Here is a 288,358-nt window from a genome sequence, read left to right as displayed (position 1 = left end):
TATAAAAGGCTAATTCATTTATCTAAAGAATGACTGTGTGGGTGAATAGAGAGAGTTGGAGCAAATAGTGTTTTATCTGCAATGAGGGTGTTATGTGACAATATTAATGTTGGTTAGGGTGATACAATGTTACAGCGTTGACATGAGGGTTTAAGTAAAGGACAGCAAAAAAGGACCAGGACAAAAATGTGTATCAGTGTACCTATGCACATTTAGTCTTATCCAGTTGATAAAACTATCTGCTATTTAATCCTACTTTTTAACAGTAAGATTAAGGGACAAATGGTTGTCTTATAAGAATCATGCCATTTCTGTGCCCCAAAGGTTATGACTATACTCTACCACTATTAAGAATTAATATTGAAATTGGACCGCAAAAAGACAGCTGATTTCTTTGAATGGTTCTGGTGAGTTGACAAAACGAGCACAGATAGTCCTTTCAGATATCATCTCAGTAGATGGCAGTATTTGTTCTAATGCCCCAGTCCAGCGCAGCATAAGGCAACACCATCAACCACCAACTGAGTGTCCAAATATGAACTGTAGTAAAGCAAAAGTGCATTCAATCATGCTGAGTGACAAATTATATTTTTTAGATGAATGCATTTTCTGTGCCCTAAAGGTTACCGCTACACATAATGACCATCTACTTATTACCCCTTATTTCCAATATCCTCTCATTTAATCTGCATTGTTGGGCTGGATTTCAGGCAAACAGATTTCTGCAAGGAAGCATATAGCCTAATGCATTTAACTCTCAATTTAATCTATATAATGGCGCTGAGGCTGTGCACTTTCCAGTATGTTTTTATGCATGGGGAGAACACTATAACACCCAACTTACTATAAAAGACAATCCAAACGGCATGCTACTTGACAGGACCAGAATCTGATGTGGATTTCAGGGCAGAGTAGGAAAGCCAGACAAGGGCAGAGCACACATCCACGCCAGTGGAGAGAAACACGACCTGATTCTGCTCTGTGATTTAAATGTATGACTCGGCTCTGGCCAGACGATAGACTGCTTGACTGCATGAAAGGGAGAGCATGTAGGCAGTTTTGATGTTGTGGAGGAAATTCAGTTCAACATTGGCCTCAAAGTAACAACAAATAAAGAAACAAATCATCCAACAGCAAAATGATGGGGCCTATGATAGCCTTTCATTCTCTATACACTCTTAGAAAAATTGTGCTGTTTAGAACCTAAAATGGTTCTTTGGCTGTCCCCATAGAGAACCCTTTTGAAGAACCCTTTTTTTCCAATTAGAAACCTTTTGATTCCAGGTAAAACCTTTCTGGGTTCCATGTAGAACTCTTTCCACAGAGGGTTCGGTAACACTTCACTTGAAGGGGTCTTTATTATAGTGTAAATGCACTGTAACTGTCACGATTGTCATGGTAAGAAGTGGACCAAAGCGCAGTGTGGTACGTGTTCATTCTATTTATTTTATAATGAACACCAACAACAACAAAACAAATACGAACGTTCTACAGGGCAAAATAACAACCAATGTAAAAATAAGATCCCACAAATGAAAGAGGGAAAAAGGACTGCCTGAGTAGGATTCCCAATCAGAGACAATGATAGACAGCTGTCCCTGATTGAGAATCTTACCCGGCCAAAACAAATAAATAGAAAGCATAGACTTCCCACACGAGTCACACCCTGACCTAACAAACATAGAGAAAAAAGGATCGCTAAGGTCATGGCTTGACAGTAATAAGCATTGTAGTTAATTGTAATGACTCAATAATTACAGTCTGTAATTACAAAGGGGTAACAATGAATACTTGTTACCATCCTTGTTACAAATGGGCAAGTTTTCACTAAATTCACCAATTTAGTATTTTGTTTCTACTCAGCTGCATCCGATCCAGTAATAACTATAACAAGGTTCTAATCTCTTATGGACAGATGCACTGGGTGTCCTGAGATTACTTAGGCTCTAATTACCTACCTGTGAACGCACATGTCAAAAACGTCCAATCAATGTTGTTGCTAGCACTTGCCCCCAAAAACTGTACCATCTGGGTTAACTTGTTTGAGTTTACAAAAACAGATCAGATAAAGGACGATCTCACTGACTAGTGTCATCCTCAAGTGGGAGGATAAACACACAAGTACACCACAGAGTCCATGTAAAATCTGCATAAGTACAATATAATTACGAGGTGTTACACAGGATTTATCAAGTTATTTATATATATATATATATATATATCAGAAATCTTGAATATGCAAAATAGTAGCTGCTATTTTAATTTGTTTCATTGTAATGTTTAGTACTGTGGTATCATGTAGTCAATAAGTACAATAGATTACTTGTTCTAAGCATTAGTGACTGCCAACTTGTTTATACAAGTGTTATCAATCAGGAAGTGGAAGTATTGTTCTGTTTTAGATATCCACCACATTGTTGACACTTTACTTCAGACTCATTGTCAGCAAGTGTGCCACGTTGTTCTTTAAAACAAATAGGTCAATGTAAATGTTTTTCCGAGGTGTTTGTTTGTAAGACTGTAATATGCAATTAATGGCTGTAGTATAATGAAGCCTTGGTTAAATGCTGCAGTACATTGCATTGTACAACGCAGCTGTGAAAATAAAATTCCTTTAACTGTTCTACATCTCGTAGATTAAAAAAATGGATGCTGGTTGTGCCCTATGCCCAGTCTTAATATTTGCCAACATCAGTACCTGTAAGGGAATGATTAATGTGGCTCTACTCTACCTCACCTTCCTGTACACATAGCAGGGATTCATTACTTGTGCTCTATGTTCTTATAAGAGAGCTTATTTTGTATCTATTCATTTTATTGATTCCTCCTGGATGCAGCACTACTGAGGTGTTTTTCTCTTTCTCTTTCACTCATTCCCTTTCTGTCTCCCTCACTTGCTCTCTTTTTGTGCATGTGTGTGTGATACTCAAGTAATAGTTATGTTTGTGCACAATTCCCCCCTCTGAAGGCTAGCTTCCATGGCTTCATCTCTGTCCTATACCAAGCAGGATATTGCTAATTTTTTAAGAAACCACATTCCCTGTATGGGTAGATTTTCAGGTCTTCTGTGTCAAATCTAAACCAAGAGACCTGGAGTTGAGAACAAGAGGATTTGGCAGGAGCAAGCACTGAAACACATTGGCCAATGACAAATCAGCTGACCCAGCTCTACAGTGGGTTCAGCTCACAGGAAGTGTAACAGATTATGGGGAAGTCAAAGTTAAGGATCCACCACACTCAGTGGTAATCTATTTTTATGTATTTTTATTTAACCTTTATTTAACTAGGCAAGTCAGTTAAGAACACATTCTTATTTACAATGACAGCCTAACAAAAGGCAAAAGACCTCCTGCGGGGACGGGGAGTGGGATTAAAATAAATAACATAAATATAACACAAAACACACATCACGACAAGAGAGACAACACAGCATTACATAAAGAGAGACCTAAGACAACAACATAGCAAGGCAGCAACACATAACAACACAGCATGGTAGCAACACAGCAACATGACAACATGGTAGCAACACAACATGGTAGCAGCACAACACATGGTACAAACATTATTGGGGACAGACAACAGCACAAAGGTGAAGAAGGTAGAGACAACAATACATCATGCAAAGCAGCCACAACTGTCAGGAAGAGTGTCCATGATTGAGTCTTTGAATGAAGAGATTGAGATAACTATCCAGTTTGAGTGTTTGTTGCAGCTATTTCCAGTCGCTAGCTGCAGCGAACTGTAAAGACGAGCGATCTAGGGGTGTGTGAGCTTTGGGGACCTTTAACAGAATGTGACTGGCAGAATGGGTGTTGTGGAAATGAGGGCTGCAGTAAAGAAGGTAAGAAGAGGTTCCAGATAATTATTTGACTGACTGCATAGAGGTCTGGGCCTGTATCCACAAAGCGTCTCAGAGTGGAAAATTGGTCAAAAGTGCTGAGAATAGAGATAGTTTACTCCTATTCTTAAGGGTAAAAATAAAAGCTATGCATGATGCCTCTTTCACACCTAGTCGACAGATAATGAATAATGGAAAATGCTCTGTTATTCAAATAAATAAATGAAGTAATCCAACAATGTGTATGCCGCCATCTTGTCTATTTCAAATCTTCTCTCATTGAGAGGTGGATCCACCCCAAAGTGCCGCATGTCATGATGACACTCACCTGTCTTGATTCATGAGAGAAGATTTGAAGAAGATAAGATGGTGGCGTACACATTATTCGATTACTTCATGGAGCAACAACATTTATTTTTTTGTTATAACGGAGAATAATGGAGCATTTTCTAAATTAAAACTCACGATCTGCAACTGGACACAGACATTTTCAAAGATACACATTTGGCCGGATCGAGAGCGGAGATAATATCACCAAGTTAACGTTGGTCGAAAATTCTCTGTGCTACACCAAACAGTACACTGTTTGACTTTTCTGTCATTTCAATAGTAAAACACTGTAGGATGTAGAGTATAATACCATAAATGTGTTTTACAGCATTCATGCTCTAGATTGCACTGCATTTTGGAGATAAAATGCTGAAAAATACTGTTATTAACTGTAATTCGGGAAGCCTATAAAATGTTTTCTAACTTACTGTATTTCTTTACAGTAATAGCTTATTCCTACTTAGATTCAAACGATCCATTTCAGGCGGCAACATCATGCTGTCGGGTGAGACGTAGCTCAGACTATTTTTAGTAAATATCTTCTTGAAGCGGCTGTGAAGTGGAAGAATATCTTTAGCAGCTGCTGGGTAGGTACCTTGCCTTGTTTATAAGTACAGTGCATTCGGAAAGTACTCAGACCCCTTTTTCCTCATTTTGTTACGTTACAGTCTTATTCTAAAAATGGATTACAAAAAATATCCCTCATCAATCTACACACAATACCCCATAATGACAAAGTTAAAACTGAAATATCACGTTTACATAAGTATTCAAACTCTTTACTCAGTACTTTGAAGCACTTTTGGCAGCGATTACAGCCATGAGTCTTGGGTATGACGCTACAAGCTTGCCACGTCTGTATTTGGGGAGTTTCTTCCATTCTTCTCTGCAGATCCTCTCAAGTTCTGTCAGGTTGGATGGGCAGCATCTCTGCACAGCTATTTTCAGGTCTCTCCAGAGATGTTAGATCAGGTTCGAGTCCGAGCTCTGGCAAGGCCACTCAAGGACATTCAGAGACTTGTATCGAAGCCACTCCTGCGTTGTCTTGGCTGTGTGCTTAGGGTCGTTTTCCTGTTGGAAGGTGAACCTTCACCCCAGTCTGAGGTCCTGAGTGCTCTGGAGCAGGTTTTAATCAATTTAATTTATCTCTCTGTACTTTGCTCTGTTCATCTATCCCTCAACCCTGACTAGTCTCCCAGTCCCTGCCTCTGAAGAACATCCCTACAGCATGATGCCGCCACCACCATGCTTCACAGTAGGGATGGTGCCAGGTTTCCTCCATACGTGCAGGCCAAAAAGTTCAATGTTGGATTCATCAGACCAGAGAATCTTGTTTCTCATGGTCTGAGAGTCTTCATATGCCTTTTGCCTTTTTCCAAGCGGGCTGTCATGTGCCTTCTACAGAGGAATGGCTTCTGTCGGGCCACTCTACCATAAAGGCCTGATTGGTGGAGTGCTGCAGAGATGGTTGTCTTTATGGAAGGTTCTCCCATCTCCACAGAGGAACTCTGGAGCCCTCTCAGAGAGACCACCGGGTTCTTGGTCACCTCCCTGACCAAGGCCTTTCTCCCCCGATTTCTCAGCGGCCAGCTCTAGGAAGAGTCTTGGTGGTTCCAAACTTCTTCCATTTGAGAATGATGGTGGCCACTGTGTTCTTGGGAACCTTCCCCAGATCTGTGCCTAGACACAAACCTGTCTCAGAGCTCTACGGGCAATTCCTTCGACCTCACGGCTTGGTTAACTGTTATGCACTGTTAACTGTGGGACCTTATATGCAGGTGTGTGCCTTTCCACTTTCCAATCAATTGAATTTACCGCTGGTGGACTCCAATCAAGTTGTAGAAACATCTCAAGGATCCTCAATGGAGACAGGATGCACATGAGCTCAATTTCGAGTCTCATAGCAAAGGGTCTGAATACTTATGTAAATAAGGTCTTTTTTATACATTTGCAAACATTTCTCAACCTGTTTTCACTTTGTCATTGTGGGTTATTGTGCATAGATTGATGATTTTTTAAAGTTTAATCCATGTGAGAATAAGGCTGTAACATAACAATGTTGAAAATGTCATGGGGTCTGAATACTTTCCGAATGCGCTGTATGCTTAAATCATTAGTCATTTTTGTGCACTGTAGAAAACAACACATACTTCATTTTACCCACATTCAATACTAATTTAAAATCAATAAATGTTTTCTGTAAAACAATGAAAGCAGACTGTAGTTCAGATAGACCCTGGCCAACAGTGGGGACAATAGCATTCAGGTGCAGTTATTATTATTTATTTTACAGACAAACCAGTATTGTTAATGTAAACAGTACTGGACCCAAAATCAATACATGCCCTTTCGTCATTTTAAGGAAACCTGATACCATCAGAAAATACAGTGTCCTGTCTGTCAGGTCGTTTGTAAACCAATTACACGCAGCCTGGTCCAGGCCAATTACGGACAACCTTTGAATTAGTAATGCATGATCAATAGTGTCAAAGTCCTTTGACAGGTCATTGAAAAGGGCAGCACAATGTTGCCTTTTGTCCATACATTTAACTACATAATTTATAACCAGTGATGCAGCAGAGATTGTCTTTAGACCTGGTCATAGCACTGACTGATGAACATTCAGAATACATTTCATAGTCCAGAGAGTTGAGTTGATCGATTGCTAGGTTTCCATCCAATTATAATCTTCTAAAATCTGCTTAATAAATGTGTGCATTTTCCCACCAGAGATGTGTTTCCATCAAACTGACTTATTGCTGACAAAAAGCTGTGCGTGATGTAGTGCACACAACTTTTGCCGTTAAATTCCCCAAAAATAGAAGTTAATTGGATTTACATCCAATTACAGCTCAAAGATACAGAGCAGGTAGGCTACCTACATGATGAGATTATTCTGGATAAGAGTGAGATTATTTTTTATTTGCCAACTGGCAGCCAAGGATTGATCATCATATCACCAGAATAAGAACCTTGAAATGTATTGTAAAGGAGCCTCAAGCTCATCACCGTGCACTTTCACCACCCTGTGAAGTTCCTCATAATTTATTGAATCTGTTGCCTAATAAACTGCGTGCTTTCCCGAGTCATAGTGGGAGGACCACACAACATTCACTACATGGCCCAAAGTATGTGGACACACCTTCAAATTAGTGGATTTGGCTATTTCAGCAACACCCGTTGCTGACAGGTTTATAAAATCGCGCACACAGCCATGTAATGGGCAATAGTTATTTAGGTCACAAGGGTATAACAAACTGTTCCCGAGACCAAGACTACCCCATGTCTATTCTAAATAATACAAAGTTCCCATAGCGGAGTCAAATAATGGAACACCCAATACTATCCATGGTAAGGATTGTAATAAAAAAGGTAAAACATTTAAAAAAAACAATTGATAAAGAAATCAAATAGAAATACACTATTCCATTCAAGATAGGGAATGTCGTAAAATAATCTGTATTCAACTTTCTATTTATAGTATCTATAAATAGATAAAAGACAGCATTAGAAGAAAGCTCAATTATTGAAATAATACATCTTCAGATATAAGGTACTGAAACACAAAAGTACTCAAAAGCCTGAAATTATGTAGGAATCAACATGGTAGGGATAAAAACACAGCAAGCAGAGGACATAAAAGGTACAGTATGTGGCTATGTGCGGGTGTATATGTGGGGGGAGTGTAGTTGTGATTGTAAAAGTGTGGTGAGTTAACTGAGTGAAAAATAAAAATGTGTCACGCGGGACTAGGTGTGTGTGCAGGAATCAGACGCAGAGAGAGAGTAACGGAGTAAAGTGCTTTACTATATCACACCAAACTGATAAGCCCAATACAATACAGGGCGCAGGACACTATACCAGACAACCCAAAAGCACAGGGTGTCCAGTATAGAAAATAAAATACTCCACGACCTAATATGTACACACGTAACAAAAGACAATCCCGCACAAAATAAGGGCGGGTCAAACTACTACATATAGGGAAGCTAATTGAACCAAAATACACACAGGTGAAACTAATAAGACAAAACCAACAGACAAACGAAAAAGGGATCGGTAGCGGCTAGTAGGACGGTGACGACGACCGCCGAGCACCGCCCAAACATGCAGGGGAGCCAAATTCGGCGGAAGTCGTGACAAAATGGTTGCAAATGCCAGAGCCCATGTGTGTCTCTGAGCAGAAGTTGTGACAGAGAGTTTTCAATTTTGTGCAGATATGGGATATACTTTTTAAAATAAATTACAAATATACTTTATTTATTTATTGTCCTATCATGACTTGTTTGAAGGGCCATACAGCAGCTAGTTTGTCCGCTTGCTGATGAAGTTGTACGGCACCAAAGTTATGGGACTGTTCTCAGAAATCAGCATGTATCTGTCTCTGACAGCTGGTACTGTGTCTTGCTACTTTATAACATTTAGCCAAAGCGATAACGTCAAAGAGCGCAGTCAGCTTTGCTATGGAACTTGGCGCACTAATCACGGCAGAAGAACAGATATTATGACAATTCATTTGTGCATTAGCTAGAACTTCAATACATTAGCTAGCTAGCTAGCTACAGAGGGTATTCAGCATTGAGTGTGTGAATTGGCGTTGTTAGCATCCATTCCTTTTGTTTCATATGGATTGAAAAAGATTGGCTTTAGAATTTGTGGTGGAAGTTCATGAAAATTGAATAATAGCGTCTGTAGAAAAACAAAACAAATGGGTAGATTTTTACACTGAGTGTACAAAACATTAGGAACACCTGTTAATTCCAGGTGAAAGCTATGATCCCTTATTGATGTCACCTGTTAAATTCACTTAAATCAGTGAGGGGAGGAGACATGTTAAAGAAGGATTTTTAAGCCTTGAGACAATTGAGACATGGATTGTGTATGTCTGCTATTCAGAGGGTGAATGGGCAAGACAAAATAATTAAGTTCCTTTGAATGGGGTATGGTAGTAGATGTCAGGCGCATCTGTGTCAAGAACTCAGTGTGCCAAGAACTGCAATGCTGCTGGGTTTTTCACACCCAACAGATTCCCATTTGTATCAAGAATGGTCCAACATCCAAAGGACTTTCAGCCAACTTGACACAACTATGGGACACATTGGAGTCAACATCCTTGTGGAATAATTTTGACACCTTGTAGAGTTCATACCCGACAAATTGAGACGGCTCTGAGAGCAAAAGGGGTTGCAACTCAATATTAGGTAGGTATTTCTAGTGTTTTGTACACTCAGTGAATGAGGAGATTTTATGTTTATTCTTGTGAATTCAGTCATCCCTGTAGTGGTAGGTAGGCTAAATTAAAGTTCATAGATATTACAACCAAACTAAACCATGTATAATGACCCTGGCACATGTATAATGTATAATGTATAATGACCCCAAGACAACAGGCTTTCAAGCCCCAAAAGAGAACCATGTGAGACCATTTTTGGGGTGAGGAAAGACAATGCATATTGACATGAAATACAGAATGGCAAGCCCTCGACATGTTTGGCATGTTTCGCAGACTATCTCCTCAAGAACAAGCAGTTCAAGACTAACCAGGAAGTTGAACCTGAATCCCCCACCCCACTTTTCCCTGGCAGAGACCGCATGATGACTTTTCTCTATGAGAAAACCAAGCCATTATTGTGTCTGTATGCACTGTTTCATTATTTATAGCTAGACATTCATTAGGAAATCTAATCTGCAGGGTACATGAGCGGGCCTCCATGTACTCCGAGGTGAAAGTGACTTTGCTGAAGTGCGTCATAGTGGGTCAGATAGGCTGTTCCATGCGGGGGGCAGTGCTGCTGTACTGAAATATTTACATACTTGGCAAGCACATAGCTACTGCCCCAGGTTTAGGTCAATGATTTACATGCATCTGTTAACAACATAGTGTAGAGGGAAAGAGATGTGAAAGTTTTCAAAAGAAAAAAAGAACATTGTATTAATATTACACAATTAGGTAATATTCTTAGGCAGGCATTACATCAATTGCAGAAATGGCTTTGACATACGTGTGGTCGACGCTATTACTTAATAACAGTGTCAACAGGGAAATTTTCTGAAAGAGATCTGGGATTTTAGTTAACTGTGTTTTTATTCTGTTCCCAGGCTCTGCAGACCTTCAATACTCTGGAGAGCAGTAGCTCTCTTTATCTCAGTAGAAATACTGCAAACAATAAAGGAAGGTTTAGCAACGAAAACATGTAGATAATTGGGTCATTGTGAATATGTACCTTTCAGCTATGCCCGCTATGCCCTTCAATACTCTGGAGAGCAGTAGCTCTCTTTATCTCAATAGAAATACTGCATAATCTGTATTCAACTTTCTATTTATAGTATCTATAAATAGATAAAAGACAGCATTAGAAGAAAGCTCAATTATTGAAATAATACATCTTCAGATATAAGGTACTGCAACACAAAAGTACTGAAAAGCCTGAAATTATGTAGGAATCAACATGGTAGGGATAAAAACACAGCAAGCAGAGGACATAAAAGGTACAGTATGTGGCTATGTGCGGGTGTATATGTGGGGGGAGTGTAGTTGTGATGGGGTGGGTGTATTTATGATTGTAAAAGTGTGGTGAGTTAAGTGAGTGAATAAGAAAAATGGTTGCAAATGCCAGAGCCCATGTGTGTCTCTGAGCAGAAGTTGTGACAGAGAGTTTTCAATTTTGTGCAGATATGGGATATACTTTTTAAAATAAATTACAAATATACTTTATTTATTTATTGTCCTATCATGACTTGTTTGAAGGGCCATACAGCAGCTAGTTTGTCCGCTTGCTGATGAAGTTGTACGGCACCAAAGTTATGGGACTGTTCTCAGAAATCAGCATGTATCTGTCTCTGACAGCTGGTACTGTGTCTTGCTACTTTATAACATTTAGCCAAAGCGATAACGTCAAAGAGCGCAGTCAGCTTTGCTATGAAACTCGGCGCACTAATCACGGCAGAAGAACAGATATTATGACAATTCATTTGTGCATTAGCTAGAACTTCAATACATTAGCTAGCTAGCTAGCTACAGAGGGTATTCAGCATTGAGTGTGTGAATTGGCGTTGTTGGCATCCATTCCTTTCATTTCATATGGATTGAAAAAGATTGGCTTTAGAATTTGTGGTGGAAGTTCATGAAAATTGAATAATAGCGTCTGTAGAAAAACAAAACAAATGGGTAGATTTTTACACTGAGTGTACAAAACATTAGGAACACCTGTTAATTCCAGGTGAAAGCTATGATCCCTTATTGATGTCACCTGTTAAATTCACTTAAATCAGTGAGGGGAGGAGACATGTTAAAGAAGGATTTTTAAGCCTTGAGACAATTGAGACATGGATTGTGTATGTCTGCTATTCAGAGGGTGAATGGACAAGACAAAATAATTAAGTTCCTTTGAATGGGATATGGTAGTAGATGTCAGGCGCATCTGTGTCAAGAACTGAGTGTGCCAAGAACTGCAATGCTGCTGGGTTTTTCACACCCAACAGTTTCCCATTTGTATCAAGAATTGTCCAACATCCAAAGGACTTTCAGCCAACTTGACACAACTATGGGACACATTGGAGTCAACATCCTTGTGGAATAATTTTGACACCTTGTTGAGTTCATACCCGACAAATTGAGACGGCTCTGAGGGCAAAAGGGGTTGCAACTCAATATTAGGCAGGTGTTTCTAGTGTTTTGTACACTCAGTGAATGAGGGGATTTTATGTTTATTCTTGTGAATTCAGTCATCCCTGTAGTGGTAGGTAGGCTAAATTAAAGTTCATAGATATTACAACCAAACTAAACCATGTATAATGACCCTGGCACATGTATAATATATAATGTATAATGACCCCAAGACAACAGGCTTTCAAGCCCCAAAAGAGAACCATGTGAGACCATTTTTGGAGTGAGGAAAGACAATGCATATTGACATGAAATACAGTATGGCAAGCCCTCGACTTGTTTGGCATGTTTCGCAGACTATTTCCTCAAGAACAAGCAGTTCAAGACTAACCAGGAAGTTGAACCTGAATCCCCCACCCCACTTTTCCCTGGCAGAGACCGCATGATGACTTTTCTCTATGAGAAAACCAAGCCATTACTGTGTCTGTATGCACTGTTTCATTATTTATAGCTAGACCTTCATTAGGAAATCTAATCTGCAGGGTACATGAGCGGGCCTCCATGTACTCCGAGGTGAAAGTGACTTTGCTGAAGTGCGTCAAAGTGGGTCAGATAGGCTGTTCCAAGCGGGGGGCAGTGCTGCTGTACTGAAATATTTACATACTTGGCAAGCACATAGCTACTGCCCCAAGTTTAGGTCATTGATTTACATGCATTGGAGAGACTGTTCCCATGAAACATCTGTTAACAACATAGTGTAGAGGGAAAGAGATGTGAACGTTTTCAAAAGAGAAAAAGAACATTGTATTAATTTTACACAATTAGGTAATATTCTTAGGCAGGCATTACATCAATTGCAGATATGGCTTTGACATACGTGTGGTCGACTCTATTACTTAAAAACAGTGTCAACAGGGAAATCTTCTGAAAGACATCTGGTATTTTAGTTAACAGTGTTTTTATTCTGTTCCCAGGCTCTGCAGACCTTCAATACTCTGGAGAGCAGTAGCTCTCTTTATCTCAGTAGAAATACTGCAAACAATAAAGGAAGGTTTAGCAACGAAAACATGTAGATAATTGGGTCATTGTGAATATGTACCTTTCAGCTATACCCAAATGATTGCAGTGTCATTGAGATGATGTTCTATGGGACATGTTGAACATTAGAGCCAGTACCCGCGTTCTGTTGAAACATGTTCATTCTGTACCACAACGTGAGTCAAATTCATGCAAAATGATTCCGGATATTTTTCATTCCCATAGTATAAAGGCCTGTTATGTCTTTATCCAGGGTTTGAGGATAAAATCATGCATTCACACAATGTACAGTGAATAGATCCCTATTTCTGAGGTCTGGTCAACCAACCACCTGAAACACATGGATTTTGTGTTGTAGATATGCAGTAATAGAATAGTGGCCTGAGGGCACACACTTAATGTGTTGTGAAATCTGTTATGAAATGTTTTGTAATGTTTTTCAAATGGCATAATTGTCTTAATTTTGCTGGACCCCAGGGAAAGTAAGGCAGCAGCAAATCCATAATAAATATCAATACAAACAACTGTTGTCTGATTCTCGATTATCATGATATAGGAATAATAATGAATTTTATTCAGTAAAATGGTTTCTTGCATCAAACAAACCAAACATGTTCAGTCACCTCCTTGTCTGAAGGAAAGGTGCATGAACAGGTTTATGTCAAGCCTTGCATGTCTCATGGAATGTAGGCCTACATTGAACACCACACATTGGCTGCTACTGTAGGCTAAATGATAGAACAGCTATTGCCATGTATAAATGTTATGGAATACATTTTCTCCATTATGTTTGATGGTAGGCCATTCTGGTAAGCCTACATTATGATTAAATAGCCACAGTAGCCTGCTTGACCACTGTCTGAAACTGTAACTAAGAGTGGGTACAGCCTCAGTGTTTACATTAAACGAGTGCTGGAAGTTGCACAGAATTTTAACAACATTCAAGTTTGCTCTCAGCAGACATGAAATTTGCTCAATGCCGAAGACTTGTTTGAAGGGCCATACAGCAGCTAGTTTGTCCGCTTGCTGATGAAGTTGTACGGCACCAAAGTTATGGGACTGTTCTCAGAAATCAGCATGTATCTGACTCTGACAGCTGGTACTGTGTCTTGCTACTTTATAACATTTAGCCAAAGCTATAACGTCAAAGAGCGCAGTCAGCTTTGCTATGAGACTCGGCGCACTAATCACGGCAGAAGAACAGATATTATGACAATTCATTTGTGCATTAGCTAGAAGTTCAATACATTAGCTAGCTAGCTAGCTACAGAGGGTATTCAGCATTGAGTGTGTGAATTGGCGTTGTTAGCATCCATTCCTTTCGTTTCATATGGATTGAAAAAGATTGGCTTTAGAATTTGTGGTGGAAGTTCATGAAAATTGAATAATAGCGTCTGTAGAAAAACAAAACAAATGGGTAGATTTTTACACTGAGTGTACAAAACATTAGGAACATCTGTTAATTCCAGGTGAAAGCTATGATCCCTTATTGATGTCACCTGTTAAATGAACTTAAATTAGTGAGGGGAGGAGACAGGTTAAAGAAGGATTTTTAAGCCTTGAGACAATTGAGACATGGATTGTGTATGTCTGCTATTCAGTGGGTGTATTAATATTACACAATTAGGTAATATTCTTAGGCAGGCATTACATCAATTGCAGATATGGCTTTGACATACGTGTGGTCGACTCTATTACTTAAAAACAGTGTCAACAGGGAAATCTTCTGAAAGACATCTGGTATTTTAGTTAACTGTGTTTTTATTCTGTTCCCAGGCTCTGCAGACCTTCCATACTCTGGAGAGCAGTAGCTCTCTTTATCTCAGTAGAAATACTGCATACAATAAAGGAAGGTTTAGCAACGAAAACATGTAGATAATTGGGTCATTGTGAATATGTACCTTTCAGCTATGAACAAATGATTGCAGTGTCATTGAGATGATGTTCTATCGGACATGTTGAACATTAGAGCCAGTACAGAACAGAATTTTAACAACATTCAAGTTTGCTCTCAGCAGACATGAAATTTGCTCAATGCCGAAGAAAATGAGAGCGAACATTGCCCATGACTGCATGGCCACGCAAGTCTCCAACTCAGTCATCAAGTTTGCAGACGGCACAACAGTGATAGGACTGATTACCTGTTGAGAACCCTGGCGTAGTGGTGCAAGGAAAATAACCTATCCCTCAGCTAGGATGTCTCCAGTCGAACGCGTACACAGACTTGAGACCCAGTTGTCTGTATTGCAGTACTGCCGGTCATTATGTGTCTACCTGTCCCTCCAAGAGAACTAGCTTATTTGTCGGAAAAAGTACTCTGGTGGGTCCTAAGGACAATTTTGCTTCTCCCCCTACTCGCCCTCCTCTCCATGCCACTCTGCTGTGGGGCGACCAGTCCAAGTCTCTTCAGGTATTCATCGATTCGGGGGCCGATGTAAGTCTCATGGACGTTACCCTGGCGTCCGAGCTGGGCATCCCCACTCAACCCCTCTCCATTCCCATGGGTGTTAGAGCGCTGGACGGGCGCTCTGTAGGCCGGGTCACCCACCAGACCACCCCCGTCAACCTACGAGTGTTGGGAAACCACAGCGAGACTATCCAATTCCTGCTGGTTGAGTCTCTGCAGGTTCCTGTGGTATTAGGATTCTGTTGGCTCCAGCGACACAATCCCTCCATTGACTGGGCTACTGGTGCCATCATAGGCTGGAGCCTGTCCTGCCACATTCATTGTCTGAAGTCAACTCTGCCTGCCCCAGGACATCTTCCTGGGGGCTTGGAAATTGCCCCGGACCTCTCCGCCAGCTCCGCAGAGTACCAGGACCTCCGGGAAGGGTTCAGTAAGGGCCGGGCCACTTCGCTTCCGCAGCACTGACCGGTATCCAAGAAGGTCAAGCCCGAGGCACTGGCATGGCACTATAGTGCCGCAGATACACCCCTGGTGGCCGAGATCTTTCCCCCCGCTCCAAGATCGTTATCCCCTCTGATGTTCATCCTCTGTTACCCTGTACCCTTCGTATTTTTCCTACCTTTTCTGTGTCTAGAGTCAAAACCATGTCTGACTGCCCCTTGTCTTCTGGTCAGCCAGCGTACACGGTGAGACGCCTCCTGAGGGTTCGACCACGTGGCAGGGGTTTGCCTTGACCTGTCGTTTGCCTGCCCCAGTTGTTACAATAAACATGGTTACATCACCCAGTCTGCACTTGGGTCTTACCTTGATCCCTGATAGGCACACTTAACCAGCATGGCTACCACTGCATTCTGCAGCGGTACGCCACCCCATTTGGTTTGCGCTTAGTCCCATTTGTTTTTCAACAGGTCAATGACCCAAAACACACCTCCAGGTTGTGTAAGGGCTATTTGACCAAGAAGAGAGTGATGGAGTGCTGCATCAGATGGCCTGGCCTCCACAATTTCCAACCTCAACCCAACTGAGATGGTTTGGAATGAGTTGGACCACAGAGTGAAGGAAAAGCAGCCAACAAATGCTCAGCATAAGTGGAACTCCTTTCAAGACGGTTGGCAAAGCATTCCTCAGGAAGCTTGTTGAGAGAATGTCAAGAGTGTGCAAGTTGTCATCAAGGCAAAGGGTGGCTACTTTGAAGAATCTCAAATTAACATATATTTAGATTTGTTTAACAGTTTTTTGGTTATTACATGATTCCACATTTGTTATTTCATAGTTTTGATGTCTTCACTATTATTCTATAATGTAGAAAATAGTAATAAAAAAGAAAAACCCTTGAATGACTAGGTGTGTCTAAACTTTTGACTGGTACTGTGTTTGTAAACTTACCATTCAAAAGTACCATGATGATTTAGTGTCCATATAGCTGTACCATGATAATTGCACTGCTACTGAATAAACCTCTGATTGTTCTCCACTATTCCACTCCCTACTGTGTATTCTGTATATATTTAAAATAATATATATATATTTACCAAAAAAAGTATATAAATGGCGGATTGGAAATAATGTAGATAATTACGTTAATAGTAGCCACAATACATCTCTCAAGGTTGTAAACGACATCATAACCGCCATCGATAAGAGGCTACTGTGCAGCCGTATTCATCGACCTGGCTAAGGCTTTCGACTCTGTCAATCACAACATTCTTATTGGCAGACTCGACAGCCTTGGTTTCTCAAATGATTGCCTCGTCTGGCTTACCAACTACTTCTCTGATAGAGTTCAGTGTGTCAAATCGGAGGGCCTGTTGTCTGGACCTCTGACAGTCTATATGGGTGTGGCACAGGGTTCAATTCTCGGGCCGACTCTCTTTTCTGTATACATCAATGATGTTGCTCTTGCTGCTGGTGATTCTCTGATCCACCTCTACGCAGACAACACCATTTTGTATACTTCTGGCCCCTCCTTGGACACTGTGTTAACTAACCTCCAGACGAGCTTCAATGCCATACAACTCTCCTTCCGTGGCCTCCAACTGCTCTTAAACGCAAGTAAAACTAAATGCATGCTTTTCAAATCGATCGCTGCCCGCACCTGCTCGCCCGTCCAGCATCACTACTCTGGACGGCTCTGACTTAGAATACGTGGACAACTACAAATACCTGGGTGTCTGGTTAGACTGTAAACTCTCCTTCCAGAATCACATTAAGCATCTCCAATCCAAAATTAAATCTAGAATCGGCTTCCTATATCGCAACAAAGCATCCTTCACTCATGCTGCCAAACATACCCTCGTAAAACTGACCATCCTACCGATCCTCGACTTCGGTGATGTCATCTATAAAATAGCCTCCAACACTCTACTCAACACACTGGATGCAGTCTATCACAATGCCATCCGTTTTGTCACCAAAGCCCCATACACTACCCACCATTGCGACCTGTACACTCTCGTTGGTTGGCCCTCTCTTCATACTCATCGCCAAACCCACTGGCTACAGGTTATCTACAAGTATCTGCTAGGTAAAGCCCCGCCTTATCTCAGCTCACTGGTCACCATAGCAGCACCCACTCGCAGCACGAGCTCCAGCAGGTATATCTCACTGGTCAACCCCAAAGCCAATTCCTCCTTTGGTCGTCTTTCCTTCCAGTTCTCTGCTGCCCATGACTGGAACGAATTGCAAAAATCTCTGAAGCTGGAGACTCACATCTCCCTCACTAGCTTTAAGCACCAGCTGTCAGAGCACCTTACAGATCAATGCACCTGTACTTAGCCTATCTGTAAACAGCCCATCTATCTACCTACCTCATCCCCATACTGGTATTTATTTATTTATTTTGCTCATTTGCACCCTAGTATCTCTACCTGCACATTCATCTTCTGCCGATCTACCATTCCAGTGTTTAATTGCTATATTGTAATTACTTCGCCACCACGGCCTATTTATTTCCTTAACTTACCTCATTTGCACTCACTGTATATAGACTTTTTGTTTTATTTTGTTCTACTGTATTATTGACTGTATGTTTTGTTTATTCCATGTGTAACTCTGTGTTGTTGTATGTGTCGAATTGCTACACTTTATCTTGGCCAGGTCGCAGTTGCAAATGAAAACTTGTTCTCAACTAGCCTACCTGGTTAAATAAAGGTGAAATAAATAAATAAAAATCTCAGAAATATTAAAGCTGCTCTACCCTCTAAAGAAAATGGTAGAGAGCTGAGAGCTGCATTAAAAATGGGTCAAACATGTCAGCCCCAGTAGCAATTAGCAAGGCATTTAGCACATCACAGGTAGTAACTTGTTGAAATGAAAACACAGATTCACTAGCAGCGCTATATTTCCCTTCAAGAACCACCGCTGCTCTCCATTAGGATGTTGAGTTTTGCCAATTTATCTTCTGAGGCCTTGTCGGCGTCGCATTTCATGTAATTACCTGTAAACTACAACAACTTTTCCACTTGAGTTAGGGGAAGATATTTATCAGGTTAAATCAAGGTAAGGACGTGGGGGGGGTCCAACACCTAACATGTTGTAACATGATAATTCTATCTGAAGTGGAGAATAGATTCATGTTCTGCATGCACTTGTTTAGACAAAATAAATCTGATATTGGCGCTGCAATTTACGGTTGTGTCTTGCTATTTTATAACATTTAGCCAAAGCGATAACGTCAAAGAGCGCAGTCAGCTTTGCTATGGAACTTGGCGCACTAATCACGGCAGAAGAACAGATATTATGACAATTAATTTGTGCATTAGCTAGAACTTCAATACATTAGCTAGCTAGCTAGCTACAGAGGGTATTCAGCATTGAGTGTGTGAATTGGCGTTGTTAGCATCCATTCCTTTCGTTTCATATGGATTGAAAAAGATTGGCTTTAGAATTTGTGGTGGAAGTTCATGAAAATTTAATAATAGCGTCTGTAGAAAAACAAAACAAATGGGTAGATATTTTCACTGAGTGTACAAAACATTAGGAACACCTGTTAATTCCAGGTGAAAGATATGATCCCTTATTGATGTCACCTGTTAAATGAACTTAAATCAGTGAGGGGAGGAGACAGGTTAAAGAAGGATTTTTAAGCCTTGAGACAATTGAGACATGGATTGTGTATGTCTGCCATTCAGAGGTGAATGGGCAAGAAAAAATAATTAAGTTCCTTTGAATGGGGTATGGTAGTAGATGTCAGGCATCTTGGCATCTGTGTCAAGAACTGAGTGTGCCAAGACCTGCAATGCTGCTGGGTTTTTCACACCCAACAGTTTCCCATGTGTATCAAGAATGGTCCAACATCCAAAGGACTTTCAGCCAACTTGACACAACTATGGGACACTTTTGACACCTTGTAGAGTTCATACCCGACAAATTGAGACTGCTCTGAGGGCAAAAGGGTTTGCAACTCAATATTAGGCAGGTGTTTCTAGTGTTTTGTACACTCAGTGAATGAGGGGATTTTATGTTTATTCTTGTGAATTCAGTCATCCCTGTAGTGGTAGGTAGGCTAAATGAAAGTTCATAGATATTACAACCAAACTAAACCATGTATAATGACCCTGGCACATGTATAATGTATAATGTATAATGACCCCAAGACAACAGACTTTCAAGCCCCAAAAGAGAACCATGTGAGACCATTTTTGGGGTGAGGAAAGACGATACATATTGACATGAAATACAGTATGGCAAGCCCTCGACTTGTTTGGCATGTTTCGCAGACTATTTCCTCAAGAACAAGCAGTTCAAGACTAACCAGGAAGTTGAACCTCAATCTCCCACCCCACTTTTCCCTGGGAGAGACCGCATGATGACTTTTCTCCATGAGAAAACCAAGCCATTATTGTGTCTGTATGCACTGTTTCATTATTTATAGCTAGACCTTCATTAGGAAATCTAATCTGCAGGGTACATGAGCGGGCCTCCATGTACTCTGAGGTGAAAGTGACTTTGCTGAAGTGTGTCAAAGTGGGTCAGATAGGCTGTTCCAAGCGGGGGGCAGTGCTGCTGTACTGAAATATTTACATACTTGGCAAGCACATAGCTACTGCCCCAGGTTTAGGTCAATGATTTACATGCATCTGTTAACAACATAGTGTAGAGGGAAAGAGATGTGAAAGTTTTCAAAAGAGAAAAAGAACATTGTATTAATATTACACAATTAGGTAATATTCTTAGGCAGGAATTACATCAATTGCAGAAATGGCTTTGACATACGTGTGGTCGACGCTATTACTTAATAACAGTGTCAACAGGGAAATTTTCTGAAAGAGATCTGGGATTTTAGTTAACTGTGTTTTTATTCTGTTCCCAGGCTCTGCATACCTTCAATACTCTGGAGAGCAGTAGCTCTCTTTATATCAATAGAAATACTGCATAATCTGTATTCAACTTTCTATTTATAGTATCTATAAATAGATAAAAGACAGCATTAGAAGAAAGCTCAATTATTGAAATAATACATCTTCAAATATAAGGTACTGCAACACAAAAGTACTCAAAAGCCTGAAATTATGTAGGAATCAACATGGTAGGGATAAAAACACAGCAAGCAGAGGACATAAAAGGTACAGTATGTGGCTATGTGCGGGTGTATATGTGGGGGGAGTGTAGTTGTGATGGGGTGGGTGTATTTATGATTGTAAAAGTGTGGTGAGTTAAGTGAGTGAATAAGAAAAATGGTTGCAAATGCCAGAGCCCATGTGTGTCTCTGAGCAGAAGTTGTGACAGAGAGTTTTCAATTTTGTGCAGATATGGGATATACTTTTTAAAATAAATTACAAATATACTTTATTTATTTATTGTCCTATCATGACTTGTTTGAAGGGCCATACAGCAGCTAGTTTGTCCGCTTGCTGATGAAGTTGTACGGCACCAAAGTTATGGGACTGTTCTCAGAAATCAGCATGTATCTGACTCTGACAGCTGGTACTGTGTCTTGCTACTTTATAACATTTAGCCAAAGCGATAACGTCAAAGAGCGCAGTCAGCTTTGCTATGAAACTCGGCGCACTAATCACGGCAGAAGAACAGATATTATGACAATTCATTTGTGCATTAGCTAGAACTTCAATACATTAGCTAGCTAGCTAGCTACAGAGGGTATTCAGCATTGAGTGTGTGAATTGGCGTTGTTGGCATCCATTCCTTTCGTTTCATATGGATTGAAAAAGATTGGCTTTAGAATTTGTGGTGGAAGTTCATGAAAATTGAATAATAGCGTCTGTAGAAAAACAAAACAAATGGGTAGATTTTTACACTGAGTGTACAAAACATTAGGAACACCTGTTAATTCCAGGTGAAAGCTATGATCCCTTATTGATGTCACCTGTTAAATTCACTTAAATCAGTGAGGGGAGGAGACATGTTAAAGAAGGATTTTTAAGCCTTGAGACAATTGAGACATGGATTGTGTATGTCTGCTATTCAGAGGGTGAATGGGCAAGACAAAATAATTAAGTTCCTTTGAATGGGATATGGTAGTAGATGTCAGGCGCATCTGTGTCAAGAACTGAGTGTGCCAAGAACTGCAATGCTGCTGGGTTTTTCACACCCAACAGTTTCCCATTTGTATCAAGAATTGTCCAACATCCAAAGGACTTTCAGCCAACTTGACACAACTATGGGACACATTGGAGTCAACATCCTTGTGGAATAATTTTGACACCTTGTTGAGTTCATACCCGACAAATTGAGACGGCTCTGAGGGCAAAAGGGGTTGCAACTCAATATTAGGCAGGTGTTTCTAGTGTTTTGTACACTCAGTGAATGAGGGGATTTTATGTTTATTCTTGTGAATTCAGTCATCCCTGTAGTGGTAGGTAGGCTAAATTAAAGTTCATAGATATTACAACCAAACTAAACCATGTATAATGACCCTGGCACATGTATAATATATAATGTATAATGACCCCAAGACAACAGGCTTTCAAGCCCCAAAAGAGAACCATGTGAGACCATTTTTGGAGTGAGGAAAGACAATGCATATTGACATGAAATACAGTATGGCAAGCCCTCGACTTGTTTGGCATGTTTCGCAGACTATTTCCTCAAGAACAAGCAGTTCAAGACTAACCAGGAAGTTGAACCTGAATCCCCCACCCCACTTTTCCCTGGCAGAGACCGCATGATGACTTTTCTCTATGAGAAAACCAAGCCATTATTGTGTCTGTATGCACTGTTTCATTATTTATAGCTAGACCTTCATTAGGAAATCTAATCTGCAGGGTACATGAGCGGGCCTCCATGTACTCCGAGGTGAAAGTGACTTTGCTGAAGTGAGTCAAAGTAGGTCAGATAGGCTGTTCCATGCGGGGGGCAGTGCTGCTGTACTGAAATATTTACATACTTGGCAAGCACACAGCTACTGCCCCAGGTTTAGGTCAATGATTTACATGCATTGGAGAGACTGTTCCCATGAAACATCTGTTAACAACATAGTGTAGAGGGAAAGAGATGTGAAAGTTTTCAAAAGAGAAAAATAACATTGTAATAATATTACACAATTAGGTAATATTCTTAGGCAGGCATTACATCAATTGCAGATATGGCTTTGACATATGTGTGGTCGACTCTATTACTTAAAAACTGTGTCAACAGGGAAATCTTCTGAAAGACATCTGGGATTTTAGTTAACAGTGTTTTTATTCTGTTCCCAGGCTCTGCAGACCTTCAATACTCTGGAGAGCAGTAGCTCTCTTTATCTCAGTAGAAATACTGCAAACAATAAAGGAAGGTTTAGCAACGAAAACATGTAGATAATTGGGTCATTGTGAATATGTACCTTTCAGCTATGCCCAAATGATTGCAGTGTCATTGAGATGATGTTCTATGGGACATGTTGAACATTAGAGCCAGTACCCGCGTTCTGTTGAAACATGTTCATTCTGTACCACAACGTGAGTCAAATTCATGCAAAATGATTCCGGATATTTTTCATTCCCATAGTATAAAGGCCTGTTATGTCTTTATCCAGGGTTTGAGGATAAAATCATGCATTCACACAATGTACAGTGAATAGATCCCTATTTCTGAGGTCTGGTCAACCAACCACCTGAAAATGTAACTAGCCTTTGTATATTGTGCTCAATCTATTATATAGTACAGTATGATTTCAGTATAGTTGTTATTTAAATACATATTTTCTGTGTATTTGAGTATTTTGAGTATACTGAGGCCCGAATCAAAATACACATGCATACATACACACACACATGATAACAAACGCAGTATACACACATAAACACATGGATTTTGTGTTGTAGATATGCGGTAATAGAATAGTGGCCTGAGGGCACACACTTAATGTGTTGTGAAATCTGTTGTGAAATGTTTTGTAATGTTTTTCAAATGGCATAATTGTCTTAATTTTGCTGGACCCCAGGGAAAGTAAGGCAGCAGCAAATCCATAATAAATACCAATACAAACAACTGTTGTCTGATTCTCGATTATAATGATATAGGAATAATAATGCATTTTATTCAGTAAAATGGTTTCTTGCATCAAACAAACCAAACATGTTCAGTCACCTCCTTGTCTGAAGGACAAGTGAATGAACAGGTTTATGTCAAGCCCTGCATGTCTCATGGAATGTAGGCCTACATTGAACACCACACATTGGCTGCTACTGTAGGCTAAATGATATAACAGCTATTGCCATGTATAAATGTTATGGAATACATTTTCTCCATTATGTTTGATGGTAGGCCATTCTGGTAAGCCTACATTATGATTAAATAGCCACAGTAGCCTGCTTGACCACTGTCTGAAACTGTAACTAAGAGTGGCTACATCCTCAGTGTTCACAGTAAACGAGTGCTGGAAGTTGCACAGAATTTTAACAACATTCAAGTTTGCTCTCAGCAGACGTGAAATTTGCCTATCCCTCAACGTCAACAAAGGGGGCCGCATTGGAGAAGGTCAAGAGATTCAAGTTCCTCGGTGTCCACATCACTGAGGACCTATCAAGGTCCTCTCACACCAGAACAGTCATGAAGAAGGCACAGCAGCGCCTCCTATCCCACAGGAGTCTTGTAACGGGCCCTCAGATCCTCAGGAATCTTTACAACTGCACCATAGAGAGCATCCTGACTGGTTGTATCAACGTCTGGTATGGCAACTGCATCACCCTCAACCGGAAGGCCCTACAGAAGGTGGTGCGAACGGCCTAGTGCATCGCTGCTGGTGAATTCCCAGCCATCTAGGACATACATTCCAGGTGGTGTCTGAGAAAGGCCCTAAAAATGAACAAATACTCCAGCCACCCGAGACATGGACTGTTCTCCATGCTCTTATAGGGGTGTACAAAAGGTCAAAGGTCGAATAACGGGTGCTTATATTTGTCCTGTTTCATTGCATGTACAAGTGGGTCACCTGTACGAGTGTGAGATGTGAAATGGGGAAGGGCTTGGAAGATCACTGCAAATAAAACTTTTCAAAATAATTTAAAATGAAATTCTTATAATCAAATACTATTTTCAAATACCTGGGTTAAATGTATGGGAGTGTATTTGAGTGAGTGAATTTGTGTCACGCCCTGATCCGTTTCACCGGTCTTTGTGATTGTCACCACCCCCCCCAGGTGTCGATTATTTTACCCAGTGTATTTATCCCTGTGTTTGCTGTCTCTGTGCCAGTTCGTTTGGTCAGTTTCAAGTCAACCAGTGTGTTTTTCCCGTGCTCCTGCTTTGCTAATCTCTCTTTTGAATGTCCTTCCGGTTTTGACACTTGCCTGTTTTCTGGACTCCGTACCCGCCTGTCTGACCAGTCTGCCTGCCCTGACCTCGAGCCTGCCTGCCACTCTGTACCTCCTGGACTCTGAACTGGTTTTGACCTTTTGCCTGTCCACGACCATTCTCTTGCCTACCCTTTTTGTAATTAATAAATATAATATAATAAATATAATACTCAAACCATCTACATGGGTTCAATTATCGGGCCGACTCTCTTTTCTGTATTCGTACATTGATGATGTTGCTCTTGCTGCTGGTGATTCTCTGATCCACCTCTACTCAGACGACACCATTCTGTATACTTCTGGCCCCTCCTTGGACACTGTGTTAACTAACCTCCAGACGAGCTTCAATGCCATACAACTCTCCTTCCGTGGCCTCCAACTGCTCTTAAACGCAAGTAAAATTAAATGCACGCTATTCAATCGATCACTGCCCGCACCTGCTCGCCCGTCCAGCATCACTACTCTGGACAGCTCTGACTTAGAATACGTGGACAACTACAAATACCTGGGTGTCTGGTTAGACTGTACACTCTCCTTCCAGAATCACATTAAGCATCTCCAATCCAAAATTAAATCTAGAATCGGCTTCCTATATCGCAACAAAGCATCCTTCACTCATGCTGCCAAACATACCCTCGTAAAACTGACCATCCTACCGATCCTCGACTTCGGTGATGTCATCTATAAAATAGCCTCCAACACTCAACACACTGGATGCAGTCTATCACAATGCCATCCGTTTTGTCACCAAAGCCCCATACACTACCCACCATTGCGACCTGTACACTCTCGTTGGTTGGCCCTCGCTTCATACTCGTCGCCAAACCCACTGGCTACAGGTTATCTATAAGTATCTGCTAGGTAAAGCCCCGCCTTATCTCAGCTCACTGGTCACCATAGCAGCACCCACTCGCAGCACGAGCTCCAGCAGGTATATCTCACTGGTCACCCCCAAAGCCAATTCCTCCTTTGGTCGTCTTTCCTTCCAGTTCTCTGCTGCCCATGACTGGAACGAATTGCAAAAATCTCTGAAGCTGGAGACTCACATCTCCCTCACTAGCTTTAAGCACCAGCTGTCAGAGCAGTGCTCCTGTACATAGCCCATCTGTAAATAGCCCATCCAACTACCTACCTCATCCCCATACTGGTATGTATTTATGTATTTATTTTGCTCCTTTGCACCCCAGTATCTCTACCTGCACATTCATCTTCTGCACATCTACCATTCCAGTGTTTAATTGCTATATTGCAATTACTTCGCCACCATGGCCTATTTATTTCCTTAACTTACCTAATTTGCACTCACTGTATATATACTTTTTGTTTTATTTTGTTCTACTGTATTATTGACTGTATGTTTTGTTTATTCCATGTGTAACTCTGTGTTGTTGTAAGGTGGGGCAAAAAAGTATTTAGTCAGCCACCAATTGTGCAAGTTCTCCCACTTAAAAAGATGAGAGAGGCCTGTAATTTTCATCATAGGAACACTTCAACTATGACAGACAAAATGAGAAAAAGAAATCCAGAAAATCACATTGTAGGAATTTTTATGAATTTATTTGCAAATTATGGTGGAAAACAAGTATTTGGCCAATAACAATAACAATGGTCAATAACAAAAGTTTATCTCAATACTTTGTTATATACCCTTGGCAATGACAGAGGTCAAACATTTTCTGTAAGTCTTCACAAGGTTTTCGCACACTGTTGCTGGTATTTTGGCCCATTCCTCCATGCAGATCTCCTCTAGAGCAGTGATGTTTTGGGGCTTTTGCTGGGCAACATGGACTTTCAACTCCCTCCAAAGATTTTCTATAGGGTTGAGATCTGGAGACTGGCTAGGCCACTCCAGGACCTTGAAATGCTTCTTATGAAGCCACTCCTTTGTTGCCCGAGTGGTGTGTTTGGGATCATTGTCATGCTGAAAGACCCAGCCACGTTTCATCTTCAATGCCCTTGCTGATGGAAGGAGGTTTTCACTAAAAATCTCACGATACATGGCCCCATTCATTCTTTCCTTTACACGGATCAGTCGTCCTGGTCCCTTTGCAGAAAAACAGCCCCAAAGCATGATGTTTCCACCCCCATGCTTCACAGTAGGTATGGTGTTCTTTGGATGCAACTCAGCATTCTTTGTCCTCCAAACACAACGAGTTGAGTTTTTACCAAAAAGTTATATTTTGGTTTCATCTGACCATATGACATTCTCCCAATCTTCTTCTGGATCATCCAAATGCTCTCTAGCAAACTTCAGATGGGTCTGGACATGTACTGGCTTAAGCAGGGGGACACGTCTGGCACTGCAGGATTTGAGTCCCTGGCGGCGTAGTGTGTTACTGATGGTAGGCTTTGATACTTTGGTCCCATCTCTCTGCAGGTCATTCACTAGGCCCCCCCGTGTGGTTCTGGGATTTTTTCTCACCATTCTTGTGATCATTTTGACCCCACGGGGTGAGATCTTGCGTGGAGCAAAAGATCGAGGGAGATTATCAGTGGTCTTGTATGTCTTCCATTTCCTAATAATTGCTCTATTTCTTCAAACCAAGCTGCTTACCTATTGCAGATTCAGTCTTCCCAGCCTGGTGCAGGTCTACAATTTAGTTTCTGGTGTCCTTTGACAGCTCTTTGGTCTTGGCCATAGTGGAGTTTGGAGTGTGACTGTTTGAGGTTGTGGACAGGTGTCTTTTATACTGATAACAAGTTCAAACAGGTGCCATTAATACAGGTAACGAGTGGAGGACAGAGGAGCCTCTTAAAGAAGAAGTTACAGGTCTGTGAGAGCCAGAAATCTTGCTTGTTTGTAGGTGACCAAATACTTATTTTCCACCATAATTTGCAAATAAATTCATTAAAAATCCTACAATGTGATTTTCTGGATTTGTTTTTTCTCATTTTGTCTGTCATAGTTGAAGTGTACCTATGATGAAAATTACAGGCCTCTCTCATCTTTTTAAGTGAAAGAACTTGCACAATTGGTGGCTGACTAAATACTTTTTTGCCCCACTGTATGTTTCGAATTGCTACGCTTTATCTTGGCCAGGTCGCAGTTGCAAATGAGAACTTGTTCTCAACTAGCCTACCTGGTTAAATAAAGGTGAAATAAAAAATAAATAAAATACAAATAAATCTACCTCCCATGTCTGCATCTGGGTCTGGCCCTGAGCCCTTATAATTTGAGTATTTCCAAAATCATTCCAATATTTTAACTACATGTCTTTTCAAATAAAAATTACTAAATACGTACTTCCAAATATCTTTGAAAGGAATTCAAATGCCCTAAATAGTATTTTGAAGCCACGTGTGTACAGTATACCCAGGAAAGGGCTGAAAATAGCACATACAGTCGTGGTCAAAAGTTTTGAGAATGACACAAATATTAATTTTCACAAAGTTTGCTACTTCAGTGTCTTTAGATATTTTTGTCAGATGTTACTATGGAATACTGAATACGGAATACTGAATACGGCCAGCTGTAATACTGGAATACTTACTATGGTATAATTACAAGCATTTCATAAGTGTCAAAGGCTTTCATTGACAATTACATGAAGTTGATGCAAAGAGTCAATGTTTGCAGTATTTGCAATATTTGGCCCTTCTTGTTCAAGACCTCTGCAATCCGCCCTGGCATGCTGTCAATTAACTTCTGTCAATTAACTTCTGGGCCACATCCTGATGGCAGCCCATCTTGCATAATCAATGCTTGGAGTTTGTCAGAATTTGTGGGTTTTTGCTCTCGGAGGATGTGTTGTTACCATTCTTTATTCATGGCTGTGTTCTTAGGCAAAATTGTGAGTGTGCCCACTCCTTTGGCTGAGAAGCAACCCCACACATGAATAGTCTCAGGATGCTTTACTGTTGGCATGACACAGGACTGATGGTAGCGCTCACCTTGTCTTCTCCGGACAAGCTTTTTTCCGGCTGCCCCAAAGAATCGGAAAGGGGATTCATCAGAGAAAATGACTTTACCCCAGTACTCAGCAGTCCAATCCCTGTACCTTTTGCAGAATATCAGTCTGTCCCTGATGTTTTTCCTGGAGAGAAGTGGCTTCTCAGCTGCCCTTCTTGACACCAGGCCATCCTCCAAAAGACTTCGCCTCACTGTGCGTGCAGATGCACTCACACCAGCCTGCTGCCATTCCTGAGCAAGCTCTGTACTGGTGGTGCCCCAATCACGCAGCTGAGTCAACTTTAGGAGACGGTCCTGGTGCTTGCTGGACTTTCTTGGGTGCCCTGAAGCCTTCTTCACAACAATTGAACCGCTTTTCTTGAAGTTCTTGATGAGCCGATAAATGGTTGATTTAGGTGCAATCTTACTGGCAGCAATATCCTTGCCTGTGAAGCCCTTTTTGTGCAAAGCAATAATGACGGCATGTGTTTCCTTGCAGGTAACTATGGTTGACAGAGGAAGGACAATGATTCCAAGCACCAACCTCCTTTTGAAGCTTCCAGTCTGTTATTCGAACTCAATCAGCATGACAGAGTGATCTCCAGCCTTGTCCTCGTCAACACTCACACCTGGGTTAACGAGAGAATCACTGACATGATGTCTTTTGTGGCAGGGCTGAAATGCAGTGGAAATGTTTTTGGGGGATTCAGTTCATTTGCATGGCAATGAGGAACTTTGCAATGAATTGCAATTCATCTGATCACTCTTCATCCCATTCTGAGGTATATGCAAATTGCCATCATACAAACTAAGGCAGCAAATTTCTTGTTAACAAACTATAGTTTTTCAAGGCGGTTAGGACATCTACTTTGTGCATGACACAAGTAATTTTTCCAACTGACAAATTATTTCACTTTTAATTCACTGTATTACAATTCCAGTGGGTAAGGAGTTTACATACACTAAGTTGACTGTGCCTTTAAACAGTTTTAAGGATTCCATAAAATGATGTCATGGCTTTAGAAGTTTCTGATAGGCTAATTGACATCCTTTGAAACAATTTGAGGTGTACCTGTGGATGTATTTCAAGGCCTACCTTCAAAGTCAGTGGCTCTTTGCTTGACATCATGGGGAAATCAAAAGAAATAAGCCAAGACCTCAGAAAAAATGGTAGACCTCCACAAGTCTGGTTCATCCTTGGGAGAAATGTCCAAATGCCTGAAGGTACCATGTTCATCTGTACAAACAATAGTACTCAAGTCTAAAAACCATGGGACCACACAGCCGTCATACCACTCAGGAAGGAGATGTGTTCTGTCTCCTAGAGATGAACGTACTTTGGTGCGAAAAGTGCAAATCAATCCCAGAACAACAGCAAAGGACCTTCTGAAGATGGTGGAGGAAACAGATACAAAGTATCTATATCCACAGTAAAAACGAATCCTGCATCGACATAGGCCGCTCAGCAAGGAAGAAGCCATGTATTCAACTGATCTGATGAAGCAAAAATAGAACTGAATGGCCATAATGACCATTGTTAAGTTAGGGGGGAAAAGGGGGTCGCTTGCAAGCTGAAGAATACCATCCCAACCGTGAAGCATGGGGGTGGCAGCATCATGTTGTGGGGGTGATTTGCTGCAGCAGGGACTGGTGCACTTCACAAAATAGGTGGCATCATGAGGTAGATATATTGAGGCAACATCTCAAGACATCAGTACTTTAAGTTAAAGCTTGGTCGCAAATGGGTCTTCCAAATGGACAATGACCCCAAGCATACTTCCAAAGTTGTGGCAAAATGGCTTAAGGACAACAAAGTCAAGGAATTGGAGTGGTCATCAGAAAGCCCTGACTTCACTCCTATAAAAAATGTGTGCAGAACTGAAAAAGCGTGTGCGAGCAAGGAGACCTACAAACCTGACTCAGTTACACCAGCTCTGTCAGGAGGAATGGGCCAAAAATCACCCAACTTATTGTGGGAAGCTTGTGAAAAGCTACCCGAAATGTTTGACCCAAGTTAAACCATTTTAAGGCAATGTTACCAAATATTAATTGAGTGTATGTAAACTTCTGACCCACTGGGAATGTGAAGAAATAAAAGCTGAAATAAATCATTCTCTCTACTATTATTCTGACATTTCACATTCTTAAAATAAAGTGGCGATCCTAACTGACCTAAGACAGGGAATATTTACTAGGATTGAATGTCAGGAATTGTGAAAAACTGAGTTTAAATGTATTTGGCTAAGGTGTATGTAAACTTCCGACTTCAACTGTATTTATATACATTTATATTATATACTGAAAATATAAACATACATGCAACAATTTTACAAAGATTTTACTGAGTTACAATTCATATAAGGAAATCAGTCAATTGAAATAAATTCATTAGGCCCTAACTATGGATTTCAGATGACTGGGAATACAGATATGCATCCGGTCACAGATACCTTAAAAAAAAGGTAACGCTGTGGATCAGAACACCAGTCAGTATCTGGTGTGACCACCAATTTCTTCATGCAGCGCGACACATCTCTTCTCATTGATTTACTAAGGATGTGGATTGTGGCCTGTGGAATGTTTTCCCACTTCTCTTCAATGGCTGTTCAAAGTTGCTGGATATTGGTGGGAACTGGAACACGTTGTTGTACACGTTGATCCAGAGCTCAGTGGGTGACATGTCTGGCAAGCCACGAAGAACTGGGACTATTTCAGCTTCCAGGAATTGTGTACAGGTCCTTGCGACATGGGGCCATGCATTATCATCCTGAAATATGAGGTTATGGCGGCGAATGAATGGCACGACAATGGGACTCAGGATTTCGTCACGGTATCTCTATGCATTCAAATTGACATCGATAAAATGCAATTGTGTTCGTTGTCCGTAGCTTACGTCTGCCCACATCATAACCCCACTGCCACCATTGGACACTATGTTCACAGCATTGACATCAGCAAACTGCTCGCCCACACAACGCCTTCCACGCGGTCTGAGGATGTGAGGCCAGTTGAACGTGCTGAAAAATTATCCTTGACGATGTTTGAGACGGCTTATGGTAGAGAAATTAAAATTAAATTACCTGGCAACAAATCTGGTGGACATTCCTGCCGTCAGCATGTCAATTGTACACTCCCTCAAAACTTGAGACATCTGTGGCATAGTGTTGTGTGACAAAACTTCACATTTTAGAGTGGCATTTTATTGTCCCCCAGCACAAGGTACACCTGTGTAATGATTATGCATTTTAATCAGCTTCTTGATATGCCACACCTGTCAGGTGTATGGATTATCTTGGCAATGGAGAAATGCTCACTACCAGGGATGTAAACAAATTTGTTCTGTATTTTATCATGTTTAATGTTTTGTGTGGACCCCTGGAAGAGTAGCTGCTGCATTCGCAACAGCTGATGGGGGATCCTAATAAATTACCAATAAATACCAATAGTTCACTTACAGTGCATTTGGAAAGTATTCAGACTCCCTTGACTTTTTCCACATTTTGTTATGTTACAGCCTTATTCTAAAGTGGATGAAATTGTTTTCAGGTTTTTAGAAATGATCAGACCCTTTACTCAGTACTTTGTTGAAGTACCTTTGGCAGCGATTATAGCCAAGTACCTTTGGCAGTGTCTACAAGCTTGCCACACCTGTATTTGGGGAGTTTCTCCAATTCTTCTCTGCAGATCCTCTCAAGCTCTGTCAGGTTGGATGGGGAGCGTAGCTGCATAGCTATTTTCTAGGCTCTATCAGAGATATTCGATCAGATTCAAGGCCGGGCTCTGGTTGGGCCCCTCAAGGACATTCAGAGACTCGTCACGAAGCCACTCCTGCATTGTCTTGTCTGTGTGCTTAGGGTCATTGTCCAATTGGAAAGTGAACCTTCGCCCCAGTCTGAGGTCCTAAGCGGTCTGGAGCAGGTTATCATAAAGGATCTCTCTGTACTTTGCTCCGTTCATCTTTCCCTTGATACTGACTAGTCTCCCAGTCCCTGCCTCTCAAGAACATCCCCATAGCATGATGCTGCCACCACCATGCTTCACTGTAGGGATGGTGCAAAGTTTCCTCCAGACGTGACGCTTGGCATTCAGGCAAAATAGAAGAGAATCTTGTTTCTCATGGTCTGAGAGTCTTCAGGTGCCTTCTGGCAAACTCCAAGCGGGCTGTCTTGTGCCTTCTACTGAGGAGTGGCTTCCGTCTGGCCAGTCTACCATAAAGGCCTGATTTGTGGAATGCTGCAGAGATGGTTGTCCTTCTGGAAGGTTTTCCCATCTCCACAGAGGAACACCGGAGCTCTGTCAGAGTGACCATCACGTTCTTGGTCACCTCCCTGACCAGGCCCTTCTCCCTCGATTGCTCAGTTTGACCTGGCGGCCAGCTGTAGGAAGAGTCTCTGTGTTTCCAAACTTCTTTAATTTAATAAATGTTTTGGTACCCTTCCCCAGATCTGTGCCTTGACACAATCCTGTCTCGGAGCTGTACAGATAATTCCTTCGACCTCATGGCTTGGTTTTGGCTTTGACATGCACTGTCAACTGTGGGACCTTATATAGACAGGTGTATGCCTTTCCAAATAATGTAAAATCAATTGACTTTACCACAGGTGTACTACGATCCATTTGTGGAAACATCTCAAGGATGATCAATGGAAACAAGATAAACCTGAGCTCAATTTTGAGTCTCAGAGCAAAGAGTCTGAATAGTTTTTTTTTAAATGGCAACATTATGGGGTATTGTGTGTAGACTGATGAGAAAATATATATATACATTTTAGAATAAGGCTGTAACATAACAAAATGTGGAAAAAGTCAAGGGTTCTGAATACTTTCTGAAGGTACTGTATTCATGGACTGTGACCAACATTATTGGAAGTTGTTCATGAGGAAAACAGCACCTCTTCAACCTCAGGAGGCTGAAGAAATGTGTCTTGTCACCAAAATTCATCTCAAACTTTTACAGATGCACAATTGACAGCATCCTGTCGTGCTGTATCAACGCCTGGTATGGCAACTGCTCCGCCCACAACCGCAAGGCTCTCCAGAGGGTGGTGCGGTCTGCACAACGCATCACCGGTGGCAAACTACCTGTCCTCAAGGACACCGACAGCACCCGATGTTACAGGAAGGCCAAAAAGATCATCAAGGACAACAACCACCCGAGCCCCTGCCTGTTCACCCCGCTACCATCCAGATGGCGAGTTCAGTACAGGTGCATCAAATCTGGGACCAAGAGACTGAAAAACAGCTTTTATCTCAAGGCCATCAGACTGTTAAACAGCCATCACTAACACAGAGAGGCTGCTGCCTACATATAGACTTGAAATTATTGGCCACTTTAATAAATGGGGTTTACATATCTTGCATTACTCATCTCATATGTATATACTGTATTTTATACCATCTATTGCATCTTGCCTATGCCGCTCTGTCATTGCTCATCCATATCTTTATACAGTGGGGCAAAAAAGTATTTAGTCAGCCACCAATTGTGCAAGTTCTCCCACTTAAAAAGATGAGAGCGGCCTGTAATTTTCATCATAGGTACACTTCAACTATGACAGACAAAATGAGAAAAAAATCCAGAAAATCACATTGTAGGATTTTTTATGAATTGATTTACAAATTATGGTGGAAAATAAGTATTTGGTCACCTACAAACAAGCAAGATTTCTGGTTCTCACAGACCTGTAACTTCTTCTTTAAGAGGCTCCTCTGTCCTCCACTCGTTACCTGTATTAATGGCACCTGTTTGAACTTGTTATCAGTATAAAAGACACCTGTCCACAACCTTAAACAGTCACATTCCAAACTCCACTATGGCCAAGACCAAAGAGCTGTCAAAGGACACCAGAAACAAAATTGTAGACCTGCACCAGGCTGGGAAGACTGAATCTGCAATAGGTAAGCAGCTTGGTTTGAAGAAATCAACTGTGGGAGCAATTATTAGGAAATGGAAGACATACAAGACCACTGATAATCTCCCTCGACCTGGGGCTCCACGCAAGATCTCACCCCGTGGGGTCAAAATGATCACAAGAACGGTGAGCAAAAATCCCAGAACCACACGGGGGGACCTAGTGAATGACCTGCAAAGAGCTGGGACCAAAGTAACAAAGCCTACCATCAGTAACACACTACGCCGCCAGGGACTCAAATCCTGCAGTGCCAGAAATGTCCAGGCCTGTCTGAAGTTTGCTAGGGAGCATTTGGATGATCCAGAAGAAGATTGGGAGAATGTCATATGGTCAGATGAAACCAAAATATAACTTTTTGGTAAAAACTCAACTCGTCGTGTTTGGAGGACAAAGAATGCTGAGTTGCATCCAAAGAACACCATACCTACTGTGAAGCATGGGGGTAGAAACATCATGCTTTGGGGCTGTTTTTCTGCAAAGGGACCAGGACGACTGATACGTGTAAAGGAAAGAATGAATGGGGCCATGTATCGTGAGATTTTGAGTGAAAACCTCCTTCCATCAGCAAGGGCATTAAAGATGAAACGTGGCTGGGTCTATCAGCATGACAATGATCCCAAACACACCGCCCGGGCAAAGAAGGAGTGGCTTCGTAAGAAGCATTTCAAGGTCCCGGAGTGGCCTAGCCAGTCTCCAGATCTCAACCCCATAGAAAATCTTTGGAGGGAGTTGAAAGTCCATGTTGCCCAGCAACAGCCCCAAAACATCACTGCTCTAGAGGAGATCTGCATGGAGTAATGGGCCAAAATACCAGCAACAGTGTGTGAAAACCTTGTGAAGACTTACAGAAAACATTTGACCTCTGCCATTGCCAACAAAGGGTATATAACAAAGTATTGAGATAAACTTTTGTTATTGACCAAATACTTATTTTCCACCATAATTTGCAAATAAATTCATAAAAAATCATACAATGTGATTTTCTGGATTTTTTTTCTCATTTTGTCTGTCAAATGCTGAAGTGTACCTATGATGAAAATTACAGGCCTCTCTCATCTTTTTAAGTGGGAGAACTTGCACAATTGGTGGCTGACTAAATACTTTTTTGCCCCACTGTATGTTGCCAGCAGCATACCACCCTGCATACCACTGCTGCCTTGCTTCTGAAGCTAAGCAGGGTTGGTCTTGGTTAGTCCCTGGATTGGAGACCAGATGCTGCAGGAAGTGGTTTTGGAGGGCCACTCTTTCCTCTGGTCTAAAAATTATCCCAATACCCCAGGGTGATGATTGGGGACACTGCCCTGTGTAGGGTGCTGTCTTTCGGATGGGATGTTAAACAGGTGTCCTGACTCTCTGTGGTCACTAAAGATCCCATGGCACTTATTGTAAGAGTAGGGGTGTTAACCCTGGTGTCCTGGCTAAGTTCCCAATCTGGCCCTCAAACCATCACGGTCACCTAATTATCCCCAGTTTACAATTGGCTCATTCATCCCTCTCCCCTGTAACTATTCCCCAGGTAGTTGCTGTAAATGAGAATGTCTTCTCAGTCAACTTACATGGAAAAACAAAATATATTCTTATTCCATTAATTTACTTAGATTTGTGTGTATTAGGTAGTTGTGGAATTGTTAGATAACATGTTAGATATTGCTGCACTGTCAGAACTAGAAGCACAAGCATTTCGCTACACTCGCAATAACATCTGCTAAACATGTGTATGTGACCAATAAAATTTGATTTGATTTGATGAAAAGTCCCCATTCGCTACTGGGTTCTTAACTAGTCCTTCTTTCATTCCTGAAATGTCGACGAGTCTCTTCATGTTTGTTCAAAATTCCTGAAGGAGCTAAATGATAACAACACATTCCTATGCTATTTGGAAGCTGCTATTTTTCTCAACGTAATATTCTAAATCTTTTTCATAAGGTAAGGTTAACTTCCGTGGGAATCTTTACACCAACAGCATGTGTTTGTCTATGTCCTGTAAAATGCAACCATTTTCTGGTGTGTTCCTCTTAACTTTCTCACAGTCTGAACTGTCAGCTGTTGGCTTCCAGAAATTAGGACCATTGCTATTGCCACTCTTAGGCTACAAACAACTTGTTTAATGGAATGGCTTTTTAGTTAGTATAACATTTTCTTAAACGCATTGTTTTGTTCTAGGTTATGAATTTAGTAGGTGAAGTTAAATTGATGTACAGTGCCTTCAGAAAGTATTCACACCCCTTGACTTTTCTCAAATGTTGTTGTGTTACAAGGTGGGTTTTAAATGGATTTCATTGTAATTTTGGGGGGAAAACAATCTTCACAAAATACTCAAAATAATAGTAATGTCAAAGTGGAAGAAAAATTCAAACATTAGTCCCCAAAAATATATATAACTAAAACACTAATATATATTGATTAGAGAAGTACTCAGCCCCTTGGTACTCAGTTAATTTCTTTGCCACATTTTTTGCAGTTTTTCTTTAGTGCCTTATTGCAAACAGGATTCATGTTTTGGAATAATTTTATTCTCTACAGACATCCTTCTTTTCACTCTGAGGATGGATCAACAACAACAATGTTCTCCTATCACAGCCATTAAACTCTATAACTGTTTTAAAGTCACCATGGGCCTCATGGTGAAATCCCTGAGCAGTGTGCTTCCTCTCCGGCAACTGAGTTAGGAAGGACACCTGTATCTTTCTAGTGACTGGGTGTATTGATGCACCATCCAAAGTGTAATTAATAACTTCACCATGCTCAAAGGGATATTCAATGTCTATTTTTTATTTTTACCCATCTACCATTAGGTGACTTTTATTGCGAGTCACTGGAAAACCTTCCTGGTCTTTGTGGTTGAATATGTGTTTGAAATTCACTGCTCAACTGAGGGACCTTACAGATAATTGTATGTGTGGGGTCCAGCACAGGAGATTGGTGGCACCTTAATTGGGGAGGACGGGCTTGTGATAATGGTTGGAGCGGAATCAGTGGAATGGTATCAAATACATCAAACACATGGTTTCCATGAGTTTGATGCCATTCCATTAGCTCCGTTCCAGCCATTATTATGAGCTGTCTTCCCCTCAGCGGCCTCCACTGTGGTACAAATACGAGGTAGTCATGCATTTTTTAAATGTTAAACACTATAATTGCACACAGGGTGAGTACATGCAACTTATTACAGTATGTGACTTGTTAAGCACATTTATACTCCTGAACTTATTTAGGCTTGCCATAACAAAGGGGTTGAATACTTATTGACTCAAGATATTTCAGCTTTTCATTTGCAATTAATCTGTAAAAATGTCCATAAAACGTTATTCCACTTTGACATAATGTGTGTAGGTGACACAAAATCTACATTTATTCCATTTTAAATTCAGGCTGTAACACAACAAAATGTGCCCGACCACTTCGGTTCAGTCTTATGTTGCAAAATTTGGAATGGTGTTTTTTTTTTACATTGGATAAAAGTATAAACTCAGAGCTACAAAACAATGGGAACTTAATTCTGCTTTGAAAGTTTATAAACTGGTAAACCTACGTTGAGAAAGTGGCCCTTTAATTTTTTGACACATCTACTGGAGAGCTCTTTGTTGTCTACACCTATTTAGCATCGTTCACAACCTCTTAAGCCTGAGCCCCACTGATCTCTTTAAGGATTCACATGTGAGGCCATGTGCTAAGCAGAGTGAGTAAGGTAGTGTATTTTAAACAACCAAAGAATACTAAAAGGGGTGAAAGTATTAATCTACAATAGGAAAAATTCCTAAAAAATACACTTTTAGTCCTTGGTCTGTTTCCTGATCTGACACTGGTGCAGGTCATGTTTTTCTTCACATTACCGTCTCTGGTAAACACACACTATATCAAATCAAAGTGTATTTGTCACATGCACAGGATACAGAAGTTGTAAACGCTACAGTCAAATGGTTACTGGCATATTTGCATAGTAGCAATATCAAAAATACGTGTCCAAATAAAATATTTTATAAATATTTTATAATTATTAGATTATGCTTACCCAAACACACTTGCCTAAATTGATGGGTCATGTGAAAGAAATGCCATAATCACCCCCCCCCCCCCCCCCCCCACACACACACACATCTAGCTAAGTGGATGGGTCACTATTGTCTTGACATGTACACATGCTCATGAAATACAATAGATGGCCATAATCACCCCCAGACACACCTGGCTAACTTGATGGGTCATGTAATCATCTGTAAAAGTGGACTTTTGTTTAAACATGTAGCTAGCTAGTTAAACAATGAACCATAATCCCAACCCATACTACTAGCAATACAAACGGACTGTCATAGCTAGCCACCATCCCTGAAATGCTGTAGTATGCATCTGCAGGTAGCTAAAGCTAACCAACTAGGTTCAATGTTAGCTAGCTAGCTAACATTAGGCTATAACTAGCAATGCAAATGGATTTCTGAGATATTAATAATATTACTACACATATCATACACGTAAGGTTATCTAGCGAGTCAGCAAGCTAATGTTTGCTAGCTAGCTAAGAGTACACTTTAATTTGCAATGGAAACAACTATCTGACTAAATTAAAAATGTATAATATCTGAAAATGTACCTAGATTCTTACCTGCATACATGGATGAATGCTTCACGGCAGACTGGAACTCCTTTAACTCCCTTTTGTTTGGACAACTTGTTTGGCCCGTGTTGTGTCAAGTCATTTTTCACACTGATCTTTGTCTATAGCATTGCTGCCCTGCTAAATTCAGGGCAGCAGTATTGTTGAGAGTAGTATCAACCCTTTTGCAGTTCTCCATGGCAAACGTTATATCGTTCTAAAAAGCCGTGGTAGCAAGGATTATCTACACATACTGAGTCGCTCATGTTATAGACAAAAGTATGCTACATGGCAGACCAATCCGAACTAATCTCTCGGCGTGTCCAGCCCATCCATTATCTCAGCCAATCATGGCTAGCAGGAAGGTTCCTGTCTTTTTCCGTTGCTAAACCATTTAGGCTCGTCATTTAACAATAGTATTTGTATTTACAGATGGCATACACATTTGTTATTAAGGCACATTAAATTTCACATGTTCCAGAAGGCATTTCAGCCAAAAAAACATATTTTGAAAATATTAATGTTTTCATGCTTCAAATGCCTCTCCTGGGAAGTAGTGACATGCAACATATGTCTAGCTCATACACCTAGCTTCCTGAAACGGGTCGCAAATGTGGAAAAAGTCAAGGGGTGTGAATACTTTTTGAAGGCACTGTATGTGCTGCAACATTGAATACATCCAGTCTTAAGAAAAAGTTGTAGTGGTCAAGTACAACTTGAACAAGTTGTAGTATGGGCCTACCTACAGTACAAGATGCATGTTTTTATTTTATTAAATATTATTTACTGAAAAACTGGAAGGACATAGCATGTCATGTTCTTTTAGTTAGCATGCAGATGCAGTCATTACAGACAGAACCTGTTCTGACTGAATCATTGTATTCCTTTTATTTAGGGTAAAAAAACAACAGAAATCATGGATGCCTCACACAACACATCAGTCTATGATGACTACGATGATTCAGTGGTAATACCTTCCCAGTCCCCAGTCATCTATGAGATGTATCAGATGAAGGCTGGCTTTAGATACATGTATGTGTTAGTGTACTCAGCCAACATTCTGCTGGGTCTGCTGCTCAACTCTGCTGTCATCTTCAGGACTGTAAAATGCAGGTCCAAGAAGAAACTGAGTCAACAGATGTTAATCATTGGCTTGGCTGTCACCCACCTCATCTTCTGCCTCTTCGCCCCACTTTACCTGATCACTGCCTGGAACTACTTCTCCTGGACATTTGGGAAGGTTGTCTGCAAGCTGGGGTCCTACGTGATGTTTATGAACATGTTTTCTGTCTCACTGATGATCACCTTCTGGAATGTGTGCTGGAGTGTCCCTAGATGCTTTGAACACCGCATGTCCACCAACATGGTCCTGCTGTCCTGGTTCACTGGGGCCATACTGAGTACCCCCTCTCTACTGTCCAGGGAGGTTCAGTACACTGCCGATGGACATGTCTGCATTGACGACTATGGCTATACTGGAAGCTCCCAGATGTCTAAAGAGGGAAGGGAGAGAATGATGACAGTGTTGATCTGTCGCTTCATTGTCGGGATGCTGCTCCCTTTGGGTGCGAGATGTGTCAGTTGTTGCTGCATGAACAGCATGGGAAACAACCAGCTGAGGCCACAGGTTATTCGACCTGTGACTATTGCCCATTTCCTATGCTGGACTCCTGTCATTAGTCTCTCTGTGCTGCAAGTCACAATGGGAACAGGCAGCAGGTTGTTCACATACGCATTGCCCCCGGCCACTGCCCTGTCAGTCTTAAACAGCTGCATCTCTCCTATCATCTGCATATGGCAGGAGAAGAAGGAACAGAGCCTGAGAGGACCCCCTCGGGTGGAGGACAACAGAGATGAGGATAAGGAGATGACATCCCTGACACGCTAACCATAAGGAGGATAATATCCTTAAGCAGTATTGGGAAAACAACATACTGTAAACACCATTTGCAATTTATGAACAGCTTGAAATGTAGTTAGAAATAGTGATATCATGCAAAATCTAAAATATTTTTTTATGAATTGTAATAAATACTTTATAAAATTGTCTTGTTAACAACTCACTGTATGTATAATTAATTACACATTGTACATAAAGACCTCTTGAGGTCATACATTACTTCTTGTTTTTAACCTGTGTTTATTTTCAATTAAAATGCTTGCCAAGTAAAGATTTGATGAAACACATAACTATTAACATTTCTGAAAATACCTCTTTTCAATTAAATTTGCCAATTTGCCATAGTAAAAATGTGACACCAACAGTGTGGCATAATGTGACACAATACTTACAACAAGGGGCTACCAAGCCAAAATAGAGTACTGAAAGTAGTGGAGTGGAATGGACCTTGTTTGGAAAACTGCACAGTCAGCCAGTGCTGTTGTATTGGTCAAAAACGGAGAGGAGTGCTAGGATATCACAAGTGACAATCAATTGAGAAGCACCACTGGACAGTGACATGTCAGCACCATCAATTGGTCTGTAAGGTAGGCTATTGTCTTTTCCTTCATTTCGGAACCATTGTTTCAGATCATCTAATGTTATGTTTGTGCTATAGATTAATTGTTTGGATAATTGTCAAGTACTGATTTAATGAATATAGGCAATATCTTATACATCTGTAATTGAGGATGTTTTCAACGCTTGCAAAACATATCTTACATTTTCACGTAGGCCTATAGACATCAGTATTTTATTGAGGAGAGGGAGAAATTGATGAAGGCCATTGATGAAAGCCAAAATGTGAAGTTTTTAACTTTCTAAAAATACATTAAAACTTCTTCAGGATCGGTGTCCCGTCCGTGGTACGGTTTAGCTAACGTAGGCTAATGTGATTAGCATGAGGTTGTAAGAAACAAACAAAAAAATCCCAGGACATAGATCTACTGTATCTATCTGATATGGGCAGAAAGCTTACATTTTTGTTAATCTAACTGCACTGTCCAATTTATAGTAGCTATTGGAGTGAAATAATTCCATGCTATTGTTTGAGGAGAGTGCACAATTATGAACTTGAAAATGTATGAATAAACCAGTTATAGGCCAGTTAGGGCAGTCTTGATACAACATTTTGAATAGACATGCAATATTTCACTGGATCACTCTTAAACTTTGCACATACAGTGTTGCCATCTAGTGGCCAGTCTAAATTGCGCCTGGGCTAGAAAAATTAATTTAGCCCTTTCTCTTGCGTTTCAAAAATGATGGTACAAAAAATATATTTGTATTATCTCTTACCAGATCTAATATGTTATATTCTCCTGCATTCCTTTCACATTTACACAAACTTCAAAGTGTTTCCTTTCAAATGGTATCAAGAATATGCATATCCCTGCTTCAGGGACTGAGCTACAGGCAGCTAAGACTTAAGACTTGGGTATGTTATTTTAGGCGAACATTTTTTAAAGAAGGGGCGGATCCTTAAGATACGTTTTTAATGGTGAGCAAGCGTTGAGCCTTTTCCTTTTCAATTTTCATTGAAGAGAGGGAGGACACGGTAGTAGGAGAATAGTGAGGAGAGAGTTTGTGACAAACTAGCGATGGCCCTGGAACTCCAACCCACGTGATCATGAGCACATACAGTCAGGTCCAAAAGTATTGGCACCCTTGATAAAGATAGGCAAAAAAAAAAAACGATTAAAAAAATGTTGCAAATACTGAGCTCTTTTGTATGCTACATTTTTTGTAGAAAATTACATTATTTTACACTTATACATTTGCTAATTTTATGTTTAGATTTGACATTTTAGTCATTTAGTAGACACTCGTAACCAGAGTGACAATTAATGTATTAATCTTAAGATAGCTAGGTGAGACAACAAAATATCACAATCATAGCAAGTACTTTGCCCTCAAAGTATTTATCAGCAAAGTCAGTGGTAGTAGGAAAAGACGAGTAAAAAAATGCAAAATAATAAAAAGAGGACCAGTGGAAACTAAATTGCCCCATAACATCAAAGATCCACCACCATATTTTACAGTAGGTATGAGGTACTTTCTGCATATGCTTCTGTTTTTTTTTATATCAAACCCACCACTGGTGTGTGTGGCCAAAGAACTCTATCTTCAAATCATCTAACCATAGCACCGCCTGGAGTTTGATAAACGGCATTGGAACCGGTGCTATGGTCAGATGCCATGAAGATAGAGCTCTTTGGCGTCGAAAAACGGAAGTGTACCAGGACATTTTAGCCAAAAACTTGGTTGCCTCTGCTAGGCCACAATAAATGGTTAATTAACCACAAAATCAACATTTTGCAATGGCCATCTCAATCTCCGGACTTGAACCCCTTTGAAAACCGTTGGTTTAAATTGAAGAGGGCAGTCCATAAGAGCAGACAAAGGCTATCAAAGATCTAAAAATATTCTGTATGGAGTAATGGTCTAAGATCCCTCCCAATGTGTCCTCCAATCTCATACAATACTTTAGAAAATGGCTCAGTGTCGTTATCCTTGCAAGGAAGGGTGCTGGAGTACTGAAAACAAGGGTGCCAATAATTTTGTCCCCTACCATGTTCAGATGTCTTTTGTTACTTCTAAACAAAATCCTCCTTCTCTGAGCAATTGTATTGAGCATGCAATATAGCTCAGTATTTGTATTATTTATCTTACACAGTCTTTTTTAAATCTTTATCCAGGGTGCCAATCATTTTGGACCTAACGGTCGGTATAAGGCAAATAGACCACCTCAGATTTGTTTGAAGTGGACATGTTCAGAAACAGACATGTAAATTACCCATGGCTAGAAGACAGACTTTGAAGTAAAGGGTTGAGAACAAGGGGGTGATCAAAACCATTTCCTAACGACAATATCTTATCTTCACAGGGATTGCAAGCCAAATAACTGCAACACAATGGAGGATTATACATATGAATATGATTATAGCAATTACACCTATGACAATGTTACTCCTCCCGATGATTTCGATTTCAAAACTCACAAGACATGCTTCACAGAAGTTTCATGCGCCTCCCTCCTGGTGGTCAATGTAGTTATCTTCCTGCTGGGGGTTTGTGGGAATGGGGTGGTCATCTGGATCGCTGGTCTCAAGATGAAGAAGACAGTCAACACCACCTGGTACCTCAGCCTGGCCGTCTCCGACTTCATATTCTGTGCCTGTCTCCCCTTCAACATCATCAACACGGTGACAAAAGACTGGATCTTTGGGCTCTTCATGTGCAAGTTCACCTCTTTTGTGATGTTCCTCAACATGTTCTGCAGCATCTTCCTCCTGGTCATCATCAGTGTTGACCGCTGTGTGTCAGTGATGTTTCCAGTGTGGGCTCAGAACCACCGCACCATGGGCAAGGCCTCTGTAGTGGTGGTTCTGGCCTGGGTTGCCTCTGTCGCCCTCAGCATCCCCTCCATAGTGTTCAGAGACGTCAAAACCCATTTAGGGATGAGAAAGTGTTTCAATAACTACAGAGACCAACACAGCCACAAGATGATTGCAGTGAGTCGGTTCATTGGTGGGTTTGTGCTGCCATTCTTTATCATCATCTTTTGTTACTCTGTCATCATCCTGCGACTGAGAACCAACCGAATGATGAGCAAGTCCTCCAAGCCCTTCAAAGTTATGACTGCCCTGATAGCCACATTCTTCATCTGCTGGCTGCCCTACCATGTCTTTGTACTGCTTGAGCTGAACCACCAAAGCTACGACCTGGAGATTATAAGAGCTGGGCTTATGGTGGGCACTACTGTAGCCATAGCTAACAGTTTCCTCAACCCAATGCTGTATGTTTTCATGGGCAATGACTTCCTGCAGAAATTCAAGAGCTCCATACTGTCTAAGATGGCGAATGCCATCGGAGAGGAGGGCCGCACCACCAGCCGCTACCTCTCCAGGTCCAGCTCCATGGAGGGCAGCCGCAGAACCTCCACACACATCTAAATCTCTATGATGATGGTAAGGCCTCAGTGGCTGCAGACGCTTTGTCTTGTAGAAATGTCATGTAAGGTGTATTTTCACTTTATGATCTAATGGACTAGTTATATTTGTCATATATTTGTATAATCACAAGTAGTGCCCTTTGTCTCATGTTAAAACATCTATCTGTTTGATATGTTTCTCCCATGAGCTCCAGTATATTTTCCTACCGTAACTTTTTCCAACCAATTTGAATGTCATTATCTCACATACAGAATGCGATGGAGGCCTTGCTGTGGAGTGATCTTTTGTAGTGATGTGACCTAACATAGGGTTATAACCTATTTACTAGACATATTGAAATAACAACCTAATAACCTAATAATTATAACCTCTGTATAATGTGTGTCCCTGTAGATGTTAATCTTACAAGCAGAAGTCCATTTGTTTCAGTGAGTGACCAAGCTCAAAGTTCAACGACATCAGTGAAAACAGGAAATGCTCCTGTTTGACAGCCATGTCTCTTGAGGGGAAATGTTTTTGTGGGGAAATCATTGTGACCTCATTGTGGTAATTTGTGTAAATTAAGCTGAAACATATCCCTACCGCTGAAAAAAAAGCTATCTTCTAAAAGGAAATGAACGTCACACTGCTCACAGTACGAAGAGCAGAAAGACTATTCACACACTTTGAAGTGTACTCTGGGTGTACATAACAATATGAACACCTTCCTAATATTTGACATCAGAACAGCCTCAATTCGTCTGGGCATGGACTCCAGAAGGTGTCGAAAGCATTCCACATGGACGCTGGCCTATGTTGACTCCAATGCTTCCCACAGTTGTGTCAAGTTGGCTGGATGTCCTTTGGGTGGTGGACCATTCTTGATAAACATGGGAAACTGTTGAGTGTGAAAACCCCAGCAGCATTGCAGTTCTTGACACAAACCAGTGCACCTGGCACCTACTACCATACCCTGTTCAAATGCACTTAAATATTTTGACCTGCCCATTCACCCTCTGACTGGCACACACACACAATCTATGTCTTAATTGTCTCAAGGCTTAAAAATATTTCTTTAACCTTTTATCTATACTGATTGAAGTGGATTTAACAAGTTAATTTAATAACGGAGCATAGCTTTCAACTGGATTCACCTGGTCAGTCTATGTCATGGAAAGAGCAGGTGTTCATAATGTTTTGTGCACTCAGTGTATATACAGTGCATTTGGAAAGTATTCGGACCCCTTGACTTTTTCCACATGTTGTTATGTTACAGCCTTATTCTAAAATGGATTGAATACATTTTGGGGAGCATCGCTGCACAACTATTTTCAGGTCTCTCCAGAGATGTTTGATTGGGTTTAAGTCCGGGCTCTGGCTGTGCTACTCAAGGATATTCAGAGACTTGCGCCGAAGTCACTACTGCGTTGTCTTGGCTGTGTGCCTAGGGTCGTTGTCCTGTTGGAAGGTTAACCTTCACCCCAGTCTGAGGTCCTGAGCGCTCTGGAGCAGGATTTCATAAAGGATCTATCTGTGCTTTGCTCCGTTCATCTTTCTCTCAATCCTGACTTGTCTCCCAGTCCCAGCCGCTGAAAAACATCCCCACAGCATGATGCTGCCATCACCATGCTTCACCGTAGGGATAGTGCAGGTTTCCTACAGCCTTTGCTTTGCATTCAGGCCAAGGAGTTCAATCTTGATTTCATCAGACCAGAGAATCTTGTTTCTCATGGTCTGAGAGTCCTTTAGGTCCTCTTTGGCAAACTCCAAGTGGGCTGTCATGTGCCTTTTACTAAGGCATAACTTCCATCTGGCCACTCTACCATAAAGGCCTGATTGGTGGAGTGCTGCAGAAATGATTGTCCTTCTGCAAGGTTCTCCCATCTCCACAGAGGAACTTTGTGACCATCAGGTTCTTGGGCACCTCCCTGACCAAGACCCTTCTTCCCCAATTGCTCAGTTGGCCTGGCGGCCAGCTCTAGGAAGAGTCTAGGTGGTTCCAAACTTCTTCCATTTAAGAATGATGGTGGCCACTGTGTTCTTGGGGACCTTCAATGCAGCATAAATGTTTTGGTACCCTTCCCCAATCTGTGCCTTGACACAATCCTGTCTCAGAGCTGTACGGACAATTCCTTCGACCTCAATGCTCTGCCATGCACTGTCAACTGTGGGACCTTATATAGACAAGTGTGTGCCTTTCCAAATCATGTCCAATCAATTGAATTTACCACAGGTGGACTCCAATTAAGTTGTAGAAACATCTCAAGGAAGTTGATCAATGGAAACAGGATGCGCCTGAGCTCAATTTCGAGTCTCATAGCAAAGGGTCTGAATACTTATGTAAATAAGTTTGACATTTTTTTATACATTTGCAAACAATTCTAAAAAACGGATTTTGCTTTTAAAAATTAATTTAATGAATTTTAGTGTAATGCTGTAACGTAACAAAATGTGGAAAAAGTCAAGTTGCCTGAATACTTTCAGTCAAGGGGTCTGAATACTTCCCAAATGCACTGTATACATCTGCCTCAGCTATTGCAAACATCCATACACAACATAACGTCCAGCCCTATCCAAAACAAATAATTTGTGGTCGTCTGGATCGCTGGATATTGTGTTTTGGAACAAAACTATTCATTTATATTTCCTGCCATATATCACCCAGCTTGTGGACAGGTTTCTATGCAATCAGATTTGTACCATGACATGTAATTCATCCCACCTCACCATCTGTCAGATCATCTGCTGTGACACTGAAAGTCAAGTGTTATTAAATACCCTAGCTGAGAATCATATTGGAGAGTCCTGTGTTTACGTGTGAACAACACATGGACAACACATTTCACACAACCATTGTGTGACTTGATTAATGTGAACTCATTGGAAGTTAGAATTGTTAATGTATTTGTAAAAACACAATCATTGTTCTGTTCAATCTACCTCTTTAATTAGTTTATCTGATGAATAAGATGAATCGGCTAGGATCTTGTGTTGCAGGGTTAGGCAACCCTGGTCCTGGAGGGCCGCAGCCACTTCATGCTTTTGATTTAACCGACCTGGAAGACCATGTGTGTTGAATTTATGCAATCACTGAACTTATCAATTAGCTCAGTTGATCAGGTGTGGTGCCTAGTTGTAACAACATCCTGTTATATGTGTGGCACTCCAGGAACAGGGCTGCCTACCCCTGTTGTTTGTATATTCGACCATGTTTGTAATTATTTATGGTAAACCACAGAAAGAGAAGCTGCTTGTTAAAAGGAACTTAACTGGGAAGCGGAAAGAGCATTGTCACATTCTAACTGAATTGCATTTGTAATTCTGCAGCAGACTGTTTCTGCCTTTTTCTGATTCAATCCAATGTTTTAAGAAATAGAAAGAAATAGAAAGTTAATTGATGTACACTTGTTTTAATGTATTTAATAATTAAAAGTCATGTGACATAAACAAACTCCTGTGTCCAACCATCTTTATGTGTATGCCATGAACAGTTTATTGAAAAAGTGCATGTAATTACATTAGTCACCCAGCAGTTGCAAAACAGCATGCATCATACAGTGGGGAGAACAAGTATTGATACACTGCCGATTTTGCAGGTTTTCCTATTTACAAAGCATGTAGAGGTCTGTAATTTTTATCATAGGTACACTTCAACTGTGAGAGACGGAATCTAAACAAAAATCCAGAAAATCACATTGTATGATTTTTAAGTAATTAATTTGCATTTTATTGCATGACATAAGTATTTGATACATCAGAAAAGCAGAACTTAATATTTGGTACAGAAACCTTTGTTTGCAATTACAGAGATCATACGTTCCCTGTAGTTCATGACCAGGTTTGCACACACTGCAGCAGGGATTTTGGCCCACTCCTACATACAGGTCTTCTCTAGATCCTTCGGGTTTCGGGGCTGTTGCTGGGCAAAACGGACTTTCAGCTCCCTCCAAATATTTTCTATTGGGTTCAGGTCTGGAGACTGGCTAGGCCACTCCAGGACCTTGAGATGCTTCTTACGGAGCCACTCCTCAGTTGCCCTGGCTGTGTGTTTTGGGTTGTGGTCATGCTGGAAGACCCAGCCATGACCCATCTTCAATGCTCTTTCTGAGGGAAGGAGGTTGTTGGCCAAGATCTCGCGATACATGGCCCCATCCATCCTCCCCTCAATACGGTGCAGTCGTCCTGTCCACTTTGCAGAAAAGCATCCCCAAAGAATGATATTTCCACCTCCATGCTTCATGGTTGGGATGGTGTTCTTGGGGTTGTACTCATCCTTCTTCTTCCTCCAAACACGGCGAGTGGAGTTTAGACCAAAAAGCTCTATTTTTGTCTCATCAGACCACATGACCTTCTCCCATTCCTCCTCTGGATCATCCAGATGGTCATTGGCAAACTTCAGACGGGCCTGGGCATGCGCTGGCTTGAACAGGGGGACCTTGCGTGTGCTGCAGGATTGTAATCCATTACCCCGTAGTGTGCTACTAATGGTTTTCTTTGAGACTGTGGTCCCAGCTCTCTTCAGGTCATTGACCAGGTCCTGCCGTGTAGTTCTGGGCTGATCCTTCACCTTTCTCATGATCATTGATGCCCCACGAGGTGGGATCTTGCATGGAGCCCCAGTCCGAGGATGATTGACCGTCATCTTGAACTTCTTCCATTTTCTAATAATTGCGCCAACAGTTGTTGCGTTCTCACCAAGCTGCTTGCTTATTGCCCTGTAGCCCATCCCAGCCTTGTGCAGGTCTACAATTTTATCCCTGATGTCCTTACACAGCTCTCTGGTCTTGGCCATTGTGGAGAGGTTGGAGTCTGTTTGATTGAGTGTGTGGACAAGTGTCTTTTATACAGGTATACAGGTAATGAGTTCAATAGTGACTTCCGGCGCCGACAGAGATGGCCGCCTCGCTTCGCGTTCCTAGGAAACTATGCAGTTTTTTGTTTTTTTACATGTTATTTCTTACATTAGTACCCCAAGTCATCTTAGGTTTCATTACATACAGTCGAGAAGAACTACTGAATATAAGATCATTGTCAACTCACCATCAGTATGACCAAGAATATGTTTTTCGCGACGCGGACCCTGTGTTCTGCCTTACAAACAGGACAACGGAGTGGATCCTATGCAGCGACCCAAAAAAACGACTCCGAAAGAGAGGGAAACGAGGCGGTCTTCTGGTCAGACTCCGGAGACGGGCACAGCGCGCACCACTCCCTAGCATTCTTGACAACAAATCAAATCAAATCAAATCTTATTTGTCACATACACATGGTTAGCAGATGTTAATGCGAGTGTAGCGAAATGCTTGTGCTTCTAGTTCCGACAATGCAGTAATAACAAGTAATCTAACTAACAATTCCAAAACTACTGTCTTGTACACAGTGTAAGGGGATAAAGAATATGTACATAAGGATATATGAATGAGTGATGGTACAGAGCAGCATAGGCAAGATACAGTAGATGGTATCGGGTACAGTATGTACAAATGAGATGAGTATGTAAACAAAGTGGCATAGTATAGTATAAAGTGGCTAGTGATACATGTATTACATAAGGATACCGTCGATGATATAGAGTACAGTATATACGTATGAGATGAATAATGTAGGGTAAGTAACATTTATATAAGGTAGCATTGTTTAAAGTGGCTAGTGATATATTTACATCATTTCCCATCAATTCCCATTATTAAAGTGGCTGGAGTTGAGTCAGTGTCAGTGTGTTGGCAGCAGCCACTCAGTGTTAGTGGTGGCTGTTTAACAGTCTGATGGCCTTGAGATAGAAGCTGTTTTTCAGTCTCTCGGTCCCAGCTTTGATGCACCTGTACTGACCTCGCCTTCTGGATGATAGCGGGGTGAACAGGCAGTGGCTCGGGTGGTTGATGTCCTTGATGATCTTTATGGCCTTCCTGTGACATCGGGTGGTGTAGGTGTCCTGGAGGGCAGGTAGTTTGCCCCCGGTGATGCGTTGTGCAGACCTCACTACCCTCTGGAGAGCCTTACGGTTGAGGGCGGTGCAGTTGCCATACCAGGCGGTGATACAGCCCGCCAGGATGCTCTCGATTGTGCATCTGTAGAAGTTTATGAGTGCTTTTGGTGACAAGCCGAATTTCTTCAGCCTCCTGAGGTTGAAGAGGCGCTGCTGCGCCTTCTTCACGATGCTGTCTGTGTGAGTGGACCAATTCAGTTTGTCTGTGATGTGTATGCCGAGGAACTTAAAACTTGCTACCCTCTCCACTACTGTTCCATCGATGTGGATAGGGGGGTGTTCCCTCTGCTGTTTCCTGAAGTCCACAATCATCTCCTTAGTTTTGTTGACGTTGAGTGTGAGGTTGTTTTCCTGACACCACACTCCGAGGGCCCTCACCTCCTCCCTGTAGGCCGTCTCATCGTTGTTGGTAATCAAGCCTACCACTGTTGTGTCGTCCGCAAACTTGATGATTGAGTTGGAGGCGTGCGTGGCCACGCAGTCGTGGGTGAACAGGGAGGACAGGAGAGGGCTCAGAACGCAACCTTGTGGGGCCCCAGTGTTGAGGATCAGCGGGGAGGAGATGTTGTTGCCTACCCTCACCACCTGGGGGCGGCCCGTCAGGAAGTCCAGTACCCAGTTGCACAGGGCGGGGTCGAGACCCAGGGTCTCGAGCTTGATGACGAGCTTGGAGGGTACTATGGTGTTGAATGCCGAGCTGTAGTCGATGAACAGCATTCTCACATAGGTATTCCTCTTGTCCAGATGGGTTAGGGCAGTGTGCAGTGTGGTTGAGATTGCATCGTCTGTGGACCTATTTGGGCGGTAAGCAAATTGGAGTGGGTCTAGGGTGTCAGGTAGGGTGGAGGTGATATGGTCCTTGACTAGTCTCTCAAAGCACTTCATGATGACGGATGTGAGTGCTACGGGGCGGTAGTCATTTAGCTCAGTTACCTTAGCTTTCTTGGGAACAGGAACAATGGTGGCCCTCTTGAAGCATGTGGGAACAGCAGACTGGTATAGGGATTGATTGAATATGTCCGTAAACACACCGGCCAGCTGGTCTGCGCATGCTCTGAGGGCGCGGCTGGGGATGCCATCTGGGCCTGCAGCCTTGCGAGGGTTAACACGTTTAAATGTCTTACTCACCTCGGCTGCAGTGAAGGAGAGACCGCATGTTTTCGTTGCAGGCCGTGTCAGTGGCACTGTATTGTCCTCAAAGCGGGCAAAAAAGTTATTTAGTCTGCCTGGGAGCAAGACATCCTGGTCCGTGACTGGGCTGGGTTTCTTCCTGTAGTCCGTGATTGACTGTAGACCCTGCCACATGCCTCTTGTGTCTGAGCCGTTGAATTGAGATTCTACTTTGTCTCTGTACTGGCGCTTAGCTTGTTTGATAGCCTTGCGGAGGGAATAGCTGCACTGTTTGTATTCGGTCATGTTACCAGACACCTTGCCCTGATTAAAAGCAGTGGTTCGCGCTTTCAGTTTCACACGAATGCTGCCATCAATCCACGGTTTCTGGTTAGGGAATGTTTTAATCGTTGCTATGGGAACGACATCTTCAACGCACGTTCTAATGAACTCGCACACCGAATCAGCGTATTCGTCAATGTTGTTATCTGACGCAATACGAAACATCTCCCAGTCCACGTGATGGAAGCAGTCTTGGAGTGTGGAGTCAGCTTGGTCGGACCAGCGTTGGACAGACCTCAGCGTGGGAGCCTCTTGTTTTAGTTTCTGTCTGTAGGCAGGGATCAACAAAATGGAGTCGTGGTCAGCTTTTCCGAAAGGGGGGCGGGGCAGGGCCTTATATGCGTCGCGGAAGTTAGAGTAACAATGGTCCAAGGTCTTTCCTCCCCTGGTTGCGCAATCGATATGCTGATAAAATTTGGGGAGTCTTGTTTTCAGATTAGCCTTGTTAAAATCCCCAGCTACAATGAATGCAGCCTCCGGATAAATTGTTTCCAGTTTGCAGAGAGTTAAATAAAGTTCGTTCAGAGCCATCGATGTGTCTGCTTGGGGGGGGATATATACGGCTGTGATTATAATCGAAGAGAATTCTCTTGGTAGATAATGCGGTCTACATTTGATTGTGAGGAATTCTAAATCAGGTGAACAGAAGGATTTGAGTTCCTGTATGTTTCTTTCATCGCACCATGTCACGTTAGTCATAAGGCATACGCCCCCGCCCCTCTTTTTACCAGAAAGATGTTTTTTCCTGTCTGCGCGATGCGTGGAGAAACCTGTTGGCTGCACCGCTTCGGATTGCGTCTCTCCAGTAAGCCACGTTTCCGTGAAGCAAAGAACGTTACAGTCTCTGATGTCCCTCTGGAATGCTACCCTTGCTCGGATTTCATCAACCTTGTTGTCAAGAGACTGGACATTGGCAAGAAGAATGCTAGGGAGTGGTGCGCGCTGTGCCCGTCTCCGGAGTCTGACCAGAAGACCGCCTCGTTTCCCTCTCTTTCGGAGTCGTTTTTTTGGGTCGCTGCATAGGATCCACTCCGTTGTCCTGTTCGTAAGGCAGAACACAGGATCCGCGTCGCGAAAAACATATTCTTGGTCGTACTGATGGTGAGTTGATGCTGATCTTATATTCAGTAGTTCTTCTCGACTGTATGTAATGAAACCTAAGATGACCTGGGGTACTAATGTAAGAAATAACACGTAAAAAAACAAAAAACTGCATAGTTTCCTAGGAACGCGAAGCGAGGCGGCCATCTCTGTCGGCGCCGGAAGTGTCTGTCGGCGCCGCAATGGCTACTGGGGATCAACAAGGTTGATGAAATCCGAGCAAGGGTAGCATTCCAGAGGGACATCAGAGACTGTAACGTCCTTTGCTTCACTGAAACATGGCTCACTGGAGAGACTCTATCCGAAGCGGTGCAGCCAACGGGTTTCTCCACGCATCGCGCTGACAGAAACAAACATCTTTCTGGTAAGAAGAGGGGCGGGGGCGTATGCCTCATGGCCAACGTGACATGGTGTGATGAAAGAAACATACAGGAACTCAAATCCTTCTGTTCACCTGATTTAGAATTCCTCACAATCAAATGTAGACATTATCTACCAAGAGAATTCTCTTCGATTATAATCACAGCCGTATATATCCCCCCCCAAGCAGACACATTGATGGCTCTGAACTAACTTTATTTAACTCTCTGCAAACTGGAAACGATTTATCCGGAGGCTGCAAGCTGACTCCACACTCCAAGACTGCTTCCATCACGTGGACTGGGAGATGTTTCGTATTGCGTCAGATAACAACATTGACGAATACGCTGATTCGGTGTGCGAGTTCATTAGAACGTGCGTTGAAGATGTTGTTCCCATAGCAACGATTAAAACATTCCCTAACCAGAAACCGTGGATTGATGGCAGCATTCGTGTGAAACTGAAAGCGCGAACCACTGCTTTTAATCAGGGCAAGGTGTCTGGTAACATGACCGAATACAAACAGTGCAGCTATTCCCTCCGCAAGGCTATCAAACAAGCTAAGCGCCAGTACAGAGACAAAGTAGAATCTCAATTCAACGGCTCAGACACAAGAGGCATGTGGCAGGGTCTACAGTCAATCACGGACTACAGGAAGAAATCCAGCCCAGTCACGGACCAGGATGTCCTGCTCCCAGGCAGACTAAATAACTTTTTTGCCCGCTTTGAGGACAATACAGTGCCACTGACACGGCCTGCAACGAAAACATGCGGTCTCTCCTTCACTGCAGCCGAGGTGAGTAAGACATTTAAACGTGTTAACCCTCGCAAGGCTGCAGGCCCAGACGGCATCCCCAGCCGCGCCCTCAGAGCATGCGCAGACCAGCTGGCCGGTGTGTTTACGGACATATTCAATCAATCCCTATACCAGTCTGCTGTTCCCACATGCTTCAAGAGGTCCAACATTGTTCCTGTTCCCAAGAAAGCTAAGGTAACTGAGCTAAACGACTACCGCCCCGTAGCACTCACATCCGTCATCATGAAATGCTTTGAGAGACTAGTCAAGGACCATATCACCTCCACCCTACCTGACACCCTAGACCCACTCCAATTTGCTTACCGCCCAAATAGGTCCACAGACGATGCAATCTCAACCACACTGCCCTAACCCATCTGGACAAGAGGAATACCTATGTGAGAATGCTGTTCATCGACTACAGCTCGGCATTCAACACCATAGTACCCTCCAAGCTCGTCATCAAGCTCGAGACCCTGGGTCTCGACCCCGCCCTGTGCAACTGGGTACTGGACTTCCTGACGGGCCGCCCCCAGGTGGTGAGGGTAGGCAACAACATCTCCTCCCCGCTGATCCTCAACACTGGGGCCCCACAAGGGTGCGTTCTGAGCCCTCTCCTGTACTCCCTGTTCACCCACGACTGCGTGGCGACGCACGCCTCCAACTCAATCATCAAGTTTGCGGACGACACAACAGTGGTAGGCTTGATTACCAACAACGACGAGACGGCCTACAGGGAGGAGGTGAGGGCCCTCGGAGTGTGGTGTCAGGAAAATAACCTCACACTCAACGTCAACAAAACTAAGGAGATGATTGTGGACTTCAGGAAACAGCAGAGGGAACACCCCCCTATCCACATCGATGGAACAGTAGTGGAGAGGGTAGCAAGTTTTAAGTTCCTCGGCATACACATCACAGACAAACTGAATTGGTCCACTCACACAGACAGCATCGTGAAGAAGGCGCAGCAGCGCCTCTTCAACCTCAGGAGGCTGAAGAAATTCGGCTTGTCACCAAAAGCACTCACAAACTTCTACAGATGCACAATCGAGAGCATCCTGGCGGGCTGTATCACCGCCTGGTATGGCAACTGCACCGCCCTCAACCGTAAGGCTCTTCAGAGGGTAGTGAGGTCTGCACAACGCATCACCGGGGGCAAACTACCTGCCCTCCAGGACACCTACACCACCCGATGTCACAGGAAGGCCATAAAGATCATCAAGGACATCAACCACCCGAGCCACTGCCTGTTCACCCCGCACTCATCCAGAAGGCGAGGTCAGTACAGGTGCATCAAAGCTGGGACCGAGAGACTGAAAAACAGCTTCTATCTCAAGGCCATCAGACTGTTAAACAGCCACCACTAACACTGAGTGGCTGCTGCCAACACACTGACACTGACTCAACTCCAGCCACTTTAATAATGGGAATTGATGGGAAATTATGTAAATATATCACTAGCCACTTTAAACAATGCTACCTTATATAATGTTACTTACCCTACATTATTCATCTCATATGCATACGTATATACTGTACTCTATATCAGACTGTATCCTTATGTAATACATGTATCACTAGCCACTTTAAACTATGCCACTTTGTTTACATACTCATCTCATTTGTACATACTGTACTCGATACCATCTACTGTATCTTGCCTATGCTGCTCTGTACCATCACTCATTCATATATCCTTATGTACATATTCTTTATCCCCTTACACTGTGTACAAGACAGTAGTTTTGGAATTGTTAGTTAGATTACTTGTTATTACTGCATTGTCGGAACTAGAAGCACAAGCATTTCGCTACACTCGCATTAACATCTGCTAACCATGTGTATGTGACAAATAAAATTTGATTTGATTTCTTGATTTTCAAACAGGTGCAGTTAATACAGGTAATGAATGGAGAACAAGGGAGCTTCTTAAAGAAAACCTAACAGGTCTGTGAGAGCCGGAATTGTTACTGGTTGGTAGGTGATCAAATACTTATGTCATGCAATAAAATGCAAATTAATTACTTAAAAATCATACAATGTGATTTTCTGGATTTTTGTTTTAGATTCCGTCTCTCACAGTTTAAGTGTACCTATGATAAAGATTACAGACCTCTTTATGCTTTGTAAGTAGGAAAACCTGCAAAATCGTCAGTGCATCAAATACTTGTTCTCCCCACTGTATATGAGGCCTGCTGCCTCTGTAATGTCCAAAGGGTCAAAGTCAATGTTTTGTATTGGATGCTGTGCCTGACCAGGTTTAGGTATAGGTGTAGGTGTATTTTCTCTTCATTATACATTTCAAATTGAGTGTCAATGTCAGTTCATCAATGTTACTCCTCCCGAGGATGTAGATTTCAAAACCCACAAGACATGCTTCACACAGAGGTTTCATGCGCCTCCCTCCTGGTGGTCAATGTAGTTATCTTCCTGCTGGGGGTTTGTGGGAATGGGATGGTCATCTGGATCGCTGGTCTCAAGATGAAGAAGACAGTCAACACCACCTGGTACCTCAGCCTGGCCGTCTCCGACTTCATATTCTGTGCCTGTCTCCCCTTCAACATCATCAACACGGTGACAATGGACTGGATCTTTGGGCTGTTCATGTGCATGTTCATCTCTTTCACGATGTTCCTTAACATGTTCAGCAGCATCTTCCTCCTGGTCTTCATGAGTGTTGACTGTTATGTAATGGTCGTATATCCAGTTTGGGCCCAAAACCAGTGTACCGCGAGGATGGCCTCTGCAGTTTTGGTCCTTGCCTGGGTCATCTCTGTTGCACTCAGCATTGCCTCCATAATGTTTTGTCATGTCACCACAGACTACACAACAACATGCTTTAACAATTGGGATGGGTATCCCAAAATATCCATCTAATTGTAGTTGTGAGTCGATTTGTCAGCGACTTTGTGCTCCCGCTCCTCCTAATCATCTTCTGCTACTCTGTCATCACCCTGCAACTGAGGACCAACAGGATGACCAGGTCCTCCAAGTCCTTCAGAGTCATGACTGCCCTGATAGCCATGTTCCTCATCGGCTGGCTGCCCTGCCATGTCTTCATTATACTGCAATCCGGAGCCAGGGATAAAGCTTATCTAACTGTTATTCCTGAAGGTCTGAAGATATGATGGATTAAATACATACTAACCAACGTCTGGTGTACTTTCACTACCATACAACATTTATTTCAGATTGCATGTTTATTTGGAATCGCAGTCCTTTACTTCCATTCTATTACCTTATTTATAATCACATTACATTCATTCCATACAAAATACATTCAAATGTGACACCCCTTTTGAGATAGTGCTAGCCTGTCAATGAAAGCAAAAAACACTCAAAGTTAAAGTCCTATGTCAAAAATAGAAGAGATAGCTCCCATTTACTTGTTGCATTATAAATATATTTTGTAATTTTGTTGCACGTACTATAAAAATATATGCATATATTTTGGAAGGAATTTTTTCTTTCATTGCACTCTTTCTACATGTGACCAATAGAGACACGCGCACATTATACATCAGTCAACATAAAATGGTGGGTGTACAAAATCAAATGCTTCACTTACAGATTATTTTGATGTATATTAGCTTTCTATTCTCTGTTGCACATTACCTATGGCTGGGACTATTATATACCTGTACATGTAGCTTGCTTTGCGATACCAAAGCAATCGAGAAAATGGGGTGCGTCACTTTCAGCATTACTACTCACCTTCAACAAAAATGATCAGGGATTGTATATCAAGAAAAAAAAGCATTGAGGGGAAAACTCTCATCTCATATCATCTATAACTTGAATAAATGCCTTTTGGGCCTTTGGGGTAGTAAGCGTGCAGCTACAGTACATGCTACAGCTGTATTAACCTTCCAGTGAAACACTTTTTGGATCATATTCAAGTTAAATAAATGAAGACAAATATTATTATCTTATTATGAAGACAAATATTATTATGAAGACAAATATTATTATCTCTTAGTTATGAAGTCACTCAAACAGAGACACAATATTCATTTTGATTGATTTTGGTGTGTTTGAGTCATTATAGGCAGGCAAATTTGACTGCCCCCCCATAAATAATTTGAAGTGTTAAACTATCAGGGTATGCTTGATAACTCCACAATCTTGATCTAACGTGCCTCAGCCACACAGGGAGGTGGCATACAATTATTGATTGCTAACCCTGCCTCTTCCCAGCCTGTATTGAGTTATGAGCCAAATGGAAATCTCAAACATTCGATCAGTGCATTGCACTGACACAATATTTGCAATAATTGCATAACAACATCCTTGGTATTTTGTTTCATAAGCTAGAACACTCTCGACACTAGTGTGTCTGATGATGCATTAAGCGGACAGTTTAACATCAAATATAATCAATAATGTATTCACATTACCAATAATATTTGATATTAGTAATCATTTTATTTTCCCTACATTTCAACTTAAAGCCAACAGTCAGCTGACAGAAAAGGCACCACATTGTAATTTTGCTTCAAACCACCATTATAAGGAAAGCAACAAGTTCTGCAGAGTGATTTAGCAGAAGTGGTAGTTTCAAAATAGTGCTGTTTGCAGAAAACTCCATTCAATAAATCCACAATAAATGTATCATGCGCAGTGTGTCTGGCTGACCACATCTGAGGAGACCAAGGACGAACAAGCTGTCGATGAGTCGAGGCTAGTTATTGAAAGGGCTGTCTTGACAAGAGTCAGGAGTGTTCCATAGAGCCTGATGGTCAAAATAAACTATGGAGAGTTAATTATTTAGTGTTCCAGAGCTGTTGCCAGTAACCAAAAGGACAGCTGTAATGCACAGATGTAATGACTCAGTAGGACTGATACAGCACAGTTTTAAGAGAGGCCACTGCTTCAGAGAAGCAGAGCAGCTGTTTGATAGTGCTGTATTACCTCTTCTTGTTAGAATACTGCTGAAGTATGAGGAGAAGAGTGAAGATCTAGCCTCATGGTGTGTCCACAGGGGTAGACGGAGAGATGAGTGTTCAGTCCCATTCATTACCTCCTTTAGATGGACACAGGGGTTTTCGCCAACCAAATCCAAGTCCAATAGTACGGTTTTGACCACCTCCTAATTTTAAATCTAGTGGCTCTCAAACATACTGTATTCAGCAAGTTGAGGTATAGATTTTTCATATCTAACAAAACAAAACATTTAGTGTAAAATGACAGATCATTAAAAGGTTTTGTGACATTTCAAACCATTTCATGAAAGAGTATTTGTTCTCCTAATCAATACGGTTGTGTGCCTGTCAGTCAAACAAATAAAGGAAAGGGATGTGAGAAAGAAGGAGACAGAGAAGTGGTGGGGAACAGAGAAGTATATTAAATAAAAACGTATTTCCTACACATAGATTTTCAGTTCATGAGACTTTTATATTTGAAGCCATTTGGACATGGATGACATGAATTAATCCTAGAACGAAGGGAAGGGATAGAAGAACAGAGTGAGAAATGGAGAGAGAGAGAGAGAGGGAAAGGAGAGGAGATATTATCTCAGAGTGGGTCGGTACTCCTTCGGCACCCCGGCCATGTTCCTCTTCTTTAGGGAAGCGTCCACAGTCATGACCAGTTCGTCAATGCTAGTGCGCATCTCAGGTGTGTACGGGTCATAATCCAGTTTACGCAGGCCAGAGCGCTTGAATTTACCGTCCTTCTGTCCCTCTACACAGAGTAGGCGTTCCTCGGCCACCTCCAGGTCCAGAAACAGGACCATGTCCTTGAGCTTAGAGAACAGCTCCCTCTTCAGCTCCTCAAAGTGGACCACATGGACATTCCTCCCATAACGCAGCCAATCCAGTGTGTGGGACGCCCACCAAGGAGCATAGTTCTTCACAAACTCAGGCCACTCTGCAAAACAACACAGAACACCAGAAGCAGATGAAAAATAATTGAGTTGTGTGAGAAGGCCTAAAATCTTAAATAAGGGTACACAATTGATCTCTAGCATATATCAGTTATATTCAATGTAAATAATTAGAATCCAAAATTGGAAGAAAACACCTATAAATGGGGCACTATTGGCTGTATGAGCAGCCCAGCGAAAAGCAGGAAAAAATACAATTTGAATATAATTTTAGAATACAATCTCTGCAGCTCTCTACATCCCCAGGGAACCCAATGTAGTGGATCCATTCTCCCTGCAGAAGAATCATCAAAAACTGATATTATTTCATTTAAGAGGTCTGGTGCAATTCACCAAGTGTAATCACAGCACATAATGCCTTCTCTGAGACCCGGGCTTCCTTGGGGGGATTAAATGAATGACACAGAACAGAGCAAGTTTTTGTCCTTTTAACAGATAGACCTGCTGCAGTCTGGAAGGCTCAGGATTTACCACCAGGGTCAATGGAGAGCTTCAGGGGCGGGACATACTGTAGAGCAGGGGACAGCTAGGATAGGGATTTACTGTTGTGGCACCAGTAGGTCTACCAGCACCCTACAGTATACATTGTCCTTCAGTTGACTGCTAAGACAGTTCAGTGCACCATACCCTTTTGGAATACTTTACTGCAGAAACCTTTCAATCTTTTATAAGCCACAGTCCATAAAGGAGTTGGCAGGCGAAACCAGGGCTGCTTTAGCATGTACCTTTATTAGGAGGAGAGGGATGGTTGTTAAAGTGTAAGTCTGCTGAGTTAGCAGTGCAGGCTTGGGGATTCAGATGATATGAGAGTGGAAGTTATACTGCCATAGTGAACTTCAGAAGAACATTGCACGTTAAAGGGCAGCAGTGAAGCAGACAAACAGTTCTCTTATCAGATAGCGAAACCAAATCTGGAGAGCCAAAACACCACAGCTATTGAATCCCTCTTGACAAACCTCATGCATTGTATGCCATGAAGCATTGGTAAATACAGTAGGCAGTCCTAATCCGAGTAGGATAGTACAATTCAACCATTTTAATGTAGTATGTGAATGGATAGAGGTTTGTTTGTTTGTCAGTCAGTTGGTGTTCAGTTACAGTAGCCATGGACCAAGGTTGTTGAGCCCCTCTGGACATCAGGAAGTACAGAATGTTAGCCTATAAGGGGGGCAAAAAGCTAATACAGTACACTGAAATGAGCTGTGTGAATAACTTAATTATGTAGCTATGGGACATTTGTTGGTTTAGAGATTGTGAGATAATATTTTTGACAAATTCAATAATTTGACGTAATCATCCAGAGACCACTTCCGAATATGACACATACCCTACCGATATTTATGCATGTGTAACATTCAAATACTATCGCCAAAATAATTTGTTTTGGATTCAAGGTAATTGTGAGGCTGCAGTGCATTAAAAGGCGTCAGCAACTCTAACAGTAACTCTAACGTCATCATAACAACCTACAGTACAGCCCCCCTCTAAGGCCTGGGGCCGGTGATCACACAGCTGGGGCCGGCTCTTACACAATGTCCTGCTGAGTCAGAGGTTCCATCTCGAATGGCACCATGTTCCCTATTTTGTGCAATATACAGTATAGGGAATATGGCAGGGTTCCCCAATAGACAGCGAACGGGCCAAATTTGTCCCGTGGGTAATTTTATTTGGGCCCCCAAGTTGTTGGACATAAAAGACTGTAAAATCACCAGGAAATCAGCTCAAACTCATTTTTATTTAGAAAATATGTTCCCAAACTTACAAGGTATTTCAGATAGGAGCTGTGGTTGCCATGGTTACTGACACACTCTGAAATGTGTGGAGGGAAACATGTATAATATGAGAACATACCAAAAACAATTCTGCCCATTGGAGGAGCTGAAAATGAGAAAATCTTACAACATGAGGCCAAAACCCCATTATATCATTCAGATATTGAAAGCCTCTGTGGTTGACCACATTAGTTAATAAAAAAGACATTATAAGGAATAAGGCTTTGAAGTGTCTGTCCTATATCTAAGAGTTCTAAGAAAGCTCAGGAAATATATTTGTTTTGTTTTTACACACATTTAACCCCTTATTTTGGTTGCCACAAAACTACATCCATTCATTTGTATGGGTCATGTGACACGTGTCTCCCTTTCTATAGAATGGGCTTATTAGTTTATAGGCCAAACCGTTTGGATGCTACAGATATTTTTGTGAGAAGAACGATTTTCGGGATATCTCCTGGTCTAACAAACAGCGCAGTAGCTTTTGCCACTTTCCACCGCAGATGCTGAATTTAGACGCAGCCCACGCAGAAAAAAACAGATATCTCTAGCTTAATCTGCTGGGTTTTGATGGGGAATTTTTTATTATGTTACTTAGATTAAAGCACTGGTGCATCAGTAAACTCTAGGGGGTTTTAATAAAGAGAGAGCCACTGAAAATGGGCATTCAGTAGCATGATGGGGAAAAGGCACAGTATGCCAAGCCTGTTCATATCTGTTGATTTCACTTAGTCATGACTCAATCATTTACATCACATACCCTTATTACTGTGTAATTATACTAATGTAATTACTGTTACAAGTATTGTAATTACTAATGCTTGTACTTACACTGTACTTACAGCAGTAACCCTATTCATCTTAGCTCTAACCCAAACTCTAGCTTCATGTCAACACCTCGGCTCAACCCCAACCCTAACCCTAAGTAAAGTATAAGTACAGTGTATTAAAGAGCACTGTAATATAAAGTGTAACTGACAGTTGATTAGATTAATAATTAAGACAGCGGAAGGACACAATGCACAAATACAGTAGGTCGAAAAAAGTACAAAAAATAAGCATTGGAATTCGCTGAGGACGAGAGACTGAATTGTGGACACAGTGACAACATGTTGTCATCATTGGCTAAAGTCTCACCTTTCCCTCTCCAGTGGGCCTGAGAGGCGAATCCAATATGGCCGCCGTACTTGCGGTTGAACTCAGCCATGAGAGCTTTGTAAGGGTTGCGGATCATGACGATGCTGGCGTCAAAGGCTTCAATCTCCTTCTTGCCACTCTCATGTGTTTTAATGCAGATGGTCCTACCACTCCGCCAATGGTCTCGCTCACCTTTGAAGCCTTAGAAAAAAGTATATATATATATATACAGTACCAGTCAAAAGTTTGGACACACCGACTCATTCAAGGGTTTTTCTTTATTTTTACTATTTTCTACATTGTAGAATAATAGTGAAGACATCAAAACTATGAAATAACACATATGGAATCATGTAGTAACAAAAAAAAGTGTTAAAAAAGAAATCCAAATATATTTTATATTTGCGATTCTTCAAAGTAGCCTCCCTTTGCCTTAATGACAGCTTTGCACACTCTTGGCATTCTCTCAACCAGCTTCATTAGGCAGTCACCTGGAATTCATTTAAATTAACAGCTGTGCCTTGTTAAAAGTTAAAATAATGTATTTCCTTCTTAATGCGTTTGAGCCAATCAGTTGTGTTGTGACAAGGTAGGGGTGGTATATAGCCCTATTTGGTAAAAGTCCAAGTCCATATTATGGCAAGAACAGCTCAAATAAGCAAAGTGAAACGACAGTCCATCGTTACTTTAGGACATCAAGGTCAGTCAATGCAGAACATTTTAAGAACTTTCTTCATGTTCAGTCGCAAAAACCATCAAGCAGTATGATGAAACTGGCTCTCATGAGGACCGCCATAGGAAAGGAAGACCTAAAGTTACCTCTGTTGCAGAGGATGTGTTATTTCATAGTTTTGATGTCTTCACTATTATTCTACAATGTAGAAAATAGTAAAAATAAAGAAAAACCCTTGAATGAGTAGGAGTTCTAAAACTTTGGACCGTTAGTGTATATATATATATATATATATATATATATGGAAATGCTTAAAGTGTATTTTTTACTGTGTAAGTGACTGCATGACTTCCCAATATATGACTGGCCAGTACCCATGCCATATTTTATGTCTAAGTGAGGCCTACAGTACCTTTGTTGTAGAGGGAGCCATCAAAGTAGTAGCTGCCTGTGTAGAAGCCGGTGGCCAGCTCTATGAGGTGGCGGGCCCAGGTGTTGCCAGCCCCGGGGAAGCTGGCCAGAGCAATCAGCTGCTTGGAACGCGTGGGCAGGAAGCGCCGGTCCATGCAGCGGTTATCTGAGGGAACACAGGATAGAACACAGGTCACACACGTGATACACAATAATGAATGAGAAAATTAAATACACAGACTTATTTGTGTTCCTTACTAAAAATAGTCTTATTAACCTGCCACAGAATTGAAATTGCTGGACAGTGAGGGAGAATGTCAAAGGGTCTCTGTACTTTATCTTGACAGTAGGAATCTCAAATGGCTTCAGTAAGCCCCTGAAGGACTGGTGAACATAGACAGCTCTTTCAGGTTCATACATCCTAGACCTAGAGCAGACATGTGTTTCTACTATAGAGGAAAACATATTGCAAAGGTCATGTATAATGTCTTTGAAATCCAGTCACTGCTTCAAATGTCCTGCACTGTAAACACAAATCAATAACTTACTTGTAACAGATGACATTCACATTCTGACTATCTCTGAAACTCACTTGGATAATACCTTTGATGATTCAGTGGTAGCAATACATGGTTATAACATCTACCGTAAAGACAGAAATGCCAATGGGGGTGGTGTTGCAGTCTATATTCAAAACAGTTCCTGTATAGCTTAGAGAGGATCTCATGTTAAATACTGTTAAAGTAATATGGCTACAGGTTCATCTGCCTCACCTAAAGAACATTATTGTGGGAAGCTGCTATAGACCACCAAGTGCTAATAGTCAGTATCTGGATAATATGTGTGAAATGCTTGATAATGTATGTGATTTCAACAGAGATGTTGACTGGCTTTCATCAAGAAAAAACGTCAAACTGTAACCAGTGCCTGCAACCTGGTTCAGGTTACAGCCAACCGACTAGGGTAGTTACAAACAGCACAGGAATGAAATCCTCAACATGTATTGATCACATCTTTACTAATGCTGCAGAAATGTGCTTTAAAGCAGTATACAAATCCATAGGATGTATTGATAACAATATAGTAGCCATATCTAGGAAAACCAAAGTTCCAAAGGCTGGGCCTAATATAGTGTATAAGAGGTCATACAAAAAGTGTTGAAATTATTCTTATGTTGATGATGTAATTAATATTTTATGGTCTGTGGTGTGTAATAAGGAGCAACCAGACGCTGCACTTGACACATTTATTAAATTAATTATTCCAGTTACTAATAAGCATGCACCCATTAAGAAAATGACTGAAAAACAGTTAAATCCTCTTGGATTAATGAGGAATTTAAATGTTTTATGGTTGAGACGGATGAGGTAAAAGATATGGCAAATAAGTCTGGCAGCACAACCGATTGGCAAACGTACTGCAAATTGAGAAATCATGTGACTCAGCTAAATAAAAATACAAATAAACTGTACTATGAAAAAAAAATTATATAAAGAATGATGGTAAAAAGCTTTGGAGAACCTTAAATTACATTTTTGCCAAAAAGGCAAACCCGGCTCCATCATTCATTGAATCAAATGGCTCATTCACAAAACCCACTGATATTGCCAACTACTTTAATGATTTTTTCATTGGCAAGATTTGCAAACTTAGGCATGACATGCCAGCAACAAACACTGACACTGCACATCCAAGTATATCTGACCAAATTATGAAAGACAAACATTGTATTTTTGAATTCCGTGGTGTGGAGTGTGGAAGATGTGAAAAAAGTATTGTTGTCTATCAACAATGACAAGCCACCAGGGTTTGACAATCTGGATAATAATAGTAGACCATATTGCCAAATCTTCAATTTAAGCCTACTAGAAAGTGTGTGCCCTCTGGCCTGGAGGAAAGCTAAAGTAATTCCACTACCCAAGAATAGTAAAGCCTCCTTTACTGGCTCAAAATAGCCAACCAATCAGCCTGTTACCAACCCTTAAACTTTTGGAAAAAGTTGTGTTTGACCAGATACAATGCTATTTTACAGTAAACAAATTGACAACAGACTTTCAGCATGTTTATAGGGAAGGACATTCAACAGCACTTACACAAATGATTGGCTGGGAGAAATTGATGATAAAAAGATTGTGGGGGCTGTTTTTTTCAACTTCAGTGTGGCTTTTGACATTATCGATCAGAGTCTGCTGCTGGAAAAACGTATGTGTTATGGCTTTACACCCCATGCTATATTGTGGATAAAGAGTTACCTGTCTAACAGAACACAGATGGTGTTTTTAAATGGAAGCCTCACCAACATAATCCAGGTAGAATCAGGAATTCCCCAGGGCACCTGTTTAAGCCACTAACTTTATTCAATCTTTCCTAACGACATGCCACTGGTTTGAGTAAAGCCAGTGTGTCTATGTATGGGGATGACTCAACACTATACACGTCAGCTACTACAGCGACTGAAATGACTGCAGTTAGTTTCAGAATGGATGCCAAGGAATAAGTTAGTCCTAAATATTTCAAAAACTAAAAACATTGTATTTGGGACAAATCATTCACTAAATGCTAAACCTTAACTAAGTCTTGTAATGAATAATGTGAACATTTTGCAATTTGAGGTGACTAAACTGCTTGGAGTAACCCTGGATTTTAAACTGACATGGTCAAAACATATTGATGCAACAGTAGCTAAGATGGGGAGAAGTCTGTCTATAATAAAGCCCTGTTCTGCCTTCTTAACAACAGTATCAACAAGGCAGGTCCTACAGGCCCTAGTTTTGTCGCACCTGGACTACTGTTCAGCAATGTGGCCATTAATAATATGCATGTCAATCTCTCATGGCTCAAAGTAGAGGAGAGATTAACTTCATCACTACTTGCTTTGTTAAGAAGTATTGACACCCATGCATTCTCCACAAGACATGCCACCAGAGGTCTCTTCACAATCCCCAAGTCCAGAACAGACTATGGGAGGCGCACAGTACTACATAGAGCCATGACTACATGGAACTCTATTCCACATAAGGTAACTGGTACAAGCAGTAGAATCAGATTTAAAAAACTAATAAAAGTACACCTTATGGAACAGCGGGGAGCAGGGACTGTGAAGAGACACAAAGGTACAGACATATGCATACACACACAAGTGCTAGCACACGCACTCTACACACATACTGTACATTGTACTATTGTTGTATGGGTGGTAGTATATATTGTGTATTGTAGATACAGTGCATTCGTTATTCAGACCCATCTACACCCAATTCCCCATAATGACAAAGCAAAAACTGGTTTTTATTTTAGCAAATGTATTACAAATAAAAACTGAAATATGACATTTGCATAAGTATTCAGACCCTTTACTCAGTACTCTGTTGAAGCACATTTGACAGCGAATACAGCCTCGAGTCTTCTTGCTTATGACGCAAGCTTGGCACACGTGTATTTAGGGAGTTTCTCCCATTCTTCTCTGCAGATCCTCTCAAGCTCTGTCAGGTTGGATGGGGAGCGTCGCTGCCTAGCTATTTTCAGGTCTCTCCAGAGATGTTCGATCCAGGCTCTGGCTGGGCCACTCAAGGACATTCAGAGACTTGTCCCGAAGCCACTACTGCGTTGTCTTGGCTGTGCTCTTAGGGTCGTTGTCTTGTTGGAAGGTGAACCTTCACCTGAGTATGAGGTCCTGAGTGGTCTCGAGCAGGTTTTCATCAAGGATATCTCTCTGTACTTTGCTCCATTCATCTTTCACTCGAGCCTGACTAGTCTCCCAGTCCCTGCCGCTGAAAAACATCCCCACAGCATGATGCTGCCACCACCATGCTTCACTGTAGGGATGGTGCAAAGTTTCCTCCAGACGTGACGCTTGGCATTCAGGCCAAATAGTTCAATCTTGGTTTCATCAGAACAGAGAATCTTGTTTCTCATGGTCTGAAAGTCCTTTAGGTGCTGTTTGGCAAACCCCAAGCGTGCTGTCATGTGCCTTTTACTGAGGAGTGGCTTCCGTCTGGCCACTCTACTATAAAGGCCTGATTGGTGGAGTGCTGCAGAGATGGTTGTCCTTCTGGAAGGTTCTCCCATCCCCACAGAGGAACTCTGGAGCTCTGTCAGAGTGACCATCGGGTCCTTGCTCACCTCCCTGACCAAGGCCCTTCTGCCCCGATTGCTCAGTTTGGCCAGCCGGCCAGCTCTAGGTAGAGTCTTGGTGGTTCCAAACTTCTTCCATTTAAGATTGATGGAGGCCAATGTGTTCTTGGGGACCTTCAATCAATGCTGCAGACATGTTTTGGTACCCTTCCCCAGAGCTGTGCCTCGACACAATCCTGTCTCAGAGCTCTTCGTACAATTTCTTCGACCTCTAGGCTTGGTTTTTGCTCTAACATGCACTGTCAACTGAAGGACCTTATATATAGACAGGTGTCTGTGCCCTTCCAAGTCATGTCCAATAAATTTAATTTACCACAGGTGGACTCCAATCAAGTTGTAGAAACAGCTCAAGGATTATCAATGGAAACAGGATTCACCTGTTTAAAAAAATATATATGCAAAAAAAATCTAAAAACCTGTTTTTGCTTTGTCATTATGGGGTATTGTATGTAGATTTAAGAGGGGAAAAAATATTTTATCCACTTCAGAATAAGGGTTGGATTGTAACAATATGTAGAAAAGGTCAAGGGGTCTGAATACTTTCCGAATATGTAGTGGTGTAATAATGTTATATGATGTAATGTTTTATATTTTGTTTTATATGTGATGTAAGTGCCTTAATGTATTTGGACCTCAGGAAAAGTCACTGCTGCTTTGGCTAATGGGGATCCCTAACAAATACAAATACAATGACACTCTTGAACTAGAGATTGCTTCATATATGTGTAAGCTAAGTCACCCTTGATACAAGTTCCTGCTTAGCAACAGTGTAATCACTGCGGTGGTGTAAAGTACTTAAGTAAAAATATATGAAAGTACTAGTTAAGTAGTTTGTTGGACTTTACTATTCATATTTTTTGACTACTTTTACTTCACTACATTACTAAAGAAAATCATGTATTTTTTACTCCATACATTTTCCCTTACAGCCCAAAATACATTTTCAATGCTTAGCAGGACAGGATTTTTTTTCCAAATTCACACACACTTGTGTGCTGTCTGGTTTGCTTAATATAAGGAATTTTACATTAATTATCTTTGTACTTTTACTGATGATACTTAAGTATATTTGAGCAATTACATTTACTTGTAATACTTAAGTATGTTTAAAACCAAATACTTTTAGATTTTACTCAAGTAGTAATTTACTGGATGACTCACTTTTACTTGAGTCATTTTCTATTAAGGTATCTTTACTTTTACTCAAGTATGAAATTTTAGTACTTTTTCCACCACTGTGTGACTGCAGGACTTGGTTGGTGTGAGAGCAGCCCTGTGGTGGTTATGATGTTGCAACTCTGAAGTCTGTTTAAGGAAGCAAGAGATGGTACAATACGTCAGTTTGTGTTCTGGGACAGCTGTTGATGCACAGGCTTTCACCATACTGGAGACTAAAATAAATGTCACATGAAACATGGCCAGTGATTAAGAAACAAATAATTGTACAATTTATATAGCCAATGTGTATAATACAGAATGTTTACGTTTTAAAATGTATTTGACTGTTTTTTTATTGTATCCTTATATAATATGACTGGTCCAGAACAGTATGTTGTTGTACATTGTTTATTAGAGCCTGTATTTCCAGTTCTGAATGTAAGAAGTGCTGTTGCAGCAGTAGGGCAGCATTGCTCACAGCCTCTCTGGGCATCCATCCACTGAGGTGAGAGAAAACAGCAGCAGCAGCATCCATGGTGATGGTAAAGTGTAGTGTATCGCAGGGCAGCTCTCTAGGCCCTCTACTCTTTTTTTTATTTTTTACCAAGAACCTGCCATGTGTGTCCATGTATGCTTATGATTTAACCATATGTGCATCCGCAACCACAGCTAATGAGTCACTGAAACCTTTAACAAAGAGTTGCAGTCAGTTTTGGAATGGGTGGTTAGTAATAAACTAGCCCTGAAAATCTCTAAAACTAAGAGCATTGTATTTGGTACAAATCATTCCTTAAGTTCAAAACCTCAGCTGAATCTGGTGATGAATGGTGTGACTGTTGAACAAGTTGAGGAGATTAAATAACTTAGTGTTACCTTAGATTGTAAACAGTCATGGTCAAAACATACAGATTCAATGATTGTAAAGATGAGGAGATATCTGTCTGTAATAAAGAGTTGCTCTGCTTTTTTGACACCACACTCCACAAAGCAAGTCCTGCAGGCTCTAGTTTTATCTTATCTTGATTATTGTCCAGTCATGTGGTCAAATGCTGCAAAGAAAGACCTAGTTAAGCTGCAGCTGGCACAGAACAGAGTGGCACGTCTTGCTCTTCATTGTAATCAGAGGGCTAATATTAATACTATGCATTCCAGTCACTCTTGGCTAGGAGTTGAGGAAATTCCAGATTGTTTGCATAGTTAATTTACACACAGCACTGACACACACACTTACCCCACCAGACATGCCAACAGGAGTCTTTTCACAGTCCCCAGGTCCAGAACAAATTCAAGGAAACGTACAGTATTATACAGAGCCATGAGTGCATGGAACTCCCTTCCATCTTACATAGCGCAAGTGAACAGCCAACCTGGTTTCAAAAAACAAATAAAGCAACACCTCACGGTACAACGCCTCTCCCCATGTGACCTACTTGTTGTGTGTATGTGCTTATAGATGCACACACACACACTACATGTTAATGTTTTTAAATGTAAATTGTAATGTATTTTATCTGCAATGTATTTTTCGTTATTTGTCGGACCCCAGTAAGACTAGCTGTCGCCATTGGTGCCGGCGAATGGGAATCGTAATAAATCAAATCAACTGGTGATGGTGTGAAAGCAGTGGGCTAGCTGTTTCACAAGAACACTCTCACCCATGCTCAGAAACACTGTACACAAATGGTTTCCTGTACCACTTCCAGCACTCTGCCATTCTCTTCTACTTAAAGAGCATCAAAACAAATATATGGGAATCCATCCTTTCATATGAATAACATTGGTAATGGTAATTGATGTAGTTGTATCCAGTCACTACAACTAGAGAGGGCTTAGAAGGATGAGGTCAGTGGTAGATAGTGGCTTGTTTACCTTGGACCTGTGTCTGGTACACCACAAAGTACTCGTCATTCCCACAGCTCTCAAACTCCTCGCCATGGCAGCGGTGCAGGCACAGGTCCTCATCCTCCATCTCATGGAGGGAGAAGTGGGGGGTGGGGAACCCACAGAGACACCTGTCTCCAGCTAGGACCGCTAGGGACAGCTCCTGGAGGACAGGAAGGAGGGAGCCCAGGGACATCAGAGAGATAAAGATGATGTATAGGCATATGATACACACACTCACACACTGTAAAAAATAATCTAGTTGTTTCAACAAATTATTATTAAGTAAATAGTTCTACAGCCTTTTTTGTTTACTCAACTTTTCGGTCCATGTGCTACCTGAACTTAAAATGTTTAGCTCTAACTTGAGAAAACTTAGGCAAAAACTCAGTAAATGTAAAATGATGTGTTTGCTCCACTTTTCTCACATGTTCATTCAACTATAAGGCTGTGGAACTGGTTGCACACACACACAGTGCTTTTAACATAATGTTTTCAACTTACATATTCGACACACATTGACATCACATTGACGTGTTACATCAGCAGTTACTTAATAATAAATAGTTGAAACAACTCAACTTTTTTTTTTACACTGGAAGCACACATACACATGACATGTACGCACCCTCACATAACAAATACACCTGCTCTCACTCAAACAGTACCAAGCAAACAGACATCACAATCTCACACATCACAATATGTAAATTTCCCTCACCTTCTCCGTACACATGTCCACACACTTCTCCACTGACATGTTCTGGATGACAGCGCTGATGGGCAGGGCCAGGGTGACGTTGTCAGGCCTGTGGAAGCACCCCTTAAAGATGGCACTCCCATCTGAACCAAGGACAAACACAATATACTAGATTAGTATCAACACATTTTCATGTGTGTTCTGACTGAACAAAGCTTTCAGTTTGACCCCTATAGTATAAACGGACCCCTCCCTTGGCCTCACTAGGAACCTAACACAAAGCATGAGGCCCTGACCCAGCAGTGGCCTGCCCTGAGCAGTTACCATCACATCAGGGACTGCCTGGCTCTCCTACACTGGCTGTCTCAACACCCTTTAGCCCCAAGCTGTCCCTATGGGCTACAACAGTGCACACACTGTAGAACAGTACATGACAGGCCCAACCATACTGTAGAACAGTAAATAACAGGCCCAGCCATACTGTAGAACAGCAAATAACAGGCCCAGCCATACTGTAGAACAGTAAATAACAGGCCCAGCCATACTGTAGAACAGTAAATAACAGGCCCAGCCATACTGTAGAACAGTAAATAACAGGCCCAGCCATACTGTAGAACAGTAAATAACAGGCCCAGCCATACTGTAGAACAGTAAACAATAGGCACATTGACACTCTCGCTCTCTCTGTCTCTCAGTTCAGCTATTCTCTGTTAAGTCCATCTTCCTCTATCTCCTCCGCCTGCCGTCTCACAAAAGACACCCTTTCCTTTTTTGGTAATGAAATGCTTCATTGGAGCTTCCTCGGCTAGCGTGTCACTTTACTATAAATGATCAGCCCAAGGCCCCGAGAACTAGAGCACATTTCTAACTGTATTAGGTCTGTGTGTATTACTCATCATGGTAACATATCATAGATGCAAATATTAAGCTGCATGAGTGAATGTATGTTAGCCTAGATCTAATGTGTGGGGAGACTACACATGATCTTTCTGATTCAGTATTACAAATAGGTATATAGAGATAGGGGAAAGGGACATTATAACGGGAAAGGAAAGGGTGAAAGAGAGGTAGGAGTTTTTACTCAGAAAATGGGGTCTTATATCACTACAAACGTTCTGCTGCTGATCAGAGGGGAAAATGGGAGGCTGCACTGTTTCCCAGACAACCGGATGATAACAGTCTGCAGTGCAGAGGACAACAGAGGGTAAAACATCCTCCCGTTCATTTCCTCTTTTGAAGAATTGCAGCAGGGTTCTTGTCACATGATTACTGCGATCAGGGTCAGAGGTGTCAGAGCATGCTCAAACACATTTGAAAAAGAGCAATGCTCAGCCATCTGGAATATGCATGCTTCAGCAAACAGGAAAAAAGGAGAAATAACAACAATTACAGAACAGTGTTGCTATTTTAACCCTGAATATAAACAAGCTTGGAGCCACTTCCAAAAGATATACTACCATAGATTGTGGATTGGTGTCTATGTGCTTATCGTTTAAGAGACCTAGGAGATAGTAGAAGTGGGGGAGGAGGAAGCGTTTGAGAGGGAGTAAAAGGAGAGGGAGGAGGTGCACCCTACCCTGTTGCCTCTGAACTTCCCGTCCCACCCATAGACATTAATATCAGTACATAGCGATAACCCGGACATCATCCATGTATTCCTGTGGAAAACTCCTGATGGCGTATGAAGCCGGAAGTACTTGAATTTGAAGTTTGCCATATTGCTGAATCATCCTGCCTGAGAGTGTCAATCGGAAGCCTCCTCGTAGCCTGCCGGCCCATGATTGGTCTACGTCAGCACGTGGTCCTGTGTGTCGATAAATGTAGTAGTATTTAATGAAATATCTAGATTTGTATTGAACTTTAAAATAATTCACTGTGGGGATCAAACTTGATCATTTTAGAGTCCAACATGGCTGTCTCGATTTTTTTTATTTAGCCCTTTGGCGATCGTAGGCTTTCTAGGGCAGACCAGGGTTTTTGTTCTCACAAAACGAGAGCCGTGTCAAAGTGAAAAACATGGCTCGCTGGGCTAGGTAGCACAGCTCTTTGGGGGAAAAGTAAACAACTAAACCGGGTTGCACCCGACCCTGGAAAAAGTGTTCACCGTCAAACCACCAAAAACTAAATATTTTATTAGCATAATTTATTAGCATTGATTGCAAAACAGTGCCAGGGACTGTGTAGAATCCTTTCAAGTATCTACTTTGCAGTTAGTTAACTTATGTTTTTTTTTTGCATTTTAGCCTATAATATGAGGTAGAAGTCATGTTGAAAGAGAACAGCACTGTGGTATGATTGCCTGGCTGCTCCTATCAGTACCCCTCTGTTTGTCATTGTGTGGGGTGCACAATGCCCCCTAAGTGGAATACCCATGCCCAGGTGGAGTGTGGTGAAAGGTGGTTAAAGCTCACAGTGGCGCGCTGACTCCTGGCTCAGCTCCAGTCTGTAGATGGACAGGCGATTGGCCCCTCCACACAGGTTGCCCTTGTCGCCCTTACACTGCATGATGCATTCACTCTCAGAGGCATTGGGGGCCTGGATCTTGTGGCCACAGTAGCACTCCGCCCCAAACTCTAGGCCTGAATACAGGTATCCCCTGGTGAAAGGAAAACAGAGGGGGTTAACATGTTAATATCATCAATAATGGGGGGGGGGATCACGTGACCCTTGAACGAGGTGGCCGCATGAACTGACAGCTCCGCACAAGTAATTTCCAATTCTTATTCTTAAGTTAAACCCCATTAGCTTTAGTAAAAAAAGCCATGGTGGTTACAAAAGTCGACATTACATGTGACATTTTCGCGCTGACTCTAGCAATAGCAGCGGAAAAAGCCTCAGAGCTTCAGAAAAAGCTAGCGCCATTAGCCAGGAGCATGACGACCATCCCTTCCCAAGGCCCAACAACTGCCAACCTACTCCTCTGTCGAAGACATCCTTTCTGAGCTGAGATCCAAACATACAGAACTCAACATCAAACTCAGCTCAGTGTGATAGGGGACAAAGTGACAACCCTGGAAAATGCCTTGCAAGACATCAACAACAAGATACCCATCAACGTAGGGTGCCTGGATTAGCCAGATTTGGGAATACAATCATTGGAAAACTCAATGGCAGATGCAGTGAAAACAATAGCATATGCTGAAGGAAACAGAGCATCTGGAAAAGAAAATCAGAGGACCTGGAAAATAGGGGGTGAAGGAATAACTGTTCTAATAACCCTGTCCGAAAAAGAAGAGGGAAACATGTCACTGATCCGCTACCTACAACACAACCCCCAGAGTGGCTCCACCAGTCCACCGACAGGCCCTTAGAACTGGAGAGAGCTCACCAAGCACTGAGGCCCCCACCAGCAGCCAGACAACCACCGCGCCCAATCGTCATACGTTTCCTGAGATTTCACTGACAAGGAACGAGTGCTACAGGCGGTGAAAATCAACACCATTACAGTGTAAAACGCAAAACTCACCTTGCACCAAGACCTGTCAGCTGGAATACGTCGAAAGCGCCGAGAGTTTGATGAGTTTGGTGAAGAAACACTTCATTAACCGAGGCATCTTCAGGTGATTCAAATACCCAAACGCGTTCAGGATTCTTCACCAATGAGCCATATCACACTTCAAAACTCCCGAAGAGGCAAATAGGTTTTTGAAGGACAATCCTGGCCACTGAGAAACAGACCAATGACTAAAAGCGATTACTGTTATTACTATTGGAGGTGAGACAACATATCTGCCATCCAATAACCAAGCCACCCGGCGAAATGTAATTTTAGCAGTCTATTTATTTTTTTGGGGGGCTGCGTGAGGGATAGGCCCTATAGCCTAACATAGGCCTGCAAAAGATCAGACGTGATCAGACACTGTGTCAATTCAATATTAGGCCTATAGCTTACTTTAAATATGTATTTTCTGTACACTGTACCATCTGCCTATGCCGTTCGGCCATTGCTCATCCATATATTTACATGTACATATTCTTAATCATTCCTTTACACCAAATTTTTTGATTACTTGTTAGATATTACTGTACGGTCGGAACTAGAAGCACAAGCATTTACCTACACTCGCATTAACATCTGCTAACCATGTGTATGCGACCAATAAAACCCATAGCAATTTCGAGTGGCTAGATGTTCTTTACCATTCGGCCATCAGATTTGCCACCAATGCTCCTTATAGGACACATCACTGCACTCTGTACTCCTCTGTAAATTGGTCATCTCTGTATACCCATCGCAAGAACTACTGGTTTATTTTTTGTATTTTTTTTTAACCCTCATAGGCCTCACTCCCCCCCATCTGAGATACCTACTGCAGCCCTCATCCTCCACATACAACATCCGTTCTGCCAGTCACATTCTGTTAAAGGTCCCCAAAGCACTCACATCCCTGGGTCGCTCCTCTTTTCAGTTCACTGCAGATAGCGACTGGAACGAGCTGCAAAAAAAACTCTCAAACTAGACCATTTTATCCACATCTCTTCATTCAAAGACTCAATCATGGACACTCTTACTGACTGTGGTGGCTGCTTTGCATGATGTATTGTTCTCTACTCTCTTGCCCTTTGTGCTGTTGTCTGTGCCCAATAATATTTGTACCATGTGTCACAGGCCGGCTCTTAGCCTGTGGCAAAAAGGAGGGGACACGAACAACAGGTATAGGCCAATCAAAAAGGTTCTTTATTATAAACCCAACTATTAACTTTAAACAAAGAAAAGGGAATGAGGTGTGAAAGTATCATAATGTAGGGTGTATGTGAAGTGCAGGGATGCGTGAATCTGTGTGTGTGAATATGACTGAGTGAAAACTACAAAGGAACAAACAAAACAGGATCATACCTGGAGGAGCAGAGAGAGAGAGACAAGAGTGGTTAGTGAAGCAGTTTAAATACCCTGAGCCCAGGTGACTCCAATCACTAACGACCCACCTCTGCCTGCAGGAGGAACCGCCCCTGCAATACAGAGGAGGGGCAGTGACACATGTTTTGTGCTGCTACCATGTTGTGCTGCTGCCATGTTGTGTTGCTACCATGTTGTTGTCATGTTGTGTTGCTACCATGCTGTGTTTTCATGTGTTGCTGCCATGCTATGTTGTTGTCTAAGGTCTCTCTTTATGTAGTGATGTGTGTTTTATCCTATATTTTTGTCCTATATTTTTTTATTTTTTTAATCCCTCGTCCCCACAGGAGGCCTTTTGCCTTCTGGAAGGCCATCATTGTAAATAAAAAGGTTTTCTTAGCTGACTTGCCTAGTTAAATAAAGGTTTGTCTGCCTTCGCTTTGACCTCTGTAAAACATCCCGAGGTCAAAGACCTGGAAATTCAACATCCCCATGTTATGAAACAAAACATTCCATTCATTGGTCACTAAATAGATAGACAACTACTGTACTCACAAGACAAGAAAGACTCTCCTGTTTCTCCGGCCACAATGTGGGATGCTGCCAAAGCCACATTAAGAGGTCATCTAATTGCATATGTTTCCTCCTCGAAAAAGCAATGGAAGCACACGTTAGATCTTGAGAGGGAGCTGTAACGTTGCGAAAAGGTACATGAACAATCCCCAGACAGTGCCACCTGGAGTCAACCTAAAACAGCCAAAGTCAACCTAACAGTGTTGCTCGTCCTTCCGGCCCATAAGCTTGCTGGATTTCGACTACAACATAATTACCAAATTGCTCGCCAAAGACTAAACACTCCTCTTTCCAAAATAACAAAAACGTACCAAACTAGATTTACTAGAGACAGGTACTCTTCTGATAACATTCGCTGTCTTTTTGATATTATAGATCAAGTAAACGCACAGAAGACCCTGTCCTGCTGGCTTCACTGGATGCTGAGAAGGCGTTCAACAGGATGGACTGGAGCTTTCTGTTCTTAGTCTTAGAAAGGTTCAATATGGACCCAAACTTTATTAAAGGATGCTCGCTGTCCCCTCTGCTCTACTTATTGGGGGCGGAGCCTTTAGTGGAGTTGATAAGGAGCAATCCAAGTATTATGGATGTTTATGCAGGCGGCCTTCAGCACAAGATTTCACTCCACGCGGAAGATGTCTTGCTCTACGTATCCCACATCCTGAGAAATCAAGAGGACAAGTACATTAGAGTGTCTAGTTTGAGAAACAGACGCCTCACAAGTCCTCAACTGGCAGCTTCATTAAATAGTACCTGCAAAACACCAGTCTCAACGTCAACAGTGATGAGGCAACTCCGGGATACTGGCCTTCTAGGCAGAGTTCCTCTGTCTAGTGTCTGTGTTTTTTTGCCCATCTTAATCTTTTCTTTTTATTGGTCAGTCTGAGATATGGCTTTTTCTTTGCAACAGCATCCCGGAGTCGCCTCTTCACTGTTGACATTGAGACTGGTGTTTTGTGGGTACTATTTAATAAAGCTGACAGTCGAGGACTTCTGAGGCGTCTGTTTCTCAAACTAGACACTCTAATGTACTTGTCCTCTTGCTCAGTCGTGCACCAGTGCCTCCCACTTCTCTTTCTTCTCTGGTTAGGGCCAGTTTGCACTTTTCTGTGAAGGGAGTAGTACACAGCCTTGTACAAGATTTCAGTTTCTTGGCAATTTCTCACATGGAATAGCCTTCATTTCTCAGAACAAAAATAGACTGACGAGTTTCAGAAGAAAATTTGTTTCTTGCCATTTTGAGCCTGTAATCGAACCCACAAATGCTGACGCTCCAGATACTCAACTAGTCTAAAGATGGCCAGTTTGATTGATTCTTTAATTAGCACAACAGTTTTCAGCTGTGCTAACATAATTGCAAAAGGGTTTTCTAATGATCAATTAGCCTTTTAAAATGATAAACTTGGATTAGCTAACACAACGTGCCATTGGAACACAGGTGTGATGGTTGCTGGTAATGGGCCTCTGACATTTAGGAAGATATTCCATAAAACATCTGCCGTTTCCAGCTACAACAGTCATTTACATTTACATGAACAATGTCTACACTGTATTTCTGATCAACTTGGTGTTATTTTAATGGACAAAAAACGTGCTTTTCTTTAAAAAAACAAGGCCATTTCGAAGTGACGACTAACCTTTGAACGGTAGTGTAATGTATATGCATGTGTTTTGGAGTTGTAGAGAGTACTGTACTTCTGCACACAAAATATTAGATTACAGTTTGATATGACCCTGTGTCTCTATCTTCAGAATGCTCAGCAGGAATTTGTTCTTGATCCAGACATAGAAAATGTGTTTATGACTATCACATACTTTGCTAAAAAACGTATTATCTAGTGTGAGCTTCTAATTCCTCCCCTACATTTAAAATGCGGATTTTAAAAGCTCACTTATGACCTCAGCAAGAGACAGCCCAGGTCTAATGGACTCTGGCCTCCACTATTCAACTATATTTTAAACTGGACAGAGTGAATGGGGTGGTTAAGGAAATGTGTGTATATACAGTACATGCTGTGTAAGATGCTGTAAAACTAATGATCTGCTTGTTGTCTCAGCAAAAGCTGGAAATAGCTAACATGATCACAGATAGTGTTGCTGCAAATGTGATGTTGTTTTTTAAGTAAAAAAATATTTATGTCTGCTACATATGTTTGTTTGTTGATTGAAAAATAAGAAAACTTAATAAAACGATATCATCAATAATAACAGAGAGGCTCTGTCTCACACAATAATATTCTGCATTGGTTGCAACATGATAAGAAATAAAAATGTCCCTACAGCAGCAATACTCTCAGTGCTTCTAGTACTGCCTGACAATCTGTAAGCATCTCGTCTCACCTACTGCAGTCTGCAATGTCTGACCAGAGGTAAGTGGTCTTGTATTTCAGAACTCGATTATGCATGCAGTAGCAAGACACACGTCAGCCTCTCTCTCAGCAGCTCTCTCTGCAGTCAGTCCAGTAATAGGGTGATTGACTCATAGACAGTCAGCTGGGTAACTAGCAGTAACCTCACTCGCCCTCTTCAAGATGAAGAGAGCCCTCTGGGTGGACAAGGGTGGGACCAGAGAGAGATTGCATGCATTAATACTGCACCAAGACACCAGAGCTTTTTAAAGAAATAGATTTTCCAGGGTGATGCTGATTACGAAGTCCATGCAGAGTACAATATTCTGGAAGGCTCTATCCATCAAACACACATGGCCTGTATACTCCTTGGGGTACAGTAACCTGGCAGTGGCACATGAGAGATGCATACTTGATTCCTCTGAGTTCTTTAGAATGCCAATAGATGGCCAACACTACACAGCCTTTACACAAAGAATGCTGGGTTTGTTAGGATGACCCAACTGCTGGGTTGCAGACATTGGGTCACTTAATTTGGTTGTTTTATTTTAAATCAGCAAAGTTGGGTTGTGGATGCTGGAGTATTGTTACTGAGTTATTGAGATATGGCCCAGCCGGTTAGATCAGAAGACCAGAGGCGTGGCTTAGTAGGGGCGTGGCTTTCAGATAGTTATTTTTGGCCACCAGTGAGAGTAAATGTAATTCTGTTCTGTTGTATTGTTATCACATGTTAAGGTTGAACACTGAAACTTTTATAGCTTTAATGAAGCTTACACACGTGTATGAGTTCCTTAAGAGCCTATGCATTTCCCAGTGTTGGGATAGTTACCACTTTGTTACAATATGTTATTACTATGTTATTAAGGTTTTATTGGAATATGTAAGGTGAAAAAACATTAAAGGAAAACAAAAATTTGCACTGTACAAACTTAACATGATGACATTTACGCTGACTGGTGGCCAAAAATAACTATATAAAAGCCACGGACCCTGATAGTGCATGACTCCTGAAAATAACCTATGGATTACATAAAAAAGACCCAGCTGCTCGGTCAACCCAGCATGAAAATGAATACAAATCCAATTCATGGTTAAATTAATTAACTATTAAAGGCCCAGTGCATTAATTTTGTCTGAGGATAAAAAAAATGTTTGTACTCAATAATACCCTGAACAAAAACATGAATGCAACATGCAAAGTGTTGGTCCCATGTTTAAAAGATCACAGACATTTTCCATATGCACACAAAGCTTATTTATCTCAGATTTTGTTAACAAATTTGTTGTCATGACGTTGCTCTGTTCTCTCTCTACTCTACAGATTGGACTATTGGAAAGCCCTTTGTTAACATAGAGAAAGTCTGGTAACATCAAAAGGTTGGGAACGGAACCATATTTCAGTAATCCAACCAGATGAAAGTATTAATTGGTACTTAAAGAGTATGATGTCAGATCAGTTGTCATCGGAGACATTATTACTGACGATAGGACGACATAAACTGTATCTTGGAAAGTCAGATTCACATGGAATTGTTGTGCAATTTAAATGTTTAAATATTAAACAATTTGTGAAAAGATTCAATGTAATTCTACCTTCTAAATGAGAGAATTGTTTTCAAAAGTGAACTATGCTCACTCAGAGTCCCCGCCCAAGTGAACAGGCATTGGTTGTGAACTATGAAGCACACCCTTCTCTCCCCCACTACAAAAGCCCATTGACGAAAGTCAACCTAGTGTTCCCGATGACGTGAGGACTGCTGTCCATACGTTTAAAAGGGCTAATATCAACTACAGAACTAAACCAACCTCAGCATGAGCTCTGGTTGCGAATGGTTGAACGACTACAACCTAACGAAATTAACATTGTGTTCCCATTGTGAGGACAGCTGTCCATACGTTTAAAAGGGCTAATTTCAACGTGGAGGTGACGATCAACACGCTGGAAGCATGACCTTCGACTATACCAGCCAGAATATAGCATGAGCTTATAGTATGGCAACTTTGAACTCTTATTCACTAAAGAAGTGATACATCCTAGATGTCGAGTTATCAGCAGCAGCTGTAAACGTGGGCTATGAAAGGACAAACAATCTCTTCAGAAAGACAGAGTACTACAACGTATACAGAGTACTACAACGTATACGTTCTACCACGCGACGACGGTACTACAACGTATCCGTTCTACCATAAGACATATTCTTCAAAGGACAAGGGAGATCTCTGCTGGGCAACCCAGCCTTCCATCTTCGACCAATCTATCGAAGCGCAGATCAGAGTAAATATTTCTTGCATTTTCCATTTCCAAATGGGCGGTTATTTAGAATGCATAAGATTCTGTATTTACGATAGCATAGCTTCATAAGTTCCGATAGAGACCCAATCCTTTTGTTCCTCAGTCTTCCCACGCTTCATTCAAACCTAACCCCCTTTCTTTGTGTAACCAGTTGTCATATCGGTTCCGTTCGCTAGGGACGTTTTCTTGTAAGACATAATTAGTAATCAATGTATGATCCATCCTGTGTACAGTATATGTAATTCTGTGTGATTATTTAGGTATTTAGTAAATAAATAGTTAAACCAAATTTTGTATTGCTGATTCAACTGGTTAGCCAGGTTTTGTGAAGATAACCAAGAATTTTACGATGTTCAGATGAGACTGAATAAGTTAACGATTGATAATTGACTGCTATTGATATAAAATATGACCATGTCTTTAAGAGTTTATTCGAAAGACAACAGCTCTATAAACTTCCTTCCGTGGTGCCCCGACTTCCTAGTTAATTACATTTACATGATTAGTTTAATCAGGTAATATTAATTACATAGAATTGATTTGATAAATTAGCATGTCATATATCACTTAATCCATAGTAAAAACACGACACTGTTAGTGAGCGTCTCCTTTGTCAAGATAATCCATCCACCTGACAGGTGTGGCATATCAAGGAGCTGATTAAACAGCATGATCATTACACATGTGCACCTTATGCTGGGGACAATAAAAAGTCAATCTAAAATGTGCAGTTTTGTCACACAAAACCATTTGGAATTTGGCAGTACGTCCAACTGACCTCCCAAACGCAGACCACGTGTAACCATGCCAGCCCAGGACCTCCACATCTGGCATCTTCACCTGTGGGGTCGTCTGAGACCAGCGCAACCAAAGAATTTCTGCACAAACTGTCAGAAACCATCTTAGGGAAGCTCATCTGCGTGCTCGTCGTTCTCACCAGGGTCTTGCCCTGACTGCAGTTGGGCGTCGTAACCAACGTCAGTGATCGCAGTCAGCGTGTCGCAGTTAGCGTGTATGGTGTCGTGTGGGCAAGAAGTTTGCTGATGTCAACATTGTGAACAGAGTGCCCCATGGTGAAGGTGGGGTTATGGTATGGGCTGGCATAAGCTACGGACAACGAACGCAATGACATTTTATTGATGGCAATTTGAATGCACAGAGATACCAAGGTGAGATCCTAAGGCCCATTGTTGTGCCATTCATCCACCGCCATCACCTTATGTTTCAGCATAATAATGCACGTCCCCATGTCGCAAGGATCTGTACACAATTCCTGGAACTGAACATGTCCCAGTTCTTCCATGGCCTGCATGTCCAGACATGTCACCAATTGAGCATGTTTGGGATGCTCTGGATTGTAAAACAGCATGTTCCAGTTCCCACCAATAACTATCAACTTCGCCCAGCCATTGATGAGGAGTGGGACAACATTCCACAGGCCACAATAAAGAGCCTGATCAACTGTATGCAAAGAAGATGTGTCGCACGGCAGGAATGGTGGTCACATCAGATACCGACTGGTTGTCTGACCCACGCCCCTACCTTTCTTTTTAAGGTATCTGTGACCAAAAGATGCATATCTGTATTCCGAGTCATGTGAAATCCATAGGTTAGGGCCTAATGAATTTATTTTAATTGACTGATTTCCTCATAAGAACTGTAACTCAGTAAAATCTTTGAAATTGTTACATGTTGTGTTTATATATTTTTTCAGTGTAAATAATATATTTTTTTTTATTCTGATTTTTCAGGGGGTGCCGCAGCATCCTTAGCACCTCTACTTCCCACAGCTATGGATTTGTCTGCATATGAGCAGCCTGCTCTGGGAGGGGTTGGAGTACAGAGAAAGAGAGAGGAGCAGAAGAAGAAGATGAAAACATGCTCTCTACTTCTCCTATCTCTCTTCTCTCGTTGTCCTCCTCTCGCTGTCCTCCTCTCTTTCTCTAGTAATGGAATGCATTGGGCTGAGCCGTTGGGAGAATGAGAGGGACAGTAGAAGGCAAGGTGGACCGGGAGAAATAGATGATTTGAAGAAGAGATGATAAGGAGGCAAAGAGAGAGAGAAATCGAGAAAGAGAGAGAAATAGAGAAAGGGAGAAAGAAAGAGAGAGAGAAAGAGAGGGAGAAATAATGTGAAAAAAGTATAGAGACTACAGGTATAGAGAGCTAATGTGAAGGAGAAGGAGAGAGGGAGAGGGTGAGAGAGTATGATAGCTGGCACAAGGCACTATATCCATTAGACAGGACTAATTTCATTCTGCCAGACATGTTAATCTACTACACACTGATCAGGTACACAACCTTTACTCCTCACTCCCGCCCTGTGACTGTGTGTGTTTGTATATGTGTATATGCGTGCCTGCGTGAGTGTGTGTGTTTGTATATGTGAATATGCGTGCCTGGGTGAGTGTGTGTGTTTGTATATGTGTATATGCGTGCCTGCGTGAGTGTGTGTGTTTGTATATGTGAATATGCGTGCCTGGGTGAGTGTGTGTGTTTGTATATGTGCATATGCGTGCCTGGGTGAGTGTGTGTGTTTGTATATGTGTATATGCGTGCCTGCGTGAGTGTGTGAGTGTGTGTGTTTGTATATGTGTATATGCGTGCCTGCGTGAGTGTGTGTGTTTGTATATGTGAATATGCGTGCCTGTGTGAGTGTGTGTGTTTGTATATGTGTATATGCGTGCCTGCGTGAGTGTGTGTGTTTGTATATGTGAATATGCGTGCCTGCGTGAGTGTGTGTGTTTGTATATGTGTATATGCGTGCCTGCGTGAGTGTGTGTGTTTGTATATGTGAATATGCGTGCCTGTGTGAGTGTGTGTGTTTGTATATGTGTATATGCGTGCCTGCGTGAGTGTGTGTGTTTGTATATGTGAATATGCGTGCCTGCGTGAGTGTGTGTGTTTGTATATGTGTATATGCGTGCCTGCGTGAGTGTGTGTGTTTGAAACATAAGCATTTTTTATCCTGTCATTCCTCAGCCAAACAGTTACAGTAGTAACCACCAATGAATTTAGAAGTAGCAAGGATAGTAAGCACACTAGAGGACATTTGATTGCTTGTTATGTCTTTGTACTGAATCGTCGTGTTTGTGAGTTTTTATATTCCCAGGCCTACCTTTCAGCACAGTTGTCCTGGCAACGGAAGACCGTCATTTTCTTGTAGTCGAAAAAGGACACTCCCCTAAGTGCTCTTTTCGCTGTGTCGTCGATATAGCAGCCGATGTACTTCGCTGTAAGAGAGAAAAATATAACATTTTTGATAATAAATCAAATATGCACAATTCAAGCAGACCAATGAATATTATAGGAGACAAGGGAGAGAGGCAATAATACTGTTTGAAATAGCACATGTTTTGTTTAGCATGGAATTCCATAGTTTATGTGAGTAAAACATGCACATTTAGTACATTTCCAAAGGTAATTGTTTACTATTACAGCCATGGTCAATTCTGCCGAGACATTCTATAAATCAGTAAAACAACTTTTAAGTAAAATCCCAAATCATCAATTTGATCCATACAGTGAAGACATATTGAAGGGCAATGCTTCTGCTCAAGGAATCAACACCAGACTAGCATGTTGATTTATTTATAAAGACACACAACTCCTTCTAGTGGCCTGCTACTGCAATGGCACTCAGTACACTTCCTCCCTGACTTATTTGAAGTGAGTATTGAGGGAGGGAGGGAGGGATGTCCTTCTGCAGTGGGACTGGTTGATCCTTCCACACTTCCTTCCTGCTCTGTCTGTGAGGTAGCATGCTGGGTAGACCAATCCAAAACCCTCACCATCTGTCCCCTGGGGGGTTGAACAATGCACATCCTAACCCACCACATTACTGTAATTGTAATGGTCTAAAAGGCAGTAGAGCGGCAGCATGTGGTGCTCTGTAGGACCTTGCAGTAATCTTCCTCCCAGACATAGCAGCAGAGTGGACTGATCACTAATCTGCTTTATGACAAAGGGAAGCAGTGATTTAGCTCAACTGAACTGCACTTCAGTGGGGCTGCCCTTCCACCTTCCGTTTTTGTGCTGAGTTTATTAAATTAAATAATCCGATCAGCAGCCACACAAGGAAGCAGAGATACTATATCTATCTGCAAGTTGTGATGTAAGCACAGTCATGTGGCAAGAAGATTAACAACAGACACAAATGTGAAGTCTATACTGTACGAACAAATACTGTGTGTACACAGATGTATGGCAGGAGTGTAGGGAGTGTAGGGACGTAACTCAGCCACCTGTATAGAGTTTTATTCAGGGCTGTGATGATAGTTAAAGTAGGCATCTCTCTAAATCAGAAGATCTGGTGTTGACAGGTGATGGATAGTGGTTCCATTTCAAACAGCTTTGTTTTTTCCTCTCGATTTCCCAAACAAATAACAGACATGTCAGAAACAATCTGCCTCTCTGAGTTTGTCACCATAGTATGAGCTTATTGTCTCCCCTCTCGTATCATGTTATTATCTTATTATCATAATCTTATATAATAATCTTATTATTATTATATACTATACAGTAATGTTCTCGCCTCATGAGGGATGTCAACAGATAAAATGAATCTGTACTGGATAACAACGATACCCTTGCTGGATTACTCCTTGAAACAGGGTAGATGAGGTGGTTGGATACAGGGGAAGACACTATTTGGTTAATGTTTCTTTCAGACAGTGTGTGTGCTTGCGTGCGTGTGCTTGCATGTGCACACGGGTGCGTACCCTTGTGTGAATGGTGGGGAGCGGGTTGGGTGTGGCTGCTCTTGACGAGAACATGACAGGGGCCTGGAGTGTGATGAGGTGGCGGTGGGGGTGGTGGAGTACTGTGGCACATAGGAGTTGTGGATGAAGTGGAGCAGTGTCACTTTGAAAGCACTAATTACTCTTTCAGCTAGTGCTCTGCCGTGGTCCTGTGGGGGTTACCACTTCACAGAGAAAGAACAGAGGGAGAGGAAGACAGGAAGAGAGAGAAAGAGAATGAGAGAGAGAGAGAGAGAGAGAGAGAGAGAGAGAGAGAGAGAGAGAGAGAGCGAGAGAGAGCAAGGACATCCTAGACAGAGAGGACATACTACATGGAGACAAACTGAGGTCCTCTCGTATGATCTGTTAATCCGTAGCAATAATACATGTACTATATAAAGCCTGTTTGTGTTTCTCTCAATCAGAAAGATGGAAAACAATCATGTACCATATGAATAACACATGAATGTAACAAAAACAATCCCTGTGCAAATCAATTCCACTCAGGAACTGCTTGTGCTTGTAATACCTATTTCTCTAATTCAAAGGCTTACTATATGTAGGTATCCTTGTACTACGAAGGTAATAACCATAGAGATTCTATCTCTATTATTATACTGCTGTCATCTGGTACAAATCCTACTATATACTTTAAAGTCCAGTATAGAGAGTGTAAAGATCATTGAAAATGATAATATGATTAGGGCGGTGCGCTATGCTGTGCACTTCTGGCACTTCCAGTCTGCTACCAGCTGCTCACAGCAGCCAGCTTTGTGGAGTCCCATTCTAAATTAATCTACATCACTTCACAAGAGCTCAATCTAGCTCTTTTTGGGAAAGGTTAATTGCCATGGACATGCTACATATGGCCCATGAAAATGAGCCGTGAAGGATTTTACCCAAGATTGGAGATCTATGCTTATGAGTGTGAGACTTTCAGAGATAGAGACAAACCTTCAAGTAGCTTATTTTTTAATTATATTTAGTGGTTTGGTTCCAAGTCATTTGTCTGTGGCTTCTCAGTATCTAGGTAATATTTACAATGTCACACCAGATGTTGCTAAGGATAGCTCCATTATGTAGGTAAACATACATAATAAAATATAGGGAAAACCTGCTATCACTGTAAAGCAGTGCGTTCTGAATATCCCCCTCAATGGGTGTTGACTGACTGTGGGCAAGGAGGACCAGGGTGGGTGCCATCACAGAGCTAACTGAGCCCCTGGTTCTAGATCTCCCTGGGAGAGAGGTCTTCATCTCCCTGGAGCTACAAGCTCTCACAGTCTTAATCGTCACATTTTTAAGTTATTCCAAACATCACATTATTAAGTGTTTAAGGTTAAGTTTAGGAATTAACTCCACATTTCTACGGTTAGGGTTTAATTTAGACATTAACTCTGAATGGTTAATGTAAGGGTTAAGTTTTGAGATGGGTTTAAAATAAAAAATATTAAAAACAACTTTCTTTCGCTGGATTCAAACATGCATCCTTTGGAATCAGAGGTAGAAGCTTAAGCCCATCCACCATCCCCATCCACAATGTCCTTGCAAAACCAAAATCTACTTGAAGGTAACAGTGCTCACTGTTGCCCCTAATAGACAGTTTCCACATCATCTCCCAACGTCTTCAGAAATGGATGAACGTGAAATACTGGCTTGTTTTACAGGTGACCTGCCTGTCCTGGAGAGGCATCACCTGAAGGGCTAATTACTTAAATATCCAGTCACTTAAATGCTGCAGCAAATTTAAATGGCTGTCGTTTTGCCAAGGCCTCCAGCACAATAATACCCACATTAACCTTGAGCAACACTCTGAGGGTGAATGTGTTTTTGCCTATCCACAAATGCCTGTGTGTCTGTACATGTGGAATACTGTGTATTTCATAATGAACAGTGAATACTCAAGGGGCCATTTAAGTTTTATAGTCACTTAAACGGATAGTATATTTCTTCAGGCTGTTGAAGTGAAATAATAAATTACTCTATTGTCTATAAACCTGTCATTTTTTATACAACATAAACAACTGGAGCTACAGATGTAGGATCGTAATTTGAGCCAGCAACAGGACATATGAATGATGTGGATGACAATTAATGGACATTTTTGTAAGGGTTGAAACATTATTCGTAAGGGAAATTCAAGTCTGAAATTTCAAAGTGGAAATGTCAAACTTCAGAAGCATTTTAAACCTTGAATACCCTATAGGTTTTACATTTACGGCATTGCAGGAAAGGTCTCCTGCAACAGGGTGATCAAATTAAGATCATAAATCTGTAAGTCAGAGGTGACTTTATGAGACAATGATTCTTATGTATAAAACCAAGCTGAGGGTGTCTAGTTATACACACTACAGGACCAAAAGTATGTGGACACCTGCTCGTCGAACATCTAATTCCAAAATCATGGGCATTAATATGGAGTTGGTCCCCCCCTTTCTGCTGTAACAGCCTCCACTCTTCTGGGAAGACTTTTCACTAGATGTTGGAACATTGCTGCGGGGACTTGCTTCCATTCAGAGTATTAGTGATGTTGGGCTATTAGGTCTGGCTCGCAGTCGGCGTTCCAATTCATCCCAAAGTTCTCGATGGGGTTGAGGTCAGGGTTCTGTGCAGGCCAGTCAAGTTCTTCCACACCGATCTCAACAAACCATTTCTGTGTGGACCTCGCTTTGTGCACGGGGGCGTTGTCATGTTGCCACAAAGTGGGAAGCACTGAATTGTCTAGAATGTTGTGGTGTTAATATTTCCCCTCACTGGCACTAAGGGGCCTAGCCCGAACCATGAAAAACAGCCCCAGACCATAATTCTTCCTCCACCAAACTTTACAGTTGGCACTATGCATTTGGGCAGGTAGTGTTTTCCTGGCATCCGCCAAACTCAGATTAGTCCATCGGACTGCCAAATGGTGAAGCATGATTAATCACTCCAGAGAATCACTCCAGTTTCCACTGTTCCAGAGTCCAATGGAGGCAAGCTTTACACTACTCCAGCCGATGCTTGGCATTGCGCATGGCGATCTGAGGCTTGTATGTGGCTGCTCGGCCATGGAAACCCATTTCATGAAGCTCCAGGCGAACATTTCTTGTGCTGACGTTGCTTCCTGAGGCAGTTTGGAACTCGGTAGTGAGTGCTGCAACCGAGGACAGACCATTTTAACGTGCTATGCGCTTCAACACTTGGCGGTCCCGTTCTGTTTCCACTTCACAATAACAGCACTTACAGTTGACCGGGCTCTAGTAGGGCAGAAACTCTAAGAAATGACTTGTTGGAAAGGTGGCATCCTATGATGGTGCCATATTGAAGGTCACTGAGCTCTTCAGTAAGGCCATTCTACTGCCAATGTTTGTCTATGGAGATTGCATGGCTGTGTGCTCAATTTTATACACCTGTCGGCAACGGGTGTGTCTGAAATAGCCAAATCCACATACTTTTGTGTATATAGTGTATACCAAACATGTACTGTAGGTACTGTACAACTAGCAATGTATCAACATAAACTTTTGACTCACCCCGTCCGTCGTCCAGATCTTTGGCGTTGCGTCCCTTGAGGGCGCGGTTCCAGCTGCTGGTGTAGTCTACTCCCCTACCCTCCCAGTCCTTCCCACCAGCCCCTTTCATCCAGGGAGGGCCGTACCTCCGCGGGGTGGGTCTGCGTGTATCTTTCAACACCCTCCCCATCATTCCTACCCCCCGGCCGTCTGAGGAGGCCACCCTGTTCCCTATCCCAGATGCTACCATGGGGTCCCGGCCCCCATTTTCCCCCGTGGAGCTGTCCCCTACAAAGCCAGAGTGCAGGAACACCAGGCTCCCAGCTGTCAGGTAGAGGAGGATGAAGGAGAAGAAGCGCACAGGTTTCCTGCGAAAGTAGCGTTGAATTTTCAGCAGAGGCCTGGCCATGCTGGCTCCCCCTGCTCAGTCACAACGTCCCAGGGACACCCAACCATAAAGCAGCAGAGCAGGACAACACCCCCCTAAAGCTACTAAGAGGTTCAATCACACAGGACAGGGAGTCCAAATCCAATGGTTGGCGAAAAATAATTGCCAACTAGGTAAAAAAACACACACAACAAAGGTATCTTGTGCTAAGGAGTGTGTGTGTATGGGATCTCTGCATGAAGGGGTGTGTGTGTAGTGCTGGAGAGTGTGTCTCCAGTGTGTGTCTCTCTACATTCCCTCTGAGAAAGCATCAGGAGGGCAGAGAGCTGATGGTGGGGCCATGGCAGGAAAGGTGATTTGCTGAGACTGAAAGACGACCACAGCTCCACAGAGGCCCTTTCCACCACCACGCAGACGGAAGACGCTTGTATTCCCTCCAGCCATTCACCGTGACGGTCTGTGACGGAGGTTGTGGCTCGCCATCTGAAAATAAAATAAGCCGCAGTAAATCAAATCAAAATCGAACTGTATTTGTAACATGCTTCATAAACAGCATGTGTAGTCTAACAGTGAAATGCTTCCTTTCGGGCCCTTCCAAACAATGCAGAGAAAAAACATTGAAATAGAAGAGAAAAAAAAGAAAAAGAATAACACAAAGAATAAATAGAAAAAATTATAACGCACGATAACTTGGCTATGTACACGAGGTACCAATATCGAGTCAAGGGGTACAAGGTAGTTGAGGTAGATACTGTATGTACATATAGGTAGGGATAAAGTGACTAGGCAACGGAATAGATAATAAATAGTAACAACAGAGTATTTGATGTGTCAAAAGAGATTAGTGCAAAAAGGATCAATGCAGATATTCCGGGTAGCTATTGGTTAACTATTTAACAAACTATTTGACCAGTCTTATAGCTTTGGGGGTAGTGCCCACCACACACACCATCTCCCCACCTCCTCAGCAACACTCAACCATCATGCAACAGGTTGCAAAGAAAAAAACTAACACAAATAAATAAACAACCTGACCCGAAAAAAGCAGAAGCAGTGGCAAGCAGCACATTAGGGTTAGATATGGCCAAAAGATACATCAAAATGAATCTCACAAATAAATACAAGACACTATTATTAAGACAAATGCATCAAACTAAAATACAGAATACTTTTGCAAAGTATAGTATTTACATAAATACACTTGCAAGTACACAGCTTCACTACAACAGCAATCTCAGTAGCTCTAACAAAAAGTGTTTTACTTGCTATGGCTGTGAAATGTGGTTGTTTATCTACCTCAGTTGAATGCACTGACTGTAAGTCGCTCTGGATAAGAGTGTCTACTAAATTAGCAAAAAAATAAACAATTAGAAAGCACACTGGGTAATATCATTGACCTTGTTTCGGGGCGGAGCTCATTAACACAATACCCAGCATGCTTTAATGTTCATTTTTACATTTTCATTTATGTTAATTTAGAAGAATTTATTGGTAATTTAGAAGACACTCTTATCATACCATAATGCCATTAGACTTCTGATACCAATGCAAGGTGATATTAAATAATAATAATTAAATAAAGTTATTAGAAAGTATTTTGTATTTTGAAAATACTAATTACAGGTCTCGAAAGTATCTTGTTACAAAATACATTGGATTGTAGTTAAGGCCGGTGAAATACAAATTACAAAATGCTCAAAAGTAATTGAAATACACATTTCTAATATATCTCTGATTAGAGTGGATGAAAAGCTTTGGGCTGTGGTGGTTGTTGCCTTCAGTTCATACTAAACCCAACTGTGGGTGGTCCTCTCTGTTCCAACCAGCTCTGAGCTCTACAGGCTTCATTATATCTTCTAAATGAGATTGGAATGGAAACACTGGATGGGGAGGGGAAACATAGGAGTTCCACCCCGCAGCAGTCTAGTTAACCTTTTACTGCAGTTGGCTAAATCAGGGTCACACAGAGTGTTTCTTGGTAGTACTAAACAAATCTACTTTGAAACAAAAGTATACACCTCACACAGCTTAAAAAACACCTACATACCATGTCAGATATAGAGTTGAAATGTATTCAGTTTAGTGTTTGCATCCCAATATTACACTCTATATACCTCATAGAAGACATAGAAACACCGGATTTTCGGCAGGTTTTTAAAAATAATGTTTATTCATTATGAAATTATGAAAAATATGAATAAAATTCTACCCATGAGGTCACTATGTCATTTGATTGCAGGAAATGGCTACATTCCTCTCCATCACGGATGGTATGAGTTGCTGAATTGAAAAATAAATAAAAAATCCCGTTCTGTTTCAGTGGTCCCAGATCAGGATCTGGTAACATTCTTTATATTAAGAGCACTACAGATGTAGGATCTTAATTTGAGCCCGTTTGCTACAGCAGGAAAATAATCCTGCAGCAACGGGAAATGTGAAATATCCTGCGGAATATAATTAATGGACATTTGTCTGGATATCTCAAGTAAGATTGGCGTTCTTCATTCATTAAAAAATACATTAAAAATGTAAAAAAAAAAATATATATATATATATATATTATTTTTTTAAACTTTTTGTTTTTTTATATATATATGTGCCTAATAGCAAACTCTTTGGTGATCTGTAAAACATTTTAAATTACGAGCCTAGTTTATTTCTTATGGAGAAAAAAAGGATTCTTCCTGGCTAGCCTTGATTGGCTGATAATGGAGGGGCTGGTCATGCTGAGAGATTATTCCTGATTGGTCTACCATGCCACAGGCTACTGTCTATAACATAATGGGGGTTTCCTGATCAGTAGTCTACCGCAGATTTTTTTTTAAAGATAATAGCAATGGACAACTGCAAACGTGTTGCTACAGCTCTCAACGTCACCACTGCCCTGAATTTAACTGCCGCTATTGACAAAGCTCAGTAGGAGAATGTTGTGATGGACTACTCTCTGAAGGATGACAGCCTGACTCGCTCTTGACTCTGAAAGTGAATCAGATGACGAAGCAATCCTTGACTTGGGTAAAAACAACATTGTCATTTCTGATGATTTCTGATGACAGTGGTGAGGAAGAAATGAAGATCAACAGTATTGTTGTGGCAGAATAAGTGGACCAAGTTTTGAACTCAGTGGAATGCCCAGTAGAAGCAGAGTATGAGGAGATGAACAAAACTCTGAAGTTCGATTGCAAATAAGGAGAGAGTCGAAAAAATAACTCAGAAGGCTCTTGTATAAAACAACTCTCACTGCGTTAAATCTTTAAGCAAAGGGCAAACACAGCATCCATGACAGAGACAAACAAAGATGATTCTTGGAATATTGAACACTGTCAATGTGAACTGGAGCGACATGACACAACATAACAAGAATGCTGAGCAGACGAAAAGCAAATGACAGAGAACCTTTTACTTAACCATTAGAAACCCAGGCCCAGTTTTCCTTGCATAAAAACATCAGTAGTGATAGGACTGCTCAAGGAGACCCCAATTAACATATTCTGAAGAAAAAATTAAAATGTTGGTTTACAAAAAATGCTTGCAAATGTATGGTTTGCATCACTTAATGCCCTTTGTTACACAACCCACTTTCAAGTACTTAGCCAAAAATGTATATTTTTAGTTGAAAATATACTCAGGCATCTCTGGACATCACATGAAATATGCTGAATGAGCATACAAAACAATGCCTCTTCAGCAAGTGTGTAAAACCTTCTGGAGCTTGTCTATAAGTTGGAATTACAAGTTAGCACATTTCAAATAAGCATTACTTTCCCATGTTTCCCCTATGAGTCTGTACTTTTATAAAACATACAAAAAAGCCAATATCGATTTGATGGAATAGGAAAAAACTCTGCCACTCTTTCAGAGTACCACCTTAGCGGGTGGTGAAGAAAGAGTGTCCCTACCTGTCCTCTGAGTCATGCTATGGCCAGTATAAGGCTTGTGTTTACACCCGATGCCTTGGGAGATTAAGGTGTTGAGGTCAGAGCATTCAGAGGGGAGGGGGGGTAACCTTGACTTAGAGCAGACCTTAATAAAAGGTACTACAGTACATATAAAGGTACTCAAAGTACTTCCCCTCATGCGCTCTTCCTCCTTATTTTCACTTTCTAACCATGGCATGCAGACACAGACAATTATATCTGCCTAGCATTCTTTTACATACTGGGATTGGCATGTAGGCCAGGGGCAAAAAACTCCTGGGCAGATTTTGGGCATGGTTGGGGAGAAAGATAAAGGGCACACAACTGGTGGCAGATGGCAGAATGTTACAGTATACACATATGCATACGCACACATGCACACACACGCTTGCAATCACCCTATAAATTATTTATAAGCACACAATGGAAAAAATGAAATTGAACTACAAACTCCACCTGAGAAGAGCATTTCTAATTTGCAGGTTCAAATGACCGTAATAAGAGTGGATGCAGAGGTCACTGACTTCAAACAAGACATTGAAACACAGACAGGTTTTGTATGTAGCGGGGCAGAGTGACAGGTGTCCTTACATTCTCTAATTGCCAATTGGGGTTCTATGACTTGTCGTGAGTTTACAATGTTTAAATGAGCTATAAGAGGCCCTTGAAGTGAGAACCTCCTCGAATATTGTGGTTGGATTGTGTTCATATCTGGCTGACCACTTCAGAAGGTGGTCAGGGAAACATTTCTCCTCAGTCTGGACGCAATCAGGCTACCAAAAGCACATTTTTGGGATGACATCATGAGCACTCTGCCACAAGTCTCCAGAAAACTTGTGTTTTGGAAGTGAGGCACCTTTTTTCATTAAACGTTAGAGGAAATATGTTCCTAGTGTGTGAGGAACGTGTTTATTGGATTCAAAATGGCTAGCCAGCTAGCTTATTTACAAAAAAAATATTTTTTGTGTGGCTAGAGTTATGCTAACCTGTTTGCAATCCCTTTAACTTTGCTAGCTAACTTGCTGGCTAGCTACAGAGTTTAATTGGCTAGATAGCTACAGTAAATGGCTCCTGCCATCAAGTTGTTGTTGTGTTCTTATCAGATTTATCCTGTTCCACCATTTGCAGAATGCATACTGGCATTTCAATACATAAAAAAAGGGAATCCAGACACAACATGGACATTTAAATGTAGGCGTATACACATGACGTTTTCGAAATTTCATGATCTCCATGATCAGAACTCCATGATCAGAATACAAAAGCTGCATGAACTGTCAAGTCTAGACACGGCGTGATTGACCATTAATTCACATTCATATTAAATGAGCCAGCAAATATTTAATCCGAGTGGATTCTGGCGGGAGAAATGTCAGAGTTAATCGTTACCGGGCAGTCGGGCAGCTCAGTGCGTGCTGTGGGCCATGGCTCTGCAGGACACTCCATAAATATACTTCATATCTGCCCTGTGACTTATTGAGCACTAGGCAAGGGGCTCTCCTGCAGAGTGGATGCTGTCACCTCACTCATACCCTTTACAGAAAGCCTTTACTGTAAAACAAAATCAGGCCATGTTTTTTAGAGCCCAATTCATAGAGTCCCGTGCACATGCTGGGAAGTGTGGGAGTAGATGTGGATCAATGTGGGTGGACGTCTATTTGAATAAATCTATTGAATATACACCATTATAAAGGAATCCGTGATTTTTTTTTTAGGCAGGTCCTAAGAAACATTTTAAGACAAATTGTTTCTTTTTACGAATAGAATGCCATATCTTTTGTTTAATTATGTTACTGGTCTGTGCAGCCAAAAGTCTGCAGCATGTGCATGAAATCACAACCTGGTCTCAGAGCATTTTATATTATTCTGTATGTAAATTAAATACACTCCATTTAGTATGATACGTTACATTTTAAACGGTATTAATTAATTTGTGGATGTCCATCACCCATTTCGTATGATTATAAGTACAAATTTGCAAAATGTATAATATGTTGCGAATTTTAAAATGTATGATATGTAGTGAAAACTAGCTAGGTGGCTAATATTAGCTAGCTGAATAACGTTAGCTTGGCTAGGGGTTAGGGTTAAGGTTAGGGTTAAGTTTAGGAGTTAGGTTAAAGGGTTGCGGTTAGGGTTAGGGGAAGAGTTAGCTTACATGCTAAGTAGTTGCAAAGCAGCTAAAAAGTAGTTAGCAGTTGAAAAGTTGCTAATTAGCTAAAGTTGTCCATGATGAGATTCGAACTAGCAACCTTGCTACACATTTGCGTTATATGCCCACCGATCCACCCCAACCAACCACCCTACTTACATTATTACCAATCAGGCTGTTATGGTAGAGTGGTCAGATGGAAGCCACTCCTTATTAAAAGGCACATGACAGCCCGCTTCGAGTTTGCCAAAAGGCACTTAAAGACTCTCAGACCATGAGAAACAAGATTCTCTCATCTGATGAAACCAAGATTGAACCTGGCACTATCCCTATGGTGAAGCGTGGTGGTGGCAGCATCATGGTGTGGGGGTGTTTTTCAGCGGCAGGGACTGGGAGATTAGTCAGGATCAAGGCAAAGATTAATGGAGCAAAGTACAGAGAGATCCTTGGTGAAAACCTGCTCCAGAGCGCTCAGGACCTCAGACTGGGGTGAAGGTTCACCTTCCAACAGGACAACTACCCTAAGCACACAGCCAAGACAACGCAGGAGTGGCTTCAGGACAAGTCTCTGAATGCCCTTGAGTGGCCCAGCCAGAGCTCAGACTTGAACTCGATCGAACATCTTTGGGAGACCTGAAAATAGCTGTGCAGCAACGCTCCCCTTCCAACCTGTCAGATCTTGAGTGGATCTGCAGAGAAGAATTGGTAAAGCACAGGTACAGATACAGGTGTGCCAAGCTTGTAGCGTCATACCCAAGAAGACTCAAGGCTGTAATTGCTGCCAAAGATGCTTCAGCAAAGTACTGAATAAAGGATCTGAATACTTCTGTAAATGTCATATTTCATTTTTCTTTTCATAGAAATTAGCAAACATGTCTAAAAACCTACTTTGACATTATGGGGTGTGGTGTGTAGATTGATGAGGGAAAAAAACTATTGACTACATTTTAGAATAAGGCTGTAACCTAACAAAATGTCCAAAAAGTCAAGGTGTCTGAATACATTTCATACTAAGCTGTAGGCAGAACTTTACGCAATCATGACTAACACCTTGATCACACAGACAGCATCAATGGCAAAATGGTATGCAGAATCATCTGGATATGTGTGCAACAAAAGTTCAACATTCCCCTTCTGCTAGCATTTCTGTCAAGCTGTTTACGTATACAGTTTGACGCATATGTTAGATAAATCCAATGTATGCACCATATACTGTAGAATGCACTGCAACTGCCTCTAACACGATGCTGCAAGGAAAACGTAGCGTTCCATTGGAAATGAATGTACTTCTGGTGTACCCAAATGCAATGATGCTGTGGGTGTGATCGAGGCGTAAGTCGGTTGGCGGAAATAAAAGTATAGGTATTTGTTATCTTTTATATATGAAGAAAAGTCGGCAAAAAGTTTTTCTTCATATATAAAAGATATTGCCAGCAACAAATACCTATACTTTTATTTCCGCCAACCGACTTACGCCTCGATCACACCCACAGCATCATTGCATTTTGGCGGGATGCTAAAGTTGGTGGAAAAACGTCTTGGTTTAAGAACTGTTTCTATCCGACCTAGCTCAGGGAACAGGTCTACTGAAACCACCTTATGTGACCACCAGCCTTTCTGTCCTACCCTGTCCTACCCAGTCCTGCCTTGCTGGCTCTCTGACAGTTGTCACAGCCTCTGTCACTCACAGCCTTCTTATATACACTGAGTGTACAAAACATTAAGAACATGACACATCCATGACATAGCTTTCAACTGGATTCACCTAGTCAGTCTATGATCCCTTATTGATGTCACTTGTTAAATCCACTTCAATCAGTGTAGATGAAGGGGAGGAGACAGGTTAAGGAAGGATTTTTAAGCCTTGAGACAATTGAGACATGGATTGTGTATGTGTGCCATTCAGAGGGTGAATGGACAAGACAAAATATTTAAGTGCCTTTGAACGGGGTATGGGTTTTTCACGCTCAACAGTTTCCCGTGTGTATCAAGAATGGTCCACCACCCAAAGGACATCCAGCCAACTTGACACAACTATGGGAAGCATTGGAGTCAACATGGGCCAGCATCTTGTAGAGTCCACGCCCCGATGAACCGTTCTGATGGTAAAGGGCATTCAGTGTAGCTTCCCCATATGGCACTCAGTTACCATCTTCATATAGTTTCACTACATTACAGATGCACAATGGATCAGATTGAATGGATGGATTCAGCTTGTTTCCACTGGGTTTTAGAGAAAGTATTCGGTTTCAGAGACAGTTTCCATGAGTGGCAATGTGAGCATTATTTGTAGAGGAGTGGAGTGTACAGTATTAGTGGTAAACGCTGTTAAAGGAGGTGAGGGTGAGAGAACGTCAGTAGCAGTCTAAAAAGTGTTTGTCTTTTGGAGGGGTGGCTGAGTTAGTCGTGTTTATATGCCTTGTGTTTGGCCCCAGATGAGGATAATACAGACCACTTTTGTAACATTGAATAAAAAACAGATGATTTGACTAAATATAATTATCTCCTTATCTGTTTTCATTCATTATCATTTGAGATGTTATTGGATTACCTTGTATAAACCACTATAGCAGGCTCAAGGATGTGGGGTTTCCACGTCACCATGTTCAATAACAAACAGGCACCAGTAGCACAATTAGAATGCAAATGGGAGGTTTATTAAGGGTTTTGGTACACTGGGGAAATGCACCAGACAGAACTGTTTCGGTTTCGTTCGTTCATTTTGTTGATTTTGTTCAGTGTTCAATTGCTTTATTAAAAATGTTACGGTGAGTGAATGAGGACCCAAAAGCGAACTAACTTAAACAGAGCTTCTTTAATAACCAAACATAGGTAGGCTCAGATAGACCGGCAGATTCCGACAGGACAGGACAAGGTTACAGCAAACATGACGATAGTCTGGCTCAGGCATGAAACACAACAAACAAGAATCCGACAAAGACAGGAGCAGAAACAGAGAGAGATATAGGGACCTAATCAGAGGGAAAAGGGGAACAGGTGGGAGAAGGGGTGACGAGGTAGTCAAGAGGAGACAAGGAACAGCTGGGGGAAAGCGGGGGAGAAAAGGTAACCTAATACGACCAGCAGAGGGAGACAGGGTGAAAGGAAAGGACAGAAAGACACAACATGACAATACATGACAGTACCCCCCCACTCACCGAGCGCCTCCTGGCGCACTCGAGGAGGAAACCTGGCGGCAACGGAGGAAATCCTCGATCAGCGCACGGTCCAGCACGTCCCGAGAGGGAACCCAACTCCTCTCCTCAGGACCGTACCCCTCCCAATCAACGAGGTACTGGTGACCACGGCCCCGAGGACGCATGTCCAAAATCCTGCGGACCCTGTAGATGGGTGCGCCCTCGACAAGGATGGGGGGGGGGGGGGGAAGACGAGCGGGGGCGCGAAGAACGGGCTTAATACAGGAGACATGGAAGACTGGGTGGACGCGACGAAGGTATCGCGGAAGAAGAAGTCGAACTGCGACAGGATTAATGACCCGAGAAATACGGAACGGACCAATGAACCGCGGGGTCAACTTGCGAGAAGCCGTCTTAAGGGGAAGGTTCTGAGTGGAGAGCCAAACTCTCTGACCGCGACAATATCTAGGACTCTTAGTTCTACGCTTATTAGCAGCCCTCACAGTCTGCGTCCTATAACGGCAAAGTGCAGACCTGACCCTCTTCCAGGTGCGCTCGCAACGTTGGACAAAAGCCTGAGCGGAGGGGACGCTGGACTCGGCGAACTGAGATGAGAACAGCGGAGGCTGGTACCCGAGGCTACTCTGAAAAGGAGATAGCCCGGTCGCAGACGAAGGAAGCGAGTTGTGGGCGTATTCTGCCCAGGGGAGCTGTTCTGACCAAGACGCAGGGTTGCGAAAAGAAAGACTGCGTAAGATGCGACCAATAGTCTGATTGGCCCGTTCTGCTTGACCGTTAGACTGGGGGTGAAAGCCGGAAGAGAGACTGACGGAAGCCCCAATCAAACGGCAAAACTCCCTCCAAAATTGAGACGTGAATTGCGGACCTCTGTCCGAAACGACGTCTGACGGAAGGCCATGAATTCTGAAAACATTCTCGATGATGATTTGTGCCGTCTCTTTAGCAGAAGGAAGCTTAGCAAGGGGAATGAAATGAGCCGCCTTAGAGAACCTATCGACAACCGTAAGAATAACAGTCTTCCCCGCTGACGAAGGCAGTCCGGTGACAAAATCTAAGGCGATGTGAGACCACGGTCGAGAGGGAATGGGAAGCGGCCTGAGACGGCCGGCAGGAGGGGAGTTACCGGACTTAGTCTGCGCGCAGACCGAACAAGCAGCCACGAAACGACGCGTGTCATGCTCCCGGGTGGGCCACCAAAAACGCTGGCGAATGGAAGCAAGCGTACCCCGAACGCCAGGGTGGCCGGCTAACTTGGCAGAGTGAGCCCACTGAAGAACGGCCAGACGAGTAGGAACGGGAACGAAAAGAAGGTTCCTAGGACAAGCGCGCGGCGACGGAGTGTGAGTGAGCGCTTGCTTTACCTGCCTCTCAATTCCCCAGACAGTCAACCCGACAACACGCCCCTCAGGGAGAATCCCCTCGGGGTCAGTGGAGGCTACTGAAGAACTGAAGAGACGAGATAAAGCATCAGGCTTGGTGTTCTTAGAGCCCGGACGATAAGAAATCACGAACTCGAAACGAGCGAAAAACAGCGCCCAACGCGCCTGACGCGCATTAAGTCGTTTGGCAGAACGGATGTACTCAAGGTTCCTATGGTCAGTCCAAACGACAAAAGGAACGGTCGCCCCCTCCAACCACTGTCGCCATTCGCCTAGGGCTAACCGGATGGCGAGCAGTTCGCGGTTTCCCACATCATAGTTACGTTCCGACGGTGACAGTCGATGAGAAAAATACGCGCATGGGTGGACCTTGTCGTCAGAGAGGGAGCGCTGAGAAAGAATGGCTCCCACGCCCACCTCTGACGCGTCAACCTCGACAACGAACTGTCTAGAGACGTCAGGTGTAACAAGGATAGGAGCGGATGTAAAACGATTCTTGAGGAGATCAAAAGCTCCCTGGGCGGAAACGGACCACTTAAAGCACGTCTTGACAGAAGTAAGGGCTGTGAGAGGAGCTGCCACCTGACCGAAATTACGGATGAAACGACGATAGAAGTTCGCGAAGCCGAGAAAGCGCTGCAGCTCGACGCGTGACTTAGGGGCGGGCCAATCAATGACAGCTTGGACCTTAGCGGGATCCATCTTAATGCCTTCAGCGGAAATAACAGAACCGAGAAATGTGACGGAGGAGGCATGAAAAGTGCACTTCTCAGCCTTCACAAAAAGACAATTCTCTAAAAGGCGCTGGAGGACACGTCGAACGTGCTGAAGATGAATCTGGAGTGACGGTGAAAAAATCAGGATATCGTCAAGGTAAACGAAAACAAAGATGTTCAGCATGTCTCTCAGGACATCATTGACTAATGCCTGAAAGACAGCTGGAGCGTTAGCGAGGCCGAAAGGAAGAACCCGGTATTCAAAGTGCCCTAACGGAGTGTTAAACGCCGTCTTCCACTCGTCCCCCTCCCTGATGCGCACGAGATGGTAAGCGTTACGAAGGTCCAACTTAGTGAAAAACCTGGCTCCCTGCAGGATCTCGAAGGCTGAAGACATAAGAGGAAGCGGATAACGATTCTTAACTGTTATGTCATTCAGCCCTCGATAATCTATGCAGGGGCGCAGAGACCCGTCCTTCTTCTTGACAAAAAAACCCCCCGCTCCGGCGGGAGAGGAGGAGGGGACTATGGTACCGGCGTCAAGAGCTACAGACAAATAATCCTCGAGAGCCTTACGTTCGGGAGCCGACAGAGAGTATAGTCTACCCCGGGGGGGAGTGGTTCCCGGAAGGAGATCAATACTACAATCATACGACCGGTGTGGAGGAAGAGAGGTGGCCCTGGACCGACTGAACACCGTGCGCAGATCGTGATATTCCTCCGGCACCCCTGTCAAATCACCAGGCTCCTCCTGTGAAGAAGAGACAGAGGAAACAGGAGGGATAGCAGACATTAAACATTTCACATGACAAGAGACGTTCCAGGAGAGGATAGAATTACTAGACCAATTAATGGAAGGATTATGACAAACTAGCCAGGGATGGCCCAAAACAACAGGTGTAAAAGGTGAACGAAAAATCAAAAAAGAAATGGTTTCGCTATGATTACCAGAAACAGTGAGGGTTAAAGGTAGCGTCTCACGCTGAATCCTGGGGAGAGGACTACCATCCAGGGCGAACAAGGCCGTGGACTCCCTTAACTGTCTGAGAGGAATGTCATGTTCCCGAGCCCAGGTCTCGTCCATAAAACAGCCCTCCGCCCCAGAGTCTATTAAGGCACTGCAGGAAGCTGACGAACCGGTCCAGCGTAGATGGACCGACAAGGTAGTGCAGGATCTTGAAGGAGAGACAGGAGTAGTAGCGCTCACCAGTAGCCCTCCGCTTACTGATGAGCTCTGGCTTTTACTGGACATGAAGTGACAAAATGACCAGCAGAACCGCAATAGAGACAGAGGCGGTTGGTGATTCTCCGTTCCCTCTCCTTAGTCGAGATGCGGATACCTCCCAGCTGCATAGGCTCAGCTCCCGAGCCGGCAGAGGAAGATGGTAGTGATGCGGAGAGGGGGGCGACGGAGAGCACGAGCTCCTTTCCACGAGCTCGGTGACGAAGATCAACCCGTCGCTCAATGCGAATAGCGAGTTCAATCAAGGAATCCACGCTGGAAGGAACCTCCCGGGAGAGAATCTCATCCTTTACCTCTGCGCGGAGACCCTCCAGAAGACGAGCGAGCAAGGCCGGCTCGTTCCAGCCACTGGAGACAGCAAGAGTGCGAAACTCAATAGAGTAGTCTGTTATGGATCGATTGCCTTGACATAGGGAAGACAGGGCCCTGGAAGCCTCCTCCCCAAAAACAGATCGATCAAAAACCCGTATCATCTCCTCCTTAAAGTCCTGATACTGGTTAGTACACTCAGCCCTTGCCTCCCAGATTGCCGTGCCCCACTCACGAGCCCGTCCAGTAAGGAGAGATATGACGTAGGCGACACGAGCAGTGCTCCTGGCGTAAGTGTTGGGCTGGAGAGAAAACACAATATCACACTGGGTGAGGAACGAGCGGCATTCAGTGGGCTCCCCAGAGTAACACGGCGGGTTATTGATTCTGGGCTCCGGAGATTCGAAAGCCCTGGAAGTGGCCGGTGGATCGAGGCGGAGATGGTGAACCTGTTCTGTGAGGTTGGAGACTTGGGTGGCCAGGGTCTCAACGGCATGTCGAGCAGCAGACAATTCCTGCTCGTGTCTGCCTAGCATCGCTCCCTGGATCCCGACGGCTGAGTGGAGAGGATCCGAAGTCGCTGGGTCCATTCTTGGTCGGATTCTTCTGTTACGGTGAGTGAATGAGGACCCAAAAGCGAACTAACTTAAACAGAGCTTCTTTAATAACCAAACATAGGTAGGCTCAGATAGACCGGCAGATTCCGACAGGACAGGACAAGGTTACAGCAAACATGACGATAGTCTGGCTCAGGCATGAAACACAACAAACAAGAATCCGACAAAGACAGGAGCAGAAACAGAGAGAGATATAGGGACCTAATCAGAGGGAAAAGGGGAACAGGTGGGAGAAGGGGTGACGAGGTAGTCAAGAGGAGACAAGGAACAGCTGGGGGAAAGCGGGGGAGAAAAGGTAACCTAATACGACCAGCAGAGGGAGACAGGGTGAAAGGAAAGGACAGAAAGACACAACATGACAATACATGACAAAAAATATGGACACTTACCTCTCTGCGCATTGGTCCTCACCTTCTTCCAACAACAACGGCCTTTACAAACCACCTACAGCCTCTCCTCGTTGGGGAAGGAAGTTCATATAAGGCTCGGCGGTGGAGCCAGCAACCTGCAAGATATCTCCCCTCAATTACAACTCGCCTTACTCGCCGTCTGCCACACCAAATAAAAATAAACCTTTCTCTAGATATTATTGTCATGAATGGGACAATCTCAAATTGTTTCCATAAATGTCTAACATTTTTATGTTCTAATGCCAAGAAAATAAATTGGGTAGAAATGTCATGGTAATGACATTCTGTTGAGAGAGCAAACAGGAGAACTATGTTGTGCAGCACATCAATAAATGAAAACAAATCAGTCTCAGAAAATAATATCTTCCAATGGTCAAATAACTAAGACATAAAACATACGGTTTGTGGTTTGGCTTGGCCCTTACATACTGTATGTATCCAATTTCTGTTATTTTGTATTTTATTTTACCAAATGAACCCTATTTCACTTCTGAATTATTGGGAAACAGGGCGACAAAGAGCTCTGAAACAGAGTTGACCACAGCTGGTTTACATTTTATTTTAATCAATCCCCTCCCCTGGTTTGTGTTGGGCTTGGCTGTGACTGGCTTCCTCCCTGATGATATTGCATTCTACAACAGTGATAACAGCATCACAACATGGCTGAACAAGGGCCAGTGTGGGGGGGAGAGAGAGAGAGAGAGAGAGAGAGAGAGAGAGAGAGAGAGAGAGAAGTGTGTGGGACTGATGAGAGGCCAGTGTGGGGCCGGAGAGAGGAGTGTGTAGTTTTTCTGAAATCCTGGTTGAAGGATTCCGGATTTCCTGCATATTCCCTCCTGGTTCTGGTAAGCCTCCAACCGGGATTTTGGGAAAACCAGGGAATTTATTGAAAGTCTCAGGAATTTTGCAACCCTAATCCCAAGGCAATGCTTTAACTGAGGTCTGTGAATTGAAGCTAAAATCCGCGGAAGATGAAACAGTGCGACTGTTGGCCCTCAGACACATTTGTAATAGTTTTTTGTTTTGTTTATGAAAGAAGGAAAGGAGCATCCAGCATCTTGGTCAAATAAGTAGTAGTACATGCTCTACAGTTCTATGCACATGTAATGATGTCTGAGGGGGACAAAACTGTGTCCGTTGTTTGAAGTAAAGTCTTTGATGTTGCAATATCGCAAACGGACGTGGCAGTTTCACCGCTACGGATTCCAGCTTTAAGATCTATTCCAGGCGTAGCTCCTAAGTGACACAGCTCTTTATAAGATTAGCACAGATGGTGCCTGTGAGTGTTGCTGGAGCCTTGAAAACGGTTGTGCTCAGGAGGTCCTGGCAATAAGTATTGAGGGGCAGTGGGTAAAGAGCAGAGGAGCAGCTCTGTTTGCTCTGTGATTGGCAGTGTACAGTAGTAGCCAGCCACACAGTGCAGGGGTTTCACATCTTCATGCCAACCATTTTGATTAGACCCATGTTTGATCCTGGAGTGTGCCGGCTGGTATCAGTGATTGGCTCAATTCCCAATTCAATGAATTATTGGTAGCCACTCAGAGGCTGTGGAAGCTCGTCAGTGGGGCTATGTGGGAAACTTCCCAGATATATCCTGTCTTTCGTTCGATCGTCCTCGGAAGCTAACATAGCAATTTGAAAACAGCTGGCATAGCCCTTCACTGGGTGCCAAAAATAGACTGTTATCACTGGTGAACAGTTTTGGGGAGTACATGTAGTTTAGCTTGTAATTTAACTAAATTTTGCAGTAGCTTGGTAATAGTTGACCTAAATTCTAATCTTGGTAGTGTTTTCAGAAATTAATTACCTTTCTGCCATGTAGCGGTGTAGCTAACTACTAGAACTACACACTACTTTATTTGCAATAATAAAATTAAATATGGGAGAAGTCGGTAAGAATTTCCTTTATTTTTCTGCATCAGAACTACCTGATTCTCACTTGAATTTCAGTTGTTGTGTTTAATAGACTAACTTACACATTCTGCAATTCTGTCAATCTGACTCTAAAGTTCTTGCAATTTCTTATCTTATCTTCTTGCAATTTCTTATCTATGACATTTCAGATTTAGTAGTTTGGAAGTAGTTTGGATGTAGTGAACCACTTTAAGTGTAGCTTTCATGTAGCTTAACTTATTTCAGTGTAATTGGTAGCTTGGTAAACTATATTTTCAACGTTGCTTCCCCAACACTGCTGGTTAGACAAGGTTTCTTACAGTTAGTGACATGATTCTTTGGCACAGAAGTTGTATAGATGCTGTAGTTAGGTAAAGTGTCTCACACGAGCCGTAGTTGGGTACAGTATCTAACACAAGCTGTAGTAGGGTACAGTATCTAACTCTATATGTAGCTGGGTAAAGTATCTAACACTAGCTGTAGTTAGGTACAGTGTCAAACACTATCTGTAGTTGGATACAGTATCTAACACTAGCTGTAGTTGGGTACAGTATCTAACACTATCTGTAGTTGGGTACAGTATCTAACACTAGCTGTAGTTGGGTACAGTATCTAACACTATCTGTAGTTGGGTACAGTATCTAACACTATCTGTAGTTGGGTAAAGTATCTAACACTATCTGTAGTTGGGTACAGTATCTAACACTAGCAGTAGTTGGGTAAAGTGTCTCACATTAGCAGTAGTTGGGTACAGTGTCTAACACTAGCTGTAGTAGGGTACAGTATCTAACACTACCTGTAGTTGGGTACATTGTCTAGCACTAGCTGTAGTTGGGTACAGTATCTAACACTAGCTGTAGTTGGGTAAAGTGTCTCACATTAGCAGTAGTTGGCTACAGTGTCTAACACTAGCTGTAGTAGGATACAGTATCTAACACTAGCTGTAGTTAGGTACAGTGTCAAACACTATCTGTAGTTGGATACAGTATCTAACACTAGCTGTAGTTGGGTACAGTATCTAACACTATCTGTAGTTGGGTACAGTATCTAACACTAGCTGTAGTTGGGTACAGTATCTAACACTATCTGTAGTTGGGTACAGTATCTAACACTATCTGTAGTTGGGTAAAGTATCTAACACTATCTGTAGTTGGGTACAGTATCTAACACTAGCAGTAGTTGGGTAAAGTGTCTCACATTAGCAGTAGTTGGGTACAGTGTCTAACACTAGCTGTAGTAGGGTACAGTATCTAACACTACCTGTAGTTGGGTACATTGTCTAGCACTAGCTGTAGTTGGGTACAGTATCTAACACTAGCTGTAGTTGGGTAAAGTGTCTCACATTAGCAGTAGTTGGCTACAGTGTCTAACACTAGCTGTAGTAGGATACAGTATCTAACACTACCTGTAGTTGGGTACAGTGTCTAACACTAGCTGTAGTTGGGAACAGTATCTAACACTACCTGTAGTTGGGTACATTGTCTAGCACTAGCTGTAGTTGGGTACAGTATCTAACACTAGCTGTAGTAGGGTACAGTATCTAACACTAGCTGTACTTGGGTACAGCATCTAACACTAGCTGTAGTAGGGTACAGTATCTAACACTAACTGTAGTTGGGTACAGTAACTAACACTAACTGTAGTAGGGTACAGTATCTTACACTAGCTGTTGTAGGGTACAGTATCTTACACTAGCTGTTGTAGGGTACAGTATCTAACACCAACTGTAGTTGGGTACAGTATCTAACTACCTGTAGTAGGGTACAGTATCTAACACTAGCTGTACTTGGGTACAGTATCTAATACTAGCTGTAGTAGGGTACAGTATCAAACACTAGCTGTAGTTGGGTACAGTACCTAACACTAGCTGTAGTAGGGTACATTATCTAACACTAGCTGTTGTTGGGTACAGTATCTAAATCTAGCTGTAGTAGGGTACAGTATCTAACACTAGCTGTAGTTGGGTACAGTATCTAACACTAGCTGTTGTTGGGTACAGTATCTACATCTAGCTGTAGTAGGGTACATAATCTTACACTGGCTGTAGTAGAGTACAGTTTCTAACACTAGCTGTAGTTGGGTACGGTGTGTAACGCTAGCTGTAGTTTGGTACAGTATCTAACACTAGCTGTAGTTGGGTACAGTATCTAACACTATCTGTAGTTGGGTACAGTATCTAACACTATCTGTAGTTGGGTAAAGTATCTAACACTATATGTAGTTGGGTACAGTATCTAACACTAGCTGTAGTTGGGTAAAGTGTCTCACATTAGCAGTAGTTGGGTACAGTGTCTAACACTAGCTATAGTAGGGTACAGTATCTAACACTAGCTATAGTAGGGTACAGTATCTAACACTACCTGTAGTTGGGTACATTGTCTAGCACTAGCTGTAGTTGGGTACAGTATCTAACACCAGCTGTAGTTGGGTAAAGTGTCTCACATTAGCAGTAGTTGGGTACAGTGTCTAACACTAGCTGTAGTAGGATACAGTATCTAACACTACCTGTAGTTGGGTACAGTGTCTAACACTAGCTGTAGTTGGGTACAGTATCTAACACTAGCTGTAGTTGGGTAAAGTGTCTCACATTAGCAGTAGTTGGCTACAGTGTCTAACACTAGCTGTAGTAGGATACAGTATCTAACACTACCTGTAGTTGGGTACAGTGTCTAACACTAGCTGTAGTTGGGAACAGTATCTAACACTACCTGTAGTTGGGTACATTGTCTAGCACTAGCTGTAGTTGGGTACAGTATCTAACACTAGCTGTAGTAGGGTACAGTATCTAACACTAGCTGTACTTGGGTACAGCATCTAACACTAGCTGTAGTAGGGTACAGTATCTAACACTAACTGTAGTTGGGTACAGTAACTAACACTAACTGTAGTAGGGTACAGTATCTTACACTAGCTGTTGTAGGGTACAGTATCTTACACTAGCTGTTGTAGGGTACAGTATCTAACACCAACTGTAGTTGGGTACAGTATCTAACTACCTGTAGTAGGGTACAGTATCTAACACTAGCTGTACTTGGGTACAGTATCTAATACTAGCTGTAGTAGGGTACAGTATCAAACACTAGCTGTAGTTGGGTACAGTACCTAACACTAGCTGTAGTAGGGTACATTATCTAACACTAGCTGTTGTTGGGTACAGTATCTAAATCTAGCTGTAGTAGGGTACAGTATCTAACACTAGCTGTAGTTGGGTACAGTATCTAACACTAGCTGTTGTTGGGTACAGTATCTACATCTAGCTGTAGTAGGGTACATAATCTTACACTGGCTGTAGTAGAGTACAGTTTCTAACACTAGCTGTAGTTGGGTACGGTGTGTAACGCTAGCTGTAGTTTGGTACAGTATCTAACACTAGCTGTAGTTGGGTACAGTATCTAACACTATCTGTAGTTGGGTACAGTATCTAACACTATCTGTAGTTGGGTAAAGTATCTAACACTATATGTAGTTGGGTACAGTATCTAACACTAGCTGTAGTTGGGTAAAGTGTCTCACATTAGCAGTAGTTGGGTACAGTGTCTAACACTAGCTATAGTAGGGTACAGTATCTAACACTAGCTATAGTAGGGTACAGTATCTAACACTACCTGTAGTTGGGTACATTGTCTAGCACTAGCTGTAGTTGGGTACAGTATCTAACACCAGCTGTAGTTGGGTAAAGTGTCTCACATTAGCAGTAGTTGGGTACAGTGTCTAACACTAGCTGTAGTAGGATACAGTATCTAACACTACCTGTAGTTGGGTACAGTGTCTAACACTAGCTGTAGTTGGGTACAGTATCTAACACTAGCTGTAGTTGGGTAAAGTGTCTCACATTAGCAGTAGTTGGCTACAGTGTCTAACACTAGCTGTAGTAGGATACAGTATCTAACACTAGCTGTAGTTAGGTACAGTGTCAAACACTATCTGTAGTTGGATACAGTATCTAACACTAGCTGTAGTTGGGTACAGTATCTAACACTATCTGTAGTTGGGTACAGTATCTAACACTAGCTGTAGTTGGGTACAGTATCTAACACTATCTGTAGTTGGGTACAGTATCTAACACTATCTGTAGTTGGGTAAAGTATCTAACACTATCTGTAGTTGGGTACAGTATCTAACACTAGCAGTAGTTGGGTAAAGTGTCTCACATTAGCAGTAGTTGGGTACAGTGTCTAACACTAGCTGTAGTAGGGTACAGTATCTAACACTACCTGTAGTTGGGTACATTGTCTAGCACTAGCTGTAGTTGGGTACAGTATCTAACACTAGCTGTAGTTGGGTAAAGTGTCTCACATTAGCAGTAGTTGGCTACAGTGTCTAACACTAGCTGTAGTAGGATACAGTATCTAACACTACCTGTAGTTGGGTACAGTGTCTAACACTAGCTGTAGTTGGGAACAGTATCTAACACTACCTGTAGTTGGGTACATTGTCTAGCACTAGCTGTAGTTGGGTACAGTATCTAACACTAGCTGTAGTAGGGTACAGTATCTAACACTAGCTGTACTTGGGTACAGCATCTAACACTAGCTGTAGTAGGGTACAGTATCTAACACTAACTGTAGTTGGGTACAGTAACTAACACTAACTGTAGTAGGGTACAGTATCTTACACTAGCTGTTGTAGGGTACAGTATCTTACACTAGCTGTTGTAGGGTACAGTATCTAACACCAACTGTAGTTGGGTACAGTATCTAACTAGCTGTATTAGGGTACAGTATCTTACACTAGCTGTTATAGGGTACAGTATCTAACACTAACTGTAGTTGGGTAAAGTATCTAACTACCTGTAGTAGGGTACAGTATCTAACACTAGCTGTACTTGGGTACAGTATCTAATACTAGCTGTAGTAGGGTACAGTATCAAACACTAGCTGTAGTTGGGTACAGTACCTAACACTAGCTGTAGTAGGGTACATTATCTAACACTAGCTGTTGTTGGGTACAGTATCTAAATCTAGCTGTAGTAGGGTACAGTATCTAACAGTAGCTGTAGTTGGGTACAGTATCTAACACTAGCTGTTGTTGGGTACAGTATCTACATCTAGCTGTAGTAGGGTACATAATCTTACACTGGCTGTAGTAGAGTACAGTTTCTAACACTAGCTGTAGTTGGGTACGGTGTGTAACACTAGCTGTAGTTTGGTACAGTATCTAACACTAGCTGTAGTTGGGTACAGTATCTAACACTATCTGTAGTTGGGTACAGTATCTAACACTATCTGTAGTTGGGTAAAGTATCTAACACTATATGTAGTTGGGTACAGTATCTAACACTAGCTGTAGTTGGGTAAAGTGTCTCACATTAGCAGTAGTTGGGTACAGTGTCTAACACTAGCTATAGTAGGGTACAGTATCTAACACTAGCTATAGTAGGGTACAGTATCTAACACTACCTGTAGTTGGGTACATTGTCTAGCACTAGCTGTAGTTGGGTACAGTATCTAACACCAGCTGTAGTTGGGTAAAGTGTCTCACATTAGCAGTAGTTGGGTACAGTGTCTAACACTAGCTGTAGTAGGATACAGTATCTAACACTACCTGTAGTTGGGTACAGTGTCTAACACTAGCTGTAGTTGGGTACAGTATCTAACACTACCTGTAGTTGGGTACATTGTCTAGCACTAGCTGTAGTTGGGTACAGTATCTAACACTAGCTGTAGTAGGGTACAGTATCTAACACTAGCTGTACTTGGGTACAGCATCTAACACTAGCTGTAGTAGGGTACAGTATCTAACACTAACTGTAGTTGGGTACAGTATCTAACACTAACTGTAGTAGGGTACAGTATCTTACACTAGCTGTTGTAGGGTACAGTATCTTACACTAGCTGTTGTAGGGTACAGTATCTAACACCAACTGTAGTTGGGTACAGTATCTAACTAGCTGTATTAGGGTACAGTATCTTACACTAGCTGTTATAGGGTACAGTATCTAACACTAACTGTAGTTGGGTAAAGTATCTAACTACCTGTAGTAGGGTACAGTATCTAACACAAGCTGTACTTGGGTACAGTATCTAACACTAGCTGTAGTAGGGTACATTATCTAACACTAGCTGTTGTTGGGTACAGTATCTAAATCTAGCTGTAGTAGGGTACAGTATCTAACACTAGCTGTAGTTGGGTACAGTATCTAACACTAGCTGTTGTTGGGTACAGTATCTACATCTAGCTGTAGTAGGGTACATAATCTTACACTGGCTGTAGTAGAGTACAGTTTCTAACACTAGCTGTAGTTGGGTACGGTGTGTAACACTAGCTGTACTTGGGTACAGTATCTAACACTAACTGTAGTTGGGTACAGTATCTAACACTAGCTGTACTTGGGTACAGTATTTAACACTAGCTGTAGTTGGGTACAGTATCTTACACTAGCTGAAGTAGGGTACAGTATCTAACAATAGCTGTAGTTGGGTACAGTATCTTACACTAGCTGTAGTAGGGTACAGTATCTAACACTAGCTGTAGTTGGGTACAGTGTCTAACACTAGCTGTAGTAGGGTACAGTATCTAACACTAGCTGTAGTTGGCTACAGTATCTAACACTAGCTGTAGTAGGGTACAGTATCTAAAACTAACTGTAGTTGGGTACAGTATCTAACACTAGCTGTAGTGGGGTACAGTATCTAACACTAGCTGTAGTTGGGTAAAGTGTCTCACATTAGCAGTAGTTGGGTACAGTGTCTAACACTAGCTGTAGTAGGGTACAGTATCTAACACTACCTGTAGTTGGGTACATTGTCTAGCACTAGCTGTAGTTGGGTACAGTATCTAACACTAGCTGTACTTGGGTACAGCATCTAACACTAGCTGTAGTAGGGTACAGTATCTAACACTAACTGTAGTTGGGTACAGTAACTAACACTAACTGTAGTAGGGTACAGTATCTTACACTAGCTGTTGTAGGGTACAGTATCTTACACTAGCTGTTGTAGGGTACAGTATCTAACACCAACTGTAGTTGGGTACAGTATCTAACTAGCTGTATTAGGGTACAGTATCTTACACTAGCTGTTATAGGGTACAGTATCTAACACTAACTGTAGTTGGGTAAAGTATCTAACTACCTGTAGTAGGGTACAGTATCTAACACTAGCTGTACTTGGGTACAGTATCTAATACTAGCTGTAGTAGGGTACAGTATCAAACACTAGCTGTAGTTGGGTACAGTACCTAACACTAGCTGTAGTAGGGTACATTATCTAACACTAGCTGTTGTTGGGTACAGTATCTAAATCTAGCTGTAGTAGGGTACAGTATCTAACAGTAGCTGTAGTTGGGTACAGTATCTAACACTAGCTGTTGTTGGGTACAGTATCTACATCTAGCTGTAGTAGGGTACATAATCTTACACTGGCTGTAGTAGAGTACAGTTTCTAACACTAGCTGTAGTTGGGTACGGTGTGTAACACTAGCTGTAGTTTGGTACAGTATCTAACACTAGCTGTAGTTGGGTACAGTATCTAACACTATCTGTAGTTGGGTACAGTATCTAACACTATCTGTAGTTGGGTAAAGTATCTAACACTATATGTAGTTGGGTACAGTATCTAACACTAGCTGTAGTTGGGTAAAGTGTCTCACATTAGCAGTAGTTGGGTACAGTGTCTAACACTAGCTATAGTAGGGTACAGTATCTAACACTAGCTATAGTAGGGTACAGTATCTAACACTACCTGTAGTTGGGTACATTGTCTAGCACTAGCTGTAGTTGGGTACAGTATCTAACACCAGCTGTAGTTGGGTAAAGTGTCTCACATTAGCAGTAGTTGGGTACAGTGTCTAACACTAGCTGTAGTAGGATACAGTATCTAACACTACCTGTAGTTGGGTACAGTGTCTAACACTAGCTGTAGTTGGGTACAGTATCTAACACTACCTGTAGTTGGGTACATTGTCTAGCACTAGCTGTAGTTGGGTACAGTATCTAACACTAGCTGTAGTAGGGTACAGTATCTAACACTAGCTGTACTTGGGTACAGCATCTAACACTAGCTGTAGTAGGGTACAGTATCTAACACTAACTGTAGTTGGGTACAGTATCTAACACTAACTGTAGTAGGGTACAGTATCTTACACTAGCTGTTGTAGGGTACAGTATCTTACACTAGCTGTTGTAGGGTACAGTATCTAACACCAACTGTAGTTGGGTACAGTATCTAACTAGCTGTATTAGGGTACAGTATCTTACACTAGCTGTTATAGGGTACAGTATCTAACACTAACTGTAGTTGGGTAAAGTATCTAACTACCTGTAGTAGGGTACAGTATCTAACACAAGCTGTACTTGGGTACAGTATCTAACACTAGCTGTAGTAGGGTACATTATCTAACACTAGCTGTTGTTGGGTACAGTATCTAAATCTAGCTGTAGTAGGGTACAGTATCTAACACTAGCTGTAGTTGGGTACAGTATCTAACACTAGCTGTTGTTGGGTACAGTATCTACATCTAGCTGTAGTAGGGTACATAATCTTACACTGGCTGTAGTAGAGTACAGTTTCTAACACTAGCTGTAGTTGGGTACGGTGTGTAACACTAGCTGTACTTGGGTACAGTATCTAACACTAACTGTAGTTGGGTACAGTATCTAACACTAGCTGTACTTGGGTACAGTATTTAACACTAGCTGTAGTTGGGTACAGTATCTTACACTAGCTGAAGTAGGGTACAGTATCTAACAATAGCTGTAGTTGGGTACAGTATCTTACACTAGCTGTAGTAGGGTACAGTATCTAACACTAGCTGTAGTTGGGTACAGTGTCTAACACTAGCTGTAGTAGGGTACAGTATCTAACACTAGCTGTAGTTGGCTACAGTATCTAACACTAGCTGTAGTAGGGTACAGTATCTAAAACTAACTGTAGTTGGGTACAGTATCTAACACTAGCTGTAGTGGGGTACAGTATCTAACACTAGCTGTAGTTGGGTAAAGTGTCTCACATTAGCAGTAGTTGGGTACAGTGTCTAACACTAGCTGTAGTAGGGTACAGTATCTAACACTACCTGTAGTTGGGTACATTGTCTAGCACTAGCTGTAGTTGGGTACAGTATCTAACACTAGCTGTAGTTGGGTAAAGTGTCTCACATTAGCAGTAGTTGGGTACAGTGTCTAACACTAGCTGTAGTAGGATACAGTATCTAACACTACCTGTAGTTGGGTACAGTGTCTAACACTAGCTGTAGTTGGGTACAGTATCTAACACTACCTGTAGTTGGGTACATTGTCTAGCACTAGCTGTAGTTGGGTACAGTATCTAACACTAGCTGTAGTAGGGTACAGTATCTAACACTAGCTGTACTTGGGTACAGCATCTAACACTAGCTGTAGTAGGGTACAGTATCTAACACTAACTGTAGTTGGGTACAGTAACTAACACTGACTGTAGTAGGGTACAGTATCTTACACTAGCTGTTGTAGGGTACAGTATCTTACACTAGCTGTTGTAGGGTACAGTATCTAACACCAACTGTAGTTGGGTACAGTATCTAACTAGCTGTATTAGGGTACAGTATCTTACACTAGCTGTTATAGGGTACAGTATCTAACACTAACTGTAGTTGGGTAAAGTATCTAACTACCTGTAGTAGGGTACAGTATCTAACACTAGCTGTACTTGGGTACAGTATCTAATACTAGCTGTAGTAGGGTACAGTATCAAACACTAGCTGTAGTTGGGTACAGTACCTAACACTAGCTGTAGTAGGGTACATTATCTAACACTAGCTGTTGTTGGGTACAGTATCTAAATCTAGCTGTAGTAGGGTACAGTATCTAACACTAGCTGTAGTTGGGTACAGTATCTAACACTAGCTGTTGTTGGGTACAGTATCTACATCTAGCTGTAGTAGGGTACATAATCTTACACTGGCTGTAGTAGAGTACAGTTTCTAACACTAGCTGTAGTTGGGTACGGTGTGTAACACTAGCTGTAGTTTTGGTACAGTATCTAACACTAGCTGTAGTTGGGTACAGTATCTAACACTATCTGTAGTTGGGTACAGTATCTAACACTATCTGTAGTTGGGTAAAGTATCTAACACTATCTGTAGTTGGGTACAGTATCTAACACTAGCTGTAGTTGGGTAAAGTGTCTCACATTAGCAGTAGTTGGGTACAGTGTCTAACACTAGCTATAGTAGGGTACAGTATCTAACACTACCTGTAGTAGGGTACAGTATCTAACACTAGCTGTAGAAGAATACATTATCTAACACTAGCTGTTGTTGGGTACAGTATCTAAATCTAGCTGTAGTAGGGTACAGTATCTAACACTAGCTGTAGTTGGGTACAGTATCTAACACTAGCTGTTGTTGGGTACAGTATCTACATCTAGCTGTAGTAGGGTACATAATTTTACACTGGCTGTAGTAGAGTACAGTTTCTAACACTAGCTGTAGTTGGGTACGGTGTGTAACACTAGCTGTAGTTTGGTACAGTATCTAACACTAGCTGTAGTTGGGTACAGTATCTAAAACTAGCTGTAATTGGGTACAGTATCTAACACTAACTGTAGTTGGGTACAGTATCTAACACTAACTGTAGTAGGGTACAGTATCTTACACTAGCTGTTGTAGGGTACAGTATCTTACACTAGCTGTTGTAGGGTACAGTATCTAACACCAACTGTAGTTGGGTACAGTATCTAACTAGCTGTAGTAGGGTACAGTATCTTACACTAGCTGTTATAGGGTACAGTATCTAACACTAACTGTAGTTGGGTAAAGTATCTAACTACCTGTAGTAGGGTACAGTATCTAACACAAGCTGTACTTGGGTACAGTATCTAACACTAGCTGTAGAAGAATACATTATCTAACACTAGCTGTTGTTGGGTACAGTATCTAAATCTAGCTGTAGTAGGGTACAGTATCTAACACTAGCTGTAGTTGGGTACAGTATCTAACACTAGCTGTTGTTGGGTACAGTATCTACATCTAGCTGTAGTAGGGTACATAATCTTACACTGGCTGTAGTAGAGTACAGTTTCTAACACTAGCTGTAGTTGGGTACGGTGTGTAACACTAGCTGTAGTTTGGTACAGTATCTAACACTAGCTGTAGTTGGGTACAGTATCTAAAACTAGCTGTAATTGGGTACGGTGTCTAATACTGGCAGTAGTAGGATACAGTATCTAACACTAGCTGTACTTGGGTACAGTATCTAACACTAACTGTAGTTGGGTACAGTATCTAACACTAGCTGTACTTGGGTACAGTATTTAACACTAGCTGTAGTTGGGTACAGTATCTTACACTAGCTGAAGTAGGGTACAGTATCTAACAATAGCTGTATTTGGGTACAGTATCTTACACTAGCTGTAGTAGGGTACAGTATCTAACACTAGCTGTAGTTGGGTACAGTGTCTAACACTAGCTGTAGTAGGGTACAGTATCTAACACTAGCTGTAGTTGGGTACAGTATCTTACACTAGCTGTAGTAGGGTACAGTATCTAACACTAGCTGTAGTTGGGTACAGTGTCTAACACTAGCTGTAGTAGGGTACAGTATCTAACACTAGCTGTAGTTGGGTACAGTATCTAACACTAGCTGTAGTAGGGTACAGTATCTAAAACTAACTGTAGTTGGGTACAGTATCTAACACTAGCTGTAGTAGGGTACAGTATCTAACACTAGCTGTTGTTGGGTACAGTATCTAACACTAGCTGTAGTTTGGTACAGTATCTAACACTAGCTGTAGTTGGGTACGGTGTGTAACACTAGCTGTAGTTTGGTACAGTATCTAACACTAGCTGTTATAGGGTACAGTATCTAACACTAACTGTAGTTGGGTAAAGTATCTAACTACCTGTAGTAGGGTACAGTATCTAACACAAGCTGTACTTGGGTACAGTATCTAACACTAGCTGTAGAAGAATACATTATCTAACACTAGCTGTTGTTGGGTACAGTATCTAAATCTAGCTGTAGTAGGGTACAGTATCTAACACTAGCTGTAGTTGGGTACAGTATCTAACACTAGCTGTTGTTGGGTACAGTATCTACATCTAGCTGTAGTAGGGTACATAATCTTACACTGGCTGTAGTAGAGTACAGTTTCTAACACTAGCTGTAGTTGGGTACGGTGTGTAACACTAGCTGTAGTTTGGTACAGTATCTAACACTAGCTGTAGTTGGGTACAGTATCTAAAACTAGCTGTAATTGGGTACGGTGTCTAATACTGGCAGTAGTAGGATACAGTATCTAACACTAGCTGTACTTGGGTACAGTATCTAACACTAACTGTAGTTGGGTACAGTATCTAACACTAGCTGTACTTGGGTACAGTATTTAACACTAGCTGTAGTAGGGTACAGTATCTTACACTAGCTGAAGTAGGGTACAGTATCTAACAATAGCTGTATTTGGGTACAGTATCTTACACTAGCTGTAGTAGGGTACAGTATCTAACACTAGCTGTAGTTGGGTACAGTGTCTAACACTAGCTGTAGTAGGGTACAGTATCTAACACTAGCTGTAGTTGGGTACAGTATCTTACACTAGCTGTAGTAGGGTACAGTATCTAACACTAGCTGTAGTTGGGTACAGTGTCTAACACTAGCTGTAGTAGGGTACAGTATCTAACACTAGCTGTAGTTGGGTACAGTATCTAACACTAGCTGTAGTAGGGTACAGTATCTAAAACTAACTGTAGTTGGGTACAGTATCTAACACTAGCTGTAGTAGGGTACAGTATCTAACACTAGCTGTTGTTGGGTACAGTATCTAACACTAGCTGTAGTTTGGTACAGTATCTAACACTAGCTGTAGTTGGGTACGGTGTGTAACACTAGCTGTAGTTTGGTACAGTATCTAACACTAGCTGTAGTTGGGTACAGTATCTAAAACTAGCTGTAATTGGGTACGGTGTCTAACACTGGCTGTAGTAGGATACAGTATCGAACACTAGCTGTAGTTGGGTACAGTATCTTACACTAGCTGTAGTAGGGTACAGTATCTAAAATTAGCTGTAGTTGGGTACAGTATCTTACACTAGCTGTAGTAGGGTACAGTATCTAACACTAGCTGTAGTTGGGTACAGTATCTTACACTAGCTGTAGTAGGGTACAGTATCTAACACTAGCTGTAGTTGGGTACGGTGTGTAACACTAGCTGTAGTAGGGTACAGCATCTAACACTAGCTGTAGGTGGGTAAAGTATCTTACACTAGCTGTAGTAGGGTACAGTATCTAACACTAGCGGTAGTAGGGTACAGTATATAACACTAGCTGTAGTTGGGTACAGTGTCTAACGTTGGCTGTTGTAGGATACAGTATCGAACACTAGCTGTAGTTGGGTACAGTATCTTACACTAGCTGTAGTAGGGTACAGTATCTAAAACTAGCTGTAGTTGGGTACAGTGTCTAACGTTGGCTGTAGTACGATATAGTATCGAACATTAGCTGTAGTTGGCTACAGTATCTTACACTAGCTGTAGTCGGGTAGGGTGTCTAATACTAGCTATGGTTGGGTACAGTATCTAACACTAGCTGTAGTTGGGTTCGGTGTGTAACACTAGCTGTAGTTGGGTACAATATCTAACACTAGCTGAAGTAGGGTACAGTATCTAACAATAGCTGTAGTTGGGTACAGTATCAAACACTAGCTGTAGTTGGTTACAGTATCTAACACTAGCTGTAGTATGGTACAGTATCTAACACTAGCTGTTGTTGGGTACATTATCTAAATCTAGCTGTAGTAGGGTACAGTATCTAACACTAGCTGTAGTTGGGTACAGTATCTAACACTAGCTGTTGTTGGGTACAGTATCTAAATCTAGCTGTAGTAGGGTACATAATCTTACACTGACTGTAGTAGGGTACAGTTTCTAACACTAGCTGTAGTTGGGTACGGTGTGTAACACTAGCTGTAGTTTGGTACAGTATCTAACACTAGCTGTAGTTGGGTACAGTATCTAAAACTAGCTGTAATTGGGTACGGTGTATAATACTGGCTGTAGTAGGATACAGTATCTAACACAAGCTGTACTTGGGTACAGTATCTAACACTAACTGTAGTTGGGTACAGTATCTAACACTAGCTGTACTTGGGTACAGTATTTAACACTAGCTGTAGTTGGGTACAGTATCTTACAAAAGCTGAAGTAGGGTACAGTATCTAACAATAGCTGTAGTTGGGTACAGTATCTTACACTAGCTGTAGTAGGGTACAGTATCTAACACTAGCTGTAGTTGGGTACAGTGTCTAACACTAGCTGTAGTAGGGTACAGTATCTAACACTAGCTGTAGTTGGGTACAGTATCTAACACTAGCTGTAGTAGGGTACAGTATCTAAAACTAACTGTAGTTGGGTACAGTATCTGACACTAGCTGTAGTAGGGTACAGTATCTAACACTAGCTGTAGTAGGGTACAGTATCTAACACTAGCTGTAGTAGGGTACAGTATCTAACACTAGCTGTAGTTGGGTACAGTATCTAACACTCGCTGTTGTTGGGTACAGTATCTAACACTAGCTGTAGTTGGGTACAGTATCTAAAACTAGCTGTAATTGGGTACGGTGTCTAACACTGGCTGTAGTAGGATACAGTATCGAACACTAGCTATAGTTGGGTACAGTATCTTACACTATCTGTAGTAGGGTACAGTATCTAAAATTAGCTGTAGTTGGGTACAGTGTGTAACACTAGCTGTAGTTTGGTACAGTATCTAACACTAGCTGTAGTTGGGTAAAGTATCTAAAACTAGCTGTAATTGGGTACGGTGTCTAACACTGGCTGTAGTAGGATACAGTATCGAACACTAGCTATAGTTGGGTACAGTATCTTACACTAGCTGTAGTAGGGTACAGTATCTAACAATAGCTGTAGTTGGGTACAGTATCTTACACTAGCTGTAGTAGGGTACAGTATCTAAAACTAACTGTAGTTGGGTACAGTATCTGACACTAGCTGTAGTAGGATACAGTATCGAACACTAGCTGTAGTTGGGTACAGTATCTTACACTAGCTGTAGTAGGGTACAGTATCTAAAATTAGCTGTAGTTGGGTACAGTATCTTACACTAGATGTAGTAGGGTACAGTATCTAACACTAGCTGTAGTTGGGTACAGTATCTTACACTAGCTGTAGTAGGGTACAGTATCTAACACTAGCTGTAGTTGGGTACGGTGTGTAACACTAGCTGTAGTAGGGTACAGTATCTAACACTAGCTGTAGGTGGGTAAAGTATCTTACACTAGCTGTAGTAGGGTACAGTATCTAACACTAGCTGTAGTAGGGTACAGTATATAACACTAGCTGTAGTTGGGTACAGTGTCTAACGTTGGCTGTTGTAGGATACAGTATCGAACACTAGCTGTAGTTGGGTACAGTATCTTACACTAGCTGTAGTAGGGTACAGTATCTAAAACTAGCTGTAGTTGGGTACAGTGTCTAACGTTGGCTGTAGTACGATACAGTATCGAACACTAGCTGTAGTTGGCTACAGTATCTTACACTAGCTGTAGTCGGGTAGGGTGTCTAATACTAGCTATGGTTGGGTACAGTATCTAACACTAGCTGTAGTTGGGTACAGTATCTAACTAGCTGTATTAGGGTACAGTATCTTACACTAGCTGTTATAGGGTACAGTATCTAACACTAACTGTAGTTGGGTAAAGTATCTAACTACCTGTTGTTGGGTACAGTATCTAAATCTAGCTGTAGTAGGGTACAGTATCTAACACTAGCTGTAGTTGGGTACAGTATCTAACACTAGCTGTTGTTGGGTACAGTATCTACATCTAGCTGTAGTAGGGTACATAATCTTACACTGGCTGTAGTAGAGTACAGTTTCTAACACTAGCTGTAGTTGGGTACGGTGTGTAACACTAGCTGTAGTTTTGGTACAGTATCTAACACTAGCTGTAGTTGGGTACAGTATCTAACACTATCTGTAGTTGGGTACAGTATCTAACACTATCTGTAGTTGGGTAAAGTATCTAACACTATCTGTAGTTGGGTACAGTATCTAACACTAGCTGTAGTTGGGTAAAGTGTCTCACATTAGCAGTAGTTGGGTACAGTGTCTAACACTAGCTATAGTAGGGTACAGTATCTAACACTACCTGTAGTAGGGTACAGTATCTAACACTAGCTGTAGAAGAATACATTATCTAACACTAGCTGTTGTTGGGTACAGTATCTAAATCTAGCTGTAGTAGGGTACAGTATCTAACACTAGCTGTAGTTGGGTACAGTATCTAACACTAGCTGTTGTTGGGTACAGTATCTACATCTAGCTGTAGTAGGGTACATAATTTTACACTGGCTGTAGTAGAGTACAGTTTCTAACACTAGCTGTAGTTGGGTACGGTGTGTAACACTAGCTGTAGTTTGGTACAGTATCTAACACTAGCTGTAGTTGGGTACAGTATCTAAAACTAGCTGTAATTGGGTACAGTATCTAACACTAACTGTAGTTGGGTACAGTATCTAACACTAACTGTAGTAGGGTACAGTATCTTACACTAGCTGTTGTAGGGTACAGTATCTTACACTAGCTGTTGTAGGGTACAGTATCTAACACCAACTGTAGTTGGGTACAGTATCTAACTAGCTGTATTAGGGTACAGTATCTTACACTAGCTGTTATAGGGTACAGTATCTAACACTAACTGTAGTTGGGTAAAGTATCTAACTACCTGTAGTAGGGTACAGTATCTAACACAAGCTGTACTTGGGTACAGTATCTAACACTAGCTGTAGAAGAATACATTATCTAACAGTAGCTGTTGTTCGGTACAGTATCTAAATCTAGCTGTAGTAGGGTACAGTATCTAACACTAGCTGTAGTTGGGTACAGTATCTAACACTAGCTGTTGTTGGGTACAGTATCTACATCTAGCTGTAGTAGGGTACATAATCTTACACTGGCTGTAGTAGAGTACAGTTTCTTACACTAGCTGTAGTAGGGTACAGTATCTAAAACTAGCTGTAGTTGGGTACAGTGTCTAACGTTGGCTGTAGTACGATACAGTATCGAACACTAGCTGTAGTTGGCTACAGTATCTTACACTAGCTGTAGTCGGGTAGGGTGTCTAATACTAGCTATGGTTGGGAACAGTATCTAACACTAGCTGTAGTTGGGTACAGTATCTAACTAGCTGTATTAGGGTACAGTATCTTACACTAGCTGTTATAGGGTACAGTATCTAACACTAACTGTAGTTGGGTAAAGTATCTAACTACCTGTAGTAGGGTACAGTATCTAACACTAGCTGTACTTGGGTACAGTATCTAATACTAGCTGTAGTAGGGTACAGTATCAAACACTAGCTGTAGTTGGGTACAGTACCTAACACTAGCTGTAGTAGGGTACATTATCTAACACTAGCTGTTGTTGGGTACAGTATCTAAATCTAGCTGTAGTAGGGTACAGTATCTAACACTAGCTGTAGTTGGGTACAGTATCTAACACTAGCTGTTGTTGGGTACAGTATCTACATCTAGCTGTAGTAGGGTACATAATCTTACACTGGCTGTAGTAGAGTACAGTTTCTAACACTAGCTGTAGTTGGGTACGGTGTGTAACACTAGCTGTAGTTTTGGTACAGTATCTAACACTAGCTGTAGTTGGGTACAGTATCTAACACTATCTGTAGTTGGGTACAGTATCTAACACTATCTGTAGTTGGGTAAAGTATCTAACACTATCTGTAGTTGGGTACAGTATCTAACACTAGCTGTAGTTGGGTAAAGTGTCTCACATTAGCAGTAGTTGGGTACAGTGTCTAACACTAGCTATAGTAGGGTACAGTATCTAACACTACCTGTAGTAGGGTACAGTATCTAACACTAGCTGTAGAAGAATACATTATCTAACACTAGCTGTTGTTGGGTACAGTATCTAAATCTAGCTGTAGTAGGGTACAGTATCTAACACTAGCTGTAGTTGGGTACAGTATCTAACACTAGCTGTTGTTGGGTACAGTATCTACATCTAGCTGTAGTAGGGTACATAATTTTACACTGGCTGTAGTAGAGTACAGTTTCTAACACTAGCTGTAGTTGGGTACGGTGTGTAACACTAGCTGTAGTTTGGTACAGTATCTAACACTAGCTGTAGTTGGGTACAGTATCTAAAACTAGCTGTAATTGGGTACAGTATCTAACACTAACTGTAGTTGGGTACAGTATCTAACACTAACTGTAGTAGGGTACAGTATCTTACACTAGCTGTTGTAGGGTACAGTATCTTACACTAGCTGTTGTAGGGTACAGTATCTAACACCAACTGTAGTTGGGTACAGTATCTAACTAGCTGTATTAGGGTACAGTATCTTACACTAGCTGTTATAGGGTACAGTATCTAACACTAACTGTAGTTGGGTAAAGTATCTAACTACCTGTAGTAGGGTACAGTATCTAACACAAGCTGTACTTGGGTACAGTATCTAACACTAGCTGTAGAAGAATACATTATCTAACAGTAGCTGTTGTTCGGTACAGTATCTAAATCTAGCTGTAGTAGGGTACAGTATCTAACACTAGCTGTAGTTGGGTACAGTATCTAACACTAGCTGTTGTTGGGTACAGTATCTACATCTAGCTGTAGTAGGGTACATAATCTTACACTGGCTGTAGTAGAGTACAGTTTCTAACACTAGCTGTAGTTGGGTACGGTGTGTAACACTAGCTGTAGTTTGGTACAGTATCTAACACTAGCTGTAGTTGGGTACAGTATCTAAAACTAGCTGTAATTGGGTACGGTGTCTAATACTGGCAGTAGTAGGATACAGTATCTAACACTAGCTGTACTTGGGTACGGTGTGTAACACTAGCTGTAGTAGGGTACAGTATCTAACACTAGCTGTAGGTGGGTAAAGTATCTTACACTAGCTGTAGTAGGGTACAGTATCTAACACTAGCTGTAGTAGGGTACAGTATATAACACTAGCTGTAGTTGGGTACAGTGTCTAACGTTGGCTGTTGTAGGATACAGTATCGAACACTAGCTGTAGTTGGGTACAGTATCTTACACTAGATGTAGTAGGGTACAGTATCTAAAACTAGCTGTAGTTGGGTACAGTGTCTAACGTTGGCTGTAGTACGATACAGTATCGAACACTAGCTGTAGTTGGCTACAGTATCTTACACTAGCTGTAGTCGGGTAGGGTGTCTAATACTAGCTATGGTTGGGTACAGTATCTAACACTAGCTGTAGTTGGGTACAGTATCTAACTAGCTGTATTAGGGTACAGTATCTTACACTAGCTGTTATAGGGTACAGTATCTAACACTAACTGTAGTTGGGTAAAGTATCTAACTACCTGTTGTTGGGTACAGTATCTAAATCTAGCTGTAGTAGGGTACAGTATCTAACACTAGCTGTAGTTGGGTACAGTATCTAACACTAGCTGTTGTTGGGTACAGTATCTACATCTAGCTGTAGTAGGGTACATAATCTTACACTGGCTGTAGTAGAGTACAGTTTCTAACACTAGCTGTAGTTGGGTACGGTGTGTAACACTAGCTGTAGTTTTGGTACAGTATCTAACACTAGCTGTAGTTGGGTACAGTATCTAACACTATCTGTAGTTGGGTACAGTATCTAACACTATCTGTAGTTGGGTAAAGTATCTAACACTATCTGTAGTTGGGTACAGTATCTAACACTAGCTGTAGTTGGGTAAAGTGTCTCACATTAGCAGTAGTTGGGTACAGTGTCTAACACTAGCTATAGTAGGGTACAGTATCTAACACTACCTGTAGTAGGGTACAGTATCTAACACTAGCTGTAGAAGAATACATTATCTAACACTAGCTGTTGTTGGGTACAGTATCTAAATCTAGCTGTAGTAGGGTACAGTATCTAACACTAGCTGTAGTTGGGTACAGTATCTAACACTAGCTGTTGTTGGGTACAGTATCTACATCTAGCTGTAGTAGGGTACATAATTTTACACTGGCTGTAGTAGAGTACAGTTTCTAACACTAGCTGTAGTTGGGTACGGTGTGTAACACTAGCTGTAGTTTGGTACAGTATCTAACACTAGCTGTAGTTGGGTACAGTATCTAAAACTAGCTGTAATTGGGTACAGTATCTAACACTAACTGTAGTTGGGTACAGTATCTAACACTAACTGTAGTAGGGTACAGTATCTTACACTAGCTGTTGTAGGGTACAGTATCTTACACTAGCTGTTGTAGGGTACAGTATCTAACACCAACTGTAGTTGGGTACAGTATCTAACTAGCTGTATTAGGGTACAGTATCTTACACTAGCTGTTATAGGGTACAGTATCTAACACTAACTGTAGTTGGGTAAAGTATCTAACTACCTGTAGTAGGGTACAGTATCTAACACAAGCTGTACTTGGGTACAGTATCTAACACTAGCTGTAGAAGAATACATTATCTAACAGTAGCTGTTGTTCGGTACAGTATCTAAATCTAGCTGTAGTAGGGTACAGTATCTAACACTAGCTGTAGTTGGGTACAGTATCTAACACTAGCTGTTGTTGGGTACAGTATCTACATCTAGCTGTAGTAGGGTACATAATCTTACACTGGCTGTAGTAGAGTACAGTTTCTTACACTAGCTGTAGTAGGGTACAGTATCTAAAACTAGCTGTAGTTGGGTACAGTGTCTAACGTTGGCTGTAGTACGATACAGTATCGAACACTAGCTGTAGTTGGCTACAGTATCTTACACTAGCTGTAGTCGGGTAGGGTGTCTAATACTAGCTATGGTTGGGTACAGTATCTAACACTAGCTGTAGTTGGGTACAGTATCTAACTAGCTGTATTAGGGTACAGTATCTTACACTAGCTGTTATAGGGTACAGTATCTAACACTAACTGTAGTTGGGTAAAGTATCTAACTACCTGTAGTAGGGTACAGTATCTAACACTAGCTGTACTTGGGTACAGTATCTAATACTAGCTGTAGTAGGGTACAGTATCAAACACTAGCTGTAGTTGGGTACAGTACCTAACACTAGCTGTAGTAGGGTACATTATCTAACACTAGCTGTTGTTGGGTACAGTATCTAAATCTAGCTGTAGTAGGGTACAGTATCTAACACTAGCTGTAGTTGGGTACAGTATCTAACACTAGCTGTTGTTGGGTACAGTATCTACATCTAGCTGTAGTAGGGTACATAATCTTACACTGGCTGTAGTAGAGTACAGTTTCTAACACTAGCTGTAGTTGGGTACGGTGTGTAACACTAGCTGTAGTTTTGGTACAGTATCTAACACTAGCTGTAGTTGGGTACAGTATCTAACACTATCTGTAGTTGGGTACAGTATCTAACACTATCTGTAGTTGGGTAAAGTATTTAACACTATCTGTAGTTGGGTACAGTATCTAACACTAGCTGTAGTTGGGTAAAGTGTCTCACATTAGCAGTAGTTGGGTACAGTGTCTAACACTAGCTATAGTAGGGTACAGTATCTAACACTACCTGTAGTAGGGTACAGTATCTAACACTAGCTGTAGAAGAATACATTATCTAACACTAGCTGTTGTTGGGTACAGTATCTAAATCTAGCTGTAGTAGGGTACAGTATCTAACACTAGCTGTAGTTGGGTACAGTATCTAACACTAGCTGTTGTTGGGTACAGTATCTACATCTAGCTGTAGTAGGGTACATAATTTTACACTGGCTGTAGTAGAGTACAGTTTCTAACACTAGCTGTAGTTGGGTACGGTGTGTAACACTAGCTGTAGTTTGGTACAGTATCTAACACTAGCTGTAGTTGGGTACAGTATCTAAAACTAGCTGTAATTGGGTACAGTATCTAACACTAACTGTAGTTGGGTACAGTATCTAACACTAACTGTAGTAGGGTACAGTATCTTACACTAGCTGTTGTAGGGTACAGTATCTTACACTAGCTGTTGTAGGGTAAAGTATCTAACACCAACTGTAGTTGGGTACAGTATCTAACTAGCTGTATTAGGGTACAGTATCTTACACTAGCTGTTATAGGGTACAGTATCTAACACTAACTGTAGTTGGGTAAAGTATCTAACTACCTGTAGTAGGGTACAGTATCTAACACAAGCTGTACTTGGGTACAGTATCTAACACTAGCTGTAGAAGAATACATTATCTAACAGTAGCTGTTGTTCGGTACAGTATCTAAATCTAGCTGTAGTAGGGTACAGTATCTAACACTAGCTGTAGTTGGGTACAGTATCTAACACTAGCTGTTGTTGGGTACAGTATCTACATCTAGCTGTAGTAGGGTACATAATCTTACACTGGCTGTAGTAGAGTACAGTTTCTAACACTAGCTGTAGTTGGGTACGGTGTGTAACACTAGCTGTAGTTTGGTACAGTATCTAACACTAGCTGTAGTTGGGTACAGTATCTAAAACTAGCTGTAATTGGGTACGGTGTCTAATACTGGCAGTAGTAGGATACAGTATCTAACACTAGCTGTACTTGGGTACAGTATCTAACACTAACTGTAGTTGGGTACAGTATCTAACACTAGCTGTACTTGGGTACAGTATTTAACACTAGCTGTAGTTGGGTACAGTATCTTACACTAGCTGAAGTAGGGTACAGTATCTAACAATAGCTGTAGTTGGGTACAGTATCTTACACTAGCTGTAGTAGGGTACAGTATCTAACACTAGCTGTAGTTGGGTACAGTGTCTAACACTAGCTGTAGTAGGGTACAGTATCTAACACTAGCTGTAGTTGGGTACAGTATCTTACACTAGCTGTAGTAGGGTACAGTATCTAACACTAGCTGTAGTTGGGTACAGTGTCTAACACTAGCTGTAGTAGGGTACAGTATCTAACACTAGCTGTAGTTGGGTACAGTATCTAACACTAGCTGTAGTAGGGTACAGTATCTAAAACTAACTGTAGTTGGGTACAGTATCTAACACTAGCTGTAGTAGGGTACAGTATCTAACACTAGCTGTTGTTGGGTACAGTATCTAACACTAGCTGTAGTTTGGTACAGTATCTAACACTAGCTGTAGTTGGGTACGGTGTGTAACACTAGCTGTAGTTTGGTACAGTATCTAACACTAGCTGTAGTTGGGTACAGTATCTAAAACTAGCTGTAATTGGTTACGGTGTCTAACACTGGCTGTAGTAGGATACAGTATCGAACACTAGCTGTAGTTGGGTACAGTATCTTACACTAGCTGTAGTAGGGTACAGTATCTAAAATTAGCTGTAGTTGGGTACAGTATCTTACACTAGCTGTAGTAGGGTACAGTATCTAACACTAGCTGTAGTTGGGTACAGTATCTTACACTAGCTGTAGTAGGGTACAGTATCTAACACTAGCTGTAGTTGGGTACGGTGTGTAACACTAGCTGTAGTAGGGTACAGCATCTAACACTAGCTGTAGGTGGGTAAAGTATCTTACACTAGCTGTAGTAGGGTACAGTATCTAACACTAGCTGTAGTAGGGTACAGTATATAACACTAGCTGTAGTTGGGTACAGTGTCTAACGTTGGCTGTTGTAGGATACAGTATCGAACACTAGCTGTAGTTGGGTACAGTATCTTACACTAGCTGTAGTAGGGTACAGTATCTAAAACTAGCTGTAGTTGGGTACAGTGTCTAACGTTGGCTGTAGTACGATACAGTATCGAACACTAGCTGTAGTTGGCTACAGTATCTTACACTAGCTGTAGTCGGGTAGGGTGTCTAATACTAGCTATGGTTGGGTACAGTATCTAACACTAGCTGTAGTTGGGTTCGGTGTGTAACACTAGCTGTAGTTGGGTACAATATCTAACACTAGCTGAAGTAGGGTACAGTATCTAACAATAGCTGTAGTTGGGTACAGTATCAAACACTAGCTGTAGTTGGTTACAGTATCTAACACTAGCTGTAGTATGGTACAGTATCTAACACTAGCTGTTGTTGGGTACATTATCTAAATCTAGCTGTAGTAGGGTACAGTATCTAACACTAGCTGTAGTTGGGTACAGTATCTAACACTAGCTGTTGTTGGGTACAGTATCTAAATCTAGCTGTAGTAGGGTACATAATCTTACACTGACTGTAGTAGGGTACAGTTTCTAACACTAGCTGTAGTTGGGTACGGTGTGTAACACTAGCTGTAGTTTGGTACAGTATCTAACACTAGCTGTAGTTGGGTACAGTATCTAAAACTAGCTGTAATTGGGTACGGTGTATAATACTGGCTGTAGTAGGATACAGTATCTAACACAAGCTGTACTTGGGTACAGTATCTAACACTAACTGTAGTTGGGTACAGTATCTAACACTAGCTGTACTTGGGTACAGTATTTAACACTAGCTGTAGTTGGGTACAGTATCTTACAAAAGCTGAAGTAGGGTACAGTATCTAACAATAGCTGTAGTTGGGTACAGTATCTTACACTAGCTGTAGTAGGGTACAGTATCTAACACTAGCTGTAGTTGGGTACAGTGTCTAACACTAGCTGTAGTAGGGTACAGTATCTAACACTAGCTGTAGTTGGGTACAGTATCTAACACTAGCTGTAGTAGGGTACAGTATCTAAAACTAACTGTAGTTGGGTACAGTATCTGACACTAGCTGTAGTAGGGTACAGTATCTAACACTAGCTGTAGTAGGGTACAGTATCTAACACTAGCTGTAGTAGAGTACAGTATCTAACACTAGCTGTAGTTGGGTACAGTATCTAACACTCGCTGTTGTTGGGTACAGTATCTAACACTAGCTGTAGTTGGGTACAGTATCTAAAACTAGCTGTAATTGGGTACGGTGTCTAACACTGGCTGTAGTAGGATACAGTATCGAACACTAGCTATAGTTGGGTACAGTATCTTACACTATCTGTAGTAGGGTACAGTATCTAAAATTAGCTGTAGTTGGGTACGGTGTGTAACACTAGCTGTAGTTTGGTACAGTATCTAACACTAGCTGTAGTTGGGTAAAGTATCTAAAACTAGCTGTAATTGGGTACGGTGTCTAACACTGGCTGTAGTAGGATACAGTATCGAACACTAGCTATAGTTGGGTACAGTATCTTACACTAGCTGTAGTAGGGTACAGTATCTAACAATAGCTGTAGTTGGGTACAGTATCTTACACTAGCTGTAGTAGGGTACAGTATCTAACACTAGCTGTAGTTGGGTACAGTGTCTAACACTAGCTGTAGTAGGGTACAGTATCTAACACTAGCTGTAGTTGGGTACAGTATCTAACACTAGCTGTAGTAGGGTACAGTATCTAAAACTAACTGTAGTTGGGTACAGTATCTGACACTAGCTGTAGTAGGATACAGTATCGAACACTAGCTGTAGTTGGGTACAGTATCTTACACTAGCTGTAGTAGGGTACAGTATCTAAAATTAGCTGTAGTTGGGTACAGTATCTTACACTAGCTGTAGTAGGGTACAGTATCTAACACTAGCTGTAGTTGGGTACAGTATCTTACACTAGCTGTAGTAGGGTACAGTATCTAACACTAGCTGTAGTTGGGTACGGTGTGTAACACTAGCTGTAGTAGGGTACAGTATCTAACACTAGCTGTAGGTGGGTAAAGTATCTTACACTAGCTGTAGTAGGGTACAGTATCTAACACTAGCTGTAGAAGGGTACAGTATATAACACTAGCTGTAGTTGGGTACAGTGTCTAACGTTGGCTGTTGTAGGATACAGTATCGAACACTAGCTGTAGTTGGGTACAGTATCTTACACTAGCTGTAGTAGGGTACAGTATCTAAAACTAGCTGTAGTTGGGTACAGTGTCTAACGTTGGCTGTAGTACGATACAGTATCGAACACTAGCTGTAGTTGGCTACAGTATCTTACACTAGCTGTAGTCGGGTAGGGTGTCTAATACTAGCTATGGTTGGGTACAGTATCTAACACTAGCTGTAGTTGGGTTCGGTGTGTAACACTAGCTGTAGTTGGGTACAATATCTAACACTAGCTGAAGTAGGGTACAGTATCTAACAATAGCTGTAGTTGGGTACAGTATCAAACACTAGCTGTAGTTGGGTACAGTATCTAACACTAGCTGTAGTATGGTACAGTATCTAACACTAGCTGTTGTTGGGTACATTATCTAAATCTAGCTGTAGTAGGGTACAGTATCTAACACTAGCTGTAGTTGGGTACAGTATCTAACACTAGCTGTTGTTGGGTACAGTATCTAAATCTAGATGTAGTAGGGTACATAATCTTACACTGACTGTAGTAGGGTACAGTTTCTAACACTAGCTGTAGTTGGGTACGGTGTGTAACACTAGCTGTAGTTTGGTACAGTATCTAACACTAGCTGTAGTTGGGTACAGTATCTAAAACTAGCTGTAATTGGGTACGGTGTATAATACTGGCTGTAGTAGGATACAGTATCTAACACAAGCTGTACTTGGGTACAGTATCTAACACTAACTGTAGTTGGGTACAGTATCTAACACTAGCTGTACTTGGGTACAGTATTTAACACTAGCTGTAGTTGGGTACAGTATCTTACAAAAGCTGAAGTAGGGTACAGTATCTAACAATAGCTGTAGTTGGGTACAGTATCTTACACTAGCTGTAGTAGGGTACAGTATCTAACACTAGCTGTAGTTGGGTACAGTGTCTAACAATAGCTGTAGTAGGGTACAGTATCTAACACTAGCTGTAGTTGGGTACAGTATCTAACACTAGCTGTAGTAGGGTACAGTATCTAAAACTAACTGTAGTTGGGTACAGTATCTGACACTAGCTGTAGTAGGGTACAGTATCTAACACTAGCTGTAGTAGGGTACAGTATCTAACACTAGCTGTAGTAGGGTACAGTATCTAACACTAGCTGTAGTTGGGTACAGTATCTAACACTCGCTGTTGTTGGGTACAGTATCTAACACTAGCTGTAGTTGGGTACAGTATCTAAAACTAGCTGTAATTGGGTACGGTGTCTAACACTGGCTGTAGTAGGATACAGTATCGAACACTAGCTATAGTTGGGTACAGTATCTTACACTAGCTGTAGTAGGGTACAGTATCTAAAATTAGCTGTAGTTGGGTACGGTGTGTAACACTAGCTGTAGTTTGGTACAGTATCTAACACTAGCTGTAGTTGGGTAAAGTATCTAAAACTAGCTGTAATTGGGTACCCTGTCTAACACTGGCTGTAGTAGGATACAGTATCGAACACTAGCTATAGTTGGGTACAGTATCTTACACTAGCTGTAGTAGGGTACAGTATCTAAAATTAGCTGTAGTTGGGTACAGTATCTTACACTAGCTGTAGTAGGGTACAGTATCTAACACTAGCTGTAGTTGGGTACAGTATCTTACACTAGCTTTAGTAGGGTACAGTATCTAACACTAGCTGTAGTTGGGTACGGTGTGTAACACTAGCTGTAGTAGGGTACAGTATCTAACACTAGCTGTAGTTGGGTACGGTATCTAACACTAGCTGTAGTTTGGTACGGTATCTAACATTAGCTGTAGTTGGGTACCGTATCTAACACTAGCTGTAGTAGGGTACAGTATCTCACACTGACTGTAGTAGGGTACTGTATCTAACACTAGCTGTAGTTGCGTTCAGTATCTAACACTAGCTGTAGTTGGGTACAGTATCTAACACTAGCTGTAGTAGGATACAGTATCGAACACTAGCTGTAGTTCGGTACAGTATCTTACACTAGCTGTAGTAGGGTTCGGTGTGTAACACTAGCTGTAGTTGGGTACAATATCTACACTAGCTGAAGTAGGGTACAGTATCTAACAATAGCTGTAGTTGGGTACTGTATCAAACACTAGCTGTAGTTGGGTACAGTATCTAACACTAGCTGTAGTATGGTACAGTATCTAACACTAGCTGTTGTTGGGTACATTATCTAAATCTAGCTGTAGTAGGGTACAGTATCTAACACTAGCTGTAGTTGGGTACAGTGTCTAACACTAGCTGTAGTAGGGTACAGTATCTAACACTAGCTGTAGTTGGGTACAGTATCTTACACTAGCTGTAGTAGGGTACAGTATCTAACACTAGCTGTAGTTGGGTACAGTGTCTAACACTAGCTGTAGTAGGGTACAGTATCTAACACTAGCTGTAGTTGGGTACAGTATCTAACACTAGCTGTAGTAGGGTACAGTATCTAAAACTAACTGTAGTTGGGTACAGTATCTAACACTAGCTGTAGTAGGGTACAGTATCTAACACTAGCTGTTGTTGGGTACAGTATCTAACACTAGCTGTAGTTTGGTACAGTATCTAACACTAGCTGTAGTTGGGTACGGTGTGTAACACTAGCTGTAGTTTGGTACAGTATCTAACACTAGCTGTAGTTGGGTACAGTATCTAAAACTAGCTGTAATTGGTTACGGTGTCTAACACTGGCTGTAGTAGGATACAGTATCGAACACTAGCTGTAGTTGGGTACAGTATCTTACACTAGCTGTAGTAGGGTACAGTATCTAAAATTAGCTGTAGTTGGGTACAGTATCTTACACTAGCTGTAGTAGGGTACAGTATCTAACACTAGCTGTAGTTGGGTACAGTATCTTACACTAGCTGTAGTAGGGTACAGTATCTAACACTAGCTGTAGTTGGGTACGGTGTGTAACACTAGCTGTAGTAGGGTACAGCATCTAACACTAGCTGTAGGTGGGTAAAGTATCTTACACTAGCTGTAGTAGGGTACAGTATCTAACACTAGCTGTAGTAGGGTACAGTATATAACACTAGCTGTAGTTGGGTACAGTGTCTAACGTTGGCTGTTGTAGGATACAGTATCGAACACTAGCTGTAGTTGGGTACAGTATCTTACACTAGCTGTAGTAGGGTACAGTATCTAAAACTAGCTGTAGTTGGGTACAGTGTCTAACGTTGGCTGTAGTACGATACAGTATCGAACACTAGCTGTAGTTGGCTACAGTATCTTACACTAGCTGTAGTCGGGTAGGGTGTCTAATACTAGCTATGGTTGGGTACAGTATCTAACACTAGCTGTAGTTGGGTTCGGTGTGTAACACTAGCTGTAGTTGGGTACAATATCTAACACTAGCTGAAGTAGGGTACAGTATCTAACAATAGCTGTAGTTGGGTACAGTATCAAACACTAGCTGTAGTTGGTTACAGTATCTAACACTAGCTGTAGTATGGTACAGTATCTAACACTAGCTGTTGTTGGGTACATTATCTAAATCTAGCTGTAGTAGGGTACATAATCTTACACTGACTGTAGTAGGGTACAGTTTCTAACACTAGCTGTAGTTGGGTACGGTGTGTAACACTAGCTGTAGTTTGGTACAGTATCTAACACTAGCTGTAGTTGGATACAGTATCTAAAACTAGCTGTAATTGGGTACGGTGTATAATACTGGCTGTAGTTGGGTACAGTATCTAACACTAGCTGTACTTGGGTACAGTATTTAACACTAGCTGTAGTTGGGTACAGTATCTTACAAAAGCTGAAGTAGGGTACAGTATCTAACAATAGCTGTAGTTGGGTACAGTATCTTACACTAGCTGTAGTAGGGTACAGTATCTAACACTAGCTGTAGTTGGGTACAGTGTCTAACACTAGCTGTAGTAGGGTACAGTATCTAACACTAGCTGTAGTTGGGTACAGTATCTAACACTAGCTGTAGTAGGGTACAGTATCTAAAACTAACTGTAGTTGGGTACAGTATCTGACACTAGCTGTAGTAGGGTACAGTATCTAACACTAGCTGTAGTAGGGTACAGTATCTAACACTAGCTGTAGTAGGGTACAGTATCTAACACTAGCTGTAGTTGGGTACAGTATCTAACACTCGCTGTTGTTGGGTACAGTATCTAACACTAGCTGTAGTTGGGTACAGTATCTAAAACTAGCTGTAATTGGGTACGGTGTCTAACACTGGCTGTAGTTTGGTACAGTATCTAACACTAGCTGTAGTTGGGTAAAGTATCTAAAACTAGCTGTAATTGGGTACGGTGTCTAACACTGGCTGTAGTAGGATACAGTATCGAACACTAGCTATAGTTGGGTACAGTATCTTACACTAGCTGTAGTAGGGTACAGTATCTAACAATAGCTGTAGTTGGGTACAGTATCTTACACTAGCTGTAGTAGGGTACAGTATCTAACACTAGCTGTAGTTGGGTACAGTGTCTAACACTAGCTGTAGTAGGGTACAGTATCTAACACTAGCTGTAGTTGGGTACAGTATCTAACACTAGCTGTAGTAGGGTACAGTATCTAAAACTAACTGTAGTTGGGTACAGTATCTGACACTAGCTGTAGTAGGATACAGTATCGAACACTAGCTGTAGTTGGGTACAGTATCTTACACTAGCTGTAGTAGGGTACAGTATCTAAAATTAGCTGTAGTTGGGTACAGTATCTTACACTAGCTGTAGTAGGGTACAGTATCTAACACTAGCTGTAGTTGGGTACAGTATCTTACACTAGCTGTAGTAGGGTACAGTATCTAACACTAGCTGTAGTTGGGTACGGTGTGTAACACTAGCTGTAGCAGGGTACAGTATCTAACACTAGCTGTAGGTGGGTAAAGTATCTTACACTAGCTGTAGTAGGGTACAGTATCTAACACTAGCTGTAGTAGGGTACAGTATATAACACTAGCTGTAGTTGGGTACAGTGTCTAACGTTGGCTGTTGTAGGATACAGTATCGAACACTAGCTGTAGTTGGGTACAGTATCTTACACTAGCTGTAGTAGGGTACAGTATCTAAAACTAGCTGTAGTTGGGTACAGTGTCTAACGTTGGCTGTAGTACGATACAGTATCGAACACTAGCTGTAGTTGGCTACAGTATCTTACACTAGCTGTAGTCGGGTAGGGTGTCTAATACTAGCTATGGTTGGGTACAGTATCTAACACTAGCTGTAGTTGGGTTCGGTGTGTAACACTAGCTGTAGTTGGGTACAATATCTAACACTAGCTGAAGTAGGGTACAGTATCTAACAATAGCTGTAGTTGGGTACAGTATCAAACACTAGCTGTAGTTGGGTACAGTATCTAACACTAGCTGTAGTATGGTACAGTATCTAACACTAGCTGTTGTTGGGTACATTATCTAAATCTAGCTGTAGTAGGGTACAGTATCTAACACTAGCTGTAGTTGGGTACAGTATCTAACACTAGCTGTTGTTGGGTACAGTATCTAAATCTAGATGTAGTAGGGTACATAATCTTACACTGACTGTAGTAGGGTACAGTTTCTAACACTAGCTGTAGTTGGGTACGGTGTGTAACACTAGCTGTAGTTTGGTACAGTATCTAACACTAGCTGTAGTTGGGTACAGTATCTAAAACTAGCTGTAATTGGGTACGGTGTATAATACTGGCTGTAGTAGGATACAGTATCTAACACAAGCTGTACTTGGGTACAGTATCTAACACTAACTGTAGTTGGGTACAGTATCTAACACTAGCTGTACTTGGGTACAGTATTTAACACTAGCTGTAGTTGGGTACAGTATCTTACAAAAGCTGAAGTAGGGTACAGTATCTAACAATAGCTGTAGTTGGGTACAGTATCTTACACTAGCTGTAGTAGGGTACAGTATCTAACACTAGCTGTAGTTGGGTACAGTGTCTAACAATAGCTGTAGTAGGGTACAGTATCTAACACTAGCTGTAGTTGGGTACAGTATCTAACACTAGCTGTAGTAGGGTACAGTATCTAAAACTAACTGTAGTTGGGTACAGTATCTGACACTAGCTGTAGTAGGGTACAGTATCTAACACTAGCTGTAGTAGGGTACAGTATCTAACACTAGCTGTAGTAGGGTACAGTATCTAACACTAGCTGTAGTTGGGTACAGTATCTAACACTCGCTGTTGTTGGGTACAGTATCTAACACTAGCTGTAGTTGGGTACAGTATCTAAAACTAGCTGTAATTGGGTACGGTGTCTAACACTGGCTGTAGTAGGATACAGTATCGAACACTAGCTATAGTTGGGTACAGTATCTTACACTAGCTGTAGTAGGGTACAGTATCTAAAATTAGCTGTAGTTGGGTACGGTGTGTAACACTAGCTGTAGTTTGGTACAGTATCTAACACTAGCTGTAGTTGGGTAAAGTATCTAAAACTAGCTGTAATTGGGTACCCTGTCTAACACTGGCTGTAGTAGGATACAGTATCGAACACTAGCTATAGTTGGGTACAGTATCTTACACTAGCTGTAGTAGGGTACAGTATCTAAAATTAGCTGTAGTTGGGTACAGTATCTTACACTAGCTGTAGTAGGGTACAGTATCTAACACTAGCTGTAGTTGGGTACAGTATCTTACACTAGCTTTAGTAGGGTACAGTATCTAACACTAGCTGTAGTTGGGTACGGTGTGTAACACTAGCTGTAGTAGGGTACAGTATCTAACACTAGCTGTAGTTGGGTACGGTATCTAACACTAGCTGTAGTTTGGTACGGTATCTAACATTAGCTGTAGTTGGGTACCGTATCTAACACTAGCTGTAGTAGGGTACAGTATCTCACACTGACTGTAGTAGGGTACTGTATCTAACACTAGCTGTAGTTGCGTTCAGTATCTAACACTAGCTGTAGTTGGGTACAGTATCTAACACTAGCTGTAGTAGGATACAGTATCGAACACTAGCTGTAGTTCGGTACAGTATCTTACACTAGCTGTAGTAGGGTTCGGTGTGTAACACTAGCTGTAGTTGGGTACAATATCTACACTAGCTGAAGTAGGGTACAGTATCTAACAATAGCTGTAGTTGGGTACTGTATCAAACACTAGCTGTAGTTGGGTACAGTATCTAACACTAGCTGTAGTATGGTACAGTATCTAACACTAGCTGTTGTTGGGTACATTATCTAAATCTAGCTGTAGTAGGGTACAGTATCTAACACTAGCTGTAGTTGGGTACAGTATCTAACACTAGCTGTTGTTGGGTACAGTATCTAAATATAGCTGTAGTAGGGTACATAATCTTACACTGACTGTAGTAGGGTACAGTTTCTAACACTAGCTGTAGTTGGGTACGGTGTGTAACACTAGCTGTAGTTTGGTACAGAATCTAACACTAGCTGTAGTTGGGTACAGTATCTAAAACTAGCTGTAATTGGGTACGGTGTATAATACTGGCTGTAGTAGGATACAGTATCTAACACAAGCTGTACTTGGGTACAGTATCTAACACTAACTGTAGTTGGGTACAGTATCTAACACTAGCTGTACTTGGGTACAGTATTTAACACTAGCTGTAGTTGGGTACAGTATCTTACACTAGCTGAAGTAGGGTACAGTATCTAACAATAGCTGTAGTTGGGTACAGTATCTTACACTAGCTGTAGTAGGGTACAGTATCTAACACTAGCTGTAGTTGGGTACAGTGTCTAACACTAGCTGTAGTAGGGTACAGTATCTAACATTAGCTGTAGTTGGGTACAGTATCTTACACTAGCTGAAGTAGGGTACAGTATCTAACAATAGCTGTAGTTGGGTACAGTATCTTACACTAGCTGTAGTAGGGTACAGTATCTAACACTAGCTGTAGTTGGGCACAGTATCTAACACTAGCTGTAGTAGGGTACAGTATCTAAAACTAACTGTAGTTGGGTACAGTATCTGACACTAGCTGTAGTAGGGTACGGTGTGTAACACTAGCTGTAGTTGGGTACAGTGTCTAACACTAGCTGTAGTAGGGTACAGTATCTAACACTAGCTGTTGTTGGGTACAGTATCTAACACTAGCTGTAGTAGGGTACAGTATCTAAAACTAACTGTAGTTGGGTACAGTATCTGACACTAGCTGTAGTAGGGTACAATGTCTAACACTAGCTGTAGTAGGGTACAGTATCTGACACTAGCTGTAGTAGGGTACAGTATCTAACACTAGCTGTAGTTGGGTACAGTATCTAACACTAGCTGTAGTCGGGTAGGGTGTCTAATACTAGCTATGGTTGGGTACAGTATCTAACACTAGCTGTAGTTGGGTTCGGTGTGTAACACTAGCTGTAGTTGGGTACAATATCTAACACTAGCTGAAGTAGGGTACAGTATCTAACAATAGCTGTAGTTGGGTACAGTATCAAACACTAGCTGTAGTTGGGTACAGTATCTAACACTAGCTGTAGTATGGTACAGTATCTAACACTAGCTGTTGTTGGGTACATTATCTAAATCTAGCTGTAGTAGGGTACAGTATCTAACACTAGCTGTAGTTGGGTACAGTATCTAACACTAGCTGTTGTTGGGTACAGTATCTAAATCTAGCTGTAGTAGGGTACATAATCTTACACTGACTGTAGTAGGGTACAGTTTCTAACACTAGCTGTAGTTGGGTACGGTGTGTAACACTAGCTGTAGTTTGGTACAGTATCTAACACTAGCTGTAGTTGGGTACAGTATCTAAAACTAGCTGTAATTGGGTACGGTGTATAATACTGGCTGTAGTAGGATACAGTATCTAACACAAGCTGTACTTGGGTACAGTATCTAACACTAACTGTAGTTGGGTACAGTATCTAACACTAGCTGTACTTGGGTACAGTATTTAACACTAGCTGTAGTTGGGTACAGTATCTTACAAAAGCTGAAGTAGGGTACAGTATCTAACAATAGCTGTAGTTGGGTACAGTATCTTACACTAGCTGTAGTAGGGTACAGTATCTAACACTAGCTGTAGTTGGGTACAGTGTCTAACAATAGCTGTAGTAGGGTACAGTATCTAACACTAGCTGTAGTTGGGTACAGTATCTAACACTAGCTGTAGTAGGGTACAGTATCTAAAACTAACTGTAGTTGGGTACAGTATCTGACACTAGCTGTAGTAGGGTACAGTATCTAACACTAGCTGTAGTAGGGTACAGTATCTAACACTAGCTGCAGTAGGGTACAGTATCTAACACTAGCTGTAGTTGGGTACAGTATCTAACACTCGCTGTTGTTGGGTACAGTATCTAACACTAGCTGTAGTTGGGTACAGTATCTAAAACTAGCTGTAATTGGGTACGGTGTCTAACACTGGCTGTAGTAGGATACAGTATCGAACACTAGCTATAGTTGGGTACAGTATCTTACACTAGCTGTAGTAGGGTACAGTATCTAAAATTAGCTGTAGTTGGGTACGGTGTGTAACACTAGCTGTAGTTTGGTACAGTATCTAACACTAGCTGTAGTTGGGTAAAGTATCTAAAACTAGCTGTAATTGGGTACGGTGTCTAACACTGGCTGTAGTAGGATACAGTATCGAACACTAGCTATAGTTGGGTACAGTATCTTACACTAGCTGTAGTAGGGTACAGTATCTAAAATTAGCTGTAGTTGGGTACAGTATCTTACACTAGCTGTAGTAGGGTACAGTATCTAACACTAGCTGTAGTTGGGTACAGTATCTTACACTAGCTGTAGTAGGGTACAGTATCTAACACTAGCTGTAGTTGGGTACGGTGTGTAACACTAGCTGTAGTAGGGTACAGTATCTAACACTAGCTGTAGTTGGGTACGGTATCTAACACTAGCTGTAGTTTGGTACGGTATCTAACATTAGCTGTAGTTGGGTACCGTATCTAACACTAGCTGTAGTAGGGTACAGTATCTCACACTGGCTGTAGTAGGGTACTGTATCTAACACTAGCTGTAGTTGCGTTCAGTATCTAACACTAGCTGTAGTTGGGTACAGTATCTAACACTAGCTGTAGTAGGATACAGTATCGAACACTAGCTGTAGTTCGGTACAGTATCTTACACTAGCTGTAGTAGGGTTCGGTGTGTAACACTAGCTGTAGTTGGGTACAATATCTAACACTAGCTGAAGTAGGGTACAGTATCTAACAATAGCTGTAGTTGGGTACTGTATCAAACACTAGCTGTAGTTGGGTACAGTATCTAACACTAGCTGTAGTATGGTACAGTATCTACCACTAGCTGTTGTTGGGTACATTATCTAAATCTAGCTGTAGTAGGGTACAGTATCTAACACTAGCTGTAGTTGGGTACAGTATCTAACACTAGCTGTTGTTGGGTACAGAATCTAAATATAGCTGTAGTAGGGTACATAATCTTACACTGACTGTAGTAGGGTACAGTTTCTAACACTAGCTGTAGTTGGGTACGGTGTGTAACACTAGCTGTAGTTTGGTACAGTATCTAACACTAGCTGTAGTTGGGTACAGTATCTAAAACTAGCTGTAATTGGGTACGGTGTATAATACTGGCTGTAGTAGGATACAGTATCTAACACAAGCTGTACTTGGGTACAGTATCTAACACTAACTGTAGTTGGGTACAGTATCTAACACTAGCTGTACTTGGGTACAGTATTTAACACTAGCTGTAGTTGGGTACAGTATCTTACACTAGCTGAAGTAGGGTACAGTATCTAACAATAGCTGTAGTTGGGTACAGTATCTTACACTAGCTGTAGTAGGGTACAGTATCTAACACTAGCTGTAGTTGGGTACAGTGTCTAACACTAGCTGTAGTAGGGTACAGTATCTAACATTAGCTGTAGTTGGGTACAGTATCTAACACTAGCTGTAGTAGGGTACAGTATCTAAAACTAACTGTAGTTGGGTACAGTATCTGACACTAGCTGTAGTAGGGTACGGTGTGTAACACTAGCTGTAGTTGGGTACAGTGTCTAACACTAGCTGTAGTAGGGTACAGTATCTAACACTAGCTGTTGTTGGGTACAGTATCTAACACTAGCTGTAGTAGGGTACAGTATCTAAAACTAACTGTAGTTGGGTACAGTATCTGACACTAGCTGTAGTAGGGTACAGTGTCTAACACTAGCTGTAGTAGGGTACAGTATCTAACACTAGCTGTTGTTGGGTACAGTATCTGACACTAGCTGTAGTAGGGTACAGTATCTAACACTAGCTGTAGTTGGGTACAGTATCTAACACTAGCTGTAGTAGGGTACAGTATCTAAAACTAACTGTAGTTGGGTACAGTATCTGACACTAGCTGTAGTAGGGTACAGTATCTAACACTAGCTGTAGTTGGGTACAGTGTCTAACACTAGCTGTAGTAGGGTACAGTATCTAACATTAGCTGTAGTTGGGTACAGTATCTAACACTAGCTGTAGTAGGGTACAGTATCTAAAACTAACTGTAGTTGGGTACGGTGTGTAACACTAGCTGTAGTTTGGTACAGTATCTAACACTAGCTGTAGTTGGGTAAAGTATCTAAAACTAGCTGTAATTGGGTACGGTGTCTAACACTGGCTGTAGTAGGATACAGTATCGAACACTAGCTATAGTTGGGTACAGTATCTTACACTAGCTGTAGTAGGGTACAGTATCTAAAATTAGCTGTAGTTGGGTACAGTATCTTACACTAGCTGTAGTAGGGTACAGTATCTAACACTAGCTGTAGTTGGGTACAGTATCTTACACTAGCTGTAGTAGGGTACAGTATCTAACACTAGCTGTTGTTGGGGACAGTATCTAACACTAGCTGTAGTTTGGTACAGTATCTAACACTCGCTGTTGTTGGGTACAGTATCTAACACTAGCTGTAGTTTGGTACAGTATCTAACACTAGCTGTAGTTGGGTACGGTGTGTAACACTAGCTGTAGTTTGGTACAGTATCTAACACTAGCTGTAGTTGGGTAAAGTATCTAAAACTAGCTCTAATTGGGTACGGTGTCTAACACTGGCTGTAGTAGGATACAGTATCGAACACTAGCTATAGTTGGGTACAGTATCTTACACTAGCTGTAGTAGGGTACAGTATCTAAAATTAGCTGTAGTTGGGTACAGTATCTTACACTAGCTGTAGTAGGGTACAGTATCTAACACTAGCTGTAGTTGGGTACAGTATCTTACACTAGCTGTAGTAGGGTACAGTATCTAACACTAGCTGTAGTTGGGTACGGTGTGTAACACTAGCTGTAGTAGGGTACAGTATCTAACACTAGCTGTAGTTGGGTACGGTATCTAACACTAGCTGTAGTTTGGTACGGTATCTAACATTAGCTGTAGTTTGGTACGGTATCTAACACTAGCTGTAGTAGGGTACAGTATCTCACACTGGCTGTAGTAGGGTACTGTATCTAACACTAGCTGTAGTTGCGTTCAGTATCTAACACTACCTGTAGTTGGGTACAGTGTCTAACACTAGCTGTAGTTGGGTACAGTATCTAACACTACCTGTAGTTGGGTACATTGTCTAGCACTAGCTGTAGTTGGGTACAGTATCTAACACTAGCTGTACTTGGGTACAGCATCTAACACTAGCTGTAGTAGGGTACAGTATCTAACACTAACTGTAGTTGGGTACAGTATCTAACACTAACTGTAGTAGGGTACAGTATCTTACACTAGATGTTGTAGGGTACAGTATCTTACACTAGCTGTTGTAGAGTACAGTATCTAACACCAACTGTAGTTGGGTACAGTATCTAACTAGCTGTATTAGGGTACAGTATCTTACACTAGCTGTTATAGGGTACAGTATCTAACACTAACTGTAGTTGGGTAAAGTATCTAACTACCTGTAGTAGGGTACAGTATCTAACACAAGCTGTACTTGGGTACAGTATCTAACACTAGCTGTAGAAGAATACATTATCTAACACTAGCTGTTGTTGGGTACAGTATCTAAATCTAGCTGTAGTAGGGTACAGTATCTAACACTAGCTGTAGTTGGGTACAGTATCTAACACTAGCTGTAGTAGGGTACAGTATCTAAAACTAACTGTAGTTGGGTACAGTATCTGACACTAGCTGTAGTAGGGTACAGTATCTAACACTCGCTGTTGTTGGGTACAGTATCTAACACTAGCTGTAGTTTGGTACAGTATCTAACACTAGCTGTAGTTGGGTACGGTGTGTAACACTAGCTGTAGTTTGGTACAGTATCTAACACTAGCTGTAGTTGGGTAAAGTATCTAAAACTAGCTGTAATTGGGTACGGTGTCTAACACTGGCTGTAGTAGGATACAGTATCGAACACTAGCTATAGTTGGGTACAGTATCTTACACTAGCTGTAGTAGGGTACAGTATCTAAAATTAGCTGTAGTTGGGTACAGTATCTTACACTAGCTGTAGTAGGGTACAGAATATAACACTAGCTGTAGTTGGGTACAGTATCTTACACTAGCTGTAGTAGGGTACAGTATCTAACACTAGCTGTAGTTGGGTACGGTGTGTAACACTAGCTGTAGTAGGGTACAGTATCTAACACTAGCTGTAGTTGGGTACGGTATCTAACATTAGCTGTAGTTGGGTACCGTATCTAACACTAGCTGTAGTAGGGTACAGTATCTCACACTGGCTGTAGTAGGGTACTGTATCTAACACTAGCTGTAGTTGCGTTCAGTATCTAACACTAGCTGTAGTTGGGTACAGTATCTAACACTAGCTGTAGTAGGATACAGTATCGAACACTAGCTGTAGTTCGGTACAGTATCTTACACTAGCTGTAGTAGGGTTCGGTGTGTAACACTAGCTGTAGTTGGGTACAATATCTAACACTAGCTGAAGTAGGGTACAGTATCTAACAATAGCTGTAGTTGGGTACAGTATCAAACACTAGCTGTAGTTGGGTACAGTATCTAACACTAGCTGTAGTATGGTACAGTATCTAACACTAGCTGTTGTTGGGTACATTATCTAAATCTAGCTGTAGTAGGGTACAGTATCTAACACTAGCTGTAGTTGGGTACAGTATCTAACACTAGCTGTTGTTGGGTACAGTATCTAAATCTAGCTGTAGTAGGGTACATAATCTTACACTGACTGTAGTAGGGCACAGTTTCTAACACTAGCTGTAGCTGGGTACGGTGTGTAACACTAGCTGTAGTTTGGTACAGTATCTTACACTAGCTGTAGTAGGGTACAGTATCTAACACTAGCTGTAGTTGGGTACAGTGTCTAATGTTGGCTGTAGTAGGATACAGTATCGAACACTAGCTGTAGTTGGCTACAGTATCTTACACTAGCTGTAGTTGGGTACAGTATCTAACACTAGCTGTTGTTGGGTACAGTTTCTAACACTAGCTGTAGTTTGGTACAGTATCTAACACTAGCTGTAGTTGGGTACGGTGTGTAACACTAGCTGTAGTTTGGTACAGTATCTAACACTAGCTGTAGTTGGGTACAGTATCTAAAACTAGCTGTAATTGGGTACGGTGTCTAACACTGGCTGTAGTAGGATACAGTATCGAACACTAGCTGTAGTTGGGTACAGTATCTTACACTAGCTGTAGTAGGGTACAGTATCTAAAATTAGCTGTAGTTGGGTACAGTATCTTACACTAGCTGTAGTAGGGTACAGTATCTAACACTAGCTGTAGTTGGGTACAGTATCTTACACTAGCTGTAGTAGGGTACAGTATCTAACACTAGCTGTAGTTGGGTACAGTATCTAACACTAGCTGTAGTTGGGTACAGTATCTAAAACTAGCTGTAATTGGGTATGGTGTCTAATACTGGCTGTAGTAGGATACAGTATCTAACACTAGCTGTACTTGGGTACAGTATCTAACACTAACTGTAGTTGGGTACAGTATCTAACACTAACTGTAGTTGGGTACAGTATCTAACACTAGCTGTACTTGGGTACAGTATTTAACACTAGCTGTAGTTGGGTACAGTATCTTACACTAGCTGAAGTAGGGTACAGTATCTAACAATAGCTGTAGTTGGGTACAGTATCTTACACTAGGTGTAGTAGGGTACAGTATCTAACACTAGCTGTAGTTGGGTACAGTGTCTAACACTAGCTGTAGTAGGGTACAGTATCTAACACTAGCTGTAGTTGGGTACAGTATCTAACACTAGCTGTAGTAGGGTACAGTATCTAAAACTAACTGTAGTTGGGTTCAGTATCTAAATCTAGCTGTAGTAGGGTACAGTATCTAACACTAGCTGTAGTTGGGTACAGTATCTAACACTAGCTGTTGTTGGGTACAGTATCTACATCTAGCTGTAGTAGGGTACATAATCTTACACTGGCTGTAGTAGAGTACAGTTTCTAACACTAGCTGTAGTTGGGTACGGTGTGTAACACTAGCTGTAGTTTGGTACAGTATCTAACACTAGCTGTAGTTGGGTACAGTATCTAACACTATCTGTAGTTGGGTACAGTATCTAACACTATCTGTAGTTGGGTAAAGTATCTAACACTATATGTAGTTGGGTACAGTATCTAACACTAGCTGTAGTTGGGTAAAGTGTCTCACATTAGCAGTAGTTGGGTACAGTGTCTAACACTAGCTATAGTAGGGTACAGTATCTAACACTAGCTATAGTAGGGTACAGTATCTAACACTACCTGTAGTTGGGTACATTGTCTAGCACTAGCTGTAGTTTGGTACAGTATCTTACACTAGCTGTAGTAGGGTACAGTATCTAACACTAGCTGTAGTTGGGTACAGTGTCTAATGTTGGCTGTAGTAGGATACAGTATCGAACACTAGCTGTAGTTGGCTACAGTATCTTACACTAGCTGTAGTTGGGTACAGTATCTAACACTAGCTGTTGTTGGGTACAGTATCTAACACTAGCTGTAGTTTGGTACAGTATCTAACACTAGCTGTAGTTGGGTACGGTGTGTAACACTAGCTGTAGTTTGGTACAGTATCTAACACTAGCTGTAGTTGGGTACAGTATCTAAAACTAGCTGTAATTGGGTACGGTGTCTAACACTGGCTGTAGTAGGATACAGTATCGAACACTAGCTGTAGTTGGGTACAGTATCTTACACTAGCTGTAGTAGGGTACAGTATCTAAAATTAGCTGTAGTTGGGTACAGTATCTTACACTAGCTGTAGTAGGGTACAGTATCTAACACTAGCTGTAGTTGGGTACAGTATCTTACACTAGCTGTAGTAGGGTACAGTATCTAACACTAGCTGTAGTTGGGTACAGTATCTAACACTAGCTGTAGTTGGGTACAGTATCTAAAACTAGCTGTAATTGGGTATGGTGTCTAATACTGGCTGTAGTAGGATACAGTATCTAACACTAGCTGTACTTGGGTACAGTATCTAACACTAACTGTAGTTGGGTACAGTATCTAACACTAACTGTAGTTGGGTACAGTATCTAACACTAGCTGTACTTGGGTACAGTATTTAACACTAGCTGTAGTTGGGTACAGTATCTTACACTAGCTGAAGTAGGGTACAGTATCTAACAATAGCTGTAGTTGGGTACAGTATCTTACACTAGGTGTAGTAGGGTACAGTATCTAACACTAGCTGTAGTTGGGTACAGTGTCTAACACTAGCTGTAGTAGGGTACAGTATCTAACACTAGCTGTAGTTGGGTACAGTATCTAACACTAGCTGTAGTAGGGTACAGTATCTAAAACTAACTGTAGTTGGGTTCAGTATCTAAATCTAGCTGTAGTAGGGTACAGTATCTAACACTAGCTGTAGTTGGGTACAGTATCTAACACTAGCTGTTGTTGGGTACAGTATCTACATCTAGCTGTAGTAGGGTACATAATCTTACACTGGCTGTAGTAGAGTACAGTTTCTAACACTAGCTGTAGTTGGGTACGGTGTGTAAAACTAGCTGTAGTTTGGTACAGTATCTAACACTAGCTGTAGTTGGGTACAGTATCTAACACTATCTGTAGTTGGGTACAGTATCTAACACTATCTGTAGTTGGGTAAAGTATCTAACACTATATGTAGTTGGGTACAGTATCTAACACTAGCTGTAGTTGGGTAAAGTGTCTCACATTAGCAGTAGTTGGGTACAGTGTCTAACACTAGCTATAGTAGGGTACAGTATCTAACACTAGCTATAGTAGGGTACAGTATCTAACACTACCTGTAGTTGGGTACATTGTCTAGCACTAGCTGTAGTTGGGTACAGTATCTAACACCAGCTGTAGTTGGGTAAAGTGTCTCACATTAGCAGTAGTTGGGTACAGTGTCTAACACTAGCTGTAGTAGGATACAGTATCTAACACTACCTGTAGTTGGGTACAGTGTCTAACACTAGCTGTAGTTGGGTACAGTATCTAACACTACCTGTAGTTGGGTACATTGTCTAGCACTAGCTGTAGTTGGGTACAGTATCTAACACTAGCTGTAGTAGGGTACAGTATCTAACACTAGCTGTACTTGGGTACAGCATCTAACACTAGCTGTAGTAGGGTACAGTATCTAACACTAACTGTAGTTGGGTACAGTATCTAACACTAACTGTAGTAGGGTACAGTATCTTACACTAGCTGTTGTAGGGTACAGTATCTTACACTAGCTGTTGTAGGGTACAGTATCTAACACCAACTGTAGTTGGGTACAGTATCTAACTAGCTGTATTAGGGTACAGTATCTTACACTAGCTGTTATAGGGTACAGTATCTAACACTAACTGTAGTTGGGTAAAGTATCTAACTACCTGTAGTAGGGTACAGTATCTAACACAAGCTGTACTTGGGTACAGTATCTAACACTAGCTGTAGTAGGGTACATTATCTAACACTAGCTGTTGTTGGGTACAGTATCTAAATCTAGCTGTAGTAGGGTACAGTATCTAACACTAGCTGTAGTTGGGTACAGTATCTAACACTAGCTGTTGTTGGGTACAGTATCTACATCTAGCTGTAGTAGGGTACATAATCTTACACTGGCTGTAGTAGAGTACAGTTTCTAACACTAGCTGTAGTTGGGTACGGTGTGTAACACTAGCTCTAGTTTGGTACAGTATCTAACACTAGCTGTAGTTGGGTACAGTATCTAAAACTAGCTGTAATTGGGTACGGTGTCTAATACTGGCTGTAGTAGGATACAGTATCTAACACTAGCTGTACTTGGGTACAGTATCTAACACTAACTGTAGTTGGGTACAGTATCTAACACTAGCTGTACTTGGGTACAGTATTTAACACTAGCTGTAGTTGGGTACAGTATCTTACACTAGCTGAAGTAGGGTACAGTATCTAACAATAGCTGTAGTTGGGTACAGTATCTTACACTAGCTGTAGTAGGGTACAGTATCTAACACTAGCTGTAGTTGGGTACAGTGTCTAACACTAGCTGTAGTAGGGTACCGTATCTAACACTAGCTGTAGTTGGGTACAGTATCTAACACTAGCTGTAGTAGGGTACAGTATCTAAAACTAACTGTAGTTGGGTACAGTATCTAACACTAGCTGTAGTGGGGTACAGTATCTAACACTAGCTGTAGTTGGGTAAAGTGTCTCACATTAGCAGTAGTTGGGTACAGTGTCTAACACTAGCTGTAGTAGGGTACAGTATCTAACACTACCTGTAGTTGGGTACATTGTCTAGCACTAGCTGTAGTTGGGTACAGTATCTAACACTAGCTGTAGTTGGGTAAAGTGTCTCACATTAGCAGTAGTTGGGTACAGTGTCTAACACTAGCTGTAGTAGGATACAGTATCTAACACTACCTGTAGTTGGGTACAGTGTCTAACACTAGCTGTAGTTGGGTACAGTATCTAACACTACCTGTAGTTGGGTACATTGTCTAGCACTAGCTGTAGTTGGGTACAGTATCTAACACTAGCTGTAGTAGGGTACAGTATCTAACACTAGCTGTACTTGGGTACAGCATCTAACACTAGCTGTAGTAGGGTACAGTATCTAACACTAACTGTAGTTGGGTACAGTAACTAACACTGACTGTAGTAGGGTACAGTATCTTACACTAGCTGTTGTAGGGTACAGTATCTTACACTAGCTGTTGTAGGGTACAGTATCTAACACCAACTGTAGTTGGGTACAGTATCTAACTAGCTGTATTAGGGTACAGTATCTTACACTAGCTGTTATAGGGTACAGTATCTAACACTAACTGTAGTTGGGTAAAGTATCTAACTACCTGTAGTAGGGTACAGTATCTAACACTAGCTGTACTTGGGTACAGTATCTAATACTAGCTGTAGTAGGGTACAGTATCAAACACTAGCTGTAGTTGGGTACAGTACCTAACACTAGCTGTAGTAGGGTACATTATCTAACACTAGCTGTTGTTGGGTACAGTATCTAAATCAAGCTGTAGTAGGGTACAGTATCTAACACTAGCTGTAGTTGGGTACAGTATCTAACACTAGCTGTTGTTGGGTACAGTATCTACATCTAGCTGTAGTAGGGTACATAATCTTACACTGGCTGTAGTAGAGTACAGTTTCTAACACTAGCTGTAGTTGGGTACGGTGTGTAACACTAGCTGTAGTTTTGGTACAGTATCTAACACTAGCTGTAGTTGGGTACAGTATCTAACACTATCTGTAGTTGGGTACAGTATCTAACACTATCTGTAGTTGGGTAAAGTATCTAACACTATCTGTAGTTGGGTACAGTATCTAACACTAGCTGTAGTTGGGTAAAGTGTCTCACATTAGCAGTAGTTGGGTACAGTGTCTAACACTAGCTATAGTAGGGTACAGTATCTAACACTACCTGTAGTAGGGTACAGTATCTAACACTAGCTGTAGAAGAATACATTATCTAACACTAGCTGTTGTTGGGTACAGTATCTAAATCTAGCTGTAGTAGGGTACAGTATCTAACACTAGCTGTAGTTGGGTACAGTATCTAACACTAGCTGTTGTTGGGTACAGTATCTACATCTAGCTGTAGTAGGGTACATAATTTTACACTGGCTGTAGTAGAGTACAGTTTCTAACACTAGCTGTAGTTGGGTACGGTGTGTAACACTAGCTGTAGTTTGGTACAGTATCTAACACTAGCTGTAGTTGGGTACAGTATCTAAAACTAGCTGTAATTGGGTACAGTATCTAACACTAACTGTAGTTGGGTACAGTATCTAACACTAACTGTAGTAGGGTACAGTATCTTACACTAGCTGTTGTAGGGTACAGTATCTTACACTAGCTGTTGTAGGGTACAGTATCTAACACCAACTGTAGTTGGGTACAGTATCTAACTAGCTGTATTAGGGTACAGTATCTTACACTAGCTGTTATAGGGTACAGTATCTAACACTAACTGTAGTTGGGTAAAGTATCTAACTACCTGTAGTAGGGTACAGTATCTAACACAAGCTGTACTTGGGTACAGTATCTAACACTAGCTGTAGAAGAATACATTATCTAACACTAGCTGTTGTTGGGTACAGTATCTAAATCTAGCTGTAGTAGGGTACAGTATCTAACACTAGCTGTAGTTGGGTACAGTATCTAACACTAGCTGTTGTTGGGTACAGTATCTACATCTAGCTGTAGTAGGGTACATAATCTTACACTGGCTGTAGTAGAGTACAGTTTCTAACACTAGCTGTAGTTGGGTACGGTGTGTAACACTAGCTGTAGTTTGGTACAGTATCTTACACTAGCTGTAGTTGGGTACAGTATCTAAAACTAGCTGTAATTGGGTACGGTGTCTAATACTGGCAGTAGTAGGATACAGTATCTAACACTAGCTGTACCTGGGTACAGTATCTAACACTAACTGTAGTTGGGTACAGTATCTAACACTAGCTGTACTTGGGTACAGTATTTAACACTAGCTGTAGTTGGGTACAGTATCTTACACTAGCTGAAGTAGGGTACAGTATCTAACAATAGCTGTATTTGGGTACAGTATCTTACACTAGCTGTAGTAGGGTACAGTATCTAACACTAGCTGTAGTTGGGTACAGTGTCTAACACTAGCTGTAGTAGGGTACAGTATCTAACACTAGCTGTAGTTGGGTACAGTATCTTACACTAGCTGTAGTAGGGTACAGTATCTAACACTAGCTGTAGTTGGGTACAGTGTCTAACACTAGCTGTAGTAGGGTACAGTATCTAACACTAGCTGTAGTTGGGTACAGTATCTAACACTAGCTGTAGTAGGGTACAGTATCTAAAACTAACTGTAGTTGGGTACAGTATCTAACACTAGCTGTAGTAGGGTACAGTATCTAACACTAGCTGTTGTTGGGTACAGTATCTAACACTAGCTGTAGTTTGGTACAGTATCTAACACTAGCTGTAGTTGGGTACGGTGTGTAACACTAGCTGTAGTTTGGTACAGTATCTAACACTAGCTGTAGTTGGGTACAGTATCTAAAACTAGCTGTAATTGGGTACGGTGTCTAACACTGGCTGTAGTAGGATACAGTATCGAACACTAGCTGTAGTTGGGTACAGTATCTTACACTAGCTGTAGTAGGGTACAGTATCTAAAATTAGCTGTAGTTGGGTACAGTATCTTACACTAGCTGTAGTAGGGTACAGTATCTAACACTAGCTGTAGTTGGGTACAGTATCTTACACTAGCTGTAGTAGGGTACAGTATCTAACACTAGCTGTAGTTGGGTACGGTGTGTAACACTAGCTGTAGTAGGGTACAGCATCTAACACTAGCTGTAGGTGGGTAAAGTATCTTACACTAGCTGTAGTAGGGTACAGTATCTAACACTAGCGGTAGTAGGGTACAGTATATAACACTAGCTGTAGTTGGGTACAGTGTCTAACGTTGGCTGTTGTAGGATACAGTATCGAACACTAGCTGTAGTTGGGTACAGTATCTTACACTAGCTGTAGTAGGGTACAGTATCTAAAACTAGCTGTAGTTGGGTACAGTGTCTAACGTTGGCTGTAGTACGATATAGTATCGAACACTAGCTGTAGTTGGCTACAGTATCTTACACTAGCTGTAGTCGGGTAGGGTGTCTAATACTAGCTATGGTTGGGTACAGTATCTAACACTAGCTGTAGTTGGGTTCGGTGTGTAACACTAGCTGTAGTTGGGTACAATATCTAACACTAGCTGAAGTAGGGTACAGTATCTAACAATAGCTGTAGTTGGGTACAGTATCAAACACTAGCTGTAGTTGGTTACAGTATCTAACACTAGCTGTAGTTGGTTACAGTATCTAACACTAGCTGTAGTATGGTACAGTATCTAACACTAGCTGTTGTTGGGTACATTATCTAAATCTAGCTGTAGTAGGGTACAGTATCTAACACTAGCTGTAGTTGGGTACAGTATCTAACACTAGCTGTTGTTGGGTACAGTATCTAAATCTAGCTGTAGTAGGGTACATAATCTTACACTGACTGTAGTAGGGTACAGTTTCTAACACTAGCTGTAGTTGGGTACGGTGTGTAACACTAGCTGTAGTTTGGTACAGTATCTAACACTAGCTGTAGTTGGGTACAGTATCTAAAACTAGCTGTAATTGGGTACGGTGTATAATACTGGCTGTAGTAGGATACAGTATCTAACACAAGCTGTACTTGGGTACAGTATCTAACACTAGCTGTAATTGGGTACGGTGTCTAACACTGGCTGTAGTAGGATACAGTATCGAACACTAGCTATAGTTGGGTACAGTATCTTACACTAGCTGTAGTAGGGTACAGTATCTAACAATAGCTGTAGTTGGGTACAGTATCTTACACTAGCTGTAGTAGGGTACAGTATCTAAAACTAACTGTAGTTGGGTACAGTATCTGACACTAGCTGTAGTAGGATACAGTATCGAACACTAGCTGTAGTTGGGTACAGTATCTTACACTAGCTGTAGTAGGGTACAGTATCTTACACTAGATGTAGTAGGGTACAGTATCTAACACTAGCTGTAGTTGGGTACAGTATCTTACACTAGCTGTAGTAGGGTACAGTATCTAACACTAGCTGTAGTTGGGTACGGTGTGTAACACTAGCTGTAGTAGGGTACAGTATCTAACACTAGCTGTAGGTGGGTAAAGTATCTTACACTAGCTGTAGTAGGGTACAGTATCTAACACTAGCTGTAGTAGGGTACAGTATATAACACTAGCTGTAGTTGGGTACAGTGTCTAACGTTGGCTGTTGTAGGATACAGTATCGAACACTAGCTGTAGTTGGGTACAGTATCTTACACTAGCTGTAGTAGGGTACAGTATCTAAAACTAGCTGTAGTTGGGTACAGTGTCTAACGTTGGCTGTAGTACGATACAGTATCGAACACTAGCTGTAGTTGGCTACAGTATCTTACACTAGCTGTAGTCGGGTAGGGTGTCTAATACTAGCTATGGTTGGGTACAGTATCTAACACTAGCTGTAGTTGGGTACAGTATCTAACTAGCTGTATTAGGGTACAGTATCTTACACTAGCTGTTATAGGGTACAGTATCTAACACTAACTGTAGTTGGGTAAAGTATCTAACTACCTGTAGTAGGGTACAGTATCTAACACTAGCTGTACTTGGGTACAGTATCTAATACTAGCTGTAGTAGGGTACAGTATCAAACACTAGCTGTAGTTGGGTACAGTACCTAACACTAGCTGTAGTAGGGTACATTATCTAACACTAGCTGTTGTTGGGTACAGTATCTAAATCTAGCTGTAGTAGGGTACAGTATCTAACACTAGCTGTAGTTGGGTACAGTATCTAACACTAGCTGTTGTTGGGTACAGTATCTACATCTAGCTGTAGTAGGGTACATAATCTTACACTGGCTGTAGTAGAGTACAGTTTCTAACACTAGCTGTAGTTGGGTACGGTGTGTAACACTAGCTGTAGTTTTGGTACAGTATCTAACACTAGCTGTAGTTGGGTACAGTATCTAACACTATCTGTAGTTGGGTACGGTATCTAACACTATCTGTAGTTGGGTAAAGTATCTAACACTATCTGTAGTTGGGTACAGTATCTAACACTAGCTGTAGTTGGGTAAAGTGTCTCACATTAGCAGTAGTTGGGTACAGTGTCTAACACTAGCTATAGTAGGGTACAGTATCTAACACTACCTGTAGTAGGGTACAGTATCTAACACTAGCTGTAGAAGAATACATTATCTAACACTAGCTGTTGTTGGGTACAGTATCTAAATCTAGCTGTAGTAGGGTACAGTATCTAACACTAGCTGTAGTTGGGTACAGTATCTAACACTAGCTGTTGTTGGGTACAGTATCTACATCTAGCTGTAGTAGGGTACATAATTTTACACTGGCTGTAGTAGAGTACAGTTTCTAACACTAGCTGTAGTTGGGTACGGTGTGTAACACTAGCTGTAGTTTGGTACAGTATCTAACACTAGCTGTAGTTGGGTACAGTATCTAAAACTAGCTGTAATTGGGTACAGTATCTAACACTAACTGTAGTTGGGTACAGTATCTAACACTAACTGTAGTAGGGTACAGTATCTTACACTAGCTGTTGTAGGGTACAGTATCTTACACTAGCTGTTGTAGGGTACAGTATCTAACACCAACTGTAGTTGGGTACAGTATCTAACTAGCTGTATTAGGGTACAGTATCTTACACTAGCTGTTATAGGGTACAGTATCTAACACTAACTGTAGTTGGGTAAAGTATCTAACTACCTGTAGTAGGGTACAGTATCTAACACAAGCTGTACTTGGGTACAGTATCTAACACTAGCTGTAGAAGAATACATTATCTAACAGTAGCTGTTGTTCGGTACAGTATCTAAATCTAGCTGTAGTAGGGTACAGTATCTAACACTAGCTGTAGTTGGGTACAGTATCTAACACTAGCTGTTGTTGGGTACAGTATCTACATCTAGCTGTAGTAGGGTACATAATCTTACACTGGCTGTAGTAGAGTACAGTTTCTAACACTAGCTGTAGTTGGGTACGGTGTGTAACACTAGCTGTAGTTTGGTACAGTATCTAACACTAGCTGTAGTTGGGTACAGTATCTAAAACTAGCTGTAATTGGGTACGGTGTCTAATACTGGCAGTAGTAGGATACAGTATCTAACACTAGCTGTACTTGGGTACAGTATCTAACACTAACTGTAGTTGGGTACAGTATCTAACACTAGCTGTACTTGGGTACAGTATTTAACACTAGCTGTAGTTGGGTACAGTATCTTACACTAGCTGAAGTAGGGTACAGTATCTAACAATAGCTGTAGTTGGGTACAGTATCTTACACTAGCTGTAGTAGGGTACAGTATCTAACACTAGCTGTAGTTGGGTACAGTGTCTAACACTAGCTGTAGTAGGGTACAGTATCTAACACTAGCTGTAGTTGGGTACAGTATCTTACACTAGCTGTAGTAGGGTACAGTATCTAACACTAGCTGTAGTTGGGTACAGTGTCTAACACTAGCTGTAGTAGGGTACAGTATCTAACACTAGCTGTAGTTGGGTACAGTATCTAACACTAGCTGTAGTAGGGTACAGTATCTAAAACTAACTGTAGTTGGGTACAGTATCTAACACTAGCTGTAGTAGGGTACAGTATCTAACACTAGCTGTTGTTGGGTACAGTATCTAACACTAGCTGTAGTTTGGTACAGTATCTAACACTAGCTGTAGTTGGGTACGGTGTGTAACACTAGCTGTAGTTTGGTACAGTATCTAACACTAGCTGTAGTTGGGTACAGTATCTAAAACTAGCTGTAATTGGTTACGGTGTCTAACACTGGCTGTAGTAGGATACAGTATCGAACACTAGCTGTAGTTGGGTACAGTATCTTACACTAGCTGTAGTAGGGTACAGTATCTAAAATTAGCTGTAGTTGGGTACAGTATCTTACACTAGCTGTAGTAGGGTACAGTATCTAACACTAGCTGTAGTTGGGTACAGTATCTTACACTAGCTGTAGTAGGGTACAGTATCTAACACTAGCTGTAGTTGGGTACGGTGTGTAACACTAGCTGTAGTAGGGTACAGCATCTAACACTAGCTGTAGGTGGGTAAAGTATCTTACACTAGCTGTAGTAGGGTACAGTATCTAACACTAGCTGTAGTAGGGTACAGTATATAACACTAGCTGTAGTTGGGTACAGTGTCTAACGTTGGCTGTTGTAGGATACAGTATCGAACACTAGCTGTAGTTGGGTACAGTATCTTACACTAGCTGTAGTAGGGTACAGTATCTAAAACTAGCTGTAGTTGGGTACAGTGTCTAACGTTGGCTGTAGTACGATACAGTATCGAACACTAGCTGTAGTTGGCTACAGTATCTTACACTAGCTGTAGTCGGGTAGGGTGTCTAATACTAGCTATGGTTGGGTACAGTATCTAACACTAGCTGTAGTTGGGTTCGGTGTGTAACACTAGCTGTAGTTGGGTACAATATCTAACACTAGCTGAAGTAGGGTACAGTATCTAACAATAGCTGTAGTTGGGTACAGTATCAAACACTAGCTGTAGTTGGTTACAGTATCTAACACTAGCTGTAGTATGGTACAGTATCTAACACTAGCTGTTGTTGGGTACATTATCTAAATCTAGCTGTAGTAGGGTACAGTATCTAACACTAGCTGTAGTTGGGTACAGTATCTAACACTAGCTGTTGTTGGGTACAGTATCTAAATCTAGCTGTAGTAGGGTACATAATCTTACACTGACTGTAGTAGGGTACAGTTTCTAACACTAGCTGTAGTTGGGTACGGTGTGTAACACTAGCTGTAGTTTGGTACAGTATCTAACACTAGCTGTAGTTGGGTACAGTATCTAAAACTAGCTGTAATTGGGTACGGTGTATAATACTGGCTGTAGTAGGATACAGTATCTAACACAAGCTGTACTTGGGTACAGTATCTAACACTAACTGTAGTTGGGTACAGTATCTAACACTAGCTGTACTTGGGTACAGTATTTAACACTAGCTGTAGTTGGGTACAGTATCTTACAAAAGCTGAAGTAGGGTACAGTATCTAACAATAGCTGTAGTTGGGTACAGTATCTTACACTAGCTGTAGTAGGGTACAGTATCTAACACTAGCTGTAGTTGGGTACAGTGTCTAACACTAGCTGTAGTAGGGTACAGTATCTAACACTAGCTGTAGTTGGGTACAGTATCTAACACTAGCTGTAGTAGGGTACAGTATCTAAAACTAACTGTAGTTGGGTACAGTATCTGACACTAGCTGTAGTAGGGTACAGTATCTAACACTAGCTGTAGTAGGGTACAGTATCTAACACTAGCTGTAGTAGGGTACAGTATCTAACACTAGCTGTAGTAGGGTACAGTATCTAACACTAGCTGTAGTTGGGTACAGTATCTAACACTCGCTGTTGTTGGGTACAGTATCTAACACTAGCTGTAGTTGGGTACAGTATCTAAAACTAGCTGTAATTGGGTACGGTGTCTAACACTGGCTGTAGTAGGATACAGTATCGAACACTAGCTATAGTTGGGTACAGTATCTTACACTATCTGTAGTAGGGTACAGTATCTAAAATTAGCTGTAGTTGGGTACGGTGTGTAACACTAGCTGTAGTTTGGTACAGTATCTAACACTAGCTGTAGTTGGGTAAAGTATCTAAAACTAGCTGTAATTGGGTACGGTGTCTAACACTGGCTGTAGTAGGATACAGTATCGAACACTAGCTATAGTTGGGTACAGTATCTTACACTAGCTGTAGTAGGGTACAGTATCTAACAATAGCTGTAGTTGGGTACAGTATCTTACACTAGCTGTAGTAGGGTACAGTATCTAACACTAGCTGTAGTTGGGTACAGTGTCTAACACTAGCTGTAGTAGGGTACAGTATCTAACACTAGCTGTAGTTGGGTACAGTATCTAACACTAGCTGTAGTAGGGTACAGTATCTAAAACTAACTGTAGTTGGGTACAGTATCTGACACTAGCTGTAGTAGGATACAGTATCGAACACTAGCTGTAGTTGGGTACAGTATCTTACACTAGCTGTAGTAGGGTACAGTATCTAAAATTAGCTGTAGTTGGGTACAGTATCTTACACTAGCTGTAGTAGGGTACAGTATCTAACACTAGCTGTAGTTGGGTACAGTATCTTACACTAGCTGTAGTAGGGTACAGTATCTAACACTAGCTGTAGTTGGGTACGGTGTGTAACACTAGCTGTAGTAGGGTACAGTATCTAACACTAGCTGTAGGTGGGTAAAGTATCTTACACTAGCTGTAGTAGGGTACAGTATCTAACACTAGCTGTAGAAGGGTACAGTATATAACACTAGCTGTAGTTGGGTACAGTGTCTAACGTTGGCTGTTGTAGGATACAGTATCGAACACTAGCTGTAGTTGGGTACAGTATCTTACACTAGCTGTAGTAGGGTACAGTATCTAAAACTAGCTGTAGTTGGGTACAGTGTCTAACGTTGGCTGTAGTACGATACAGTATCGAACACTAGCTGTAGTTGGCTACAGTATCTTACACTAGCTGTAGTCGGGTAGGGTGTCTAATACTAGCTATGGTTGGGTACAGTATCTAACACTAGCTGTAGTTGGGTTCGGTGTGTAACACTAGCTGTAGTTGGGTACAATATCTAACACTAGCTGAAGTAGGGTACAGTATCTAACAATAGCTGTAGTTGGGTACAGTATCAAACACTAGCTGTAGTTGGGTACAGTATCTAACACTAGCTGTAGTATGGTACAGTATCTAACACTAGCTGTTGTTGGGTACATTATCTAAATCTAGCTGTAGTAGGGTACAGTATCTAACACTAGCTGTAGTTGGGTACAGTATCTAACACTAGCTGTTGTTGGGTACAGTATCTAAATCTAGATGTAGTAGGGTACATAATCTTACACTGACTGTAGTAGGGTACAGTTTCTAACACTAGCTGTAGTTGGGTACGGTGTGTAACACTAGCTGTAGTTTGGTACAGTATCTAACACTAGCTGTAGTTGGGTACAGTATCTAAAACTAGCTGTAATTGGGTACGGTGTATAATACTGGCTGTAGTAGGATACAGTATCTAACACAAGCTGTACTTGGGTACAGTATCTAACACTAACTGTAGTTGGGTACAGTATCTAACACTAGCTGTACTTGGGTACAGTATTTAACACTAGCTGTAGTTGGGTACAGTATCTTACAAAAGCTGAAGTAGGGTACAGTATCTAACAATAGCTGTAGTTGGGTACAGTATCTTACACTAGCTGTAGTAGGGTACAGTATCTAACACTAGCTGTAGTTGGGTACAGTGTCTAACAATAGCTGTAGTAGGGTACAGTATCTAACACTAGCTGTAGTTGGGTACAGTATCTAACACTAGCTGTAGTAGGGTACAGTATCTAAAACTAACTGTAGTTGGGTACAGTATCTGACACTAGCTGTAGTAGGGTACAGTATCTAACACTAGCTGTAGTAGGGTACAGTATCTAACACTAGCTGTAGTAGGGTACAGTATCTAACACTAGCTGTAGTTGGGTACAGTATCTAACACTCGCTGTTGTTGGGTACAGTATCTAACACTAGCTGTAGTTGGGTACAGTATCTAAAACTAGCTGTAATTGGGTACGGTGTCTAACACTGGCTGTAGTAGGATACAGTATCGAACACTAGCTATAGTTGGGTACAGTATCTTACACTAGCTGTAGTAGGGTACAGTATCTAAAATTAGCTGTAGTTGGGTACGGTGTGTAACACTAGCTGTAGTTTGGTACAGTATCTAACACTAGCTGTAGTTGGGTAAAGTATCTAAAACTAGCTGTAATTGGGTACCCTGTCTAACACTGGCTGTAGTAGGATACAGTATCGAACACTAGCTATAGTTGGGTACAGTATCTTACACTAGCTGTAGTAGGGTACAGTATCTAAAATTAGCTGTAGTTGGGTACGGTGTGTAACACTAGCTGTAGTAGGGTACAGTATCTAACACTAGCTGTAGTTGGGTACGGTATCTAACACTAGCTGTAGTTTGGTACGGTATCTAACATTAGCTGTAGTTGGGTACCGTATCTAACAATAGCTGTAGTAGGGTACAGTATCTCACACTGACTGTAGTAGGGTACTGTATCTAACACTAGCTGTAGTTGCGTTCAGTATCTAACACTAGCTGTAGTTGGGTACAGTATCTAACACTAGCTGTAGTAGGATACAGTATCGAACACTAGCTGTAGTTCGGTACAGTATCTTACACTAGCTGTAGTAGGGTTCGGTGTGTAACACTAGCTGTAGTTGGGTACAATATCTACACTAGCTGAAGTAGGGTACAGTATCTAACAATAGCTGTAGTTGGGTACTGTATCAAACACTAGCTGTAGTTGGGTACAGTATCTAACACTAGCTGTAGTATGGTACAGTATCTAACACTAGCTGTTGTTGGGTACATTATCTAAATCTAGCTGTAGTAGGGTACAGTATCTAACACTAGCTGTAGTTGGGTACAGTGTCTAACACTAGCTGTAGTAGGGTACAGTATCTAACACTAGCTGTAGTTGGGTACAGTATCTTACACTAGCAGTAGTAGGGTACAGTATCTAACACTAGCTGTAGTTGGGTACAGTGTCTAACACTAGCTGTAGTAGGGTACAGTATCTAACACTAGCTGTAGTTGGGTACAGTATCTAACACTAGCTGTAGTAGGGTACAGTATCTAAAACTAACTGTAGTTGGGTACAGTATCTAACACTAGCTGTAGTAGGGTACAGTATCTAACACTAGCTGTTGTTGGGTACAGTATCTAACACTAGCTGTAGTTTGGTACAATATCTAACACTAGCTGTAGTTGGGTACGGTGTGTAACACTAGCTGTAGTTTGGTACAGTATCTAACACTAGCTGTAGTTGGGTACAGTATCTAAAACTAGCTGTAATTGGTTACGGTGTCTAACACTGGCTGTAGTAGGATACAGTATCGAACACTAGCTGTAGTTGGGTACAGTATCTTACACTAGCTGTAGTAGGGTACAGTATCTAAAATTAGCTGTAGTTGGGTACAGTATCTTACACTAGCTGTAGTAGGGTACAGTATCTAACACTAGCTGTAGTTGGGTACAGTATCTTACACTAGCTGTAGTAGGGTACAGTATCTAACACTAGCTGTAGTTGGGTACGGTGTGTAACACTAGCTGTAGTAGGGTACAGCATCTAACACTAGCTGTAGGTGGGTAAAGTATCTTACACTAGCTGTAGTAGGGTACAGTATCTAACACTAGCTGTAGTAGGGTACAGTATATAACACTAGCTGTAGTTGGGTACAGTGTCTAACGTTGGCTGTTGTAGGATACAGTATCGAACACTAGCTGTAGTTGGGTACAGTATCTTACACTAGCTGTAGTAGGGTACAGTATCTAAAACTAGCTGTAGTTGGGTACAGTGTCTAACGTTGGCTGTAGTACGATACAGTATCGAACACTAGCTGTAGTTGGCTACAGTATCTTACACTAGCTGTAGTCGGGTAGGGTGTCTAATACTAGCTATGGTTGGGTACAGTATCTAACACTAGCTGTAGTTGGGTTCGGTGTGTAACACTAGCTGTAGTTGGGTACAATATCTAACACTAGCTGAAGTAGGGTACAGTATCTAACAATAGCTGTAGTTGGGTACAGTATCAAACACTAGCTGTAGTTGGTTACAGTATCTAACACTAGCTGTAGTATGGTACAGTATCTAACACTAGCTGTTGTTGGGTACATTATCTAAATCTAGCTGTAGTAGGGTACAGTATCTAACACTAGCTGTAGTTGGGTACAGTATCTAACACTAGCTGTTGTTGGGTACAGTATCTAAATCTAGCTGTAGTAGGGTACATAATCTTACACTGACTGTAGTAGGGTACAGTTTCTAACACTAGCTGTAGTTGGGTACGGTGTGTAACACTAGCTGTAGTTTGGTACAGTATCTAACACTAGCTGTAGTTGGGTACAGTATCTAAAACTAGCTGTAATTGGGTACGGTGTATAATACTGGCTGTAGTAGGATACAGTATCTAACACAAGCTGTACTTGGGTACAGTATCTAACACTAACTGTAGTTGGGTACAGTATCTAACACTAGCTGTACTTGGGTACAGTATTTAACACTAGCTGTAGTTGGGTACAGTATCTTACAAAAGCTGAAGTAGGGTACAGTATCTAACAATAGCTGTAGTTGGGTACAGTATCTTACACTAGCTGTAGTAGGGTACAGTATCTAACACTAGCTGTAGTTGGGTACAGTGTCTAACACTAGCTGTAGTAGGGTACAGTATCTAACACTAGCTGTAGTTGGGTACAGTATCTAACACTAGCTGTAGTAGGGTACAGTATCTAAAACTAACTGTAGTTGGGTACAGTATCTGACACTAGCTGTAGTAGGGTACAGTATCTAACACTAGCTGTAGTAGGGTACAGTATCTAACACTAGCTGTAGTAGGGTACAGTATCTAACACTAGCTGTAGTTGGGTACAGTATCTAACACTCGCTGTTGTTGGGTACAGTATCTAACACTAGCTGTAGTTGGGTACAGTATCTAAAACTAGCTGTAATTGGGTACGGTGTCTAACACTGGCTGTAGTAGGATACAGTATCGAACACTAGCTATAGTTGGGTACAGTATCTTACACTATCTGTAGTAGGGTACAGTATCTAAAATTAGCTGTAGTTGGGTACGGTGTGTAACACTAGCTGTAGTTTGGTACAGTATCTAACACTAGCTGTAGTTGGGTAAAGTATCTAAAACTAGCTGTAATTGGGTACGGTGTCTAACACTGGCTGTAGTAGGATACAGTATCGAACACTAGCTATAGTTGGGTACAGTATCTTACACTAGCTGTAGTAGGGTACAGTATCTAACAATAGCTGTAGTTGGGTACAGTATCTTACACTAGCTGTAGTAGGGTACAGTATCTAACACTAGCTGTAGTTGGGTACAGTGTCTAACACTAGCTGTAGTAGGGTACAGTATCTAACACTAGCTGTAGTTGGGTACAGTATCTAACACTAGCTGTAGTAGGGTACAGTATCTAAAACTAACTGTAGTTGGGTACAGTATCTGACACTAGCTGTAGTAGGATACAGTATCGAACACTAGCTGTAGTTGGGTACAGTATCTTACACTAGCTGTAGTAGGGTACAGTATCTAAAATTAGCTGTAGTTGGGTACAGTATCTTACACTAGCTGTAGTAGGGTACAGTATCTAACACTAGCTGTAGTTGGGTACAGTATCTTACACTAGCTGTAGTAGGGTACAGTATCTAACACTAGCTGTAGTTGGGTACGGTGTGTAACACTAGCTGTAGTAGGGTACAGCATCTAACACTAGCTGTAGGTGGGTAAAGTATCTTACACTAGCTGTAGTAGGGTACAGTATCTAACACTAGCTGTAGTAGGGTACAGTATATAACACTAGCTGTAGTTGGGTACAGTGTCTAACGTTGGCTGTTGTAGGATACAGTATCGAACACTAGCTGTAGTTGGGTACAGTATCTAACACTAGCTGTAGTAGGGTACAGTATCTAAAACTAGCTGTAGTTGGGTACAGTGTCTAACGTTGGCTGTAGTACGATACAGTATCGAACACTAGCTGTAGTTGGCTACAGTATCTTACACTAGCTGTAGTCGGGTAGGGTGTCTAATACTAGCTATGGTTGGGTACAGTATCTAACACTAGCTGTAGTTGGGTTCGGTGTGTAACACTAGCTGTAGTTGGGTACAATATCTAACACTAGCTGAAGTAGGGTACAGTATCTAACAATAGCTGTAGTTGGGTACAGTATCAAACACTAGCTGTAGTTGGTTACAGTATCTAACACTAGCTGTAGTATGGTACAGTATCTAACACTAGCTGTTGTTGGGTACATTATCTAAATCTAGCTGTAGTAGGGTACAGTATCTAACACTAGCTGTAGTTGGGTACAGTATCTAACACTAGCTGTTGTTGGGTACAGTATCTAAATCTAGCTGTAGTAGGGTACATAATCTTACACTGACTGTAGTAGGGTACAGTTTCTAACACTAGCTGTAGTTGGGTACGGTGTGTAACACTAGCTGTAGTTTGGTACAGTATCTAACACTAGCTGTAGTTGGGTACAGTATCTAAAACTAGCTGTAATTGGGTACGGTGTATAATACTGGCTGTAGTAGGATACAGTATCTAACACAAGCTGTACTTGGGTACAGTATCTAACACTAACTGTAGTTGGGTACAGTATCTAACACTAGCTGTACTTGGGTACAGTATTTAACACTAGCTGTAGTTGGGTACAGTATCTTACAAAAGCTGAAGTAGGGTACAGTATCTAACAATAGCTGTAGTTGGGTACAGTATCTTACACTAGCTGTAGTAGGGTACAGTATCTAACACTAGCTGTAGTTGGGTACAGTGTCTAACACTAGCTGTAGTAGGGTACAGTATCTAACACTAGCTGTAGTTGGGTACAGTATCTAACACTAGCTGTAGTAGGGTACAGTATCTAAAACTAACTGTAGTTGGGTACAGTATCTGACACTAGCTGTAGTAGGGTACAGTATCTAACACTAGCTGTAGTAGGGTACAGTATCTAACACTAGCTGTAGTAGGGTACAGTATCTAACACTAGCTGTAGTTGGGTACAGTATCTAACACTCGCTGTTGTTGGGTACAGTATCTAACACTAGCTGTAGTTGGGTACAGTATCTAAAACTAGCTGTAATTGGGTACGGTGTCTAACACTGGCTGTAGTAGGATACAGTATCGAACACTAGCTATAGTTGGGTACAGTATCTTACACTATCTGTAGTAGGGTACAGTATCTAAAATTAGCTGTAGTTGGGTACGGTGTGTAACACTAGCTGTAGTTTGGTACAGTATCTAACACTAGCTGTAGTTGGGTAAAGTATCTAAAACTAGCTGTAATTGGGTACGGTGTCTAACACTGGCTGTAGTAGGATACAGTATCGAACACTAGCTATAGTTGGGTACAGTATCTTACACTAGCTGTAGTAGGGTACAGTATCTAACAATAGCTGTAGTTGGGTACAGTATCTTACACTAGCTGTAGTAGGGTACAGTATCTAACACTAGCTGTAGTTGGGTACAGTGTCTAACACTAGCTGTAGTAGGGTACAGTATCTAACACTAGCTGTAGTTGGGTACAGTATCTAACACTAGCTGTAGTAGGGTACAGTATCTAAAACTAACTGTAGTTGGGTACAGTATCTGACACTAGCTGTAGTAGGATACAATATCGAACACTAGCTGTAGTTGGGTACAGTATCTTACACTAGCTGTAGTAGGGTACAGTATCTAAAATTAGCTGTAGTTGGGTACAGTATCTTACACTAGCTGTAGTAGGGTACAGTATCTAACACTAGCTGTAGTTGGGTACAGTAAATCAAATCAAATCAAATCAAATCAAATTTTATTTGTCACATACACATGGTTAGCAGATGTTAATGCGAGTGTAGCGAAATGCTTGTGCTTCTAGTTCCGACAATGCAGTAATAACAAGTAATCTAACTAACAATTCCAAAACTACTGTCTTGTACACAGTGTAAGGGGATAAAGAATATGTACATAAGGATATATGAATGAGTGATGGTACAGAGCAGCATAGGCAAGATACAGTAGATGGTATCGGGTACAGTATGTACAAATGAGATGAGTATGTAAACAAAGTGGCATAGTATAGTATAAAGTGGCTAGTGATACATGTATTACATAAGGATACCGTCGATGATATAGAGTACAGTATATACGTATGCGTATGAGATGAATAATGTAGGGTAAGTAACATTTATATAAGGTAGCATTGTTTAAAGTGGCTAGTGATATATTTACATCATTTCCCATCAATTCCCATTATTAAAGTGGCTGGAGTTGAGTCAGTGTCAGTGTGTTGGCAGCAGCCACTCAGTGTTAGTGGTGGCTGTTTAACAGTCTGATGGCCTTGAGATAGAAGCTGTTTTTCAGTCTCTCGGTCCCAGCTTTGATGCACCTGTACTGACCTCGCCTTCTGGATGATAGCGGGGTGAACAGGCAGTGGCTCGGGTGGTTGATGTCCTTGATGATCTTTATGGCCTTCCTGTGACATCGGGTGGTGTAGGTGTCCTGGAGGGCAGGTAGTTTGCCCCCGGTGATGCGTTGTGCAGACCTCACTACCCTCTGGAGAGCCTTACGGTTGAGGGCGGTGCAGTTGCCATACCAGGCGGTGATACAGCCCGCCAGGATGCTCTCGATTGTGCATCTGTAGAAGTTTGTGAGTGCTTTTGGTGACAAGCCGAATTTCTTCAGCCTCCTGAGGTTGAAGAGGCGCTGCTGCGCCTTCTTCACGATGCTGTCTGTGTGAGTAGACCAATTCAGTTTGTCTGTGATGTGTATGCCGAGGAACTTAAAACTTGCTACCCTCTCCACTACTGTTCCATCGATGTGGATAGGGGGGTGTTCCCTCTGCTGTTTCCTGAAGTCCACAATCATCTCCTTAGTTTTGTTGACGTTGAGTGTGAGGTTGTTTTCCTGACACCACACTCCGAGGGCCCTCACCTCCTCCCTGTAGGCCGTCTCATCGTTGTTGGTAATCAAGCCTACCACTGTTGTGTCGTCCGCAAACTTGATGATTGAGTTGGAGGCGTGCGTGGCCACGCAGTCGTGGGTGAACAGGGAGTACAGGAGAGGGCTCAGAACGCAACCTTGTGGGGCCCCAGTGTTGAGGATCAGCGGGGAGGAGATGTTGTTGCCTACCCTCACCACCTGGGGGCGGCCCGTCAGGAAGTCCAGTACCCAGTTGCACAGGGCGGGGTCGAGACCCAGGGTCTCGAGCTTGATGACGAGCTTGGAGGGTACTATGGTGTTGAATGCCGAGCTGTAGTCGATGAACAGCATTCTCACATAGGTATTCCTCTTGTCCAGATGGGTTAGGGCAGTGTGCAGTGTGGTTGAGATTGCATCGTCTGTGGACCTATTTGGGCGGTAAGCAAATTGGAGTGGGTCTAGGGTGTCAGGTAGGGTGGAGGTGATATGGTCCTTGACTAGTCTCTCAAAGCACTTCATGATGACGGATGTGAGTGCTACGGGGCGGTAGTCATTTAGCTCAGTTACCTTAGCTTTCTTGGGAACAGGAACAATGGTGGCCCTCTTGAAGCATGTGGGAACAGCAGACTGGTATAGGGATTGATTGAATATGTCCGTAAACACACCGGCCAGCTGGTCTGCGCATGCTCTGAGGGCGCGGCTGGGGATGCCATCTGGGCCTGCAGCCTTGCGAGGGTTAACACGTTTAAATGTCTTACTCACCTCGGCTGCAGTGAAGGAGAGACCGCATGTTTTCGTTGCAGGCCGTGTCAGTGGCACTGTATTGTCCTCAAAGCGGGCAAAAAAGTTATTTAGTCTGCCTGGGAGCAAGACATCCTGGTCCGTGACTGGGCTGGGTTTCTTCCTGTAGTCCGTGATTGACTGTAGACCCTGCCACATGCCTCTTGTGTCTGAGCCGTTGAATTGAGATTCTACTTTGTCTCTGTACTGGCGCTTAGCTTGTTTGATAGCCTTGCGGAGGGAATAGCTGCACTGTTTGTATTCGGTCATGTTACCAGACACCTTGCCCTGATTAAAAGCAGTGGTTCGCGCTTTCAGTTTCACACGAATGCTGCCATCAATCCACGGTTTCTGGTTAGGGAATGTTTTAATCGTTGCTATGGGAACAACATCTTCAACGCACGTTCTAATGAACTCGCACACCGAAGCAGCGTATTCGTCAATGTTGTTATCTGACGCAATACGAAACATCTCCCAGTCCACGTGATGGAAGCAGTCTTGGAGTGTGGAGTCAGCTTGGTCGGACCAGCGTTGGACAGACCTCAGCGTGGGAGCCTCTTGTTTTAGTTTCTGTCTGTAGGCAGGGATCAACAAAATGGAGTCGTGGTCAGCTTTTCCGAAAGGGGGGCGGGGCAGGGCCTTATATGCGTCGCGGAAGTTAGAGTAACAATGGTCCAAGGTCTTTCCTCCCCTGGTTGCGCAATCGATATGCTGATAAAATTTGGGGAGTCAGTATCTTACACTAGCTGTAGTAGGGTACAGTATCTAACACTAGCTGTAGTTGGGTACGGTGTGTAACACTAGCTGTAGTAGGGTACAGTATCTAACACTAGCTGTAGGTGGGTAAAGTATCTTACACTAGCTGTAGTAGGGTACAGTATCTAACACTAGCTGTAGTAGGGTACAGTATATAACACTAGCTGTAGTTGGGTACAGTGTCTAACGTTGGCTGTTGTAGGATACAGTATCGAACACTAGCTGTAGTTGGGTACAGTATCTTACACTAGCTGTAGTAGGGTACAGTATCTAAAACTAGCTGTAGTTGGGTACAGTGTCTAACGTTGGCTGTAGTACGATACAGTATCGAACACTAGCTGTAGTTGACTACAGTATCTTACACTAGCTGTAGTCGGGTAGGGTGTCTAATACTAGCTATGGTTGGGTACAGTATCTAACACTAGCTGTAGTTGGGTTCGGTGTGTAACACTAGCTGTAGTTGGGTACAATATCTAACACTAGCTGAAGTAGGGTACAGTATCTAACAATAGCTGTAGTTGGGTACAGTATCAAACACTAGCTGTAGTTGGGTACAGTATCTAACACTAGCTGTAGTATGGTACAGTATCTAACACTAGCTGTTGTTGGGTACATTATCTAAATCTAGCTGTAGTAGGGTACAGTATCTAACACTAGCTGTAGTTGGGTACAGTATCTAACACTAGCTGTTGTTGGGTACAGTATCTAAATCTAGATGTAGTAGGGTACATAATCTTACACTGACTGTAGTAGGGTACAGTTTCTAACACTAGCTGTAGTTGGGTACGGTGTGTAACACTAGCTGTAGTTTGGTACAGTATCTAACACTAGCTGTAGTTGGGTACAGTATCTAAAACTAGCTGTAATTGGGTACGGTGTATAATACTGGCTGTAGTAGGATACAGTATCTAACACAAGCTGTACTTGGGTACAGTATCTAACACTAACTGTAGTTGGGTACAGTATCTAACACTAGCTGTACTTGGGTACAGTATTTAACACTAGCTGTAGTTGGGTACAGTATCTTACAAAAGCTGAAGTAGGGTACAGTATCTAACAATAGCTGTAGTTGGGTACAGTATCTTACACTAGCTGTAGTAGGGTACAGTATCTAACACTAGCTGTAGTTGGGTACAGTGTCTAACAATAGCTGTAGTAGGGTACAGTATCTAACACTAGCTGTAGTTGGGTACAGTATCTAACACTAGCTGTAGTAGGGTACAGTATCTAAAACTAACTGTAGTTGGGTACAGTATCTGACACTAGCTGTAGTAGGGTACAGTATCTAACACTAGCTGTAGTAGGGTACAGTATCTAACACTAGCTGTAGTAGGGTACAGTATCTAACACTAGCTGTAGTTGGGTACAGTATCTAACACTCGCTGTTGTTGGGTACACTATCTAACACTAGCTGTAGTTGGGTACAGTATCTAAAACTAGCTGTAATTGGGTACGGTGTCTAACACTGGCTGTAGTAGGATACAGTATCGAACACTAGCTATAGTTGGGTACAGTATCTTACACTAGCTGTAGTAGGGTACAGTATCTAAAATTAGCTGTAGTTGGGTACGGTGTGTAACACTAGCTGTAGTTTGGTACAGTATCTAACACTAGCTGTAGTTGGGTAAAGTATCTAAAACTAGCTGTAATTGGGTACCCTGTCTAACACTGGCTGTAGTAGGATACAGTATCGAACACTAGCTATAGTTGGGTACAGTATCTTACACTAGCTGTAGTAGGGTACAGTATCTAAAATTAGCTGTAGTTGGGTACAGTATCTTACACTAGCTGTAGTAGGGTACAGTATCTAACACTAGCTGTAGTTGGGTACAGTATCTTACACTAGCTTTAGTAGGGTACAGTATCTAACACTAGCTGTAGTTGGGTACGGTGTGTAACACTAGCTGTAGTAGGGTACAGTATCTAACACTAGCTGTAGTTGGGTACGGTATCTAACACTAGCTGTAGTTTGGTACGGTATCTAACATTAGCTGTAGTTGGGTACCGTATCTAACACTAGCTGTAGTAGGGTACAGTATCTCACACTGACTGTAGTAGGGTACTGTATCTAACACTAGCTGTAGTTGCGTTCAGTATCTAACACTAGCTGTAGTTGGGTACAGTATCTAACACTAGCTGTAGTAGGATACAGTATCGAACACTAGCTGTAGTTCGGTACAGTATCTTACACTAGCTGTAGTAGGGTTCGGTGTGTAACACTAGCTGTAGTTGGGTACAATATCTACACTAGCTGAAGTAGGGTACAGTATCTAACAATAGCTGTAGTTGGGTACTGTATCAAACACTAGCTGTAGTTGGGTACAGTATCTAACACTAGCTGTAGTATGGTACAGTATCTAACACTAGCTGTTGTTGGGTACATTATCTAAATCTAGCTGTAGTAGGGTACAGTATCTAACACTAGCTGTAGTTGGGTACAGTATCTAACACTAGCTGTTGTTGGGTACAGTATCTAAATATAGCTGTAGTAGGGTACATAATCTTACACTGACTGTAGTAGGGTACAGTTTCTAACACTAGCTGTAGTTGGGTACGGTGTGTAACACTAGCTGTAGTTTGGTACAGAATCTAACACTAGCTGTAGTTGGGTACAGTATCTAAAACTAGCTGTAATTGGGTACGGTGTATAATACTGGCTGTAGTAGGATACAGTATCTAACACAAGCTGTACTTGGGTACAGTATCTAACACTAACTGTAGTTGGGTACAGTATCTAACACTAGCTGTACTTGGGTACAGTATTTAACACTAGCTGTAGTTGGGTACAGTATCTTACACTAGCTGAAGTAGGGTACAGTATCTAACAATAGCTGTAGTTGGGTACAGTATCTTACACTAGCTGTAGTAGGGTACAGTATCTAACACTAGCTGTAGTTGGGTACAGTGTCTAACACTAGCTGTAGTAGGGTACAGTATCTAACATTAGCTGTAGTTGGGCACAGTATCTAACACTAGCTGTAGTAGGGTACAGTATCTAAAACTAACTGTAGTTGGGTACAGTATCTGACACTAGCTGTAGTAGGGTACGGTGTGTAACACTAGCTGTAGTTGGGTACAGTGTCTAACACTAGCTGTAGTAGGGTACAGTATCTAACACTAGCTGTTGTTGGGTACAGTATCTAACACTAGCTGTAGTAGGGTACAGTATCTAAAACTAACTGTAGTTGGGTACAGTATCTGACACTAGCTGTAGTAGGGTACAGTGTCTAACACTAGCTGTAGTAGGGTACAGTATCTAACACTAGCTGTTGTTGGGTACAGTATCTGACACTAGCTGTAGTAGGGTACAGTATCTAACACTAGCTGTAGTTGGGTACAGTATCTAACACTAGCTGTAGTCGGGTAGGGTGTCTAATACTAGCTATGGTTGGGTACAGTATCTAACACTAGCTGTAGTTGGGTTCGGTGTGTAACACTAGCTGTAGTTGGGTACAATATCTAACACTAGCTGAAGTAGGGTACAGTATCTAACAATAGCTGTAGTTGGGTACAGTATCAAACACTAGCTGTAGTTGGGTACAGTATCTAACACTAGCTGTAGTATGGTACAGTATCTAACACTAGCTGTTGTTGGGTACATTATCTAAATCTAGCTGTAGTAGGGTACAGTATCTAACACTAGCTGTAGTTGGGTACAGTATCTAACACTAGCTGTTGTTGGGTACAGTATCTAAATCTAGCTGTAGTAGGGTACATAATCTTACACTGACTGTAGTAGGGTACAGTTTCTAACACTAGCTGTAGTTGGGTACGGTGTGTAACACTAGCTGTAGTTTGGTACAGTATCTAACACTAGCTGTAGTTGGGTACAGTATCTAAAACTAGCTGTAATTGGGTACGGTGTATAATACTGGCTGTAGTAGGATACAGTATCTAACACAAGCTGTACTTGGGTACAGTATCTAACACTAACTGTAGTTGGGTACAGTATCTAACACTAGCTGTACTTGGGTACAGTATTTAACACTAGCTGTAGTTGGGTACAGTATCTTACAAAAGCTGAAGTAGGGTACAGTATCTAACAATAGCTGTAGTTGGGTACAGTATCTTACACTAGCTGTAGTAGGGTACAGTATCTAACACTAGCTGTAGTTGGGTACAGTGTCTAACAATAGCTGTAGTAGGGTACAGTATCTAACACTAGCTGTAGTTGGGTACAGTATCTAACACTAGCTGTAGTAGGGTACAGTATCTAAAACTAACTGTAGTTGGGTACAGTATCTGACACTAGCTGTAGTAGGGTACAGTATCTAACACTAGCTGTAGTAGGGTACAGTATCTAACACTAGCTGTAGTAGGGTACAGTATCTAACACTAGCTGTAGTTGGGTACAGTATCTAACACTCGCTGTTGTTGGGTACAGTATCTAACACTAGCTGTAGTTGGGTACAGTATCTAAAACTAGCTGTAATTGGGTACGGTGTCTAACACTGGCTGTAGTAGGATACAGTATCGAACACTAGCTATAGTTGGGTACAGTATCTTACACTAGCTGTAGTAGGGTACAGTATCTAAAATTAGCTGTAGTTGGGTACGGTGTGTAACACTAGCTGTAGTTTGGTACAGTATCTAACACTAGCTGTAGTTGGGTAAAGTATCTAAAACTAGCTGTAATTGGGTACGGTGTCTAACACTGGCTGTAGTAGGATACAGTATCGAACACTAGCTATAGTTGGGTACAGTATCTTACACTAGCTGTAGTAGGGTACAGTATCTAAAATTAGCTGTAGTTGGGTACAGTATCTTACACTAGCTGTAGTAGGGTACAGTATCTAACACTAGCTGTAGTTGGGTACAGTATCTTACACTAGCTGTAGTAGGGTACAGTATCTAACACTAGCTGTAGTTGGGTACGGTGTGTAACACTAGCTGTAGTAGGGTACAGTATCTAACACTAGCTGTAGTTGGGTACGGTATCTAACACTAGCTGTAGTTTGGTACGGTATCTAACATTAGCTGTAGTTGGGTACCGTATCTAACACTAGCTGTAGTAGGGTACAGTATCTCACACTGGCTGTAGTAGGGTACTGTATCTAACACTAGCTGTAGTTGCGTTCAGTATCTAACACTAGCTGTAGTTGGGTACAGTATCTAACACTAGCTGTAGTAGGATACAGTATCGAACACTAGCTGTAGTTCGGTACAGTATCTTACACTAGCTGTAGTAGGGTTCGGTGTGTAACACTAGCTGTAGTTGGGTACAATATCTAACACTAGCTGAAGTAGGGTACAGTATCTAACAATAGCTGTAGTTGGGTACTGTATCAAACACTAGCTGTAGTTGGGTACAGTATCTAACACTAGCTGTAGTATGGTACAGTATCTAACACTAGCTGTTGTTGGGTACATTATCTAAATCTAGCTGTAGTAGGGTACAGTATCTAACACTAGCTGTAGTTGGGTACAGTATCTAACACTAGCTGTTGTTGGGTACAGTATCTAAATATAGCTGTAGTAGGGTACATAATCTTACACTGACTGTAGTAGGGTACAGTTTCTAACACTAGCTGTAGTTGGGTACGGTGTGTAACACTAGCTGTAGTTTGGTACAGTATCTAACACTAGCTGTAGTTGGGTACAGTATCTAAAACTAGCTGTAATTGGGTACGGTGTATAATACTGGCTGTAGTAGGATACAGTATCTAACACAAGCTGTACTTGGGTACAGTATCTAACACTAACTGTAGTTGGGTACAGTATCTAACACTAGCTGTACTTGGGTACAGTATTTAACACTAGCTGTAGTTGGGTACAGTATCTTACACTAGCTGAAGTAGGGTACAGTATCTAACAATAGCTGTAGTTGGGTACAGTATCTTACACTAGCTGTAGTAGGGTACAGTATCTAACACTAGCTGTAGTTGGGTACAGTGTCTAACACTAGCTGTAGTAGGGTACAGTATCTAACATTAGCTGTAGTTGGGTACAGTATCTAACACTAGCTGTAGTAGGGTACAGTATCTAAAACTAACTGTAGTTGGGTACAGTATCTGACACTAGCTGTAGTAGGGTACGGTGTGTAACACTAGCTGTAGTTGGGTACAGTGTCTAACACTAGCTGTAGTAGGGTACAGTATCTAACACTAGCTGTTGTTGGGTACAGTATCTAACACTAGCTGTAGTAGGGTACAGTATCTAAAACTAACTGTAGTTGGGTACAGTATCTGACACTAGCTGTAGTAGGGTACAGTGTCTAACACTAGCTGTAGTAGGGTACAGTATCTAACACTAGCTGTTGTTGGGTACAGTATCTGACACTAGCTGTAGTAGGGTACAGTATCTAACACTAGCTGTAGTTGGGTACAGTATCTAACACTAGCTGTAGTAGGGTACAGTATCTAAAACTAACTGTAGTTGGGTACAGTATCTGACACTAGCTGTAGTAGGGTACAGTATCTAACACTAGCTGTAGTTGGGTACAGTGTCTAACACTAGCTGTAGTAGGGTACAGTATCTAACATTAGCTGTAGTTGGGTACAGTATCTAACACTAGCTGTAGTAGGGTACAGTATCTAAAACTAACTGTAGTTGGGTACGGTGTGTAACACTAGCTGTAGTTTGGTACAGTATCTAACACTAGCTGTAGTTGGGTAAAGTATCTAAAACTAGCTGTAATTGGGTACGGTGTCTAACACTGGCTGTAGTAGGATACAGTATCGAACACTAGCTATAGTTGGGTACAGTATCTTACACTAGCTGTAGTAGGGTACAGTATCTAAAATTAGCTGTAGTTGGGTACAGTATCTTACACTAGCTGTAGTAGGGTACAGTATCTAACACTAGCTGTAGTTGGGTACAGTATCTTACACTAGCTGTAGTAGGGTACAGTATCTAACACTAGCTGTTGTTGGGGACAGTATCTAACACTAGCTGTAGTTTGGTACAGTATCTAACACTCGCTGTTGTTGGGTACAGTATCTAACACTAGCTGTAGTTTGGTACAGTATCTAACACTAGCTGTAGTTGGGTACGGTGTGTAACACTAGCTGTAGTTTGGTACAGTATCTAACACTAGCTGTAGTTGGGTAAAGTATCTAAAACTAGCTGTAATTGGGTACGGTGTCTAACACTGGCTGTAGTAGGATACAGTATCGAACACTAGCTATAGTTGGGTACAGTATCTTACACTAGCTGTAGTAGGGTACAGTATCTAAAATTAGCTGTAGTTGGGTACAGTATCTTACACTAGCTGTAGTAGGGTACAGTATCTAACACTAGCTGTAGTTGGGTACAGTATCTTACACTAGCTGTAGTAGGGTACAGTATCTAACACTAGCTGTAGTTGGGTACGGTGTGTAACACTAGCTGTAGTAGGGTACAGTATCTAACACTAGCTGTAGTTGGGTACGGTATCTAACACTAGCTGTAGTTTGGTACGGTATCTAACATTAGCTGTAGTTTGGTACGGTATCTAACACTAGCTGTAGTAGGGTACAGTATCTCACACTGGCTGTAGTAGGGTACTGTATCTAACACTAGCTGTAGTTGCGTTCAGTATCTAACACTACCTGTAGTTGGGTACAGTGTCTAACACTAGCTGTAGTTGGGTACAGTATCTAACACTACCTGTAGTTGGGTACATTGTCTAGCACTAGCTGTAGTTGGGTACAGTATCTAACACTAGCTGTACTTGGGTACAGCATCTAACACTAGCTGTAGTAGGGTACAGTATCTAACACTAACTGTAGTTGGGTACAGTATCTAACACTAACTGTAGTAGGGTACAGTATCTTACACTAGATGTTGTAGGGTACAGTATCTTACACTAGCTGTTGTAGAGTACAGTATCTAACACCAACTGTAGTTGGGTACAGTATCTAACTAGCTGTATTAGGGTACAGTATCTTACACTAGCTGTTATAGGGTACAGTATCTAACACTAACTGTAGTTGGGTAAAGTATCTAACTACCTGTAGTAGGGTACAGTATCTAACACAAGCTGTACTTGGGTACAGTATCTAACACTAGCTGTAGAAGAATACATTATCTAACACTAGCTGTTGTTGGGTACAGTATCTAAATCTAGCTGTAGTAGGGTACAGTATCTAACACTAGCTGTAGTTGGGTACAGTATCTAACACTAGCTGTAGTAGGGTACAGTATCTAAAACTAACTGTAGTTGGGTACAGTATCTGACACTAGCTGTAGTAGGGTACAGTATCTAACACTCGCTGTTGTTGGGTACAGTATCTAACACTAGCTGTAGTTTGGTACAGTATCTAACACTAGCTGTAGTTGGGTACGGTGTGTAACACTAGCTGTAGTTTGGTACAGTATCTAACACTAGCTGTAGTTGGGTAAAGTATCTAAAACTAGCTGTAATTGGGTACGGTGTCTAACACTGGCTGTAGTAGGATACAGTATCGAACACTAGCTATAGTTGGGTACAGTATCTTACACTAGCTGTAGTAGGGTACAGTATCTAAAATTAGCTGTAGTTGGGTACAGTATCTTACACTAGCTGTAGTAGGGTACAGAATATAACACTAGCTGTAGTTGGGTACAGTATCTTACACTAGCTGTAGTAGGGTACAGTATCTAACACTAGCTGTAGTTGGGTACGGTGTGTAACACTAGCTGTAGTAGGGTACAGTATCTAACACTAGCTGTAGTTGGGTACGGTATCTAACATTAGCTGTAGTTGGGTACCGTATCTAACACTAGCTGTAGTAGGGTACAGTATCTCACACTGGCTGTAGTAGGGTACTGTATCTAACACTAGCTGTAGTTGCGTTCAGTATCTAACACTAGCTGTAGTTGGGTACAGTATCTAACACTAGCTGTAGTAGGATACAGTATCGAACACTAGCTGTAGTTCGGTACAGTATCTTACACTAGCTGTAGTAGGGTTCGGTGTGTAACACTAGCTGTAGTTGGGTACAATATCTAACACTAGCTGAAGTAGGGTACAGTATCTAACAATAGCTGTAGTTGGGTACAGTATCAAACACTAGCTGTAGTTGGGTACAGTATCTAACACTAGCTGTAGTATGGTACAGTATCTAACACTAGCTGTTGTTGGGTACATTATCTAAATCTAGCTGTAGTAGGGTACAGTATCTAACACTAGCTGTAGTTGGGTACAGTATCTAACACTAGCTGTTGTTGGGTACAGTATCTAAATCTAGCTGTAGTAGGGTACATAATCTTACACTGACTGTAGTAGGGCACAGTTTCTAACACTAGCTGTAGCTGGGTACGGTGTGTAACACTAGCTGTAGTTTGGTACAGTATCTTACACTAGCTGTAGTAGGGTACAGTATCTAACACTAGCTGTAGTTGGGTACAGTGTCTAATGTTGGCTGTAGTAGGATACAGTATCGAACACTAGCTGTAGTTGGCTACAGTATCTTACACTAGCTGTAGTTGGGTACAGTATCTAACACTAGCTGTTGTTGGGTACAGTATCTAACACTAGCTGTAGTTTGGTACAGTATCTAACACTAGCTGTAGTTGGGTACGGTGTGTAACACTAGCTGTAGTTTGGTACAGTATCTAACACTAGCTGTAGTTGGGTACAGTATCTAAAACTAGCTGTAATTGGGTACGGTGTCTAACACTGGCTGTAGTAGGATACAGTATCGAACACTAGCTGTAGTTGGGTACAGTATCTTACACTAGCTGTAGTAGGGTACAGTATCTAAAATTAGCTGTAGTTGGGTACAGTATCTTACACTAGCTGTAGTAGGGTACAGTATCTAACACTAGCTGTAGTTGGGTACAGTATCTTACACTAGCTGTAGTAGGGTACAGTATCTAACACTAGCTGTAGTTGGGTACAGTATCTAACACTAGCTGTAGTTGGGTACAGTATCTAAAACTAGCTGTAATTGGGTATGGTGTCTAATACTGGCTGTAGTAGGATACAGTATCTAACACTAGCTGTACTTGGGTACAGTATCTAACACTAACTGTAGTTGGGTACAGTATCTAACACTAACTGTAGTTGGGTACAGTATCTAACACTAGCTGTACTTGGGTACAGTATTTAACACTAGCTGTAGTTGGGTACAGTATCTTACACTAGCTGAAGTAGGGTACAGTATCTAACAATAGCTGTAGTTGGGTACAGTATCTTACACTAGGTGTAGTAGGGTACAGTATCTAACACTAGCTGTAGTTGGGTACAGTGTCTAACACTAGCTGTAGTAGGGTACAGTATCTAACACTAGCTGTAGTTGGGTACAGTATCTAACACTAGCTGTAGTAGGGTACAGTATCTAAAACTAACTGTAGTTGGGTTCAGTATCTAACACTAGCTGTAGTAGGGTACAGTATCTAACACTAGCTGTTGTTGGGTACAGTATCTAACACTAGCTGTAGTTTGGTACAGTATCTAACACTAGCTGTAGTTGGGTACGGTGTGTAACACTAGCTGTAGTGTGGTACAGTATCTAACACTAGCTGTAGTTGGGTACGGTGTCTAACACTGGCTGTAGTAGGATACAGTATCGAACACTAGCTGTAGTTGGGTACAGTATCTTACACTAGCTGTAGTAGGGTACAGTATCTAACACTAGCTGTAGTTGGGTACAGAATCTTACACTAGCTGTAGTAGGGTACGGTATCTAACACTAGCTGTAGTTGGGTACGGTGTGTAACACTAGCTGAAATAGGGTACAGTATCTTACACTAGCTGTAGTTGGGTACGGTATCTAACACTAGCTGTAGTTTGGTACGGTATCTCACACTGGCTGTTGTAGGGTACTGTATCTAACACTAGCTGTAGTTGCGTTCAGTATCTAACACTAACTGTAGTTGGGTACAGTATCTAACACTTTCTGTAGTTGGGTACAGTATCTAACACTAGCTGTAGTAGGGTACAGTATCTCACACTGGCTGTAGTAGGGTACTGTATCTAACACTAGCTGTAGTTGGGTACAGTATCTAACACTAGCTGTTGTTGGGTACAGTATCTAAATCTAGCTGTAGTAGGGTACATAATCTTACACTGACTGTAGTAGGGCACAGTTTCTAACACTAGCTGTAGTTGGGTACGGTGTGTAACACTAGCTGTAGTTTGGTACAGTATCTTACACTAGCTGTAGTAGGGTACAGTATCTAACACTAGCTGTAGTTGGGTACAGTGTCTAATGTTGGCTGTAGTAGGCTACAGTATCTTACACTAGCTGTAGTTGGGTACAGTATCTAACACTAGCTGTTGTTGGGTACAGTATCTAACACTAGCTGTAGTTTGGTACAGTATCTAACACTAGCTGTAGTTGGGTACGGTGTGTAACACTAGCTGTAGTTTGGTACAGTATCTAACACTAGCTGTAGTTGGGTACAGTATCTAAAACTAGCTGTAATTGGGTACGTTGTCTAACACTGGCTGTAGTAGGATACAGTATCGAACACTAGCTGTAGTTGGGTACAGTATCTTACACTAGCTGTAGTAGGGTACAGTATCTAAAATTAGCTGTAGTTGGGTACAGTATCTTACACTAGCTGTAGTAGGGTACAGTATCTAACACTAGCTGTAGTTGGGTACAGTATCTTACACTAGCTGTAGTAGGGTACAGTATCTAACACTAGCTGTAGTTGGGTACAGTATCTAACACTAGCTGTAGTTGGGTACAGTATCTAAAACTAGCTGTAATTGGGTATGGTGTCTAATACTGGCTGTAGTAGGATACAGTATCTAACACTAGCTGTACTTGGGTACAGTATCTAACACTAACTGTAGTTGGGTACAGTATCTAACACTAACTGTAGTTGGGTACAGTATCTAACACTAGCTGTACTTGGGTACAGTATTTAACACTAGCTGTAGTTGGGTACAGTATCTTACACTAGCTGAAGTAGGGTACAGTATCTAACAATAGCTGTAGTTGGGTACAGTATCTTACACTAGCTGTAGTAGGGTACAGTATCTAACACTAGCTGTAGTTGGGTACAGTGTCTAACACTAGCTGTAGTAGGGTACAGTATCTAACACTAGCGGTAGTTGGGTACAGTATCTAACACTAGCTGTAGTAGGGTACAGTATCTAAAACTAACTGTAGTTGGGTTCAGTATCTAACACTAGCTGTAGTAGGGTACAGTATCTAACACTAGCTGTTGTTGGGTACAGTATCTAACACTAGCTGTAGTTTGGTACAGTATCTAACACTAGCTGTAGTTGGGTACGGTGTGTAACACTAGCTGTAGTTTGGTACAGTATCTAACACTAGCTGTAGTTGGGTACAGTATCTAAAACTAGCTGTAATTGGGTACGGTGTCTAACACTGGCTGTAGTAGGATACAGTATCGAACACTAGCTGTAGTTGGGTACAGTATCTTACACTAGCTGTAGTAGGGTACAGTATCTAACACTAGCTGTAGTTGGGTACAGAATCTTACACTAGCTGTAGTAGGGTACAGTATCTAACACTAGCTGTAGTTGGGTACGGTGTGTAACACTAGCTGAAATAGGGTACAGTATCTTACACTAGCTGTAGTTGGGTACGGTATCTAACACTAGCTGTAGTTTGGTACGGTATCTCACACTGGCTGTTGTAGGGTACTGTATCTAACACTAGCTGTAGTTGCGTTCAGTATCTAACACTAACTGTAGTTGGGTACAGTATCTAACACTTTCTGTAGTTGGGTACAGTATCTAACACTAGCTGTAGTAGGGTACAGTATCTCACACTGGCTGTAGTAGGGTACTGTATCTAACACTAGCTGTAGTTGGGTACAGTATCTAACACTAGCTGTTGTTGGGTACAGTATCTAAATCTAGCTGTAGTAGGGTACATAATCTTACACTGACTGTAGTAGGGCACAGTTTCTAACACTAGCTGTAGTTGGGTACGGTGTGTAACACTAGCTGTAGTTTGGTACAGTATCTTACACTAGCTGTAGTAGGGTACAGTATCTAACACTAGCTGTAGTTGGGTACAGTGTCTAATGTTGGCTGTAGTAGGCTACAGTATCTTACACTAGCTGTAGTTGGGTACAGTATCTAACACTAGCTGTTGTTGGGTACAGTATCTAACACTAGCTGTAGTTTGGTACAGTATCTAACACTAGCTGTAGTTGGGTACAGTATCTAACACTAGCTGTTGTTGGGTACAGTATCTAACACTAGCTGTAGTTTGGTACAGTATCTAACACTAGCTGTAGTTGGGTACGGTGTGTAACACTAGCTGTAGTTTGGTACAGTATCTAACACTAGCTGTAGTTGGGTACAGTATCTTACACTAGCTGTAGTTGGGTACAGTATCTAACACTAGCTGTTGTTGGGTACAGTATCTAACACTAGCTGTAGTTTGGTACAGTATCTAACACTAGCTGTAGTTGGGTACGGTGTGTAACACTAGCTGTAGTTTGGTACAGTTTCTAACACTAGCTGTAGTTGGGTACAGTATCTAAAACTAGCTGTAATTGGGTACGGTGTCTAACACTGGCTGTAGTAGGATACAGTATCGAACACTAGCTGTAGTTGGGTACAGTATCTTACACTAGCTGTAGTAGGGTACAGTATCTAAAATTAGCTGTAGTTGGGTACAGTATCTTACACTAGCTGTAGTAGGGTACAGTATCTAACACTAGCTGTAGTTGGGTACAGTATCTTACACTAGCTGTAGTAGGGTACAGTATCTAACACTAGCTGTAGTTGGGTACAGTATCTAACACTAGCTGTAGTTGGGTACAGTATCTAAAACTAGCTGTAATTGGGTATGGTGTCTAATACTGGCTGTAGTAGGATACAGTATCTAACACTAGCTGTACTTGGGTACAGTATCTAACACTAACTGTAGTTGGGTACAGTATCTAACACTAACTGTAGTTGGGTACAGTATCTAACACTAGCTGTACTTGGGTACAGTATTTAACACTAGCTGTAGTTGGGTACAGTATCTTACACTAGCTGAAGTAGGGTACAGTATCTAACAATAGCTGTAGTTGGGTACAGTATCTTACACTAGCTGTAGTAGGGTACAGTATCTAACACTAGCTGTAGTTGGGTACAGTGTCTAACACTAGCTGTAGTAGGGTACAGTATCTAACACTAGCTGTAGTTGGGTACAGTATCTAACACTAGCTGTAGTAGGGTACAGTATCTAAAACTAACTGTAGTTGGGTTCAGTATCTAACACTAGCTGTAGTAGGGTACAGTATCTAACACTAGCTGTTGTTGGGTACAGTATCTAACACTAGCTGTAGTTTGGTACAGTATCTAACACTAGCTGTAGTTGGGTACGGTGTGTAACACTAGCTGTAGTTTGGTACAGTATCTAACACTAGCTGTAGTTGGGTACGGTGTCTAACACTGGCTGTAGTAGGATACAGTATCGAACACTAGCTGTAGTTGGGTACAGTATCTTACACTAGCTGTAGTAGGGTACAGTATCTAACACTAGCTGTAGTTGGGTACAGAATCTTACACTAGCTGTAGTAGGGTACAGTATCTAACACTAGCTGTAGTTGGGTACGGTGTGTAACACTAGCTGAAATAGGGTACAGTATCTTACACTAGCTGTAGTTGGGTACGGTATCTAACACTAGCTGTAGTTTGGTACGGTATCTCACACTGGCTGTTGTAGGGTACTGTATCTAACACTAGCTGTAGTTGCGTTCAGTATCTAACACTAACTGTAGTTGGGTACAGTATCTAACACTTTCTGTAGTTGGGTACAGTATCTAACACTAGCTGTAGTAGGGTACAGTATCTCACACTGGCTGTAGTAGGGTACTGTATCTAACACTAGCTGTAGTTGGGTACAGTATCTAACACTAGCTGTTGTTGGGTACAGTATCTAAATCTAGCTGTAGTAGGGTACATAATCTTACACTGACTGTAGTAGGGCACAGTTTCTAACACTAGCTGTAGTTGGGTACGGTGTGTAACACTAGCTGTAGTTTGGTACAGTATCTTACACTAGCTGTAGTAGGGTACAGTATCTAACACTAGCTGTAGTTGGGTACAGTGTCTAATGTTGGCTGTAGTAGGCTACAGTATCTTACACTAGCTGTAGTTGGGTACAGTATCTAACACTAGCTGTTGTTGGGTACAGTATCTAACACTAGCTGTAGTTTGGTACAGTATCTAACACTAGCTGTAGTTGGGTACGGTGTGTAACACTAGCTGTAGTTTGGTACAGTATCTAACACTAGCTGTAGTTGGGTACAGTATCTTACACTAGCTGTAGTAGGGTACAGTATCTAAAATTAGCTGTAGTTGGGTACAGTATCTTACACTAGCTGTAGTAGGGTACAGTATCTAACACTAGCTGTAGTTGGGTACAGTATCTTACACTAGCTGTAGTAGGGTACAGTATCTAACACTAGCTGTAGTTGGGTACAGTATCTAACACTAGCTGTAGTTGGGTACAGTATCTAAAACTAGCTGTAATTGGGTATGGTGTCTAATACTGGCTGTAGTAGGATACAGTATCTAACACTAGCTGTACTTGGGTACAGTATCTAACACTAACTGTAGTTGGGTACAGTATCTAACACTAACTGTAGTTGGGTACAGTATCTAACACTAGCTGTACTTGGGTACAGTATTTAACACTAGCTGTAGTTGGGTACAGTATCTTACACTAGCTGAAGTAGGGTACAGTATCTAACAATAGCTGTAGTTGGGTACAGTATCTTACACTAGCTGTAGTAGGGTACAGTATCTAACACTAGCTGTAGTTGGGTACAGTGTCTAACACTAGCTGTAGTAGGGTACAGTATCTAACACTAGCGGTAGTTGGGTACAGTATCTAACACTAGCTGTAGTAGGGTACAGTATCTAAAACTAACTGTAGTTGGGTTCAGTATCTAACACTAGCTGTAGTAGGGTACAGTATCTAACACTAGCTGTTGTTGGGTACAGTATCTAACACTAGCTGTAGTTTGGTACAGTATCTAACACTAGCTGTAGTTGGGTACGGTGTGTAACACTAGCTGTAGTTTGGTACAGTATCTAACACTAGCTGTAGTTGGGTACAGTATCTAAAACTAGCTGTAATTGGGTACGGTGTCTAACACTGGCTGTAGTAGGATACAGTATCGAACACTAGCTGTAGTTGGGTACAGTATCTTACACTAGCTGTAGTAGGGTACAGTATCTAACACTAGCTGTAGTTGGGTACAGAATCTTACACTAGCTGTAGTAGGGTACAGTATCTAACACTAGCTGTAGTTGGGTACGGTGTGTAACACTAGCTGAAATAGGGTACAGTATCTTACACTAGCTGTAGTTGGGTACGGTATCTAACACTAGCTGTAGTTTGGTACGGTATCTCACACTGGCTGTTGTAGGGTACTGTATCTAACACTAGCTGTAGTTGCGTTCAGTATCTAACACTAACTGTAGTTGGGTACAGTATCTAACACTTTCTGTAGTTGGGTACAGTATCTAACACTAGCTGTAGTAGGGTACAGTATCTCACACTGGCTGTAGTAGGGTACTGTATCTAACACTAGCTGTAGTTGGGTACAGTATCTAACACTAGCTGTTGTTGGGTACAGTATCTAAATCTAGCTGTAGTAGGGTACATAATCTTACACTGACTGTAGTAGGGCACAGTTTCTAACACTAGCTGTAGTTGGGTACGGTGTGTAACACTAGCTGTAGTTTGGTACAGTATCTTACACTAGCTGTAGTAGGGTACAGTATCTAACACTAGCTGTAGTTGGGTACAGTGTCTAATGTTGGCTGTAGTAGGCTACAGTATCTTACACTAGCTGTAGTTGGGTACAGTATCTAACACTAGCTGTTGTTGGGTACAGTATCTAACACTAGCTGTAGTTTGGTACAGTATCTAACACTAGCTGTAGTTGGGTATGGTGTGTAACACTGGCTGTAGTAGGATACAGTATCGAACACTAGCTGTAGTTGGGTACAGTATCTTACACTAGCTGTAGTAGGGTACAGTATCTAAAATTAGCTGTAGTTGGGTACAGTATCTTACACTAGCTGTAGTAGGGTACAGTATCTAACACTAGCTGTAGTTGGGTACAGTATCTTACACTAGCTGTAGTAGGGTACAGTATCTAACACTAGCTGTAGTTGGGTACAGTATCTAACACTAGCTGTAGTTGGGTACAGTATCTAAAACTAGCTGTAATTGGGTATGGTGTCTAATACTGGCTGTAGTAGGATACAGTATCTAACACTAGCTGTAGTTGGGTACAGTATCTAACACTAACTGTAGTTGGGTACAGTATCTAACACTAACTGTAGTTGGGTACAGTATCTAACACTAGCTGTACTTGGGTACAGTATTTAACACTAGCTGTAGTTGGGTACAGTATCTTACACTAGCTGAAGTAGGGTACAGTATCTAACAATAGCTGTAGTTGGGTACAGTATCTTACACTAGCTGTAGTAGGGTACAGTATCTAACACTGGCTGTAGTTGGGTACAGTGTCTAACACTAGCTGTAGTAGGGTACAGTATCTAAAACTAGCTGTAATTGGGTACGGTGTCTAACACTGGCTGTAGTAGGATACAGTATCGGACACTAGCTGTAGTTGGGTACAGTATCTTACACTAGCTGTAGTAGGGTACAGTATCTAACACTAGCTGTAGTTGGGTACAGAATCTTACACTAGCTGTAGTAGGGTATAGTATCTAACACTAGCTGTAGTTGGGTACGGTGTGTAACACTAGCTGAAATAGGGTACAGTATCTTACACTAGCTGTAGTTGGGTACGGTATCTAACACTAGCTGTAGTTTGGTACGGTATCTCACACTGGCTGTTGTAGGGTACTGTATCTAACACTAGCTGTAGTTGCGTTCAGTATCTAACACTAACTGTAGTTGGGTACAGTATCTAACACTTTCTGTAGTTGGGTACAGTATCTAACACTAGCTGTAGTAGGGTACAGTATCTCACACTGGCTGTAGTAGGGTACTGTATCTAACACTAGCTGTAGTTGCGTTCAGTATCTAACACTAGCTGTAGTTGGGTACAGTATCTAACACTTTCTGTAGTTGGGTACAGTATCTAACACTAGCTGTAGTAGGATACAGTATCGAACACTAGCTGTAGTTCGGTACAGTATTCTACACTAGCTGTAGTAGGGTACAGTATCTAACACTAGCTGTAGTTGGGTACAGTGTCTAACGTTGGCTGTAGTAGGATACAGTATCGAACACTAGCTGTAGTTGGGTACAGTATCAAACACTAGCTGTAGTTGGGTACAGTATCTAACACTAGCTGTAGTAGGGTACAGTATCTAACACTAGCTGTTGTTGGGTACAGTATCTAAATGTAGCTGTAGTAGGGTACAGTATCTAACACTAGCTGTATTTGGGTACAGTATCTAACACTAGCTGTTGTTGGGTACAGTATCTAAATCTCGCTGTAGTTGGGTACATAATCTTACACTGGCTGTAGTAGGGTACAGTTTCTAACACTAGCTGTAGTTGGGTACGGTGTGTAACACTAGCTGTAGTTTGGTACAGTATCTAACACTAGCTGTAGGTGGGTACAGTATCTAAAACTAGCTGTAATTGGGTACGCTGTCTAATACTGGCTGTAGTAGGATACAGTATCTAACACTAGCTGTACTTGGGTACAGTATCTAACACTAACTGTAGTTGGGTACAGTATCTAACACTAGCTGTACTTGGGTACAGTATTTAACACTAGCTGTAGTTGGGTACAGTATCTTACACTAGCTGAAGTAGGGTACAGTATCTAACACTAGCTGTAGTTGGGTACGGTATCTAACATTAGCTGTAGTTGGGTACCGTATCTAACACTAGCTGTAGTAGGGTACAGTATCTCACACTGGCTGTAGTAGGGTACTGTATCTAACACTAGCTGTAGTTGCGTTCAGTATCTAACACTAGCTGTAGTTGGGTACAGTATCTAACACTAGCTGTAGTAGGATACAGTATCGAACACTAGCTGTAGTTCGGTACAGTATCTTACACTAGCTGTAGTAGGGTTCGGTGTGTAACACTAGCTGTAGTTGGGTACAGAATCTTACACTAGCTGTAGTAGGGTACAGTATCTAACACTAGCTGTAGTTGGGTACGGTGTGTAACACTAGCTGAAATAGGGTACAGTATCTTACACTAGCTGTAGTTGGGTACGGTATCTAACACTAGCTGTAGTTTGGTACGGTATCTCACACTGGCTGTTGTAGGGTACTGTATCTAACACTAGCTGTAGTTGCGTTCAGTATCTAACACTAACTGTAGTTGGGTACAGTATCTAACACTTTCTGTAGTTGGGTACAGTATCTAACACTAGCTGTAGTAGGGTACAGTATCTCACACTGGCTGTAGTAGGGTACTGTATCTAACACTAGCTGTAGTTGGGTACAGTATCTAACACTAGCTGTTGTTGGGTACAGTATCTAAATCTAGCTGTAGTAGGGTACATAATCTTACACTGACTGTAGTAGGGCACAGTTTCTAACACTAGCTGTAGTTGGGTACGGTGTGTAACACTAGCTGTAGTTTGGTACAGTATCTTACACTAGCTGTAGTAGGGTACAGTATCTAACACTAGCTGTAGTTGGGTACAGTGTCTAATGTTGGCTGTAGTAGGCTACAGTATCTTACACTAGCTGTAGTTGGGTACAGTATCTAACACTAGCTGTTGTTGGGTACAGTATCTAACACTAGCTGTAGTTTGGTACAGTATCTAACACTAGCTGTAGTTGGGTATGGTGTGTAACACTAGCTGTAGTTTGGTACAGTATCTAACACTAGCTGTAGTTGGGTACAGTATCTAAAACTAGCTGTAATTGGGTACGTTGTCTAACACTGGCTGTAGTAGGATACAGTATCGAACACTAGCTGTAGTTGGGTACAGTATCTTACACTAGCTGTAGTAGGGTACAGTATCTAAAATTAGCTGTAGTTGGGTACAGTATCTTACACTAGCTGTAGTAGGGTACAGTATCTAACACTAGCTGTAGTTGGGTACAGTATCTTACACTAGCTGTAGTAGGGTACAGTATCTAACACTAGCTGTAGTTGGGTACAGTATCTAACACTAGCTGTAGTTGGGTACAGTATCTAAAACTAGCTGTAATTGGGTATGGTGTCTAATACTGGCTGTAGTAGGATACAGTATCTAACACTAGCTGTAGTTGGGTACAGTATCTAACACTAACTGTAGTTGGGTACAGTATCTAACACTAACTGTAGTTGGGTACAGTATCTAACACTAGCTGTACTTGGGTACAGTATTTAACACTAGCTGTAGTTGGGTACAGTATCTTACACTAGCTGAAGTAGGGTACAGTATCTAACAATAGCTGTAGTTGGGTACAGTATCTTACACTAGCTGTAGTAGGGTACAGTATCTAACACTGGCTGTAGTTGGGTACAGTGTCTAACACTAGCTGTAGTAGGGTACAGTATCTAAAACTAGCTGTAATTGGGTACGGTGTCTAACACTGGCTGTAGTAGGATACAGTATCGGACACTAGCTGTAGTTGGGTACAGTATCTTACACTAGCTGTAGTAGGGTACAGTATCTAACACTAGCTGTAGTTGGGTACAGAATCTTACACTAGCTGTAGTAGGGTACAGTATCTAACACTAGCTGTAGTTGGGTACGGTGTGTAACACTAGCTGAAATAGGGTACAGTATCTTACACTAGCTGTAGTTGGGTACGGTATCTAACACTAGCTGTAGTTTGGTACGGTATCTCACACTGGCTGTTGTAGGGTACTGTATCTAACACTAGCTGTAGTTGCGTTCAGTATCTAACACTAACTGTAGTTGGGTACAGTATCTAACACTTTCTGTAGTTGGGTACAGTATCTAACACTAGCTGTAGTAGGGTACAGTATCTCACACTGGCTGTAGTAGGGTACTGTATCTAACACTAGCTGTAGTTGCGTTCAGTATCTAACACTAGCTGTAGTTGGGTACAGTATCTAACACTTTCTGTAGTTGGGTACAGTATCTAACACTAGCTGTAGTAGGATACAGTATCGAACACTAGCTGTAGTTCGGTACAGTATTCTACACTAGCTGTAGTAGGGTACAGTATCTAACACTAGCTGTAGTTGGGTACAGTGTCTAACGTTGGCTGTAGTAGGATACAGTATCGAACACTAGCTGTAGTTGGGTACAGTATCAAACACTAGCTGTAGTTGGGTACAGTATCTAACACTAGCTGTAGTAGGGTACAGATTCTAACACTAGCTGTTGTTGGGTACAGTATCTAAATCTAGCTGTAGTAGGGTACAGTATCTAACACTAGCTGTATTTGGGTACAGTATCTAACACTAGCTGTTGTTGGGTACAGTATCTAAATCTCGCTGTAGTTGGGTACATAATCTTACACTGGCTGTAGTAGGGTACAGTTTCTAACACTAGCTGTAGTTGGGTACGGTGTGTAACACTAGCTGTAGTTTGGTACAGTATCTAACACTAGCTGTAGGTGGGTACAGTATCTAAAACTAGCTGTAATTGGGTACGCTGTCTAATACTGGCTGTAGTAGGATACAGTATCTAACACTAGCTGTACTTGGGTACAGTATCTAACACTAACTGTAGTTGGGTACAGTATCTAACACTAGCTGTTCTTGGGTACAGTATTTAACACTAGCTGTAGTTGGGTACAGTATCTTACACTAGCTGAAGTAGGGTACAGTATCTAACACTAGCTGTAGTTGGGTACGGTATCTAACATTAGCTGTAGTTGGGTACCGTATCTAACACTAGCTGTAGTAGGGTACAGTATCTCACACTGGCTGTAGTAGGGTACTGTATCTAACACTAGCTGTAGTTGCGTTCAGTATCTAACACTAGCTGTAGTTGGGTACAGTATCTAACACTAGCTGTAGTAGGATACAGTATCGAACACTAGCTGTAGTTCGGTACAGTATCTTACACTAGCTGTAGTAGGGTTCGGTGTGTAACACTAGCTGTAGTTGGGTACAATATCTAACACTAGCTGAAGTAGGGTACAGTATCTAACAATAGCTGTAGTTGGGTACAGTATCAAACACTAGCTGTAGTTGGGTACAGTATCTAACACTAGCTGTAGTATGGTACAGTATCTAACACTAGCTGTTGTTGGGTACATTATCTAAATCTAGCTGTAGTAGGGTACAGTATCTAACACTAGCTGTTGTTGGGTACAGTATCTAAATCTAGCTGTAGTAGGGTACATAATCTTACACTGACTGTAGTAGGGCACAGTTTCTAACACTAGCTGTAGTTGGGTACGGTGTGTAACACTAGCTGTAGTTTGGTACAGTATCTTACACTAGCTGTAGTAGGGTACAGTATCTAACACTAGCTGTAGTTGGGTACAGTGTCTAATGTTGGCTGTAGTAGGATACAGTATCGAACACTAGCTGTAGTTGGCTACAGTATCTTACACTAACTGTAGTTGGGTACAGTATCTAACACTAGCTGTTGTTGGGTACAGTATCTAACACTAGCTGTAGTTTGGTACAGTATCTAACACTAGCTGTAGTTGGGTACGGTGTGTAACACTAGCTGTAGTTTGGTACAGTATCTAACACTAGCTGTAGTTGGGTACAGTATCTAAAACTAGCTGTAATTGGGTACGGTGTCTAACACTGGCTGTAGTAGGATACAGTATCGAACACTAGCTGTAGTTGGGTACAGTATCTTACACTAGCTGTAGTAGGGTACAGTATCTAAAATTAGCTGTAGTTGGGTACAGTATCTTACACTAGCTGTAGTAGGGTACAGTATCTAACACTAGCTGTAGTTGGGTACAGTATCTTACACTAGCTGAAGTAGGGCACAGTATCTAACACTAGCTGTAGTTGGGTACGGTATCTAACATTAGCTGTAGTTGGGTACCGTATCTAACACTAGCTGTAGTAGAGTACAGTATCTCACACTGGCTGTAGTAGGGTACTGTATCTAACACTAGCTGTAGTTGCGTTCAGTATCTAACACTAGCTGTAGTTGGGTACAGTATCTAACACTAGCTGTAGTAGGATACAGTATCGAACACTAGCTGTAGTTCGGTACAGTATCTTACACTAGCTGTAGTAGGGTTCGGTGTGTAACACTAGCTTTAGTTGGGTACAATATCTAACACTAGCTGAAGTAGGGTACAGTATCTAACACTAGCTGTTGTTGGGTACAGTATCTAAATCTAGCTGTAGTAGGGTACATAATCTTACACTGACTGTAGTAGGGCACAGTTTCTAACACTAGCTGTAGTTGAGTACGGTGTGTAACACTAGCTGTAGTTTGGTACAGTATCTTACACTAGCTGTAGTAGGGTACAGTATCTAACACTAGCTGTAGATGGGTACAGTGTCTAATGTTGGCTGTAGTAGGATACAGTATCGAACACTAGCTGTAGTTGGCTACAGTATCTTACACTAGTTGTAGTTGGGTACAGTATCTAACACTAGCTGTTGTTGGGTACAGTATCTAACACTAGCTGTAGTTTGGTACAGTATCTAACACTAGCTGTAGTTGGGTACGGTGTGTAACACTAGCTGTAGTTTGGTACAGTATCTAACACTAGCTGTAGTTGGGTACAGTATCTAAAACTAGCTGTAATTGGGTACGGTGTCTAACACTGGCTGTAGTAGGATACAGTATCGAACACTAGCTGTAGTTGGGTACAGTATCTTACACTAGCTGTAGTAGGGTACAGTATCTAAAATTAGCTGTAGTTGGGTAAAGTATCTTACACTAGCTGTAGTAGGGTACAGTATCTAACACTAGCTGTAGTTGGGTACAGTATCTTATACTAGCTGTAGTAGGGTACAGTATCTAACACTAGCTGTAGTTGGGTACAGTATCTAACACTAGCTGTAGTTGGGTACAGTATCTAAAACTAGCTGTAATTGGGTATGGTGTCTAATACTGGCTGTAGTAGGATACAGTATCTAACACTAGCTGTACTTGGGTACAGTATCTAACACTAACTGTAGTTGGGTACAGTATCTAACACTAACTGTAGTTGGGTACAGTATCTAACACTAGCTGTACTTGGGTACAGTATTTAACACTAGCTGTAGTTGGGTACAGTATCTTACACTAGCTGAAGTAGGGTACAGTATCTAACAATAGCTGTAGTTGGGTACAGTATCTTACACTAGCTGTAGTAGGGTACAGTATCTAACACTAGCTGTAGTTGGGTACAGTGTCTAACACTAGCTGTAGTAGGGTACAGTATCTAACACTAGCTGTAGTTGGGTACAGTATCTAACACTAGCTGTAGTAGGGTACAGTATCTAAAACTAACTGTAGTTGGGTTCAGTATCTAACACTAGCTGTAGTAGGGTACAGTATCTAACACTAGCTGTTGTTGGGTACAGTATCTAACACTAGCTGTAGTTTGGTACAGTATCTAACACTAGCTGTAGTTGGGTACGGTGTGTAACATTAGCTGTAGTTTGGTACAGTATCTAACACTAGCTGTAGTTGGGTACAGTATCTAAAACTAGCTGTAATTGGGTACGGTGTCTAACACTGGCTGTAGTAGGATACAGTATCGAACACTAGCTGTAGTTGGGTACAGTATCTTACACTAGCTGTAGTAGGGTACAGTATCTAACACTAGCTGTAGTTGGGTACAGAATATTACACTAGCTGTAGTAGGGTACAGTATCTAACACTAGCTGTAGTTGGGTACGGTGTGTAACACTAGCTGAAATAGGGTACAGTATCTTACACTAGCTGTAGTTGGGTACGGTATCTAACACTAGCTGTAGTTTGGTACGGTATCTCACACTGGCTGTTGTAGGGTACTGTATCTAACACTAGCTGTAGTTGCGTTCAGTATCTAACACTAACTGTAGTTGGGTACAGTATCTAACACTTTCTGTAGTTGGGTACAGTATCTAACACTAGCTGTAGTAGGGTACAGTATCTCACACTGGCTGTAGTAGGGTACTGTATCTAACACTAGCTGTAGTTGGGTACAGTATCTAACACTAGCTGTTGTTGGGTACAGTATCTAAATCTAGCTGTAGTAGGGTACATAATCTTACACTGACTGTAGTAGGGCACAGTTTCTAACACTAGCTGTAGTTGGGTACGGTGTGTAACACTAGCTGTAGTTTGGTACAGTATCTTACACTAGCTGTAGTAGGGTACAGTATCTAACACTAGCTGTAGTTGGGTACAGTGTCTAATGTTGGCTGTAGTAGGATACAGTATCGAACACTAGCTGTAGTTGGGTACAGTATCTTACACTAGCTGTAGTAGGGTACAGTATCTAACACTAGCTGTAGTTGGGTACAGAATCTTACACTAGCTGTAGTAGGTTACAGTATCTAACACTAGCTGTAGTTGGGTACGGTGTGTAACACTAGCTGAAATAGGGTACAGTATCTTACACTAGCTGTAGTTGGGTACGGTATCTAACACTAGCTGTAGTTTGGTACGGTATCTCACACTGGCTGTTGTAGGGTACTGTATCTAACACTAGCTGTAGTTGCGTTCAGTATCTAACACTAACTGTAGTTGGGTACAGTATCTAACACTTTCTGTAGTTGGGTACAGTATCTAACACTAGCTGTAGTAGGGTACAGTATCTCACACTGGCTGTAGTAGGGTACTGTATCTAACACTAGCTGTAGTTGCGTTCAGTATCTAACACTAACTGTAGTTGGGTACAGTATCTAACACTTTCTGTAGTTGGGTACAGTATCGAACACTAGCTGTAGTAGGATACAGTATCGAACACTAGCTGTAGTTCGGTACAGTATCTTACACTAGCTGTAGTAGGGTACAGTATCTAACACTAGCTGTACTTGGGTACAGTATTTAACACTAGCTGTAGTTGGGTACAGTATCTTACACTAGCTGAAGTAGGGTACAGTATCTTACACTAGCTGTAGTAGGGTACAGTATCTAACACTAGCTGTAGTTGGGTACAGTGTCTAACACTAGCTGTAGTAGGGTACAGTATCTAACACTAGCTGTTGTTGGGTACAGTATCTAAATCTAGCTGTAGTAGGGTACATAATCTTACAATGACTGTAGTAGGGCACAGTTTCTAACACTAGCTGTAGTTGGGTACGGTGTGTAACACTAGCTGTAGTTTGGTACAGTATCTTACACTAGCTGTAGTAGGGTACAGTATCTAACACTAGCTGTAGTTGGGTACAGTGTCTAATGTTGGCTGTAGTAGGATACAGTATCGAACACTAGCTGTAGTTGGCTACAGTATCTTACACTAGCTGTAGTTGGTTACAGTATCTAACACTAGCTGTTGTTGGGTACAGTATCTAACACTAGCTGTAGTTTGGTACAGTATCTAACACTAGCTGTAGTTGGGTACGGTGTGTAACACTAGCTGTAGTTTGGTACAGTATCTAACACTAGCTGTAGTTGGGTACAGTATCTAAAACTAGCTGTAATTGGGTACGGTGTCTAACACTGGCTGTAGTAGGATACAGTATCGAACACTAATCTGTAGTTGGGTACAGTATCTTACACTAGCTGTAGTAGGGTACAGTATCTAAAATTAGCTGTAGTTGGGTACAGTATCTTACACTAGCTGTAGTAGGGTACAGTATCTAACACTAGCTGTAGTTGGGTACAGTATCTTACACTAGCTGTAGTAGGGTACAGTATCTAACACTAGCTGTAGTTGGGTACAGTATCTAACACTAGCTGTAGTTGGGTACAGTATCTAACACTAGCTGTAATTGGGTATGGTGTCTAATACTGGCTGTAGTAGGATACAGTATCTAACACTAGCTGTACTTGGGTACAGTATCTAACACTAACTGTAGTTGGGTACAGTATCTAACACTAACTGTAGTTGGGTACAGTATCTAACACTAGCTGTACTTGGGTACAGTATTTAACACTAGCTGTAGTTGGGTACAGTATCTTACACTAGCTGAAGTAGGGTACAGTATCTAACAATAGCTGTAGTTGGGTACAGTGTCTAACACTAGCTGTAGTAGGGTACAGTATCTAACACTAGCTGTAGTTGGGTACAGTATCTAACACTAGCTGTAGTAGGGTACAGTATCTAAAACTAACTGTAGTTGGGTACAGTATCTAACACTAGCTGTAGTAGGGTACAGTATCTAACACTAGCTGTTGTTGGTTACAGTATCTAACACTAGCTGTAGTTTGGTACAGTATCTAACACTAGCTGTAGTTGGGTACGGTGTGTAACACTAGCTGTAGTTTGGTACAGTATCTAACACTAGCTGTAGTTGGGTACAGTATCTAAAACTAGCTGTAATTGGGTACGGTGTCTAACACTGGCTGTAGTAGGATACAGTATCGAACACTAGCTGTAGTTGGGTACAGTATCTTACACTAGCTGTAGTAGGGTACAGTATCTAACACTAGCTGTAGTTGGGTACAGAATCTTACACTAGCTGTAGAAGGGTACAGTATCTAACACTAGCTGTAGTTGGGTACGGTGTGTAACACTAGCTGAAATAGGGTACAGTATCTTACACTAGCTGTAGTTGGGTACGGTATCTAACACTAGCTGTAGTTTGGTACGGTATCTCACACTGGCTGTTGTAGGGTACTGTATCTAACACTAGCTGTAGTTGGGTACGGTGTGTAACACTAGCTGTAGTTTGGTACAGTATCTAACACTAGCTGTAGTTGGGTACAGTATCTAAAACTAGCTGTAATTGGGTACGGTGTCTAACACTGGCTGTAGTAGGATACAGTATCGAACACTAGCTGTAGTTGGGTACAGTATCTTACACTAGCTGTAGTAGGGTACAGTATCTAACACTAGCTGTAGTTGGGTACAGAATCTTACACTAGCTGTAGAAGGGTACAGTATCTAACACTAGCTGTAGTTGGGTACGGTGTGTAACACTAGCTGAAATAGGGTACAGTATCTTACACTAGCTGTAGTTGGGTACGGTATCTAACACTAGCTGTAGTTTGGTACGGTATCTCACACTGGCTGTTGTAGGGTACTGTATCTAACACTAGCTGTAGTTGCGTTTAGTATCTAACACTAACTGTAGTTGGGTACAGTATCTAACACTTTCTGTAGTTGGGTACAGTATCTAACACTAGCTGTAGTAGGGTACAGTATCTCACACTGGCTGTAGTAGGGTACTGTATCTAACACTAGCTGTAGTTGCGTTCAGTATCTAACACTAGCTGTAGTTGGGTACAGTATCTAACACTTTCTGTAGTTGGGTACAGTATCTAACACTAGCTGTAGTAGGATACAGTATCGAACACTAGCTGTAGTTCGGTACAGTATTCTACACTAGCTGTAGTAGGGTACAGTATCTAACACTAGCTGTAGTTGGGTACAGTGTCTAACGTTGGCTGTAGTAGGATACAGTATCGAACACTAGCTGTAGTTGGGTACAGTATCTAACACTATCTGTAGTAGGGTACAGTATCTAACACTAGCTGTTGTTGGGTACAGTATCTAAATCTAGCTGTAGTAGGGTACAGTATCTAACACTAGCTGTATTTGGGTACAGTATCTAACACTAGCTGTTGTTGGGTACAGTATCTAAATCTAGCTGTAGTAGGGTACATAATCTTACACTGGCTGTAGTAGGGTACAGTTTCTAACACTAGCTGTAGTTGGGTACGGTGTGTAACACTAGCTGTAGTTTGGTACAGTATTTAACACTAGCTGTAGGTGGGTACAGTATCTAAAACTAGCTGTAATTGGGTACAGTATTTAACACTAGCTGTAGTTGGGTACAGTATCTTACACTAGCTGAAGTAGGGTACAGTATCTAACAATAGCTGTAGTTGGGTACAGTATCTTACACTAGCTGTTGTTGGGTACAGTATCTAACACTAGCTGTAGTTTGGTACAGTATCTAACACTAGCTGTAGTTGGGTACGGTGTGTAACACTAGCTGTAGTTTGGTACAGTATCTAACACTAGCTGTAGTTGGGTACAGTATCTAAAACTAGCTGTAATTGGGTACGGTGTCTAACACTGGCTGTAGTAGGATACAGTATCGAACACTAGCTGTAGTTGCGTACAGTATCTTACACTAGCTGTAGTAGGGTACAGTATCTAAAATTAGCTGTAGTTGGGTACAGTATCTTACACTAGCTGTAGTAGGGTACAGTATCTAACACTAGCTGTAGTTGGGTACAGTATCTAACACTAGCTGTAGTAGGGTACAGTATCTCACACTGGCTGAAGTAGGGTACTGTATCTAACACTAGCTGTAGTTGCGTTCAGTATCTAACACTAGCTGTAGTTGGGTACAGTATCTAACACTTTCTGTAGTTGGGTACAGTGTCTAACACTAGCTGTAGTAGGATACAGTATCGAACACTAGCTGTAGTTCGGTACAGTATTTAACACTAGCTGTAGTTGGGTACAGTATCTTACACTAGCTGAAGTAGGGTACAGTATCTAACAATAGCTGTAGTTGGGTACAGTATCTTACACTAGCTGTAGTAGGGTACAGTATCTAACACTAGCTGTAGTTGGGTACAGTGTCTAACACTAGCTGTAGTAGGGTACAGTATCTAACACTAACTGTAGTTGGGTACAGTATCTAACACTAGCTGTAGTAGGGTAAAGTATCTAAACCTAACTGTAGTTGGGTACAGTATCTAACACTAGCTGTAGTAGGGTACAGTATCTAACACTAGCTGTTGTTGGGTACAGTATCTAACACTAGCTGTAGTTTGGTACAGTATCTAACACTAGCTGTAGTTGGGTACGGTGTGTAACACTAGCTGTAGTTTGGTACAGTATCTAACACTAGCTGTAGTTGGGTACAGTATCTAAAACTAGCTGTAATTGGGTACGGTGTCTAACACTGGCTGTAGTAGGATACAGTATCGAACACTAGCTGTAGTTGCGTACAGTATCTTACACTAGCTGTAGTAGGGTACAGTATCTAAAATTAGCTGTAGTTGGGTACAGTATCTTACACTAGCTGTAGTAGGGTACAGTATCTAACACTAGCTGTAGTTGGGTACAGTATCTAACACTAGCTGTAGTAGGGTACAGTATCTCACACTGGCTGTAGTAGGGTACTGTATCTAACACTAGCTGTAGTTGCGTTCAGTATCTAACACTAGCTGTAGTTGGGTACAGTATCTAACACTTTCTGTAGTTGGGTACAGTATCTAACACTAGCTGTAGTAGGATACAGTATCGAACACTAGCTGTAGTTCGGTACAGTATCTTACACTAGCTGTAGTAGGGTACAGTATCTAACACTAGCTGTACTTGGGTACAGTATTTAACACTAGCTGTAGTTGGGTACAGTATCTTACACTAGCTGAAGTAGGGTACAGTATCTAACAATAGCTGTAGTTGGGTACAGTATCTTACACTAGCTGTAGTAGGGTACAGTATCTAACACTAGCTGTAGTTGGGTACAGTGTCTAACACTAGCTGTAGTAGGGTACAGTATCTAACACTAACTGTAGTTGGGTACAGTATCTAACACTAGCTGTAGTAGGGTAAAGTATCTAAAACTAACTGTAGTTGGGTACAGTATCTAACACTAGCTGTAGTAGGGTACAGTATCTAACACTAGCTGTTGTTGGGTACAGTATCTAACACTAGCTGTAGTTTGGTACAGTATCTAACACTAGCTGTAGTTGGGTACAGTATCTAAAATTAGCTGTATTCGGTTACAGTATCTTACACTAGCTGTAGTAGGGTACAGTATCTAACACTAGCTGTATTTGGGTACAGTATCTAACACTAGCTGTAGTAGGGTACAGTATCTCACACTGGCTGTAGTAGGGTACTGTATCTAACACTAGCTGTAGTTGCGTTCAGTATCTAACACTAGCTGTAGTTGGGTACAGTATCTAACACTTTCTGTAGTTGGGTACAGTATCTAACACTAGCTGTAGTAGGATACAGTATCGAACACTAGCTGTAGTTCGGTACAGTATCTTACACTAGCTGTAGTAGGGTACAGTATCTAACACTAGCTGTACTTGGGTACAGTATTTAACACTAGCTGTAGTTGGGTACAGTATCTTACACTAGCTGAAGTAGGGTACAGTATCTAACACTAGCTGTAGTTGCGTTCAGTATCTAACACTAGCTGTAGTTGGGTACAGTATCTAACACTTTCTGTAGTTGGGTACAGTATCTAACACTAGCTGTAGTAGGATACAGTATCGAACACTAGCTGTAGTTCGGTACAGTATCTTACACTAGCTGTAGTAGGGTACAGTATCTAACACTAGCTGTACTTGGGTACAGTATTTAACACTAGCTGTAGTTGGGTACAGTATCTTACACTAGCTGAAGTAGGGTACAGTATCTAACAATAGCTGTAGTTGGGTACAGTATCTTACACTAGCTGTAGTAGGGTACAGTATCTAACACTAGCTGTAGTTGGGTACAGTGTCTAACACTAGCTGTAGTAGGGTACAGTATCTAACACTAACTGTAGTTGGGTACAGTATCTAACACTAGCTGTAGTAGGGTAAAGTATCTAAAACTAACTGTAGTTGGGTACAGTATCTAACACTAGCTGTTGTTGGGTACAGTATCTAACACTAGCTGTAGTTTGGTACAGTATCTAACACTAGCTGTAGTTGGGTACGGTGTGTAACACTAGCTGTAGTTTGGTACAGTATCTAACACTAGCTGTAGTTGGGTACAGTATCTAAAACTAGCTGTAATTGGGTACGGTATCTAACACTGGCTGTAGTAGGATACAGTATCGAAAACTAGCTGTAGTTGGGTACAGTATCTTACACTAGCTGTAGTAGGGTACAGTATCTAAATCTAGCTGTAGTTGGGTACAGTGTCTAACGTTGGCTGTAGTACGATACAGTATCGAACACTAGCTGTATTTGGCTACAGTATCTTACACTAGCTGTAGTCGGGTAGGGTGTCTAATACTAGCTATGGTTGGGTACAGTATCTAACACTAGCTGTAGTTGGGTTCGGTGTGTAATACTAGCTATAGTTGGGTACAATATCTAACACTAGCTGTAGTTTGGTACAGTACCTAACACTAACTGTAGTTGGGTACAGTGTCTAACACTAGCTGTAGTAGGGTACAGAATCTAACACTAGCTGTACTTGGGTATAGTATCCAACACTAGCTGTAGTTTGGTACAGTATCTAACACTAGCTGTAGTGGGGTACAGTATCTAACACTAGCTGTAGTTGGGTACAGTATCTAACACTAGCTGTAGTTGGGTACATTGTCTAACACTAGCTGTAGTAGGGTACAGTATCTAACACTAACTGAAGTTGGGTACATTGTCTAGCACTAGCTGTAGTTGGGTACAGTATCTAACACTAGCTGTAGTAGGGTACAGTATCTAACACTAGCTGTACTTGGGTACAGCATCTAACACTAGCTGTAGTAGGGTACAGTATCTAACACTAACTGTAGTTGGGTACAGTATCTAACACTAACTGTAGTAGGGTACAGTATCTTACACTAGCTGTTATAAGGTACAGTATCTTACACTAGCTGTTGTAGGGTACAGTATCTAACAACAACTGTAGTTGGGTACAGTATCTAACTAAATGTATTAGGGTACAGTATCTTACACTAGCTGTTATAGGGTACAGTATCTAACACTAACTGTAGTTGGGTAAAGTATCTAACTACCTGTAGTAGGGTACAGTATCTAACACTAGCTGTACTTGGGTACAGTATCTAATACTAGCTGTAGTAGGGTACAGTATCAAACACTAGCTGTAGTTGGGTACAGTATCTAACACTAGCTGTAGGAGGGTACAGTATCTAACACTAGCTGTTTTTGGGTACAGTATCTAAATCTAGCTGTAGTAGGGTACATAATCTTACACTGGCTGTAGTAGGGTACAGTTTCTAACACTAGCTGTAGTTGGGTACGGTGTGTAACACTAGCTGTAGTTTGGTACAGTATCTAACACTAGCTGTAGTTGGGTACAGTATCTAAAACTAGCTGTAATTGGGTACGGTATCTAATACTGGCTGTAGTAGGATACTGTATCTAACACTAGCTGTACTTGGGTACAGTATCTAACACTAACTGTAGTTGGGTACAGTATCTAACACTAGCTGTACTTGGGTACAGTATTTAACACTAGCTGTAGTTGGGTACAGTATCTAACACTAACTGAAGTAGGGTACAGTATCTAACAATGGCTGTAGTTGGGTACAGTATCTTACACTAGCTGTAGTAGGGTACAGTATCTAACACTGGTTGTTGTTGGGTACAGTATCTAACACTAGCTGTTGTTGGGTACAGTTACTAACACTAGCTGTAGTTGGGTACGGTGTGTAACACTAGCTGTAGTTTGGTACAGTATCTAACACTAGCTGTAGTTGTGTATGGTGTGTAACACTAGCTGTAGTAGGGTACAGTATCTAACACTAGCTGTAGTTGGGTACGGTATCTAACACTAGCTGTAGTTTGGTACGGTATCTAACTTTAGCTGTAGTTGGGTATCGTATCTAACACTAGCTGTAGTAGGGTACAGTATCTCACACTGGCTGTAGTAGGGTACAGTATCTAACACTAGCTGTAGTAGGATACAGTATCGAACACTAGCTGTAGTTCGGTAAAGTATCTTACACTAGCTGTAGTAGGGTACAGTATCTAACACTATCTGTAGTTGGGTACAGTGTCTAAGGTTGGCTGTAGTAGGATACAGTATCGAACACTAGCTGTAGTTGGGTACAGTATCTTACACTAGCTGTAGTAGGGTACAGTATCTAAAACTAGCTGTAGTTGGGTACAGTGTCTAACGTTGGCTGTAGTACGATACAGTATCGAACACTAGCTGTAGTTGGCTACAGTATCTTACACTAGCTGTAGTCGGGTAGGGTGTCTAATACTAGCTATGGTTGGGTACAGTATTTAACACTAGCTGTAGTTGGGTTCGGTGTGTAACACTAGCTGTAGTTGGGTACAATATCTAACATTAGCTGTAGTTTGGTACAGTACCTAACACTAACTGTAGTTGGGTACAGTGTCTAACACTAGCTGTAGTAGGGTACAGTATCTAACACTAACTGTAGTAGGGTACAGAATCTAACACTAGCTGTACTTGGGAATAGTATCCAACACTAGCTGTAGTAGGGTACAGTATCTAACACTAGCTGTAGTTTGGTACAGTCTCTAACACTAGCTGTAGTGGGGTACAGTATCTAACACTAGCTGTAGTTGGGTACAGTATCTAACACTAGCTGTAGTTGGGTACATTGTCTAACACTAGCTGTAGTAGGGTACAGTATCTAACACTACCTGTAGTTGGGTACATTGTCTAGCACTAGCTGTAGTTGGGTAGAGTATCTAACACTAGCTGTAGTAGGGTACAGTATCTAACACTAGCTGTACTTGGGTACAGCATCTAACACTAGCTGTAGTAGGGTACAGTATCTAACACTAACTGTAGTTGGGTACAGTATCTAACACTAACTGTAGTAGGGTACAGTATCTAACACCAACTGTAGTTGGGTACAGTATCTAACTAGCTGTATTAGGGTACAGTATCTTACACTAGCTGTACTTGGGTACAGTATCTAATACTAGCTGTAGTTGGGTACAGTATCTAACACTAGCTGTAGTAGGGTACAGTATCTAACACTAGCTGTTGTTGGGTACAGTATCTAAATCTAGCTGTAATAGGGTACAGTATCTAACACTAGAGTAGTTGGGTACAGTATCTAACACTAGCTGTTGTTGGGTACAGTATCTAAATCTAGCTGTAGTAGGGTACATAATCTTACACTGGCTGTAGTAGGGTACAGTTTCTAACACTAGCTGTAGTTGGGTACGGTGTGTAACACTAGCTGTAGTTTGGTACGGTGTGTAACACTAGCTGTAGTTGGGTAGGGTGTCTAATACAAGCTATCGTTGGGTACAGTATCTAACACTAGCTGTAGTTGGGTACGGTGTGTAACACTAGCTGTAGTTGGGTACGGTGTGTAACACTAGCTGTAGTTAGGTACAGTATCTAACACTAGCTGTAGTTTGATACAGTATCTAACACGAGCTGTATTAGGGTCCAGTATCTAACACTAGCTGTACTTGGGTACAATATCTAACACTGGCTGTAGTGGGGTACAGTACCTAACACTAGCTGTAGTTGGGTACAGTATCTAACGCTAGCTGTAGTAGGGTACAGTATCTAACAATAGCTATACTTGGGTACAGTATCTAACACTAACTGTAGTTGGGTACAGTCTCTAACACTAGCTGTACTTGGGTACAGAATTTAACACTAGCTGTAGTTGGGTACAGTATCTTACACTAGCTAAAGTAGGGTACTGTATCTAACAATAGCTGTAGTTGGGTACAGTATCTTACACTAGCTGTAGTAGGGTACAGTATCTAACACTAGCTGTAGTTGGGTACAGTGTCTAACACTAGCTGTAGTAGGATACAGTATCTAACACTAGCTGTAGTTGGGTAAAGTATCTAACACTAGCTGTAGTAGGGTACAGTATCTAACACTAGCTGTTGTTGGGTACAGTATCTAACACTAGCTGTAGTTTGGTACAGTATCTAACACTAGCTGTAGTTGGTACGGTGTGTAACACTAGCTGTAGTTTGGTACAGTATCTAACACTAGCTGTAGTTGGGTACAGTATCTAAAACTAGCTGTAATTGGGTATGGTGTCTAACACTGGCTGTAGTAGGATACAGTATCGAACACTAGCTGTAGTTGGGTACAGTATCTTACACTAGCTGTAGTAGGGTACAGTATCTAACAATAGCTGTAATTGGGTACAGTATATTACACTAGCTGTAGTAGGGTACAGTATCTAACACTAGCTGTAGTTGGGTACAGTATCTTACACTAGCTGTAGTAGGGTACAGTATCTAACACTAGCTGTAGTTGGGTACGGTGTGTAACACTAGCTGTAGTAGGGTACAGTATCTAACACTAGCTGTAGTTGGGTACGGTATCTAACACTAGCTGTAGTTTGGTACGGTATCTAGCATTAGCTGTAGTTGGGTATCGTATCTAACACTAGCTGTAGTAGGGTACAGTATCTCACACTGGCTGTAGTAGGGTACTGTATCTAACACTAGCTGTTGTTGCGTTCAGTATCTAACACTAGCTGTAGTTGGGTACAGTATCTAACATTTTCTGTAGTTGGGTACAGTATCTAACACTAGCTGTAGTAGGATACAGTATCGAACACTAGCTGTAGTTCGGTACAGTATCTTACACTAGCTGTAGTAGGGTACAGTATCTAACACTAGCTGTAGTTGGGTACAGTGTCTAACGTTGGCTGTAGTAGGATACAGTATCGAACACTAGCTGTAGTTGGGTACAGTATCTTACACTAGCTGTAGTAGGGTACAGTATCTAAAACTAGCTGTAGTTGAGTACAGTGTCTAACGTTGGCTGTAGTACGATACAGTATCGAACACTAGCTGTAGTTGGCTACAGTATCTTACACTAGATGTAGTCGGGTAGGGTGTCTAATACTAGCTATGGTTGGGTACAGTATCTAACACTAGCTGTAGTTGGGATCGGTGTGTAACACTAGCTGTAGTTGGGTACAATATCTAACACTAGCTGTAGTTTGGTACAGTACCTAACACTAACTGTAGTTGGGTACAGTGTCTAACACTAGCTGTAGTAGGGTACAGTATCTAACACTAACTGTAGTAGGGTACAGAATCTAACACTAGCTGTACTTGGGTATAGTATCCAACACTAGCTGTAGTAGGGTACGGTATCTAACACTAGCTGTAGTTTGGTACAGTATCTAACACTAGCTCTAGTGGGGTACAGTATCTAACACTAGCTGTAGTTGAGTACAGTATCTAACACTAGCTGTAGTTGGGTACATTGTCTAACACTAGCTGTAGTTGGGTACAGTATCTAACACTAGCTGTAGTAGGGTACAGTATCTAACACTAGCTGTACTTGGGTACAGCATCTAACACTAGTTGTAGTAGGGTACAGTATCTAACACTAACTGTAGTTGGGTACAGTATCTCACACTAACTGTAGTAGGGTACAGTATCTTACACTAGCTGTTGTAGGGTACAGTATCTTACACTAGCTGTTGTAGGGTACAGTATCTAACACCAACTGTAGTTGGGTACAGTATCTAACTAGCTGTATTAGGGTACAGTATCTTACACTAGCTGTTATAGGGTACAGTATCTAACACTAACTGTAGTTGGGTAAAGTATCTAACTACCTGTAGTAGGGTACAGTATCTAACACTAGCTGTACTTGGGTACAGTATCTAATACTAGCTGTAGTAGGGTACAGTATCAAACACTAGCTGTAGTTGGGTACAGTATCTAACACTAGCTGTAGTTGGGTACAGTATCTAACACTAGCTGTTTTTGGGTACAGTATCTAAATCTAGCTGTAGTAGGGTACATAATCTTACACTGGCTGTAGTAGGGTACAGTTTCTAACACTAGCTGTAGTTGGGTACGGTGTGTAACACTAGCTGTAGTTTGGTACAATATCTAACACTAGCTGTAGTTGGGTACAGTATCTAAAACTAGCTGTAATTGGGTACGGTATCTAATACTGGCTGTAGTAGGATACTGTATCTAACACTAGCTGTACTTGGGTACAGTATCTAACACTAACTGTAGTTGGGGACCCCTATCTAACACTAGCTGTACTTGGGTACAGTATTTAACACTAGCTGTAGTTGGGTACAGTATCTAACACTAGCTGAAGTAGGGTACAGTATCTAACAATGGCTGTAGTTGGGTACAGTATCTTACACTAGCTGTAGTAGGGTACAGTATCTAACACTGGCTGTTGTTGGGTACAGTATCTAACACTAGCTGTTGTTGGGTACAGTTACTAACACTAGCTGTAGTTGGGTACGGTGTGTAACACTAGCTGTAGTTTGGTACAGTATCTAACACTAGCTGTAGTTGGGTACGGTGTGTAACACTAACTGTAGTTGGGGACCCCTATCTAACACTAGCTGTACTTGGGTACAGTATTTAACACTAGCTGTAGTTGGGTACAGTATCTAACACTAGCTGAAGTAGGGTACAGTATCTTACACTAGCTGTAGTAGGGTACAGTATCTAACACTGGCTGTTGTTGGGTACAGTATCTAACACTAGCTGTTGTTGGGTACAGTTACTAACACTAGCTGTAGTTGGGTACGGTGTGTAACACTAGCTGTAGTTTGGTACAGTATCTAACACTAGCTGTAGTTGGGTACGGTGTGTAACACTAGCTGTAGTAGGGTACAGTATCTAACACTAGCTGTAGTTGGGTACGGTATCTAACACTAGCTGTAGTTTGGTACGGTATCTAACTTTAGCTGTAGTTGGGTATCGTATCTAACACTAGCTGTAGTAGGGTACAGTATCTCACACTGGCTGTAGTAGGGTACAGTATCTAACACTAGCTGTAGTAGGATACAGTATCGAACACTAGCTGTAGTTCGGTAAAGTATCTTACACTAGCTGTAGTAGGGTACAGTATCTAACACTAGCTGTAGTTGGGTACAGTGTCTAACGTTGGCTGTAGTAGGATACAGTATCGAACACTAGCTGTAGTTGGGTACAGTATCTTACACTAGCTGTAGTTGGGTACAGTATCTTACACTAGCTGTAGTAGGGTACAGTATCTAAATCTAGCTGTAGTTGGGTACAGTGTCTAACACTAGCTGTAGTAGGGTACAGTATCTTACACTAGCTGTAGTAGGGTACAGTATCTAAATCTAGCTGTAGTTGGGTACAGTGTCTAACGTTGGCTGTACTACGATACAGTATCGAACACTAGCTGTAGTTGGCTACAGTATCTTACACTAGCTGTAGTCGGGTAGGGTGTCTAATACTAGCTATGGTTGGGTACAGTATTTAACACTAGCTGTAGTTGGGTTCGGTGTGTAACACTAGCTGTAGTTGGGTATAATATCTAACATTAGCTGTAGTTTGGTACAGTACCTAACACTAACTGTAGTTGGGTACAGTGTCTAACACTAGCTGTAGTAGGGTACAGTATCTAACACTAGCTGTAGTAGGGTACAGTATCTAACATTAACTGTAGTGGGGTACAGTATCTAACACTAGCTGTAGTGGGGTACAGTATCTAACACTAGCTGTAGTGGGGTACAGTATCTAACACTAGCTGTAGTAGGGTACAGTCTCTAACACTAGCTGTAGTGGGGTACAGTATCTAACACTAGCTGTAGTTGGGTACAGTATCTAACACTAGCTGTAGTTGGGTACATTGTCTAACACTAGCTGTAGTAGGGTACAGTATCTAACACTAGCTGTAGTTTGGTACAGTCTCTAACACTAGCTGTAGTTGGGTACAGTATCTAACACTAGCTGTAGTGGGGTACAGTATCTAACACTAGCTGTAGTAGGGTACAGTCTCTAACACTAGCTGTAGTGGGGTACAGTATCTAACACTAGCTGTAGTTGGCTACAGTATCTTACACTAGCTGTAGTCGGGTAGGGTGTCTAATACTAGCTATGGTTGGGTACAGTATCTAACACTAGCTGTAGTTGGGTTCGGTGTGTAACACTAGCTGTAGTTGGGTACAGTGTCTAACACTAGCTGTAGTAGGGTACAGTATCTAACACTAACTGTAGTAGGGTACAGAATCTAACACTAGCTGTAGTTGGGTACATTGTCTAACACTAGCTGTAGTAGGGTACAGTATCTAACACTAGCTGTAGTTTGGTACAGTCTCTAACACTAGCTGTAGTGGGGTACAGTATCTAACACTAGCTGTAGTTGGGTACAGTATCTAACACTAACTGTAGTAGGGTACAGTATCTAACACCAACTGTAGTTGGGTACAGTATCTAACTAGCTGTATTAGGGTACAGTATCTTACACTAGCTGTACTCGGGTACAGTATCTAATACTAGCTGTAGTAGGGTACAGTATCAAACACTAGCTGTAGTTGGGTACAGTATCTAACACTAGCTGTAGTAGGGTACAGTATCTAACACTAGCTGTTGTTGGGTACAGTATCTAAATCTAACACTAGCTGTAGTTGGGTACAGTGTCTAACGTTGGCTGTAGTAGGATACAGTATCGAACACTAGCTGTAGTTGGGTACAGTATCTTACACTAGCTGTAGTAGGGTACAGTATCTAAAACTAGCTGTAGTTGAGTACAGTGTCTAACGTTGGCTGTAGTACGATACAGTATCGAACACTAGCTGTAGTTGGCTACAGTATCTTACACTAGCTGTAGTCGGGTAGGGTGTCTAATACTAGCTATGGTTGGGTACAGTATCTAACACTAGCTGTAGTTGGGTTCGGTGTGTAACACTAGCTGTAGTTGGGTACAGTGTCTAACACTAGCTGTAGTAGGGTACAGTATCTAACACTAACTGTAGTAGGGTACAGAATCTAACACTAGCTGTACTTGGGTATAGTATCCAACACTAGCTGTAGTAGGGTACGGTATCTAACACTAGCTGTAGTTTGGTACAGTATCTAACACTAGCTCTAGTGGGGTACAGTATCTAACACTAGCTGTAGTTGAGTACAGTATCTAACACTAGCTGTAGTTGGGTACATTGTCTAACACTAGCTGTAGTTGGGTACAGTATCTAACACTAGCTGTAGTAGGGTACAGTATCTAACACTAGCTGTACTTGGGTACAGCATCTAACACTAGCTGTAGTAGGGTACAGTATCTAACACTAGCTGTACTTGGGTACAGCATCTAACACTAGCTGTAGTAGGGTACAGTATCTAACACTAACTGTAGTTGGGTACAGTATCTAACACTAACTGTAGTAGGGTACAGTATCTAACACCAACTGTAGTTGGGTACAGTATCTAACTAGCTGTATTAGGGTACAGTATCTTACACTAGCTGTACTCGGGTACAGTATCTAATACTAGCTGTAGTAGGGTACAGTATCAAACACTAGCTGTAGTTGGGTACAGTATCTAACACTAGCTGTAGTAGGGTACAGTATCTAACACTAGCTGTTGTTGGGTACAGTATCTAAATCTAGCTGTAATAGGGTACAGTATCTAACACTAGCTGTAGTTGGGTACAGTATCTAACACTAGCTGTTGTTGGGTACAGTATCTAAATCTAGCTGTAGTAGGGTACATAATCTTACACTGGCTGTAGTAGGGTACAGTTTCTAACACTAGCTGTAGTTGGGTACGGTGTGTAACACTAGCTGTAGTTGGGTACGGTGTGTAACACTAGCTGTAGTTAGGTAAAGTATCTAACACTAGCTGTAGTTTGTTACAGTATCTAACACGAGCTGTATTAGGGTCCAGTATCTAACACTAGCTGTACTTGGGTACAATATCTAACACTGGCTGTAGTGGGGTACAGTACCTAACACTAGCTGTAGTTGGGTACAGTATCTAACGCTAGCTGTAGTAGGGTACAGTATCTAACAATAGCTATACTTGGGTACAGTATCTAACACTAACTGTAGTTGGGTACAGTATCTAACACTAGCTGTACTTGGGTACAGTATTTAACACTAGCTGTAGTTGGGTACAGTATCTTACACTAGCTAAAGTAGGGTACAGTATCTAACAATAGCTGTAGTTGGGTACAGTATCTTACACTAGCTGTAGTAGGGTACAGTATCTAACACTAGCTGTAGTTGGGTACAGTGTCTAACACTAGCTGTAGTAGGATACAGTATCTAACACTAGCTGTAGTTGGGTAAAGTATCTAACACTAGCTGTAGTAGGGTACAGTATCTAACACTAGCTGTTGTTGGGTACAGTATCTAACACTAGCTGTAGTTTGGTACAGTATCTAACACTAGCTGTAGTTGGTACGGTGTGTAACACTAGCTGTAGTTTGGTACAGTATCTAACACTAGCTGTAGTTGGGTACAGTATCTAAAACTAGCTGTAATTGGGTACGGTGTCTAACACTGGCTGTAGTAGGATACAGTATCGAACACTAGCTGTAGTTCGGTACAGTATCTTACACTAGCTGTAGTAGGGTACAGTATCTAACAATAGCTGTAGTTGGGTACAGTATCTTACACTAGCTGTAGTAGGGTACAGTATCTAACACTAGCTGTAGTTGGGTACAGTGTCTAACACTAGCTGTAGTAGGGTACAGTATCTAACACTAGCTGTAGTTGGGTACAGTATCTTACACTAGCTGTAGTAGGGTACAGTATCTAACACTAGCTGTAGTTGGGTACGGTGTGTAACACTAGCTGTAGTAGGGTACAGTATCTAACACTAGCTCTAGTTGGGTACGGTATCTAACACTAGCTGTAGTTTGGTACGGTATCTAACATTAGCTGTAGTTGGGTATCGTATCTAACACTAGCTGTAGTAGGGTACAGTATCTCACACTGGCTGTAGTAGGGTACTGTATCTAACACTAGCTGTTGTTGCGTTCAGTATCTAACACTAGCTGTAGTTGGGTACAGTATCTAACATTTTCTGTAGTTGGGTACAGTATCTAACACTAGCTGTGGTAGGATACAGTATCGAACACTAGCTGTAGTTCGGTACAGTATCTTACACTAGCTGTAGTAGGGTACAGTATCTAACACTAGCTGTAGTTGGGTACAGTGTCTAACGTTGGCTGTAGTAGGATACAGTATCGAACACTAGCTGTAGTTGGGTACAGTATCTTACACTAGCTGTAGTTGGGTACAGTATCTTACACTAGCTGTAGTAGGGTACAGTATCTAAAACTAGCTGTAGTTGAGTACAGTGTCTAACGTTGGCTGTAGTACGATACAGTATCGAACACTAGCTGTAGTTGGCTACAGTATCTTACACTAGCTGTAGTCGGGTAGGGTGTCTAATACTAGCTATGGTTGGGTACAGTATCTAACACTAGCTGTAGTTGGGTTCGGTGTGTAACACTAGCTGTAGTTGGGTACAATATCTAACACTAGCTGTAGTTTGGTACAGTACCCAACACTAACTGTAGTTGGGTACAGTGTCTAACACTAGCTGTAGTAGGGTACAGTATCTAACACTAACTGTAGTAGGGTACAGAATCTAACACTAGCTGTACTTGGGTATAGTATCCAACACTAGCTGTAGTAGGGTACGGTATCTAACACTAGCTGTAGTTTGGTACAGTATCTAACACTAGCTCTAGTGGGGTACAGTATCTAACACTAGCTGTAGTTGAGTACAGTATCTAACACTAGCTGTAGTTGGGTACATTGTCTAACACTAGCTGTAGTTGGGTACAGTATCTAACACTAGCTGTAGTAGGGTACAGTATCTAACACTAGCTGTACTTGGGTACAGCATCTAACACTAGCTGTAGTAGGGTACAGTATCTAACACTAGCTGTATTAGGGTACAGTATCTTACACTAGCTGTTGTAGGGTACAGTATCTAACACTAACTGTAGTTTGGTACAGTATCTAACACTAGCTGTAGTTGGGTACAGTATCTAACACTAGCTGTTGTTGGGTACAGTATCTAAATCTAGCTGTAGTAGGGTACAGTATCTAACACTAGCTGTAGTTGGGTACAGTATCTAAAACTAGCTGTAATTGGGTACGGTGTCTAACACTGGCTGTAGTAGGATGCAGTATCGAACACTAGCTGTACTTGGGTACAGTTTCTAACACTAGCTGTAGTTGGGTACGGTGTGTAACACTAGCTGTAGTTTGGTACAGTATCTAAAACTAGCTGTAGTTGGGTACAGTGTCTAACGTTGGCTGTAGTACGATACAGTATCGAACACTAGCTGTAGTTGGCTACAGTATCTTTCACTAGCTGTAGTTGGGTAGGGTGTCTAATACTAGCTATGGTTGGGTACAGTATCTAACACTAGCTGTAGTTGGGTTCGGTGTGTAACACTAGCTGTAGTTTGGTACAGTATCTAACACTAGCTGTAGTTTGGTACAGTATCTAACACTAGCTGTAGTTGGGTACATTGTCTAACACTAGCTGTAGTAGGGTACTGTATCTAACACTAGCTGTAGTAGGGTACAGTATCTAACACTAGCTGTACTTGGGTACAGCATCTAACACTAGCTGTAGTAGGGTACAGTATCTAACACTAGCTGTATTAGGGTACAGTATCTTACACTAGCTGTTATAGGGTACAGTATCTAACACTAACTGTAGTTTGGTACAGTATCTAACACTAGCTGTAGTTGGGTACTATATCTAACACTAGCTGTTGTTGGGTACAGTATCTAAATCTAGCTGTAGTAGGGTACAGTATCTAACACTAGCTGTAGTTGGCTACAGTATCTAACACTAGCTGTTTTTGGGTACAGTATCTAAATCTAGCTGTAGTAGGGTACATAATCTTACACTAGCTGTAGTAGGGTACAGTTTCTAACACTAGCTGTATTAGGGTACGGTGTGTAACACTAGCTGTAGTTGGGTACGGTGTGTAACACTAGCTGTAGTTGGGTACAATATCTAACACTAGCTGTAGTTGGGTACAGTATCTACCTCTAGCTGTAGTTTGGTACAGTATCTAACAAATGCTGTAGTTGCATCTCGCATACTATCCAAAGGCAGCTCTGCAATTACCACAAGATAGTGAACATCAGCCAGACAGTAGATATCTTGAACACCAGTAATAGTTTGAATACCTCCAATCCATAATTGTCAACATCTGTCTTTCGGAGAGAGATACCGTCTATAGCCTGTAGAGATAGGTTGGAATATACAGTGCTGTTCTAATTGGGGTAGGGTGGAAGATACAGTGCTGTTCTAATTGGGGTAGGGTGGAAGATACAGTGCTGTTCTAATTGGGATAGGGTGGAAGATACAGTGCTGTTCTAATTGGGGTAGGGTGGAAGATTCAGTGTTCTTCTAATTTAACACCTTGCCTATTTAATGCTACCAAGGGAAAGAGTAATGTCAAAGGAGAAACATAAGAAACTGAAGGATGTGAGGAAATGGCAGTACAGTGTTGAGAAAGACATAAAGAGGTACTTTATGCAATAGCACATTTCTAATGTTTGTAAACAAGTGAATTCGTACACAGTGGCACGCAATGAAGTGGCAGATGCCAATAATGCCCATGCATTTGGCACAAAAAGGATCCAACAGACCAATCACAGGATGGGGTTTTAGGTGAGCCATTTAAAGCTGAGAAATTAAGCCCATGGGTGGCAGGGAAAAGGCTCATTGTAATCCTTATAATACTCAATGGACCATTAAGCTCACTGGTGTCCTTTTTACAGTGAAAGAGGTAAATAAAAGGCTATAAAAATAACGTTATCCTATACAGTAGCAACTGGCCCTGTACAGTAGTAGCCTTAGCTGAGTGTGGTGTAATGGAGTAACTACATCGGTGTTGAGAAACATTTTCTGAGCATAATCAAAGGAAAGACTATTGTTTCCACCCATTTGTTTCTACTCTGTTGTTTCCATGGCACCATATCGGTGCCTATTGGTGCCATGGAAACTGAATAGTAAAAATAAACGGGTGGTAGTGATAATAGCTTCCTTTGATTATAGAACATGCCCAAAAGCACTTAAGTGTGATTAAGCAAATCAAACTGGACTGTGCAGGTTTCACCTGCCATTTCCACAAAATCCGAGTCAGCTTTCTTTTGTTCCACAGGACACTAGGCTGTGTGAAAACACAATATATTCATGAAGCTTTTCAATTTAGAGAGGGAGGGGGAGGGAGGAAGGAAGGAAGGAAGGAGAGAGATAGAGAAAGAGAGGGAGTGAGTGTGGCTGAGAGAGAATGAATAAAACAGTGCAGCAACCTTTACAGCATCACAGACTCAGAATTAACCAACACAGAGAAGGAGCCATTAAATTCCAAAAGGAGCCATTGATGGGCACAACCGAAGAGGTACTTTCATCCTGTCCTCCTTACCCAGGTGTCACCCTACAGTCTAAAATCTGAGAAAATACCCCCCCCCCCCCCACGCTGTCTCTCCACCTAGCCAGCCCAGCACCCTGCCCGTCGCCCCTAGACGGACATTTGAAAATCAACTGAGTGAATTGGCCCTCTGACGGCTCCTGTAAAGAAGTCATTATTTGCAGTGATGCTGAATGGGGAAGCTCTGTCAATGGGAGATCAAATGATGTCTTCCACTCACCAGCCTGAACAAAGCGTTTATTCAGGGCCCACAGAATATCTGTATTTTTCCCCCGGAGTGAAGCGTTTCCCCTTGCTTCCAGCTTTCCCACAGGCAGGATTTATTGGCTTTAATTAAGAAATAAATCTCATAGCTATGTTATTCTCTGAAATTCAGTCCACTGTGGTTGAAGGAGAGAAATCTTTTAAGACACACTTTCATATTTTAAACACACTTTAAAAACAGTCTGAACATCTAATTACATATCTGAATACAAGACGAGTTCAGGGTTCCCAACAAATTACTAACTTGGGGTGGACAGAAACTTAGCTTAAATTAACACAAATCACATGCCGACAACACACACACACACACACACACACACACACACACACACACACACACACACACACACACACACACACACACACACACACACACACACACACACACACACACACACACACACCACAGTTACTTGGAGTCATTCATTAACTGAAAGGAAAGCTCTTAGTTTTTCCATGTTGACTGAACAGGAAGCCACTTAACTGAGCTTGCTAGAGGGGAGGAAGCAGCTTCTACTCTTTCCCAGCTTCTACGTTACACCATATCTTACATCAGCCTTCCTGCCCTTTGTCTTAGTAATAGAGCAGCTCAGAATCTTTTCCAGGGATTTTCTTTGTATCTAAGCCACACGTGTATGTCCAAATCCAATATCCTGGTTACTCATTACTCCACACCACTGCTCAGTGGCCTGTGTTCTGGATTTAATGATCCAACAAACATGGGCAAAGTTATCTGGATGATGCTGGCATACGCCTTGGCATAGAGAGTAGACACTGAGCGAGAGAAAGAGAAAGAGATGGTGGTGCATTCACAAGCAAACCAATTTTAGTAGTTTGAAAGAGTAAAAGAGCTTGTGTTGTACTTATATGGTGTTTTTTCTTCTTAATTTGGCTATATTGTCTTTTCTGACATATTCTTTTGAATGTAGATTTCAGATTTCAGACAATAACAGAATGCACTTATGAATGAAATTCGAATGTGGAAACTTGAACGTCAAACTAAACTTGACTTCAACAGCAGCCAATGATCCCCTAAAGCCCAAACTCAGCTAAAGAGCCAAGCAGCCATCTTACCTCACCTAGGCTCACCTGACCTGTCTGCTTACTTGTGGACAGAACTAATCACCAAATCCCCTATCCTGTTCTGTCCATAGACACGCACAAACGCACACACACATGCACGAACACACGCACACACACACACACACACACACACACACACACACACACACACACACACACACACACACACACACACACACACACACACACACACACAGTGTAGATAATATCAAGACGTAGCAGGAGCAGTCATGAGCAGTTGAATCTGGATTGTGTAAAGCGTTAACCAGCCTTCCACCCCCAACCCGTCCGTCAACCCCGTCCCCTATCCCCCTTTGGCAAAGCCATCTCCTCCTTTTAGCATCAACACCTCAGCTACTGTGAGCATAATGACATTTCACACTAACAAAACAGCCATTCTGAGCTGCTGCACCAGCATTATTGTGATTTTTTTTGGTACCCTTCCCCAAATAATGTCCAATCAATTGAATTTACCACAGGTGGACTCCAATAAAGTTGATCAATGGAAACAGGATTCACCTCAGCTCAATTTCGAGTCTCATATCAAAGGGTTTGAATACTTATGTAAATATGGTATTTCTGTTTTTTATTTTTAATACATTTGAAAAAAATTCTAAAATCCTGTTTCCGCTTTGTCATTATGTGTATTGTGTGTAGATTGATGAGAGAAAATTGTATGTAATCAATTTTAGAATAAGGCTGTAAGGTAACAAAATTTGGAAAAAGTGAAAACTAAGAGTTTTCCTTTCAGTTAATGAATGACTCCAAGTAACTGTGTGTGTGTGTGTGTGTGTGTGTGTGTGTGTGTGTGTGTGTGTGTGTGTGTGTGTGTGTGTGTGTGTGTGTGTGTGTGTGTGTGTGTTTGTCGGCATGTGCTTCCATTAATTTTTTTACGTGGTACCAGGATTTTTTTATTATGCTAATTAGATTTCCGTGGGCACTGACATCGACTCTAGGCGGTTTAAACTATGAGGGTCACAAGGAACAACCTATTTTAACATCCTGGGAGTGAAACCAAAAGGCACATCCAAAGATCGCACATATAATGTTTACATTTGCAGCAGAAAATGGCCGCTTGGACAAAAAATTACATGGCACAATGTGAGCTAAATACAGTAATACTTGAGTATTTCATACAGTACTGTACATAAATCAGCTGCAAGAGCAGATATTTACTGAGCTACATTTCAGCTTTCAAAATAGTCCTTCATTGTGGACTGCTTGAAAGGCATAATGTATAGAAAGCACACATCCTCACAATGTTCATGGACTCTATACTCTGTCTAAAGATCTCCTCAAGGATAACCTGACCAGCCTGATGACTATTTTGAGCAATAGAAATTGAGCAGACTGCAGAGGCCATGGCCTAAACCTTAGCACACAAAAATAGTAAATGATGAGAATGGGAAGCTTGCAAACCTGCCTCTCACTCTGATGAACACTGCTTTATCTCTGCAGTGGATAACCTCCAAAGGCTCAGGCTATTTTGGCTTTTAATATGAGCTCTGCAACGGTGAGCAGTCATGTCAGGCAGTGGCCAGGACCCACTGGGCTGGATGCACTTGTTTGGGGGAGAGAGGGGGATGGGGGGTAGGGTTGGGGTTGAAGGTTCTGCGAACATGCCTCCTCTTGCGGAACAGTCACTGAACCATGGGCCTCCTCATCAAGCCAATCTGCCTGAAAAGGCAGAGTAGTGCCGGCAGCCAGATATCATCACAGACACATTAATTAAAGAGGGGCCATCATTAGAGTGAGTCCCTGTTGCTCACTGCTGTTACTATTTCTGGACAGACTGTTGTTATTGTTATTGTTGTAGCTCTTTTTGCCTCTTCACTCAGACAGGAAGGAAGATGCTAACAGGTTGCTTAATAATGAAGAGGAGCATAGTGACATCTACTGTAACCTCAATCTCCACTCCAATACGGGTAGCTAAGAATTTGTATCCAATAAGGTGCATTCCTGTTACACAACACTAATTTAGTGTAGGTGCTGCCCTTTAGATATTAAATTCCCAGATTCTCAGTAAACTGATTAAACATAAAGAAAAGGCACAACTCTATACTAATCATTTAAGAATCATTATCATTGCTTTTCAGGTCTCAGAATGCACCACCCATTTCTGTCCATGCAACAAAATATCACATGACATGGGATTGAGAAAAAGGAAGTCAAGAAACTGCAGTTTTTGCATTTTACTTATGATACAGTGGTTATCATAAGTATCCACCCCCCTTGGATTTCTTCACATTTTATTGTGTTACAAAGTGGGATTAAAATGGATTTGACATTTTTGTAAACAATCTATACAAAATGTCGCAAAAATTATAACAGGTCTTAAAACTGTATGAAAAATTTAACACTAACATACTTTGATTGGATAAGTATTCACCCCCCTGAGTCAATACATGTTAGAAACAGCTTTGGCAGCGACTACAGCTGTGAGTCGTCTTGGGTAAGTCTCTAAGAGCTTTTCACACCTGGATTGGACAATATTTGTCCATTATTTCTTCAAGCTCTTTTAATGTTAAGGTGTGGGGGTCATGGCTAGACAGCAATGTTCAAGTCTTACCATACATTTTCAAGCAGATTAAAGGGTAAGAAGCATGGGTTTTTTCTCATCAAAATAACAGTGTGGTCAAAGAATTAGAAATTTAGTTGTAGTCACAATCTGGTTACCTATAACTACAAACATAGTTATGTTTTTTTTATTTACATATTTATTACTGGCACATGTTTTGCTTTACACCCAGATTGCAATTCAATAACAAACATTTGGCAAAACACAACACACAATTCTCTACCTTTGGCACAACCTTCACAACTAAAATGTCTTATGTGCAAATGAAAAGCAACACTGTTCAACAAGCTAAGCTCAATTACCAATTGGTCAATTTCACTCTTCACATGTGCAAACACCAATTGTGTAAATGTTCACTTTGCAATCAGACCTTTGGTATGGATAAAAAGGCCACAGGTGAGTACTCCTGTGTTTGGAGAACAATGGAAGCAAACTTGGTAGAGGTGGAGGTGGGGGTAGAGGTGGGGGTAGAGGTAGAGGTGGAGGTGGAGGTAGAGGTAGAGGTAGAGGTAGATGTAGAGGTAGAGGTGGGGGTAGAGGTAGAGGTAGAGGTAGAGGTAGAGGTAGAGGTGGAGGAAGACCAAGAACAAGGAGAGTAATCTCTGATGAAATTCGGGCGACTGTGGTGGACCATATGGTCAACCATGGTTTGACCTTGAGAGATGCTGTGTAGAGAGTGCAGCCCAATCTGAGCCGCTTCACCGTAGCATCCATCATCCAGACATCCAAAAAGAGAATAGGTATGCACTGCAGACATTGAACCTATCTACTACTTCTCCTACTTGTCAGTAGTACAACATAAAGCACAGTATGGGGAAACAGAGTAAATGCTTAATGTATGTATACATTTGGGAGCTATACTACAATGTAACATGTTTATCTTGTATACTGTACTACTGCAGTGCTTACTGTACTGTATGCTCTTTTGTTTTTGTACAACTGAAAGACGGTAACCACATGGTGGTAGAACGCGTCTATTTACAGACAAACAGGAGACTGCCATTGTGCAAATGATTGAAAACCCTACCATCTTCCATGATTTTGATTGCTGTGTTTCATTTTGCAAGATATCTGTGGGGTTTGGGGGAATTGGCTAACGGTTTAGTGTTTTGTGTTTAGAGTATAGAGTACCTGAAATGTAGTTTCAGGAAACGTATGTTAACAATTGGGAAAACTGTAACTTATTTCCGGATATATTCGGACCTACCCACAATTAACCTTTTCTCAACATCATATGGAGGATCTACTCTGTGCTACTGAGTTCGTAGCTAGCTCAAGCTGGCTAACGTTAGCTACACCTCATGCTCTTCACAGAGTTTGTGGTCGTGTTATCTAGTGGGAACCCGTTAGCACTGCAGACTCTGGTGCCTTCTTGCCGTGGGCTCAAAACAAAAGAGAAAAGTGTGTCCTTTTTGTTCTGTCAACTGCTCAGCATGTTCTTTGTAAAGTAGGCTATGGGAATTTTGTAACTTTTTCCACCTTGGCTTAGCGCGCTAGCTGACTGACATCTGGAATCTATCTATTTTGGATAAGAGCAAATGTTATTTGGATAAATAGCTTACGTTAGCTGGCTGGCTAGCTTGATAAGTTAAATGCATGTAGCTAACATAATTTTATGTTTGGTTAGATGACGTTATGTACACTATCAGTCAAAAGTTTTAGAACACCTTCTCATTCAATGTTTTTTCTTTATTTTTACTATTTTCTACAATGTAGAATAATAGTGACGACATCAAAACTATGAAATAACACATATGGAATCAAGTAGTAACCAAAAAAGTGTCAAACAAATCAAAATGTATTTTATATTTGTATTTTATATATTTCTTCAAATAGTCACCCTTTGCCTTGATGACAGTTTTGCACACTCTTGGCATTCTCTCAACCAGATTCACCTGGAATGCTTTTCCAACAGTCGTGAAGGAGTTACCACATATGCTGACCACTTGTTAGCTGCTTTCCTTCACTCTGCGGTCCAACTCATCCCAAACCATCTAATTTGGTTGAGGCCGGGGGATTGTGGAGGCCAGGTCATCTGATGCAGTACTCCATCACTCTCCTTTTTGGTAAAATAGCCCTTATATAGACAGTAGGTGTGTTTTGGGTCATTGTCCTGCTGAAAAACAAATGATAGTCCCACTAAACCCAAACCAGATAGGATGGCGTATCACTGCAGAATGCTGTGGTAGCCATGCTGATTAAGTGTGCCTAGAATTCTAAATAAATTACAGACAGTGTCACCAGCAAAGCACCCCAACACCATAACACCTCCTCCTCCATTCTTTGCGGTGGGAAGTACACATGTGGAGATCATCTGTTCACCCACACCGCTTCTCACAAAGACACAGCGGTTGAAACCAAAAAACCTCCAATTTGGACTCATCAGACCAAAGGACAAATTTGCTCGTGTTGCTTGGCCCAAACACGTCGCTTCTTATTATTGGTGTCCTTTAGTAGTGGTTTCTTTGCAGCAATTAGACCACGAAGAACTACAAAAATCTCTGAAACTGAAAACACTTATCTCCCTCACTAGCTTTAAGCACCAGCTGTCAGAGCAGCTCACAGATTACTGCACCTGTACATAGCCCATCTATAATTTAGCCCAAACAACTACCTCTTCCCCTACTGTATTTATTTATTTTGCTCCTTTGCACCACATTATTTATATTTATACTTTGCACATTCTTCCACTGCAAATCTACCATTCTAGTGTTTTACTTGCTATATTGTATTTACTTCGCCACCATGGCCTTTTTTTGTCTTTACCTCCCTTATCTCACCTCATTTGCTCACATTGTATATAGACTTATTTTTCTACTGTATTATTGATTGTATGTTTGTTTTACTCCATGTGTTGTTGTATGTGTCGAACTGCTTTGCTTTATCTTGGCCAGGTCGCAATTGTAAATGAGAACTTAAATAAAGGTGAAATTTTAAATTTAAAAAAAATTCACACAGTCACCTCTGAACAGTTGATGTTGAGATGTGTCAGTTACTTGAACTCTGAAGCATTTATTTGGGCTGCAATTTCTGAGGCGGGTAACTAATGAACTTATCCTCTGGAGCAGAGATAACTCTGGATCTTCCATTCCTGTGGCGATCCTCATGAGAGCCAGTTTCATTATAGCGCTTGATGGTTTTTGTGACTGCACTTGAAGAAACTTTCAAAGTTCTTCAATTTTCCAAATTGACTGACCTTCATGTCTTAAAGTAATGATGGACTGTAGTTTCTCTTTGCTTATATGAGCTGGTCTTCACATAATATGGACTTGGTCTTTTACCAAATATGGCTATCTTCTGTATACCTCCTACCTTCTCACAACAGAACTGATTGGCTCAAACACATTGAGGAGGATAGAAATTCCACAAATTAACTTTGAAAAAGGCACACCTGTTAATTGAAAAACATTCCAGATGACTAACTCATGAAGCTGGTTGAGAGAATTCTAATTCATGAAAGGAAAGGGTGGCTATTTGGAGAATCTCAAATCTAACATATATTTTGATTTGTTTAACACTTTTTTGGATACTACATGATTCCATATGTGTTATTTCATAGTTTTGATGTCATCACTATTATTATACAATGTAGAAAATAGTAAAAATAAATAAAAACCCTTGAATGAGTAGGTGTTCTAAAACTTTTGACCGGTAGTGTATGTCCAAAACTTGGTTTATTTTAGGGTAGCTGCAAGCTAGGTGTTGATAGCAACTCGCTGACCAATGTAACGTTAGCAGGCTGGTAGGGCTAGTGTTAGCAGGCTTGTAGGGATAACGTTAGCAGGCTAGTTGGTTAGCAACCCTGCAAGTTGATTTGTAACAAAACATTAATAAAGTATTTGCTTGTAAGTTGGCTGAAAATTTAACTGAAACCAGTAGTCATGAGTGCAAACGATTTGGTTTAATTTGAAATTACGCATTTTAAGTTATTTCTGTTGGAGTTTACATTATAAGGACTTTTGTATTCTTCGGAATTCTGATTGGCTTCATGGAATAACTCCAAAAATAGAAATGTGAGGTGTAACTTTGTATCGGGACTTTTGATGTGTATACTAATGCCAATCCATATGTTACATTTGGTTACGTTTATGCTAACTACCCTTTAAGTCAAACCTGTAACTTGGCCACTCAGGAACATACACTGTCTTCTTGGTAAGCAACTCCAGTGTATATTTGATGCAACCACCACCATGCTTGAAAATAAGAATTAAATATGGCGCTGGAATGTATAGCAGACGTTTTAGGGATTCCTGACCAATTCTGCTATTCTTTTTAATTGTTTTGCTTTTGGACATCATAGCAGGGATAACTAGCCTCGATTTGGATAAAGATTTCTAATTTAATGAGAAGGAGACACAGGACATACTGCTCACCCCGGACCAGGCCCTAATCCCTGACACTCGGAAGAGAAAGAGACAGTGCGGGTACCCTGATGAAGCTATTGCAGATAGTAAATAATCTGCCTCTCCCCTTTGTTCTATTGAAGAATGTACAATCACTGGAGAACAAACTCGATGAACTCAGTTTGAGACTATCCTATCAATGGGACCTGAAGAACAATTACAAGGATAATATTCTAGCTGGTTTTTATGTGCATCGGCAGGACTGAATGGCAGCATTGGGTAAACTCAAGGGGGGGGGGGTGTGTGTCTCTTTGTAAAAACAGCTGGTCTGCAATCTCTAATATTAAGGAAGTCTAGATATTCTGCTCTCCTGAGTTAGAATACCTCATGATAAGCTGTAGACCACACTATTTATCAAGAGTTTTCATCTATATTTCTTGTAGCTGTCTATTTATCCCCTCAAACCAATGGCATTAAGACCATACTCAACGAGCTGTATAGGCCCATAAGAAAACAACAAAATGCTCATCCAGTGGTGGCGCTCCTAACTGCCGATGATTTTAATGCAGGAAAACTAATTTCTGATGTTCGTCGGATGTGGCAGGGCTTGCAAACTATCACGGATTACAAAGGGAAACCCAGCCGCGAGCTGCCCAGTGATGTGAGCCTACCAGACAAATGAAATTCCATCTATGCTCGCTTCGAAGCAAGCAACACTGAACCATGTGTGATCACACTCTCCGTAGCCGATGTGAGTAAGACCTTTAAAACAGGTTAACATTCAGAATACCAGTTCGCATACCGCCCCAACAAATCCACAGATTACACAATCTCTATTGCATCCCACACTGCCCTTTCCCACTTGGACAAAAGGAACACCTACCTGAGAATGCTGTTCATTGACTGCAGATCAGTGTTCAACACCATAGCTTAGCACTAAGCTAAAGACCCTGGGACTGAACACCTCCCTCTGTAGCTGAATCCTGGACTTCCTGAAAGGATGCCCCCAGGTGGTGAGAATAGGCAACAACACAGCAGACCGTAAGGTGCTACAGAGGGTAGTGCATACAGCCCTGAACATCACTGAGGCCAAGCTTCCTGCCATCCAGGACCTATAGTTGAAGTCGGAAGTTTACATACACTTAGGTTGGAGTCATTAAAACTCATTCTTCAACCACTCCACAAATTTCTTGTAAACAAACTATAGTTTTGGCAAGTCGGTTAGGACATCTACTTTGTGCATGACACAAGTAATTTTTCCAACAATCGTTTAGTGACAGATTATTTCACTTATAATTCACTGTATCACAATTCCAGTGGGTTAGAAGTTTACATACACTAAGTTGACTGTGCCTTTAAACAGCTTGGAAAATTCCAGAAAATTATGTCATGGCTTTAGAAGCTTCTGGTAGGCTAATTTACATAATTTGAGTCAATTGGAGGTGTACATGTGGATGTATTTCAAGGCCTACCTTCAAACTTGCTTGACATCATGGGAAAATCTAAAGAAATCAGCCAAGACCTCAGAAAAAAATTGTAGACCACAAGTCTGGTTCATCATTGGGAGCAATTTCCAAACGGCAGAATGTACCACGTTCGTCTGTACAAACAATAGTACGCAAGTATAAACACCATGGGACCACGCAGCCGTCATACCGCTCAGGAAGGAGACGCGTTCTGTCTCCTAGAGATGAACGTACTTTGGTGCGAAAAGTGCAAATCAATCCCAGAACCACACCAAAGGACCCTGTGAAGATGCTGGAGAAAACAGGTACAAAAGTATCTATATCCACAGTAAAACGAGTCCTTTATCGACATAACCCGAAAGGCAGCTGGGAAAGGAAGAAGCCACTGCTCCAAAACCACCATAAAAAAGTCAGACTACGGTTCGCAACTGCACATGGGGACAAAGATCGTACTTTTTGTAGAAATGTCCTCTGGTCTGATGAAACAAAAATGGAACTGTTTGGCCATAATGACCATCATTACGTTTGGAGGAAAAGGGGGAGGCTTGTAAGCCGTAGCACACCATCCCAACCGTGAAGCACGGGAGTGGCAGTATCATGTTGTTGGGGTGATTTGCTGCAGGAGGGACTGGTGCACTTCACAAAATAGATGGCATCATGAGGAAAGAAAATTATGTGGATATATTGAAGCAACATCTCAAGACATCAGTCAGGATGTCACGCCCTGGCCATAGAGAGGCTTTTTATTTTTTATTTTGGTTAGGCCAGGGTGTGACTAGGGTGGGCGTTCTATGTTCTTTTTTCTGTGTTTTTGTATTTCCTTGTTTTTGGCCAGGTATGGATCTCAATCAGGGACAGCTGCCTGTCGTTGACTCTGATTGAGAACCATACTTAGGTAGCCTGTTTTCCCACTATGGGTTGTGGGTAGTTATTTTCTGTTTAGTGTTTTTGTTGCACCTTGCAGAACTGTTCGGTTGTCGGTTTGTTGTTTTTGTTTGAGTATTCATCTTTATTAAAAGTATTAGGAAAACGTACCACGCTGCACTTTGGTCCTCTTCTCCTTCTCCCAACGACAATCGTTACAGAACTACCCACCACCAAAGGACCAAGCAGCATGGTAAGGAGGAGCAGCGCTAAAGGAGGAATGGACATGGGAGGACATTCTGGATGGCAAGGGATCCTATACATGGGAGGAGATCCTGGCTGAAGGGATCGCCTCCCATGGGAACAGGTGGAGGCAGCCAGGAGAGTGGAGGCAGCAGGAAAAGGGAGCCAGCGATTTGAGGGAACACGGCTGGCAAGGAAGCCAGAGAGGCAGCCCCAAATATTTATTGGGGAGGCACACGGGGAGATTGGCGGAGTCAGGTAGGAGACCTGAGCCAACTCCCCGTGCTTACCGGGTGGGGCGTCGTACTGCTCAGGCACCGTGTTATGCGGTGGAGCGCACGGTGTCTCCAGTGCACGTTCACAGCCCGGTACTTTACATCGCAGCTCCTCGCATCGGCTAGAGTGGGCATCGAGCCAGGAGGGATGAAGCCGGCTCAGCGCATCTGGTCTCTAGTGCGTCTCCTCGGCCAGGGTTATTCTGCGCCAGCTCTGCGCACTGTGTCTCCAGTGTGTCTGCACAGCCCAGTGCGTCCTGTGCCTGCTCCCCGCACGTGCCGGGCTAAAATCCCCATCCAGCCAGGACGGGTTGTGCAGGCCCTTAGTTCGAGACCTCCCGTGCGTCTCCACAGCCCGGTCTATCCTGTGCCTCCTCCAAGGACCAGGCTGTCTCTCCATCTCCTTCCTCCAAGTTCTCCCTCCTGTCCGGAGGTGCCAGAGCCGCCCGTCAGTCAGGAGCTGCCAGAGCCACCCATCAGTCAGGAGCTGCCAGAGTCGCCCTTCACTCCGGAGCTGCCAGAGTCGCCCGTCACTCCGGAGCTGCCAGAGTCGCTCTTCACTCCGGAGCTGCCAGTCGCCCTTCACTCCGGAGCTGCCAGAGTCACCCTTCATTCCGGAGCTGCCAGAGTCGCCCTTCACTCCGGAGCTGCCAGAGTCGCCCTTCACTCCGGAGCTGCCAGAGTCGCTCTTCACTCCGGAGCTGCCAGAGTCGCCCTTCACTCCGGAGCTGCCAGAGTCGCCCTTCACTCCGGAGCTGCACTATTATTATGAATACGTACCACGCTGCACTTTGGTCCTCTTCTCCTTCTTCCAACGACAGTCGTTACACAGGAAGTAAAAGCTTGGTTGCAAATGGGTCTTCCAAATGGACAATGACCCCAAGATTACTTCCAAAGTTGTGGCAAAATGGTTTAAGGACAACAATGTCAAGGTATTGGAGTGGCCATCACAAAGCCCTGACCTCAATCCTATAGAAAATGTGTGGGCAGAACTGAAAAAGCGTGTGCGAGCAAGGAGGCCTCCAAACCTGACTCAGTTACACCAGCTCTGTCAGGAGGAATGGGCCAAAATTCACCCAACTTATTGTGGGAAGCTTGTGGAAGGCTCCCAGAAACATTTGACCCAAGTTAAACAATGTATAGGCAATGCTACCAAATACTAATTGAGTGTATGTAAACCTCTGACCCACTGGGAATGTGATGAAAGAAATAAAAGCTTAAATAAATCATTCCCTTGTCACGGCTGTTGAAGGATGAGGACCAAGGTGCAGCGTGGTGAGCGTACATTTTCTTTATTTTAATCAAAATGACGCCAAACAAAACAATAAACACTACAAACACCAACCGTGAAGCTCAAAAGCAAAGTGCTCTAAACAAAGTCAACCTCTCACAAACCCAGGTGGGAAAAAGGGTACCTAAGTATGGTTCCCAATCAGAGACAAAAATAGACAGCTGTCCCTGATTGAGAACCATACCCGGCCAAACACAAAGAAATAGAAACATAGAACACAAAAAATAGAATGCCCACTCCAACTCACACCCTGATCAAACCAAAATAGAGACATAAAAATGATCTCTAAGGTCAGGGCGTGACATCCCTCTACTATTATTCTGATATTTCACATTCTTAAAATAAAGTGGTGATGCTAACTGACAGGGATTTTTTACTAGGATTAAATGTCAGGAATTGTGAAAAAACAGAGTTTAAATGTATTTGGCCTAGCTGTATGTAAACTTCTGACTTCAACTGTATATACTATGCGGTGTCAGAGGAAGGCCCAACAAATTGTCAAAGACAAGCGTTACTGGGCCGACCAGTCTAGGTCCAAAAGGCTCCTTAACAGCTTCTACCCCCAAGCCGTAAGACTGTTGAACAATTAATCAAATGGCTACCCAGACTATTTGCATTGACACCCCCCGCCCTTTGTTATTACACTGCTGCTACTCACTGTTTATTGTCTATGAATAGTCACTTTACCCCTCCCTACACGTACAAATTACCTCAACTAACCTGTACCCCCGCACATTGACTTTAGTTAAAACTGCATTGTTGGTTAAGGGCTTGTAAGTAAGCATTTCACGGCAAGGTCTACACCTTTTGTATTCAGCACGTGACAAATCAAATTTGATTTGATTTGCCATAGATTTTCTATTAATTACCAACATTACTGAAGATTCCGGTAACTTTGGTAAATTACCGGTAGCTTTGCAACCCTAATAGCAATATCACACTCCCAGCCCTGGCCTCAGACTAACCTTGCAGCGAGGTCCGTGTGAATGGGTGAATGTTTCCGGGAGGGAATCAGTGAGGCCCTGAATGAGCTGAGTCATCCTCAGAGCACATCTATGAGATACCTGTTACTGACACATGCACAGTTACCACATAGTAGAGTAGACACAGGAACTGATGGGAGCCATCATGGCCTGGGCCCTGGCTGCCACATAGCCGACCAGGCGCTGTGTAATAATGTGACACTCCCACACATCTCACCAGACTTGTGTGACTTCACTGCCAGATGGATAATGAATATAGGCCTTGTGAATGGAACCTGCATGAGCGTGCTTACTGATCCCCACCAGACCGGAAACTAGGCTAATACTTAAGACATGCTTAGAGCCTTATCCTATTTGATGCTTCTAGTGCAGGAGCCAACTCTTTGTATTAGAACAATGTGGAACGGTAGAAAGGCAGGTCTTATTGTAAATAGACAGAGCTTGGCTACTGCATTACATTACATTACAAAATCTTAGTCATGAAGAGCATAAAACATATTGTAAGAACATTTAAGGTTCACCACACCCTTCATGTACTTGTTCCCAACGGTGCATACACATTTAACTACTTATCCCATGATAATTACATAGCAGTAACAGGCCTCCTGTATGTAGAGAATCTTAGCAGGAACAGTGGGATGCACCCCGGGATTTTGCCAGGAGTTTCACTTCACAGCATTCGGACAAAGCTGCATGGAAGCTGTGACAGCCCAATTAGGGCCCAGTGAGCAGAGAGGAGAGGAGATCTGAGGCTGCTGCCTCTCCCTGTACAAGCTGAAATACAGAATCAACAGGGGATCTCTTCTCCTGTGTGACTCAGTTGGTGGAGCATGGCACTTGCAATGCCAGGGTTGTGGGTTTGATTCCCACGGGGGACCAGTACAGGAAAAAAAGTATGAAAATGTATGCACTCACTGCTCTGCTCTGGAGCTGCTCTGGATAAGAGCATCTGCTAAATGACTCAAATGTATATCCTTTATCAGACCAACCACTGGTGCTGCATTGGAGGGAGGAGGGGAGTATTATGAGGAGAGGGCTCAGAAATATCTCTTCCTTTTCTTATTTTAAGTGAAGAACGTCTGATTTTTCACAGAGCTTTCTGAATGTGGGTTTAGCTCTGCTGTGCCAGTCCGTTTCCTACTGTCCAGATATCTATGGGTGGAGTTGCAGATTCACCATGATTCTCTACTTAATTAGGCCTTAAATTGGTAAAATAGATTATTGGGCATGAATATTATTGTGAAGATGAGGTATGTGAAATTTACTACATACCATACTATAGTTGCATTCTTTTAACAGCAAGGGGCAACAGCAACAACATAGCTCAGGCAGTAGGAAGCTCTCTCCTCCATTTATATGCAAATGAAACAATCTTATGTTCAGCTGGCCCATCCCTGGATTTTGTGTAATGCTCTACAACAAAGCTTTCTTAGCGTCCAACAAGCTTTCTCTACACTTAACCTTGTTCTGAACACCTCCAAAAGGTCATGTGGTTTGGTAAGAAGAATTCCCCTCTCCCCACAGGTGTGATTACTACCTCTGAGGGTTTAGAGCTTGAGGTAGTCACCTCATACAAGTACTTGGGAGTATGGCTAAACAGGACACTGTCCTTCTCTCAGTTAAATCTAGACTTGGTTTCCTCTTTCGTAATCGCTCCTCTTTCACCCCAGCTGCCTAACTAACCCTGATTCAGATGACCATCCTACCCATGCTACAGTGCCTTGCGAAAGTATTCGGCCCCCTTGAACTTTGCGACCTTTTGCCACATTTCAGGCTTCAAACATAAAGATATAAAACTGTATTTTTTTGTGAAGAATCAACAACAAGTGGGACACAATCATGAAGTGGAACGACATTTATAGGATATTTCAAACTTTTTTAACAAATCAAAAACTGAAAAATTGGGCGTGCAAAATTATTCAGCCCCCTTAAGTTAATACTTTGTAGCGCCACCTTTTGCTGCGATTACAGCTGTAAGTCGCTTGGGGTATGTCTCTATCAGTTTTGCACATCGAGAGACTGACATTTTTTCCCATTCCTCCTTGCAAAACAGCTCGAGCTCAGTGAGGTTGGATGGAGAGCATTTGTGAACAGCAGTTTTCAGTTCTTTCCACAGATTCTCGATTGGATTCAGGTCTGGACTTTGACTTGGCCATTCTAACACCTGGATATGTTTATTTTTGAACCATTCCATTGTAGATTTTGCTTTATGTTTTGGATCATTGTCTTGTTGGAAGACAAATCTCCGTCCCAGTCTCAGGTCTTTTGCAGACTCCATCAGGTTTTCTTCCAGAATGGTCCTGTATTTGGCTCCATCCATCTTCCCATCAATTTGAACCATCTTCCCTGTCCCTGCTGAAGAAAAGCAGGCCCAAACCATGATGCTGCCACCACCATGTTTGACAGTGTGGATGGTGTATTCAGGGTGATGAGCTGTGTTGCTTTTACGCCAAACATAACGTTTTGCATTGTTGCCAAAAAGTTCCATTTTGGTTTCATCTGACCAGAGCACCTTCTTCCACATGTTTGGTGTGTCTCCCAGGTGGCATGTGGCAAACTTTAAACTACACTTTTTATGGATATCTTTAAGAAATGGCTTTCTTCTTGCCACTCTTCCATAAAGGCCAGATTTGTGCAATATACGACTGATTGTTGTCCTATGGACAGAGTCTCCCACCTCAGCTGTAGATATCTGCAGTTCATCCAGAGTGATCATGGGCCTCTTGGCTGCATCTCTGATCAGTCTTCTCCTTGTATGAGCTGAAAGTTTAGAGGGACGGCCAGGTCTTGGTAGATTTGCAGTGGTCTGATACTCCTTCCATTTCAATATTATCGCTTGCACAGTGCTCCTTGGGATGTTTAAAGCTTGGGAAATCTTTTTGTATCCAAATCCGGCTTTAAACTTCTTCACAACAGTATCTCGGACCTGCCTGGTGTGTTCCTTGTTCTTCATGATGCTCTCTGCGCTTTTGACGGACCTCTAAGACTATCACAGTGCAGGTGCATTTATACGGAGACTTGATTACACACAGGTGGATTGTATTTATCATCATTAGTAATTTAGGTCAACATTGGATCATTCAGAGATCCTCACTGTACTTCTGGAGCGAGTTTGCTGCACTGAAAGTAAAGGGGCTGAATAATTTTACACGCCCAATTTTTCAGTTTTTGATTTGTTAAAAAAGTTTGAAATATCCAATAAATGTTGTTCCACTTCATGATTGTGTCCCACTTGTTGTTGATTCTTCACAAAAAAATACAGTTTTGTATATTTATGTTTGAAGCCTGAAATGTGGCAAAAGGTCGCAAAGTTCAGGGGGCCGAATACTTTCGCAAGGCACTGTAGATTAGGGAGACATAATTTATAGCAGGTAAGGGTGCTCTCAAGCTGCTAGATATTCTTTACCATCTCGGCCATCAGATTTGCCACCAATGCTCCTTATAGGACACATCACTGCACTCTATACTCATCTGTAAACTGTCGCAAGGCCCACTGGTTGATGCTTATTTATAAAACGCTCTTAGGCTTCACTCCCCCATCTGAGATATCTACTGAAGCCCTCATCCTCCACATACAACACCCATTCTGCCAGTCACATTCTTTTAAAGGTCCCCAAAGCACACAAATCCCTGAGCCGCTCCTCTTTTCAGTTCACTGCAGCTAGCGACTGGAAAGAGCTGCAACAAACACTCAAACTGGACAGTTTTATCTCAATCTCTTCATTCAAAGACTCAATCATGGACACTCTTACTGACAGTTCTGGCTGCTTTGCGTGATGTATTGTTGTCTCTACCTTCTTGCCCTTTGTGCTGTTGTCTGTGCCCACTGATGTTTGTACCATGTTTTGTGCTGCTACCATGACGTGTTGCTGCCATGTTGTTGTCATGTTGTGTTGCTACCATGCTGTGTTGTCATGTGTTGCTGCCTTGCTATGTTGTTGCCTGCTATGTTGTTGCCTTAGGTCTCTCTTTATGTGGTGTTGTGTTGTCCTATATTTACATTTTATTAATTATTACTTTTTAAAATCCCAGCCCCCGTCCCCGCAGGAGGCCTTTTGCCTTTAGGTATGCCGTCATTGTAAATAATAATTTGTTCTTAACTGACTTGCCTAGTTAAATAAAGGTTAAATAAATAAATAAAATAAAAATATCTGGGTAATATCCGCAACTTGTTACCAAACAGAGCACGAATTCATTAGGCAGAAACTGTAGCTCAAAACAAAAAGATAAATTGTTTAATAAATGCAGTGTTTATCTTTCCTCCCACATGATCCAGCCTAAGGAAGCATTCATTACTTTAATATGTGAATTAATTTGCAGAATGTAATATAATAGTGCGGAAATCGCCAGGCTTTGGTAGTTGTGTGTTAAATATCAATGGGGCTTTGGCTCAGCATTAGCCCAAGATAAATGGCTCACTGAGTTAAACACTGGCGCCAGTAACTACGATACATTTCCCTTCTCCAAGATGCAATGAAAGTGGACCCAGATAACTAAAAGTCTGTGTTTTAGGAGGATGGGTGTTGGCAGGTGGCACCCTCTTGATAAGCCAGGTAGAAAAACAGGTTCCAGTACTTTCACGCAGACTAAGGCTTGTTTGTGTGTCAGCAAGTTCAAGAATGAACAAGAGGGTCTGTTATTGTAGGTCAGCAATTACAATTGGCTGATGTTGTAATCTCTATGACTGGCCACATCTCAAGGTCAGCCATTCATTGACTACATAATGGACTATTCTTTCTCTCTTTTTCCTCACTCTATTTCTCTCGTCTCCCCACTCGTTCTTCTTCTCGGTCTCTCTCTCTGTCACACGCACGCACACATACACGCCTTAATGTCGAACCCTCTAAGTCCCCTTGGCAGTTAGTGTTGGTCCTTTACAATGATATGAGAGTCAGCCTAAATGACACTTTAGAGGACAGGATGATGGAGGATGGAGGATGGAGCAGAGAGCTGGCGAGACTACAAGGAGTCAGTGCAAACGCCACGTCTGGGATCTGATTCCTAATCAACCCTGAAAACTCGGAAACACTTTACTTGACACCTAGCGTCATAACAAGTTATGACACAGTCATAACCACGTCATAATATGTCATAACAGTTGACATAACTTGTCATAACCTGTCATAATATGGTCATAACACTACACATATATTTAGACCTCTTGTAACATATATTGCATTATTTTACGGCTGGTTATGACACCTACATAAGAGTGTCAAAACCCACAAAACCGACTATACAAGGCCAAATATTAAATTAAACCATAGTCTACATTATGTTTGTTGTATCACATTTGATGAAATTGACCATATTAAATTATCATTGTAATTGCGCACAAATTGATGTCAGACACGCACCTACCCCAATGCTCTGTTGCTGATGTATGGGATGAATGCAGGAGCAGATTTCAGGAGCAGGAAAAGACACCCTCTTTTTGACTGATGACTGACACAAGGGCATGTACGTGATAGGCCTATCTGGCTTATATGATTATGGAGGTCATAATGCTTCATGACAGTGTCATAAAGTGTATTTTCTTAGTCCAAGTAAAGTGACACGTGATGGTCATAATGCTTCATGACAGTGTCATAAAGTGTATTTTCTTAGTCCAAGTAAAGTGACACATGATGGTCATAATGCTTCATGACAGTGTCATAAAGTGTATTTTCTTAGTCCAAGTAAAGTGACACGTGATGGTCATAATGCTTCATGACAGTGTCATAAAGTGTATTTTCTGCAAGTTATTTAAATTGAAAAAAATGTCTGTAAACAGAATTCATTACAACAACAACAAAGGACTTAAGAAACAAACTTTAAAAGGAAAGGAAACTTCTTGGCAGGGAAAAAATACATTTGAATACATGTGAGTTTTGACACTCTTATGTAACCAGCCATAACATAACGCAATATATGTCACCACATGTGTAAATATATGTGTCATGCCAGTGTTATGACCATATTATGACAAGTTATGTCAGCTATTATGACATATTATGACATGGTTATGACTGTGTAAAGTTTCACATGACAAGGCTTGAAATAGCGGCTTTGGGAAGGTCCTTCTACATTGACTGACTATCGGACCTAATCAACCATTTTGGGTTAATAAGCATGTGTGTGTCAGGAAAGAGCTTAATAACATATTCATTATCTATTTCAACTCTGCCAACTGAGAAGACCTGGCATTATTAACCTCACATAACCAGTTGATTGATGGATGATGTGAATGCTGGGTATAGATGACTGACAACGCCATATGAACAAATTTAAATAATCAAAACACAATACCAATTCAAGTTCAACGATCCAAATAGGAACGGAGAGTATGAGCATGCTGAACCACATTATAGTATATACTGTAAACAAGCCTGTAAACACCACCGTCCTTATAGAGTGGATTCATTGTATCTCCACACACCGACTAGCAGTGTTAGAGTAACGACCTTGGTTAATGACGGTAATGATGACAAATCATCTTCTTGTTTCTGTGACAGTGCATGTTTCCCTGCCCTTTCTACGGCGTTCCGCAGTCATCCATCACCATGGGATGCCTCTAACGCTGCTGATCCATCGTCCTTCCTCCTCGGCCCGGTAGACACAGTTAGAGATGTTAACAAAGTAGAGTGACAGAGTCCCCATCGCGCAGGGAAAAACACTTGTGATTCACTGACGTCTATATCCCTGCATACCGGACCCCCAACCACACACCAGCCCCACCCACCACCACAACCCCCTTCCTAAAACCAAACAATAGTCACGGGCAGGTGGGCTAAACAACATCCTCTCCCTCAGTGCCTTGCTGTATCTGCGTCTGCTGGAGGATGCCCAGCGGAGAAACAAGTGTTACTTTGATTGGACAGGCCTGGGTTCACATCCTTCAAAGAGGGGGGAGAGGAACATCTATCCACACACTGGCTCTTGAAACCCCTCATAGAGCATCAACATTAGCATAACCAAAAAATGTAAGCGTTTGATGAGGATGAAATGAGTGAAATGTATAAAGGAGAAACATGTAAGTATGCACACACGCACAATGTCATACTTCATTAGGACATTATCTTGTTACCTAAATCTTGTTTTTTTCCCCCACCACCCAGAATGGCCTTTCCTCACTCAATGTTACCTTATCACCTGTCCAGGCAGCTATTACTTGAGTATTATTTACTGAAAAAGCCCACGGTTCACCACTTCATTAAGTTAGGATTCCTATTTGACTCAGCCATGCCTCCTTGTCCATCCAACATTTCCTCATCTCCCACCCCTTCTAATGCAACTATCCATGATGCTACTCCCTCTTTTTCCCCTGCCCAAAGTTTCTCCCATTAGGCAGTCACTGAGTCTGAGGTGCTAAAGGAGCTCTTTAAACTTGACCACAAAAAAACATCTAAGTCAGATGGTTTAGACCCTTTCTTCATTAAGGTTGCTGCCCCTATCATCGCCAAGACTATCTCCAACCTTTTTAACCTGTCTCTCCTTTCTGGGGAGGTTCCCATTGCTTGGAAGGCAGCCACGGTTCATCCTTTATTAAAAGGGGGAGATCAAGCTGATCCTAACTGTTATAGGCCTATTTCTATTTTGCCCTGTTTATCAAAAGTGTTGGAAAAACTTGTCAATAATCAACTGACTGGCTTTCTTGATGTCTATAGTATTCTCTCGGTTATGCAATCTGGTTTCCGCTCAGATTATGGATGTGTCACAGCAACCTTAAAGGTTCTCAATGATGTCACCATTGCTCTTGATTCTAAGCAATATTGTGTGGCTATTTTTATTGACTTGTCCAAGGCTTTTGATACGGTAGACCATTCCATTCTTGTGGGCCGGCTAAGGAGTATTGGTGTCTCTGAGGGGTCTTTGGCCTGGTTTGCTAACTACCTCGCTCAAAGAGTGCAGTGTATAAAGTCAGAAAATCTGCTGTCTCAGCCACTGCCTGTCACCAAGGGAGTACCCCAAGGCTCGATCCTAGGTCCCACGCTCTTTTCAATTTACATCAATAACATAGCTCAGGCAGTAGGAAGCTCTCTCAGCCATTTATATGCAGATGATACAGTCTTATACTCAGCTGGCCCTTCCCAGGATTCTGTGTTAAATGCTCTACAACAAAGCTTTCTTAGTGTCCAACAAGCTTTCACTACCCTTAACCTTGATGTGAACACCTCCAAAACAAAGGTCATGTGGTTTGGTAAGAAAAATGCCCCTCTTCCCACAGGTGTTATTAAATCCTCTGAAGGTTTAGAGTTTGAGTTAGTCACCTCATACAAATACTTGGGAGTATGGCTAGACGGTACACTGTCCTTCTCTCAGTACATATTAAAGCTGGCTAAAGTGAAGGTTAAAGGCTAAAGTGAAATCTAGGTTTCCTCTATCGTAATCACTCCTCTTTCACACCACCTGCCAAACTATCCCTGATTCAGATGACCATCCTACCCATTCTAGATTACGGAGACATAATTTATAGATCGGCAGGTAAGGGTGCTCTCGAGCGGCTAGATGTTCTTTATCATTCGGCCATCAGATTTGCCACCAATGCTCCTTATAGAACACATCACTGCACTATATACTCCACCGTAAACTGGTCATCTCTGTATACCCGTCGCAAGACCCACTGGTTGATGCTTATTTATAAAACCCTCTTAGGCCTCACTCCCCCTATCTGATATATATACTGCAGCCCCCATCCTCCACATACAACACCCGTTCTGCCAGTCACATTCTTTTAAAGGTCTCCAAAGCACACACATCCTTGGGCCGCTCCTCTTTTCAGTTCGCTGCAGCTAGTGACTGGAACGAGCTGCAACAAACACTCAAACTGAACAGTTTTATCTCATTCTCTTCATTCAAAGACTCAATCATGGACACTCTTACTGACAGTTGTGGCTGCTTTATGTGATGTATTATTGTCTCTACTTTCTTAACCTTTGTGCTGTTGTCTGTGCCCAATAATGTTTGTATCATGTTTTGTGCTGCCACCATGACATGTTGCTACCATGTTGTTGTCATGTTGTGTTGCTGCCATGCTATGTTGTTGTTTGTTTTGTCCTATATTTATATTGCAATTATTTATTTATTTTAATCCCAGGCCCCTGTCCCTGCAAAAGGCCTTTTGCCTTTTGGTAGGCCGTCATTGTAATTAAGAATTTGTTCTTAACTGACTTGCCTAGTTAAATAAAGGTTGAATAAAAATATATAAATAAATAAATACTGGGTGTGCAAGTTTCTGTTAAAGCCCAGCACTGACATTATGTGTATTAGACACTATTAATTTAACTATTCAATCATCTCTTGTTTTGGAGAAAGATGGATGTCTAAATCTACTAACCATGTATATGGGCATTGAAATAAAGCATTGATTCTTTGAATTAAGTATAGTGTATTTTCTGGGTCATTGAACATTCCCTGTTTGTCTCTTTTATTTGGGTGTCACTCACTCTCATTTTGTCTGATGATATTGCACAGATTTGCAGCTGAAGTTAATGTCCTTGATCATTGGTGTGGGTGTAACAATCCCTTTATGGCTGACATAGGAGGCAAACCCTGTCCACAACAGGACTTCATACCCACAAAGCAAAGTACATTATCCTTCTAAAACCATGATCTTGGTTGGGCTAGGATATCAGTACTTTAGGTCTCAGGGCCGGTGACATCACCTCATGATGGCTACTAGGGCTTTCTCTCACTTTGTTTTTCCTTGATTACTCGCATCCTATTTCCTCACCTGTATTGTATCGCAACTGTATTGGAGGAGAAGGTACAAGGTCCCTCCCATCTGACCTTCTTCTCCAATGGGTTTTGAGAAGGATGTGAAGAGAGGAATCGAGGAATGATGATTTGAGAAAGTGCTTAGCTCGCATGTTCTACACACTCACCCCTCTGCTGCACTCACTGACCTCCTCCTTCTCCGCATCAACCTCAGCAGCCAGCTAAGCAGACTGTGTGAACTGAGTCAATCTAGCACCCACAGAATACATTTTATGGTTATTTAATTCTGCTACATTGACTCAGATCACACAGGCGGCGGATGAGTTATACTGTCGGTTGCGTAGGAGAAGGTGAAAGGGGCGTGACTGTAGCAGAGGTGAGCTGCAGGTGAGTTCTAAACTGAACAAAAATGTAAACACAACATGTAAAGTGTTGCTCCATGTTTCATGAGCTGAAATTAAATTAAAGATTCCAGACATGTTCCATACGCACAAAAAGATTATTGCACAAATGTTTACATCCCTGTGAGTGAGCCTTCCATCAACTTGACAGGTGCGGTATATCAAGAAGCTAATTAAACAGCATGATCATAGAGTGCCTAGAGGTCAAACAGCGAAATGGTTCCAATTGTTTTTCCACCATTCATTTTTCCCAAAGGGGATTTTGGAAACACTTAAAGGGCTGTTTTGTGTAGGTTTACCCTGGCGTGACGTTTTGATAGCCGTGTAAATCTCTCTAGGACAAGGTGACTATTATCGATATATTTGCCTGTATTTACCCCCCCAAAAATGTATTGCTAATTAGCCTCTAATGTGGCTATCATAAAGAACTACAAATGCCATGATGATCTGGACGAGACTGCCATATTGAGGAAAAGGTAAGAATCTCTGGATGAACTATCTAATGTTAGCTAAATGTAGTAATGAATAAATAGGCTACATTGACAATTCTGTGAACTGTCTTGTGCAAGTTAACACTGTTAGCAAAGGTGTCAGCTAGAGATAAGGTTTAAGCGCTTGCAGGGATTTGTAGTTTTGTATGATGTCTACATTGATTCTAATTAGCATTTTCAAATCTGAGAGTAAATAGAGCCGAATATATTGATGAAAGTAACCTTATCCACGAGAGATTTACATGGTTATCAAAACGTCACGCCAAGGTAGGCCTGCAAGAAACATATCCCTTAATGTAAGTGTTTCTAAAATCCCCCATGGGAAAAATGAATGGTGGAAAAATATAATGTCCACCAGAGCTGTTACCAGATAATTGAATGTTCATTTCGCTACCATAAGCCACCTCCAACATCAGAAATGTACAGATATACAGAATTTGGCAGTACATCCAACCAGCCTCACAACTGCAGACCATGTGTAACCACACCAGCCCAGGACCTCCACATCCGGCTTCTTCACCTGCGGGGATCGTCTGAGACCAGCCACCCAGGCAGCTGATGAAACTCTGGGTTGCATAGCTGAATAATCATCTGTGTGCTTGTCGTCCTCACCAGGGTCTTGACCTGACTGCAGTTTGGCATCATCCCTAACTTCAGTGAGCATTCGATGGCCACTGGCACTCTGGAGAAGTGTTCTATTCACAAATGAATCTCAATTTCAACTGTGGGTTATGGTATGGGCAGGCATAAGATATGGGGGAGGGGTGTTAGTTGTGTTTCTTCTGGGACTGGAATAAAAATGCCTGGAACGTAAAATAATGTTATTAACCGGTTCCCATGCTTTTAAAATGACGGTAGCCTACACACACACACACACACACACACACATCCACTGGCAAAGATTTACGACTTGCAGGCAGACACTGAAATACGTTCTCTGAGTGACAGAGTGAAGGCTTTGCATAGGCGCTTAGTTGTGTTTCTTCTGGGACTCCAACATTTCTTGAATTTAAAATAATGTTATTAACCGGTTCCCATGCTTTTAAAATTATGGTTCTGTTCTGGAACAGTTTAGATCACTTTAGATTCCGGTTTTGATTCTGTTCCTCAAATTTTGTTGCCATTTTCTGTTTTTCGTTTCTGTTCCCTGTTCCAGGGCCTATTGCAATAATAAGAAATTATAACACATTTCATGCAATTGTATTTATTTTGCCATGGGGCAGAGAGAAAACAATTGCAGTTTTACAGCTAATTTCCTGCAATTCAATCCATTTTGTCAAAACTTATGTCATGTTAATGATATCTGAGTGAGAGTAACTAACAAAATCAATGGGGCCCCCTTGGAGTTCAGGGCTCCTGGGCACCTACCCAGCATGCACGGTCGATATTCAGACATGATTAATACAAGTTTAGATACAGTAGCTGGCTAGACTAACTTTATATTTTTATTTATTTTTGAACTTTTACTCCTTTTTCTCCCCAATTTTGTGATATCCAATTGGTAGTTACAGTCTTGTCCCATCACTGCAACTCCCTTTCGGACTCAGGAGAGGTGAGGTTAGACTAACTTAACAATGTAAAAGTTGTTAGCTGACATGGTAATTTTGTGACTGTCAGTGACTGACATAACAAGAGAAAAACTGCTGATGCACAACCAAATTTCGAAATTGCACATTGTGTATTCTACTATTCTAACTCGCAACAGTAAGACTGACTTCCCAAATAAATAAATAATATATATTGTTTTTGGTGGGGGCCCCTTAGCGGTTGGTGGCCCTTAGCGACCACTTATATCGCTTATGCATGGAGCCAGCACTGGTTATATTAGAACCAATCACAAAGATGTCATTGTACATACTGTAGATGTTTCTGTCATGTCCCTTTGACATGACATGACTAAGCCATCACTATATGAGTCCTACATCTCTACTTATAGAGATCATAAATGAGACAATGCCTAATTTACCTGTCAGAATTTGGAGGCATTAAACTGTTTTCATTGAGATGATGGATGTGTCTTATTCACTGTTCTTTCCTTCAACCACTGATTAACCTCTTTATAACTGACAGGCCACAGATCTGCTGTTCTGTCTTTCTATGATTCTTATTCTCAGTGGTGTAAAGTACTTAGGTAAAAATACTTGAAACTATTACTTAAGTAGTTTACTTTACATTCATATTTTTTGACAACTTTTACTTTTACTTCACTATATTCCTAAAGAAAATTATGTACTTTTTATTCTATACATTTTCCCTGACACCAAAAATTACTTGTTACATTTTGAATGCTTAGCAGGACAGGTCATCCCTACTGCCTATGATTTGGTGGATTCACTAAACACATGCTTCGTTTGTAAATTATGTCTGAGTGTTGGAGCGTACCACTGGCTATCCGTAAATGTAAAAAACAAGAAAACGGTGCCAACTGGTTTGCTTAATAGAAATTATTTGAAATTATTTATACTTTTGCTTTTACTTTTGATACTTAAGTATATTTTAGCAATTACATTTACTTTTGATACTTAAGTATATGTAAAATCAAATACTTTTAGACTTTTACTCAAGTAGTATTTTACTGGATGGCTTTCACTTTTACTTGAGTCATTTCTATTAAGGTATCTGTAATTTTACTCAAGTATGACAATTGAGTCTCTTTTTCCAACACTGCTTATTCTGCACCAAAACAGTATTTGACAACGAGTACAGAGAAAACCATCAACTCCCTCTGTCTAATATGCCACTTCCCTGAGACACCGCACTGACGAAACCCAGAGAACAGTGAGGAGCGATTGTCCACATGCCAGAGCTTAAGCACTCAACACTGAAGCTCCGTTTTTATAGCCAGGCTACTTCTGTATACACCCTAATGAGAATCTTGGCATCCGTTCATGATAATGAAATATCAATAGAGAGAGAGAGCACATCATCAAACACACATACAATACAGGACAGTACAGTGCCTTTCCATAACACAGCAGGGTTCAGAAGGTTTCATTGCTATGACCAGCTCAGCCATGGATGTTCTCTTTATGTCAGCTCCTCTGGTTATATTCACAGACCAGAACCACTTATTCTGATCCATGAGGAGTCACTGAGAGTTCACCAAGAGGATAAAGAAGGAAGCCATATAAACTCTGAAGGTATTCAAAGCCTTCTTCACTATGCTGCTGTTGCTGCTATCTGGTCATGGCTCTTTAAAAAAAAAAAAAAAAAAAATTACTAGGCAAGTCAGTTAAGAACAAATTCTTATTTTCAATGACAGCCTAGGAACAGTGGGTTAACTGCCTGTTCAGGGGCAGAACGACAGATTTTGTACCTTGTCAGCTCGGGGATTTGAACTTGCAACCTTTTGGTTACTAGTCCAATGCTATAACCACTAGGCGTGCATATCAGGTGCATATCTGAGGGGCTTTAAAGTGCTCTATTGGGCTGGGTACTAAGCCTGCTAGAATCTGAAATTCTAAATGAAATACTACCTACATACTAGATTTTTTTTTAACTTAAAAAAAAGATTATTGGAAGGTTGAAAGGAATGAGTACTCACAACTGTTTGAATGTGTCAGCTGGCCTGGTGAGTAATTGGAATGAATGAATATATATAATGGGCAATACTAGAAAATACTGTACCGTGCATCTGTTATTACCATGGTTAGTTACCATGTAGGGCGACACAGCCCCCAAAGTGACTATTTACACTGAATGCAAGGATTCCTCTGTTTTGTCTTAGGAATTCAACATTCTCTGTGTTGATCTCACCAACCCCCATTGTCACACCTCTTAGAAGCAGAGATTCTGTTGTCTTTAAAGGTCTGTAGGTCTTATATCTGATTGGAGATTAACCAGTAATGCTGTTGGTCAACAACTCAGATTTTGAATCCAAACAACTGAGGCTTAAAGAAGGTCTTAGATTCATTGTCTCACTCTCCTTTTTGTTCCTGATCTGCACTGGTGAGACAGTCTCTCCTTCTCTTTCATTCTCTCCCTCTCCCATGAGCTATGGGCTCCCTCTCTGATCATGCTTAAAATAATGCCTTGTAATGCTTGTTAATGCTTTGTAACTTAAGCTGTATGTCTTGTATGGCATAAGGCTCCCGATTGGCGCAGTGGTCTAAGGCACTGCATCTCAATGCTAGAGGCATCACTACAGACCCTGGTTTGATCCTGGGCTGTATCAAAACTGGCTGTGATCGGGAGTCCCATAGAGCGGCGCACAATTGGCCAGCATCGTCCGGGTTAGGGGAGGGTTTGGCCGTGGTAAGCCGTCATTGTAAAATAAGAATTTGTTCTTAACTGACTTGCCTGGTTAAATAAAGGTAAAACAAATTATTCAGTATGTTATTTCATTCATTTTACAAAGTAATTAAATACACTTGTATTTAGAATTCCATTTTCAGACATTTATTGATTCCCTATTACTGTAACTCAACTTTAGTCTCTGGCATACTGCTAAATCATCTTTGTGGAGTCAAATAATTCATTTAATGGGCCAATTGCTTAGTTTTACTATGAGTGGCATGTGAGGTATATATAATACGCACATATCAAATTTTACTTCACTACAACCATTCCAATAACAGTCATTGAGAGCACCTGAATGTCTATTTTTCCTATCTAATTGCAAAGGGGCGAGAGGAACATTATTCAGATTTGCTGTTTGGCACAGCATCACTCAGAATCCAAACCCCTTTGAGCTTTCGTATCTCTAGCCTGTCCCCCCACTTTCTCAGCCTCAGGCTAGTAGATGGCTGCAGGGTGGGACGGCTACTGCCAGCTACACTTAAGCTAGATAATGGTTTCATTTGTCAAAATGAGTGACTTGTAATTCATCAACCTCTTTTAAAAGTACAAGGTGTTGACACATATAATACATACACAACTTGTCAGTAATAGTGGGTGCCCGGTTTTATACTTACTTTCTCCAGAGGGTAATTACTATAGCCTACTGTACTGTACTATGGCAGCAGTCTGAACAATTCCCAGCATTAATAACTGGGTAGTTCAGCGGCCTTGTGGTCATTTTTAAAGACTTAACATATTGCTATTATATTATTCTGACCCAAGAATGTTAGGGTTAGCGTTAAATGTGGGAATGTTTGCTCATTTCCAGTACTGAATAACTGTGCCTCTGGAGAGCACCTGCTGACAGATAATGCTTCATTATGAATACCACCGAATATCAATTCAGTTAATTTCCCCATTACTGAGCTCCCACAAAGAAGAATACATCTAACACATCTCTAACCTTGTCATTAGCCTCAGTAACAGAATAACAGAGGGTTAAGGAAGGGAAGGCAGGAAGTCAGGAAGGCAGAAAGGCAGGCCGGTTTCCTCTACTATCTGAGGTGGATCTGCAAGTCATTCTGCTAGTTAAACATTAGCAGGAGGGCTCTAATGAAAGTCCAGCTGCCTCACACTTTGGTTAAAGTGAGAGTTACGATGTGTTGATTCTCACGGCCAAACAATATTTACATAGAGCAAGCCCTCCAGAACAGGCAGGGAAATAATGACATGCAGCCTGGCAGAGCCACTGACTGGGCCTGATTACACACACTGAGATGAGTTGGCTACTGGTGCAGAGGGCACTCTCACATTTCCATTAGCACAACTAACTAATCCAAATAAACCCTGCATGTATCAGGTGTTGTGAGATTCAGGGGAGCTGATCGTTTTACACAAACACACACACACACACACACACACACACACACACACACACACACACACACACACACACACACACACACACACACACACACACACACACACAGAAAATCAAACAACCTCTTCCTGACTTGACTTTGTATAATTGATCACAGACTATAGAGAGCTCCACTTGGTTTGTGGGAATATACGCATGGATTGAATTTGAAATACTCTGTAATGTCAAAGTGGAAGAAAAATCTTAACATTTGTGAAGAAATTATAAAAAATAAACTAACATATCTTGATTTCATAAGTAGTCAACCTTCTGAGTCAATACATGTTCGAATCACCTTTGGCAGCGATTAGAGCCCTCCTGCTGTGAATCGTTCTGGGTAAGTCTCTAAGAGATTTGCACACCTGGACTGTACAATATTTGAACATTATTATTTTTCAAATTCTTCAAGTCCTGTGAAGTTGGTTGTTGATCATTGCTAGACAGCCATGATGATGTCTGGTCATAGATTTTCAAGACAATTTAAGTCAAAACTGTAACTCGGCCACTCAGGAACATTAAATGTTGTCTCTGTAAGCAACTCCAGTATATATTTGGCCTTGTGTTCTAGGTTATTGCCCTGATGAAAGGTGAATTTGTCTCCTAGTGTCTGTTGGAAAGCAGACTGAACCAGGTTTCCTCTATGATGTTGTGTGTGCTTAGCTCTATTCTGATTATTTTAGTCCTAAACAACTCCCTAACTCTTGCCAATAATAAGCATACCCATAACATGATGCAGCCACCACTATGCTTGAAAATATGAAGAGTGGTACTCAGTGATCTGTTGTGATGGATTTGGCCCAAACATACCACTTTGTTTTCAGGATATAAAGTTATTTCTTTGGCATATTTTTTGTAGTTTTACTTTATTGCCTTATTGCAAACAAGATGCATGTTTTGGAATATTTTTTATTCTGTACAGGCTTCCTTCTTTCCACTCTGTCATTTAGGTTAGTATTTGGTGAGTAACTACAATGTTGTTGATCCATCATCAGTTTCTCCTATCACCGCCATTAAACTCTGTAACTGTTTTAAAGTCAGCATTGGCCTTATGGTGAAATCCCTGAGCGGTTTCCTTCCTCTCTGGCAACTGAGTTAGGAAGGATGCCTGCATCTTTGTAGTGACTGCGTGTATTGATACACCATCCAAAGTGTAATTAATAACTTCACCATCCCCAAAGGGATATTCAATGTCTGTTTTTTTACCCATCACACTTCTTTGTGAGGCATTGGAAAACCTCCCTGGTCTTTGTGGTTGAATCTATGTTTGAAATTCGCTGCTCAACTGAGGGACCATACAGATAATTTTATGTGTGGGGTACAGAGATGAGGTAGTCATTCAAAAATCATGTTAAACACTATTAGTCCAAGCAACTTATTTGACTTGTCAAGCACATTTTTACTCCTGAACTTATGTAGACTTGTGTTAAGGGAATTTTTATCAATAATGACTAATTATGTATACATTTCAATCAGGACTGACTAATCAGAATACTATTATGTTACTGTATATGTACTAATCAGAATACTATTATGTTACTGTATATGTATGAATTTTCTTTTTAATCCTAGTACTGAATATAATGTGTGTAAATATAATCAAGAATTAGAACAATGACTGTCTGTTCCTTGGTAGAAATGAATGAACTATATCGCCAGACTGGGTAGAATGCTTATCTACACTGGCTGACCTTGGCTCTAGGCGAGGTGGGAAGGCTTGAGAACTATAGAGCCTTTCTACCAGTGTCAAGAAAAGACGGAACATTTAGAAAACGCTGACGTCATTTTCAGTTTATAACCTGTGGTAAAATGTGTAAGGAGCAGTACTCTCGTGAATAAAAGCTGCTGTTTGATTTTAAGACTGCGCTCTGTTCATTTCTATAAAATAAGGGTCATACAAATCCTTATGAATTGACAGAGTGTTTAATTTTAATTGGGTGTTAAAACATAGAGGAATTTAATTCCTGCAACAACTTGCCAAAACAAATGGCCTCTATTCTTACGGACTCAAGATATTTCAGCTTTTCATTTTTAATTAATTTGTAAAAAATTCCAACAACATAATTTCACTTTAGCATTATGGGGTATTGTGTGCAGGCCAGTGACACAGAATCTACATTTATTCCATTGTAGATTCAGGCTGTAACACAACTAAATGTGGAAAAAGTCAAGGGGTGTGAATACTTTCTGAAGGAACTGTATATGAGAGTCTGGTAATGGTAGGCCAATTAATAGGCCCTCAGGGAAATCTTGAAATGTCTGTTGAAATTTTCAGCTCAATGGCAATGACTCTCTCCACCATTATCAGTGGTATTGGTCTCTCACCACCACCACCTTCAGTAGGCTTGGAAAATAATAAACTATAGGCTACTGTAGGCTACATTCATATATTTGTATGACTTAAATTCATGTCAGTGGCCCAGTGGCCCAGCATACATAAAGATCCGAGGGGAGAGTGGGTTTGCTGGTTTGCTGAAATTACCCTGCACTGTCTGATCGTCAAAACAATTGTGATTGGGGCACTTATCAATGTCTCAGATGCTATACAGTAGAAACCAGCTGATAGAAACAGACGTTATCCAGTAGAAATCTGCTGGTAGATGTTAAATCATACAATAGAAATCTGCCCATAGAAAATGCATATAATAGCCTAGTAAAATTCTATATCTGGTAAAACATTTTTTGAATCAATGTTTGACAACTTTCATCGAACTGAATATAATATGATAATGTCTGTAACCTACCTCAAATAGGAGTCATGAGAGAGAAATCTTCCAAAGGTGAGTACAATCCATTACCGCATATTCAGGAAATCTTTGGTTGAACCTAATGCGCGGGTAACAGAAAGATGCAACTCTGAAATAAGAATGGGTCTGAAAACAGCTCTCATGCACAATCTTGGTCCTCGCTTGGAGAAAATTCCTCACAATGTCAAGAAAATAGATCCAGTGGTAGTCTAAATGTTGAGATAGGGTAACTAATTTATGAATTCGCCATAACGTCCATGCGTGGGTGTTCTGTCACTGAGTTTCTCAATCCCGTTACAAACCAATTTGGGTCCAGTTCTATAAAACATTAATTGGATGCTGCCACACGTTTATTTACAATGAGAGAAGAACGTGGAATATGGTCCTTGAAGCAAACCAAATGAAATTGAACACGGTAGGCGGGAGACTATCCTTTCTGTACACCGCTGTCATATATTTGGGTCAATGTCGGTATGATGCCGCCAGCGTGTCGCGGTGAGACGACCTGTCTATTCTCTTCGTGTCCAGACCGCCTGTCAAACAGCCCTGTGGATCGCGCATACCGCAGCGGTAACCGCGCTCTGTGCTCCACACAGACCGATTGCACTTCCTACTGTATTTAAAGAGACACAGCAGAAAATACACGCAACTAAGGGCGCGGTGACTGTGCATTTCACTGTGCATTTTGCAGTAACTACTTTTCTATTGCATATATTATAAACCATACAGGCCACCCTACACTATAAAACAAATAATTCCTCCTTGAGTATTCATGTATGATCCATGTCTTGAATTAATTATATGGGTATTTATGTATGATTCTTGTCTTGAATTAATTATGTGGGGCAGGTAATGGTCACCTTGACATGATTTATTTTATTTATGTATTTTTATTTAACATTTATTTAACTAGTCAGTTAATAAGAACAAATTCTTCAGATGCAGTGCATTAGACCGCTGAGACACTCCAGATTTGTTTCTACTGTGTAATGTCACAACAGTGCAATACACCAAAACATCATACATCTAATTCTGTTTTTGTGAAAACATATAACTGTGATAGCTTTCTCCAACATGGAATCTCTACAGTTTACAGCAGTTGGCTTGAGAATCATAATAATGAAAGTCAATGGTAGAGCAGCCATCTAAACTTATCCTTACTGCTTTCATGACTGTATGAATCTAAGAGCAGTGACTGAGAAACGTTCTGGCACTGCAGTGGGCAAGGGAAGAGACATGGCTGTGACCCTTTATTCTCCCCAAAAATGTATATTATTTTTTTCTATTCAATTTAAGGCCTTTATTGGCATGGCAAACATATGTTTACATTTCCAAAGCAAGTGATAGATAATAAACAAAAGTGAAATAAACGTTTTAATATTGCTGCTGTGATTGCACACTGAGATATTTCGCCCAATAGATATGGGAGCTTATCAAAATTGGATTTGTTTTCAAATGATTTGTGAGTTTGTGTGATCTGAGAGAAATGTGTGTCTATAATATGGTCATACATTTGGCAGGAGGTTAGGAAGTGCAGCTCAGTTTCCATCTCATTTTGTGGGCAGTGTGCACATAGCCTGTCTTCTCTTGAAAGCTCTTTCTCAATAGCAAGGCTATGCTCACTGACTCTGTACATAGTATCACGTTTTAGTGAAGACCCAGATGCAGACAGCGTTGAGGTAACAAAAGGTTATTACTAGAACAGGGTCAGACAAAACAACAGGTCAAGGGCAGGCAGAGGTCAGTAATCCAGATCAGAGTCAAGAGGTACAGAACAGCAGGCAGTCTCAGGGTCAGGGCAGGCACACAAAGACAGGTGAAACAGATCAGGGTATGACACACAGTCAAAGATTTCCTTAATTTTGAGTCAGTCATGTGGTCAGGTATTCTGCCCCTGTGTACTCTCTGTTTAGAGCCAAATAGCATTCGAGTTTGCTCCGTTTTTTTGTAAATTCTTTCCAATGTGTCAAGTGAATATGTTTTTAACGGCTCTTTTCTGTATTTTGATAATTAGCGGGTATCGGCCTAATTCTGCTCTGCATGCATTATTTGGTGTTTTACGTTGTACACGGAGGAAATTATTGCAGAATTCTGCATGCAGAGTCTCAATTTGTTTTTTTTGTCGCATTTTGTGAATTCTTGGTTGGTGAGCGGACCCCAGACCTCACAACCATAAAGGGTAATGGGTTCTATAACTGATTCAAGTATTTTAAGCCAGATCCTAATTGTTATGTCAAATTTTATGTTCATTTAGATGGCACAGAAGGCCCTTCTTGCCTTGTCTCTCAGATCGTTCACAGCTTTGTGGAAGTTACCTGTGGCGCTGATGTATAGTTTTTTGTGTGCTCTAGAGCAATGGTGTCTAGATGGAATTTGTATTTGTGGTCCTGGGAACTTGACTTTTTTTTGTCTTACTGAGATTTACTGTCAGGGCCCAGGTCTGACAGAATCTGTGCAGAAGATCTAGGTGCTGCTATAAACATTTGATTCTAGTAGGGTGAGGCCGGGTGCTGCAGACTGTTCTAGTGCCCTCTCCAATTCGTTGATATACAATGCTTTGCAAAATTATTCATCCCCAATGGTGTTTTTCCTATTTTGTTGCATTACAACATGTCATTTAAATGTATTTTTATTTAGATTTCATGTAATGGACATACACAAAATAGTTCAAAATTAAAAAAAATTGAAACTGAAAAGTGGTGCATGCATATGTATTAATCCCCCTTTGCTATGAAGCCCCTAAAAAAGATCTGGTGCAACCAATTACCTTCAGAAGTCACATCATTCGTTAAATAAAGTCCACATGTGTGCAATCTAAGTTCCACATGATTTGTCACATGATCTCAATATATATACACCTGTTCTGAAAGGCCCCAGTGTAAGGCGTCTAGGTGTAGCAGGTAAGGCGGAGTCAGGCGCAGGACACAGAGATTAGTAATTCACGTAACTTTACTCAAAACAACAAATATTCCAAGAAGGAAAATAATCAAGCTCACAAACACAGACCAACTTACAATGAACAAACACGCACAAAACCATGGGGGAACCAGAGGGTTAAATAAGGAACATATAATTACGGGAACGAAAACCAGGTGTGTAAAATGAAGACAAAACAAATGGAAAATGAAAAGTGTATCGGTGGCGGCTAGAAAACCGGTGACGTCGACCGCAGAACGCTGCCCAAACAAGGAGAGGGACCAACTTCAGCGGTAGTCGAGACACCCAGAGTCTGCAACACCACTAAGCAAGGGGCACCACCGAGCAAGCGACACCATGAAGACCAACAAGCTCTTTAAACAGGTCAGGGACAAAGTTGTGGAGTGGTACAGATCAGGCTTGAGTTATTAAAAATATCAGAAACATTGAACATCCCACGGAGCACAATTAAATCCATTATTAAAAAATTGAGAGAATACGGCACCACAACTAACCTGCCAAGAGAGGGCCGCCCACGAAAAGTCACGGACCAGGTCATTAGGGCATTAACCAGAGAGGCAACAAAGAAACTAAAGACAACCCTGAAGGAGCTGCAAAGCTCCACAGCGGAGATTGGAGTATCTGTCCATAGGACCACTTTAAGCCGTACACTCCACAGAGCTGGGCTTTACGGAAGAATGACCAGAAAAAACGCCTTGCTTAAAACCTCTCTGGGACATGTGGGACAGTAGTGTCCCACCTCGCCAACAGCCAGTGAAAGTGCAGGGCGCCAAATTCAAAACAACAAAAATCTCATAATTAAAATTCCTCAAGCATACAAGTATTTTACACCATTTTAAAGATAAAATTCTAATTTATCCAGCCACAGTGTTTGATTTAAAAAAGGCTTTACCGCGAAAGCAGCACAAACGATTATGTTAGGTCACCACCAAGTCACAGAAAAACACAGCCATTTTTCCAGCCAAAGAGAGGAGTAACAAAAAGCACAAATAGAGATCAAATGAATCACTAACCTTTGATGATCTTCATCAGATTACACTCATAGGACTTCATGTTACACAATACATGTATGTTTTGTTCGCTAAAGTGCATATTTATATTAAAAATCTAATTTTGCCGAGTTACGTTCAGTAGTTCTAAAACATGCAGTGATTTTGCAGAGAGCCACATCAATTCACAGAAATACTCATCATAAATGTTGATGATAATACAAGTGTTATACATGGAATTAGAGATATACTTCTCCTTATTAATGCAACCGCTATGTCAGATTTCAAAAACACTTTACGGAAAAAGCAAACCATGCAATAATCAGTACAGCGTTCAGACAACAAAGCAGCCAAAAAGATATCCGCCATATTCTGTAGTCAACATTAGTTAGAAATATCATAATAAATATTCACTTACCTTGATGATCTTCATAAGAATGCAATCCCAGGAATCCCAGTTCCACAATAAATGTTTGATTTGTTCGATAAAGTTAATCATTTATGTCCAAATAGCTTCTTTTGTTAGGGTGTTTGGTAAACAAATCCAAATCCGTTCAGGTCCATCCTAACGTCGGATGAAAAGTTCAAAGTTATATTACACGTCGTAGAAACTTGTCAAACTAAGTATAGAATCAGTCTTTAGGATGTTTTTAACATAAATCTTCAATAACGTTCCAACCGGAGAATTCCATTGTCTGTAGAAAAGCAATGGAACGAGAGCTAACTCTCTTGTGACCGCGCCTCACGAGCCTGTGGCACTCTGCCAGACACCTGACCCAATCCCCTCTCATTCGCCCCCACTTTACAGTAGAAGCCTCAAACAAAGTTCTAAAGACTGTTGACATCTAGTGGAAGCCTTAGGAAGTACAATATGACAACATTTACACTGTATATTGGAATGGCAAAGAGTTGAAAAACTACAAACCTCAGATTTCCCACTTCCTGGTTGGATTTTTCTCAGGTTTTCGCCTGCCATATGAGTTCTGTTATACTCACAGACATCATTCAAACAGTTTTAGAAACTTCAGAGTGTTTTCTATCCAATACTACTAATAATATGCATATATTAGCATCTGGGACAGAGTAGCAGGCAGTTTACTCTGGGCACCTGATTCATCCAAGCTACTGTCACCAAGAAGTTAAAGAACAAAATAAGCAAACACGTTTGGTGTTCGCCAAAAGGCATGTGGGAGACTCCCCAAACATATGGAAGAAGGTACTCTGGTTAGATGAGACTAAAATTGAGCTTTTTGACCATCAAGGAAAAAGCTATGTCTGGCGCAAACCCAACACCTCCCATCACTCCGAGAACACCAACCCCACAGTGAAGCATGGTGGTGGCAGCATCATGTTGTGGGGATGTTTTTCATCGCAGGGACTGGGAAACTGGTCAGAATTGAAGGAATGATGGATGGCACTAAATACAGGGAAATTCTTGAGGGAAACCTATTTCAGTCTTTCAGAGATTTGAGACTGGGATGGAGGTTCACCTTCCAGCAGGACAATGACCCTAAGCATACTACTAAAGCAACACTTGAGTGGTTTAGGGGGAAACATTTAAATGTCTTGGAATGGCCTAGTCAAAGCCTTGACCTCAATCCAATTGAGAATCTGTGGTATGACTTACAGATTGCTGTTCACCAGTGGAACCCATCCAACTTGAAGGAGCTGGACCAGTTTTGCCTTGAAGAACGGGCAAAAATGCCATGGGCTAGATGTGCCAAGCTTATAAAGACATACCCGAGAGACTTGCAGCTGTAATTGCTGCAAAAGGTGGTTCTACAAAGTATTGACTTTGGGGGGTGAATAGTTATGCATGCTTAAGTTTTCAGTTTTTTTGCTATATTTCTTGTTTGTTTCACAATAAAAAATATTTTGCATCTTCAAAGTGGTAGGCATGTTGTGTAAATCAAATGATACAACCCCCCCAAAAATCTATTTTAATTCCAGGTTGTAAGGCAACAAAATAGGAAAAATGCCATCGGGGGTGAATACTTTTGCAAGCCACTGTATATGTTGAAGAGGGTAAAAAGAGGGTAAAAAGACAATTTGACATTTGCTCATTACATTGTTTTCACTGAGGAAATGTCTGCTGTTAATGATAATGTAGAGGATTTTCCCAAAGTTGCTGTTGACGCATATCCCACGGTAGTTATTGGGGTCAAATTCTTCAACACTTTTGTGGATTAGGGTGATCAGTCCTTTGTTCCAAATATTGGGGAATATGCCAGAGCTGAAGATGATATTAAAGAGTTTAAGTATAGCCAATTGGAATTTTTGGTCTGTATATTTTAACATTTAATTCAGGATACCCAGTGATCCGTCCAGAACCAAAAGCTTCATCCCTGTGCCTTCATGTCCCATCGTCTCAACTCTGTGGAGAGGAACTATGACATTGGCAACTGGAAACTCCTAGTGGTTAAGATGGTTCTGGAGGAGTGGAGGCATTGTCTGGAAGGGGTGGAACATCCATTTTTAGTTTGGACTGACCATAAGAATTTAGAATACCTCCGCACTGCCAAGCACCTTAACTCAAGGCAAGCCCGTTGGGCCCTGTTATTTACCAGGTACCATCTCCTACCACCCAGGGTCCAAAAATGTGAAGCCGGACACCCTTTCCTACCTGTACAGTTACGCTGCCACATCCTCGGAATCAGAGACCATCCTCCCTGCCTCATGTTTGGCGGCTTCGGGTGTCTGGGGAGTATTGAGACTCTGGTCCGTAAGCGGAGCCTCAAGTCTCAAGTCAGCCTCAAGTCCTGGAATGGGCTCACTCCGGCTTACCTGTCATCCTGGTGCTCGTTGTACCCTGGCATTCCTCCGACAATGCTTCTGGTGGCCCACCATGGCTCCTGATGTCTCGGCCTTTGTCGCAGCATGCATGGTGTGTGCTCAAAGCAAGACTCCGCTGCAAGCTCCGTCTGGCCTCCTTCAACCACTTCCTGTTCCTCATCACCCCTGGTCCCATATTTCCCTAGTTTGTCAGTGGGCTTCCTCCATCAGATGGCAACTCCAGCATCCTGATGGTGGTTGACAGGTTCTACAAGGCTGCCCATTTCATCCCTCTTCCTAAGTTACCTTCAGCCAAGGAGATGGCCCAGCTCATGGTGCAGCACGTCTTCCGAATCCATAGACTCCCGGTCGACATTGTTTCGGATCGGGGTCCTCAGTTATCGTTCTGATTCCGGAAGGCCCTTATCGGGTCGTCGGCCAGCCTGTCCTCCTGGTTTCATCCCCAATCCAACGGCCAGTCGGAGCAAGCCAATCAAGACATGGAAACCGCACTCCGGTGTCTCATTGCCAGTAACCTCACCACCTGGAGTCAGCATCTGGTCTGGGTGGAATATGCCAGGAACACTCTCCATTGCACGGCCACTGGACTCTCCCCCTTCAAATCTTCTGTGGGGTATCAGCCTCTGCTCTTCCCAGAACAAGAAGTTGAGGTCAACATACCTTCAGCCCAGATGTTCATCCGCCGTTGTCGTCGTACCTGGAAAAGAGCTTGGGCGGCTCTACTCAAGACCACTTCCAGGTATCGTCGACAAGCGGATCACCAGTCCCACTGCTGTCCGCCTGCTGTTGCCCCGTACCCTCCGTGTTCACCCTACTTTTCATGTGTCCAGGATTAAGCCCTTGTCTCACAGTCCTCTGTCTTCTATTTCTAGGTCCATCCCTCCACCCGTGCCATCGATGGCCAGCCAGCATATACGGTGAGACGCCTTCTGAGGGTTCGACCACAGGGCAGTGGTTTCCAGTACCTGGATGACTGGGAGGGTTATGGCCCAGAGGAGAGGTGCTGGGTTCCTGCTTAAGACATCCTGGACCTGGCCCTCATCGTAAATTTTCACCGCCGTCTCCCTGGTCAGCCAGGTATGCACCCAGGTAGGACGGCAGGTGGCGTTCCTAGAGGGGGGGGGGTGTCTTGTAGTGTCAAGTCAACCAGCGTGTTCCGTGCTGCTGCTTTTTTCTTTTCTCTGTTTTTACTAGTCCTCCCGGTTTTGACCCTTGCCTGCCTAGACTCAGAACCCGCCTGCCTGACCATACTGCCTGCCCTCACCTCGAGCCTGCCTTCCACTCAGTACCTTCTGTACTCTGACCTTGTTATGATCTTTTGCCTGTCCACGACCATTCTCTTGCCTACCCCTTGGATTATAATAAATATCAGAGACTCTAACCATCTGCCTCACATGTCTGCATCCGGGTCTAAATGATACGTAAGAAGTGCCCATCAAGCCAATCCAACTTGTGGGAGTTGCTTCAAGAAGCATGGGATGAAATCTCTTCAGATTACTTCAAGAAATTGACAAAAGAATGCCCAAGGTCTGCAAAGCTGTAATTGCCGCAAATGGAGGACACAATTATTATTTCAATGAAAAATCATTATTTATAACCTTGTCAACGTCTTGACTGTATTTCCTATTCATCATGACACTGTACTTCCGGCGCCGACAGAGATGGCCGCCTCGCTTCGCGTTCCTAGGAAACTATGCAGTTTTTTGTTTTTTTACGTGTTATTTCTTACATTAGTACCCCAGGTCATCTTAGGTTTCATTACATACAGTCGAGAAGAACTACTGAATATAAGATCAGCGTCAACTCACCATCAGTACGACCAAGAATATGTTTTTTGCGACGCGGATACTGTGTTCTGCCTTACAAACAGGACAACGGAGTGGATCCCATGCAGCGACCCAAAAAAACGACTCCGAAAAAGAGGGAAACGAGGCGGTCTTCTGGTCAGACTTCTGGTCAGACTAGCATTCCAGAGGGACATCAGAGACTGTAACGTTCTTTGCTTCACGGAAACGTGGCTCACTGGAGAGACGCTATCCGAGGCGGTGCAGCCAACGGGTTTCTCCACGCATCACGCAGACAGAAACAAACATCTTTCTGGTAAGAAGAGGGGCGGGGGCATATGCCTTATGGCTAACGTGACACGGTGTGATGAAAGAAACATACAGGAACTCAAATCCTTCTGTTCACCTGATTTAGAATTCCTCACAATCAAATGTAGACCGCATTATCTACCAAGAGAATTCTCTTCGATTATAATCACAGCCGTATATATCCCCCCCCAAGCAGACACATCAATGGCTCTGAATGAACTTTATTTGACTCTTTGCAAACTGGAAACCATTTATCCGGAGGCTGCATTCATTGTAGCTGGGGATTTTAACAAGGCTAATCTGAAAACAAGACTCCCTAAATTTGATCAGCATATCGATTGCGCAACCAGGGGTGAAAAGACCTTGGATCATTGTTACTCTAACTTCCGCGATGCATATAAGGCCCTACCCCGCCCCCCTTTCGGAAAAGCTGACCACGACTCCATTTTGTTGATCCCTGCCTACAGACAGAAACTAAAACAAGAGGCTCCCACGCTGAGCTCTGTCCAACGCTGGTCCGACCAAGCTGACTCCACACTCCAAGACTGCTTCCATCACGTGGACTGGGACATGTTTCGTATTGCGTCAGACAACAACATTGACGAATACGCTGATTCGGTGTGCGAGTTCATTAGAACGTGCATTGAAGATGCCGTTCCCATAGCAACGATTAAAACATTCCCTAACCAGAAACCGTGGATTGATGGCAGCATTCGCGTGAAACTGAAAGCGCGAACCACTGCTTTTAATCAGGGCAAGGTGTCTGGTAACATGACCGAATACAAACAGTGCAGCTATTCCCTCCGCAAGGCTATCAAACAAGCTAAGCGTCAGTACAGAGACAAAGTAGAATCTCAATTCAACGGCTCAGACACAAGAGACATGTGGCAGGGTCTACAGTCAATCACGGACTACAGGAAGAAATCCAGCCCAGTCACGGACCAGGATTTCCTGCTCCCAGGCAGACTAAATAACTTTTTTGCCCGCTTTGAGGACAATACAGTGCCACTGACACGGCCTGCAACGAAAACATGCGGTCTCTCCTTCACTGCAGCCGAGGTGAGTAAGACATTTAAACGTGTTAACCCTCGCAAGGCTGCAGGCCCAGACGGCATCCCCAGCCGCGCCCTCAGAGCATGCGCAGACCAGCTGGCCGGTGTGTTTACGGACATATTCAATCAATCCCTATACCAGTCTGCTGTTCCCACATGCTTCAAGAGGGCCACCATTGTTCCTGTTCCCAAGAAAGCTAAGGTAACTGAGCTAAACGACTACCGCCCCGTAGCACTCACTTCCGTCATCATGAAGTGCTTCGAGAGACTAGTCAAGGACCATATCACCTCCACCCTACCTGACACCCTAGACCCACTCCAATTTGCTTACCGCCCAAATAGGTCCACAGACGATGCAATCTCAACCACACTGCACACTGCCCTAACCCATCTGGACAAGAGGAATACCTATGTGAGAATGCTGTTCATTGACTACAGCTCGGCATTCAACACCATAGTACCCTCCAAGCTCGTCATCAAGCTCGAGACCCTGGGTCTCGACCCCGCCCTGTGCAACTGGGTACTGGACTTCCTGACGGGCCGCCCCCAGGTGATGAGGGTAGGCAACAACATCTCCTCCCTGATGATCCTCAACACTGGGGCCCCACAAGGGTGCGTTCTGAGCCCTCTCCTGTACTCCCTGTTCACCCACGACTGCGTGGCCACGCACGCCTCCAACTCAATCATCAAGTTTGCGGATGACACAACAGTGGTAGGCTTGATTACCAACAACGACGAGACGGCCTACAGGGAGGAGGTGAGGGCCCTCGGAGTGTGGTGTCAGGAAAATAACCTCACACTCAACGTCAACAAAACTAAGGAGATGATTGTGGACTTCAGGAAACAGCAGAGGGAACACCCCCCTATCCACATCGATGGAACAGTAGTGGAGAGGGTAGCAAGTTTTAAGTTCCTCGGCATACACATCACAGACAAACTGAATTGGTCCACTCACACAGACAGCATTGTGAAGAAGGCGCAGCAGCGCCTCTTCAACCTCAGGAGGCTGAAGAAATTTGGCTTGTCACCAAAAGCACTCACAAACTTCTACAGATGCACAATCGAGAGCATCCTGGCGGGCTGTATCACCGCCGGTACGGCAACTGCTCCGCCCTCAACCGTAAGGCTCTCCAGAGGGTAGTGAGGTCTGCACAACGCATCACCGGGGGCAAACTACCTGCCCTCCAGGACACCTACACCACCCGATGTCACAGGAAGGCCATAAAGATCATCAAGGACATCTACCACCCGAGCCACTGCCTATTCACCCCGCTATCATCCAGAAGGCGAGTTCAGTACAGGTGCATCAAAGCTGGGACCGAGAGACTGAAAAACAGCTTCTATCTCAAGGCCATCAGACTGTTAAACAGCCACCACTAACATTGAGTGGCTGCTGCCAACACACTGACACTGACTCAACTCCAGCCACTTTAATAATGGGAATTGATGGGAAATTATGTAAATATATCACTAGCCACTTTAAACAATGCTACCTTATATAATGTTACTTACCCTACATTATTCATCTCATATGCATACGTATATACTGTACTCTATATCATCGACTGTATCCTTATGTAATACATGTATCACTAGCCACTTTAACTATGCCACTTTGTTTACATACTCATCTCATATGTATATACCATACTCGATACCATCTACTGTATCTTGCCTATGCTGCTCTGTACCATCACTCATTCATATATCCTTATGTACATATTCTTTATCCCCTTACACTGTGTACAAGACAGTAGTTTTGGAATTGTTAGTTAGATTACTTGTTGGTTATTACTGCATTGTCGGAACTAGAAGCACAAGCATTTCGCTACACTCGCATTAACATCTGCTAACCATGTGTATGTGACAAATAAAATTTGATTTGATTTGATTTTGCAACTCATTTAATGTATGTTTTCATGGAAAACAAGGACATGTCTAAGCGACTCCAAACTTTTGAACAGTAGTGTACCTCGTAGGTCGCAGGATGGGGCTTGGGCAGCTGTAATAGTGAGAGTTGGGCCTGTTGCTCTGTTCACGGCTTGGGCATAAGTCCTGCTGTCTTGTTGAGGTCCTTGTCGCAGGGGTATGGGGTGGATGGGGCATAGGTCTGATATCTCTATATCAGAGGGGCCTATATCGAGTGTGGCCAGGATTTGCTTGGGGTGGTCTTAGCTGGTTGGGGTGTGGCTGGTGATGTTGTGGATTGGGTGTAGGTCCTCTTGGACTGAGTTCTCTTGGTGCAGGTCCTTCATTAGGGGGTCTTGCAGGTCTGGCAGTGTGTCTCACTGGTCTGGGCGGGGTGTCCGTTGCTCTGTTGCTCCTGTGTGAGGTGCTGGGGCAAAGGTTGAGGGTGACGTCCTTCAGGGTCCTGTCAAAAGTTGGGATTGCTACCTTTTAGAGGTGGACCTAGTCATAAAGGCTGTTCAAGTCTAGGTTGGAGTGGTGGGCCAGGTAGACATTAGGTTTTGAGGCACAGTCTCGCGAAATGCTTGCATTCACCCGCTGTATGGTGGCTTTTCGTGGTAGTAGGGTGGAGATAGCCACTTGTTCGTTGGGGAAAGTGGAAGAAGCTTTTTCAATCACTCCCTTGAGTACTGTGGCCACCCTTTCCTGCTGGGCTCTCAGGTCATTTGTGCCCATGTAATGTGACTGGGGGACCCTAGTCTGTCCTCTTACAACAGCTCCAGAGCATGCCTAGTGTTTGGGCACAAGAGCTTAGCCACTTTGTGTTTAGGAAAAAGTTTATCCTCTTGAATGTATTAGCCATTTGAGTCAATGCACAGTCTTTGGCTTTTTTTGTGTGTCCTCAGTGGATGTGTGGGGGTTGTCAAGAGAGCTATCAGGGGCGCTGACAGGGGTGCTGTTAGGAGGGGGTGGGGTCTGTTGGGTTGGTGGGTCCTGTGTTGTCTGTCCCATTGTGGTGTTGTGGTCTGGGTTTGAGGTGGGCTGTTCTACTGGCTGCTCTGGGGGAGTGTCCTTCTCTCTGTCACACCACAGCTTTCTCACTTCTTAATTCAGTGCCATGTGTGCCTCTAAGTTCTCTCACCTCAGTCCAAATAACAGCCAGCTGTCTCAGACAGCTGTCCATCTCCAACTTCTGCCCTCTGGGTCTTGTTCGGGGTGTTGTTGTGCTGGTCTGTTTTGTGGGTTTGTTCTGTCTGTATTGTGTGGACTAGCTCTCTGTGCTCCACCATGTCTCTCTCCAGCTCTGTGAATGTATCCCTCTCAGTGATGGAGGAGTAGTGCAGTTGTTGGACTTCGGTGTGTTCAGTGCTGGGGGGGGGGGGGGGGGGGGGACTATCCTCGTCTGCAGGACACAAAGAGAGAACTTTTCCTGCTGTGCTCTTGCTTTGATCCCGTAAAAGTCCAGCTGCAACTGCACGAGAATGCCCTGCACCATTACTGTCCCAGACTTGTAGACATTGACAGAGGTTGTTTAAATGACTATCTCTTGACATAGGGGTAGTGTGCTCTTATAGCACTGTGCCATGCCAGGGGTTGGTCTGTGTGGGAAATTAAGTTGCTTACGTTCCCGTCGTTGTAGCAGTCAGCAAATAGTCTCTCGGGATTGTCCTTGAGGAGCTTTTTTAAAAACGTATTCCGTGTAGTGTTATTTTTAATATCCATGGGGTACTGTATCGTAATAACATCTGGACAGGGATAAGTCATGGGGGCTTCAAAGGCCTCTACATTTGGGTGGAGGAGGGGCTGTGGAACTCTCCTGCCATTGTTAGGCTCAAGAGTTTTCACACCTCTCACTTCACACTTCAGTGCTAATTGATCAGGTCAGTTTCTTTCCTATCTGCTTGGTAGCTTAGTAGCCTTATTTATTAAGCTTTATAAAACAAAATTACCTAGAGATTATTGTATTAAATTTTTTGCCTTCAGAAGTAGGTTCAGACTAAACATCACTGGCTTACAGTAGTTTTGTGTTGGATGGTATTTCCAGGTTCCGCTGTGTTTCTTCTGAGGCTTTGGTTTGTTAGAACTTTTTGTTGTTGATAGTCCTTGGTACAGTAGTAATAGTCCATTCTGGTAATTTTGTCCAAAATCAAGGCTTTAGGAATTGGTCACTCTCTATCTCTCTCTCTTTGTACCAGCCTCAGAAATTGCAGCCCAAATAAATGCTTCTTCACAGAGTTCAAGTAACAGACACATCTCAACATCAACTGTTCAGAGGAGACTGTGTGAGTCAGGCCTTTATGGTCAAATTGCTGCAAAGAAACCACTACCAAACGACACCAATAAGAAGAAGAGACTTGCTTGTGCCAATAAACACAAGCAATTTTGGTTCCAACCACTATGTCTTTGTAAGACGCAGAGTAGGTGATTGGATGATCTCCACATGTGTGGTTCCCACCATGAAGCATGGAGGAGGAGGTGTGATGGTGTGGGGGTGCCTTATTTAGAATTCAAGGCACACTTAACCAGTATGGCTACCACAGCATTCTGCAGCGATATGCCATCCCATCTGGTTTGCGCCTAGTGGGATTATCATTTGTTTTCAAGACTGTTGGGAAAGCATTCCAGGTGAATCTGGTTGAGAGAATGCCAAGAGTGTGCAAAGCTGCCATCAAGGCAAATGGTGGCTACTTTGAAGAATCTCAAACATAAAACACTTCTTTGGTTACTACATGTATGTATTATTTCATAGTTTTGATGTCTTCACTATTATTCTACAATGTAGAAAATAGTCAAAAAATAAAGAAAAACTTTAGAATGAGTAGGCGTGTCCCAAACCTTTGACTGGTACTGTGAGGCGTGTTGCTGACTTTATATTGTATAGAGCAGAGACCGTCACTGCTGCTCATATCATTTGCAGAAGCCTAGACAGAGCAGCATACAATCCTTGTCTCAGCCTTCTCAAATTCAAGTCCTGCTGTTCAGCTGCTGCATCCTTAACAGGCACTTAACTTAGTGACTAGAGCCATCATAGCTCTGCTTACAGACAAATCTTCCTTGCGTGTAAAACACTCTCTCTGATCAAAGTTTGATCACTCTTGCCCTGCAAATGATGACATTGCAATCAATAGCACAGCAACAGCATTAAGCAGGCCTTTAAAGGCCAGCATGCACCCACTCTCTCTCAAATACAATATGTACTCCATACACACATTCACACACATACACACTAGTCTATTGAAGTATCCCCTGAGCCAATAAGCAGCACTCCATGCAAATGAGTAATCTACAACAATCTGAAAAAAGATGTTGTGTAAGCCAACCTGTTTGTTAATCAGAGCTGAGCTGAGTAATGCAAAGTATGACAATTCTTTGCTCCAAAAAATATATCTCTAAACATTTTCACTTGGATTAGACATTGACATCACACTTCTCTAATAGAAATATGATCAGTTGTCCATGTAAGACACATCGACATTATGCAGTAAAAATGTATCTGTAGTTGAATAGTTGACCCATTGTTGAAATTGAACTTAAGGAGCAACAGTCAACATATTGCATTATTATTCATCCATCTACAAGGAGCAGCCAGTCTGCTGACACTACATAACAGACATGACAGTGCACATTCAAAGCAGCAGCATAATCATCTCAGGGTGAGCAGGGGAGTGATGCTTTCTCCCTGCACAGTGGCCCCTGGCACTGTTACCTCCCATTAATAACTTAACTTAGCTCCGTGGTGACCAGGAGGACTGGGGTCAACCTACAAATAGATGCTTGACCTGGCCACTGAGTTCCAGTGAGACTACTCATGCTGAAGCAGTCAGGGTCATGCCTCTGTCTCATCTACTGTATGGCAACCGCCTCTGGGACTCGTGAGTAAAAAGACCACATAGCATCTTGCATTTATGTTAATGCTTGTTTGATATGCCAAAAGGTAAGGTTTATTTCTGTAAAGGTTTTAGCCATCAACAATACAGTAAACCTGGGTTAATCTGCAAAAAGTTGTGAAATGTCATTCTGTCAGTTTAAGACATATCACCTCCATTTATGTACACATCACATCCATGCCCTTTCAGGAGATGACCCAGGCTGTATCCCAAATTGCACCATAGTCCACTTACCTATGGGCCCTGGCCAAAGTAGTGCACTTTATAGGGAACAGTGCCATTTGGGATGCAGGCCCACAATGAAATAAGGGGTATGTGTCTGTTGTCCTCTCCCAGAACCCCTCTTCTATGTGGATGTCATATAGAAACATTGGGAGTGGGCTGTCAGGCCAGATATAAGGAGCCAATCAGTTGTCAGAGATCCTTTTCATTATTCAAAAGGATTTGAATCAAGATCCACACATGTGGAATAATACATTTGTATTATAAACGACAGGGCACGTACTAGGAACACAATGATATAATCTGTGATTTACAAGGAAACTCATTGAACAGTTCATGGCATTTTCATTGGATCACATTATTTATTTAACCTTTAGTTAACTAGGCAAGTCAGTTAACACATTCTTATTCACAATGATGGCCTACCCGGGCCAAACCCAGATGACGCTGGGCCAATTGTGGGCCGCCCTACGGGACTCCCAATCACGGACGGTTTTGATACAGCCTGGAATCAAACTAGGGCCTGTAATGAGGCCTCTTGCACTGAGATGCAGTGCCTTAGACCCCTGCGCCACTCGGGAACCCCACATGAATATCTAAAGATTGAGCCATACTTACTGTTTTTTCTTGGCAATGTTCTGGCAATGTTCTGCTGTTACAGATGATATGAAGAGAATATATAACTTCATAACTCATTATTTGAAGTATAAAGGATATAATGAATTCAGGATCATATTTTACTTGGAAGACACATTCATACTCTATTTGTATGGGATAATTTTTTCCACATTTTCCACTGCTCAAACACAATACAAATAACAGGCCTTGAAGGCCAATAGAACGAATGTCAAACTCTGCCATGGGAAAATGTGTGATTTTATATCCCATTAGTATTCATTGAGTGTTTCCCATCAAGAACCTAACTCTGCTTTTATCCTGTAAACACAGGTCTCAGGGGAAATTTAAGGCTACAGCCATGGTGTTACTCTACATACAGCATGACTCTCTGCTTCGCAATGGGGAAGAGAAAGGGCACTTCATCTGTCATCATATAACTTTAGAACAATAAACACATCTCTTTGGGCACACCACGTCATTTCAACATGGATAATTGGGTCATATTTGGTTGAGGCGTTGATAAATTAGAGTACAACCTATATTCACCCATTCAAAAATCCAGCCAAAAGATAGTTGAATTTCCAATGTGTTGTCACTTTGCTTTTAATTTAACCATATAAAACCACAACCAAATTTCAAATGGGAATACAATGCCAGATATTTATTTATTTATACAACAGATGAATGTGTTATCCCTGTGCTTACTCTAATAGCAGAACCAAATGGCCTGGATTGCAGTTGAGGTTTCAAGTACATGGTGCAAGTGACCAATGCCGTTTGAGATTCTGCACAGAAATTGTGAAGATCTCCACAGACCTGCGGCGGCCTATGCATGCTATCTTGAACATGCACACTTTATATGATAACATAAGAAGACATTTATAGTTACAGTAAAATCTAAATGTGGCCATGGATGTGTTTCTTATTTTAAGTTTGAATGTTACATTAGTTTGTAAAGTAGCTTTAACTTCAGGCGATTTACTGTATTACAAAATTAATATTGAATTGTGTTTGGTTGACAACGCAACCAAATATAAACATTTGAAGATGTAGGAATATCTACTGCTTGGATAGTTCCATCTGAGCTACAGGCTTAATCCTATTCTTTAACTTTTATTTTATATGTTAACTTGTAGACAAATGGGCAAAAACTGGGCAAAAACTGGATGAATCAACATTGTTTCAACGTAATTTGTCAACGTATTGTGATGTGGAATCTACGTGGAAATTACACTGGATTTGAAAGAAGTCATCAACGTAAATTGTTGTTTTAAGGGTGAAGTATCAACCACAGGAATATGTCATCATGGTACCAACATATTTTATACAAACCTTGTATAAAATGTTGAATTTGTACCTTTAAAACAATGTCAGAATTTCAATGTTATATCCACTATCAGAAGAACAAAAATATATACTGGGCAGCACCTTCTACTGGAGAATTGATCTATCTACAGCTACCTCTTGGTCTCCCATCCAATAGCTGTTGATGACTTTGCAAATGTTATATACTGTAGGCCTAAATAGCATCATTGATGAAAGGAGCTATAAAGTATGGTCACATTTAATTTGCTCTGTTAAATCTATCCGTTGGAATGACTTTGATAGCAACAATGAATCTATTTAGTTTTTAAATGGAGATCTCTCAACAATCATTCTTGCGATAGCACATTGGTAATAATCACTGAAAATAGGAAACCAAAAGGTGCGGTAGCACACTGGTAATAATCACTGAGAATAGGAAACCAAAAGGTGCGGAAGGCACACTGGTAATAATCACTGAAAATAGGAATAGGAAACCAAAAGGTGCGGTAGCACACTGGTAATAATCACTGAAAATAGGAAACCAAAAGGTGCGGTAGCACACTGGTAATAATCACTGAGAATAGGAAACCAAAAGGTGCGGAAGGCACACTGGTAATAATCACTGAGAATAGGAAACCAAAAGGTGCGGAAGGCACACTGGTAATAATCACTGAAAATAGGAATAGGAAACCAAAAGGTGCGGTAGCACACTGGTAATAATCACTGAGAATAGGAATAGGAAACCAAAAGGTGCGATAGCACACTGGTAATAATCACTGAAAATAGGAAACCAAAAGGTGAGGTAGCAGTAGATAGATCAACTTCCAGTAGGTGCTGCCGAGCCTATTTTCTTTATTTTTTAAAGGTACAAATTCAACGTATTTTATACAAGGTTTGTCTGTGTGGAAATGTGGATACCATGATGATATATAGTGCCTTCAGAAAGTATTCAGACCCCTTGACTTTTTCCACATTTTGTTATGTTACAGCATTATTCTAAAATGGATTAACTAAAAACATTTCCTCAGCAATCTACATACAATACCTCATAATAAAAAAGCAAAAACAAGTTTTCAGCATTTTTTGCTAATGTATTAAAAATAAAAAACAAATACCTTATTTACATAAGTATTCAGTATACATGCATATTGCTAGGAGACTCAGGTGCATTCTGTTTCCATTGATCATCCTTGAGAAGTTTGTCCAACTTAATTGGAGTCCACCTGTGGTAAATTCAACTGATTGGACATGATTTGGAAAGGCACACACCTGTCTATATAAGGTCCCACAGTTGACAGTGCATGTCAGAGCAAAACCCACGAGGTCAAATTAATTGCCTGTAGAGCGCCAAGACAGGATTGCGTCGAGGCACAGATCTAGGGTACCAAAAAATGTCTGCAGCATTGAAGGTCCCCAAGAACACAGTGGCCTCCAAAACTCATCCTAGAGCTGGCTCCCCGGCCAAAAACTGAGCAATCGGGGGAGAAGGTCCTTGGTCAGGGAGGTGCCCAAGAACCCGATGGTCACTCTGACAGAGCTCTAGAGTTCCTCTGTGGAGATGGGAGAACCTTCCAGAAGGACAACCATCTCTGCAGCCCTCCACCAATCAGGCTTTTATGGTAGAGTGGCCAAACGGAAGCCACTCCTCAGTAAAAGGAACATGACAGTCTGCTTGGAGTTTGCCAAAAGGCACCTAAAGGACTCTCAGACCATGAGAAACTAGATTCTCTGGTCTGATGAAGCCAAGATTGAACTATTTGGCCTGAATGTCAAGCGTTACGTCTGGAGGAAACCTGGCACCATCAGTGAAGCATGGTGGTGGTAGCATCATGCTGTGGGGATGTCTTTCAGCGGCAAGGACTGGGAGACTAGTCAGGATCGAGGCAAAGATTAACTGAGCAAAGTACAGAGAGATTCTTAATTAAAACCTGCTCCAGAGCACTCAAGACCTCAGACTGGGGTGAAGGATCACCTTCCAACAGGACAACCACCCTAAGCACACAGCCAAGACAACGCAGAAGTGGCTTTGTGACAAGCCTCTGAATGTCCTTGAGAAGACCAGCCAGAGCCCGGACTTGAACCTGATCGAACATCTCTGGAGAGACCTGAAAATAGCTGTGCAGCAACGCTTCCCATCCAACTTGACAGAGTTTGAGAGGATCTGCAAAGAAGAATGGGAGAAACCCCCCAAATACAGGTGTGCCAAGCTTGTAGCGTCATACCCAAGAAGACTCAAGGCTGTAATCGCTGCCAACGGTGCTTCAACAAAGTACTGAGTAAAGGGTCTGAATACCATTGTATTTTTAAAAAAAAATTATTAACTTGTTCTTGCTTTGTCATTATGGATTATTGTGTGTAGATTGATGAGGGAAAAAAATATGTAATCAATTTTAGAACAAGGCTGTAACGTAACAAAAAGTGGAAAAAGTCAAGGGTTCTGAATACTTTCCGAACAGACTGTAATCTTGTTGTTGAAATTTGACCCTCAAAACAACAGTTTACTTTTTCAAATCCAATGTTTTTTCCATGTAGATTCCATATCACAATACGTTGACATATTACGATGAAACAACGTGTATTCAACCAGTTTGTGCCCAGTATGACATTTCACACGACCATATTGCACCAGAACACTGGGCTGCTGTTGGTCATTTCTCATCGTGAGAAATAGTCCTATGGTTTAGATGTCAACATTCAATGCATGGTGCGAGAGACTTGATATTGATGCGAACAACCATCCTCTTAATGGTAGCTCTCCTCTAAATGGTAGCTTTAACAGAATGAAAATCAAAACCAGCCCATTTACCCTATTCTCATTGTAAGCAGTGAAATAGTGCAATAATTTGTCTCCATTTGTAATTGTACCGTTCAGAAGCACCATTGTCAAGGAGCCATTGTGTCTGTTCTTGATGCATGTTTATGAAGAGTTACACCTGTATAAATCGTCACGTGAGATCCTGTTACGGTAAATGTACTATGGTCCTGGATGGGAACTCCACTGTAGCCTCCAGCGATGTAGTAACAATGGCATCTAAATAACTCTACCTCCTCTTATGAAACGTGTATATGATTTGTGTATCTCTCCTTGGACAAGTTACTTAAACATCACATAAATATTACTCCCAGGAGTCTCTATTTAACAAATAGGGTACTTTAAATGAAACAAGTTTGGCCTTCCACACACGGGAACGTTTTTACTGACAGTGGCTGGAACAGAGACAGCAACGTGTCCTTGTAATGCTTTGCCAAAACAACACCTTGTCATTGTCATCCGAACACCATATCCTCTGCCCTTTAACATCACTAAGTTCTGTTCTGGAATCCATTCCTAGCATCATATTCTATAAAACACTTATTTATATATCACATTCAACTCTTACTACATTGTCCATCCCTATAACCAGTACACTAGTTATGGTATTCTGTTTGAGAGGGGGAGAGGAGAATAGCAGTGAGCATTGATGCCTCTTTTCACATAAGTCACACTATTCCCCTATATTAAAAGAGAGAGAGAGAGAGAGAGAGAGAGAGAGAGAGAGAGAGAGAGAGAGAGAGAGAGAGAGAGTATATTGAGTGGAATGTGCTGGCAGTGAAAATGCTGGAAGGTCTACAGGGATGATTTAATTGAAAATGTGTTGTTTGGGTGTGGGTCTCCCAGCTATCCGTGTCGTCAAACTGACTGGAATGATTTAAAATAGGATTCCAAGAGGTGCAATCTTGTAATGGATTCCTGGAGCCCATGGCTGCAAGACTGTAATTTCCTATCCATAACCCCCCTTCTCTTCCCACGTACACTCATCCAGCACAAATAAACAGATGCAGACATCAGCAAAAATGATTTACTTGTCACAATACATTTCATACAATACAATAAACTGGCCTGAATGCCAAGAGTCACATCTGGAAGAAACCTAGCACCATCATTATGGTGAAGCATGGTGGTGGCAGCATCATGCTGTGGGGAGGATTTTCAGTGGCAGTGACTGGGAGACTACTCAGGATCGAGGGAATGATGAACGGAGCAAAGTACAGAGATCTTTGATGAAAACCTGCTCCAGAGCTCTCAGGACCTCAAACTGGGGGTGAAGGTTCACCTTCCAATAGGACAATGTTGGACAGGACCCTAAGCCCACAGCCAACACAACGCAGGAGTGGCTTCGAGACAAGTCTCTGAATGTCCTTGACTGGCCCAGCCAGAGCCTGGACTTAAACCAGATTGAACATCTCTGGAGAGACCTGAAAAAGCTGTGCAGTGACGCTTCCCATCCAAGCTGACAGAGCTAGCAAGGATCTGCAAAGAAGACGGGGAGAAACTCCCCAAATATAGGTGTGCCAAGCTTGTAGCATCATACCCAAGAAGACTCGAGGCTGTAATTGCTGCCAAAGGTGCTTCAACAAAGTACTGAGTAAAGGGTCTGAATACTTAAGCAAATATGATATATCAGTTTTTTGTTTTTTTATAAATTTGCAACAATTTCTAAAAACCTGTTTTTGTTTTGTCATTATGGGGTATTGTGTTGATGAGGGAAAAATAAGATTTAATCCATTTTAGAACAAGGCTGTAACGTAACAAAATGTGGAAAAGTTAAGGGGTCTGAATATGTTCCGAATGCACTGTACATAAACTGATGTCCTGAATTAATCAACCTTTTTTCATTCTCCATGATGATGTTGTTGAAACTGACCATTGGTCTTGTCAGTTCCAGCTGATAATCAATCAAATTCAATCAATAAAAATAGATTTTCTTTACATCGGCAGTTGTCACAAAGTGATTTATGTAATCATGTGTCATGTTTATTGATTATCTGTATCGCCATGTGTCTGTTGGCCCAATCAGTGTCCCTAACTGGGACTTGCTGTGTACTAGCTAACGTCTAGTAAGGTCTAACAGGATGTGGATGGATAGTGATGTTTATGGTTTTGTCCCAAATGGCATCCTATTTCCTATATATGGAACAAGGTGCCATTTGGCACAGACACTATGAGTTTTAATGAGTCAGAGGAAAGAAGAGAAAGTCTCTAGAGGGGGAAACTGTTTCACCATGTTTTCCCTCCAGCATTGCCTAGAGAGGATGTGGTAACCTTATATAGAATACTGAGATGGGTTGCATTCGTTCAGCGGATATCTTATTTCCCCTAGTTCCTTCCTCTTCCAGAATAGCATGCATTGACTCAAAACAAGTAAATTAGCAGTTGTGGAAAAAACTCAATCATCTAGTTGTCAGCTTCAGTGTGATTTGACCTTTGGGGAATGGCATTGCACTGACAACACCATTGTGAAACCGTCAGGACCATAATAGTTTACCTCTATGAAATGCTTTAGATCCTCTGCAATTATTTTGGTGGCACAATTACTAGAGAGCTGTGCTCAGGTCATTCTACTCTGCAGCCTCCACAGCCTTCCTTATTGGAATGCTATAAAATGGATTATATCTGGGATAATCTGTCACTGTTAGCAGTGCATATCACTCAGTCGGCTTGTTCATGCGAAGAAGTAGAGATTATTATCAACCTACAGGTATGAAGAAAGAGAACAACACAAATGGAAAGTGAAAAGCCCTAAATGTGTCTTACAAGCATGGCTGTCTGGGATGGCATACATCAGGAAACAGTTGTAGACCGCTCAGCTATGTGTTGTGTTCATAAATGCCTGAGGAGACTTTGTAAATCAACTACCCCTTGACTCTACGCTTTGATGCACTATAAAGACAATTTCATCATGACACGCAGGTTTTGGCATTGTCCTCATTAAAAGCAGCTCCTCTCCAGGCTACTTCAGTTCACTTTAAACCTCTTAGCTGATGTCACAAGACTAGCAGCAGCAGCAGTGTGCCTCTCTTTCTCCCCATAGTTCTTATTTGTTTACATCAGCCATTACTGGTGTGTAGAGTGGGATAGTTCTGTTTGACAGTAATCTGAGGACTGACTCAATGCTCCTCAGACAACATTGTGATGGTGATACATGTCTATGTTGGTTCATTGTGTTCTCTCAGTCTGCCCCTCTCTGTACCCCTGCAGGGGGCAGTGTCAAGGTGAAAGTGATGAGAAGCTTTAATATGCAACCACCAGGGGTAAATTGGCTTTTATATTTTGCACCTTGTCTTGATAAGATTCAGATGCCCGGTCGACTAAATTATGCTTAATATTCAACAGTGTGTGCGTTCCAAATGGCACCCTATTCCCTATTGGGGCGGCAGGTAGCCTAGTGGTTAGAGCATTGGGCCAGTAACCGAAATTTGCTAGATTGAATCCCTGAGCTGACAAGATAAAAATCTGTCATTCAGCCCCTGAACAAGGCAGTTAACCCACTGTTCCTTGGCCGTTATTGTAAATAAGAATTTGTTCTCCGCTGACTTGTTTGGTTAAATAAAAAATAAAAAATACCATTATAGTTCACTACTTTTGAAGGAGCCTTTTGTTATGCATGAACTACAGACCTCTCACGCCCAAGAGCTGGAGAATGGAAGAAAGGGTTTAAACTGGGAATATGGTGGTGGCATTATGTCACCAAAATTATTCACATGACCACTCTGTGCACACTCTCATGAAACTGTTTTTCTTGGGAGAATATTTACTTTTTACATTTTGAAGTCATTAATATAGGCTGGTAGTAATTGTGCCACCAAAATAATTGCAGCGGATCTACTCTCAAATTTCAAAGTTCATTTGCCACGTGCACAGGATACAACAGGCGTAAAAACAAAACAGTGAAATTCTTGTCTTGAGAGCTCTTTCCCAACAATGCAGTAATAGTAATAATTATATAGATAATAATACAAAATATAATATATATATATTTTTTAAATCAACACAATAAGCACGAAATAGGTTGATGAAATGAGAATACCGTTCAAAAGTTTGGGGTCACTAAGGAAATGTCCTTGTTTTTGAAAGAAAAGCAAATATGTTTGTCCATTAATTAAACTTCTTAAGGTATAAGGGGCAGCATTTTCACTTTTTAATAAATAGCGTGCCCAATTTCATCTTCCGGCTGCTCATGCAAAGAATATAAGATGTGCATATTATTAGTAGATTTGGATAGAAAACACTCTGAAGATTCTAAAACTGTTTGAATCATGTCTGTGAGTATAACAGAACTTATGTAGCAGACAAAACCCTGAGGACTAACCGTTCAGAATTTTTTTTTTTTAGGTCTCTGTCTGTTCAGTGAGTTCTCATTGGCAAATGATATTTCTTAGGCACTTGTTTTCAGTTCCTACCGCTTCCCGTCTTCAATTTGATCCATTATTAACGTTTAAAAATACCTAAAGTTGTATTACAAAAGTAGTTCGAAATGTTTTGGCAAAGTTTTTAGATATTTTGTAGTGACGTTGCGCAAATTGGAAGCTGTTTTTTTCTGGATCAAACTCGCCAAATAAATTGAAATTTTGGATATATATGGACGGAATTAATCGAACAAAAGGACCAATTGTGATGTTTATGGGACATATTGGAGTGCCATCAAAAGAAGCTCGTCAAACGTAAGGCATGTTTTATATTTTTATTTCTGCGTTTTGTGTAGCGCCTGCAGGGTTGAAATATGGTTTCTCTCTTTGTTTACGGAGGTGCTATCCTCAGATAATAGCATTGTTTGCTTTCGTCGAAAAGCCTTTTAAAAATCTGACAAGTGTAGCTTTAATTTGCTATCTTGCATGTGTGATTTAATGAAAGTTTGATTTTTATAGTAATTTCTTTGAATTTGGCACTTTGCATTTTCCCTGGCATTTTATCCCAGAGAAGTTTTAAGGGTGCCATTAATTGTGAAACCTTGATTTAGAGGACATTGATTTTTAATTAAATCAATAAATGATTTTGGGGCCTCCCGGGTGGCGCAGTGGTTAAGGGCGCTGTACTGCAGGGCCAGCTGTGCCATCAGAGTCCCTGGGTTCGTGCCCAGGCTCTGTCGTAACCGGCCATGACCGGGAGGTCCGTGGGGCGACGCACAATTGGCCTAGCGTCATCCGGGTTAGGGAGGGATTGGTCGGTAGGGATCTCCTTGTCTCATCGCGCACCAGCGACTCCTGTGGCGGGCCGGGCGCAGTGCGCGCTAGCCAAGGTTACCAGGTGCATGGTGTAGCCTCCGACACATTGGTGCGGCTGGCTTCCGGGTTGGATGCGCGCTGTATTAAGAAGCAGTACGGCTGGTTGGGTTGTGTATCGGAGGACGCATGACATTCAACCTTCGTCTCTCCCGAGCCCGTACGGGAGTTGTAGCAATGAGACAAGTAGCTACTACAACAATTGGATACCACGAAAAAGGGGTAAAATTTAAAAAATAAAATAAAATGATTTTGGTGGGTTCCATTGAAACATTAATAAAGTACAGTATTTCTCACATGTTGGTATTTTGAGTTAATCTCTATCATTATATTGTTTATTATATTGTTTGTGCATTGCCAGTCAGGGGTGCCAATAATATTGGAGCCCACTGCATGTAAACTCCACTAATCTGCTCTTGTCTCCTGAAGCACAAACAAAAGCTCATGTGTTTAGTTGCATTCAATTATTTATCTTAATCAATATCAACTGTTAGAGGCCATGCACGCATGTCACTACTTCAGCAGAAGCTCCTCTCCTTGTTCAGACGGTGTTCGGCGTCACCGGCTTTCCAGCCATCGGCGCTCCATTTTTCATGTATCCGTTTGTTTTGTCTTGTTCCCTGCACACCTGGTTTTCATTCCCCAATCAATTCATATGTTTTTATTCCTCTGTTCCCCATCATGTCTTTGTGTAGGATTTTTTGTGTTACGTGTATTTTGATACTGTGGATATTGTTAGGCGCATTACTTTTTGACTATGTTCCATGTTTTGATCACATTTTATGTATTTTGTGCTGTCATTTTGACTGGAATAAAAAGTGCACCTGTTCACTACACTCTGCTCTCCTGTACCTGACTTCGCCCCCAATACACACTCCTAACAGAATCCTACACTAACCATGGAGACAGCAGGAGCAGGTACCCCGGTCAGAGGAGTCGAGGAACACGTCCAGGAACACGCGGCTATGCTACATCATCTCTTTGCCATGATGGATCGCATTGTCCAGACCATGGATCGCTGGGAGAGACAGGAAGTCTCGACCAGCTTACCCGGGTTTATCTCTACCCGTCCCATCCGGATCCAGCTCCAGTGGAATACGTCTCTCCCTTCCCAGGGAGTATGATGGAACGGTCGCACAGTGCCAGGGGTTACTTTTTCCACTGGACCTATACCTGGCCACTGTTCACCCAGCTCCCTCAGGAAGGGAGAGAGTATCCGCCCTCGTCTCATGCCTCTCGAGGAGTGCTCTGGAGTGGGCAAACACCGTGTGGGGAGAGGAAGACGCAGCGTTGGACCATTTCGAGGAGTTCACCCGCCGTTGACCATCCGCCCGAAGGTAAAGCGGCGGGTCAACGACTCTTCCATTTAAGGCAGGGGACGAGAAGCGCACAGGATTTTACGCTGGAGTTCCGGACCTTGGCCGCCGGAGCAGGATGGAACGACAGGGCCCTCATCGACCACTATCGTCCCATCCGGATCCAGCTCCAGTGGAATACGTCTCTCCCTTCCCAGGGAGTATGATGGAACGGTCGCACAGTGCCAGGGGTTACTTTTTCCACTGGACCTATACCTGGCCACTGTTCACCCAGCTCCCTCAGGAAGGGAGAGAGTATCCGCCCTCGTCTCATGCCTCTCGAGGAGTGCTCTGGAGTGGGCAAACACCGTGTGGGGAGAGGAAGACGCAGCGTTGGACCATTTCGAGGAGTTCACCCGCCGTTGACCATCCGCCCGAAGGTAAAGCGGCGGGTCAACGACTCTTCCATTTAAGGCAGGGGACGAGAAGCGCACAGGATTTTACGCTGGAGTTCCGGACCTTGGCCGCCGGAGCAGGATGGAACGACAGGGCCCTCATCGACCACTATCGATGCAGGGGGCGAACTACCTGCCCTCCAGGACACCTACACCACCCGATGTCACAGGAAGGCCAAAAAGATCATCAAGGACAACAACCACCCGAGCCACTGCCTGTTCACCCCGCTATCATCCAGAAGGCGAGGTCAGTACAGGTGCATCAAAGCGGGGATCGAGAGACTGAAAAACAGCTTCTATCTCAAGGCCATCAGACTGTTAAACAGCCATCATTAACATTGAGTGGCTGCTGCCAACATACTGACTCAAATCTCTAGCCACTTTAAAAATTAAAAATTGGATGTAATAAATGTACCACTAGCCACTTTAAACAATGCCACTTTATATAATGTTTACATACCCTACATTACTCATCTCATATGTATGTACTGTACTCCATACCATCTACTGCATCTTGCCCTTTTGATGTCATAAATGTACCACTGGCCACTTTAAACAATGCCACTTTATATAATGTTTACATACCCTACATTACTCATCTCATATGTATACACTGTATTTGTCACGCCCTGACCATAGAGAGGCTTTTATTCTCTATTTTGGTTAGGCCAGGGTGTGACTAGGGTGGGCATTCTAGTTTCTTTACTTCTATGTTTCTGTTTCTATGTTTTGGCCTGGTATGGTTCTCAATCAGGGACAGCTGTCTATCGTTGTCTCTGATTGGGAATCATACTTAGGCAGCCTGTTTTGCCACCTTAGTTGTGGGTAGTTGTCTTTGTTAGTGGCCTGTATAGCCCTAGTAAGCTTCACGGTCGTTTTTGTTGTTTCTTGTTGGCGACGTTTTTAATAAAAATAAATGTACGCTAACGACGCTCAACCTTGGTCTGGTCATTTCCCTGACGACGTTCGTGACAGTACTCTATACCATCTACTGCATCTTGCCTATGCCATTCGGCCATCACTCATTCATATTTTATGTACATATTCGTATTCATTCCTTTACACTTGTGGTATAAGGTAGTTGTTGTGAAATTGTTAGGTTAGATTACTTGTTAGATATTACTGCATGGTCAGAACTAGAAGCACAAGCATTTCGCTACACTCACATTAACATCTGATAACCATGTGTATGTGACAAATACATTTGATTTAATTTGATTTGAAGCTAGGCAGTTGACAGTGAGTGTGTCATGACTGGCGCAGGAGGAGAAGGCCTGGGCTAAACTGAAATAGCAATCTACATTTATTAGACCTGGTGAAGGCTGTTAACATCAATAATTCACAAGCCTCTCTCTGAAAACCATGAAAAATAGACCCTGCATTATTAAAGGGACATGCAGATTTAATTAGCAGGGTTATGAATGAATAATGAGATTATCCTAAGTGCTCAACTATAATCGCTAGCTATAACACTCGGGAAATCAACAGACCAAAGATCAGGCATTGATTTTACTTGGTGAAAAAGGGTTGATGCAGTATGAAGAGTAAAGTAGGGCTGTTTGTGTTCTCATTCAGGGAGTGTCTCTCGGGAATGCACCCTGAGCTAACAATACTGTACATCTAGGTCGTGTGAAGATCACTGAGAAATTATAATTATTGTAGTTAAATTAATATTTGCTTTTTCATTTCCTTTTGTATCTCATCCACATTGTCTAACATCAATCAGTAGCCCCATTTCCTAGGCATTGTAGACATTTTTTTAACCTTTATTTAACCAGGCAAGTCAGTTAAGAACAAATTCTTATTTTCAATGATAGCCTAGGAACAGTGGGTTAACTGCCTGTTCAGGGGCAGAATGACAGATTTGTACCTTGTCAGCTTGTGGGTTGCAATCTTCCGGTTACTAGTCCAACGCTCTAACCACTAGGCTACCCTGCCGCCACATTGTCCTGTAGCCCTCACTGCTAAATTTACACTCATTGGGTTCACTCTCATGGGAAGGGGCACAGGCAGTGTACAGCATGATGTTGTCTAATTTCATCATCATTGTTCTATGAGTGCTGCTAGCTCTTGTGTCTGATGTATGAACCTGAGAAGGACTGGCTGTGTACTGAAGTCCAGATGAGTCTTGCTGTTCAGGCTGCTCAAGATGGGAGCAGGGTCCGTGTCCCAAATGCACCCTATTCCCTTCACAGTGCACATAGTGCTGGGCCCTGGTCAGAAATAGTGCACTTCAGTATAGGGAACAAGCATTTCGCTACACTCGCATTAACATCTGCTAACCATGTGTATGTGACAAATAAAATTTGATTTGATTTGATTTGATTAGAGTGCCATTTGGGACTCAATCCAGGACTCAGAGGTTCAGCTCACATGGTGAATGCATAATGTCCCACAGTAAGACAACAACACTTGAGCAGAGAGCACCCTGGGAAGATTGTATCAGCCATAAGCATCAGCCTTGGAGGGAGCCATAATTTCTCAGATCAGTTTCTATCTACAGTACCAACGTTTAAACATTTTCCTGCAAGGATGTGTTCTTTAAATCAAATCAAAGTTTATTTGTCACGTTCGCCGAATACAACAGGTGTAGTAGACCTTACAGTGAAATGCTTACAGGCTCTAACCAATGGTGCGAAAAGAAAAAAAGGTATGTGTGTGTGTGTGTGTGTGTGTGTGTATATAAGGTAAGTAAAAAAATAAAACAACAGTAAAAAGACATTTGAAAAAAGAGTAGCAAGGCTATATACACCTGTTAGTCAGGCTTATTGAGGTAGTATGTACATGTAGGTATCGTTAAAGTGACTAAGACCAAGCCAGTTAAGAAGATGGAGGAATTTAAGGAGAAGGACATGATAACTGCATTTAGAGCTCCCTGTTTCAACCCTTCTCATCTGCCCTCCCCTCATAACCCTGACTCTAAATATTGATCCGCCATTGCCACTGTAATAACCTTTAGGTTAGCCTATCACAACATAGGATGGAAAAATGTAAGAATAAAAGAGTGAGGGAGAACGGGTATTCAGACAAACATCATTTCGTCCCTTCGTCTCTCCCGAGCCCGTACGGGAGTTGTAGCGATGAGACAAGATAGTAGCTACTACAACAATTGGATACCACGAAATTGGGGAGAAAAAGGGGTAAATTTTTTTTTAAAAAAATAGAAAAAAAAAAAAAAAAAGACTTTGAATGCAATAAAACATTTGAAATTGGCAAAAAGCTTAAATTCTTGTTCATCTAACTGCATTGTCCAATTTACAGTAGCTATTACAGCTATTACAGTTTGAGGAGAGTGCACAGTTTTGAACATGAAAAGTTATTAATAAACAAATTAGCACATTTGCGCAGTCTTGACACAACAGTTTGAACATAAATGCAATGGTTCATTGGATCAGTCTAAAACGTTGCACATACACAAAATCTGAATTGCACCTGGGCTGGAATAATACATTATGGCCTTTCTCTTGCATTTCAAAGATGGTACAAAACAAATACAAAACAATGGTTGTTTTATTATTTGTATTATCTTTTATCAGATCTAATGCGTTATATTCTCTTACATTCCTTTCGCATTTCCACAAACTTCAAAGTGTTTCCTTTCAAATGGTACCTGAGCTAGGGCCTGAGCTACAAGCAGTTAGATTTGGGTATGTCATTTTAGGTGAAAATTGGAGAAAAAAAAGGGCCAATCTAGGTTAAACGTCACCGACCGCCACTGGTGGCAACGTAATCTGAAGGTAATATCTGAACAACTGCATTTGGTCATCTTCCTTACCTCCTCAACACATCGCAGCAACGTAATTTCCAAAAGAAGCAAGCTAACTGCCCCGTGTCATTCATTCATCCCATTTTAAAGATTTGTAAAAAAAAATAGAAGAACATTTTCATCTTTGAAATCTTCAGATAACATATTCAACATAACTGTGATGAGTTTGGGTGTCATTTAGACATATTGTTCAATTGTTATGACTGCATGAATATTGAAAGGATTTTTGCATTCAAAGATAATGAAGCGAGTATAGCTGGATAGTTGTGTATACAATTATGTGAGACAAAATGGCAGCCACAATGATTTTTATTTAGTCTATGAATGTTTTAAGCTCCTAATGGTTTTTTTTTGAACAAATTAAGTCTCAAATTATTTCTATTGTTATGTGTACATATGAGACGCCAATTATATGTACTTCAACCCATTATAATGCATGCAATTTGTTAGTTAAGCTAAACGCCAACTACTTAGTATTCTATTTCACTCAAGCTATTTTTAGATTCTGTTATTGGCTGTCAATGGCCTCTTCTATATTTAATTTGACTGTTAGCCTGTATAAAGGGAACATTTAATGTAATACAAAAATCTTTCATAAAAGGGTGTTTTTTAGTGGTTTTGTACACCACCATATTTTAGTGTCATGTCATCAGTAATTACATGAATAGCTGAGAGCTATATCAAATTTTGAAGTATGTTATTGAGGTAAATAGTTTAATGTATTTGTGATAAATAGATGGTTACTGTAGGTAGTCAATTTTTTTTTTTTACATGTTTTTAGATTTTTCTTCCTGCAAATTTACTGAAAATGAAGTATTCACACCCCTGAATCAATGAAAGCAGACTGAACCAGGTTTTTCTTTAAGGTAAGGCCATTTTTATTTGGAAAACTCCCCAGTCCTTAAAGATTAAAAGCATACCCATAACATGATGCAGCCCCCACCCACTATGCTTAAAAACATGGAGAGTGATACTCAGTATTGCGTTGTACTGGATTTGCCCCAAACATAATGCTCTGTATTAAGGGACAAAAAGTGAATTGCTTTGCCTCATTTTTTGTAGTATTACTTTAGTGCCTTGTTGCAAACAGGATGCATGTTTTGGAATATTTTTATTCTGTACAGGCTTCCTTCGTTTCACTCTGTCAATTAGGTTAGTATTGTAGGGTAACTAAAATGTTGCTGATCCATCCTCAGTTTTCTCCTATCACAGCCATTAAACTCTGCAACTGTTTTAAAGTCACCATTGGCCTCATGGTGAAATCTTTGAGTGGTTTCCTTCCTCACAGCAACTGAGTTAGGAAGCACACCTGTTTCTTTGTAGTTACTCTGTGTATTGACACACCATCCAAAGTGTAATTAATAACTTCACCATTCTCAAAAGATATTCAAGGTCTGATTGTTGTATTTTATCCATATACCAATAGGTACCCTTCTTTGCAAGGCATTTTGAAACCTCCCTGGTCTATGTGGTTGAAACATAATTTGAAATGCACTGCTTGACTGTGGAACCTTACAGATACAGTGCGTTCGGAAAGTAATCAGACCCCTTCACTTTTTCCACATTTTGTTATGTTACAGTCTTGTTCTAAAATTGATTACATTTATTTTTTCCCTCATCAATCAACACACAATAACCAATAATGACAAAGCGAAAACAGGTTTTTAGATTTTGTGGGGCAAATGTAAGAAAAATACAAAAACAGAAATACCTTATTTTTAGATAAGTATCAAGGCACAAGGCGAGACCCAGATGCAGACACAGGAGGCAGATGGTTGGAGTCTTAAAATATTTATTAATCCAATAGGGTAAGGAAAGAGAGTGGTCGTGGACAGGAAAATGGGTCAAAAGGCTCTTGTTCTGCCTCTGAACAGGGCAGTTAACCCACTGTTCCTAGGCCGTCATTGAAAATAAGAATTTGTTCTTAACTGCCTTGCCTAGTTAAATTAAGGTAAAAAAAATATCTAAATGTATTTTTTTAAGGAACAAGTTTGGAAGCACCAAGACTATTCCTAGAGCTGGCCGCCTGGCCAAACTGAGCAATCAGGGGAGAAGGGCCTTGGTCAGGGAGGTGACCAAGAACCCGATGGTCACTCTGACAGAGCTCCAGAGTTCCTCTGTGGAGATGGGAAAACCTTCCAGAAAGACCAATCAGGCCTTTATGGTAGAGTGGTCTGCTGGATGTCACTCCTCAGTAAAAGGCACATGACAGCCCACTTGGAGTTCACCTAAAGGCACCTAAAAAATTCTCAGAGAAACTAGATTGTCTGGTCTGATGAAAACAAGATCGAACTCTTTGGCCTGAATGCCAAGCATCATGTCTGGAGGAAAACTGTCACCATCCCGACGGTGAAGCATTAGCGTGGCAGCATCATGCTGTGGAGATGTTTTTCAGCAGCAGGGACTGGGAGACAAGTCAGGATAGAGGGAAAGATGAACGGAGCAAAGTACAGAGAGATCATTGATGGAAACCTGCTCCAGAGCGCTCAGGACCTCAGACTGGGGCGAAGGTTCACCTTCCAACAGGACAACGACCCTAAGCACACAGCCAAGACAACGCAGGAGTGGCTTTGGGACACGTCTCTAAATGTCCCTGAGTGGCCGAGCCAGAGCCCAGCCAGTCTAAAGGGTTTGGGAAATAATGTCTCAGACAAAGATTGGCGCATATCCACTTTTGGTAAAGGTAAAACCCCTAACCAATAAAACTATGAACGATTTCCTCCACCCCTGTAATACATTTTCAAATAAAACCCATGCCCTGTTGAAAGCAAACAATGAATGTTGAACATGATTTTCTGTATTCACCTACTCAACTGTTTAACTTGCTAGGTATAGACTTATTATGGACATAGCACGCCATCTATGGGGGACTGATAGACAGTGCCAGACCTGTTATAGTTCAAGTTGATCCCAGAAAGAGACTCGAGTCTCGAGAGCTACCTTAAAAAAGGAAGCTTCCTCCAAAGTTTCTCTTCCATTTGAATTGGCTGATGTATTTTATAAATTCATCACATTACATGTCAATCTTAAAATAAAAGACATTTAATAAGTGTGAAGCAGAAAGTGAATATCCAACAGAAATTGGTAAAAAATATATAGAGTAACATTGTTAGGGTAAACTAAAAGTAGAACAATGCCTTCCAATAAGGAGAAAGTTATAATGCTGGTTTTGCTTTTTAAACCTTACAATAGGGGTAAAAGCAGAACATTTGAGAGTGATCCATTTGTATTAGGAGTAGTGATTGGGAAGGTCTTGAGAGTCCTAGTTGAAGGAAACAGATATGGAGACTAGCGAAAGTAGCACAATGAATGGTAATATCAGTAGCATTCAGATAGCACTCTAATAATGCAATGTCTTAGTAACTTGAAGATGTAAATGTTTCAATGCAAGGTCACATGACGAACAGAGGGATTGAGAATTGGGACTGATATTAAATTAGAAGCACCTGTTGTTTGGGTTAGAAATAAGCTCCCTTTACTCACTGAACTCAAATAGGGTGTAAGGGAGACAGTGGGAAAATTTGTTATGAGTAATTGAATAAGATATGTTTTTGACCATTTCCATTATTATTTCTCAATTCAGTAGTTTGAATATACCAGTGATTTAAGTAAGTAAGAAGGTAATTTCATCTAAAACAATAATCTGGTTCCATTACGTGGAACTGTGTCCAGAACTGAAGTAGATCCAAGTAAATGTTTTTAGTTCTGAATATTGAGCTGATGAGCCAGCACCAACTTTTTGAAGGACCTATCAGATTTGTTAAACAACAAGTTTCATATTTTGACTAGTTGATGTCACAGGGACATAGGTCAATGCAACAGGTCAAAATGATAAGATTACAAGAAAGGGGTTCTGGAATTGTTTACTTTAGAAGGTGCCTATTCCGCTTGACGGGACACTATCATCTGATGTGTCTAAAGTCTAATTCTGTATACGCATGGTTTTATCAAATCTTCCTGCCCAAGATGCAGTAAACGCAAATCAAATCCAATTTCACATGCGCCGAATACAACCCTACAGTAAAATTCTTACTTACGAGCACCTGACCAACAATGCAGTTTAAAAAGTATGGATACGAATAAGAAATAAAAGTAACAAGTAATTAAAGAGCAGCAGTAAAATAACAATAGTGAGACTATACACAGGGGGTACTGGTACTGAGTCAATGTGAGGGGTCACCGGTTAGTTGAGGTAATATGTACATGTAGGTAGAGTTATTAAAGTGACTATGCATAGATGGTAACAACAGAGAATAGCAGCGGTATGAAAGAGGGGGGGCAATGCAAATAGTCTGGGTAGCCATTTGATTAGATGTTCAGGAGTCTTAAGGCTTGGGGGTAGAAGCTGTTTAGAAGCCTCTTGGAACTAGACTTGGAGCACCGGTACCGCTTGTCGTGCTGGAGCAGAGAGAACAGTCTATGACTAGGGTGGCTGGAGTCTTTGACAACTTTTGGGGCCTTCCTCTGACGCTGCCTGGTATTGAGGTCCTGGATGGCAGGAAGCTTGGTCTCAGTGATGTACTGACTACTGTTACGTTCCCCAGTTTATGTGTTGTAGTTTGTGTATTTGCATGTGTTTTATTTCAGGAAATGGCTTCCTGAAATCCCTCAAGCAGCTGATTGGTCGACTCCAGGGCTAATTGGAGAGCTGACCCCGCCCCCTCGTCAAGACACAGCTGTCTCCAATTACACATTAATTCTGAAGCTATATATAAGCCAGTGTTCTGTTCAGGAGAGAGAGATTTTGGAGGTAGGGATTGCTGAGAGAGATTTTGCTAGAGAGATTTTGCTAGAGAGATTTTGCTGAGGTCATTGCAGAGGGATTGTTTGTGATAGAGAGTTTTTGCTAGAGGTTGATTTTGCTGGGAGTTCATTGCTGAGAGTGGGTATGTTCTGTGAGTTTGTTGCTCAGGTAGAGCTTATTTGATGTCCTCTGTTTCTTAGTTTGTTTGTAAAATTGTTTAATATTCTGTTTCATTTGTTCCCAGGGGGAAAGGGGAAGGCACCTTGGGAGTGTTTAGGCAAGAGGCCCGCGGGCATACATATACCCGTAGTATATTCACTGTCTAGGCACACTAGGTAAGACCTGGGCGGACCACCCCCTGTATTTTGGTTAGGGCACCAGGTGGTGCTAAATTAGGTAAAAGTGGTTAGGCAGGTAAGATAGGAGAGGGGGGGCTTTGAGATTTACTTTCTTTGCTTTGGTTCCGTCCAGCCCCTTTTCCCCATATTACCGTGTAAAGGAATAAAGTCCTTGTAAACGGTACCACATTCTGCCTGTTGTCATCCTTACTCGCACCTACAGTCCATACCTTTTTCACTTCACGGAGAGTTTAGTTGTAGCAGGGTGTTGCGTTCCCTCTTCATAGAGGCGTGCGTAACAACATAATGGGGGCTCATCTGGGATTTTTCCATTAAACCCACCGGACCCTGCTGCTCTGAACTCTCTGTGGTTAGTGATTGAGGTGTGATGGTAGGTTGTGAGTTTGGATGACTTGTTTAGTTAGTGTGTTCAGGAGACTGCATTGTATAAGATGGCTGCATCAGCCAAGTTTTTTGAAACGCCCTCTATTGATTGTTTGGGTAGGTTTCGTAAAGTAGACCTTATAGCTATAGCTGACCATTATGGATTTGTTTTCCCTGAGAAAGCCCTAAAGGCTGAGCTTTTGTTGCTAGTCAGGGAGGGTTTAGTGAGAGAACGGATTCTCTCATTGCAAGGAGAGGAGACGGGTAGACCTTCTGATGCCAAGTCGGAGGACAAGGCGGAGGAAGGGGTTCCTCGTACCCCTTTTACATTGCCCCGATTCGATCCTTTATCTTCTGCTTCGCGTCGTTCAGATGGGACTGCTAGGCTGAAGGTGAGGCTGGCTCGGTTAGAAATGGAGCAAAAAGATAAAGAGAGACAGATGAATTTTGAACTTGAAATTAGAAAAATAGAAGCTGACAAGGAGGTGAGGATCTGACAACTGGAGCTAGACGCTGTCTCCAGTGCGACTCCACAAGCTGCTCATCATCAAGCCCACTTCGATGTGAGTAAAAACATAGCTTTAGTCCCTCCATTCCGAGAGTCGGAAGTTGATTCTTATTTCTCTGCATTTGAGCGTGTAACCGCTGCGCTGCATTGGCCACTCAAGGTTTGGCCGCTCCTGTTACAATGTAAATTGTCTGGGAAAGCCCAGGAAGTAGTCAATTAGTAGTCAATGAATAGTCAATTATTATCATTCTCATATAGAGATTGAGGGAAAGGGCAGTGTGGAGTGCAATAGAGATTGCATCATCTGTGGATCTGTTGGGGCGGGATGCACATTGGAGTGGGTCTAGGGTTTCTGGGATAATGGTGTAGATGTGAGCCATGACCAGCCTTTCAAAGCACTTCATGACTACAGACTTGAGTGCTACAGGTCGGTAGTCATTTAGGCAGGTTACCTTCGTGTTCTTGGACACAAACACTATGGTGGTGTGCTTAAAACATGTTGGTATTACAGACTCGGACAGGGGGAGGTCGAATGTCAGTGAAGACACTTGCCAGTTGGTAAGCACATGCTCGCAGTCCACGTCCTGGTAATCCGTCTGGCCCAGCGACCTTGTGAATGTTGACCTGCTTATTGATGAAGCCAATGACTGATGTGGTGTACTCCTCAATGCCATATTCCAGTCTGTGCTAGCAAAACAGTCCTGTAGCTTAGCATCTGCTTCCTTTGACCACTTTTTTATTGATCTAGTCACTGGTGCTTCCTGCTTTCATTTTTGCTTGTAAGCAGGAATCAGGAGGATAGAATTATGGTCCGATTTGCCAAATGAAGGGTGAGGTTTGTATGCATCTCTGTGTGTGGAGAAAAGGTGGTCTAGAGTTTTTTCCCTCTGATTGCACATTTAACATGCTGATAGAAATTTGGTAAAACGGATTTAAGTTTCCCTGCATTAAAGTTCCCGGCTACAAGGACTGCCGCCTCTGGGTGAGCATTTTCTTGTTTGCTTATGGCAGAATACAGCTCATTTAATGCTTAGTGCCAGCCTCAGTCTGTGGTGGTATGTAAACAGCTACGAAAAATACAGATGAAAACTCTCTAGGTAGATAGTGTGGTCTACAGCTTGTCATGAGATACTCTACCTCAGGCCAGCAATAGCTCGAGACTTCCTTAGATATCGTTCACCAGCTGTTGTTTACAAAAACACAGTCTGTCATACCTTGTCTTACCAGACGCCGCTGTTCCATCTTGCCAGTACAGCGTGCAACCAGCCAGCTGTATATTCTCCAAAGATTGCATGTTTGCAAGCAGAATGGAAGGAAGTGGAGGTTTATTCGAATTCTCAGAAGGCAGCCCGCTCTCTGGCCCCTTTTACTCCGCCTCCTATTCACGCAAATCACGGGGATCTGGGCCTGTTCCCGAGAAAGCAGTATATGATGAAGATTTTTTTAGGACTGATTAAAGTGTAGCCCAGTGATAACTAAGTACGTGTTTATTTTCTTTCTTCCAGGACTGATGGAATGTCCGCTACCAATTTTTTTTTTTACATGTTTACCAATGATTCTGTAGCTCTCCCTTTGAAAGGCTTCCAGAGGCAGGTGACTTGGAAGAGCAGTTATTAAGACTGTGTACTGTACAGTATAAAGGTACCCAAATCTGGCTGTTAAGGTAGCTCTCAAATTAAGTAAGGCCTGGCCATTGTTTGTTTTTACCATATGTTTTACCACACACGCCAGCACCCACACACAACCCACTTTTTATGAATATTTGTTAGTGGTGTTAATACAGTGTTTGATTTATTGTGTGGAGTCTTTTTGGGGTGTTTTAGTGGGTTTTTCCACGGCTTGGAAAGGATGCATCTTAAAGGGCACACAAACTACATTTTCTGAAGTATCTATTGTCCGAGTTTTGGTTGCACACATGTAAATTATCTTGATAAGAAATGTCCTGAAAAACCCAATATAAACCTAATACACAATGTTTGAAATGGTTGAAATATCATTAAATAATGAGTATGAGGTACAGGGAAAGAAACACTCACTTAACCTTTTCAGGCTAGGGGCAGTATTTTTACGTCCGGATGAAATGAAAAGTGTGCCCAAAGTAAACTGCCTGCTACTCAGGCCCAGAAGCTAGGATATGCATATAATTGGATTAGATTTAGATAGAAAACAGTTTCTAAAGCTGTTTGAATAATGTCTGTGAGTATAACAGAACAGATATGGCTGGCGAAAACCTGAGAAAAATCCAATATTAACGTTTAAAAATACCTAAAGTTGTATTACAAAAGTAGTTTGAAATATTTTGGCAAAGTTTATAGGCAACTTTTGAAATATTTCGTAGTGACGTTGCATTTTTTGGAAGCTGTTTTTTTACATTTGGATATATATGGACGGAATTAATCGAACAAAAGGACCAATTGTGATGT

General features: G+C 41.7%; 4 protein-coding genes across 4 annotated transcripts; 3 read left to right on the top strand and 1 right to left on the bottom strand.

The window, feature by feature from the left end:
• Positions 1 to 36,561: 36,561 nt before the first annotated feature.
• On the top strand, positions 36,562 to 41,323 carry LOC139410974 (chemerin-like receptor 1). The gene is made up of 2 exons (XM_071156713.1): positions 36,562 to 36,683; positions 40,244 to 41,323. The coding sequence occupies exons 1-2, from the start codon at positions 36,627 to 36,629 to the stop codon at positions 41,234 to 41,236; spliced, it is 1,050 nt and encodes a 349-aa protein (XP_071012814.1). The 5' UTR covers positions 36,562 to 36,626; the 3' UTR covers positions 41,237 to 41,323.
• A 342-nt stretch (positions 41,324 to 41,665) lies between these two features.
• LOC139410973 (chemokine-like receptor 1) lies at positions 41,666 to 48,673 on the top strand. Its single transcript, XM_071156712.1, has 2 exons — positions 41,666 to 41,835; positions 44,175 to 48,673. Exon 2 carries the CDS (start codon positions 44,203 to 44,205, stop codon positions 45,241 to 45,243), a length of 1,041 nt encoding a protein of 346 aa, XP_071012813.1. The 5' UTR covers positions 41,666 to 41,835; positions 44,175 to 44,202; the 3' UTR covers positions 45,244 to 48,673.
• Positions 48,674 to 57,233: 8,560 nt separating this feature from the next.
• Positions 57,234 to 58,045, top strand: LOC139412352 (N-formyl peptide receptor 2-like). Its single transcript, XM_071159175.1, is given in 2 exon segments — positions 57,234 to 57,773; positions 57,776 to 58,045. Coding segments are annotated over 2 exon segments (810 nt in total).
• A 53-nt stretch (positions 58,046 to 58,098) lies between these two features.
• On the bottom strand, positions 58,099 to 249,167 carry LOC139410971 (sialate:O-sulfotransferase 2-like). Its single transcript, XM_071156711.1, has 9 exons — positions 248,599 to 249,167; positions 90,967 to 91,816; positions 85,837 to 85,951; positions 75,079 to 75,263; positions 72,689 to 72,810; positions 71,956 to 72,130; positions 64,796 to 64,960; positions 63,711 to 63,911; positions 58,099 to 60,785 (listed from the first exon to the last, which is right to left on the bottom strand). Exons 2-9 carry the CDS (start codon positions 91,352 to 91,354, stop codon positions 60,427 to 60,429), a joined length of 1,710 nt encoding a protein of 569 aa, XP_071012812.1. The 5' UTR covers positions 91,355 to 91,816; positions 248,599 to 249,167; the 3' UTR covers positions 58,099 to 60,426.
• Between the last annotated feature and the right edge of the window lie 39,191 nt (positions 249,168 to 288,358).

Source organism: Oncorhynchus clarkii, chromosome 6, assembly GCF_045791955.1.
Source record: "Oncorhynchus clarkii lewisi isolate Uvic-CL-2024 chromosome 6, UVic_Ocla_1.0, whole genome shotgun sequence".
Taxonomy (NCBI): domain Eukaryota; kingdom Metazoa; phylum Chordata; class Actinopteri; order Salmoniformes; family Salmonidae; genus Oncorhynchus; species Oncorhynchus clarkii.
The sequence above is the reverse complement of the archived record's forward strand: the minus strand, read 5'-3'. Positions and strand labels throughout refer to the sequence as shown.

Bases quoted from the DNA above. Each gene is read 5' to 3' on its own strand.
- LOC139410974 (XM_071156713.1), top strand. From the start codon at position 36,627: ATGCTATTTGGAAGCTGCTATTTTTCTCAACGTAATATTCTAAATCTT. The intron at 36,684-40,243 runs GTAAGGTTAACT...CCTTTTATTTAG, and splicing joins TTCTAAATCTTTTTCATAAG to GGTAAAAAAACAACAGAAAT.
- LOC139410971 (XM_071156711.1), bottom strand. From the start codon at position 91,354: ATGGCCAGGCCTCTGCTGAAAATTCAACGCTACTTTCGCAGGAAACCT. The intron at 75,264-85,836 runs GTAGGCCTGGGA...TCCTTTCACCAG, and splicing joins CAGGACAACTGTGCTGAAAG to GGGATACCTGTATTCAGGCC. The intron at 72,811-75,078 runs GTGAGCTTTAAC...TCCTTGGTTCAG, and splicing joins CCAGGAGTCAGCGCGCCACT to ATGGGAGTGCCATCTTTAAG.
- LOC139410973 (XM_071156712.1), top strand. From the start codon at position 44,203: ATGGAGGATTATACATATGAATATGATTATAGCAATTACACCTATGAC.